Genomic DNA, 279147 nt, shown 5'->3' on the forward strand with positions numbered 1-279147 from the left:
ATCTCAATGGACTTGTTTAGATATATATATATATATAGATATATATACATATACATTGAGATACATATATATATCTCAATGGACTTTGGGGAAGTCAATACTGTAGGAAAACCTTAGCAACAAGGAGAAAACCCAATAGGACGCCTACACTACACGGGGGGGTACCTTACGTAGCTAAACTACGTCCATTAAAATATATATATATATACATATATATATATATATATCTCAATGGACTTTTTTAGATATATATATATAGATATATATACATATACATTGAGATACATATTTATATCTCAATGGACTTTGGGGAAGTGAATACTGTAGGAAAACCTTATCAATATATAAAACAATAAAACAAGGAGAAAACCCAATAAGACACCTACCTTACCTACCTTACGTAGCTAAACTACAAAGTCCATTGAGATATCTATATATATATATCTCAATGGACTTTGGGGAAGTGAATACTGTGGGAAAACCTTAGCAATATATAGAACAAGGAGAAAACACAATAAGACACCTACCTTACCTACCTTACGTAACTAAACTACAAAGTCCATTGAGATATCTATCTATATCTCAATGGACTTTGGGGAAGTCAATACTGTAGGTAAACCTTAGCAACAAGGAGAAAACCCAATAAGACACCTACCTTACCTACCTTACGTAGCTAAACTACAAAGTCCATTGAGATATCTATATATATATATATCTCAATGGACTTTGGGGAAGTGAATACTGTGGGAAAAACTTAGCAATATATAGAACAATAGAACAAGGAAAAAACACCCAATAAGACACCTACCTTACCTACCTTACGTAGCTAAACTACAAAGTCCATTGAGATATCTATACATATATCTCAATGGACTTTGGGGAAGTGAATACTGTAGGAAAACTTTAGCAATATATAAAACAATAGAACAAGGAGAAAACCCAATAAGACACCTACCTTACCTACCTTACGTAGCTAAACTACAAAGTCCATTGAGATATCTATATATATATATCTCAATGGACTTTGGGGAAGTGAATACATTGGGAAAACCTTAGCAATATATAGAACAATAGAACAAGGAGAAAACCCAATAAGACACCTACCTTACCTACCTTAAGTAGCTAAACTACAAAGTCCATTGAGATATCTATATATATATATCTCAATGGACTTTGGGGAAGTGAATACTGTAGGAAAACCTTAGCAATATATAAAACAATAAAACAAGGAGAAAACCCAATAAGACACCTACCTTACCTACCTTACGTAGCTAGACTACAAAGTCCATTGAGATTCTGGGTTAGAGCAAGTGACTGACCTGATCAGAATGCTTGATCAGAATTCTAAGAACCAAACCAGGATCAGAGCGTGATGTCATCACATTCTGAGCGTGATGTCATCACATTCTTAGGCAACGGTTGCCAAGTAACACTAGGGATGCGTATCAGGTTGTTTTTTTTATACCGGTGCCTAAACCAATAGGACAAAACAATGATTGAAATCAAAGCATCGGGGGCGATGGTGGCGCACGGAGTAGAGCAGTGCGCTGGGGGCCACAAGGTTGGTGGTTACGATCCCGGCTGCTCCATGTGCAATGTCGAAGTGTCCCTGAGCAAGACACCTAACCCCTAATTGCTCCCCAGGCAAAAATTGTAATGCGTGGGTTACAATGCAATGTCAGTCGCTTTGGATAAAAGCGTCAGCTAAATAACATGTAATGTAATAATGTAATGTAAAAAGCAACATTGTTTCTTCAAATTGAACAATAGATTAACTGTTTAAACAATACTGTAAATATAAATAAATAAAAAACACATGGCTTCAAACTTTTTATATAAATGCTAGGCTATCGTTAGCCGCTGCGAGGACGCTGTCATCACAGTGTTTAGATAAAGTGTTTCAATTGGCTCAAGAACCGAAATCAACCACCGAAATCTGCATCTTGTAGGAACAGGTGCTATAATGGTACCGGTTCTCTGTACCCAACCCTAGTTGGGTAGTGTCATGTGTGTATTAATTATAATGGAATCTTAATGACAATGTCATCTGTTTTTCAGCCTTGCGTTCCAGCATGTTTTTATCCACTTCCTTGTGCATATGTGTACTGTAGTGCTGGCTGGAAACATAGCCAGTGTACGAACTAAAACCGTCAACCCCTTGCTCTTAATGAGTGAATATCAATTATGAGACTTGATTCATAGTTTAGTTAGTAGTTGCTTTTTCGAGTGGCGGCCCGTTATTTATTTGTTTTGTGATTTATCTTTAGCGATTATTAATAATTCAATAGATGGCAATGATTTAATTTCACACTAGCTATTAACCAACACACGGGGGGGGGGGGGGGGGGCTCTTGAGGAGGACTTGGATGGAAAGTAGAGGTTCAGCAGACAATCCTTTATTTTCCAACGAAAACACAGGGAAATCCCTGGATGCAAAATGCAAAAATCAAAATCTCTCTTATCGAGGAAATATGGGCATAATCAATCAAAAACAAAACGAACAAACAAAAAGGCTCTGAAACGATTTGAAGTGCTGTGGAGCAACGGCATAGGCCAACTCAGGATTTCGCAACGAGGTTTGGGACAGATCAAATTATGACCTGGACTTGACACATGACGTGAGGCGGGTGTGCAGGACAAATGGACATGACACACAGGACAAGGGGAGACGCAGACTATACATGTAAGTACACATGAGGGGGGTGTGGGAACAAGTGGACATAATCTGGAATCAATGACGACAATCAGACTGGTGACACATGAGGAAGAGCAAGGGACCTGAAACGAGAGGAAAGTTTCCAAATTGAAACAGGAAGTCACAAAACCAACGTGGGGACCGGAAAAAAAAAAACTTGACATACAGATGTGTGACGGGTTCCCCGTGTGAGGGTATGACCAACATGTATTTATACAGTATATATATACATATATATATTTGGCCGATAAGTTCATTAATTATTATTACTATTATCAATAATTCTAATGATAATATTGTCTCTTGTTAAAAAAATGTTTGGCACGCTGATGTTTCATCAACATTTTAGCCAGTTGAAAAGAGTGCAAGTTTAGCTAAATCTTGATCAACATCAGAAACTTTGGTTGAGTATTTTTGCATTGTGCTTACCAGATGTAACTCAAGCAGTGTTATTCACTTGAATGCACACGCAGACTGAACTATGCCAATAAGATCTCCGATGTTTCTATACAACAAACATTGTACTAAATGTACAATAGTGTAGTATAAACATAAACATAGTGTAGTATCATTTTAGTTATTTCATGGCCATTAGGCAAAGTGTTTGAAAATAAACCCGATGAAAGAGTTCTGGGGTTTTCAGTGGAGCCGCAGACTAAGACTTCAGTCGTAAAAAGGCCCATAACCAAGCTGTGCTGCCTTCTAGAGACTGAAAAATAGATGTTCTGTTGGAAGCAACAAATCAGCATTGAAGGGATGTAATGTATATGCTTTATTTATTATAAATATTTTGAATAGGTTTTTCTTTTTTACAGCTCCTTATTTTAGTAATTCTGTGAAAAAAAATTAGGGTTGGTGTTGGTGATTTTTGTTTTTATTTGTGTTTACAAGTGTGCCACCTACAGGTGAGGCAGGCGCTCCTATAAGTTGGGGGGCCTTTATGTTTTTTTATTACATTAAATGCCAACCACAATCCAAGTGCTGGTAGTCCAGCTTGGATGTAGCGACCACCTTTGGCACCACAAGATTATAAACATCTTGATTACATATTCTCCAATGCAACGTTATGGTAATTTAGTCAATATTGGTCCAATTTAGAACAAAGTGGATAATAAAGCAGGGTATACTTTTCGGCAGCTGACTCGCTGATGGAGAATAAAGTGCAGATCCAGAGGCCAGTGGGCTGTGTACTTGCTGTCTGTGATACTGTGACTGGCAATATTCCTACTGCTGTTGTAAAAGTGATGACATGTGGAACTGAAAAAGGTTGTTCCTCCTTAATGTTTATTTCATTGTATTTTTCTTCTTTGGTAGGGGAGGAAATGGCGATGATGGATCCACTAACACCGCACGAGCAAATTAAATAAATGTGCCTGTGACGCTTTAAATAATTAGAATGTATATTGTTAGTAGAAGAATCAGAAGGAAGGAAGACCAGCTGATACAGGAGCTTGCAGAGACATTGCATGAGAAAAAGTCTCAAAACAAGTACACAGTGTATCTTCTTGGCACATCCTGGATTAAATAATACTTTAATATTAAATATTTATGGCTTCATCTGCACCGTAATAAGTCATCTATTTGTCTCTAATGTGAATGCAAGTATCCGAGGGAGCCGGATTCAATCATAAATCACTGACAATAATCCGGTGGAATAAATGCAACACGTTTCCCAATGATATGGCCTTCCATCAGCAACTTTCATAGGAAATACACGTCACTCTATCCAGTTCTTTTTTCATCATCATCAAATACACAGACTGTCGCCATGTATAGTTTCCCTCCAACCAGTAAACACTCTTCTTCCCAAGACTCAAAAGAATCAAAGTCGCTTAGTAATCCTATTTTTGTGAAAGGTCTTTGAGCATATTATGAATCCACAATGACTTGCTTCTGCTAGCACAGATGCACGGTTCAATCCACCAACCCGTCCTGATTGAAACATTCATAACGGACTCACTGAAAAGCACTAAGAATACGACTTAAATATGAGAAGAAAGGTCTTTCCTCCTCACTGTTCTTCTTACTCTGTGTTTTTGTTACCTGTTCCTGATTTAACAATCATAAAAAAGCAGTATGTCCTCATTAGAACTCAGTAGAAGACAGATGTTCAAAATTGACAAACATTTCAATATTGTCAAATTCTGTATGCATTGCATGTTTCTGGCTTTTGTTATTTAGGAGATGCGTCAGAATGAATGACATTGATGAATGATAAATGTATGAAATGCTATCAAGCTCTCCGGAAGAGATGGGGCGGAGACCTCTCTGACGGAGAGGGATAAGCATTCTTGTTGTTTGGGTTTTAGGAATTTATTTGTTGCTTTGGCAATGAGGGCCATGGGTTTATGTAACATATTTTTTAATGCATAATTATACATTAGTAACCGTGGAAAAAAATCCTTTGCTGAGGCGCACAAGGTCTGTTGGATGAGAGGAAAGTATAAAAGACTAAAACCTGTGGAGCTTTGGTGAGTACTACTTTCAGAAATTGTTTTCCCGCGGAGCCGTCCGCGCATGTAACAACGTCAGTGTAAGGAAGGTCAATTTTAACTCTAAGCTGGTGTTTTTATTGTCCCAATCTTGTCAGTGTTAAATCAACACTCAACAAAGTGTTAAAAAATGGGTTATAATGCAATTTAAGTTGCTTTGAATAAAAGCGTCAGCTAAATAACATGTAATAATGACTTCAGCTGTGTTGTACAATATCCAGAAATATCAATGTTCCTTGGAGTTATAACATTTTACATTTTGAAGAAAATTGTCCAAACTGAACGCAAGATCACGCCCAGGTAGTTTTATGAAAACCTTTTGACTTTTGACCCCACGGTTGTCAGGATCAACTTGCCTAAATGATCGGATTTAAACTCTACGAGGAGTTTGTTCGTTTGTAAATGCTAAAAATGAAGGAAAGTGCAAAAAATACAGAGAATCACTATAGCGCCCCCTAATGTTAAAATATTCTGGGGATGTTCTAGGACTCAATGTGAACATACCTAAAACCTAAAGATTTGGTGAGGATCGACGTTAATAACTTTTGAAGTTATAGGTCTTTCCTTTTCAGGCCACACTTCATACAGACTTCATTGGTCCATAACTTTAATGAAAAATGAGATATTTCATATATTCTTTCAATAACTTTTGGTGGCATTGAGCCAATGATCATTTTGACGAAGATTTTGTAAGAATCGGACCAAGCGGTAGGTGCATTTGCATACTATTATTGACTTTTTTGTAGAGCACATCCAAGAGCACCTTTGTGCAAAGGATCAAGTCAATCGGTAAAAGTGGGAAAAAATGTCCCCATAGGGAGCACTTTTTGGGGGCGCTAGAGAGCACTTTTTTATCCCCTAATTGCGGGACCCGAAGAATATATACATTTTCCGCACTTCTGAAGCGCGTGCAAAAATTCAAGAGTTTTTGAACATGATAAAGTCCCCAAAAGTGCGATCGAAGTGGCAGAAATAATAATTCTTGCAATAACAATAGGGCTTTCGCATGACTTTCAGTCGGCTCAGGCCCTAATAAGTCATCTTATTATCTTGAAATCTTGTATTATTTAAATTATTAAATTCTATTATCACCGGTTTTGTGTGGTTGGACACCCCCATGTGGTGTGAACATGTATTACACCAGAGCAGAAAGCTTTTCCCCCAATATTACTAGAATCTAAGTAAAAATGTAATTTTATTTTCTCTGGTTCTCTGGTATATTTCACCAATTGACCCCAGTCAAAGGCTTCCACGAAGAAAACGTCTGTTTAATTGTAGTCCAATTTATAGTGTCCCTTTTGCCTATCAAAAGTCAGGTCTATTGGAGGGCTATTGGGGATGTCTCAAGGATTATACCAAACACCAACCAAAGTGACCTTTGGGTCACTATACACTATTATCTCCTTGAGTTTAAAGGTCCACAAATGTATCAATAATGAAGGGAGGAAACACCACAAAAAAACAAATGTTACAACATACGTAAACGAGCCACCAAAGGGTATATTAAGACAAGAATAGCTCTATCGTAGTCCAAGAGTAAACTTGTATACATTACTGGTTAAATAACAGCATTGATAATGGTGTGGAGGGAACAAATTTAAATAAATTATTATCCAGAATAAACTCAATTACATTCTTACAGTTCAATCAGTTTACTTCTCATGTCTTCTGTTGGTTATGTCAAAACGCAATCATTAAGGTACATGTGTGCGGATGTATACATAATAACTATTGTTTTTAAACGTATATTATAGTAGGATTTGCCAGAGAAGCTTCTCTTTTGTGGCTAGTATTTGAAATGTAAAATGTTGTGGGAATTGAAGTATACGGGCACGAGAAAGTTACTATTTCCGGTAAATCCACTTAAACGTAAACAAATAACGCTGCATTTGTTGGAAAGCAATGGCAAACATTCCAAGCTTGTAAAAAATGTGTCGTTCCCGATACCGGCGGACAGTCGAGAGACGAAGCAAAAGATTAGTTTTGAATTTGAGAAACTCAAGATACTTGCTCGCAAGCTTTTCATTTGAAAGACGCAAACCGGAAGTCTTGTGATAGGTCGGGTGGGTACCGATAATAACGTTGTCAAGTAGTTTCATCGCACTCACATTATCAAACTCGTGATCGGGCTTTAGGTTACCTGAGTTCACATGTGTATGTTCGTGTAGGAGTGTGTGTATAAATGTGTGTCTGTCTCTGTGTAAGTGTGTGTTTGTGTGTGTATATGTGTGTGTGCGTGCGTGTGTGTGCATGTGTGTGTGTGTGATGGCGTCCCGTCGCGACTTTTCTTCTCCTTTAAATCCAACTTTCGCCCGGTAAACAAATAAGCACATTGTTTTTTTGGTTTGTTAATACAATCTAGTGCTTATCTTTATCAATCGGATTACCGATAGAAGTGTGCTGCGCAACAGCTTCTTCTTTCCAGGGTACTTCGCCCTTTTTTTCTTCTTTCCTCCTCCATTCTCTGCCCCAGCGGACACCCTATGGGAGGGACTACGTCGTGCCACACGGATGACCTCTTCATTGAGAAAAGGCTTTAAACCCGAGTGTAGACGCGCACGGTGTCTCTTCGCGGAGTATCTGCGTGCGCGGCGGGGCTCCACCTGAAAGTGAGTAAATCTGTGGGCCGATGCGGGTCTTACTCTCCACTTGGCGTCGCAGCGACGCAGATTTAAAAAAAAAAAAAGAACCCAGCTGCGAATTCCAGGCTAACGAGGCACGCGGCGGGCGCCTCCCCGTCGGTGCGATGCGCGAACCACTGCCAGTCCCCACTTACAGGGGGATGTTGGTCGCTTTTCTAAATTTCACATGTAATAGTTCAGACGCCGGAGGCAACGAGGGGAATGGGTGGAGACGACACACACCCACACACACACCTTGCATTCCTGCTAGCATTCAGCCATCTGTACAGCCACATGTGTCGTCTCCGTGTGGAAAGTCAATCGTACAGATGTTTGACGAACACACTCCGATCAGAAAGTTAAAAGGCTGCTGCTACACCCGGAAAACGTATCCGATGTGTGTGTGTGTGTGTTCATCTCTGAAAATGTATCTTTTCCCACGTTGCAATTTCCTGTAAAAGGCTTTAAGGCGTAGTGACACGTTGGATCAGAGTCTATCGTTATTTTAGGCGACAGTTGCGCAGATTTGGGGGAAATCCGCAGTGCCCCGGCGCAAAACAGCGAGTTGAATGTGTCAGCACTGTCGTGTTAGTCACGTAGGAATGTAGGACACATGATGTCACTTGAGTGGAACACTTTTCAGAGTCAGGTGATATATTTCATGTCAGTATGCATATAATAAACACGGGAATCTTGTGTTTCTAACGTTCGATGAAATATTCAGAATTGAATCCCTAACATTGTATAGTTTAGGACTATATTGTTTTTCAAGCTGAGTAATACAATTATGACATCATATCCACATATGTGGCAGGTCCAGGCACCGTAACCCTTGGAAAAATAATATCCTAATAACCTATAACCACACCCACTAGTGATGTATACAATATATTAAGTCAACAGTAAAACTATTTTTGGGTGGTGTCTTGTTGCTGTTTAGTGAAATATCTTATTATTCTTTTACCTTTCTAATGATTGATGATTTGAATCTGTCATGGTCTTTTCTGTCACTGCTGCTGGCAGCATTAACGATCCAGCACCATTGAAACACACACACACACACACACACACACACACACACACACACACACACAGGTGTCTGCTTCTAACAGTTGGTGCGTAAGATGTTTGCTGGGCTCTCAGTAAAAGACGCTCCCCTTCCTGCCGATTTGGCTCATTTGTAAAGGACTCTGGTTGGGTGTAGTGTGTTTCACAGGTAGGAGGCCCGAGTTTTATGTCAACAAAGAAAAAACAAGAAAAGCTTGTCAAGTCAACACAAGACTCTGCTAAAAGGGTTAAGGGAATATATTTTAAGATGCTTCTGTCATGCCTGTCAGTTTATTGCACAATATGGTTGCTTTGTGCAGATTACGAGTTGGCTCTTCAGTTTTGAATAAAGGCTCAGAAGAGAAAAAACAAGCTGTTCTTCCAGTCTTCATCGCTCTCAAAAGGCCTGTTTGGCTAAATATTATTTTGTCAACACATCTCTCTCAACAGTTGACCACGGCATCCACTCAAGGTGTTTTATGTGTACATGAGCGAATGTGTCGTTGATTGATTTAGTTTGATCGGTGGGTAAATTGCTGAGGATTAGGCAGAGACGCTTGTTTGTTGTAATTAAAAAAGGGTTTTATTAGAGAAAACAGTAAAACCAAGGTAAGTGCAAATCACTAAAACAGGGTTAAGATTATAAAAACCAGGCAAGTTGAACACAGCAAACAAAACAACTGAGGAAAAACAGCAGAAAATAAACCGAATAAAACACAAGATTACAACATATGAAGTGGCAAAACAGCAGCAGGTTCTCTCTGTGCAGCACAAGACCAAAGGGGACTGGGGCCACGATGGCAGGTGCTTTTTAAGGCCTGCCACTAATCGGCCGTTTGGTTGGGGACGAGTCAGACGAAAGGCTGCGTTCCCAACCCCACCACACATGGCTAAACAGCCAAAAATGGAAACACCTAACAAAGCTTGGGAATTGTGCAGAATTAGTTTTGCAGCAAACATGACAAAGTGTCCTTATATGGAAATGGTCCTTATACGGATTTCAAACCAATTAAAACACAACTTGTTTTGTCATGGGAATCACAGACGTTAGATAGGTTATTCAGTAAACGATGGAAACTTTAAAGGGAGTGTTATTTCAGCACTTGTGAATTCAGTGCTACCTGTTATTTAACAATATAATAATATATTTGTACCAAACAATCTTTCTACCAATAACAAGTTATATCACATCTTCAGAAAATTGTAGACAACCTTTTGAAAGTAAAAAAACAAGCGAGAGGAACTCCTGTTTTACTTGATTTTACCCTTCCACTAATGATGAAGCGCCAATCATTTCTGTTGGGGCAAGCATAACAAAGAAAGTTAAAAGGTAATTCTGAAGTTAAATCAAAAAGACAGCATAGAATTGCATGTGTCCTCTACAACTATGGGTGGAACAATGTTTTCATTGAATCAAAACTATAAACAAACATGGCGATACTCTCTGTTTACAGTACATTTTGGGAGTCCTTTAGCGTTAGTTCTATGTTAGTATATGCTTCAACCTCATTTTCATTTCTCAATTCCCTCTGCTTCACACACACACACACACACACACATCCTCTCTCGCCTTTGCCTGGTTGCCCAGGAAACCTTCAGCCATTCAAAGACATCTACCCACACACCACACAAAAGGGTTCACACGCACCTTTTCGCTGGCGCTGGTAGCTGTGTCCTAGACTTCTCATGTGACGCAGTGTGGATGACTACTCTACAGCTGGGGCTGCTTTATCTTTTTGTATTATTTTTAGTTCCTGCACTTCTGCTACAAACTACTGGTAGTATCCTTTGTAGCAGTTGAAGTATTGATACCATCCAAAGTAAGAAAAGCTAACTTATCTCAATATTTTAGTAACTGTAGTCACATGGTTTAAAAAAGACATTGATTAAGACTTTGTATGTCACATTTTTCTGGTTTTAATACCCACAACATAAATAATATGTCAAAGTTTAAATATTGCTAAAACTTAAACTAATAGCAACACTGGCATAAACAGCATTTACTGATTTCCATTACATAGAGGAAATGTACGCAGAATTCCCTCAATCAACATTACATTTACTATCATATAAAAACCTTTTTAACTATGTAATGAATACAGCTGAAACTTTCAGTCTGAGGACATGGGATATTAAAAGACTGAATGCTGAATTACAAAATGTTTTGAGCTGATTAAATGCCGGGAACTCCAAGCTTGTGTCAACTGGGGCTCACAGTTGTTTGGTCAGTAGCCCTGAGGTGCATGCCGCTGCAGTGCTCATGATGTATGTTCAGTGGCGCGCATGTGCAAGCACTCTGGACCGTAAATGTGAAAGGGGCCTTTCTTTTGTCTTTGCATTAGAGCAGCTGGCACTTGCGACAACATTGCCATGGCCAGCCCAGGTGTGATCGAGCCGGCGGCCCAAAGCTCGACAGCCCAACCCCTGTCCAGAAGGCGCTTTTCTCATGACATCCACGGCATTTCTCCAGACGAGATAGACAGCCTCATGTCCAGCAGTGGTAAGATGAACTGTTCATTTTTTACAAATACATTTACCCGTAACGGCTACGTCAGAAGTCTTTTATTCAAATGTTTTTAAATCTACCAACTTGCAGAGGGTCGCCCTTTCCTTGTGGTGCATCATCTTTCTGAAGTAAAAGATGAGGGTATACCTTTCTTAATACCTGGCATACCTATTACATGCAGAGTGGACAACACGGAGAAACACACTACTCGCTCAAAGGTACGTGACATTTTAATCCTGTGTGGAAAAATAATGGACATTTTTCCTTTGGTGATTGTTAACAAGATGCTAGTATTTATAGAAAGCTTTAGATAAGCTTGACCATAGCACTCTGATTTACCATACTAGCGTCACGTGATATTAAACCAGCTAGCTGAGGTTTTTTGTCCAGGTAACCAGTTAGGCTGGATATGCCACAGTGGGCTGCTTTGCGTGGTGTAGAAGCAACATTAACATGTCAATCAGGGAAAGATGGTGCTGAGCATTACGGAGGAAGTGGGTGTTTCGTTGCAGTGGTTTAGTATTTATAGAAGCTGAACAGTTTTTGTGAGGTAACTCTAAGAGCATACCATATTTTTTTACAGAATCGAAAGCCACATGCTCATGTGCTTGATTTCAATAATGTCCCTCCAGGTCCATGTAGGCACCCTGTATACAGTGCAGCTAACACATGGCCACTTCCATTGGTCTGTGAAGAGGAAGTACAAGCACTTCCAAGAGCTGCATCGAGACCTTTACAAGCACAAGATGATGCTTCACTTGCTGCCTCTGGGAAGGTCGGTGCACCAATTGGTTCATTTTAATGATGCAAATTAACCACTTGCTCTGAGATACCAGCAGTGGAAATATCTGTGATGTGTTGTTCTGAATTTTTATTGTCAGGTTTGTCAACCACCAAGTATTTTGAATATTCAAATTTCTCTCAAAGATTTTTAAAGGACAGGCAGCAGCTGAGAGCCATGTCAGAAGAGATGCCGAGCCTACAGGGAACTGAACGGACCAGGAGGACCTCCAGCAAAATGGTATCAAACAAACCAACCAGGTTTAGGAATAGCCTATACAGGAAATAAAACCCCCTTTAATTACACACATATAATTGCTGTTGTGGATTACCTGCCACAGGTGTTGGTGTTTAGGGGAAGGCAAATAGTAGACCGTGGAGCGTAAGGGTGGAAAAGCGAGACTTGGAAGAATATGTTCAGGTCTCTTGATGGTGTCAGTGGTGTTAGATTCATTTCATTTTTCTGTTGGAAAGGTGGACTTTCACGAAACGAGGTGTATGTTTGGATTACAAAATAAAGGACAATCAAAGACATTTGGAGACGTCTCAAGGATTATTTCACGCGTCAAAATCAACTTAACACCAACCAAAGTGACCTTACTTTTGATAGACAAAAAGGTCACTATACATTATTACTATCATGGAACACTTCAGCTTTACAGAACAAAAACAGGCCGTCACACTCACTTCTAAACGTCTTTAGCACTTTCTATGACTGTTAAGTGTCAAGCTGCATTTAGAAATTGTATAACATGCTTTTATTTACCTGCTTTTCTATTGCAGAAATACCTTGAGGAGTACCTGAATGGCCTGCTGGAGAACTCATTTTGTAGGAGTGATCACAGCATGGTAATAACATTTAAACAAGACCCACATTCAAAGTGGATGTCATGTCAATTTCACATCTTCTCTCATTGCAGCTGGAATTCCTCTCCGTTGGGGCTCTCTCCTTTGTGACTGACCTCGGACCGAAAGGCTTGTAAGAAAAGCATACCGAGGGTGTGTTTGGCAAAAGGAAAAGTAGTTTTAATGACCAAGTAAGTGATAGAGATCAATTGTGTCAACTTGTCTCAGGGAGGGACCCATCTTCAAGAGGTCGGGGGGCCACCGGATCCAAGGCCTGAACTGCATCGGCCATCATCAACTCTGTTTCCGCTGGTCTCGGCGCTGGCTGGTGGTGAAAGACTCCTTCCTGATGTATATGAACCGAGACAACGGCAGCATCGACTTTGTGTTGCTGCTTGACCCAGAGTTCAAAGTGAAAGTGGGCCGTTCTTACACGGACACCAAATATGGAGTCTGCATTGAGAACTTCACTCGGTAGGTCAGCTGTTGTCTGTGCCTACGTACTGAGAGAGGTCCTGTGTTCATACCCGTGGTCCTGTTGTGTTCTGATGCGTGGCCTGTTTCTCTCGTTCAGAAGTCTAATCATCAGATGCAGCAGCTATCGACAGACTCATTGGTGGAGTCACGAAATCAACCGGCTAACAGAATCCAGCGACTTTCTTAAAGTGCAACGCTTCGAAGGGTTCGCTCCGCCCAGAGAGAACACGCTCACTAAATGGTCAGATACATTTTCTTATCTATTTTTTCACGTTTCATCCTCATTTGCTAAACTTTATTGCTCATGGATATCTTTGGAAGGTATGTGAACGGAAGCGGCTACTTTGCAGACCTGGCTGATGCTCTTGAACAAGCCAAGGAGGAAATCTTCATCACAGATTGGTGGTAAGTGTCACCAAGAAGAGGCTTCATTTTACTGAGTTAGAAACGTTTCAATATTTTAGCGGCATATGGAATTGTATTTCTAATATATGATTCTGAGTAAATACTGTAAATATATCTCTTTCAGGCTCAGCCCTGAAGTGTTCCTAAAGAGACCAGCGACTGATAACTACTGGCGCCTGGATGAGATACTCAAACGCAAAGCTGTAAGAATTCTGTGTTGTTCTTCTCCACCATAGCAAATTTCAGACCTTTTTTTACAAATGGCGTTCAACTCTCCATCAACTCCTTCCTGCAGGAACAAGGGGTCAAAGTGTGTGTTCTGCTGTACAAAGAGATGGAGATGGCCCTTGGCATTAATAGTGAGCACAGCAAGAGGACTCTTATGGACATGCACCCAAACATTAAGGTCTGTTGCATCCCAACGTAATTCCATACAGGCAATTACCAAAGCCATCATTTCATGTGTTAACATCAATTTGAACCCCTGTGTCCGTCAGGTGATGCGGCATCCTGACCATGTGGCCTCTGTGATATTCATGTGGGCTCACCATGAAAAGACCGTGGCTATTGACCAAACCGTAGCCTTTGTGGGGGGAATTGACCTGGCGTTTGGGAGGTGGGATGACAGCCTGTACCGGCTAACTGACCTGGGTCTGTCACAGACAGACAACCCCACAGCAGATGCAGTAGTAAGAAACAGATCATGCATTAGTTTACATTAGTTAGTGAACATGTATGCTTTCCATTTGTCACAATCCCTGCAGACACTGACAAATCTGTCCGTTATCTAGGATGATGGTGTGTCCGGTGGTCCAAAACCAACAGAACCAGAGAAGCAAGAAAAGCAGCACCTTGATGACCTGACTGGTAACACTAAACTGTGGCTCGGCAAAGACTACAGTAACTTTATCAGGAGAGACTGGGTCCAACTGGACAAACCATTTGAAGGTACTGCCTGAATCTCTAAATCGTATTCAGTATCACATCAATGCATACTCTGAGGAAGAGGGAGCTGAAAGATTTTGACTATTATATATTTTCAGACAACATTGACCGCACTCAGGTTCCCCGCATGCCGTGGCGTGATCTGTCGGCAGCTGTTCATGGGAAAGCGGCCAGGGATGTAGCTCGCCACTTCATCCAGCGCTGGAACTTCACCAAGGTCAGACTCAAAACAGAGCTGCGCCTTTTTGAGCTACATGCACTGTGTTTTATTTGGACATCAGCATAATACTTATCTAATCTTCTTCATTTTACTCCATTCGTATTTGATCATTAGCAAGTTTGAAAACTTAATTTATGACATCGATAGAATTATCAATGTCAATCAGATTATTTACAGAACGGGGCACCACTCAAGGACCAATAACCAGGTTGTAAATTGAGTCTTATAATTGACTCAATATGTCAATAGGCAAAGCACTATTCAACACCGAGGGTGAACAGTGAAGGTTTGAGTTTGAGCACACACTACGTATCCAGCTCACCTCACAATACACATGCAGAGGTAATCAAAGAAAGGATTGAGTTTAGTTTTTTAAAGTTGGTGTCCGATGCCCAAAGCTTTGCAGGAATCCATTTTCTTATTTCTGTCTGGCAGAATTCTCCGGACGTGGAGCGGATTTTTATCTTTTCTCACAACCGTTTTTTGTTGACTTGCGTGGGGAGAGGACAAGCCATAGAAGTTATTCGTTGTAACACAGATCCTCTTTTTAAAAGCAACAAAGTTCTGCGCGTCTCCTTTCACGCGAACTGAACTGCTTGGGATGGGAAAGAAGGGAAGCTGTGTTGTTATGATCTCAGGAGAGAGCGCAAGGACCCCTGCAGTGTCTATGCCCTCCACCAATAGGTCCTTGGTGCTGAGTTTCATGCTAAAAAAAAAGAAAATCACATCACAACGTATTTTGTGTAATGTCCCCTTGAGATAAAGCAAGTTGGAACTTTTGTATGGTATGCCACGGTGACCTATTGGGTTTATTAGCCACAACAAGAACAATTTGACTCAGACATGACCAGCTTATTTTCATTCATTTGTTTTGTCTTCTCTAGATCTTCAAAAACAAGTACAAGGACGGGTTCTACCCTTACCTTCTTCCCAAGTCTCACTGCACGGCTGACTCGCTTTCGTTCACGGTGCCTGGATCCAGCAAGGCCAAAGTGCAGGTATCTAAGCAAAAAAGACCAAGTTTCTGTACACACATGATGCCAACATAGACAGCGTACAGAAAAGAAAGGCTTAGTGTACAAATCATGAAGGAATTTTTCTGTCAAATAAGCTATAGTTAAAGACGACAACATAGGGGTTTCAAACCTTGAACTCTCATTTGAGGAAAGGTAAAGAAATTCAAATTCTGTTTTGCATCTAAAAAAACAAACCATCTACATATTATGTTGGGAAACTAGTCAAGTGTAATTAATGTAAACAAGACATTTTGTATTTTACTTTGTGAGACACCGAGTCAGAGCTTGTAGGAAATCAAATGGATGTCTTTACCAAACAACAAAGAGACACTGTTCTGCCTTTTGAAGTGCAGCTTAAGTATTCAGAGCTTTTCTGCGATGGCAGATGGGGAAAAAAGAGTAAAGCCGTTGGAACAAAATAACTTCCAAAGCCAGAGAAACAAATGCGTAGCCAAAGTGGAGACAACTCATTTTCATCGGGCTTCATGGGGAAATTTGCCTCAGTACAAGAGAGTGTGGCAACACTGACTGCATTGGGCAACAATAGCTTTTGCTGTGTGAACTTTCTTCTACGGTGGGCAGTGGCTAGTAACCTTAACCCTTGCTCGCTATTAGGCTCTGGCTTTTCTATCAGTCATTTATGTTTCAGGGGCTCAGTTCTCCCATTTGGTGTTGGAGCTGTCGTGTGTCCCCAGGATAAAATATGCAAAGTTGAGGTTACAATTCAAAAAAAGAGCTGAAACGTTGAGAATTACTGAAATAGAAAAATAGCGTAGTAATAGCAGAACGTAATGCATCCTTGTCCTTCCTACCCCCCAGAATTGAGCTAAACCTGGGTGTTAGAGTTGATCTGATGACAGGAAGTTATCATTAAGTGAAAGACATGCCCCAGGGATGAACTTGTTCCTTCGACAGGTGTTGCGTTCTGCCGACCGCTGGTCGACTGGAACCAATGAGAACTCGATCCTCAACGCCTACATCCACACCATTGAGAACAGCGAGCACTACATCTACATCGAGGTACTGTAGGATGGCGTAAGCCAGTAACAGGCAAATATGTATATGATCCTATCAATGTTTTCTAATGATTTGTTGATACTTGTACTTACTAAATGTCTGTTACTGTAACATTTTTACTAGGCTCTATTTTGTATTCAAATGCATCTACTCGTTTGTATGAATTGGCCTCCCTTTATTTCTCGTGTTTCAGCATGCTCTTCCTATTTACTGAAATAACAACGTTTTTTTTACATGCCACTGATTTTGTAGCCCATGTGTGTCTAATCATACATTCTCATGAGTCTGAATAGAACCACGGCTCAGGCCTTTCCCTGCCAGCTACCTACCTGTGTTGGCCCTCACCTCATACCGAGCCTCCATCTGCCTTTCCTCTGCCCTCAGAACCAGTTCTTCATCAGCTGTGCCGATGATGGGAAGACCATCTATAATGGGATCGGGGATGCTATTGTGAATCGAATTTTGCGTGCACACAGGTCTGTTTTGATTGCACAAGCCAGATGTTTGTTGTGCTTCATTTATTTAGCATAACCCAAATCTTGAAACTTAAAAATCAGTTTTTCAGGAAGTTAATAGTGAAATGAAAACAAGGTATATTTCAATGAGTATTGGCAATAAGTACATGAGGCTTTACCCCAAAAATCAGAACATAGAATAATGAGTGAGAAGAATATTCTTGCAGTAATGTTTTAATGGTAGGCTTGTTGACATTCTGTCTTACTGCAGAGAGAAGAAGAAGTACAGGGTGTTTGTGGTGGTTCCTTTGCTTCCCGGCTTTGAGGGGGACATCAGTTTAGGAGGTGGAAATGCCATCCAAGCTATTCTGCACTTCACTTACAGGTGAGAGCTTTTTTCTCAAGTTATTGTTGATGTACAAAATGCAAAAGTTGATGATTTGCTCAAATATAATTTAAATAGTATTCCATTCTTTTGGGCTTTTGTGTATTACTAAATAAAAAAGTAGCTGTTTCAAGTTGATTGATTGATATATTATTGTCCTATAAATAAGGTAATTGTATAATTTTAATGAATGATAAATCTCCCAGGACCATGTGCCGAGGGGAGCACTCTATTCTCTCAAGACTTACGGAAGGTGAGTTTTCTGTCGCTTAGGTGCTGTCTTTTCCACGTGTAAATACCCCTGACACCACAAACTACAAGCTGTTTCCTCTCTAACATGTTTCTTTCTTTTTCTTCGTGTCGCTCTTTTTAACTCTAGCTCCTGGTACTAGTCATCTGCCCACCCTTCTCCATTTTCATCCTTGACGCCTTCTTCTTTTAAAACCCATTTTAAGTCTCTGTGAGTTTCTTGATACATTTTTATTGTTTTGCATCATCCTTTGTGATTAATGTGCGATTCTGTTTTTTCCCCCCAGTCGAGGACCTGTGGACGGAGTACATCACGCTCTGCGGCCTGAGGAAACATGCCCCGCTCTCCCAGTCGCTTGTCACAGAGCTCATCTACGTTCACAGCAAGACTCTCATTGCTGATGACCGCTGCTATATCATTGGTGCGTCACCACTGATGCAAACTCATTCTAAGACAGTTTATCATGTTTGACAAATGTAGCATTCAAGATCTGAACAAAGGCAATACTGAACACCCTACTGAACGAGACAAACCTGGACTCATTGAGAAGAAGAATTCTGATATGATGTTTCATACATTTGGAGCGTTGCTTGATGCGTTGAATACAGTTCGATTTATTTTTATCCCATTACGCGAGTGACGCCTCGCAAATGACAGATTGTTAATGCTGGTATTTTCCACATGCGTTCCAGGATCAGCCAACATCAATGACCGCAGCATGCTGGGCAACAGAGATAGTGAGATGGCAGTGTTTGTGGAAGATGAAGACCGGGTCCTCTCCCTCATGGGAGGGCAGGAGTACCAGGCAGGACCCCTCACGCTCGCTCTGCGTAAAGAGTGTTTCAGGTCAGCACGAGATGTGTAACTCGTGAAATGTGCATCCTGTTTACATAACTTTGTGCATAACTTTTGCGCCCTCTAAGGGGACTTAATAATATGTCTACCTGTCATGGAAAAGGTGACAAGCTTACTTTTAATTTATTGAGACGTTGGCCACCAAATGGAATCTGGCAACAAGTGAGGAACCATATAGTTTTGTGATTTCCAAGACAATTATCTCGTATAAATAGTATGTAAAATTGTTTTAACTAATCTCCCTTTTTATAAACCTGCATGGTTTCATTCTCACCTAAAAGCTTAAATTATATTTTGACATCATCAAAACGTTTGATGTTTAAATGCTCTTTGTTTGCTGAACGTTTTTTATTCATTTTCCCCAACAGCGTTCTTGTTGGCGCTTCTTCCGACCCAAGCGTCAATGTTGATGATCCAATCAGCGATGAATTCTTCTTCTTGGGCTGGAACGCATCTGCTAAACAGAATGTCAACATTTACGAAAAGGTATACGTTATGTAAACGATGATGTGTCGAAAAAACATGATCTTTTTATTCAGCAACAGTCGCAGTGTGTAGTTTCAGTTTTCTGATTCCCCTTTTTGATCGTCACGGGCTGGTCTACAACAGGTCTTCAAATGCCTCCCCACCAACTCTGTCCACAACATGCGACAGCTGAAGGAATACGCCAGCGAGGAACGCCTCTGCGACACAGACCCGGAGCAGGCCAAAAAGGAGCTGAAGGCCGTCCGGGGGTTGCTCGTCCATTTCCCGTTGAAGTTCCTGTGTGAGGAGAACCTGCTCCCTCCACTAAGCACTAAAGAAGGCATGGCTCCGGTGGGACTGTGGACATAACCGCAGCCCAGCTCAGATCAGACCACTACGCAACAGCCGAGGTGCTGCTGCACCACACGCTCCTCCTTGTAAGATCTCTTATGTTGAGGCAAGTCGTTCTCATAATGTAGAAACGTAGATTTGTATCATGACTTAGAAGAGCAGCTTGACCTGAACCGGTCCGTTTTAATGGTCTTGTCTGCGGCATATTTTGTGCGACACTGCAATCTGAACTGCAGGGCTGTCGGTGGGGGAAGACACACATAAATGAATGTATGAGTCAAGAGAGGATTGCGAGGTTGTATTGGATATCGAGCATCCCACATAATCTGGGAACATAGTGTACATTTATTGGTGCAAGGTTTTTTTGGGTGGGTGGGTGTCTCTGTGTCTCTCTCTCGTTCGCCCTCCCTCTCTCCCTCCGAGGCTTCACCTCTTACTGCAGTGCCAGCCGATCTGTCAGAACATTTGTGGTTGTTATGGTGACGGATATAAAGAGATCACTGGATTGTAGCTGAAATATAAACTGGAAAAGGGCAGAAAAGGAAGAGTACTGATAAGAGGGAGAACGTACTACATCCGGATGGAGTACTAGAAAAAAAGACGATAAAATGTTAAAACAGGACTGATCATGGCCATGGCAGGCAAATCATTTCGATATTTTTGGATGAATGATCAGGTGGGAAAACTGTTTGAGGGAAAGAAAATTAGGACAAGATAATTAAAGGTTGCGGGGTTGATTTACCACTAATTATTGCTTTTTCTTTTAAGTCACCATGACAACCACACTGAATGATTATTACATCATGTTGTCAGCAGAACAGAACAAAACATTCCAGTATCCACTTCAGCTATTTCCATGCCGGCTCCTCAATTCTGTGTCCAGGTGCCATAAAATGTCTCACATATTTAGCCTTTTTATAAATTGACATGCAGCAGGCTTTTATTAGCCATTATATTTTAAGGTGTGTGACATGGCTCACAGTCTTGCCACGTTTATCATTAATGGCAAAGCTTCTGTATCATATCAAGGTTTTAAAGAACGACCAGCAGACAAAAAGCAGAATGTGACTCTTTTGTGTTTTTTCAAACTGAGAAACCCTGCTCCAGGTATTTTAACGAGGTATGTATGTTAATTTGGAATAATGGTTTGATGTGCAGGGCATTACCTAATCCAGTTCATGATCTAAATGGCTGAACCTACGACAGAGCCAGTAAAAAACAGAGGTTGCTTTTTTGTCATCAAATACGAAAGTGGTTTGATTAAACTTATTTTTCTACTTCTTGTCATGGGTTGTACAAAGCACAGCAAACAGAGAAATGTAGCCGCTGCATTTAACCCATCCTAGTATTATGGGCAGTGGACAGTTAGAATACAGACCGGGGAGAACCTTTGGAGCTCTGTGCCTTGCTCATGGAGCACAAGAGGCAGACCGGCACCTCTCCAGTATCAGTCCACACTCCACACTTGGCCTGTTCAAGGACCTCAACATGCAACCCTCCTTTTCCTAGGCCTAGTCCCTACTGCCACTCCAGAGCCAATGCATCTGTGAATCCAACATATGACATGTGTTGCACATGAATGCTGGCTTGTCCCTTGCTATGGTGCCTTTTACAGAGGATATTAACAGACACTTTGAGCTCTTGCACACTAGAAGCTGGGTATTTTGCTGTTTTGTAGAGCACAAAATGGTTGCCTGAAGGGTATAGCTACTTTGTTTAGAGATTTTGCCCAAGATGTCTGTTACATACTGAGAATTGACGGTATACTGTTTCTACCATGATTTTGGTTTTAATGGACTAATAGCCAGCACTATATCTAATATATTTAACATTTTTATGCATATACTACTAACAGAGACTTGTGTTTTTCGATAAGTCACCATGTGAAAATCTTTGTGGAAGAATACCAAGAATACCTAGTTGTCTTGGTCATTAACTTGAGTTGCTGATGTATAGCCTACTAACAGTGAGGGGTAGAGATAATAAATATGAAATTACTTAAAAACTAATTAGAAACTAATTTGAAAATGTAAGGTTTCAAGGAAATGTATTGTCACTGTGCAACACAGTTGTCCTTGATGGAAAACAGGAACCAGGAAAATGGTATCTATATTACTGTAAATTCCAGTAAAATCCTTTGTTTTCTGTATTCTAGTAGTGCAAAACTGAGTGTTCATAGAAATGGAAAATGTAATGCACTATTCAAAATAAAACCTTATTAAAGTGCATATTCTATTAAAATCTTTAATAAATTTCCCTGCCAGAGTGTTGTATTGAAGTGATTCATGTTTTCTCACAACGATTGTGAACAGTTGGAGACAAGGTAGGCGTGTCTTAATGTAAAAGACCTCAAACTGGCATAAAGCTGTTAGGATGTCAGACATATTAGAGCAAAACAAAGAGCAGGAAAGGGTCAATCCGTTACTAATAGCAACAGACACTCTAGGAATTAAACGCGGCAGTGTGCTCTTTCGTTTTCAAGCGGACTTTGTACTTCTATTTGAATAACTCCTCAAGTCCGATCAGAGACAGAGGCGGGTCATTGCAGAGCAGGAAGTCAGAGGTCCACCTCGGCCGGACTATTGCGAGCAGACTCGTTCAGTTGCGTAGGTCGCGTTCCAATGTAAATCCTGCAGGTAAATTTGTCCCTGATGAAGCACCGTAGTCCCCCGAGAGGAGAAAACAGTTGAGGAACGTGTGCAGCCAAACGGCGGTTCAGACCTGCAGGACTACAACCAGCAACAAAGTGGGAGGGAGGGACTCGGGAAGCAAAACATGGCGAAATAACTCGTTCGGGCTCTAGCAGTTTTTTGGAACTGCGCCGTGTGTTTAGTGTCGGAGTGGACTGCTCATAACATTTTGGATGCGTGGGCACGAAGGACGACGCTTAACTATAAAGAGTCGTTGGCCCCATTTTCCAAGTTTTACGGCGGTGGCTGGCGGAAATACAGAAGAAAAAAAATAGTGCTCGTCTTCGCCTTTTCCCCGCAGGGTTGGCGGTGCTTGGCGCGACTGTCAACGCAGAAAACGGACGAAAAAGGAAAGTTCATTCTGGAAAATACTGTTCGGTCGTGTAGCTTAGCAACGCTAGCTAGCCAGTGGACGTCGGGCTGATTGCGCGCACCTGACTCGGTATTCGGATGAACGTGCCCCCCTGTCGAAATTGAGGAATATTTAAGTCGCCATAACAAGTTAGAAAAACTAACGTTACAGGCGCGAACTTTAATTTTTCCGCACTGTCAAGTGTTATCTTTTTGAGAGGACGTGTATTTAAGGCTAATCTTGACAGCCTGACGGTCGGTTCTGGTGCGGACGGACCCGGACGCCATCACGTCAGACGTTGCGTTCTCCTTAAAAAAACACACACATTTTGTTTTCTACCTTAACAGCGCAACGAATAGCGCTTTACTGGCACACCTGTCCTATCTGGTATCTCCCCCTCTTTTTGGCACGCATCGTTTTCTCACACGTTAGGTTAGCTGAATGTTGTACAGCAACAAGGGCGTTCCGTCAAGATGAACGCAGCAAGGTGTTCAACAACAGTAGAGGTGCGTCGCGTTGAAAACCTGCCAGTAGTTAGAACGGCTAACAGTGACGTTACCGCTGTCTTTGAAATATCTTTCGTAAAAGTTAACGTCTCTTTTTTGAGGGGTGGTCAGATGTTCTAAACGGCGTTTCTGTAAAAAAAAAAAATAATAATAACTGCGGATAACGCCACGGCTCTCGGCCCGAGTTGACGGGAGCTAGCCAGCTGGGCGCGCCTGTGGCAGCGCCATCTGCGATGTGTTCGCTAACCTAAGTGCTACCGGGTTGTTCCGCAACAGTTTATTTTTTGTTGCGCATCGTACGACCCCGCTCGCTTGAATTTAATCCGTAGATAATACAGTTCGAGGTCTTTGTAGCGGCCTCTCACGTTTCCCCACGGTACCTCTTATCAAATAGCTGGCTAACTTGGTAGCTGCGGCTGTAAGTTTTCGCCAGCTATGTCTGAAAACGCCCCCACACGAAGCCTGGACGACATAGACCTCGCGGCTCTCAGGGTGAGTATTTGTTGTTGTAACGTTATGTGCGCTGCACTTTCATTCGTGTGAAATGATGGCCGGGCGGGCTCGGTGGACGTTATGTCATATGAACCCAAGTGTTCCTTGGCCCTCTGTGAGACGGGCACGACCGTTCAACACCCACGCAACAAAGTTAAGGTGGAATAAACATCCCTTGATTCAGTGTCACAGATCACCGAAAAAACGAGCACATATTACAGCCATGCCAACCTTTCGTGGTTGGTGCAATCATTTAAAACACACATGCATCACTAGAAACAATTTGCCCTCCTCATGTAGCTATTAGTCCGTTTTTAGTATGCATTTTAAACCAAAGGTACCAGTTGAATGGGAAATCCTCTAACCATTTCTTTGTGAATTTTTGAACTGGTGGTTGGGCTTACTGACAACTTTCTAATACTTCTGTGTATATTCATTAAGTCCTACAAATATTTTACTATTATGCTATTATTTATCTGTATGTTCAGTGATCCACCATGAGGCCCTCCTCAGTTTAAATAAAAAAAATCCCCTCACTTTTTTTAACCACCCATTTCTCTGATGCTCCCTTTTGATGCATTGCTCCATTTGATTGGAATGTATTATTACATTACATGTCATTCATAACTGAGAAAGGTCCTTTTAATGATGCAGAAATGTACTGACCTGGTTGGGCGCTCCATGGAAAGTAATTAGCATTACCAAAACTAAGTGTTGATCACGTGTCTATATATTCAGTTTTTGTTGGAAAGTGGTGTAAATAAGTTTAGGTTTAACAAATTTAAGAATACAAATGCCTGCTCTGCCATCTACCACAAGAATAAAATATGAATGTGTTTTAGTAATTTAAGTGAACTCAACATTTAGAGGGCTTTCTAGTAGGCAAGTAAAATACATGTTATTATCTTTGAGCTCCAACAAATGGTTTAATGTATTGCCTCCTGCATAAAACGTTTGAATAAGCTTTTTTTTAAGGTATTTTAAATCATGCATTGTTTACTAGCTAGCAGTCCTTTTGGCCCTCTTACCTTTGTTGTGGCATGCTGTATGTCTTTCGCGTTACTGCCACCTGTTGATTTGTGATGTAGTGTGAGACCACTGGTGTGTGTGTGTGGCTTTACGCACAATTGGTAAACATGACTAAAACTCAGTTATAGAAAGATGTCTCTATAGTGCTAGTAGAGGACAAAACATCCATTGGGAACTTAAGTGGTTCAATCAAAGCGCTTTCTTGCGTACAGAATGACTCCAGCATTAGGTTAAAAAGAATCTGTCAACTGTACACAGGTAATAACAAAGTATCAGGTCTGTAACACCTTGTTCAACAGACCTGATTGCACCTTATACAATCAAGACAACTGCAGTTGTTTCAATTACATACGACCATTATGAATTATGAATAACAAAGATAAAAGAAAATCTTGGCATCCTGAATATAAATGCTCTACCTTAACTGTCATGTGTGAATTCCTGCTTTTTGGATCTGTTTGCTCAGTTTGAAAAAGGACATATTTGGAAGCCATTTCTTTTGAGTTAAATCTTCACCACAGTAATGGCAAAAAAAAGCAATCCCAATGGACTTCTTGAACTTGGGTTGATGGGAACCTTCGTTGAATTGTTCCCCACAGTTATTCAATATGTTTCATACATTTAATATAACTTCATGATATCCATAAGAACTACCAGGGATGCCATTTTTGTCATTCAAGCAGGCTGATTAGATTTCTCCTCCAGTTACCCTGTTGTTTTACTGCTTCCTTGCCACTTTAGCTCCAATTTGTTTAACTGGCTGGTGGTACTACTCCTTGAACATAGCTGTATCCTTCCCCTTCTATCACTCTGTTTCTCTCATCCCACTCTTGTGGTTGAGGCTACTGCCTCTGCCTCACCACCCACTTGTTATTCCCTTCCATATTATCATTGTTTTTTTCTTTACATTTACACGTTACATTTCCCCCTCTTTTCTGTTATAGCATGATTCAAAATATTGTATGTTTATATCATCATGAGTTATGTCCGTTAGCATAAAATGTATGGTTATTTATCAAATATGTATGCTATTTTCTTTTAAATTATTTTAAATTAAGTTTTCCTATCTCAAAGGAATCCCCCCCCCCCCCTCCATGTTGCGGAAAAACTCATCATTGGAAACAGATGAAAGCAGGATAGGTTACGCTGTACATTTTTAACCTAAAGCAGCAGCAGCAGCAGCAGTCTGACCACCCACACATCTTCTCAACGCCATATTGAAATTGCATCAAAGTGTAACTGATTGTCATATTCCCTTGTGTCTCGGGGGAGGGGGTTGCAAAATTAAGTCAAAGCACTCTGGGTGTAGGTAGAAAATGCTCACTCCATTCAAACTTAAAATGAACAAATTAGGTAAAGGCCACATGAATGTCCTTTTTGAAATCCTAATCTAATATCAATGTATTATATCTGCTTGGCTGTTTCTTCCATGTCGTGGGTGGGCAGTGCGTGGGGCCTGGGAATGTTGTGTTCAAGTGATTTATATGGTAATATAAGACTTGAATTGGCTTTAGTATACATAAGGTAGAAACCACTGGGGTTGTTTTGCAGGAGTTACTCAATTAGGTGCAGTTAAGTAGGACTTTGCTATTTTGTCGTGACTCACCTGGGGTAAAATGACGAAAAAAAAGAGGAAATACCACCACCACTCAAGGTCGCCATTGATAGGTAGGATTCAAAGCTCAAAAAAGCATCACAAAGAGCATCATAAAGAGAAAATATATATGTTTTGCTTAGAGGGCAGTTTTTGAAAAAATAAAACGCAATACAATTAGCTGTTTATTTAAATGCTATGCTTTTCTTATTTGGATCTGTTAATCTTGAAAAAAGGTGTCTGACTCTGCTCTTCCTGTGTGTGGTATGACTTCTGATTATGACCTTGCCTCCCATAGGATCCAGCTGGAATCTTTGAGCTTGTCGAGGTTGTCGGCAATGGGACCTATGGGCAGGTGTACAAGGTAAGACGCAATGCTTCTATCATACCTGGATGATGTAGTGTTTTTGAGGATTTAACAACTTTTGCCTTCACCTGTTCAATGAGTTACAAAGAATACTGCAGTGCTGGAACTATTTTGAATGTTTTTTGCCTTCATTTCTCAGATAACAGTAGATTTAGGGTACTGCTATGCATGAACATTTTTACAGCTCTCAGCCTGGAAAGTTAAGTTTCTGTGACAGAAAGATAAGAGACACTGGAGAAGGAAATCTAAAATAAGAGCGGGAAAATCATTTGATCAAGCAATTAACCACACTGTTGGGGCAAACGAGTTTCGGGAAAGCTTTACTGACCACTGTCATGAACTCACCAGGGCCGTCATGTAAAGACGGGCCAGCTAGCTGCCATCAAGGTGATGGATGTTACAGAGGAGGAAGAAGAGGAGATCAAAGCTGAAATCAACATGCTGAAAAGATACAGCCACCACCGCAACATAGCCACGTACTACGGTGCCTTCGTCAAGAAGAGTCCACCAGGACACGATGACCAACTTTGGGTCGGTCTAGCCTTCTACTTGGCCCGATGATTCTTTTTTTTTGTTTTTAGCAGTATGCCTCATTGATTGTGCTCACTACATTTCCTTTTGTCTGCATGTAGCTTGTGATGGAGTTCTGTGGGGCGGGATCAGTGACCGACCTGGTGAAAAACACAAAGGGCAGCTCCCTAAAGGAGGACTGGATTGCTTACATTTGCAGAGAAATCCTAAGGGTGAGAAATCGTCATCCACAAGTCAAAGCAAGTCTGCAGTGGAGTTTGCTCCTTACTTGACTGCTTTATCTGTGTGCAGGGCCTTTCTCATCTTCACGCCCATAAAGTCATACACAGAGACATCAAAGGCCAGAACGTGCTGCTAACAGAGAATGCAGAGGTTAAACTTGGTACGCCGATTGCTTTTAGGTTTTTGGATAGAAGATTAAAAGCCCTTGTATGCCACCCTCATCATCACACATCCTTTCCTCCAATTGCTTTGTCCCATATTCAGTTGATTTTGGTGTGAGCGCTCAGTTGGACAGGACTGTTGGCCGCAGAAACACCTTCATCGGCACACCCTACTGGATGGCACCTGAGGTTATTGCCTGTGACGAGAACCCCGACTCCACCTACGACTACAGGGTAACGGAAGCACTGTGGTTGTATGAGCACCACGCTGTGGGAGCATATGAAAGATGGAGACTGACCTGGTCCCTTGTGAATTTTACAGAGTGATATCTGGTCCTTGGGGATCACAGCCATCGAAATGGCAGAGGGAGCTCCCCGTAAGTGTATTCACTTCTCCCTTTTACGTTTGTTCTTTTTTGAAAACTTGTGTACCCAGAATCTGACAGTTTCTCATCGCCAGAAAAAATACCTAATGAATGAGTCTGTCTTGCATGCAAAGCCTTCTGTCATGCAAAGCCTTTCTGTCTCTTCAGATGGGCAGCTGACTCACTGTAATCAAGGTAGTGTAGTCGTGAGCTGGCAGTTGGCCCATGGAAGCTGATTGCACAGTTCTCTCTGGTCTACTAAGCAGGGAGATGTGTCTGTTTAGAGACTCTGTGTCAATTCTGACTAGGAAGAAAAGAAAATCTCACTGAAGAGTAGCCGCTGAGATGGGAAATGAATCACGGCTGTGCTAAACGTACGTTAATAATGTTCTGAACGCCTTTTGTTTCACATTACTGATAAGGACTAGCGAGCCCCAAAGATATAAGACTGTCAAGCTTGTCTTGATGTACCTTTGTAAATTATGCAGCGTGTAATTACTCACTCAATTGGTTTCATTACTGAAGTATTTATTCCACTTACAAAATTGCAATATTCCTTTTTTTTTTTTGATAAGCTCTCAGTAATGGATAAAAGCATTATAATTTTCTTCAACAGAAAATCATGGCAGTTTTGTCATCCGTTTAAAATCATAACTGCATTACGTTGTGTTTTACTAAACTACTTGCCAAACAAAAATATATGCCATGTTTGTCTATGGTAAAATAAGATTTGTATTTGTCAGTATTTATTTATCGTGTCATATAAACTATTTTGATTAGTATATGGAATCATTAGTTGAAACCCTAGTTATTTTCTACCTCATGAATTTGTTTTTTTTACCATGATTATGACCAGATGTGTACAAATACGTTTTTTTAAAATAAAGTTATATAGTTAGTAGAAGTCAAATTAATTATTTGTAGTCAAATTATTAAATAATACATCCTTATTGATCTCAAAACCTCCATTTTCAATGATGGAATTGAGGAAGTGACCGATCCATTCTTTTAAATAAACATGCGCTATGCCAGTCTACTCAATGTATAAGAATTCAGAGTTGTACACTATGTATTATGCATGTTAAACATGCATGTTATATGAAGCAAACACAGTGGCTCTGACTATCCTGTTCCCTTAAAAGGCTGAAACGTTCTTCCTGCCTGAGGCTCTTTGTCACGTTGTATTCATCCAAAAGGCGGCCATATGAAAGCCTATTTACTGTGAAACTAATGCTAACCAGTGAGGTTTAGCTACCTACCTACGCTGGGAACACAATGACTCACAGTCCTTGCTCTTACATTCAATGTAACAATAAGCCTGAGGCACCAGGAAGGATTGGATAACAGGAGCTGTACCATGGTGGCTAGTATTTTTCTACAAATTACCATGTGTGATGTGATACTCTTACTTTTTGAATTGATCTATAGTTGGTCTTCCTTTTTTTTGCTGTAGGTTTCAGTAGGGGGGCATTTATTACGATCTAACAAGTCTAACCATCTTTGTTTATTTCGGCAGCCTTGTGTGACATGCACCCAATGAGAGCCCTCTTCCTCATTCCCAGGAACCCCCCCCCAAAACTTAAATCCAAAAAATGGTGAGTTACCAACCATCCTGTTGTGTTTCTTGCACGTATGATATCTTATACATTTTGCAAGAATCCCTCATTATTTTTAAATGCGCATAAGGTCTTGTTGTGTTTCACAAAGCAAATGTAAAAGTGACCTACAAATTGGACTAAAATAGGTTGTGGCAGGAGAGAAAATTTACATGAACTGCTTTAATGTGTTTTTCCATTTACTTGGTGTTTGGGAAAGCAGGTAACTGCACAGCAACAATGACCAGGTGGATGGGATAGTTTAGTGTTGTGTATGTGGTGCTGTATGAGGTACCTATTCATAGACTGTGTAGTACTAAAAATTTATACCGATTGGTACACCCACAGTTTGGAGAAACAGACCGGACTACCAGCACGGTAGCAATGCAAAGTACTACGGTGTAAAACACTATTTTAGCCACAGAAAATAGGGTCTACCTGAAAAAATCAACACCAGTCTAAATGCACACTATTGGAATATTTTCAGTTTTACCTTTCTAGCCCTCTGAAAATGATATCAATCTATCGTCTGAAAAGCCAGAGGAGTCCTTTGATCAGGAACAGTAATCTGACCTGCACCTCAAGGGAGTTGTTGGTCTTCCTCTGCCTCAATTGCTTAGTTTTTTTGTGTTTTGTTATTGTGTGGATAACAGCAAAGTCACACAATAGGACATAATAAATAAACAATTGACAGAGGCAGCAAAAAGACTCCCATCTTCTTCAAGGTAAAATTAATGTTTATGTTTATCAAGAACAGCCCCGAATGGAACGTATTCTACCTGTACAAAAGTGACAAATCGGATTTCTCAAAGCAGATATTGTGCTTCGAGGTACTTTTGGGTGCATTTGCTCCTCTACTGGGAAGAACATTTGCGAAATATCTCCCTTAGCTATGGTGGCAATAGTTCGATGATCGTGCTCTCCTCGTTTCTAAAATCGGTAATGTACTGTTCACTGTTTACTGGTAAACAGATCAAATAAATACATTACAGAATTAAGTCTGTCAGTGCACTATTTATTTTTATATTAAGTGTCACACAAGACTGGATGCATAAACTGTGACCCTTGACTTCATCTCAAACCTGTTTATGAAGGGGAGATTTCTATAAATGTCATAGTACCAGTCAAAAGTTTGGAACCATTTTCTCATTTAATTAATTGAAAAAGTGTCCAAAAGAGCGAGACCTGTTCAAGGGGCTGAGGATGGACCGTGTCCAATTCTAAATCTCTCTTCTGCCCAGCTGCCAACTGTTCCATTCCTCCCAGCTTTCCCACTCTTCCCCTTACTAGTTTATCCTCCTCTCACCTACCCATTCCTCCCAGGTCCAAGAAATTCATTGACTTTATAGAGGGCTGTCTGGTGAAGACATATACCACACGACCATCCACAGAGCAGCTTCTGAAGCACTCCTTCATCAGGGACCAGCCCACTGAGCGCCAGGTCCGAATTCAGCTCAAAGACCACATTGACCGTACGCGCAAAAAAAGGGGAGAAAAAGGTAAGCGAATGAGAAGGAAAGAGCCTAAATCGGTTTAACCCAGGGTCTGCTGTATCTTCATGTACCAGGATTTATGTAATATTTCACTTTCCTTTGTGCTAAATACATTTATAGAAGAAACAGAGTACGAGTACAGTGGTAGTGACGAAGAGGATGAAAATCGTGGAGAGGACCGAGAGTCGAGGTATTGGCAATGCATAAATTGCATTAATCAACACAAGTGTTCTCTGTGCGATTTGTCCCCAAAATCCTCTCCCTCATCTCCTCTTTGATTTGATTAATGGTTCTCTGATTTTGATCATCAGTTCAATCCTCAATGTGCCCGGGGAGTCCACCCTACGGCGCGACTTCCAGCGTCTGCAACAGGAGAACAAAGAGCGCTCTGAGGCTCACAAGAGGCAGCAGGCCCAGCTGGCTGCTCAGCGCAGAGACCCCGAGGAACACAAGAGGCAACTATTGCACGACCGGCAAAAACGCATTGAGGAGCAGAAGGAACAGCGGCGCCGACTCGAAGAGGTAATGATCTACTAATGCGCTTTTGGATGAGAATAATGGTGTTTATCCTGGACGTGCAGGCTAAACATGGATGTAGAGCAACGAGATGTTTATCGTAGCTTCGTGTGACTACTGTAAGCAGTTGGGAAAACTAGCCCCAATCTCTGAAGTTAAGACAAGACACCCCTCAACAGATCTAAAAAATTAACTATTTCCTGGCAATCGCCATATTGAAAGAAAAATGGTTATTGCAACATAACATTTTTTTAAACATTTACATTTCATTTAGTTTGCTTTGGAGGTGGCATTGTGTATTTTACTTTGCAATTTTTTGGATGGCTACGGTATTGGTGTCTCCCTGCGTACAGTGTTCATGCGAAGAAAAGTTGTTTTTTATCTTCCAGTGGCTGGCATCAATCCCTTAATGCTACCGTGGCAAGAAGGCAAATAATTGTATTTCCAATGTGTCCTTTTTTTAAAATGTATTTTTTTTAACGAAAACAACAAATTTCTCACTTTTTTAATCATACAATTTTTGGGTATGTCTTGACATAAATTCCCAAGTTCCTACAAAATAAGATGATGCATAAACGCAGCACTGGGGATGAAAAGCATGTTTTTTGATCGATATGATACTCTATTTACTAAAAGGAGGAGTGAATTCTGGACGTTTCTGTTTTGTCGGTTGAGTATTATATAGCTTAATACACTTTCCAATCCTTTTTTAATCTTAATTTATCTTTGAAATGAATTTACTACCTTTAATAAATCATCTCTCAACTTCGGAGAATGAAAACATTAAATGGGTGTCTATAGATTTGAATGTGCACATTATATACCACACATTTTCACACCTGACTTGCATCTTATCATCATGGTCTTTGTTTTTTTTTGTCTTCTGGTTTTGATTCATTCTGATACATTCATTAGTAGAAAAATTCATTAGTAGAAACATATAAGATTTTTTCAGATGGGAAAAAAAAAACATGAATATCATGTTTCTTGTCTGTCATCCCCTTAACTACTTGCTGTTTCCCCTTTCTTCATTATTTGGTTTGCCTTTGGTTGTTTTGTTCATAAGTGCATAGCAGTTTTTAATAATGGCCTATTTAACATCTTCATGCATCTTTAAGATATCATATCCATTCATGAACACCAGTAATACAATAGAAGAGTAATATAGTTAATACTTCAAAATCAATAACCGATTTAAAGGATTGAACAAAATCTGAGGTCACCTCAACTGACAACAGCACATTTTCAGATCCTTCAGATGAATAAATAAATAGGTAAACATTGGTTAATAGAATGAGATTACTCAAAGTGACAAAGTCCATCTCCTTGTTGCATAGGTATGATTCACTTATTCTGCATACATTCACCTAAGTGAGAATTGTACCTTTTTGAGTGAACCGTTTAGTGAGTTTAATGTTTGTAAAAATGCATCTGAATGATTTAGACTTTTAACTGTGCAGACTAAAGTGCTGAGGTGAACCTGCCCTGCAGGCTGCATGTGTTATTCAAAATAACAATTTTCATGCAAAGTTTTGTGGACTTTAGCTCTGTTTTCTTTGCATCTATATTGATGTACGTCAAGAGTAAGGAAACAAGCTTATGGATGAACAGAACTTCACGAGCAGTAGCTAATTAGGTGTATATATTAATATACATTAAAGTAGCAATGACCAATAGAATTCACACAACCAGTTGAAGTTAACAGAATTTGAAGAACAGTCACCCTTTAAAAAATGCACCCAGAAACGTATGATAAAGATTACATGGGCCACCCTAGATCTGGAACAGTTCACCACTGAAACCAAACAAGGTTTTAAAATTGTATTTTGTGGATCTCATCCCAACAACTTTCTCTATCGAAGTTCCTAAATTTTGTTAAGTGTTTGTGCACTACTGAATGGAACAATGCAAAATTCTACTGACCTGGTGATGAAACTGCAGTACAAGAATTATTTTGATTGAGGCAGTTGACAGAGTTTTGATTTAGTCTTGTAATGTTGTCAAAATTTGACATCCCCAGAATGTGTCATTGTGTTATCTTCTCTGTCTAGAAGGCAGCTGAACTTTTTTTTTTAATCTGACATCGAATCAACAAAGTGTGGCCATTAGTGTACTGTTTTGCTGGTTGAGTCAGATCATTATGTACTTTAATAAAAACACTCCAGTGTTATTTAAAATGTTGTGTATTGCTAAGTACTTTACTGCGATATAAATTTACTTCCCTGATTTACCATTACCTCCAAATCCGTCTTCTCTGGCTCCTCTATTTAACTGTAAAGCGCCAACAACTGAGTGGCCAAGAGATTTGTGTGCTGCTTGAGCACAAAGAAGAATCTGTTGTTTCAATGTACCTTTCAAAAAAAGATGAAGCATGCTCTCCCAAAGGTGAATAACTGGTCAATTTGAGTTTGAATCAAACAGCAAACTCTAATGATTAAGATTCAATAGGTGTATGTGTTTAAGTAACAAAGTCACAGTGTCTGTTCTCTTCCCTGCATTCCTACTCAATTTTATTTATTTTCTCCAGTTCTTTGCACAAAAAACAAGGGAGGGTTTGCTCATACGCAGGCTATCCATTATAGATGCCCCTGTGCAAGCATAGCTTGTATGCTCATTTCTCTTTCTCCTGTCGCCCCTCTCTCCCAGCAACAGAGAAAGGAGCGAGAGATGGTGAGGCAGCAAGAGAAAGGTCCCCATCGGAGACTCGACGATATGAGACGGGAGGAAGATCGAAGGGTGGCTGAGAGGGAGCAGGTAACCAACAGCAAGAGAGGTGGGGGCTGCATTCAGCCAATCGGTGTCATGTGTGGGCGTGTCCACCAACAACGCAGTGAAAGTTGCTCTGGTGGTGAAATTCCATGAGCAGGTTGCCATAGCAGCACGAGTCTAAATTAGTGTATTTATTCAGAGACGAGTTTTCTGTGGGTGGGCTCTCTGTGTCTCTGGTGCTCCGTTTCCTGTCTACCCTTGGTAACACAAGTCTGGAACATGGCATCATCACCCTGTGGTCCTTGATACTAATTTTATGTCACAAACAACCACAATTGTCTTGCTAATATATCATAATATTAACGTTGTGATTTATGACCATCTCTATGCAATGCTTGGTGGTGATGTCATGTTTCAGTGGTGTCTTGTACTTGTCTTGTCTTACAGCCTTTACACTGGGACAGTGCATGTTTTCCCTTTGAAATGAATTGTACTCAGTACAACACACAGTGTCTGTTTACTGGAATGATATTACATAACTCCACTGTGCCTCTATCGTCTGACTCTTGTCATTTCTCTCTTCCTGTCTTTTCAATGCCTGTCATTCCTGCCTCCTCACCTTTTCTCAGGAGTTTATCAGACATAAGTTAGAAGAAGAGCAGCGGCAGTTAGAAATCCTTCAGCAGCAGTTGCTTCAGGAGCAGGCACTGCTTATGGTAACTAGTCCTCACTACTCCTTTATCATGCTTTGTTTTGACTGCAGGGGTTCTTATGTCCTCTCGGCTACAATAGCTCATTAGTAAAGGAGATTGTGTGTCCTCACAACAATTTGACTTGTTTTGTCAAGTCAATTTTATTCAATTAACCAAATATTACAAAACAGCCTTAAGGGCTTCACAATTTGTACAGCATATGCCGGACTCCATCCCTAGACCCCTCGATTCTGATGAGGAAAAAAACTTGATGTCTTTGGTCAAAACAAACTGCAGTATTAAATATCAGCTTGTGTATGAGGTTAGTGCAAGAAGCAGTGCTTGGGTTAATTAAAAAGCAGATGATACTGCATGCACTGCCCTAGATTTTCCGGGCCGCTTTGGAAAGCTTTCCGTTTAATAGTTTATCTTGCTGACGCTGGTAGAGATCCCACACCTGTGAATCATTAGGGTTGTTGTTATTTAGATTAAGGCATATTGTCAACTTTTTGTTTCTGCTTTTTGGAGGGAGAACGAATCAAATCCTCACTAATGTATTTATAAGGGACATGAAATAGTTTTGCACATACACACACAGGAATTATGTGTTATCTCCAGAAAGTACAGGATCTGCAGCAGGATAGTCTGATTAAAGAGGTTTTCACGGTTCGCTGCTGTACTCATGGGCAGCACACTCCTGGGACCAGAGCTGTGATGCAATTTTGTGATGCCGTCAGCATTATAGGTTATCCTCATATACTCTGACTAACTACTGAGAAAAAAAAAAAACTTTTCCCATACAGCGACATTAGAAATGTGCCTGTAATAATGCAAACTTAACTTTTCCTTCAGCTGATTCACGCTATAATTACAGCGTTACATACGCCTTTTAATTATTTTTTTAATTAGGTGTAATTCAAATAGTAATGGGCAAAATGACAATGGGAATAAATCATGTCAGCAAATTGCATTTAAGTCAAAAAAAAAAAACGCACAAATAAAAGGGTACTGCTGGATGGCTTTGATGGGCAGCTGTAGGAACTGAAGTCAGCCACAATTCATTGCTGAATTCTTGGAAAATTGGGTTTCAAATCTCTATTCGCACCTTTTCTGGTGCTGTTTATTTAATCCCGAACACCACTAAATAAGTAGTATTTTACGACAATTACGCTAACATTAAATGTTAACAGAGCATTAGTTATTGTCTTTTTGCTCATCCGCAATGGTTTGCACATATTATCCTTCAGGAATGTACACCAGCATTCTAGCATCTGCGATTATAAACGCATACTGAAACATAAAAATCTGAGTTTTGGAGGTGGGGGAGAATTCCCCTTTTAAAAAATATATATATTTCCATGTTAAATACCTGTGTCAGGGTGGCAGCAGAGTAGATGTCCTTTTACACAGGAGTTCATCGGTTCCCTTTGGGAGATATGCTATAATCCCTCCATTATGCCTTTGGCTATTTAAATGTATCCCCCCCCCAACATAAGGAAGCACCTGGGTGAGACATTCTCACCAGGTGCCAGGCTGGGTTTTATCACGGTACAGATACCTCACATTGGTTTCTGAAAGTATCCACCGTCTCATGCTTTTACTCACCACCCACAACATGCACAAAATGGTTTTGCTAAAGACACAATCAATGTTCTTTTGATGTGTGTTAGTAATTCACTGATTTGCACAGGTTGAGACAAATGCCCAAAGTATTATGGAAATCTGAGGTTATCCAATAAATAAGAAAACTTTTTGCCGATGCATTGGCTTGGTTACGACCTGCCTGACTTGTCTTTCCCATCTGAGTTGGCTTGGCGATGGCTTGACTGCAGTGTGTTTTTCTGGGGGGGGGTTTTGCACAGGAGTACAAACGCAAGCAGCTGGAGGAACAGCGTCAGTCAGAGCGACTGCAAAGGCAGCTGCAGCAGGAGCATGCATACCTGGTGTCCCTGCAACAACAGCAGCAGGAAAAGAAGCCCCTGTACCACTATAACAAAAACCTGGAGCCTAACAACAAACCTTCTTGGGCCCGTGAGGTAATAATTTTTCCTGCATTTTGGAACATTAAACAACCCGGCGAAACTGCCGCACGCTGGCCTGCAATGTACAGCCTCCTTTCATTGTCATCCTTATCTTCAGGTGGAGGAGCGAAGTAAACTCAACAGACAGGGCTCACCCAAAATCTGCACCACTGTTTCTGACAATGCCATCCAGTCTCGCTCTGACTCAATCAGCCAATCAGGAATGGTTCAGTCTTCTCAGACCCCACCGATGCAGAGGCCTGTTGAACCCCATGGGGGGCAGGGAAAGGTGGGTGTCAACTTCAGAGAACAACATAAGATGCAACTGCTTAAGCCTTTTTTACCATTTTTCCTAAGCTGCTTTATTCTTCTGTCTCTGCTACTTTATTCATGCCTTTTTTCCCTTCTTTTTTACACCTCCCCTCTTTCCCCACACATCTGGAATCTCTTTCTCACACGTTAAAAAATAATCTCCTTGAAACCCAAACACAACCTTGCATTCCCCCACACCTCCCCTGGCCTGCTTGTGCGCTCTTTCTTCCACTTTGCTGCTCCCTCCTGGTGTGCTGCTGCTCCTTTCCTCCGCAGTTCCAGATGGCTCACTTGGTTCCACTGAAGCCTTATGCTGCCCCTGTCCCTCGTTCCCAGTCCCTCTGTGACCAGCCCACTAAGACCATGTCCGCATTCCCCACCCAGGATCCCTCCCTTACCCCCACACCACGTCCCATCCACTCTAGAGAGCTGGTGCGTCAAAACTCTGACCCCACCTCTGAAACCCCGGCACCCCAGGCACACCAAATGGTAGAGGATCGCGGCCCCTGGATCCGCCTGCCAGATGTGGAGCTTCCGCCCAAGGTGAGATCTTGTGGCTGTTTTTTTTTTCTCTGCAGTAGGGACAGACCAAAAAATATAATCCCAGTTTGCAAAATATTGCCATATTGACACACAAATATTTTAGATGGACTTGATAAACTCTTTGAAATCTTTTATTAAGCTTATACTCTGTTGCTCTCACGCAGTAGTTGTTAGGTCCAACATGTTTTCTATTCATTGCTTTGGCTCAGTTTAGAGTAAGTTAAAATTCCACCCTGTGTTTTGATCTCGGTGAAAACATTTTTCTGACTAGACTATGGTGTGTCTGTCTTCAGATTCCACAGAGGACGGCGTCTATTGCCACGGCTCTGAACACCAACCTGACTTCTGGCATAAGGCATCCAGTGCGAGCCAGGTACTAGAAGTGGCTAAACATTTTATCAGATATTTACCTAAATTAGTGCCCACTAAATGACAGTAGGATGTACTTCAGATAACTCTTGTATCCACGTGGCAGCAATCCAGATCTCAGCCGCAATGATCGTTGGGAGAGAGGAGACGGTATGAGCATCATATCCAATCTTCCCCAGACTGGTTCTCTGGAGAGGCATCGCATCCTGAGTGAGTCCCTGACTCCATGTTGCCATTTCTCTGCAGACTGTCTTTACAGTTAGTCTGATTTCAGAATTACAATTATAACAAGACTCTGCAATCTTGTTATTTGCAGGTTCCTCCAAAATGGATTCGCCCATGCTCTCCCATGATAGCCGTCATAAGCCAGGGGACTCTCGCACCTCCTCCCGCCCTGGGCGCCCTGCAGTAAGTGTTGTTTCAAACTGGCAATGTATTGACTGCCTCTTTTTAAATCAGTGTAGACCAGACATGCCAACCCTCACGATTTTTCCGGGAGACTCCCGAATTTCAAAGCCCCTCCCAAAAATCTCCCGGACCGACCCAAATTTCTCCCGATTTCCACCCGGACAACAATATTGCTACACCATCCGTCACTGGGCTCGCACCGTTTTAGACCGAACAATAATAAAGGTTACACCTTGAAGTCAAGCGCGGCAATTGGAACAGAAAAAGATGAGACTGGCGCTGCAAAGAAAACCGCTAGCACCCCCCGTTGACCGCTAGCACCCCCGGTCCTTTCGAATATCAATTCCAAGGTCTCAAGGTTGGCAAGTATGGTGTAGACGTGCGTGCAACACATAGAATGGTTGGAAAAATAAAGTATTTCGGTTTCCCTTGATATTTCTCCTCTTCTCAAATCCCTGTTTTTTGACTTTACTTCAATTGTGCAGAGTTACAAGAGAGCTATAGGCGAGGTCAGTATCACTGTCGTTGTGCGTTATGCAGTCCTCTGTGTTTGTGCGTGAGTTTGTATCGGCATTTGTTGATTGAATTGCATGCTTTTGGTGTTTTTGTCTTTGAATGAAATCCTACTCTTTAATTAAAAATGTGTTTGCATTGTTCTGATGTTATGTGGACATCTTTCACTGAAAACAGGCCTTGAAGCCATGTCTCAAAAATAATTTCGACATGTCACCTGGTGGCACGCTCTGAATTCTGAGAGTACTGATATTTTCGGGACTGTTTTTAATGCCCAGTTTCCTGATGGGCCCTGACCTTCATTTGTGATTGCACTGTTTTTAATATTATTTATTGGCTACTTTCTGTGATTGTTCATAAGTTATTAACATTCCTTGATGTATTCCTGAAGTAAATGTTTGTATGTGCGTGCAGGACCATGGCTTGTTTGCCAAGGAGCGTGCAGAGGAGCAGCCAAGGCCCCCAGTCAAGGCCAATGATTACTCCTCCTCTTCAGAGAGCAGCGAGAGTAGTGAGGAGAGTGAGAGTGGAGAGGGAGCAGAGGAAGAAGAAAGCCCCACAGATCGGTAACATTAACACCTACAAATTCTGACAATTCAAGAAGCAAATCATTGTTTGTACTTTTGTAAATATACATTGAGATTCAGTACTCTTAAGTAAAATTGCTCTTCCCACTATTTTGCATTATCCAGCTGAGGGTTTGGTCATCGTTGACTTCAGTTCCTCTATTGATTTCAGTCATAGGGATGCAGACACTGATTCAGTCAACACCATGGTGGTTCATGAAGATGAAGGCGAGGGGGGAGAGGGAGAGCAAGCTGGAGGCTATGGGGACCAGACCATGCTGGTGCAGAGGGTGAGTCATCTATGCCCACAACAATGCCTAAAATGCCTTGTGAATCCACGTAATATGTTGACAAATATTACAACGCTGCAAGACAATAGTTTGGTGATGTTGTTTTATAAACACATGCAACTGACCAAATTACTACATTATGTGGAACCATATTCCATTTTTGAGCATTTGATATCAGAAGAAAGTTAAGATGCTCAAAACATCAACAATGACTTTCAGATTCTACTGAAAAGTGCCAATTAAACATTCAAAAGACACTGAGAATTAAATACCTATAATTATAATGCATTTCATTTTGTGCAAGCTGAAAACCATCCTGTTAGATTTTTAGTGAGAGCAATATGATTCGGTGACAGCCCGCATTCATCTTTCATGTGGTTAGTGCTGAATGTGTGGGTCTACTCTGCATTTGAATATCTAATGAGCGTCTCATACTGATGGCAAGTTACAATGAAAAACCTTGATGTCAAGTAAAGATGGAAGTTTTTAATTTCCCAACATTTCAAAGACTACAACAAAACATGTGAAAGCAACCACCATTTCTTCTGTGTAATGTAATGCATAAACAGTAAATGTAACATTGCTATTTAGCTCAAGTCTGCTTCACTGACAACACATATTCAGTTTCCTTGCATTGGAAAAGTGTTAGACCTTCATTGATTTAACCCACTAGATTGATATTACCTTCAGGTCACAGTTCAGTTCTCTCTACATTACTAAGGACTTGCATGCATTAATTTAGCAGTAAACAATGATTTGCTATGTAGAGATGCAATAAAGTAATGTCTACCTGAGCAAAGAACAAAGTTGCTCTACCTCGGTGCTTGCTCTTGGTGCACACTTCTGCCTGTGAGTGTGCTCCGCTGGCTTACTGCTCTCGAACTTTCCCCCGTCCCAGGAAGCGCAGTGTCCACCTCTCTGTTGTTGGCAAGTTTGCTGTAATTTGAATTCTTTACACATATTTTACTTGTTATTACGCTGGTGTGATAACTAGACTGATCTAATCCTGTTAATTAGTTTAGCAGATTAACCTAGACCCAAGTCTGCCATTGGCAATAAGTAATACATAGTTGTTGGTGTGTGTGCTTTTCTTTTTTACTTTAAAGACCCCAGAGAAGAGGAGCCATAATGGTTACACTAACTTGCCAGATGTGGTGCAGCCCTCCCACTCCCCCACAGATTCAGCCTCTCATTCCTCCCCTGGGAAGGACTCTGTCTATGATGTAAGTTCTCTTGATGCTAAATATATCGGCCCTAAATTTCTGACTTATTTTGTAAGTGTTCTTATCTGACCTCATTCCAGCCGTTAAGTCCACCCGTAAAATAATATTTTTCATGTGTATTGAGATTGTTATTTGGAGACATCATCAAAAAAATAACTTGGTATCATTTGACTGCTACACACAACAGTTTCAAATACAAACTGAAATCTCCACTGAACGGATGTTTACTTGAATGTATTTCTACTCCATCAGTATCAGTCCAGAGGTTTGGTTAAAGCATCATCCGGCAAGTCCTCCTTCACCACCTTCGTGGATCTTGGCATGTACCAGTCACCAGCAGGTGCCGGAGATAACATCTCAGTCAGTGGTAAGTCACAAGCTTTTCACATTTACAGCAACATCTGCTTTGAATTTCTTGAACATGAAGCAACAAAGCGACGGCAGATCTCCTAAGGTTTTATTAACCGCAACTTTCAAACATTATTGTTGTGCAATGAAATGCTATAGAAGATTAAATGATATGTTTTAAGGATTCAGAGAATCTTATATTACTTTACAACTCAATAAAATCTATCTTGTTAATCAGCCAATTTCTTCTCTCGGGACTGCGGAGAGATTTGTGTCTAGTTCTGAACTGTGTACCATTTTGCTTTTCTCTGTCTGGCCTCCTTGTTTAGGCTCCAGGTTTGAGCAGCTGAAGATGGAGGTGAGGAAAGGATCCATGGTGAATGTCAATCCCACCAACACACGCCCCCCCAATGATACACCTGAAATCCGCAAGTACAAGAAGAGGTTCAACGCCGAGATCCTGTGTGCTGCCCTTTGGGGTAAGATACTCCCCAGTGTTAATCCAAAGATGAACAAACCTTAAAAACATTAGAGCTTGTAAACTAAGTTAATTAAAATATCTTTATCTAACCAGACTTGAAAAAAATAAAGTTTTTAGTTGAAGCCCTCTTATGGCTCAACATCCGGACTAATGTTTCTCCTTCAGTAGAATACGGACAAAACTAACGAAATGGTGACATTAGTAACTAGATATCTCTAGTTAGTATCAAATCAATTCCTGCTCAAAGCCTCACGCTGTGAACCAACAACCGAAGTTGTGTTTTTATAATTTGTCCTTCAATATCCTGTTTGTCCATCCAAGTTGTCAATGTGTGCCATAACTGCAGTTGTATCACATCTTTTTAAGGAGTTAAGATACTAGTGAAATGCATGGTTACCATCATTTTTTTTCAGAAATGAAAATGCTATTAATGTGTGGATGTGTGCGTCCCCAGGTGTGAACTTGTTGGTGGGCACGGAGAACGGTTTGAAGCTGCTGGACCGTAGTGGTCAAGGCAAGGTTTACCCCCTCATCAACTCCCGCAGGTTCCAACAGATGGACGTCCTGGAGGGCCTCAACCTGCTCATCACCATATCAGGTAATTACTCCTGCTCCCACCACTCTCTGGGAAAGCTGTCTGCACTTTTTCAAAAGTCCACATCCACAGATCGGCAATGGGATGCCAAACGATAGAGTAATTGTTGTTCCTTGCATTTTGGATTTTCACTTCAAAGCCACAGGAAAGTTTTTTTTTTTATGTTGTGGTTTCAAGAGTGGATGTGTTAAAAGATATCACAATAGTTATAATTAATACTTAAAGGCCCAAGGAGAGCCAAAATAGGAAAGCTGTTTTACCATGTACTGTTTTAATAATTTGATTACATTTTGTTAAATACTATTGTTCGATATTTACAACGATAACTGCAGAAATATATACCATCAACATGTTATGAACAACTAAAATTACATTTTACGGTAATATGACTTGAATGTCAAATTTCACATAATATCGAGTTTGATTTTAGTTGCATACATTTCTGGTCTTTTGTAGATTTGTTAGCAAACCTATGTTGAAGCGAAAATGTGACTGATATGCATTCAAACAGTCACTGCTGTTAGTCTCCTTTTTAAATGATCACCCACTGTGTCCATCAAGGCAAGAAAAACAAGGTACGTGTCTACTACCTGGCCTGGCTGAGGAACAAAATCCTCCACAATGACCCTGAGGTGGAGAAGAAGCAGGGCTGGACCACTGTGGGGGAGATGGAGGGCTGCGTCCACTACAAAGTGGGTGAGTGACAGATGATGATGACTTTTATCACGGCTGTCTTTCCACTCCGGAGAAACTCTCATGGATGCATTTGGCCCAGTGAATTATTGATTGCAGGTGTCTGATGGCCTTGTGGTTGTTCTCCCTAGTGAAATACGAGAGGATAAAGTTCCTGGTGATCGCTTTGAAAAATGCAGTAGAAGTGTATGCTTGGGCGCCCAAACCGTATCACAAATTCATGGCCTTCAAGGTAAGTCTCCCCTTACCAATGAGCTGGATTAGTTATGTGAGACCAGGGGAGGAGCAATCAACTAGATTATCCTCTCGCACTCACCTTCTGCTCCCTACCCTCCTTCCCACCAGTCTTTTGCAGACCTCCCACACAGGCCTGTCCTGGTCGACCTCACAGTGGAAGAGGGCCAGAGGTTGAAGGTCATCTACGGTTCATGTGCTGGCTTCCACGCCATCGACGTGGACTCCGGAAACAACTATGACATTTATATCCCCGTTCATGTGAGTTGCACAGCTGTCAGACGGCAGTGTTTTGGGTGATATGGAACCTACAGGATCTCATCCCTCCCGCTTTTTTGTCTCAAATAGATCCAGAGCCAAGTGATGCCGCACGCAATCGTGTTCCTGCCCAGCTCAGACGGCATGGAGATGCTGCTGTGCTACGAAGACGAGGGCGTCTACGTCAACACCTACGGGCGCATCATCAAGGACGTGGTCCTGCAGTGGGGCGAGATGCCCACATCAGTCGGTGCGAATCGAATCCCAAAACAGACATAAATCGGCAAAGATCAAAGTGAATGCGTCTGCCGTACAGACTACAATCTGCAGGTACTCATGTTACGTTTTGCCTTGCAGCTCACATCTGCTCAAATCAGATCATGGGATGGGGAGAAAAGGCCATTGAGATTCGTTCCGTGGAGACCGGCCACCTGGACGGTGTCTTCATGCACAAAAGAGCTCAGAGGCTGAAGTTCCTCTGTGAGAGGAATGACAAGGTGAGAGCGAGGCAGATTTAGACGTGTGGGGCGGTCGGGCCACTAACATTCACTTAAACCTGTGTGTGTCCGTGCTGTCCCGCAGGTGTTCTTTGCATCAGTGCGTTCTGGAGGCAGCAGCCAGGTGTACTTCATGACGTTGAACAGAAACTGCATCATGAACTGGTGAAGGAACAGCTGCTCCGGTCAGTGTGGGAGCCAGCAGGGTTCCGAAAAGGAGGGCATCTAAAATTTTCCCAACCACATGCACACAATCGCAAATACTTTTCTCTTTCTCTTTGTCTCGCTCTAACTCTGTTTGTGTGTGTGTCTCTCTCTCTCCCTCTCCCACGCACTCATGCGCCAAAGACACATGCACAAACAGCCTATTTCAACCTACATGTACACTCCTTAAGACGCAATTTCGACAGAGGCCCCTCCCGACAACATTCTCTATGGAATCGCCATGAAAAACGAGCTTCAAATGTTAATACCATTCTTGGATTTGTACTGTAAATATTCTTGATCAACTTGGTGGACTCGTGTTCAGCTGTATCTATTTAGTTCGTCATTGTGAAGTATGTTAAAAAAAAAAGGTCCTTGATAGTTATACAGTACGTTTCTGGCGGCGTTAATCAATACTGTACTTTGAATTGAAGCTGTAAATAGGTAGCACCTTACACTTGGATCTGAATCCTTTGCAGGCCCCTTACATTGCCTCCAGTCAGTCTGTTGCTGACTGACACATGGACCTCAAATAATAAAATGCCGGAACGCCCATCTGCAGTTGCTTTCGTGCCCACATTGTTATGGGAAGTATTTAGTACAAAGAATATTACAAAGGGACATTCAAGTCAGGACAAAGTAGCTTGTTGAAGTATTTTTAGTGCTGTACAGTAAATCGTAACCTGAAGTCTGGCTTTCCCCAACTTTTTTTCTGACCTAAATGGCAAATGTTGCAACTCTTAATCACAGCATTCAAAGTAAGGTTTTGAATGTGTCAAAACAAAAGTAGATTTCAGTTTAAATTAATATATGATCAAACAAACAAGAATTCACATAAATGTGCAGTACTCCGAATCGGTGATGTGAAAATACCTGCTTCGCCTTTCCCCCCCCCTGTGGTTTAGGTGAAGCTATTCATTATTTGACTCATCAGGCGTGTACCTAAACTGGTCTTCATAGATTTACATAATACAAAAATGTGTTATTTATATGTAGTGATTCTGTATTGTTATTAGCCTACTAGTAATCTTAATTTTACTGTAATTATATTGCCATTATATTGCAATATATGCTAATCTGTGGAGTCTGTTTGAAGAGGGCACGCATTGTATTTGGTCATGTTAGAGAGCGCGTTGACGCCTTCTGGAAGGAGAAGGTTATTTGTTTGCATAAGACTGGAGAAACGCCACTGAGATTAGTGATGGATGAAGATCATTATCATTTTTGTGGTCCTTCGACCCGCCTGAAATACCCTACCGTATTCTATTTCTGTTCTAGGTCCATTTAGTTACCCTGACTCTTATTGTTGAGAGGTGTTTGCAGAGAGCAGCTTGGTGTGGTAAAGTTCATGGTTTTTCTTCGCCCTTTTGAAAGATTTATTTAGGATGACTATACCACAGAGGGCTCCATCTCATCAGGCACTTTGGAGAGTACTGCTGAAACACATGAGACTTAATTTTATATCTGTACATCCTGCCAAAGTTCACAGCACATTTTGCATTGGGAGGAGGAAGCTAGGGCAAAAGGAACATTTGCTAAAATTGCAGTTTTGTGCAAAATTGCAGTTTTGTGCAAAACTCTTCCTACAGATCACGAGCCGTTGTTCCTTTCTGTACATACATCTAATCAGTCTGCTGCCTTCTCACCAATAATGTGGTATCATGCTTAACGATCTGCTTCAGAATTCAAATAGCTCTCGACTTGTTAGTATTGCATAGGTGCCCCCTCTTTTTTTTATCCTTAAAAATATATATATATAAATGGTGCTCTCATTACAGCGGGCAGTACGGTAGAAGTACGAGGTAGTTTCCTACCTGTCAGCAGCGCCACGCAGATTCTTCTGCACTTCAGACAGGTGGACATTTTTATCCTGTTATAAGCATGGCGTTGTCTACACTTTTCAACATGTTGGTTAATCTGCTTATAATTACAATCTGGAATTTTAATGTTAACAGAACAAAACACAGTTTTTTTACTGTAAACTTTCAGTAGAAAAACTTTAGTTTATTATGAAAAGGAATCTGGACTAGTGATCAATGGGATATTCTACCCAAGATTATATATATATATATTTAATACTGGCAGAAATGGAGCTTTAAAGAACACATGGTCAGAGCAGAGAACATCTAATCAGAGTTTATCAATAAAGGTTACTTTAGTGGTGAAATTATAAAACTGTAAATGGCAATGGAATGCACATTTTTATTTCAGCGATTATACACTCAAATATTATCTCGAGCAGATACTTGATGTGCATGTAAGCTATTGAAATAGAGTATATAGTACTGTTTTGAAGTTGTGTTCCCCTTTTATCGAATGTGTTTTATCGAGTATCTTATGTGCCATGACTTACATTTCTAATGTCACAATTACAATCCACCATGACCTTAGGTAGTCATGCCTTTTCTGGTCAAATCATAATTTTTTTGATCAATCTGCCATGTTTACAGTTAAAGCAGTGCCTTGGAGTTGGGAAGGTGAGAGATGTGTTAATTAGTTATGACCCCCCCCCCCCCACACACACACACACTATTACTTGAAACCCCATGTAAAACAGGCACAATTGTATCTCCCCCCTTGATATGATTCATGGCCACTCGAATACACTAAAATCAAGACACCAATAGATTTCAAATGCTTTTTTCGCACCACATATGATCATCGGATAATAATCCATACAAGAGAGTCTAAATAATCCAGTGTAACGTGTAAAGGATCTTCTCTTGGGGGGAGCGAGCGTAGTAAAAAGCCATACTTATGAAACGTGTTTGTAGAGAAACAAGTCAAATTCAACTCTGTGTAATGTCTGCTCAAAAAATGTAGGTTCTTCCAGCGAAGGTGACATAAGCGCTTATTCTTGGATGATGATGTTGATTGCGTAATCTAGTAGTGAGGAAAGTAGCTTGATATATTCTAAAAAGCTTATTTTATAAAATGTGTAAATTAGTCTATATTGAAAAAAATCAAAGTGAATGTACATCTATGAGAGATTTGTATTTATATGAACATGTGTACTGCTCTAATAATCATAAGCACAATGTATTTTACGGCGGATATCAAAGCTATAATTAGAGAGATGGTGTTTTGTTTTTGTTTTTTTTGTTGATTTGCAGAAATACAGTTGTTCGTTGTTAGCAGGAGGGCAAACGCTTGGTTGGCTCTGGCCTCAAAGGGGAAGGCGACGGGCTGTAGTCGTGTTCACGTGGTGCGTTCGGGGAGTGAAGCGCCTGATGGCCCTCGGTGAGAGTCTTTCACTGTTTGCGTTGGTATTGAATCACAAAAGGCAGCATTTAGAAAGTGAGAAGCTCACAAATCATTTAGTGACCCAAAAGGAAAACTGATCAGTTATCATTTCTTGACGACTTAATTTGGAATGCATTTTGTTACGAGGTGTGAAAGTCCTTCAAGAGGAACGCCCTGATCTTACACATCAAAGTCTGTTTACAGGAAGTACTACTGCTCATGTGTAAGGGTTTGAGTTCATTTCTTTGGGAAGAAATGAACTCAGGCCTCTGAGCTTGTTCCTCATCCACTTCTTGCACATCACAATCCAATGTGTGAGCAACTGTGCAGTGGCAAAGTATTGTTGGTAATTTAGGAATTTGATTTTCATTTGAGCGAAGCGAGAGCGATGTCCTGCATCCATTTCTGTATATTCTTTTTTTTTTTCTATGATATATTCCAATAGTTAAATTTGTTTCTAATTCAGAAGTGGTTCCCCACACACTAGACACAGTGACGATCAGACATGTTTGCAACATCTCAGTCGTTGCCTGGCAACATCACTCAGTGCACTTAGTACTAATGGAACCGAAACAGACAGGTGTGTAAAATCAGTGTAGAATTGCCTAAAGTTTATTTGGATTACTTTAATGTGTTTCTACCTCTGCTTTGGTGCGCAAGCTTAGTGAGGCACACTAAACCAATTGATTTGCAATTTAAATTTAGTTTAATAAAATGTCTTAAGATAAAGCAAAATACCATAGCAACATATTAATTTCTTCTTCTCTATTGTCTGATTTGTGTTGACTTGTTTATCTGGATAGTATTTAAAGTAAATAATTTGACTTAATAAAAATGAACTGGTGTATTTATGTGTCTCAGCAATGGTGTGAAATTGTGATGAACATCAACTTGCTGTTTTTGGGTGAGGTAATAGGCAGTCACCATTTTGTTTCAGGCAGTCACTTCAAATAGTAAACTTGTCCTAGTCCGTGCACCAGAAAGTCTTAATATCGCGTTTCAAGAACTCCTACACAAAGAACCACACAACAAGTGAGTCTCTGCGCATCAGCACGGACTGATTCGATGGCTAAATCCATGGAACAGAACCAGGATTCAGAAAGCGAGCGGCACCAGGGGGTTGCAGCTGGAGCCCCGGACATGTAGAACATCGTCCTCTGATGAGATTTCTTTTAATAAGCAATACAAGCATTTTAATCCGAACCGTGGCTGTTCCTCTCCATGCGGCCTACAGGTAGGGATTGTTCAGTGGCCTTTGGAAACTGAATGTGGGCTGGTTTGTGCGTGGCTTGTTGCTGAAGTCCTTCAGTACTTGGTACTACAAGGAATAGCTGCTTCTCAGTCACCTCTCTGGATGCTCCTTCTTGCTTCGCTATGATGAAATCCGAGGAACTGCCATCCGTGAACTCGTGAAGTACCGATAGTTAATATTGTGACGAGGCCCTCTACAAAGCTCATATCTTATGGTTAACGTATGAATGGATTAGCAGTTGGGAGTGAAGCCAATCAAACTGGAGCTCTAAAACCATGTGGATTTTTGGACAGAACGACAAAATGTATTCTTTTTTTTCTTTTACTAAGACGTTAAACATGTTTGCAATGTTGTAGTGTGTGTGCGTCTGTTACTTGTGAGAGGATAACTCCAGATTGTATTAAATAGACTGATCAACTTTAAACTTTCAAAAGATTGTTATGAATTCATGTCTTAATACAAATTGTTTGAAAAATAAAGTACCTTTTAATCTCATTAGTCCAGTTTCAATTTTTTTGACCTACGTTTCCCCCCAAAGGACTTCATCAGACCTTTGCTCTGGCTGAAGGTGTACGTCACATCCCTTTCACTTGATGTGACATACATAAATCTACTTTAACGAGCACTTTATTATGCTTTAAAGATTCACAGGGAACCCATCTCATTGTCCACCGGCACGGATTACATGCATTTCCTTAAGGATTAGCCTTTGGTAACGAACCAGTTCCTGTCATTTTGTCAGCCTGATCTGCGGAGTGAGCTGCAGCACCCCCTGGTGGCTGAAAGTAAACCAACACTTCAAATCCTGCAAAACGGGCAAAATCTTTTTTGTTAAACTAAATAACGGAGATGACCCGTAAAATATCCTTGTGAGCAGTAATTGCGTAACTATTGTTAATGATATCAAACAACATTCCTATGACCCGAGTACAACTGGCTTGTTTTTTTCTGCAGTACAAACCGACCACCACCGGTTCTAGATATTTAAAATTGTGGTTTATTTTCTATTTAAAGAGGTCACTAATTATGCTGAACTACAGCTGTTGTATCCCGCTGTCATGTGTGTGTCATGTGCATCATATTATCAATGGTTTTTACATTTTTGATTACCATATGAGTGTTCAGTGTTAGCTTGTTTTTTTTTCTATTAAGCTTCACAGTTATCTCCAATGTCCAATGTCTGTGATACATTTCATTTTTGTTTAATATTCCTACACGCTTTAGTAGAAACTATACTATTAATATGATAGGTCAATGTACCAAAATAAACCTTTTAAAGTCATACCAGAAAAATAAAGGTATATATTTTCTGTCCGGTTGATCACTTTCTAATTGTTTGAACAAAGACACAGTGCTTTAAAAAAGAAAAACACAATAGCTGGCAGGAGAGGCTATTATTTATTAATATTATGTACAATTATACCATTGTCATGTCCAGATAATACGATGATAAAGTCAAAGTATGAATACTGGCTCCTGCTTTATTAAGATGCTTCTTATGTTTTTATTTTTTCACTCAACTTTGAATCTCAGATCTTTAATGTTTTTGTTAATTTAACTTCATCAATATTCTCCGTTAATAATCCTTAAAGTGTATCTGAGGCACACAGGGAGAACATGAATAAAATATTGTAAAAAAAAAAAAGAAAACCAAAACTTAATAGATTTACTGTATGTGTGTGTGTGTGTGGGGGGGGGGGGTACATATCTATAAAAACAGTGATTACGTGGTGTTTCGAACAGATGAAAATAAGAGTTGATATTTCCTTGGACTCTGGCGATCATCGGCTCATCCTGTCTGTCAGTGTTTTTGTTGTTTGTTGTTGCTGTTTTCAGTGTTAATGTACGCACATGATTCTCTTTCCACAACCATTCTTCATTCACATTAACATCGCCGAGATACATGTGGTACTGAGACAAGAATAGTACAGAAAGTTTTTGTCTGAAGTACATTTTGGACTTCATTGTAAACAAAGACAGAAATGTCAAATAACGTCTTCTCCCCTGTTTAACTCGAGTGTCCCTCAGGAAAAGGTGTGTGTGTGTGTGTTTGTGTGTGTGTTTGTTAAGTGAATGAGCGTGTTAGACGTGTTAAAAGGCTTCAGGTAATAGTGGCATTTGTGTTTTTTTGTTTGAGCAGCTGAAGAATCAACTTTTTTTTGTCACATTTTTACATTTGACAGATTATGTGTGTGCGTGTGTTCGGTACTGTACTTAAATCATCTGTAGGTAGTGAGGGCACATGTTCAGGTTTTGTGTCATCTTGTCCTGCATACAGCTTGTGTGCGTGTGCGTGCGTGTGTGTAAACTCATACCTAGGTCATATATATTATGTACAGTACAATGTTGCAGTTTGTTGAATCTTACATACAGTGAATACAGGGTGCAAACAGAGTCCCAAGACGGGAGCAATGTCTGTCTGTCTGTGTGTGTGTGTTTGCGGTTTTTGTGTGCGTGGCTCAGTTCCAGATCTTAAGGAAGCTGTCCCAGGACCCGGTGCTCACCGCCATGCCGTCATCCGTCACACCCAGACAGCTCACACGATTGTCATGGCCGGCCAGGACCCCTGCAGGGGGGACAGAGGGGAGAACAAAAGAGGACTTGTTGCTGTAAAAATGTTGTGCCTCTCCGAAAACAGCAACCTTGTGTCTGCTACGGCTTTAACTTGCCACAAAGTTTGGGCCGTTTAACCGAAGCATGTAAAGGATTTACAAGAAATGGCTCGAGACGTGGGAATCCACCAGTAAGTGTGGCACGGAAAATTACCCAAAAGTAAACTTGTGACTCAATGCTATAGTTCTGTGAACTCTGTTCCCGGAGTTATTTTGTGTTTACGACCCCCCCGTTTTCCAATATAAATCCCAACTTATGTGAATTCCTTATAACACCTCTTATGGTGCCGCACTCACCTGCTCTGTCTCCCTTCATGGCGTCCCAGATGTTGCAGTTAAAGTCATCGTAACCCGCCAGCAGCAAGCGGCCAGAGCGCGAGAAAGCCACGGAGGTGATGCCACAAATGATGTTGTCGTGGCAATAGAGGCTGAGCTCCTGGTCTGCACGCAGGTCGAACAGCCTGCAGGTGGCGTCGTCTGAGCCTGTGGCGAAGGCGCTGCCGTTGGGAAAGAACTTAAGGAAGGAGGAGCGAAGGGAGAGATCAATGAGAAAGCAGCACGTTTGGATGCAGCGATACAAACAGACGTTTCCCCCACATGTGCTTGTACATTCTTTGCACGCGGACTAATTCTCATCACATGATCGCGGCGTCCACCTGTCACGTAGCAGTCCGGACTCAGTCTCAGTCCTAGTCTGGACTGATGCAGGATGTTCAGATATGGTGTTCATTGATAATCGTGTTAATCCTCTAGCGTGCTCCTAGTTTAACCCCCCCCGCCTAAAGCTGGAGACAAGACGGCGTGTGACCGTCACCGCGACAAATCCGGGAGGCGCTCTGTGGATCGTATATTAGACGCTTTATGGCCCGTCTGTGTTTATGTTACTTTACAAAACAGTTTCTCTTTATATTCTGGAGATGTAGCATATCTTTTGTTCACAAAGATCACAAATAGCACAAGTGAAGATACATATTTGACAAGGGTCTGGTCACATGGCCACCTGTCCCCCCCCCCCACTCACGCAGATGGCGTTGATGTCCGACTCGTGGCCCGTGAAGGTCTGCCGGCACATGCTGTCCCTGATGTCCCACAGCTTGACCGAGGCGTCGCAGGCTCCTGACACGAAGGTGCGCAGGTCGGGCGACAGGGACAGACTCATGACGTCACCGCTGTGCCCCGAGAAGACCGTGGTCTGCTGACTCGTCTCAATGTCCCACAGTGCACTGGGGCAGAGAGGCAGAGTTAGACGCAGGATCGGCGCACGAAGGAACATGACTGCGCTGCACGCCGCCCGGGTTCTCACCATGTGGTGTCTCCTGAACTGGTGATGATTTGATTGTCATCAATGAAACGGCAACATGACAGGTAACCTGAGGGAACAGAGCGGCGTGTTGTTAGAGGGACGGGTGGAGACCGCGGCGTCTCATCGGCTCTCGCCACGCTGTCTCACCTGTGTGGCCGGGCAGCTCCCTGCTGACCCTGACGTTGCCCTCGCGAGTCTTCAAGCAGTAGATGGAGCAGATGTTGTCCAGGCCTCCGCAGGCCACGTAGTTGCCGGAGGGGGCGTACGCACAGGTCATCACCCAGGAGGAGCGCAGGGGGATGGCGTGCATCTAGGACAACACATTCGGATTGGACTTTTGGATTAGGAAAAAAATACCCCTTGATAAGGGCCTAAGACGGGGTGAGTAGGGACACTAATGCAATGCTACTTCAGCCCACGTCCACTCAGAGGCCAAAGGTGGCGGTTTATCCAGCCGAGGGGAATAGTTAGAAAGGTGACCCTACCTTGTTAGTAGTGTAGCTGTCCCAGATGATCAGCTTTCCATCTTGAGAGGCACTAACCAGAAGCCTGTGGAGACACAAACATTATTACAAACAACATCTATCGATGGACATTTTCCATATGAATTAAAACTGTGTTTAAGAAACAAAGACAAGGATCTACTGGTACAGGAAAATACACACCAGTACTACTACGGCGTGTACACAGTGTAGTTATTGAGTCAGACTGCTTTGGCTGCACGTTTTTGAAGGCTCGGATGCGAACACGCCGATGTAAAGCAGGAATAGTGTTTCATAGCGACCCCCATCTTCGTTCTGACATATGCTTATTGGCACTTTACACACAACTGAAGATTTAGGCGACTTTTCAGAAGTTTGTTCATGTCTGTTTGACTGTTCTTTACATGTTTATGAATCAAGTTTATTACATTTATTATCCCCACGTTCGCTTGCTATTGAATGCAGCCAAAGCGCAATGTCGGATCAAATCGACGCGGAGCGCAGTGGAGACTCACTTTGAGTCCGTGCCCCAGTGCATGGCGTAGATCTTGGCGAGGTGACCTCGGAGGGTGCGTCTCGTCCGCATCTGGATCCGCCCCACTGGATCCAGACCAGCAGTTATCTGGGTTGAGGAGGAGGGATTAATCGACTTTAGTTAGAATGAAATGCCCCTTTTTTTCATTGATAACTGTGGGATGGGAGGACGCTTCTTGAGAGAGTAACGATGTGTATTAGAGCATGTCTAATGAAATGTGTAAACTTAAAGATGTAAAATGGCATTTACAAATGATTATGGTAAAGTAATATATAAAGGAACAGGGTACACCACCATGTTTATACTGCTGGTGATCATTTGGGTGGAAGTGAGTCATGAATCATCATCAATATCGAAGCATCTACATTTTCACAAAAGTGCGTTACAAAGTAAATTGTGTAAGATTTGATTTAAAATTATATTTCTCTATGTGAACACCGCCAAACCCCATTTTTTCCCATCAATTTATTGTCATGTTTCCAAATTGATTGTGATTTTCACAGTTCTGTATCGTCCCGATTCAGTGGCACTTACCTGTGTCAGGGTAGAATCTCCACATGCTTTCCTAGCGTCCTGACAAAAGAAACGAGACATTTCACCACATGTAAATACATCAATGGATGAAACCCGGTCTCTAAAAACATAGTACTTACTCTTATCTGGTTCCTAAGCTGCTCGGCCTCCTGGCGAAGCTGCTCCAGCTCACTCATTTTGGATTTGTCCGAGCTGTCACCTGTTGGTGAAAAAAAACGTCATTGACATTATCCCATAATTCAGTATTAATTAATGATTGAAAAACTGTGTCTTGATGTATATTTAGCGAGCCCCACAGGGATTAGCATAGTTTTATAATCTGCTATAATCCACGAGTCCACTTTCATCAAAAATGAACCAATTAGGTTAAACAATTTACTTTAAATACTGTTTGTGCGAAATGAAAAAATAATACACAAATTTTAATCCCTTTCGGTTTACTGAACTCACACAGTGAGAGAAAACCTTGTAATCTGTTTATAACTGTGCAACCATGCCTGGCTTAACCGAGGAGAATAATCTGTAATGACTAAGCTTCCATCGGAGCAGCGAGCATCAGCGGCAGATAGCGAGCGAGCCCCCCCCCCCCCCCCCCCCCGTCAGGCCGAGGGAAACCTGCCACACTGTGCGAGTGCAGCTTGTGCACCGAGTCACAACTGGAGCTAATGCCGGATGCAGCCGTCCTCGTCTCATCCGAGGCACTGCGGTCCGGAGGAACCAACGCGGCAGGAGGGAAAAAAGCCTTTTAGCTGTGGGCCAACCCGGGGGGGGGCGTGGGGGGGGGGGGTGCTGCTGCACATCCCATCCCAGCCTCTCCCGGTCCTGAGAGCAGCACGGTTACACAGTCAAAAACGCTCCCCACACAGGGAGCTGCTATTTGCATTTGTGCAGCAATTCAAACCCACAGCAAACAGTGCGTACAGTGCACACTGCACGGGAAGAGCAATTAGCTACAGTAGGTCACTGTTCCCTTGGGAGGGGGGAAGGGGGAGGGGGGGGGGACCTGGGACCTGCGACCAGATGGATCACACGGAACTAATGGAAGCCAAAAGGGGTGCATCATGGGTCTCAGTCTCCCGGCACAGCTGCTCATTTAGCCAATGAGGAGGAGAAAAGCCAAGGAGGAAGAGGAGGAGGAGAGGGCCCTGGGGTGGGGGGGAGGGGGAGGGGGGCACTGCATCACAGATCGGGCCTCGATGGATCCAAACAGATGCTGCGGATTGCATGTGTCCGGGCTGGATGGCGAGCGTGATCCGTGATGAAGTCACGCCGAGTGGACGAAGAGAGAAACAGATTGCGGCCATCCGCCTCCACTGAGGCAAGGCCATGCGATGATGAGGATGCCGAGGAAGGTTAACGTTAGAATCGAGCCTATATTCTCTCACCGAGTCAAGAGCACATTCTACAACGCAAGGAGAGAGAAATGTAAAACATGACGCCAAAAGTGTGAGTGGCCCCACCCCTTTCGGATGCACATCTGATGTGGAGCTACACCGACATGACTACATCTGCAGCTGGAGATGAGCTACCTAGGTTAACACACGCACACAGACACACACACACACACGGGAGGGGGGGGGCTGTGTGCTTTGATCGCTCCGCACAGTGCAAAAAAAAGGCCACAGTAAAAGAAAAAAACCGGGTACGAGGTAGATTCAGACATATAATGGATGATCATTAGCTTTATTGCCCCCCCCCCCCCCGCCGCCCCCCATCCGTCGCATTCAGAGATGCCTGGCGCATTCAAATAAAAGAAGAAGAGGCCCGCGCGAGCTACATCACATATCGATCCGCAGCGAGCGGCCTAAACACCGCAGCTCGTTTTCTGATGGTCCTCAAACGCGGATGTGGCGGAGTTGATTCGGTCGAAATGATGCCACGAAGAGGCGCATCGGCACCCAGCCATCTTACGCTCAGTGGGCCCGGAGCAGCAGTCACAGCGTTTCATAACGGGGGGGGGGGGCGGTGGGGGCTACCTGTTAATCCTCCCGATGATTTTTGCTGCTTCTTTCTTTTTTTCCTTTTTTTGTTGTTGTTCCTGCCTCGGAAAAAAAAAACGCAAACGTCCCCGAAAAAGAAAAATCCCGTGGAGGGAGTCAGGGAGGGAGGGAAGGGGGGAGGAGGAGGAGGAGGAGGAGGGGGTGTTAACTATACGTCTTTTTCAATCATTAAAAAATAAATAAAAACGAGATCCACTTTAAAGTCCGTGTGTCACGATTAGGGCCGTTTTCCTTCAGAGAGCAGGCCGGAGGAGGAGGGCTACACACATATCCATTTCTCTGCTTCAGTGGAGCCTCCTGGAGAGAGAAAAAAAGGAAGAAGAAGAAGATGAGATCTGCTGCTGCTGCTGCTGCTGTGTCGCCGTTTCCTCCTCGAAATTGTTTTCCCCTCTTTTGTTTTTCACGCCCGACCGGTTAACAAAAACATCTTTGTCCAAAAACAAACAGCAGTTTGGGCTCGGCGCTCGGCCCGCATCAAGCTCCGTCCATTAAATACTACACAGTCCGCGTTTCACTCCGAGTCTGCTTTTCGTGACGTTATCCTCGTTTCCTTCCTCCCTCTCTCTCTCTCTCTCTCTCTCGCTCTCTCGCTCTCTCACTGGTTTCCTCCTCCCTCTGCCGACACTTCATCAGGACAAACGCCTCCGAGCCGCCCGTGAATTACCCCGTGAGATCGGCCCCTCGCGTCACAAAAACAATGCCGTTAGAAATGAAACATAACGACGAGCTTCTGGCTCCGGGACTTACACTCGTCAGTAGACTGCGTGGATGTCCTCGCAGCGCATTGAGCCGCGGCCCTCCCCGTCCAATGCACACGGTTCCTGTTTCTTTTTTTTCTTTTTTTTTCTTCTTCTTGTGAATATCATTATTCAGAAACAAGCGGGCGGGTCACGCGGTGGGCGCTTGCAGAAGGAGCCTCAAATACAGGCATGAAGTATGTTTCAACCACACCCATCTGTTAAATACTAGTAAATCCCATGACCCCCCCGTCCTCCCCCACCCCCTCTGATCTGATCACACTGCGGGTTTGGGATCCTTTTTGACCCCTAGACTCGTTAGTCGTAGATGTTCACAGGGAGAAACTACGAGTTGATCCTGTAGATTGCTCGTTTGTTTGTAAATGCAATGTGTTGTTTGTTTGTTTACATGTGCTCGGTTCAATGCTTTTCTTGATGGTGCAGGCAGCACAACTGGGAAAATGTGTGGCCTCGTTGTTAACATAGAGGCCCATCTTCTCCACTCAGATGCTACAGAAAGTACGTCGTGTTTTGTCAGATGAACAAGAAATCAGAGCACAACGAGCTGAACGGGTGGTCGGATCAGGTGACGTTTTGCAGTAGCACCACTATTCTGAGACTGATTCAGTTTGTGAGTGTTTTTTCAAATGTGTATGGGATGTATGAAATAAATTGGATTTAGATGTGATTCAAAAATGTATTGCTATCTATCTATATTATTGTTTATCTGCTATCTACATATATGTATATCTATATACTGTATATATATATATATAAATGTTGTCATCTGTATCTGTAAAATAAACAACAGTTTTCACCTGATGACAACAATTTCTTGCATTTGCCCAGTGTTACAAATGGGCAATGAGTTTTTGAAACAATTTATGGAGGAGGGTCAATAGTTTTTTTTAAAGTTTTCTTCTGGAGCAGAGTGGATGCAAAGGCATCTAGTGACTATTTGAGCTCTTTCACTTATGAGATAAGAAAATTCAAAATATTTAAAGATAACCTTACTTGACATCCCAGGATAGTCCTGCTACCTAAAAGTCATTCCACATATTAACCCCCTCTATATCTATCAAAGACGGCGTGTCTATCCCAGCAGTGTCCCCTGGTGGAGAAGAGACGTTACTGCTCACCGGCTCCTCTTGTTATTTAGCAAATGGGTTTCCAAGTTGTTTTTCTCCGTGGACATAGCGGGTTTCAGCTGACCTCCTCACACCGTGCAGGCGACACGTATGGGAAGGAGTAATTAATACGTTATCGGTGACGTCACATTTGACTGCGTGTAAGGGGCGTGGTGAATTTAGGAAAGCAGAAGCACCTCATGCAGTTTGTGTCTTTTTTCTTCTTCCTTTTTCTCTGCCCTCCCCTTTTGGGGGAGTCACATGGGCGGTTTCCGCTCTTCCCGTGACACTTTTGAACAAATAACACGGGGAACGAGGCGTGCCATGGCTGCTCTCTTGTTATTGGGCGGCACGTCTTTCACAGCATCCAAGTCCCCCCGGGACAGCTCCCGTCCTGCCCGCCGTCCTGTCGCGGTCATACGGTGACCGTGGACTGCGCATCTGACCCGGGAGCATCTTCCACGGAGGGACACGGAGACACAGAGACACACGGACCTCGCTCGGCGCCCCCCCCCCGGAAACTAGTTAGCAAAGTGCGTGAAACGGCCCCCGCGGAGGCGGATCGAGGTGAGTTTGGCTGCCCCTCGGTGTTTGAGGCGTTAATCGACGTCATCCGTAAGTACACGCTCCCCGTGGATGTGGACGTTTGAATGACACGCGCGTGGTTTTAGGACACTTCCTGGTTTGAGAATCTCAAAACGTAAACACGGTTTAGCGGACGTGAAGCGGCTAAGAGGCAAATAATGCAGCCGATGTTTTCTCCTTTTTTGCCCTGCAGCCCCCACTCTAAAAACCCCTTAAAGTTTAAATGTATCAGTAGCTCCACCCTCATGAAACGCGACGGAACCCGTCATTTATTTTGGAATCCGACTTGTCTCTGAAGTGCGGTCCGCGGACCCTGAGAGGGCCCCTGTAGGTCCGTTTCGGCGGTCTGCGGAGATGCGCCAGAAACGGTGTGATTGCGCCACACACCGCATCCCGCATGTAAAGGAACTAGCACAGTAATCAACGTGGACCAGAGCATGACCGTGTACTATTCTCATTGTGTGCCAACTTCCCTAAAAGTCATCTTCCCATCATAGGGCTGAGAGTATGTTTCTTAAGATCCATTGACTGAACTTGAAAATGTTGTGCAACTGTAATGGAATCTTTTTCATCATATAGTGGTGCGTAGACTCAGGCATTGGCCTGTTGAATTTGGGCCTGTACCTATAATTATTTACGAGATTAAATGATGTGTCATTCATGCTCTTGATTCATTATTGAAATAAGCTAATTGTCTAATTGTCTTATATGCAGGGTGAAGCTGCTGGAACCAGAGAATCTCTGGTGGTTTTGCTTTTAAAATAATGTGTTTTACTGGTTAATATTCTGTCTTGCAAGTGACCGATCAATGGACTTCTTGTTTCAGCTCCACCAGTAAAATACCTAAGTAGATCATTAACTAGTTGGGCCCCCTATTGTAAATTGAAGATCATGTCCCATTGTGTTTTGGTCGTGGGATTCCTGCGTGACTTTGGGTGCTCGGCTAAGAAGTCTGCTCTCTTTGAGCTGCATGTAAAAAAAAAAAGGCGACCAGCTGTGAATCAGGTGACTGCAAATACCGACCCGAGATGTGAGCCGCAGCAGGTCACCGAGTCGCTCTGTTGGCATTTCGGTGCTGGATGTTTGCAATATTTTGTGGTGAAGAAGTGAAATAGGGATTAAAAAATTAACCAAACATGTACAATAATGGAAGTATCAGCCGGGGTGGGGGGGGGGGGGCTCCGTGGCGCCAGTGTGCTGTGGAAAAATGGCTTGGTTTTAATCTCAGTTTAGTGTCCGCCCCTCAAACCTCACGACTCTTAGTGAACAATTGGCTCATGTGAGGCTGAAAGCATTCATGCGGCAGCGCATCACATGTGCTTCTGTTCACATGATGATCCTCATCTCTCCTCTATGCCGGCTAGGTTAGAAAACTTTGGGTGCATTTATGGCTGTGACTGACAGACAGTTGCCTATGTGAGCTTGACGCTTGTTGCCGCACTAGACTTGAAACAGAGAGCAGTTTGTCAACTAAACCAAGGCTGTAGATGCTATGAAATAACACGTATGCATATCTGCTGCATCAAGGACACACATTAGTGGACTGTGGTGATTCGGCCTGCAGGGGTCTGACTGAGACCGTGATCTTCAACTTAAGCCGTTTTCCTTTGCACTCATTTGCTGAGTTCCCTTTAGCTCTTTTCGCCCGACAGCTAAGCGTAAAGAACAGGAAGTGTGTTCAAGAGTCAATATCACAGTTCTACTTCTTCCTGTTTTAAATAACTCATTTTGTCTTTGACAGACCGACACAAACATGTCCAACGAACACACCCCTCTGATCTCCTCGGGGGTGTGCGGCCTGGCCGTGTCGGCGGTGGCATGCGGCGTGGAGACGGACTCCCCCGGCAGCGGCGGCGTCCCTGGGACGCCGAGCAAAGACCCGCGTCAGCTGAACACGTTTTTCGGGGTGATGGTGCCGACCATCCTTTCCATGTTCAGCATAGTGCTGTTCCTGAGAACCGGTGAGCGAGGCGTGCGAAGGGATCAGATCGCACGGATCCCTTTTCCATGCAACCGAGTCATTGTGCTGTGCGGGAGCGACTAACTGATCTCTCCTGCAGGCTTCGTGGTTGGTCACGCGGGGCTGCTGCAGGGTCTTTTGATGGTGATTGTGGCCTACATCATTATATCTCTCACAATACTGTCCATCTGTGCCATTTCCACCAATGGCGCTATACAAGGGGGCGGAGCCTACTGTATCCTTCAAGACCAAACTCCCGTTCGATCACTGAGTGATGCTTGTTTTTGCCATTTGAGTTGAAGCGTCGGCCTTAACCAAAGGTGCCCAGACATGATAAGTCGGTCTCTGGGCCCGGAGTTCGGAGGAAGCATCGGTTTGATGTTCTTCCTGGCCAAAGTGTTCGCATGTGGAGAGTATGTTCTGGGTCTCGTGGAGGCAATACTGGATGTATTCGGTTCTGATCCCGGTAAGTTTCTGCCTTATGTTCCGTTTTTCTCAAACTAAACTGCCTGCACTTACTTCAGGGCACACTTCACATAACTTTTTCTTTTCACCTCGCTCTGTTGTAGAGTCGTCCGTGGCCGAGGGGGTGCGCGTGCTTCCTCACGGCTACTGGTACACAATGCTGTACTCCTCGGCGGTCCTTCTGCTGTGTCTGCTCGTGTGTCTGGTGGGCGCCCACATCTACTCGCGCACCGCCTTCGTCATCCTGCTGGTGGTCACCGTGTCCTTGCTGTCCATCTTCATAAGCTCTGTGGCGGTCAAGCCCCGTGATTTTGTCATCGCCCACAAGGGGACCGTCAACCAGACCCTCCGCTACAACGCCAGCTACACGGGCTTCAGCGTCGCCACCCTGAGGAGCAACCTGGGCGGTGGGTGTTTTCGGGCTCCGTGTCGGTGGAGGATGTGAAACATGGCGCTGGGGCATTTTTAGGGGGATCTATTCAAGGTGTCGATTTTGTTCCTCAATTTTTTTTTTTCCTCATTGCAGCTGGTTACTCTTTGGACTACAGCACCAACACGGTCACGTCCTTTGCCACCGTGTTTGCCGTCATGTTCACCAGCTGCACCGGGATCATGGCTGGAGCCAACATGTCAGGTTGAAACTTGTTCTGTCCGTCACGTACATTAACGCCGGAGTGTCGGCTGACATTGCAGGACGCCAAATGTAACTGGAGCGTTTTGACCGTTTCACAAAAGCGATTCAGTAAATCTACATTGTGCACACATACGTGTCCCCACTTGATGTTTGCTCTCACTTTGCATGTTTCCGAAGGCGAACTGAAGAGTCCGAGTGTCTCCATCCCTAAAGGCACCATCGTGGCCGTCTTTTACACCTTCACAGTCTACATCCTCCTCTTCATCCTGGTCAGCGCCACATGTGACAGGTCCGAGGTGGTTCCTGGGGGTGTTGTCTGATTATGAATGCCTACAGAGAAACCAACCATATAAAGTCATTGGATTCTCTTTCTTTAGGACCCTGTTGATTCAGGATTACGGCTTCCTCCAGAGGATAAACATCTGGCCGCCGTTCGTCACCATCGGGATTTTCTGCGCTGCTCTTTCGGCCGCGATGTGCGCTATGATTGGAGCGTCCCGCATCCTGCACGCTCTCGCTCTGGATCACCTCTTCGGTACACCTCTTCGGTTCAGCTCGTTATATTGTTGCCCCCCCTCTGGTAACTTTCTAACGGACTCGTGTTTTTTACTCGCAGGTCTGCCGTTGGCACCAGCAACCATCACGTCGAGGTCTGGCAATCCGTGGGTGGCGGTGCTGTACACCTGGGGTCTGGCACAGGTGAGCGGAGGTTCTGCGCCACGCGGCCCCATGTCTCTTTTAGGAGTAACAACTGATGTCCTGAGCTGATGTGTGTCTGTGTGTCAGTGTGTGGTGTTTGCAGGCCAGCTCAACGCCGTGGCCAGTTTGGTGACCGTTTTCTACTTGCTGGCCTACGCCGCCGTGGACCTGGCCTGTTTGGCTCTTGAGTGGGCGTCGGCACCAAATTTCAGGTAATAAAAGATCAAATTGGTATTGGAGGAAACGTAAGGGATTATTGTATCAGTGTGAAAAAAAAGTCAATTTTTCAGAAGATTTTTTTAAAAAATTTTCTTAAACACTGTTGAGGTATAATATTAAATGCTGCCTGGGAATGACATGTTTTAAAAACAGTTGTTACTTTATTTATTAAACCATCACCGTCTTCTTCTAGATTCGAGCACAGGCTCAAACTTTAAGATTACAACAACAATATCGATGGAAACCCAATTGACCTCACTCAGATTTATTACAATCATATCATTAATGTCAAAATAAAGCAATTTCCCTGCTGCCTTTATTGGCTTCTGTTTTACATGTGCCCCGCGGCCCCCGTCTTTGTTCCCGTGTGCTCAACAGGCCGACCTTCCAGCTCTTCTCCTGGCACACCTGCCTGCTGGGCATCGTGAGCTGTTTAGTGATGATGTTCGTCATTAACCCTGTGTACTCCTCGGGCAGTATCGTCCTCCTGTTACTGCTGCTGCTCTTCCTACACTACAGATCGCCCACCAGCAGCTGGGGCTACATCAGCCAGGCTCTCATTTTCCATCAGGTATCTGGACACGCACACACACACACACACACACACACACATGAACGGACAGCGCGTGTGTCAACGATGGTTTCCTCCTGTCGGTTTTAGGTGCGAAAGTATCTGTTGATGCTGGATGTGAGGAAAGACCACGTGAAGTTCTGGAGGCCGCAGATGCTGTTAATGGTGGCCAACCCTCGCTCCTCCTGTCAGCTCATCCTCTTTGTCAACCAGCTGAAGAAGGGAGGACTTTATGTGTTGGGCCACGTGCAGCTGGGAGATCTGGGTAATTCCCCTTGAATGGTCTGTGAGGGCCATTCGAAGCAGTATAAAAACAGTATAAAAGCATTCTTATGTGTTCATTCATTGTATTGGCTAAGCTAAGTGGAACTCCATTTCACATGTCAACCTTTCACTGATGTATTCAGTCAACATGGAATCATGTGATTAGTTTTATCATTGCAACCCAGAGCACATGATGCAATGTTGTGTATCAGACGTGACTGGCTTCCCTGAAGCCACGGGCACCATCATGGAACACTACCTCGGTAGCTCTCACTTTCCATCTGCTGCCTCTCCTGCATTATTAATATGATGAGACGTTTCCTTTGTATCGTGGTTGCATCCGCAGCGGAGAGTTTAAACCAGACCTCTTTTAATTTGGCTAAATGTCCAGCTCTCTTCTTATTTTGCTAAATAAGCACATATCCTTTTCAAATTGTAAGAGAATATCTTGTGTCAACTTGAGGATCCTGAAAGCAATGTGCTGACAGGTTTCCTCATTTATTCACTGACGCACAGCTGCAGAGCAGTTTGAAAAGTCAACACTGCTGTTAACTCTTCTAACTGATCTGCAGCTGTGTCGGTGTTGGAGAGTGACTCACTCTATGAATGCATGCACTGACATTTGAGGTACTCAGGGCTTCCCCAAGGTTTACAACGTCTGGGGGCGGGGGGGGGGGGGGGGGGGGGGGGGGGTGTAATCGGGAAAACGGTGCGGCCGATGAATTAGTCAAGTGAACCGCTGCTGTGTGTGTGTGTGTGTGTGTGTGTGTGTGTGTGTGTGTGTGTGTGTGTGTGTGTGTGTGTGTGTGTGTGTGTGTGTGTGTGTGTGTGTGTGTGTGTGTGTGTGTGTGTGTGTGTGCGCAGTGTCTCCCCTAAGTTTAAAACACAGACATGTTCATGTCAGTGTGGAACTGCCCCGTGTTATTTGCTTAACTAAATTCAACTTTTTGTTTAGTGTTTGGTCACTTACAAAGTAAAAACACAATTTGTGAAAACCTTCTGAATAAAAGAAAATTAGGAGACATATTTTTTCACCTTAATCTAATTTAAGGACCTGAGAACTTCCTTCACCAATGTTGTGCAATTCTGCTTAAATGTTTCCAGTAGCTTTGAATCTACAAACTGAACCCCTGTGTTGAATTACTATCCAATCTACTTATGCAATGAGTCCCTTAATCCTTCTGCTGTGTTCTAGACTCTCTGCCATCAGACCCGGTGCAGCAGCAGTACAACTTCTGGCTGAGCCTGGTGGATAAACTCGGGGTGAAGGCCTTCGTGGACCTGACGCTGTCCCCCTCCGTCCGACAGGGAACGCAGCATCTGCTGCGCATCACAGGCCTCGGTAACCTCCGGTTCCTCTCGTCCCCGCCGCGCCCGCAATCCGGTTCAGATTAAGCTGTTGCTTTATCCGTCCTTCTGTTTTCTCTCTGTCTCTCCAAGGTGGCATGAAGCCCAACACTCTGATTTTGGGTTTCTACGACAGCTGCACTCCGGAGGACTTCTTCCTGCAGGATTCTGCCTTCCGTGACTCGGCGGTTGAAAAAGGGAGCGAGGACGAATATAATTTTGGGGTCGACTTGCCTTCGCTGCAGGCCCACTTCCCCCCAGTGCGACACGTTGAGAGCCCGCGCTGGCTTTCGCCGGAGGAGTACGCCGGGATCATTTCCGACGCCATTAAAATGAACAAGAACGTGTGCCTCGCCCGCTACTTCTTCCAGCTGGAGGGGGAGGAAAAAGACAGCAAGGTGGACGGCTCGGAGCGCACCATCGACGTGTGGCCCCTCAACCTGCTGCAGCCGGGCAGCCGGGACTACGAGGACGTGTGCAGCCTGTTCCTGCTGCAGATGGCCTGCGTGCTCAACATGTCGTACAAATGGCGCCACGCGAAGATGCGGATCTTCCTGAACGTGGAGACCGAGTCCAGCGACCAGGGCTGGGTGGTGAACGAGGAGACGTTCCGGGAGCTGCTGAGGAAGCTGAGGATCAGGGCGTCAATCAAGATCGTGCCGTGGGACTCTGTGGTGCAGCATCACGTGGCGCCGGACGAGGAGCCCCCCGCGGGGCAGCCGCAGGCGCTCTCCGAGGAGTTCCTGTCGGCGGCGAACTGCATGCTGACTGAGCACAGCGCCCAGGCCGCCGTTCGCTTCCTGTATTTACCTCGACCCGCCGCCCGCCGCAGCCAGGCGCAGCGGTACTTGGCTCAGCTGGAGGCCGTGACCAATGGCCTGGGGCCAACACTCCTGATTCACGGGGTCACCCCGGTCACGTACACGGATCTGTGAGCAGGGTCGCTGCTGCAAAGTCTCGCCTGCGTAAGTTTAACCTCTGGTTACACGTAGAATGGCCGCACCATGTAAAGAATAGTGATGGTTTACAGTATGTTGCACCAGTTATAATGTGTTCACCTAATGATGCTTTTTTTCCCACTTAATTACGGACCACAGCCACAAATTCAGCAACTTGAGATTTTTAGATAGGTTATTTTCCTATGTACTTAAACTCGCTTGATCATTGAGCCAAGAAATGTGGGAAAACTACCTTTTGTGGGTGCGATGTTGATACAACCTCTTGTTTGGACCAGTCTTTTCACATAAGACGGAAATAAGAATTTGTTTGGGGCAATACGGGTTGCCTGACATTTAATAAAAGGCAAATCTCTATAATTTCAGGGATGAAATTCTGAATTTGTGATAACAATTGACAAAGGTGAAAACTTATTTTCCCAAATCAGTTTCTAAAAGGTATTTTTACAATTTGTTTTTGCTGCTTTCGTTTCATACATTCCCAAATTTCTGCACGGGCGAAGGGATCCAAAGACTTTTGTTTGTTTTTGAGCAGAATTTAGTTGGTTTTGTTCCAATGCAGTTCTTAGAACTTGCCTTCTTCTTGTTAAATGTGTATTACAAGTCTTTACAAAAGGGAACAGTTTTACACATGTGACCTCGGAACGATAAACCGCATTTGTTTATTTAAAAACTATACTGATGCAACATGTCAAAGTACATCAAAAATATGTTTATAATATTTACTCTAGACAGCTTTAAATCCAGTTTGGGTTAGTTAGGACCACAGCCAGCTGGTTACACAACAATTCATATACCCTATTTAAAGTACAAACTAATTATATTACTGCTTTCTTGTCACGCTTGCTTTAACAGTCAGACCCCACTCACATGGACTGTTTTTTTTTAACATCCACGAACCATTTAAGAAATAGGAAGTTGCTTAAAGGGCCATTTGCATGACCTCGGGGTATGCTCCATTTTGGGTTGTGGTTCAAAAAGCCTCAAAGGGCCGACTGTATACTAAAGGCCCTTTCTGTAGATGCACATATTAAACTGCTGTTTGCAATAATTGTAAATATATGCCAAATAATGTGCCATTGGTATCTTCTGTAATATTGGAAAATCTTCAAAGAAAATATGTATTTAATAGCTATATCAAGACTTAGTGAAAATTAATAAATGGGAAAAATATGAATCATTTGAGTGAGTTTGTTTATTACAGTAACCACAGAATGATAGTTCACACATTTTGAGGAACCGGTGCAGTGAACATGACTACTCCTCCTTCTGACCGAGCTGCTCCTTTTCCTCGCGCACGTTTCCATCTTCTCGGCTGGCTGCAAAGTCCCGTAGTTTTCTCACGGCGAATGACGACATACGGAACCAGTCCGGCAGGAGTATTGTGAGAGCCGTGTTCTGTGTGATATCAGGAGAGAGGACAGGAAAGGCGTCACAGGTTTTCAACGGCGGGCACTTTGTGAAATGGGCCGTTCGTGACCTCTGACCTGCAGCGCGTGAGACAGAGAGCCGCTGGTGTAGCTGGATTGACCGACGGTGTTCAAGGCCTCGCGGGCGAAGCCGGAAGCGCTCTTCACAAAGAAGTTGACTGTCATGTGTTTCGTCATGTTGGTGGACACCATGAAGGGGGCCACACACTAGGAGGAGGAGGAGGAGGGAGGGAGGGGCAGATTGACTCTGGTTGTGTGTGTTGGAGGCCGCTTCCCTTTGCAGTAAATAAAAAAAGGATAACCTGAATAAGGGAGAACTACAGACTGTAGGTGAGCGCATTGGGAGTCAACGGCTTGTTTTAGCACCCGAATGTTTGTTCAACTAAAAATATTTAGTCTTCGTAGCATTAAGAAGTCTAGAAATTGCTACACTTTCCCAAGCAAATCCTCAGTTGCGGCCGATATCAAGCCTTGTTTTAATATGTTCGCTGTCAAATCCTTTGTGTTTTTGAGGGCTCTCGCAGATGTTGTGAGCCCGTTATGAACACTTACCCTAAGTCTACAATTTCTAGTAATATGACGTTAGATGTGAAGGGGAAGCTTGGAAATGAAAAAAAGAAGATTAAGAAAGAGAAGGAGTACCGGCCCAGCAGGGACAGGTTTAGTACATTAGATAACATACTTTACCTGAACAATAATTCCCTTTGACTTGTACTCTGCATGCAGACACTGAGAGAAGAATGTTACAAAACTCTGAAATAAAAAACAAAGTCACAAAACAAGTGTCATGAAGTTTGTGAACACGCAAGTGAGCGGTCAGGGTGTGTTTGGAGGCACATAAAGGACATGATGTCTGTGTGAGTGAGAAAGCACCTTAGTGGCACAATAAAGGGACAACAAAGGCTGTGGACGGACGCCCACTTCCGAGGACAAGTTGACAATCAGCCCTATCCCTCTGAGAAGACAAATGGCCAAAAAATGCATCAAATATTCTCATGACTTATTAACAACTGGTAATGTTGGTTTGTGATGATACCTTTCAACCATGCCTGGAAGAACCAGTCGGGTCATCTGAGAGAAGAATGTATAAATCATTATCTTTTTTTAAGCAACATTATCAATTTACAAAATCTGACTTAGTTCGGATATAGTGGAAGAAGTGATTTGATAAAGATATAACCCTGGAGTGAATGCTCATGTGGATATCTTACCTGAGCGACTGAAAGCATGTTACAGTTGATAATATGAGTTATTTTCTGGTGAGAATAAACACAACAGAAAGTCAGAGTTAAAAAGAGAGACAAACATAACCTCTCAAGGCAGAAAAACTAAATGAGCTGTTGCATTGCCTCACAAAAGTACTATTTAAAATGCAAAATGTACGATTCAGACAAATGTCACCTGTTCAGCATCTGGTATTTCCAGGAAATAGGCAAAATGATCAGAGTAGGTCATCCCTACATTGTTAACTAAAAGGGTTACAAAGAGACAAACAACCTTTGTTAATGTTGTTTTTATGACCCGTTTGATGGTCTTTCTGGCTGAAGAGAGTGAACAAATGTTCAGCTTTGGAGGTCACAGTCACTAAAAGGGGCGGGAACCAAATCCATGTTTTTAAACCAATAAACAGCAGCTTTTCTTTTGTCAACGTTCTGGGAGTATTTGCTTTCAGCATGTCTCTGTTTCTAAAGCATCTGAATAACCTCCTAGTGCTTCTCTTGTTCTATGTAACTGGTCGTCCTATTACCCAGAATCCCGATCTCCAGTCCCTCGAGTTGTTCAGCTATAGCAGGATAGATTCTTCGGCTGTCTGTGAAGTCCACTTGGATGGTGCGAGTCTTTTGACCGTACTGTTCCTCTGTTGTAAATAGAAAGACAAATTTGTTAACTGTAATTGAAAATCCATAAAGGGCATAAGAAGCGAACACAGTCATTGGGACATCGTTGTCCGCCCGTTGGTTTGTAGACAACAAACTGCAGTTTTGAAGCCTTTATTTCACAATTTTCATATTATCTTTTAACAACCGGCAGAGTCCATCAGACAGAACCCAAGTTTAGCAATAAACTCACCTATTTCTTTGGCAATCATTCGAAGTTTATCGTCACATCTGCTTACCAAAATCACATCCAGGCCCCTTTGTGCCAGCTAGGAGGAGACATGGAAGACAGACAAGTATGTTGGCTCTTTAAATCAACAACAACACTCTGCATTGGATCTGAGGCACTCAATCTGAAAGGACTTCTTAATAAGTACTCTCTCTGGCTAATAACTGGAGTTTTGGAGAGAACGGTGGTGGTGTGTTGGAGACTCACCTCACAGGCGTAAGCTTTGCCGATGCCAGATGTGGCGCCAGTGACAACTGCACAAACAAAGACAGCACACGCAAAAGTGCAATTTGAATCTCATTTCAGACTTATTTATTGACCGTTTATTTATTATGTCATGAAAGAAGTTTACAAGATGTGGATTTGACTACTTCAGCCAAATATAATTTTCTTTCTTATCTAAAGAATTCAGGTGAAAATGGAATATACGTATAAAACATATTTTGGGTCTAAATGATTTCTTTTTCATCAGAAAAGTGAACAACTGCAACAACTTATAAGGAAAATGTGAAATCGACTTAATGCTGATGTGCCTGTAAAGGACATGGAAACGGAAATGTCCCATCATGTAGGAATGTAGGAACATCTTATCAAATCCGTTAAGAAACCGCCTTGGCAGAAAGGAAGTCTGGTGCTGCTGATGGAAGTTACTGTTGCAAGAACATCCAAATATATTTATCACATCTTGGCTGTCTGCTCTGTGGGGTTCAGTCCCGTTTTAGAACCAAACATATTCAGTTTAGTCAGCTGATGTGTTGATGTTTTTCTTATTTCCTTCAATAAGGACTTTTATAATTATCAGTAAAATTAAGAAATCGAATGTGTAATCCACCTTTGAAGTAGTTTTTGATAAATAAGACAAATTAAATTGTTTTGTTAATTTTTGCAGACATTTTGTTGATGATCTTGTGGTTTCTTTTACCAATGTCCGACTTATCCTCTTCTCTTTTAACTGTCGGTGGGATCATTGTCTCTTTCTGCTCTTTTAATTATACAGCATTTTCTTCTCCACGTACAAAGCAAACCATAGAAAAAACTATTTTTCAAGTACAAAAGTACAAAAGACAATTTAAAAATACAGACGGGTGCTCTCTCAGCCATCTGACTGAAGGCTTTGGTGACATTCGATCCCAAACCTTTGGTGTCGTGTGAAGGGTCTACGACTTGCATCGTGCAACCCTGTCCCCTAAAATGACCTCGACCCTTAAATCTCGCATTGTCAACATTCTGTTTAGCTACAAAAGCAACTTGGAAGACATCACAGCGTTGATTTTCTTAGACATTACCTGCCCATTGCCCATATGTCTTTAAATCCACACGCCAAAGCTCTGACAAAACAAATTGTCTAAATCCACACCAGCATCTCCAGGCCAGTCTCAGCAGCTGGAAGACCACAGTAAGTCCCCCGATGATGGCCAGCTGCTCGGTGAATGACATTGTGACTCAGAGCTCCCGACTGAACAGGATTCCCTGCAGAAAACGATGTTGGATAAATGTTAGAGTATGTGAGAACTTTCCCCACGCACTCCTCCCGTCCTGCTCCACCCATTACTGCATGCTGCTGTCAGACAGAAAAAATAACCTCACCCTGCTTTCAAACTCCCTGCAGTCCAAATTGAAGCCGTTTACATTATATATGGATTCATATTTCCCTCAGAGATGTATAAAACAAATAGAAATGTACCATTAATATAAAAGCACATCATACCCAGGAGGTTCCGAGGTTCTCTCATAGTCCCACAAAACGTGATGGGAAACAACTGCCCTGTCCGACTGCGTCTCTGCTCTGCGACATCGATTCGGCCGCAGAGAGCCGGAGGTGCACCACATCAGCGGTGTGTGGCTTGCAAGAGGACACGCCGCACACAGTTGCCCAGGTGGGGTCCAAATGGATTGAGGAATTCCTCTGCAGACACACACGCACTTCTATCAGGTCATAAGTGTCGGCTGTTCGGGATGCTTTTTGTACACGTCCTTACAGAGTTTGTGGGATCTAAATACTTATATTAGATAGGATTTAGTGACGTAATATTCACTGTTCCCAACAAGCAGTTGTGTTCTTAATGTGTAAATTCATTTGGTTTTACAATGTGATACAAAGCGGCTTGGTGTGAATCTATAGCTGTCCCACATTTGACCACATCCCGGCTTGTTTTCATCTCACCTGCATGATTACTCACTCTCCTGTCATTTCAGCTCCTCCCACATCATCAGCTCATTACCCTCACCTGGTCCTCCTTTCCCATCTCACCTGCAGCACATCGCCTCATCAGCCACTCACCATTTAATCCCGTCACATTCTGTCGTCTCCTGCCACGTTGTCTCGTGTTTTTGCCAAAGTGTCGTAAACATCTGTTACGACCTTGTCTGCGTTACCACCACAGAATCCCTGCCTGCTCCTTTTCGGGTTTGTTTGACCGCTGACTGAACTTTAAGTAAATCTACCTGTTTCTCCCATCCTTGTCTGAGTCGTGCTTTTGGTTTCCTTCGTGTACCAGTAACCGTTAGAATAGCAAGATGGTGTCGAGTTACACACATTTTAAGGGGAGATGCAAAGAGGGATTGTTGCCCTGACTAGATCTCTGAAATAAAGTTTCAATGTCTTATTATTTTAGGTGAAACTGCGCTCATGGGTATTGTGCTCAATGTGTGACAACAAATGACCACAAAGGAATTATTCGCAAATAATCTTTTTAATCGGTTGATCCAGTCCGGACTGTTTTTCTATTACAACTAATGTTGTTGTCAAGTTTCCCTTAATTTCAGATCTTACATATTCAGATGTGAAAACTGACAAAAGTCTTTCATCTGTGTAACATCTGTGATTGGGGCCCTTTAACAAATGATGGTGTGCAGAGAATTAGCCGTCCATCTGTTTCATTCAGGTAACAAATCACCCAACAGAGGGTGCTGCAGCTCGCCAGCTGGACCTGTGAATGTCCAAATGTCCTCCTGCAAATTGGCTTTTGTTTAAAATGTTTCCTTCATCTATAGTTCCGTGTTGCACAAATAACACTGGAGCACACCACCATGAACCCAGCAACGTACGGCAGGAAGCGCAACTAAAGAATGTAATGCTGAAGAACTAACTGAATGTACCAGTAAGTCGAGGAATCACGTTTATGGGAAATCTGATGTTATCTGATGATGGTCCAACATAGCGTCGTGAGGTCTGTCACACAGAATGATTGACTTCATTACCTTGTTCAAACTGTGTTCTTGATGACACCATTCTGACATATAATATTATTGCTGTCACTTCTTTACTGAATATTACTAAGGTGTATCATACGGTTCTGAGTGAGTTAATATGCATGACCAAACTGACCAAACTGACCCTAACCCAACTGATCTGAACCTCAAAACTTTAATATTCTAATCATATATTCAAAAGATATTTTGCTGTGTATTCTAATGTGTAATGTTTTTGTCTCCAGCTTCAAAGCTGATACTTTTCTTCTATTGTTTCTTCTTGAATGTTTTGGTTTGTACTTCATGCTTAATACCTGCCCGAAGCGGCTGGTGGACCCACATTCAGTCATTAGCCTTATCTATTGTCATAGGGAATCTACCCGAGGATGGTTTCACCATATAGACACTGATGTTATTGTTTGGTCAAATAGCTCATATAGGGGCATCAGTATAATATTTATTCCCTTTCATTACACTAAAGTTACATGTTATGCTAATTAACAGTCACTGCTTGCCCACGTCTCTCTCTGCTGGGAAGACGAATGTTGTCGCTGAAGGCGGCCAAATGAATTCACCTGATTAATTACGTGGGGTCATGGAGGAGTCAAATGTCTAAGCTTCTTTATCCCTCCTCCCGTAGGATTTTTTTTCAGTATTTGATTAATTAACTTCGACAAACAGCTTCTCCGTAGAAAGTAAAGAATTCCAAGCGAGATGAACTCATACATTGTCAAAACACATGATAGCTTTTAGACTCGTGTGACCAAGGAGAACCAGTTGCAAAAGACAGGTGATATTAGAATAAAGATAGTGAATGCTGATAGGTTCACTCAAAAATAAATCTTCATTTGGCATGTTCACATGACTGGTTTTTGGTTGATTAATAACATTACGAGTGAAATAACAATGGCCGGTATCCTCCTGCCTTGCAGAGTTTCTTCCTCTACAGCTGCTGGTTCTTTGCTCAGCTGGGCCTCGTGTGTCTGACCTTGCCTCCAAGTGATCTCCGTCAGTGCTGTTAGCCGTGTCACTTTTAAGAGGCTTGCGGGCAGCAGATCAGTTTAGCACATCCCCACCTGACTAATCTGATTATTTCAGAGAGGCCGCCATCCATGCACAAGACAGGACAAAAAAACAAACACATTGTCTCTCTCCCACACGTAGGGGACCCTCTTGAAAAAAGATGAGGTCAGCGAGGCTATGCTGTGTTCACACTATTGTTTGAGCATTTATGTATTTTAATGTTGTTTTCCTATGAATATGAAGTCCCCCCCCCCCCCCCCCCCCGCCTAAAGGCTAAAATTCCAGCTGCAGTGAACTGTACCTGTGCGAGGTCAAAAGAGCAACAGTAGACTCTGAGTAGCTTACCGCAAGATATTTTGAGTCCTGTGCTCCAGCTCACGTTCTTACCCCTTTATTAGCATTGCTCCCTACTATGTAAGATGCATTTAATCTCTGACTGTCAACTTGAAGCCCAAAAGGAGGGAGGCCACAAAGATCTGTTAAACGATCGGCCAATACAAAAATAATTCATTTAAGAGGCGCCCTAATCCCTGTACCAGGTTCAACCATTAAAATTGAATTCTATCATTTGGTCTAGGCGTCTGGTATACATTATACACTTTAGAAAGGCTTTCTTTGTTCTGCTTTGCATTCATATTTCTTTTTTTTCTTTTGTCTTTCGGTACATTTATAGCTGAGAGAACAGAGCGTTTGTTAAGGTATGCATGATGTGCTGGCTTCATTAAGGTTTGAAATTAGCTGTCTTGATTTCAAAGGCAATGTTCATGGGTTTTGAGTGTTCCTGTTGATGTTTTCTTACACAAACTACGGAACTATGTGTAGCTTAAAGAAACCTGTACTTAGGACCTGTACCTCATACAATTTGTGTTGATTTTCTTTAAAAAGTTGTTCCTACATCAGTTCCTAAATTTTGTGTGATCCAGAGTGAATACACCTGTACTTTCACCTTCCTTTCCCTCTCCAGCAGCCCTCCCCCACACACGCTCTTCCCACACTTGTGTGGATTAGAAGCTAAAGAGGGCTGAGAAGTCAAAGCTTGTCAGTCCCTCCCACTTTTACCTTTCTTTTACCTGTTACCTCTCCACAGCTTTCGGACAGCTTTTAACATTCCAGAAACTGGATGGGGATTTTGACCTGTTCCCATCCACTGTCCCTCTGCGGTTTGGGGTAAGACCCAGTCTAGAACAGGGTCATCAAGCGCTAATGCAACTACTGGAAATGTGGGGATTTTTCATTTTTAGTATTGTCTTTGAGGAGCTTGGATGCAAGAAAAGATAATTACTCTTTATTCTTTTACTCTCCACACTATTTGGATTACCTATGATATTGTTTCCCAGTAAAAGGACGAGGATCGCTGTTCCTGCCGGATACTCCCGTACACTTAATCCACCTGGAGTTTGGATTCGGGTGTTAAACAGGCTCCACCATCGACATGGATCCTACAGAATGTAGTGAAACTGCTCCAGGTCAGCGCTGTCTTTTTTTTAAAATCGGTTTCATTGTATTTTGTTATCATTGATTCACCCCTATCAGTTATCATTGTAGCTTAGTTTGAATTTATCTGCAGAAGAGCTACTCAATCAAAGGTGAGACTGTTGGAACGCTAATGCTTGTCCAATCTCTCCATAAAGACTAATGAAAATAACACTATTCATGACATGTAAAAGACATCTTGATAACAAAATTGTACCTGTTTTTTATTTTTATTCTCAACCCTTTACTCAGCATTTTAGAACACGGCTAGTATGGAAACCAGTGCTACTCTTAACCTATTACAGACTGATAAGCCAATGACCTTATAAGTAGCTTTAGGTCGCCACCTCCTTGAAGACAAAGACTCGAATCAGCAGTGTACCTGGTTGAAATGCCATTTTACGAATAAGTTATATGTAAAATACATTGTTCGGTTAGATTTTGCCTCATTTAAGATTTAAACTCGTATAAACTAGAGCTTGATGGATAAATCAGCCATGTCGATTATAGCAGAGAGCAAGAGACTACAGGACAGAAACGGGGAGTCTTTTATAGTTTGTCAAAGAGAATTGACAACTTTATCCTTAAGTTGTAAAATGTTCCACTTATTTTTATAATTTTTGATTCAAATAATAATCTTTGAATAATGAAAATAATTGATAACAAGATATGTTATGCCATGTTTAATGGATAAAACCATTAGATTCACTGTTGGTTTGATTAAAATCCAGTTTGAGTCAGGCTCTAATGTGTACAGAACACAACAAGCACAAGATGCATATTTTGTATATACTGAGATATTCACCGAAGAGGAATTTCTCAGTATTCTATGCTGTCAACTTATTCTCTTTATAAGCCAAAATTACTGCACTTTTTAGTGTTTTTCAACACATAATGAAGTCAGCTATGTTTGTATCACTCACAAACAGGATTCCTTAATTGCCAGGGCTATATTGGTTCTGAAAGTGGCCAACTCAAAAGATTACAGTGTGCTAGCTCACTCTTTGATATTTAGAAGTTAATCTAAGTTAGTGTATGTGTGTATTTGCATGAAATAAATTCATCGACTTTAGGTTCCGCCTGGTTTTAAAGCGCCCTCGTTTTCAGCAATAAAGTCTGTTAATTCAGTTAATTTCTGTTCAACATTGTGTCAACAGGCTTTGTTTTTGTTATCAAATCAACCCTCAGTTTCAACTCCATCAATCGATCATTTAATCTTGACCTGTTTCTGCAGCCACTACAAATTCAAATGTTGCTTTAAAGAATCAAAGGGGAAAATAACCCATAAATCAATGCCTTAGAAAATCTCAGGAGATTGACCATTGAAGGGATACGAGATGCTAAGACTAAATGGAGACATCAAGGCCCGATTTAGCTCCACATTACCTGGCACTTGATTTTTTAAACTCCATGGGCCCAGCAGAGCTTATCAGCTTGCCACACGAGCCATTAAATCTTCAAGGAACAGCACTGGTTGAGTGAGACAGATGGATTCTGACACAATTCAACACGGCATTTAACTGTTAAACACACCACTCAACACGATTCAAGTTCAGGTCAGGGATTGTAGACGGGTGTAAGCCCCCTGTTTGTGTCACAGAACCTGAGATGCAAAAGTAGATCACTCTTGAATTGATGAGCAACACATTTTCTAATTGCACCTGTTTTTTCCTTCCTCCCCCGAGGCAGTGATGACTTGGGGTTATCTCGTCGCCTTTCCCGTTTTGAACTAGAGGCCCGCCGAGCGCCGAGGAACCAGTCCTACTCACGAAGAAACATTCACTGCCACGCTAATCCCCACAAATTATCTACTCCCCTGCTGTGTCTCAAGCATAGCTGTGAGAGGAGAATGGCCAGTCACAGAGACCCCCGCTTTCTTCACAACCTGTCCTACCACCCACGATGGCAGCACAACTCAATGAAAGTAAAGAGAAAAGGACGCTTACGGACAGCGGCTGCAAGCAGTTGCAGTGGACATAGTGTGTTTAAATCATCCGCAGCTTCGTCGTTAAAACCACAGTTGCCATCACGCCCCGCGCAGCGTTCCAGGAGCCGTTGTGGGAACTGGCTCCTGCTGCCGTTGCTCATATTCTCCTTTCTACCCTGTCAAACCTGGGCGACCACTTTCAAGGTGGCCCTGGTTGGACCCTGGACATGTGACCTCTTATACTCCAAAGCACTTCCGGACTTGGCAGCCCGCCTGGCCACGGCCCGCATAAACAAGGACCCTCACCTCAACAAAGGCTACTGGTACGACTACACGCTGGTCAACGAGGACTGCAAGTCGTCCCGGGCGCTGGCTCGCTTTGCCGGGCTGGAAGGTTATGGTGCTGCATTCCTGGGCCCCGCCAACCCAGGCTACTGCTCCTCGGCCGCTTTGTATGCAAAAGAGTGGGATGTGGGGATTCTTTCATGGGCTTGCCTCAAACCCAACATGAATACATTGGGGATGTATTCCAACTTCCTGCGGCCGCTGCCACTCTCCTCCCGTGTGCTTTTCTCTGTTTTGCGATTCTTTGGGTGGGCTCATGTGGCCATAATCTCAGAGGAAACCGATATATGGGAGGCCACGGGACAGGAGCTGGCCTCGTCACTGAGGGCCCTTGGCCTGCCGGTCAACCCCGTGGTGACCATGGAGTCCGACAAGGAAGGGCCTCGGAGAGCACTGGCGAAAGTGCGGGAAGCAGACCGGGTCAGAGGTGAGTTCTAGACGTGAAGGATAAACACAAACGTAACAAAATCACCGAAACCCCCTGCACACTCTTTTATACCACATGAATCATGCAAATGAATAGAGTTTTTTTAATCCCTCTTCTCTCCGCAGTGGTGATTATGTGCATGCCCTCTGTCCTGATTGGCGGACAAGCCCAGTACCAGCTCCTGACAACAGCCTTTTTAATGCGTATGATCGACCGTGGCTACGTGTTTATCCCCTACGACACCCTTCTGTACTCACTACCCTACAAAGAGGCTCCCTACTATGTGCTCGGCAATGACACCAAGCTGCGCAAAGCTTTTGACGGAGTCCTCACCGTCACCATGGACTCTGGAGAACGCAATTTCTACGAGGCTTTTAAAGACGCTCAGGACAGCTATGAAATCCGCAGCACCACCCCACCAGAACAGGTGAAAATTGTGTGCTAATTTTGTGAATAGTGATGGTAATTGATAAGAGGAGTGATCATTTACAAATTTGACAAACAAATACAATTCACACACCACTGTCTCCTTTGTAAGGTTTCTCCATTCTTTGGCACCATCTACAACATGATCTACTACACAGCTATGGCTGCTGAGCAGGCTCGCGCTGATGGAGGCCGCTGGGTAACCGGTCAGGTCTTGGGTGAAACCAAGGGCGGCTTTGAATTTGAAGGCTTCAATCAACCCTTGAAGGCTGGAAGGGAAGGTGAAGGCATGCAGGCCCGCTATGTGGTGCTGGACTACAGTGGCTTCGGCCACCATCTCTACTCCACCCATGTTCTGGATGCCGCTCATACATATGGAGGGGTCGGGAGCTTGAAATACCTCGGCCGCTCGATCCATTTCGCGGGCAGCACGCCCTACACAGACTCAGGCTGCTGGTTTAGCCCATACTTTGCCTGTACCGGAGGTGAGGGTGGAAGTAGTCTCATTGCAAGGAATGAATGTAGTAAGCTTGTGCACTGCTGACTAATTCTGTGCATTCATGCTGTCTTTGTGGTTTTTCTTCTCTTCCCAAAGGCCTGGACACGGTCACTTTCTTCTTTCTTCTCCTTGTGGTTGTTGCAGTCGTTGGATGCGCAGCTAATTTCTTCGTTAGTCTCAAGTATGCGCAGCTGAGCGTCAAAGCATCATATCTCATCCAGTGCAGTCTGGTGGGATCTCTGAGATGATTGTTTGTTTGTTTTTTTCTATTGTCCAGGAGAAGTGGTAAGATTGGGCTCAACTTTGGAGGTACTAGTAATGGTGGATCAACAAAAGTAGTGCTGACCCTGGACGACCTTGTCTTCATTAACACTCAAATCAGCAAAAGGGTCAGTTGCTGAATCTCTGGCTTTACTTTGTGCTTTTCTCAGCCTTTCAAGTGTATGATGGATAGTCGTTTGTAAAACATGATGAGTTTCCCCATCCTCTTTCCACTGTCTGTGTGAGCAGAGGATCAATGACGAAAGTATCTTGAAAAGCCAGCTTGATTTTAAGACACCGCAACACTCGGTGTCCGGTCGCAGCTACATGGCGTCCTCACCGGACAGCTCCAATGTTGCCGTGTATGAGGTGAGACGACTGACACATCCGGCAAAATCCTATTTATCTTTTTCCTGTTAGTTTTTGGTTTCACAAAGAGTTTCCTTTTGTCTTTGTCCCAGGGCGACTGGGTCTGGTTGAAGAAATGCCCCGGTGGATCTGCATCCGCTATAAACAGCAGCACCGAGTTTGTCTTTGTCAAGGTAGGTGAACGAGTGTGTCCATATGCCCAAAATCTCCATTGATTCCAGAAAATCCCAAAATACAGAATGGTCCCAATAAAATGCATCAAGCTGAGTGTCTCGATGTGTGCCATGTCCTTCAATCAGCTCAGAGACATGAGGCACGAGAACCTCAATCTGTTCTTGGGTCTGTTCTGCGACTCTGGGATCCTCGCCGTTGTGACCGAACACTGCACCAGGGGGAGCTTGGAAGATCTGCTCAACAATGAGGAAGTGCGTCTCGACTGGATGTTCAAGTCTTCCCTGTTGATCGATCTGATTCGGGTAAGAGAGAAAAAAAATGGCCACCACGTGTTTGATTTCACGTCTTGTCACCCTGCCGTATTGATGACGTTTACCCCAAACTGTCATCAGGGAATGAAGTACCTGCACAACCGTGGCATCCTCCACGGGCGGCTCAAATCCCGTAACTGTGTGGTAGACGGGCGCTTTGTGCTGAAGGTGACAGACTATGGCTTCAATGAAATTTTGATAGCCCAAAGCATTGACAGCGATGACGAAAGGCCAGAAAGTGAGTTGATGAACATCCACAGACTCTTTTACTCAATCAATCGATATTTTGTGTATTTATTACTCCGCGCAATCTTTGTGAAGATCTCCTTTGGACGGCTCCGGAGCTCCTTAGAAGCACCAGTCTCAGGAAGAGGGGCACTTTTGCTGGGGATGTCTACAGCTTCTCCATCATCGGGCAGGAGGTCATCACCCGCTCTTCACCTTACTGCATGCTGGACATGCCGCCCAAGGGTCAGTCATATGAGATTAGTAACCCCAAAGGGTGGGTAAACAATAGGATGTCAAGTAGTAGAAGGCCATACCCATATTTGTAATATTTTTTATTTCTGAAATGCTGCTTGATGTTATTTTACTTATTAGAAACAATTAAAATGCTGTTTTTGTGCATATCTGTGTCAACATGAATAAAATCGGTTTTTGTGTGTTGACAGAGATTATCAGCAAGCTCAAAGAACCTCCTCCATTGTGTCGGCCCGTCCTGTCTGTGGACCAGTCTCCAGTGGAGGTGCTGCAGGTCATGAAACACGCCTGGAGTGAAGAGCCGGAGAAGAGGCCGACCTTTGAGGAGATCTTCAAATTGGTAAAAACACGGGAAAAAAGTGTTGATCCACATCTGCTCCACCTTGTTTGTTATGTGTGAAAGTAGCAAGCTGGGTATGTGAGTCCTGTTCCCTCTTTTTCTTGTGACAGTTCAAAAGCATCACCAAAGGAAAGAAGACCAACATCATTGACTCTATGCTGCGCATGCTGGAGCAGTACTCCTCCAACTTGGAGGATCTGATCAGAGAGAGGACGGAGGAACTGGAGGTGGAGAGGCAGAAGACCGACAAACTGGTGGCTCAGATGTTGCCCAAGTGAGTGTCCAGCAACTTCACCTGACACACGGCAGAAAAAAACAAAGGATCATCGCTTCTCGAAGCCTGTAGCTCATCAGGACAATTATTATTATTACAACATTATTTTCACTTTTGCTACCACAGGGAGGTCAAAGGTCAGAGACGGCCTCACGGAAGGTAGTGGGGCCTGAGTGCCCAGTTTAGTGGCTGCTACCTGACACACTGTAGAGGTGGGAGGTATTCTGCAGGGGTTTAATTGAACAAATACCAAGTTAAGAGGGAGGACTGTCATTGATTGAGCAGGGCAACACAAATTCAAATTAGTCATGTTTTCATTTTTCTTCTGAATCTGTTTATCTTTCGGTTGCCATGCTTTACATTTTTTCCACCAGATGTATAGTTGCAGTTATGCTACATATGTCAGATGTGGGAACATTTACTGCGACAAACAATGATCAGACATTGAAACCTGTGTCGCGCAGAAACCATCTACTCACTCTCTCACTGACATTTTTCCAAGCTAGTTTCTATAGTAGTTTTAGTTTTCACATGATTTTTCTGTGATTGACAGCCAATAATTTCATTATGCGCAGAATTCAGTCATTAATTAGAAATCTATTGTACAGTTTTTTATTTAAGTCATGTTATCAGAACAATATGCTCTCAAAGCAAATGTGCACAGCTGAAATTTACTGTGCAGGGGACTTTTTTGTCTGTAAAACATATGAATTCCCTTCGGAGAATCTCAGTAAAATAAAATAAAAGTGATATTTGATAATGACTGATAATCAGTGATCCAGGTTGAACTTTTTTGGATCTATTCCCCTAAATAATTGTGTAACACCTTTTAAGGCGTACTTCAGGCTCGTAGTACTGCGATGATAAGATACTTGCAGTGGTTACAAATAGCTTTCCTTTTATCAACTCATTTGTCTGGTAGATATTTAAAATGAAAATGTCCATTTAAAAGTGAAGTATCTTCCTCCATTGTTAAGCCCCTCCTAATGCTTTAAAAGAAACGCATGATGCAATCATTTTCAGATTCAAGGATTGCTACGGCAACGTGTTTATAATGGGTTAACATGCCCAGCTTTAGTTTTGAAACCTGATGCTTTGTTTTCTGGTCTGTTGCATGGAGACTAACTCTGTGGCTTCAGTGGTTTCTTCTATGTGGTCTGCTGGTATTGCTCCTCTCTTCGCATGTTAGTTGCAGTTCTTCACATGTTCTAATAGAGAAATGGATTTTTTGCTACTCTGTTAAATCATGGGGTGGGAGTTTTGAAGGGGATTGGCATCCCAAGCAATATGTAGGGGCTTCATGTTTTTCATTTCACTTCACAAATTTGGACTTTTTTTTACGTAAGATCTAAAATGATTGAGATTTTCTGCAACCACATTGCAAGCAGGTGAATGCATGTGCAAGGCTAAGTCACTGATCTGCCAAAGAGAGATGGCCTTTCCACATTTAACAGTTATCTACACAGACAGAGAGAGGACTGCTGTGTGTTTTTGAAAAAGTCACCTTCCCCGCTTCCCCGCCAAGGACCTGCCGTTAAATGTCTTCTAAAATTCTGTTTGGGATAACCAATGACGTAAGATTACTTAACGCCGTCCCAAACTCAAAACTGATTCTTCTCCAGCAACTCAGCCGTGTCTTCCATTCATCTTGGTCCTCCTCCAGGTCTGTGGCCCAGGCGCTGAAGACGGGAAAGCCAGTGAAGCCCGAGCATTTCAGCGAGGTCACGCTGTACTTCAGTGACATCGTGGGCTTCACCACCATCTCAGCTCTCAGCGATCCTATCGAGGTGGTCGACCTTCTCAACGACCTCTACACACTCTTTGATGCCATCATTGGACTGCATGACGTGTACAAGGCGAGTGTATAGTAACGATGAACGCCTCTATATTGGAACACTTCGCTTATGGTGTATATGTATTTTCACTCACAATTTCTACAAGCATGAGACTTAGGATTCTCTACATTGTCAAGTTTTAAATCTTATGTTTCTCCTGAATCTGATATCATCGAGGAAAACATGTGCCACTTCGATTTGTGTCCACTATTTATCAAGAGAATCGTATGCAGTGAGCTAATGGTAGAAAAATAGTGTGTGTATTTGAATGAGAACATGTGTCCAAACTTTTGACTGGTTCTGGATATATTTGAAGCAACATAAACACAAATTTGACCATGATTTGAAAGTATCAAGTTAGGAATACACAAAAAGACAGGGAGGGAGTAAAACGTGTGTGTTTCATTTTGCATAAAGGTGGAAACCATTGGAGATGCCTACATGGTAGCCTCAGGAGTCCCCACCAGGAACGGCAACCGGCATGCGGCCGAGATGGCCAACATGTCTCTGGACATTCTCCACTGCATCGGGACCTTCAAGATGAGGCACATGCCTGAACTCAAAGTCAGAATTCGCATTGGCCTGCACTCCGGTGAGATCCTTTCGGTGCTGTAGTTACTAACTCGTTGCTTTAATAAGAGTCATATGGCATGAAATAATGTAAAACCTCCATGAGTGAGAAGAAATGTATATAGGTTTTAGAGTGGAGTGAGAGTACAGGAGCCCAAGCTGTTGAAGCAAGGAGGTATTTTTACCTCCTTTATCCTTGTCTGGAACTTATTCGTGGAACAGTGACGCTATCCTCTTAGAGCGCTGTCATCCAATTAACACACTGCATACTTTAGATTTCTAACTCTTTCTATAGATTTCTTTGTGCACACAGAAGTGGTGCTTCAGAGCTTTAATGGGGTTTTTTTCATGGAAAATAATTGCATACTTTCATTGAAACAAAGAGTCTAAAATGAATAAAAACATTACGCACAAAAAGTGTTATTATGTACTGCTTTTCTGTGAGAAGCTTCATTGTGTGTGTGTGTGTGTGTGTGTTTGCAGGCCCAGTGGTAGCGGGAGTGGTGGGTCTTACGATGCCTCGGTACTGTCTGTTTGGAGACACCGTCAACACGGCATCTCGAATGGAGTCCACAGGGTTGCGTGAGTGACTCGTTATATAAACCGGACGGATTTCCTCTTCTCTTCTTCTTTTTTGTTGAATGGTGGTGGAGAGTACGTATAGTGTACATGCAGTTTGTGTGCATGCTGCCTGAGCTGAAATGGGGCTTTAAGTGAGCAGTCCTTGCTAATCTTTTAAGGCTATCAGTAGAAGTAGAGGTCAATTTGAGTTTCGATGTAAATGTCTACGTCAGAGACCAAGTCTCATGAGGTTTGAACTGACATATTAACCTCTAAGTACACTTAAACTTATGTTTAGGAATAAAACGCTTTTATTTGATGCATCTCCGAGAAGATCATACTGTAATCAATTGAACTATTTGCCTTTGACTCAGTACCAAGTTCTGCACTCTAGTACCAATTTGAGTCATTTCAGTCTTATATTTTTTTTGCCAAAACATTTGTATAAAAGCTTAGTCACTAGTTGCCGCTGATTTTGAAAAATGAACTGGAAAATGTATTATTTCTTAATTTGTTGAAAACAACCTATTTCTATATCTTTAGCAAAAAAAAAAAAAAATTAATATCCTCCTGGGTCGCTGGAAAATGCATCATCAAACAGCTGAAAACTGGCCTTTTTACGCGCCTCATGAAGAGCTGACTTTATAGAAATGCATGTTTCCTACAGGACAGCGACACTGCAAATATGATGTTATAGAATAGGATGCATTGCATTAACACTCATTAACATCTACAGCAGTAAAATACAGACAACTAACAGTTTACTGCAGAAGAAATACTCGTTGATCATTTAGAATAAATCTGGCTGGTAATTATTAAATACTTTAAACGGTTTTGATCGCAGAACAACAACTTTTTGTTGAATATATACACGTGTGTATTTATACGTGAGTAAAGCTACTAGCTACTGCTAAAATAAGAGATGTACATTTATGGAATTAGCAGCAAGGTCTCAATGGGTAGTATGCTGCCACCAAGTGGCTGGACACCAATATGACAGCTCACTATTTATACCATCATTTTAAACCCTATCGTTCCAAAGACAATACAAATGTTATATGTTAAACCAAAATTAAATCAATTTCAGTGTGTAAATGTTGCTGTGTGTTTCTGTCATTTTCATCATAGCTTACAGAATCCATGTCAACAAAAGCACGGTCGATCTTCTGAACAGCTTGAACCTGGGATACAAAATTCAAACCAGAGGCATGACAGAGTTAAAGGTAACATTAATAGAATTGCTTTCATAATGTACACATAGTAACACCAACATTGAAATAATAGCCAATGAATTCTGATGATTGTCTATTTTAGGGAAAAGGTATTGAGTACACATATTGGTTGGTAGGCAGAGAGGATTTCGACAAGCCACTGCCAATTCCTCCGGACCTTGCAGGGTAAGGACGTCTTTTTTTAATACTGCTTCACATCTGCAATAAGGTGATTGGCCTGATTACGTATGTGCTTTAAATTTTTTTACTGTAGCACAACTTAACATAATCTAAAGACCGTGTGAATGGCATGTTGTGCTCTGCTCTCACTTGGTCCAAGTCTTTGTAAATAAAAAGCTGTATTTCCTATTACAGGGGAGCCAATCATGGTATCGCTTTAGAGGAAATACCTCCTGACAGACGACAGAAATTCCTGGATCGACAGAAGAAGATGGGCTAGGCTGACTTTTTTCTTTCTTTTTTTTTTACTAATATCCCAGGATGAAATGTGATGAAAAACACACAGCGATTTGTGAAGGAAAAGTTGAGCCGTTGAGCAACTACCACGACTCGTTATAATTTGTGATCCACTCAAAATGAAATCCAGCATCACTGACGAGGGATTTCACACACTCTGCAAATCCTTTCTATACGGAAATAATCTTTATCGTAAACAACGCAACTGCCCTTATATTTGTTCAAAAAGAGACTGTATTATACATAGAGTATACATAGAGCATGATATGCAGGTTGAATGACAGATCCTAAGGCTTAATGGTTAGAGGTAAGCAAGAAGGGATTGTTATGGTGAGTTGTTAACAGTTTAACATGTAATACTGGTGTACTTCAAGTACTGTATGTATTTGTACTTATACAGTTTTACGTATTTGTACTAATCTTTGTGCTTTGTAGAGATATTGGAGACATTTTATCGTAAACATTTCAAGAGCGGAAGTAGTTGGAGATGCTATTGCATTCATCTGGGGTAAAATAGACCCCTCACTTTCAAAGCAACAGCCTTTTTACTACTCAGGAAATGAGTACATTGAAACATTTTCCCAGTAACTAAAGTTGATGAGCAACGGTTTAATCAGACATTTGAAACTATGAAAGCTCAGGTCTGGGTTAGCTCTGAACTTTCATTGGTGGCATCATTACGCTACATCACACATTAGGATGAATGAAGACAGATAATCCAAAAATGGTTCAAATGTGTCAAACAAATGATCTGGTTTGTTTATTTAATATTAGATCAATATAGAACGAGGAAAATAAACACATTATCTTTGTGACATTGTCACCTAAAAGGCAGTTTCACTATTGCTTCACCCAAAGTACATGTAGCCTGTTCCTGAAGCATGCTGCACAGCTGTGCTCTTAATGGGCCAGCAGTGGGAAGACCTGGTCTCTGTCACTCACAGTATTTCTGCTGCGCACCTATATGCATGATGTCTGGGTCTGAATGGCTGCAAGTCTTATCTCCAGTGATGTGCTTCAGCAGATTGAGCCTTCTCGTGTGTAGCGCACTCTTCTCGAGGAATATGTCTGGCCCTGAGTTTCTTGCCCATTAGTTTCTCGTCGGGATCCCACACAGCGGCTGTGTATGAAGTTCCTAAGAGAATAAATCATTCACTAAGTCGCTCCCGTGGCCCGACCAGAGAGAATTGTGCAGAACATGTGGGGGAAAACATACTCATAAAACGGAGAGGAGATAGTCCTCTGAGTCATTTCTGTTTGGCTTGGGGGGACGTGTACATACTGTAAATTTGTACATAGTTAGTTTGTATTTGTGTCCTCCAGGGATAGGGACTTTTTAGTGGACTTTTTCTTTCTGCTTGGGTCCCTAAACACACAACACAGAAGGAGATGGCAGAAAACGAGGACTTAATCGGTGCATTCGTAAAGCGGGCAGCAGCATTGTTCAAGCACTTTTTTTCCTGGCTTGCTAATTGTCTGCTGCAGCACTGAAATCGAAGCAATGTCAGGACGGGATTTCTTCTCTTTTTTTTCTCCAAAAACAGTTTTAGTCTGCAGACATTTTTCCCTTGGGAGCGCACTTGCCGACCCCTTCTACCATCGATATGAAATGAACATTTGACAACTGCCAGGTTGCTTGTGGTGTAGTCTTTCACAACAAGTGTTTGTCAGTGGCTCCTTAAGCATATTTAAACCCCCAACAAAACGCAGGATTCTCTTTTAAGATGAAGAGCCTGGGGGAAAGCTGTCAATGTGGCATTCTTCTATTAAAGTAGGTAGGACCTACGTTTGCTAGATTTTTAATCAATTTGCCAAATAGATTGATCTGATCATAACTGAATGGAGGTGTTCTTAATGTGTCTCTGTAAATAAATGATGGTTTTAGTGAAGACTGTGTCTCTGTATGTGTGTATTTTCCCAAAGGGTGCCCTGACAGGATATTAAACTATAAACAAGTGGATTAATAAGTCACCAGTTCACTAATGGCCAGTGAATCCCACCTTTAATGCCAGCTAATCCATTTTTGTTTTGGCATTTCTAAGTTAGGGCTTTTTATCAGTCTTTTTTTTTTACATGAAACAAGCTTAAGATGAAATGATATAAAGGACTTGGAGACAAAGTGTGACATACTTAAAGCTTCAGCAACTCCAAAACGCTGCTCGATTATGAAGAAGAGACAGACTCAATGGGAGTGTACCTCACCATTTTACTGTTCATGGACAAGCAAATGAGTGATGCTAACAAGATTGGGACTTGTTTAACACGGCTTTGTTCTGTTCTTGAACAATCTGATGAAAATACAAGCATATCTTTTAAATAATGCATGTTCTGTGCAACACACAGAACATCGTAAAGAAAACCTCTAAGTGTTTGAGTCTCAACAACAAATGTACATGTTGGTACATCTTGTGCCTTTCTATTTAGAGGCTCTTGTGCTGCAACACAACCTCCACGGAACTGAGGATGCATTTCAGGTGAACCAACAGTAACTTTCGGACGAAATGCACATTGATTTAGATGAAGAATGCTTTAAACATAATTTGCAGTTTTCCTTCAGTGTCAAAGTATATTGCTTCAAATCCAGTGATTTCCTTTAAAGGTTCTTTAAATGCCATCTCTTATGTGTGAGCTATACCGTTAAATCTAAATCATGCGGATCCTGTCTGCACTGCTGATATCAGTGCACCGATTTCTGCCACCAATGGGTTGCTATGAGGGCAATTTGATCAGTTTGACATGTTGCTATGCCAAACTTTTTTGGCCCTTGCAATCACAACCCTTAGATTTTTCTAAACATCTATGTGTAGCATTTTTTGTGTGCGTATAAATAGTCTCATCATTTATAACCATTTAGCATTATTAATAGTATGGCTCACATTCATCATAAAACTCAAACTACATGAAATATATAAACCACCATATTGCTTGCACTAGGGAACGCTGGCTTGGCCATATTAGTCCTTTTATTGCCTGCTCCAAGCAATTTGACAATGGGGCAATCAGCTATTTTATGATACTGTATATTTAACTCGTGATTATTATCAGAGATTTAATTGGATGAATGCTAAACTTCATGTCATCATCAGCCCAGAATTTCGTGGAACTGATGGTCAAGACAATCTGTTTGCAGCTGGCCAAAGGGTTGCGAAATAGTCTTTATACTGATAATAGATGTATCTTAAATTAAACTGAAGAAAACTAATTAAACCCATGTTATAACATAAAACATCCCAATACAATGTAGGTATCACTGTGATATTGTATTTTCTAAATAATCATATGCCCTTCCATTCTTTTCCCTGTAAATGATTACACTTACAATGAGTCCCCCCACCACGCGATGGCATTTGACTGGCAGCGGCTTGGAGGTGCCAGTCTAGCAGAAGCTGGGGTAAAGTCACCGGAGTGAGAGACAGATCGACAGACGGAGACCGGAAACTGGGCTTTCACAATTAAAGCCTATTGGGTTGTTATCATAACAAAATAGACATCAGCATCTGCATGTTGTTGATAAAATAGCACCATTAGGTTCTACTCTGCAATACCAGTTCAGACAAGTGAACCACCTACTGTCAGTGTTTTCACCTGTCAACAAAAGAGAAGCCGACCAAATGATTATGCTGCAGCAGATCGAATGTGGTTTAATTGTGAAAATCTCCATTTGGAGTTCCTTTTATACCCCCTCCCCCCCCCCCCCCGCCCCTCCCTGTCCTTAGTGTGGTAGTAGTGGTTATTGACTGAATGTGGTCATCCACAGACAGGTGGAGGAGACGAATTGCACCGTGGTTGGACTTGGCCGTGCGGGACTGGGTTGGGCTGCAGGACGCGCAGCGGTGGACGCTGTGCACGCTCGGTGCACGCTCGGTGCGCGCGGTCTCCTGCAGCTGCTGGATTCACAGTATGATCCCAGATCCAGAACATGGTTTGGCTGATTTTCGCGCACACGCTGGACAGTTAAATGTGGACGCGGAGGACGAGGGACGTAGTTGCAATGGATTAATGAGGCGTGCACATGGGCTTGGATTTTTTTCCCCCTGAGATTATTGGCACATTATATATACATGTATCACTCTGCCTCGGCCATGGAGAACCAAGCAGCCGAGCCGCAGAATTACGAAGACGTGCAGAAAAGCGGCTATCTCCGCAAGCATAAATCAATGCACCGGCGGTTCTTCGTGCTGAGGGCGGCCTCCGAGCACGGTCCCGCTCGACTCGAGTATTACGAGAACGAGAAGAAATTCCGCAGTAAATCACCTGTGCCCAAAAAAGTCCTCAGCCTGGAGACTTGCTTCAACATTAACAAGCGGGCAGATTCCAAGAACAAGCACATGATCGTCCTTTATACCCGCAGCGAGAGCTTTGCCATCTCTGCGGACAGCGAGGATGTCCAGAATGAGTGGTACCAAGCGATGCTGGACCTCCAGGGAAACTGTAAGATATGAAACGTGTGATGTGATCACTGTGTGTGTGTGTGTGTGTGTGTGTGTGTGTGTGTGTGTGTGTGTGTGTGTGTGTGCCTGCATCGGGCCCATCCTGGCGTAGGCTGTGTGTGTGTGTATATATTTATACATATGTTTTTGCTGCAGCTCTAGTTTTGTCCATTTTATTTGAATAAATCAGTCGAGCAATCTGACGGTAGTGTTTTTCAACCGAGGGGCAGGTGAATCGGAGCGAACGGGGCAGATCACAACACGCTATATGGGCGGCATGTGCCGTGTGTGTGCCGCACAATCTCCTCAACCCCCTTTTTTGTAAAATACAGAAGCTGCGGCTTATTTTCCACCCGCGAAACAGCGCTAATCGTTGCATTGTCTGCAAAACGTGATGCGATGCTTTAAATAGCACCTAATATGTCATAGTATTTAGATGCTGGTCTTTTTTTTCTGTCTGAAATGCAGCACGTTCCATTCGACGGGGTGTTTTTGCATGGCGCAGTGGCCATATAGCAACCATCCAAGGGATGCATCATATAGTAGCAGCCTATCGTGGTGCACTCCGCTGGAGCCCGTGTTGTTGTTTTTCTGCACAGCTCTGACTGCCGCTCGCCTAACCTACATTTGTGTTACACTTTTCTGCTGGTAGGGAGGAGATGGCATCGTCAGTGCGCGCTCACTGGGAAATGTGTTTCTGTTGGTTATCCTCGTGTTTACGTTGTTATCCCTATGTGCTGGAGCTTAACAACACCCGCCCTCCCTATTATCTTTTTTTGTAAATGCATTTCAGTTATCTGAGGCTCATGGGCTTGCCCAGCTTACTTTTTTTTCACATGGTGTGGAGCCCTGAATAGACGCACTGAGTGCAGAACCCCCATTTTGTAGCGATTATGTCTCAGGGACAACCAGCATAAAACACTGTTCCTAATTGATTTGACTTCTACCTGTCCATAATGCGCAAACGGAGACGCATTCATATAATCAAGTTACGGTGAATCCAGGGGGGATCATCTCAAATAAATTAAAATTCTTCTCGAGGGATAGAAAACCAAAACAGTTGTTGCAGACCTTCATTCAATATACACTCACCGGCCACTTTATTAGGTACCCCATGCTAGTAACGGGTTGGACCCCCTTTTGCCTTCAGAACTGCCTCAATTCTTCGTGGCATAGATTCAACAAGGTGCTGGAAGCATTCCTCAGGGAGTTTGGTCCATATTGACATGATGGCATCACACAGTTGCCGCAGATTTGTCGGCTGCACATCCATGATGCGAATCTCCCGTTCCACCACATCCCAAAGATGCTCTATTGGATTGAGATCTGGTGATTGTGGAGGCCATTTGAGTACAGCGAACTCATTGTCATGTTCAAGAAACCAGTCTGAGATGATTCCAGCTTTATGACATGTCGCATTATCCTGCTGAAAGTAGCCATCAGAAGTTGGGTACATTGTGGTCATAAAGGGATGGACATGGTCAGCAACAATACTCAGGTAGGCTGTGGCGTTGCAACGATGCTCAATTGGTACCAAGGGGCCCAAAAAGTGCCAAGAAAATATTCCCCACACCATGACACCACCACCACCAGCCTGAACCGTTGATACAAGGCAGGATGGATCCATGTTGTAGACGCCAAATTCTGACCCTACCATCCGAATGTCGCAGCAGAAATCGAGACTCATCAGACCAGGCAACGTTTTTCCAATCTTCTATTGTCCAATTTCGATGAGCTTGTGCAAATTGTAGCCTCAGTTTCCTGTTCTTAGCTGAAAGGAGTGGCACCCGGTGTGGTCTTCTGCTGCTGTAGCCCATCTGCCTCAAAGTTCGACGTACTGTGCGTTCAGAGATGCTCTTATGCCCACCTTGGTTGTAACGGGTGGTTATTTGAGTCACTGTTGCCCTTCTATCAGCTCGAACCAGTCTGGCCATTCTCCTCTGACCTCTGGCATCAACAAGGCATTTCCGCCCACAGAACTGCCGCTCACTGGATGTTTTTTCTTTTTCGGACCATTCTCTGTAAACCCTCGAGATGGTTGTGCGTGAAAATCCCAGTAGATTAGCAGTTTCTGAAATACTCAGACCAGCCCTTCTGGCACCAACAATCATGCCACGTTCAAAGTCACTCAAATCACCTTTCTTCCCCATACTGATGCTCGGTTTGAACTGCAGGAGATTGTCTTGACAATGTCTACATGCCTAAATGCACTGAGTTGCCGCCATGTGATTGGCTGCTTAGAAATTAAGTGTTAACGAGCAGTTGGACAGGTGTACCTAATAAAGTGGCCGGTGAGTGTATACTGTGACTGTGTAACAGGAGGAAAAAATACATCAAATACCCAATTATAATTGTTGCTCTAATTTGTGGTCTAATGTGGTTTGCATTTAACTGAAGCATGATTTTGGATACTTTCACAATCGAGAGTGCTGCTTTTGGTGGATGTATTCTTTATCTGCAAAGTCTTAATCCTTTATATAGCTGCAGCTTGAAAGTGATTGTGATAAATTAGCTGCAGCACTGTTGCTTGGCAGAGGCAGGGACAAGATTCATGCAAGTAGTTTAGCAATGATAGATGTTTCTTAATAGTTTCATCTTCACTGGTTTGCCATTTTGGCTTCAATCCATCTTTAATGTTGTGTTTTTTCATGTAAACGTTGTGAGCATGTACGTAGGATATGTCGAGTCACAAAACTCCTAAATTGTTCATTTATTTATTCTTCATTGTTTCCCTAGGTAAAACTCCTGAAGACTACGGCAGTAGTGGAGAGTGTAGCTCTCCGTCTCCTGTTCCAACCGTCAAAGAAGTATGGCAGGTCAAGGTGTGGCCGAAAGGTCTTGGCCATGCCAGGAACTTAGTGGGCATCTACCGGCTGTGCCTCACTGACAAGACGGTCAACTTTGTCAAACTCAACTCCGATGTGTCATCTGTGGTGTTGCAGCTGATGAATGTTCGCAGGTGTGGCCATTCAGAGAATTTCTTCTTCATTGAGGTGGGCCGCTCAGCAATCACCGGCCCTGGAGAGTTCTGGATGCAGGTGGATGACTCTGTGGTGGCCCAGAACATGCACGAGACACTGCTGGAGGCCATGAAGGCCCTAAGTGAGGAGTTCCGTCAGCGCAGTAAATCTCAGTCTGTGGGGACGTCGTGCGGGGGCGGTACAGCTTCAAACCCCATCAGTGTCCCGAGCCGTCGACATCATCCAAATCTGCCACCGAGCCAGGTGGGCTTCTCCAGACGAGCCCGCACGGAGACCCCTGGAACAGGAGGCAGCAGCACGAGCACGTCGCCCACGTCGCGCCACGGATTCCCGAGGGCGCGGACAGCCAGCATCGGGGCCAGGTCGGAAGAGGGCGGAGCAAGTGCCAAAGGGACATGGGCCAGCTCCAGCCCGAGTCTTAACGGCTCCTGTTCAACCACCCCGACACTGAGGACCAAACCCACCCGGGCCCCGACTCCTGCTAAGATCACCCTTAGCCTTGCACGATACACGCCTAATCCCGCACCTTCTCCTGCGCCCAGTCTGTCCTCCAGCTCTGGCCATGGCTCAGAGTGTGGCCTGGTGGGGGCAGCGGTGGGGGGCATGACGATCTGCTCCTACCCTCGCGTTTCTCAGAGAGTTTCTGTTTCGGGATCACCGAGCGACTACGGCTCCTCAGATGAATACGGCTCCAGTCCTGGGGAACACTCTCTGCTTGTACCCAGTCTGTCTGGACATCCCGTACATGGAGAAGGCTCCTCCAGCTATATAGTGATGGGACAGCGAGAGGGCCTCCTCGGTTCCCATCATCGCTCCAAAGGCCGACGTATTTTGCGCCGCTCGTCAAATAGGGAATGTGAGGCAGAACGCAGGCTATTAAGCAAAAGAGCTTCTCTGCCTTTGGCAGCTCACGAACGGCTGACCCCACATAGAAAAGAGGAAGACGATGAAGACGACGAAGAGTATGCCATCATGTCGCAGAGTACTAATCGCGAGAGGGCGGGCTCAGGGGGTTTGGCAGCTGTGGGTGGGCAGCTAGACGCAGGAGGGAAAAAAAGAGGCAAGAGGACTGACAAAAGCAGGCGAGAAGTGGAAGGTGGGGCAGCCACGGATAGCGGCTACATGTCAATGTTGCCGGGAGTCACTTCTCCCCCCGTTCCACTCTCTCTCTCCATAGGTACGTCTGACCCCAGAGCTAAACCTGGGGCAGATGACGAGTATATGGCCATGACCGCCAACAACAGCGTGTCCCCCCCTCAGCATATCTGCCACCCCAGCACAGAGGGCTACATGGTCATGTCCCCCAACAGCAGCAGCTCCACGGACCTGCACGGACTGGCTATGTGGGACAGCAGGGCCAGCATGGAGAGCCGGGCTGCCAGTGACTACATGAACATCTCGCCTGTGTGCAGCCGCTCTGCCTGCAGCACGCCGCCTTCCCACCCCGAACAGCACCAACTGCAACCAAAAATGTTCAATTCCTACTTCTCTCTGCCAAGAGCTTATCAACATACTCTCTATAGTCGCTTTGAGGAAGACTTAAACAAAGGGGAGGGGGAAAAAGACAGCAGTGGGCATCACAGTGGTGGAAGGGGAGGGGGAGTGGGATACAGCAAGAGAAACAAAATCGCAGCGAGCTCTACTGGAGGCTGTCAACTCTCCATGTCTTCCTCTTCCTTCTCCTCCAGCTCCGCCAGCAGTGAGAGCCTGGAAGACAAGTCCATCTCGGCAGGGAGAGGGTTGAGCTTATTAAGGACTGCAGCCTGCGCAAAAGATGGGCGCCATCATCAAAAACGGGGATCAAGTAGTAAGAGCCCAAAGCAACAAAGGAGGGGTCGTCCGGTCAGCATGTCCTCAGACATTGTTAAAGCAAACACCCTTCCGAGGGTGAAGGACAATCTGCTGCCATCCGTGTCACCAAATGTCGGTGAGTACGTCAGTATTGTGTTCAAGGAGGACAATAAGTATGTCAGAGGGCGATGTTCGGTGTCAGAACGTGGACAACCTATGATCCATGGAACCCTCCGGCCTTTGAACCGACCCCTCCTCTGCCACGATAATCCCGCCGCCCTCCCTCGCAGCTTCTCAGCTCCGTTGTCCACCTCCGCTGAATATGTCAGCATGGATTTAGGCAATTCCTCATCTAACAAAAGTCCCCGGATTCCTGTTAGATCCACGTTCAGCACCCCACAGGGCCCACCGGCCGGTGCCCCCAAGGACCGGCATGAACAAAGCAAGTCTCCTGCGGCAGGGGACAGTGCAGGTTACAAAGCAAAAGTAAAGATGACAGCAATGACAACAGAATCCCCAACTACATTCAAGGACAAGAAAGGTTCAGATCCTTGCATCCCCGCAAGACCTGGTCAGCCCTCATCCATGGAGCCGGAGGCAGGCTTGGGCTTCTCCCCAGTCAAGTCCTACAAGTCTCCCGAGCGCAGCGGCAGATTGGCCCGAGGTGACTCGCAGGGCCGGCCGAGTCACCTTTCAGAGGCATTTACCTCACCTCCCTCCCACCCTCGTCATCCACCCTCTTCTACCTCCATCTTCCCGGAGGGCAGCCAGGCGGCGAGCCATCGGCACGGTTTGGATTGCTCACCGTGGGAGAACAGGCAGGCGGCTAGTTTATCTGCCACACCTCCATCACAGGCCTCCACCTCATCTGCTCAACAAGGCCTTAACTACATTGACCTTGAGCTGGCCATTAAGGAGAGCCCTCAAGCCGGAGTGGAGCGCACCGCCGCCGCCTACAACATCGGAGGAAGCGCCATGGGAAGCAGTGCTGCCTCCGGCCTCAATACATATGCCAGTATTGATTTCTATAAGTCAGAGGAACTGAGAGCACACCAGGGCAGTAGAACGGATGGTCGGGGTAAGTACAACTTGCAAAACCGTCTTATCTTAAAATATCTATTAAACTCAACTTGGATGTGATGTATAACGAGAGATTTGGTGTCCATATTTCACATACTCTGCATCTTATTTTTCAGGTTAACGGTAACTAAAAGACAATTGTTACTACAGCCAACAAGGGATGGGATGAGACAAAGTCTATCAGGCAAAACAAAATTGATCAAATACTACACTTAAATTCAATACATTTCCTCTGAAGTAATTTCTCAGATTAAACTTTAAAGTTCGTAATTGGAAAAGTCTTATATTCCTCCTCTTTACTCAGTCGGACAAACTTGATTATCTCTGATTATTTGACCTTTTGAAGAGTAAATATTGTTTGCATCTTTACTTTGTCTTGAAATAGCACATTTTCAGCAGAGCTGCAGCAATTCGATATCCGTGGCCAACAATTTAATTACCAATAGATTGTTTCACTAATTCCCTAGTTCAAATTTCTTAAAAGTGATGATGTGCTTCTTTTTGGGTGATAAAGCAGCATGATTATCTTCACATAATTGGATTGATGAATTTGAACATTACATTATATATATACTCTGGTCTATCAATCGATCGTAAAATAATCGCAACATTTTTACAATTAGTATTTATTCATTCCAAAACAAGTTGATGATAGTCATTGATGGTTATGCTTTTTTTGTTTAAGATGCAATCCCATAACAGCTGAAATTGTTAATTAATTAGTCAATCAACAAAAAATGTCTGATTAATAAATAAATAAACAATATAGATTTTTATTTTCAAGTATCACTTCTTTGTAGAGTCCTCTATGATGGTATAGGCAGATTTTTACACTTTTCTGTCTGTAAATATTAGCTTAATTCAAAACAATAATGAGACGATTAATCATTAACTACAGCATAATTGGTCATTTTATTACTAACTATAATTTGTGTAAAGAACAGAAAGGAATGTATAAGAAATGATTCAAAACAGGTAAGACTCCTGGTTGTCTTGCCGGATGTAGGCTTTTGAAATAATGTGAATAATCCACAGACAAAACTAATGTCTGGCTCTTCGTCACTCCTTCCCCATCCTCTCCTGATGTGTGCCTCTGCTTTAAGCTGGAGGGCAGTACTGTGTTTCTAGGCTGTGGGTTGTCTGTAGAGTCCCTTATTATCACAAGTGGGTGTTCACAAGAGCAACGCCAATTGATTTGTCTGCTGGTAATGAGCCATTTCACATAAATGGAGGTAGAGAGGAGACGACTCGGGCCAGGTGTTTGTGTTCATGTGTGGGTGTGCTATTGGCTGCAAGATTTTACATGGCAGCTCTGAGGCTTCCCGCACATTGCACACATGAAATGTATTTAATGGTTAATATAATGTACATATTTGACGGATGAATGCTAAATTCATTAAGAGATCCATCTTTTTTTACATACCAGGAAATTAAAATGTATATAAAAACATTAAGTATTAATTAGCGGACTTAATGGAAGAAGCGACTTTTGCGGGCGTATTTATTTGCCACAGCAAAAACATTTGCATGATTGATTTCTAATGCTATTCAATCTCCACGTGTAAATGCATACTCATAATGATTGCCTAATTATTTAAATTGTGAATATATGTGTATGCATCAAACATGCGCAGGAAGCAAAAGAAGCTCTGTTAATATTATGTGAATCAGTATTTAATGTAATTTTCCACAGTGCGATGATTGATTGTTCTTCTTGTCTCATAAGCTACAAACATTCTGCTTTCTATAACTGCCGCCACATTCTAATAATGATGCTCGATATATATGCAGCCCGGATACAGGAAGGACCACGTACTGCAGCATGAAAAACCTCAAACAAACGGGCTGCTCATTTATCTAATCAACAGTGTTTTTAATATCACATTACTCCACGTGTTTTCATTATGTTTCAATTACAAGCTGAAAGTACATTTTCAGTAAAAACCACAGAATGACATTTAGATATTTTAATTATGCCGGATGTTTGATTGCTGTATTGCTACCTCTGCTTTTTCTTCATGATAAGTCTACTGATGCCGTTTATTGTCTCAAAGAAAAATCATTTAACTTCCCCATGTCTCGTGTTTGAGAGTTAGTTGATCCCGTAGCAGCAATACGAGTTATTATTAGCGAACAAGACAGCAGACAACCCTTATTCTCACATTCATGAGCTCCATGAAAAGGAATCTGACTGCCTGCATCCATTCACTCTTTAAAAAAAATGTAAATTAGATTCACGGTGAATTAAATTGCACACCATAACAATAATTCCAAAACCTTTATTTTGAAGAAGAAATTATTTTAATTCTGTCCTGCTTTTGATTAATTTCTTTCAGATTGTTGGTCTCCAACAGATTGTTGAGGGGGCGTTCGGCGGCCCGATTTGTTGCCACAACACAACCGTACCCCGGAGTGTGAAAACCCTGGACAACTCCTCCCCATCCTGGTGGCTGTTTTCAGTCAACCAAATGTGTGCCAAACACACACACACACACACACACACACACACACGCACATTAGCTAAGAAAAAAAAACGTTTTGTTTTTGCCTTGATTTGAACAAACATGACTTTTGATCACCTTTTAGCTTAATACAGATAAAGGATGACAGGTTGATATGTGACTGTGGGTGACTTCTCAGGTGGCCATTCTGGCAAAACAAATGTCCATCTGTGCATCTTAATTTCAAATAACTGTTCATTTAAAACAATCTTTCAAACTATCCTAAGTCATTCTCAGCTGCACTCTGGATTGTTATTTATTAAGTGCCAAACTTGAGGTTCATGTTTTTATAGATCGTCCTTTGTGTATTAAGTTAAATGATCATCAGGTGTCATTTTGACTGAAAAAGGAAGGAAGTACAGATTGAAAGAGGCTTTCATACACTTACACATTCTCTGTCACTGTTCAAATAATTGGTTTATTACATACAGTTGCCCAAAAAAGCCTTTATACTTCTTGACCACTTTTCTTGTGCTATACTGTTTGATTTCTGAGGTATTATTAGGTTTATATTATTGACCATTACATAATCATATACAAATGAAATTTACATTTTTCATTAATTTCCTGTTTTTTTTACATAAGGGAAATTGGCCGTGTTGAAATCCCACCCATCTGATGCATTCTTTATGAAATACACAAAAGTGTATTAAATAGCATATCATAGTATTACAAATTCCTTTTCACACGGCATTTGACCTCCCACTCTTGAACTCTGAGCTTTAGTCTTTTTTCCTACACAGAAGACACAGACATTTTATTCCTAAATCTTTCAATGTGCACTAACCCAGGATACGTGCTTAGACAGCCCTACCTTTTGATTCTTCATAAACAAATCATGTTTTATCGACTCCTGTAGCTCATCCTCGAATGCTGCAGGTATTATTACTAGGTGTATTTCAGTGGTGTTTCGGATATTTGGTGGAGTCATTCATATAGTGGTGAGTAAGGAATGAGGAGAAGGTTAACCTATCATCTGTCGCCTCAGTGAGAATTCTGTCCTTTTCATATAATGTCTGCCCTGTGTTATACAATAATTGAACATATTTACATATTCACCAATACTCCAAACCTTGTGTAACTGCAATCAACAGAAAAACATTTAATCATCGTTTAATTGGATCAAAAGAGGTGCATACACAAACAGCAATGTATTTATTCAGTAATAACCATAAGCAACATTGCATAAAAATTGCCAAATTAACATAATGTTCTGCTATGCATGTAAACAGCTTAATCAGATTGGCTTCAAACACGCAGCAAGGACAATAATTAGATCGTACGTACATACATGTTGTCACTGAGGGGACGTGATAACAGACTTGTTTGGGAGGGAATTTGAATATTGTTTAAAATGATTGTTCCCAAATATTATTGGAGTAGGAGTGGCCAAGTCTTATTTCTAATTGTACAAAACATTACAATCTTAATCCCCCACCATATCTCAGTATAATATATCTATTTTGACAACCACAGCAAAATAGTAAATGCTCTTTATTTTTCAACTCCTTATTTATTACACCAAGAATAAAACTGAGATGCTCAAAATGCCCATTTAGGAAGTCGTAGATCTACTTATTATGGAATACATTTGACTAGAAAATAAGCAATATTTTTTTTCCCAGCTGAAATTTTCAGATTTCACCAAAAATGTATCAATGACCGTATAAGATAGTGTAGCTTTTTGAGCTCTCACCTTATTGCATTTAAACCATTTTGTAGCACAAAATGTTAAAAAAAAGTAAGAGTGTAAATACTTTTTTTGGGCAACTGAGCTTTATTATATGTGCATCTATACTATACTACAGTGTACAAGTAGAATGACATTATGAAACTATAGTACATGCTCTAGTCAGTTTTCCTCATTTTCATAACAGTTATCACAATTCTAATATAAAGAGAAACATTACAATGGTATATAAAATATACAGCATACATATAATGATTATTACTATATAGCCTAGATAACTATATACTCTTTTATAAAGTGCCTCATTTTTGATTGTAGCTGTTTTTACACAGGGAATCTTAAAAAGGGGTTGTGAAAATGGAAAAAAGTGTTGTTTATCTCCGGAGTCTAAATTGCGAATATGTCGAACTTAACAGAAGACAGATTGGACACGTATATTGATATCAGTCAGCCATAATCAAATTGCCTTACTGTGTTTATGAGAAACATGAAGAAAAAAAAAAAACGTTTTATTTTTTTGCAGTGCCTAACACTTCAGCCACAATGTAAGCACTCCATCGCTCCTTTCTTTGACTTTGTCACGTTAAGGTTTGGCCAAAAAGAAACCGAAACAGAAAAGAAGAAAAAAAAGATCATCATCTCTGTTTCACACCCTGGGAAGCATTCACTTCAGGCCCTATATTATGTTTTAGTTTTTAACTATCTACTACCAGCCGCCCACTTGCTCAGTGTAAAAACTGACGCCATGTTGCAGCCGGGACGTTCCACGTGAAGCAGATTATCAGTGGACACTTTGCAGCCAACAAGTTGCAGAGAGAAAATGTTACAAATGGGTCTTGTACATGAGGATTCTGCATTGTAAAGAATTTGATGTCAAATCATATTTTGAATGACTTTCCTGTTTTTTACACCCAGAAGAAATGAATGCAGTTACCAGTGTCTTGTATATAAAATAAGTTGTCCACTTCCTACTCAATACATCACAGAAAAGGAAATTTGTTCTCCAATTCACTTGCAGTATATTTTGAACCCCCAAAAACACTCATGAAAGGAGATGATTGTAACTCCTCAGTGGTGTGTGAATGCTGAGCGGGGCTAAAACAGCATTAACAGCATTAACTGTGTGCGGCTGTTATTTGGATGTGGATGATCTGGACGGGGATTCGGTTCCCTGAATCGTGCTACTTCTCTCTCGTTTTCTCTCTACACTCAAACACTGGACTTGGTTGAAACTATGAGTGCCATTCCTGCTCACCCTCATTACTTTGTCATATATTCCATTGATAACAGGCTGCTGCTGTCAAACAAATTGCCAAAAAAAAAGTCTGACAACGATTCAAAAGTCTACTATGAAGATAGTTTTTTAAAAAGTTGTCACAGAATCAGCCATAGCTGATTTAAAAAAAAAGAATAAAATAAAAAAAAAATCCTTTTTTTTTTATCTCACATGGACAGCCGCTGGGCCAAAAGATACGTTAAAGTGGTTTTCATAAGGTGGTGTGATCTAAAGTTTATGGCTGGTTACTGTATCCAAAGGTGCTGGTGGAGAGTTTGGTCATGTTGTGACTTTAGTGATACTGTACATTGAATCAGGACGTGTTGTTATGCAACTAAATAGTCTACTGGATATGGTGCTGCGATGCTGAACACATTGCATCGACCAACTCTTTCACGCAGGGCTGTGGCTGTGTGTATACAGGGTACGAATGAAAAGGCTTTCTTGATGTATTTTTGACAATGGTAGCTTTTCCCACATTTAGGTTGAGTTTTTATTTCCCTAACCAAATAATGTTGACCCTGCGGTAGATGTTAAACACTTGCACTGCACTCGCCAGCTGATACACATGAAATACAATTTGGGTGTTTTTAATCCCAGAGTTCAAAATGTTGAGATAATTACTCTGACCCGGGCCCCCACGTCACATCCAAGAAGACACTCCAGTGCCTGGCTGTGATTACTGGTTTTTGGTCATTAATCTGTTACTGTATGTTTGAATTCTCTCCATGTGGAGATACAAATTCAAACCTTCTCCTGGAAAAACAAGTCTTCCACTCAATTATTTGTAAAGTTGTGTGTGTATGGTGATCTCTGAGCTGAACACTGGAGACCTATGACACTAATACGAGGTTTCATTCGTTTGTTTTTTCCAATTCGTCGGGCACTTATAAATCACTGTTTTTAATCCTATGTAGTAAAAAGTTGATTGAGCACAGCCCACTACTGCCAACAGCTTGTGTTCAACACTTAGGACTTTATTGCCAAACTCTTGTACAACAAATCCATACAAATCCATGGACGAGTTCCACTTTTATAACTCTTTTGTTGAAGTGACCTTTTATAATCCTTCTGTTGTCCCTTTAGTGTAACTAAACTTAGTTGAGGATTACTGAGATTCTCTGACTGTACCTTATAATCTCAATTTTGGGCAGATGTAACAGTTGGCAGTAAAGCCCCTTGGAAAGTCTGAGAAGGGTTCAGGACATTTCTGACGTCAAATAGGAGGAACCCATGAATAATAGCTGTGGGTTTGGGATAAAATAATTTAATGTATTGTGTATTCAAAACTACTTTGACCATGTGTCTGCATCCATTCTCATGGCAGCCGACGGTCGTACGGAAATGCTTTTCATGTACAAAACATCCCAATTCTGCCAAGTGTTTAATGAAATGCAGAGACTTGTGTTGTCTCCTCAGAATACTTTGTGACAACATGTTGAAAATCAGACTAACTGTGGGAAATGATACTGTATGTACAATCAGGATAGCGATAATAATTGCAATGGAAAGAGCATTGTATGTATTTTAAAGCTATTGATACAACTTTGATAAAATGCTAAACGACAGAAGAGGTACTAAAGTATACTGTGTATAGAGGAGTTTGCTCCAGGGGCGGGATGGGCATGGGGTTCCTTCTGTTCATGCAAAATTGTTTTAAACAGAATATTGATGATTCTTGTCTGTGATGTAGACAGCGTCAATGTTTTTTTTTATATATATAAAAAGCAAAGTGACATAAAAAATAGTGTATTTTATTGACTGCGTGCCTGTTGATCTTGATGAGGTGTTGCTGAGTCTAGACTGCAGTAAGCCATCGCCGGTCTGAGTTTTTAAGGATAAGCCTGTGCGTGGACAGAGGGCACATGTTTTTAATCCCTGGCTACTGAGTTTAAACAGATGGTATTTCGGCAGAATGGAGGTTCACAGGTGAAAACAACAACGTGACTTTGTGGTTTCTAATAGGATTTGTCATTTGACCACCAAATGTTTTCCATACAATTTTGTGCTTGCTTTTGCCATTTAGATCATTACATATTCCTCATTCTACATCATGAGGTAGAGGCAAATATTTGACCTTACACATCGGCATGCTTGTTGTTTCGTCTGAATTAATCAAAGGAGGGTTCTGTTTGTCTGAGTATCAGTGAATAAAGAAGAAAACAGACACACAATGTTGAAAATAAAGCATTGTATGTCTGTATTTAAAAGTATTTTTAACGTTAAAGATGACTTTAGTCTCTACAAAATACATGATTTAGCAAATATTAGATTGATGTGGCATGTTGAAAAGCGTGGATTTAAAAAATATAACATAATGTCCATTATTGGGGGGTAAAAAATAAAACATTTATTTTGTATTATTAAAAAATCGAAAACAACCAACAGAGGGTGTTGTATCTATTTCTGGGGAGAGTTTATTTCGAAAAACAAGAGAATTTGAACCGGAAGCTTTCACATTCACGCTTCATATCATAGATCCTAAATTAAGACCTTCACTTAGTGTGTATTTAAATCAACTGAAGTGGTTTCCAAATTATTACTAACGATATGAAAATATTATTGCAAATTTGTGTGCGTCATTTTCAATTCGCAATCATACAGCATTACTATCGATGATATTTAGTAGAAAACACAGCGAACAGAACGACTACAGAGCGAAGCGAAGCCGGTTTTGGTGTAACGGGATTCCGCGCGGAGTGAGAGCTCTTCGTCTGCGCGACGGAACAACATGTAGCCTCTCGTCTTCGCTTCCCTAACCACTGATGCCCTCCTCAGTGTTACATGCTACACGTGAGATAACAACACGTTACGGCACCGTGGAGGCCTTAGCATGCGTCACTCCCGGACGACGTCAGCTTCTCTCGGTTAACGTTACCGCTCTCCGGCACATTAGCATTAGCTTAATGCTAACATCACGGTCTCTCTCGGCATCCTCCGCACGCCGGTGACCCGACGGCGACGCGTCGCTCTCTCTGTAAGGTTTGTATTTTTTTCCCCCCTTATTGATTTATTTATTTATGGCGGTTTGCTTTCGTACCGAAAAGGTTCATTGACTTTCACCGGTGGTTCGGCTCTGCGTGACCTTACGCAACGTAAAGTGTCTTTAAATGTCACAGAGACACAAGGATGACGAGTGGGCGACGTGTTGAAGAGGAGACGCAGTCTGAATGTCCCCCACTGGCGGTCACCTTGCGTCACGAACCCCGTTGAGTTCGACCTCGGCAGAGGAATGTGCGCTCACTGTCCCTACAAGTAGAAGAAACACTGTCACATTTAACTGTGACATGGTGAAAACACGACACGCCTTTAGAGTTCCTTTGAGAGACTACAAATGCCAAAGTTGGAAAGCTATGATCTGGCACTGTGCATCAAATGGGGACATTTGTGTTTGAAGTTTTACACGATTCCTAATAAATTAAAATAAAATAAACGATTTTGGAGATAAGACAAAGTTAAGACTACAGTTGTCTAGCTTCTGAACAGTTGTACTGACATCACGTCTTCCCTCGCATGTGATCGTACATGCTGGTGATTCTACACAGATCCATTTAACTCGCTGTAAATAACTACTTTGGCCGTGGAGGAGGACAGGTTTTATTACTCTGAACTACGCCCTGATCCCTGTGTGGAAACACAACACTGTGTGTAAACAGCCAAGGGCCTGATTCCTCTTTGTTTACACTAAATAAAGTGCTCTAATAAGAGTACATTGTGTGGGGCAGTTAAGTGTGTCACTCTGTTTATTTATTGTTTTATTATGTTTTACCAGGTAGCTGAGAGAAGGAATCCTCTTCTTCTGACAACATGGCCCCGCACCCTGTGGTCCAAGCCGTCATCGACCTCTCCGCGGGGGCCGTAGGTAACAACAGTGACATTTTTTTTTCTCTCCAAAGTCTGCTAACAAACAGTATTTCTTTCTCAATTCAATTAACGCGCTGCCATTCATTTGGCTCACTGGACTCACTGGTCCGTCGTCCCACACGATTTTGATGACTCCTGTGTTTTTCCAGCTCGTTTCCTCTTGGTTTCCATTGACTCTTTATGCTGGTCTGTGGAGTGCAAACCAGCAGGCAAGGCTTTTCTCCCTGCACAGGGCATGTGGTGTGCACTGATTTAAAAAAATAAAATAAAAATCATCAAATTTTACTTGTGCTCCTAAAACGGCATACGATTGCCGGTTGAATGCAGGGGTCATTATTAATTTGTGAACCTTCAATAATATAACAGCCACTCCGTGTTCTTGTTGGATCACTCCTGTTTCTGACAGTTCTCGCACCGTTGTCCTCTCAGGGGGAGCTGCATGTGTCTTTAGCGGGCAGCCTCTGGACACGGCGAAGGTCAAGATGCAGACCTTTCCTAATCTCTACCGGGGTTTTGTCCACTGCATCTCATCCACCTACAAGCAAGTGGGTCTGCGCGGCCTCTACCAGGGCACCACGCCGGCACTGATGGCCAACATCGCAGAGAACTCTGTGCTCTTCATGAGCTACGGCTTCTGCCAGCAGGTGATCCGCTTCACGGCCGGACTGCATGCCGAGGCTGTGCTGAGGTAGAGAGAAAGAGGAAACCAGGGCTAGGCTTGAACCAGGCTGTCCTTTCTGTCTCGCTGAGAACACATTTAAAGATCTGCAACTGTCTTCTGTCTCGTCCTGCCAGTGACGTGCAGAAAGCGTGTGCCGGCTCCGTAGCCTCCATATTCTCTTCTCTGGTGCTGTGTCCCACCGAGCTGGTCAAGTGCCGGCTGCAAGCCATGTACGAGATGGAGTCATCAGGCAAGATCGCCAAGAGCCAGAAGTAAGTGTTGTTAAATAGTCGAGCTGCGTGTAATGTAGATGTAAAATTTTGATCTTTTACCAACCTGAAAACAAACCCAATTCTAATTGTTTCTGAACATTTCTCCACAATTATTTATCACTTTACAACATAATAAAATGTTCTTTAAAAACCACTGAATATCCAAAGAGGGACTGACAGAAGACGGTGACGTCACTGTTTTGAAGATGTGTGTTAAAGATGCTAAATTTGAAATTTGGAGCATTAATTCAGCAGCAGGAAGCAACTATTTTTTTGACCTAATGACATATTTAACTTCAGCCCTCTGAGGCACTAATCCTGCCCTATATTACTGTCTTTGGGGGACTCTAAGATCTTGACGCTGATTTAATTTAAAACGCACGGAAATTTTCCAAACCCCAACATTGCTACAACAACCTATGAGACAGCGTGGGTGTGGCCATCATACACTCGCATCACTATGTACTTAGTGGTAATTTATATGATTTTAGTTGCATACGCTTTAAGTTCCAATGTTTCAGATGATTTATCACACACTATTTTGCTGCCGCCTCCCCATGAAGATCCCCCATTGTAATGTGTGTGTGTGCGCATTGACTGAGCTGCACATCCCTCCCCTCTGTCTGAAGTACAGTGTGGTCCGTGGTGAAGTCCATCATGAGGAACGAGGGACCTCAGGGCTTCTTCCAAGGCCTGACCACCACCATAGCCAGAGAAGTCCCTGGTTACTTCTGCTTCTTTGGTGCCTACGAGCTCTGCCGCACCACCTTCGCGGACTACTTGAAATGCGACAAAGAGGACATAGGTACTGGGACAAGGTCCCTCTTTCAGATTCAACATTCATGCAAGAATAAATCTATTAAAAGAAACTATTATAATAATTGATTAATCAGATTTTTTTTCAATGAATCAGATAAGACTAAAAACAATAAAGCATTCATTTCCAACCCTTTATTCAAAAACACAACTGACAAGTTCACAATCCAAAAAATCTTCAGAAAGTGGACTAACTGGTTGTAACGTGTATGCTTTATATATGTCAATTTTTTCAGCCTTTTTTAAAAATAAAGTGCTCAAAAGAATGTATGGGACCAGAAGTGTTAATCACTTCACTCATCATAATAAATCAGAAAACTTAACACCAACATCAGAACTTTTTCTGGCTCCTTTTTCATCGGCTCCTGGGCCAATTAGGACTGGACTACTTCTTTATACTCCGACATTTTTTAAAAAGTCCTCTTTGTTTCACATATATTTGCTTTCAACTCCTCCACATGTGATCGATGTTGAAGGTGTGGCTCCGATCATGCTCAGCGGAGGTTTCGGGGGGGCGTGTCTGTGGCTGGTCGTATATCCCTTTGACTGCGTCAAGTCCCGCATCCAAGTCATGTCCATGACGGGCAAACAGGCCGGCTTCTTCAAAACCTTCACGGCCATCGCTCGCACCGAAGGTAGGTTTTGTTTGTTCGGCCTTCTCCTGTTCGTTTGGTCAATCAGAAAGTAATCTCTGCGGTTTCTTTTGTTAAGGCGTGAGGGCACTCTACTCAGGTCTGGCCCCCACCATGGTCCGCACCTTCCCCGCTAACGGAGCTCTGTTCCTGGGTTATGAGGCCAGCCGCAAGCTCATGATGAACAAGTTTGACAGCTAAAATTTGCACAGCTCAAATGGTGGATGGTGAATTGGAAGGGAAGTATCTTTGCCGTCAAAACTCCAGTTGAGGCTTTGTGTTTGCCATTTGTCTAACATAGCTACGCCGATTTTAGATTAGTTTGTTTTTAACTTCCTGTAAATTCTATGCCAACCCGGCATATATATGAGAAACGTATATGGGGAGCATAGTATTGAGCCAGCAACCCCCGCCCACCCCCCCCCCCCCCCTTCTCTTTGTGAGCAACTGTTAACACTCCAGTTTAATATTAGATGTCTACCTCAACAAAGTTGAATTCGCACAGAGCCCTCGCTCTCCTTCTGAATTGCAATCATTCATTACTTCCTCTGTTAGCTGATAGACTCAATCAGCACAGTGTGTGGTATTCATACGCAGAACTGGATTATAATATTCCTAACCATGTTTTCTCAAGTCGCACTAACCGAGCGGGTCTTTCCGGAGAGGTGTTGTGATCCTAGCGTCAGTGCGTAAAAAGTAAAGTGGCATATGCTGGTTACTTTGAGTTGCCCCACAATATGTTGTGATGACTTGTGTTTGCAATTATCAAATCATTCGCAGGTAATTATTTGCCCCAGTTTTGGATCAAGTCTCAGTTTGTTTCAGTAATTTGGCAAAAAGAAATGTTATTATTCTTTTTGCTTTCCGTTCACATTGAGCAGCTTTACTCTTTCGACAGTCTTGTAAGACTTAAGTTTCATCAGCCTGAAAAAAACAGAGCCAGCAATAACTAATAACTAAACACAGTGTTTTTGTCACTTTTTACACTCCTGATTGTATCCATTCTTTTGAACCCAGTGTTTGCCTTTTTAAATGACTTTAAATGAAACTTTGCCTTTTTTTGTTGGGAATACTGAGTTGTCCCGTACAAGACAATGAGAACATATCAGCTGCCTCATCAAATGTGCCATTTCAACTGCATTCCTCGTGCAGTTTTTTTCCAGTAGTCAGTGCTTGTGCTATTCTGACAGATTTGAGTAATGTAGGTTTTTAAAATGCAACAGTGTAATGTTTGTATGCATATCTGTCCTGGTATTCATTGCGGTATCACAACTTACATTAAAGGTTTCATGAAAGAATAACTTTGTACTGCATTTTATTTTATTAGCAATCCTTTGTATTCAAATATTTAAAAAAATGTATTAAAGCAAAAGTATTATTAATAGGTGATGCCAAATACAATGTTACACAAATTTAAATGAGTGGCTTATATTAATTTCAAATAAACCATGTTATTGGCATGGATTATTTGTAACACTCCCATTTTGACAACATTCCCGAATACACAGCAAACACTTAATACCACAAAAAGTATAAAAATCTAGAATATCAAAGTAAATATCTCATGCTAATGCGGCAGGAACACTTCTCTCCGTCATCCAGCAGGGAGCGCCGGTCAACTGTCAGGAACTCACAGCGGCTGGAAGTGAAAGGAGAGATCATTTGAAGTGTCTGAATTTAGACTTTCAGCGTTTTCACCTCCACGGGTTCTGTTTCACAGCCCTCTCACCCCTTTGTCGATGCAGGTGCCACACAGGCAGCCAAAGAGCCCGTTGATCATCTGAATGGCGCACAAGACCAGCTGCAGGCAGCTCGTGGCCAGCAGAGTAGCAAACAGTCCAATGTGGAATTGCACAATGTTTTGAGGCTCCGTGCATGTCCCCCACCACGTTTTGTCCGACAGGTAACTGTGGTCACTGTGCAATAGGAGGAGGAAAGTGAGTAAAGGGAACAGGACTTTGGTCCGTATCAAATTTCATCCGCAAGTCACTCCAAGGGGTCACCTGTCTTCAAAGGGTGTCGTCCAAATCAGAATCACTTTGCACAGAGGCCCGTTCTGCAATGCGACCACTGCGACGCTGAAACTGTACAGAGCGCCGGCCACACCCACTGCCGCAAATGCAATTGACAAGAACATCTGCAGAAGGGAACGTCTTGTCTTATGTTCCAGTATAAAACCCCATTCATTCAGAGAATGCTTCCCAGTGCTTAACCGCCCCCTCCCCCTCGCATTCTGGTCGCACTACTGATTAATGAACATTTTTGACTCCTTGGTGGAACAGGCTCAAGTTTTTTTCTAAACCACATTCTTCAGTATCTGTTGTTTTTCCTGCTGAAACCTGTTTATTTCTACTGCTTAAATTGTCCTAACCAACCCTTCAGCGAGACCAGTTGATGTCTGTGTAGATGGTACAGTGTGACACTTTGCTGTTAATCATTGACTTTAAACCTGCTCTCATCTTTCCAGTGATTAGTTTAGAGTGACTCACCCCGCAGCGATTTGCGCAACACCCCGGTTTTCCAGTGAAGTTGATGTAAAGTGCTGGTAGCAACACCTATGGAAGGAAACATGATTGAACAGTAGCAAATATTAAGGTACATTTTCTCTAAACCGTTAAGCATTTTCACTTTATCTTAAAAACTCCCACGTTTGTAGAGCGTATTGGACAGGAAGGCAGTCTACCTCATCAAACAGCATTAAAACCATCACATGACCACCTCACACAAGTTAAAACCCAGTTCTTTCTGCTTTTCATTTCATTTTTTTTCATGTCTGCATACTTTTTGAAAAGGAATCTCCAGCAGCGTGTTGTGGAGAGCCACACCCTTTGAGCAAAAGACTACTCACCATCAGACCCCCTCCGACGAGTCCCCCCATGTACTTCACCTCTTCAGTAATGTGTCCATCTTTGGCATACTTGACCTCTCCGCCAGGAAAGAACAACACGATGTTACAGATGATGGATATGAGCGCTAATGGGTACAGAGCCACCGCAATGCAGCGGGAGCATTTTCCGGTACACATGATGTCAAAGTTACTAAGGGACTAACTGCTGTGAAGTCAAATTAAGTTTAAGCGAGTTCCCTTTCTGTGTCCAGAGAGGAGTTCCAACTGAGACGGACCTAAAGAGGGTAGTGGATTTACCCTGGCAGCAGATAAGGTGTTGTGAAGGATGCAAGGAAGTGGGAGGTGTAATGAATGATAGAGCGGGCAAACAGAGCCTGGGATAGGCCGCGTAATACAAATGTCAAATGACTCATTTCCTGGGAATCTTTTGACAGACAACAGTTCTGTTGAAATGTGATTGCATTTAGGTGATTGGAGTCACATGAATTGTTGATGGTCAACATCTCTTACATAATTCTCTTCAGTGAAGTCACCAGGTCTCCCGAATATGTTGGTTTCAGTGCTTGCAGTTTCTATCTTGGGATTATGAGAGAGCAGAGATTACTGTGAGACATGTTTCGACTCCACCTATACTATACAAGTATTCGGGACTTGTTGACCTTGTGACGCCAGGATCTCAGAACGGTTGGACTTTAGACTTGTCGCAGCAGGCTTATTTGAACAAGAAAACGTGCCATTACTTCTGCCCGCAAACCATTTAAAGAATTGACATTTAGTTGTATAGTTGACTACAGACCCGACAAGCTACATTTTTCAGTTTGTTTACTAAGCTCTTAAATGCAGTTAAGGCTGCTTTGCATTGTTAAATTCAAAGAAAGGGCAAAATATGACCCCCCAAAAAAATCTCTCTGAGCATCGCTCAGGCGTGGCAGTGATTCACTTTTTGTTTGAGTTAACGATAGCGTCCTTTTCTGAGTTCATGTGTAGTTCAAATTCTCGTTAATTGAAAGTGTGCTGCGGTAAAGATGTTTCTGTATGTTACTGTGTAGAAGAGGAAACCAGCGGCGGATGGTGTATAGGGGCGATTTGGGCAACGCCCCACCAACTGGGAGAAAGAGGGGGGGGGGGGGGGGGGTTCAACAAATTCTATCACAGCAAAAGTAGTTTTCAGTGTTCTACACATATTATCTGTCATTGTCCAATCAGATTCGTCAGATTCAGGTCACGTTTCAAATGGTCGCGCGCGCCCGCCTCGAGCCCCGCCTCTCTCGGGGCGAATTTATTGACGTGGAAAAATTGTTTTCTTCAAAAATCGAGCCTTCAATGCATTTTCAATGAGGATTTGGAGCTCGCACTTACGCGCAGTGTTGGGAAAGTTAACTTCCTACATGAACTAGTTCAAAGTTCAGTTCACACATTTTAAAATGAACTAGTTCAGTTCATAGTTCAAACTTAAAAATATGAACTAAGCTCACAGTTCCAATTAGTTTAGGGTTTTTTTCCATATGTTGCTGCAAGCTATCATTATTATCAAAATTATTGCCACAGCCCAGAACCACAGACAGCAATTATTTTATCAGTTTTAACACTGAAGCTATGCATCAGATTTAATCTTCATATCCAATTTTGAATCCTTATCCAACCAGGGTTCTCATTGAGGGGACAGCATTTCCCCTTTGTTGCTTTAATGTTGCTGTCCATTCACTCCACACTAGCAGCAGCTGCAGCGTTCACCCCTACAGTACATTCTCAAACACATGCTGCTTGAATGGTCTTTTTTAAATAAGGAATAAAAACACGACAGTTATCATTAAGGTGCAAATGTTTGCAAAGAAAGGTCAGATTCCTCCCATCCTCACCGACCTTGTCAGTAACTTCATAAAACTCATTTAAATTATTATACCCCGCCTCCTCTTTGCTACACGCAGCTGTCGCCTCCGTGCATCCATGGAGGCTGGCGTTGCCAGATTGGGTGTTTTTTACTGCTACTTATTAAGGCGCGTTTACGGTGTGTTTTCAATAGAAATCTGGCAACCTATTTGAACAACGTTAACCTGAAAAAACCGCACAGTACGTTCAGTTCACGTTCACCCAAAATATGAACGAGTTCATGAACTCTCGTTCAATGAACGCGTTCAGGCACAACACTGCTTACGCGCTTGCGTCATAAGTAACTGAGCAAAGAGAGCGAGGGGATGGGGATATTTTCGATCAAGTAGCTACTAATCCCATTCTGTTAACTTGTTAGAATGTTAACTTGTGTATAATTCCCAATTTCTATTGATGTATTTGCACTTAATCTTGCTAAATTCTACAAGGCAAATACATTAAGTTGAAACGTTTTCCTTGGCCCCATTTGCCTTTGTAAGGTGTTCTATTTTGTCTTTATTATTTTGTTAGAATGCACCAGAATGCTTCGTTTGTATGTGAATTTTTTTATTTTTATTTATTTAGCCCCCCCTACAATAAAATTCACCAGCCGCCACTGGAGGAAACACAAACCTCAGAAGCAGTGAATGAATTTATGTAGTGCACAATTTAGGATTCCCTTGAAGACCATTTCCTTTTATTCACAAATGAAATGAATAGACGAAAAATAAATGAAAAATACTGAATGAGCTGTGTGGAGATGAAACGTCGTCAATGAATTCACTTTTATCTAAAATGTCACTGCAGAAACTAGATAGAAGAATTTTACTTAGATTTGTTTTACTCACTTTTCTCACTTTAACAGCATCTGGGTGCTGCCTCATAAGAGAGATACTTTCTCAAAGCCAAGGCATTCTGCAGCAATCCTAGTTTTAAGGCAGTATGCGATAAAACTACCACGTTTGGTGATTTCTGGAATCGTGGTAATTGGCTTATAATTGTCTCTATCCTGGCTAGTAAGGATCTAGGATGTTGGTCTTCTCTTCAGATGTTTATGTCTATCAATCTGATACAACACATGAAAACATATGATATAAATGTTGGCATATTATTGAGTGACATTTAGTCTTGTTCTACGATTCAACACGAGGCAGAATTTTGGATCCGCAAACTTTTTAATGTAAGCCAATTTATTAAAGCACAACCACGTAATTATCATAAAGGATTTACCGTGCTTTGTTCACAAGACACGCTAATGCATCGAAACCGCGTGAAGCATCTTGAAATGCACATTTTAATTAAATATGTGAATGTTTTATGCCGAAACAGAAACACGAGTCCTAGCCCTCCTGCACGGGGGCGCCCGTCCATTCATCAGATGTGATGCAAAACATCTTCACCACGTGGACCTGGAATTTAAGGTTCCTGGAAGGCAAAAAAACAAACAACTAAATTCACAAGACAAAGCAAAGGAAAGCAATGAAAATGTTGGGGTTATAGTTAACGTGATAAAATGCCTTGTTGTTGCAGGCTCCACGCAGGCAGCCGACGAGGCCGTTGAGCATCTGGATGGCACAGAGCAGCACCTGCACACAGCTAGTGGCCATCAGGGTACAGAACAACCCGGTGTTGAACTGCACCACGTTCTCGGGCTCTGAGCAGATGGCCCACAGGGTGTGGTTGATCAGGTAAATGAAATAACTGTGTAAAGGAAGAGGCACGTTAATCCCAACCCAATGGTCTTTATGTCATCACAAAGATACCTCTATTTGTTACCTCTTTTGGAAAGGTCTTGTCCAAATTCCACCAAATACACCGCAGAAGGGCCCATTGTACACACCAAGCAATGCCACAACGAAACTGTACACGCCACCGGCCGCCCCCGCCGCAGCCAACAGAATGGGTAAGAACATCTGCGGCAAAAGTCACAGTGTTTACATATTTTCAGATTGTAAATGAATTCAGTGGTTCAGCGGTTTATCTCTATTCCATAACACTTCACTTTCAGCTTGACTGGTGTCCATCACTGAGTGTGGCAGTTGTTCCTGAGCATTGAAACAACGGTTTAATAAAATAACCCTAACTCAAGCTGTTCTTATTAGCATGCTTACTTTTTCCTTTACCTGTTACCAGGCACCTAAAATGTCTGACATAGTCTTACCCCAGAGCGGATTCCACAGCACCCGTTTTCTGCAGCCAAGTGGAAATAAATTGCTGGGATCAACATCTGTGGTAACAGGGAATTAGATGCAGCGTCGGCAAAAAATAGGGAATAGCTTTGTTTGAACAATTAGGCAATTAGAACACAGTTTTGAGTCAGACTTGTTACAAATTTCATTTCAAGCTGTGCCAAACTTGTCATTGACACTTTAACCCTGTGCCTGAGTCTGGATGAACGGTGTTTCCTCCTGACTGTATAACGAGTAATGAACATTGCAATTGAGTTGAAGTGTTAGATACAAAGTCGCAGATCTTCAAGCACATACCGGGGAGATTCCCAACCGCGAAACCAATAAACATACAACATACGTGTAGTACAAATAAGTTTGATCTGATGATGCACATTTCACAAACAAGTGTTTACCTTTTTTAAACCAGAGTCACACCTTTATCATTAACAAACGTCTTACCATTAAACCTCCTCCAACGATTCCCCCAAAGTACTGCACCTCCTGTGTAATGTGTCCTTCTTTGGCATACTTGACGTCCCAGCCAGGAAAGAACAGTACTATGTTACAGATGATGGATGTGAGCACCAATGGGTACAGAGATACTCCAATCCAACGGGAACAGCTCCTAGAGCACATGGTGTCACAGTGAAAAACTGCTGTACAACTGCGTGTTCATTGGGTTTGGAGTCAAATCCTTCCTATTTAGGGTAGGGTTAGGGTTAGGGTTAAAAAGAGAAGTGTCACAGTGAATTGCTGTTATGTGAACTTATGTTTTTTTTCGGTGTATATTATAGTTGATTGAGTAATTTTAGTTCACACATAAGCTTGTACTTTTACTTGGTAGAGAGCAAAATCATAAAGATATATTCATAGACATCTAACTGTTTTCAATTCATGCATTACACTGAAAGATAACCAAGGAGCTCAATAACATTAAACCTATTTAAGTAATTGTTCATGTAAAACCTACAGTCATTGACTATTTCATTGTTTCATAATACCATACCTCTGAATACTGAATATAGTTCTCCCATAAGAGTTACTAGCTTACCCTCCTATTTGTATCATTCCCAATGTTTTTAAATGTATAACTGAGGAATGATGATGATGATGATGAAAGCAAAACAATGAATTCAATAACTAAAAAGCTTGTTAAAAGATGGACATAATCTCTTGTTTACGTGAGCAATGGATAAAAGGGATTGAACAAAGTCACAACAGGGTGAGAAACAAAAAATAGGAACAATCATCAAAAATAATCACTCACACTCATTGTACAGTTTATGAGTCCAGACTATAGGTCCCCTCTGCTGAAAATGGGTTATTTAATAAATGTCTCACCCTAGTTATGTGCCCCTTGGAGCTGTTTTCATTCTGTTTTTTGTCATGCTATGTAACACTTGCATTGTGGTCATTTTGAGTGTCTTCCTGTCGAGTGTCTCCTGGAGCATCCTTTTGGTGTCCGTTTTGCCCACGTGGTTAGAAGCTATTTAAATGTTGTTTCGTAACATGGAGCATGAACTTTCTTGCGGAATCACAACTAGCACATACACATAAAGCGTGTAGTATTTTTCTCGAAACATAAGGACCTGTCTTTGAGAAGACTGGGTGCACTTCCGGTCCGCCGCCCTCGTGTCCCCCTTTGAGAACCTTCCCCCTGAATCCCTCCGCCGTCCCCGAGCAGGAACGAGGGCTGAGGCCGGACCACAGCTGACCCAGCATGGCCTCGTCTAGCGTCAAAGACTTCCTGGTTACCTACCTAATGCCAGAAAAATGCTACGAGAGGATTTTCGTAAACTTTCACATGAACGGTGAGTTCTCGGAGGATTTGAGTTCGTGCGAGAAATGAACGCGAGAAACGAAAAAAAGTTTTTCCAGATGTGCGGGAAGTTGTGGCGCATGTGTATTCCCCCCATTCCCCCAGATGTAATTAAATAATAAGGTTTATCCTCCCATGGTTGCAGTTAGGCATCATATATGCGGTTCGCGTTGTTTCCACCCTCACACGCGTCTCCTATGCAGCATTGGGCGAACATAGACCTGGTTGTTTGAATATTCTTTCTTTTATGTCGCAGTGCCTTGCCTACAGTTTGTAATGAACCGAATTTTGGGGATTTTGATCATTCTGGAAACTTTCCTGGGTAAGTACCCCAACTTTAAATCTGATTAAGTAACAGCAGCAGCAGGCTGCACAAACACAACTAACAAAGCTGTCTCTTCCCCCACACAATGATTAATCATTATTGATTTGATATCAGTGGTTAGGTAACTGTCACTGCTGTACTGGTGGAGATAACCATGACAACATGACATCACAATATAATTTCTGCAAAAAACACACACAGTCACCGAGCTTCACCACAGTACAATAAAGCAGACAATGTTACTTCATATGGATCACAAGAGGTTTTGTGTCCGTAACTGTAATGCTTTTCATTGTTTACATATGGATTGCTAATTTACACACAACCGCCAGACCCCCCTAACTAAACTATAAGAGTTATCTCGCCTCCTCCTGGCCTGCTGTCTCCCTGCAGCACAGCTCCCTCAGCTGCTGAAGATACTGTGGAGGAGAAGTGCCGAGGGCCTGAGCTTGACCTCCATGCTCCTGCAGCTGTATGCCTTCTCGTGTCCTGTTGTGTACGCAATGGCCAACAACTACCCGCTCTTGTATGTATCTAGGAACATCCAGTTCTTCTCACTCTGTTTCTCCATCATACAGGAGTGAAATGTCGCACCACGTTGAACTGTAGACACCCCGGTGTCCTCAAATCCCACGAGTTTGTGAGTTTGAGTGATGCAGGAAACAAAGCCGACGTCATTAACATGTTTAGGCTTAAAACCATATTTTCTATTTCTATTTACGTACCCTGGTAAAATGTATGTATTACACACTCAAACCGTGTTCTGTTAAGTTTGAAGTTACTCATGGACTATTGGTTCTTTGAGTATTTAGAGAGCACCTAGTAGTTCATAAATAGTAGTTTTGCATTTGACAGCATGTAACTGTTATCGTAGCTGTGTGCTTTACATGTGTTTACATTTATCCCACTTATCATATAATATTTCACATATGGTGCTTCTTTTCACCTTCTCAGTGACACTTTTGAATGTAGCAATGTGTCTTGTCATTGGAGTGTAAAATGTGACCTTTAATCTCTCAAGAAAGACGACCATCTGCTGTTTTGTCTTTAACCTCGTAAGAGCTTCCTCGTTTAATGAGGAATTAGCTGTGTGCGTTACATGTGTTTTACATTGACTCCTCCACAGTGCCTGGGCTGAAAGGCTCTTCACCTTGGCTCAGACGGCAGCTATTGTCTTCCTCATCCTGCATTATCGTGGCCATACGCTCTCAGGTACTCACATACCAAATAGTGTACACGTATTCTAATTATTACACACTACTCAACAAATCCTATAAAAAGACCAAAAAAAACAACGTCTTTAAATACTTTGACATCTGTCTGTGCCTCTCGTGTGAATCTTTCCTACCTGTTGAAATAGAGTTCATACCTTGCACTGATGCAACGGTCTAACGATTTGGTTTGTGTCGTTATATTCTATTTAAGAAGCACTAAATAATGAAATGGGTTGTGAAAAAGTGCACAAAGCCACAAAAGGCTTACACCCGTTTTGTTTCAGTTAAAATGCTTCAAATAAAACCACCAAAACATAAGGCAAAATGCCAAGTTTAAAACATTCATTAGAGCATTTATTAAAAGATCATAAACTAGCAGCTACGGAAGTCAACCTTTGTACACCACCCTATAATTGATCACTTGTTTATCATCTGTGTAGTTTAAATACTCGATTTGGTTGAACATTTCTTCATTTTTAGTCAGTGTTGTACTGGAGCGCCACCTTGTGGTGTTGCCTCTCCACTTGTCAACTTCACAAAGAGAAGAAAACAATGAGATGGAGAGCTAGTGAGTGTTACTCTAGTCAGATCCCCATTGATCTCGTATGTGAGCATTCTTGGTAAAACATTCAAGGGTTCCTTGTTCTTCATTGAAGCCTGTTTTATGTTGACAGGGATGCTGTTCCTCTTGGCCTACGGGGCTGCCATGTTCCTTCTGGGCTCCTACGCAGCTGCAGCAGTTGTCTCAGTGATGCAGGCCTCTAGTTTGGCAGCTTTAATCGCAAGCAAGGTAGCAACTGAATGGCTAATGTTGCCGGTGCACTTTTGGAGCTGTCCTCCAATCAACCAGACCAGTGAGCTGTGAAGTGATCGTGCGCACTGTATTTTCCGTGTTTGTTGTTTCCAGGTTCTCCAAGCTGGAACTAACCACCGTCACGGCCACACGGGCCAACTGTCGTCTCTGTCTGTGTTGCTGTCGTGGGCTGGATCTCTGGGCGTTCTCTTTGTGTCTCTGCAGGTATGCAGTCAGAATCAACATGCAAAGCTGCACATTTCCCACCAGTCCAGTCTGTCCTTGACGCCTTTACTATCTGCTGCTGTTTGTCTTGCAGGAGACCGGTAGCTTGTTCACCCCTTCGTTACAGACACTGTCAGCCGGTGTGAGCTGTGTCCTTCTGGCCCAGGTCCTCTGCTGCAGGGGCAGCGCCGCCACCACTAAAACCAAGAGGGAGTAGAGGTGCTGGACGGTGACAAATGAGTACTTACACAACACACAAATCCTTCTGGACAATCAGAAATGTTTTGTCATTTTTGGCACAATGTCGAATTATCAGTGACTCTAATACGCCACAGACGTAACAGGAAATGTGTAGAACAAAAGCGCTGTGTACGGTGCTCAGGCCTCCTTTAAAACAGGTTGAGTGTCTGTGTTAATGGGAACTGGTTTGTTCATTCCCTAAATTGTAAATTATATTGCTGTTTTTATCCTTTTAAAGTGATCATTTAAAAATATTAAAATAATTCCAGTACAAGTCATTTTTTGCTACTGGGTTTTAACTGCAGAAGAGATATAGTCATGCGGTAGAAACAAGCTTATTTGCAAGCTTCTGTTTCACCAATTACCAGAGGTGTGGACTCGAGTCATGTGACTTGGACTCGAGTCAGACTCGAGTCATGAATTTGATGACTTGAGACTCGACTCGACAAAACGTACAAAGACTTGCAACTCGACTTGGACTTGAACACCGATGACTCGTGACTTGACTTGGACTCGAGCCTTTTGACTCGAGAAGACTTGCTACTTCCCATGAAAACTGGGGGAAAACATTTTCACACCACCGCGCCGCTCTGTTTATCTGCATCTGTCAAAAAAATGTGCGCCACCTGTATGCAGAGAGCGCTGCCTGCACGACATCCAATCACTGCAGTCCATTTGACCGTATCAACGAGACAGCTCGTTCATGGTTACAAAAATCGGGATTTTTGAACCCGGATTCAGACTCCGATGGAAATCCTCGCCAACATTATGTCAACGTCCGTTTTAAAGTAGTGTAATGAGCTGAGTTAAAGTTATTAGTTAATCAGTTATGCAGATGTTGCATGTGTTCACGTTATGCTCTGTTACCAGCTGTAGTTACGCGAGACAACCCGAGTTTTGGGGGGCCGTGAATGCGGAAGTGTTCGTTCGGCGTGGTGACGGCCAACAGTGACCGAAGTTGAGTTGTTTTATATAAATAAATGCAGCGGAGTTGCAAGCCAGTCATCGCCTCCTTATTTACGCTGCAGCATTGGGGTGAGCGTTACAGTACTACAACACAGTCACAGTCGATCCACCTTTACCCTTCCCTTCGTAGTCTAGGTCTGTGAGGCAGCGCACCATCACCCAGGGGTCCCTGTCCCCACTATAATAAAAGGACTCGAATTGACTCGAAACTAAAATGGTACGACTTGTGACTCGACTTGAGACTTGTTGGCTTTGACTTGTGACTCGACTTGGGACTTGCTTCGTCTTTGACTCGACTTGACTCGGGACTCGAGGGCAATGACTTGAGACTTGCTTGTGACTTGCCTAACAGTGACTTGTTCCCACCTCTGCCAATTACTCACTCACGCCAATGCGGTAAACAATAAATCCTGATGATGATAATGATGCATTCATGTCAGATTTCCCCTTGTAGCCTCTTGCACGCAAGCATTTCCCAGGTGGCGTCAGTTGAGTGTCAGGGTTCAAGGATTAAGGCCTCAGGTGGGACATTGGGGGTTGGGTGCTTGTCAATGATTTCTCTGCTCAGACCTGAGAGATTGAACGTCACCAACCTTGAATTCCCAATGAGGGGAACGCTTCATGGGCAGATGCTGTGGTAGCTCTGGTAAATTGTATCCAAGATAGTGATTAAAACACGTACGTTCGATATGTGGAATATACTGGAGTCTATTGATGTTTTTAGGTATCCACGCGGCACCAATTGTGCATTTAAAAATAGTTAAATGTACTTTACGTTACATGTATGCCTCTGGACTGGCTTCTGATGTAGTAATGCCAGCCGAGGGCAACAATGTTCAGTGTTACAGAGTTACAGTTACACTCACTGAGGTGACCTGAATATCACACCAACCTTGTTTGTGGTGGCAGTTTACTGTTTGTACCATTCAACCAAACACAGAAATCCGGATGTAGTGGCTCACCTGTCAAACCATCTCGTGTCTGCGTTTTTAATGTTGCACATTTATGGAGTTTCTCACTTGCACACCTTCTGAACTGTACAGTGATCTCAATTTAATGACACTGATTTATTGTGTCTGAAAATTAAGTAATAAAATAATAATATGAAAAATGGTCACCTTCCCTCACCTTGTTGTCACCGTCAAAGGTCTTTGGCACGTTCCCACATTATCTAGGTGTACATAATAAACAAGGCATTGTGTATTTTCACATGAGTCTATTCGGTCATTATGTTTGCATTTTCACATGGCTGACTTTGTGAATGACACCGTTAAATATTCGAAGCTTTACACTGCCATAGTGGCTCTGCTAACACAAAGACCTTCCTCAAAATGAATCTTATAAAAGCTTACTGGTCCCAGCAGGTGGAACTACAATTTTTGTTATTGTTTTACCTTCTGTGTTCAAATGAGTCCTTTTAAATTATGCATGCTGAACACAATCTGTCAATCAAAATGGGTTCCCTTGATAAATGTGTTTGAAATGTGTAAACAAGTACTTCACTTCTCCAAATTTTCGGCTGAGAAGTTCCCCAATTGGTCAATTCTAGTGGTCCCATGATTATATCAAGTTGTGTAAACTAATTCTTGAGGAAACAAACCTTATGTTGCAAACTAAGACACCCTAAAAATAGTAGAAGGCCATAGTACTGTAGGTTGAGTATAACATTATTGAAAACGTAATTTCCTCTGGTTTAATATTCAGTTCAGTCCATGTAAAGCTTTCACATTGAGTATAATGCATTTTGAAGGAAAAATGACCCACACCTAGATCAGGCTCACACCTAGAGCGCTTAAGAATGGTGTAATATGTAGCACAGACAACACAACTGTCATTTTAGTTAAAATAGTTTTAATAACATTTAATGTACAATGTAAATAGAAACAGATTTGTGCAGCTAACAGCTTACCACCAGAAACATATAAGAATATTGGTAAGGAAATCTTTATATTTGACAATTGAAACCTGTGTCAATATGTAACCAGCCTTCAAGGGATTAAGTGACGCTGTACCTTAATTAGCATATTCTATTAAATTGTAAAATCTATTTTATTAAACTCTATATTATTGCATAGGCGACGCAAATTAGCCCAAGCTATAGCCAAATGTAAATTCTTTTGGTTTCATATTCAGTCCATGTGAAACTTGACATTGAGTATGATGCATTTTGAAGGAAAAAGGACCCAAATCAGGCTCCCAACTAGAGCTCTGAAGAATGGTGTAATATGTAGCACACAGACCATGACGCAACTATTGCTACGACAATACGCCTTCCAGTGCCATCGGGACGGATGCACCAGTCTCTATTAAAAATAGGCGCTCGTAAAGCATTAAGCAACGCTGACGATTTTGGTGCCCTGCAGTCTGTACATTCAAACCGTACAAGTTAAAATCATAAAGAACATGGAGGTAGTCTTATTCCCTGGATAACAGTCAGAGAGAATTTGTTCTGTCCGTGTGGTGTGTCAAAAATGAAGCTTTTACATTTGCATCAAACATTTGTTTCCGTTTTTGTGCCTCTGTTGTGGGGAACAATTCTTAGGGTCCAGAATTAGTTATGATAATAACACATTTCATTTATATAGCGCTTTTCAAAATAATCAGACACTTTACATGGTTATATCTTTGGTAATAGCATAACCAAGGAGTTAAGGTGCTATAAAGGTTTTAAAATGATGTTCATTACACGTCATTTAGCTGACGCTTTTATCTAAAGCAACTTACATTCCATTATAACCCACGCGTTACTTTTTGCCTGGGGAGCAATTAGGGGTTAGGTGTCTTGCTCAGGGACACGCCGGTATTCATTCATTATTCTTTAAGTTCCTATCCCACCTATCATACGTGTGCACATATGATGCTTCTTTTCACCTTCATAGTCACACTTTTGAATGTAGCAAAGTCTCTTGTTATTGGAGTGTAAAATGTGACCTTTAATCTCTATCCCGTTGAGAAAGACGGCCATTTGCTGTTTTGTCTTTAACCTCATAAGAGCTTCCTCATTCCACGAGGAATCATTAGCCCCCGCACTAAGGGCTTAATGCGTTACACATTTTACTGGTGTTATCTGCACTCGTGGTACAGTTTGCGTAGTTCATCCCAGAAGAACAAAGACAGAATGGTGTGCGGGCCCAGCCGGAAATAAGAGGCTCCCAAGCCTTTGTAGAGTCCCACCAAGCCCTCCTTCCTCAGCGTCTTGGAAAAGCAGTCAGCGAATCCTTTATAAAGCTGCCCCTAAAAGATGAGAAAAGGAAAGTCAGCCTGGATTTGAATTTCAACACCTAAATGGGATGAGTGTTTACTCTACTTTCTTATTAGTCACTTCTTACGAGTGAGTTGGGGCCCTTAATAGTACCCCACTGGTATGACAGTTACGAAGGCCGTTTTATAGGGTATAACTCGCTCTACGGTGCCCCAGAGCATCCACAGCCTGTATGTATGCTTCTTTTTATGTGTGTTATCCAGCTGCACGTCGCATCACAAAAAAGGGGTCTGATGACCAAAACCTAGATCATCGTCGTCGCTAGAACACGTCTCTCCTCACCTTGCCCAGATGATCCACAGGCTGGTTGTAGAGCCGCGTGCTCACTACATCAAAAGGCGTCATGGCCATTACCACCACCACGCTGCTGATCATGCCGGCACTCAGGGCCACCAACCAGCTGTTCTTTGGGAACACCTTGGGAAGAAAGAAAATGATATAAGGACAGCTGACCATACGGATATGAGACAGGGAGCATAGGCGAGCTTTACCACAGTCAAATCAAGAAAGAAGTGCCTGAAACGTTTGTACCTGATTTTCAGGATTATATTGAGATTATTTTGCAGAAGAAATTTAATACAGTCCATTGATAAGTGTAAAGAGTTTTTTTTCTCTTTTTTTAAACTACAGCCGGGTCAGCAGCAACTTGTCACTGGTGACGGAGCACTGGTTATGTAATCGAGGGAGGGTGAAAGGTGTCAAATTTCTATTCCAGAAGAGTGCCATGCTTTGTCAGTCTCACTTTGGCTGGTTGTATAGTCTGTAAACAGCTATTGACTACATACTCTGCTTGTCCAAAGCCAGTGCAAAGGGAAATCACTACATTTTAGGAAACATAACAAGTTCGTTTGGGGGGTCTGAATTCTTCACTTCCTTTTCTAGCGCCGCGGCTAATCACAGCAGCTCTCTTGAGTTATGCAAGACCCCAAAACAGACACAGTTGATTATTCAACTGTGTGGTCATGAGAGAGACGCGTGCATGCAGCGGGAGGCCGAGGAGACCACATTCCTCCAGTCGCCCCGTTTCCACCCAACAGCGCTGCAGCGAGACGTCTCGTGTGGAACCTAAACAGCCTTTGAGGGGAGCAGTTGGCACACCCTCTTCAACCTATCCCTCCCACCTCATTAGTCGAACCTGTTCACACACCTGCCTCTGATCACTAGTCAAATCCCTATTTAGTCTCCTGCCACACACCACACGTTGCCAGATTGTTCTTACGCTTCATGCCAGACTCTCCTGTTGCCCCCCCCCCCCGCCCCCGCCCCCCCTCTTTAACCCGCTAGCCCAACTCCCGGTGAACCTACCGGCCCTTTGTCCGATCGTAATTCTGCCTGCTGTTCCAGAGCTTGAATAGAAGGTCAAAGCTCCTCGGAGTCGTGTGAAGTGCATTTGGGTCCTGTGAGATGTATGTTCCTGTTTGTGTGCTTTTTAAATTCTTTTTCTATAGATGTTGTGACAAGGCGTATAGAAAGCGTGAAGATAAATCACTGACACAGTTCTCCTTTCACAGAATGGCACAGAGGGGGGGGACACCTAAACATCCTGGGCAACAGCAGTCTGAGACAAAACCGGCTCAAACAGGTTTTCAAGGACATCTTGGATGGATTGCTTTCTGATACTCTGAAGGATTGAAAATCCCAACAGTCCACACAACTGTACTGGACAATCTTCTCACCTGCAGGTCAACCACAAACTCCTTGGAGGAGGAGAAGGTGGAGAGCTGTGCGGCTGAGCCCACGCTGACCCTTGGTACGGCTGCACTAGAGCCCCTCCACAGTCCCAGGAGGCCGTGCTCCTTGTAGATAGCTGCCAGAGCGAGGATCATCCCCTGGCAAGGAAGAGGGGAAAATAAACATCTGTCTATGCCTGCCGGTCCCTTTCAATCCACTCTCCAGGGTCAACTTGTTACCGGGTGTCTGTGCTGATGTCCAACTGCGATGGAGGCGGTAGACTGACTCTGCAGATGAGTCTTCACCTGTCAATCAATGGAGACAAGTTGGGTTACAAAGTGACAGCTCACCTTGAAATGCCATTGCCGACAAAAAAAACCCTAAAAGGAGCAGAACAAAAGGAAAAGTCAAGCCTGCTCGGGCTACAATACAACCAGCTACTAACCAGGTATACGGGACTTCCAATCACGGCCCCCACCACTCCGGCCACAGCCCCGGCCACGGTGGTTTTGGCCGCGCTGACCCTTCCGTTGGTGTGGATGTATCCGGCGGACTCGATGATGGCGTAAGAGCCGAGTCTGATCCCGTTCATGACGAACTGATACACGAGCCCGGGGGCGAGTCCTTTCTGTAAGCCGGCCAGTCCGTCCACCCTGCCGATCGTGTAAAACGCGTGGAAGACGTTGCGGTAGTGAACCCGGTACGAGCCTCGGCTCTGGAGCTCTCCCTGGAGCTGCATTCGCGTCTTCACGACCTCCAGCGGGTTGGTGAAGACGCAGGCTCCGCACGCCGCCGTTCCGCTCAGCACGAAGTCCATCGCGACCGTCTGGAAGGGTGGAGGAGGTGGGGGGTGGGGGTCACGTCAGCGGGCAGTCCGACCCGTCCGTCATTGGCAGAGGCTCTTATAGAAACGGTCGGTACACGCGCTGCGGCGGCGCACGGATGGAACAGAGCGCACACGGTGCGGCCCCCTTCAGGGGCTGCTCGTAAACGCGACACTCCGATAGAAACGGGCAGAAAATGGTGTATTGATGTTTATTTTCATTTTAAATTAAAAAATGTTTGGTCCTTGAAACTAAAACTTTGGCTATTTTCCATTATTTTTTTTTGGTTAATGTTTAATGCACAGTTGTTTACGGACTAGAATAAGAAAACATTAGAAAATTCTACTACAAGCTCCTAAAGTTTAACATACTAAGCGATTAAAGACGATATGTATGTATATGTAAGTATATAGTTCTAATCCATTACACGGGGTAGTATAAGAATATATATACGCGTTCCATAAACGTCTCATCTTAGAAACTGGTACCAGTGTGTATACGTAAGGTTGATGGACATCTTCTCAGCCAATGACAAGGCCCCATGGTGCGCCGGATTACTGGTCAAGTTAGGTAGGCTACAATGAATGGGCCAAAAATATTATATATTGTTTTATATTTTATATTATATTATATATATATATATATACATATATATATATATATGTGTTTATTTATATGTATATGATATATGTAACTACATATATTTACACATGATGTGATTTTTTCTTCTTCTTCCAAATAATCACACTCATTGAGAAATGTGTCCAAATCTTTGACTGGTACTGTACAGTATATATGTATGTAATGTATTCACTATTAAAAAGTCCTTCCATTAAGACATCAGTATACATGCATCATCAAGCATGAACCCTTTTAATTGGTAGATCTTGAAAGCCCTTAAAGCAGAAGCGGAGAGTAGAAAAATGAACAATGAGGAGGGTGCAAATTGTTTGCAGCAAGGCGGCAGCAATAGAATTGTGAGAAAAGGCAATCACAACCTGCCGCACTATTCAAATTGTATTTTACACAATACTAGTTGCATCACTAGATACAATTGTATTTACGCTTTATTGATTTAAGGGATGTTTTCTGACGAAAATCTAATCTAATTGATCATACTATGTTTGAGTAAAGATCTTTCCACTAGAGGGGGCTGCTTGTTCATCTGTACAGTAGTGAATATTCTTTCCATCAATCAATCTGGGTCTACACCACCACGTGTCTGCTCTTTAGTGGAATCCACTCTGGTTGAAAAAGGAGGTGTTTGCCTGCAATACATTTACGGATAAGGAGTCAAGATATAGAACCGGGCTGCTTTTGTAAGTAAATGTATTATTGATGCTCATTTAAGTTGTTTCAATTATACGGAGGAAATTTTATTTGAAATACAACTTCTTTTTCAGGATAAATCTGTTTTATAGATTTACTGGTTCTGAAGCTTCTGAATCGTCTTTTCTAGAATCATCATGATTGATGAAATTATTCAGAAAAACAACTTTCACAACAGTTTTGCCTGTTTGCGTATATTCAGGCGTGTGCAGACACTATGATACTGTATAAACACAGTGCTCATGGTATCATTAAGCATTATCGCCATACAGCGATCACCGTGCAATGTGCAAAGAGGATTACAAAAATATCAACAAACAAAGAAAAAACAGCGACTCAAGTATTGCTTTCACAGCTCTGAAGCATGATCTTGTCGACTGATTTGTACACCAAGAAACAGGTGTAATAACCCACAAAGCTGTCTCTATGCACGGTCTATATCCTGTTAGCTCAGTGAGTCACGTTGCACCATGTCGGCACCTCAGCTCCTCACCGTCCTGGTTTCATTCTGTCGAACTATTGTATCATTTTAAACTGGAACAGCAGGGTGACCTCCAGCAACTAGTTTAGAGAGAAAGAGAGATAAGAAAAGGGACGGGAGGGATAGAGGATGAGCAAGAAATGAAACAGAAATAGCATAGTCGTCCTTGGGAGAAGAGTGTATAAATATCTTTTAGTAGGTCACACTGACCGAACTATTACCCACACGGCACCAATGACCGAAGATACAAAACGTTCTTTGTTGGTGAAATACATCTTTTGGTTGTCTTTTGAGTTCCAGGGAGAAAGATGACAAAGCAGAGAATGAGAAAGAGGTTTTGTAATGACTTGCATATCTCACATATAGAGATTTAACTGAGTTGATAATTTGACCAGTTATTGCATCTTTAAGTCAGACAAGTCCATGGAATGGTTGACTTTTACGGTTACACTTGTAGAGTCATGGTTTCTCATTTTGACCGCTCTGCTCCTCACATCCTATAATGTTTCAGAAGCCTTTTGAAGCTGTTTTTATGGATTCTTTGATGTACTGTGGTCGATTTATTAAAACAGTACTATATTCTACGTGAGACAGCTGAACAAATAGGCTACAAAGAGAAGTGTCGCCAACAATTCCTACCATAACTTTTAGCCATCTGCACTTGAAAACAAAGACTTCAATGTTTGGCCAAATTTGAAAGAGAACTTGCTATCAGAGGCGTTTGCTAATAAGGAAACGGAACCAACAGGGGTCAGATAAAATGCAAACAAGACACAATTAAATAAATTGAATTATGCTTTTAGTTCAGATCTCAAATAATCTGGCCTGTGGCAATAAGTAAATCTTTTGAATACAGTAAACTAAAACAACGCGGCTGCAACTATATGCACAACGGGAGGGACAGCAGAGTTGATTGAGCAATGTGCTTCTTTATACTTGTGTCTGTCCCAGCCTCAGACTCCTTATTTAAGGTCAGCACAGAGACCCCCACCGTTACCCAAATTAGAGTCATGCGATTCAGATTTAAGGCTGGGAATATCAGTCACATTGTGCTGGGGGGGGGGTGCCGGGGAGGGATAATAGAGATCGTGTCCACCGAGCTGTGAAGCTTTACAGTCACACCAACTTCACCAATTTGCAACGCCACCCCTGCAACTCCACCCTGGTCGCTGCACACACTAATGATGACCCCACCCACACAGTTCCCGTCTATAGTGAGCAGACAGAGAGGGGGTTTAGCTTAAACTGCTGCAATCTGCAGAATCTACTGTGCCGGACCCACTCTGGCAGGCAGTGGCCGCCTTATATCCTGCACTCAGCTCTTTCTCTTTGTCACGGTGGATTGTGGATGAGCTGTCTGCTGGGCTGTGGGTCTGTAAGCGGGGGTGGGGACTGGGGCCGGGTGGTGGGGGGGGGGCGTAAACAGGTTGTCTGTGTGCACTATAACAGCTCAAATTAAGAAAAACATTTTAATCCCTGGGGTCTTTGTTTTAGCGTTTACACGCCTCTGCAGTCTCTGGACTGTAACCTTCAAGAAGAAATGTAGACAATGTAAAGTTTTGAATTTATATTGTTCAGATGATGATGACAGTTATATAGAGATTTATATGCCAGAGGCTGCCAATACGATTATATTAGATAAAACAATTAGACAGTAGGATAAACAAAATAAATGTCGGGTATGAATTCAAATCAGTGTCACTGAAGAGGAAATGAGGTAAACACAAGGGCAATATTTAAAAAAATAATAATTCTAGCAAAATGTATCAGGGTGCATGTAGGATCAAGTGGCGAACTGTACTATACAGCTAGTTATTGTCAGGGAAGCATTAAAATGTTTATGTTTATGCTAAACTACAAGAGTGGTTTTAATGTTTGGATTTCAAAATTGGTATCTGGATTATGTCATCGGAGGTGGGTGACATTAGAAAATACAATGATAGAAGTAGTGTGGGATTTTTCCAATACCATTTAAACCATTTACCAGAACAGAACTGGTAATTGCTTTCTACAATGTCATCAGTCAGTTGACTGAATTTAGATGAAAAGCCTTGTTAGTCTGATTTCATCTGACATTGTACATTCGTTTAGAATGTCCTCTAAGATCTATAAACTTCAGTTTCACATAGAGTCCTCAACATTATTTTGAAAATATTATTTAACCTTGACTTCTAGTTACTTCCTAGTTTCTCTATTACTCTAGTCACGGTTTTACACATCCACATGTCCTTCACAACTGATATCTGATTGGCTAGTGACTGGGCAGCATTGCTGTGGAAAATGATGGACAATGTTTGTGCTTAACCAGCCGTCAATTTAACTGAGTAAAATGTATTAATGTATTAATCTCAGAAATGATCAGGCTTGAAAATAAACAACAGCACTATCTTTGAGGTACAAGGTCCCCCCTTAATCAGTCCCTCACCTTAGTTCACTTGTCCGCCAAGCCAACTGAAACACGGCTGTTGATGCAGGTGCTTAGTGAAATAGTTTTTGAGCAGCCACACTTTTGTTAAAAATGTCTTGACAGTTCAAATCAATAACACCCATCTGCCACTGCTGGCGCTAGAAATATCCCGCCCACGCAGAAAGCTTCAACTACAAAAAAACACCCACAGCAAAAATGCTACATAGAGAAATGGCACAGCCAACAGCCAAGCTTTTTCTTTATCACAATCTGCGTATAATGAGTGGCGTGCTATTCTACAAACTGCTCAGTCCTCTCTATGAGACCCAGCATCCCATAAAGCCACTCGCCAACACCACTTTGTTGGTTCATTGCCACCCAATCTCACGGCTTCACAGCCAATGACACACAGTACAGACAACACAAATATACAGTCCTAGTTCAGGTTTTGTGTGCCTTCCTCAGGGCCTTTCTGCAGACTAACGGCATGCACGGGTGCCTCCAGATTTGATCAGGCTTGATTGCAGGAACTTTCGAATCACTGCTTACTTTGCTGTACTGTGCAATGGAGAAACGCACAGGGGAAGACCCTGGTCTTTGGGGATCTAAACCATGAGAGTCTTCCATGGCTTTATGAATAACCCAGATCTCTGTGACCTGCTTGATGTCTCACAAACCTGGTGCTGCAAAGTGTCTCACGAATAATTCAGTGCATCACAGTTGCTAGAGATAAAATACTAAAATGCATGGAGGACCATCTGAAATAATCACAATAGTGGTGTTTGTCGGTTTTGGGATTTCTGGAAAAAAAGTTGTGACTCAATTAAAAACTTGGGTAGGGCGTTTTTATTTGATCCATAAAATGTAATCCTGCAATATGATGTATGACTACAATAGAATATACATAAGATGAATGGATCAAATGAATGATACCACTGATGTGTTTAATCCAAGAACAATACCCCATTCTAGATCGATTCTGTTTTTCATATCGTCATCAGTTACAAAGGAGATAGCTGGACGCTTGAACGTGCTCAAATTGGCTGCAACCCCATGTGGATTGAGGATGATGCATTCGATGTAGGCTAATTGCAATTGTGGAATTTTCACATTCATTTGAACCGATTGCAAGAAAAAGATGTCTCGAGAATCTAAACCGAATGGTATGTGAATGTTTTAGCACCAGGGACAGCACCAGAGGAGGGACGGAGCATCTGCTTCTCTTTCGTGATGTACAGTTATCGTTGAGAATGCTGAAAATGGGCTTCTCATGTGACTGCGAGGGGTCAGCACCCACACACACACCCGCCCACCCATCACCCACACACCTCCCCCCTACGCACACCCCTAACCACCATCCATGTCCACTGGTTCCTTTCTTCTCCCTGTTGAACGGGAGCGATTGAGATGAGACGGCCCTTCTGATGCTCGGCCACGGGGGGAAGAAGCTGCTGCGGATATCCGTCTCATACCTGCCTCCGAACGGGCTCTTTTCATCCCTCGTTTTTGTCTTCTCCCCCCGCTGACAGTTTGGCGTGAAAGCGACATACTTACATGCACGTTCATACAAAACCCTGTTTTCGTTTCGTAACGGGCTGCACCGGTTGCGACGCGGAGGAAAAGATTCTTTTTTTTTTGTTGTTTGTTGGAAGATGCGGATTTAAAGCAAAGACGTTGCCCCGCGTTACCTGGGATTCTTTCACCGTTACGTCTCACATTAGCTCACAGTCGCACGCGCTGGTAGCAACGGAAGATATTTGCGGAGATAACACGGCGACGCGTTATTCATATTATCGACAACCTCTGTGACGGAAGACCAAAACTAAGGGGTAAGCGTGCTTTTTGTTCCTTCTTCTACTGATGCTCATTCTCATTCCCCCACCACCAGAAGGCTAACCCGCGGGTAACCGCTAACGGGAGACGGGAGAGGGGGGGGGGGGGGATGTTCAGGTAAACGCTGTTAGCTCGCCACCGCTACTCATTAGCCGTCCAGGGCAACACACTACGGACGTTACCGTATCCGTTGGTGTTTTTTTTTGTTAAACTCCTAGTCAGTGTAACATTCTGGTGTGTTCGCTGCCTGCTCGACAAGTCTTTATCGGAGGAGCCGTCCCCTCCGCACGTCTTGTCTCCTCACGCCTTTGTCTGAACCGATGTCAAACGCAGCCACATTTTTTTTTTATCTGCGCGTTCTTGTACGAGCAGCCGGTGGATCCGCGATTCAACATCTGCTCCTCAAACCAACCCGGCGTGGTTGGTGTGTGTGTGTGTTTTTAATCGAGATGTGGCGTCTTGTAAAGCGGCTGTTGTTGTTGTTGTGTGTGTGCGTGCTGTGGGGCAGTGTTGTGATAGGACTGGGATGTAGGCTGCGTGCCTGCATGGCCTACGCCGTGAGTCATTCACAAGCGGGGATGCATCAGGTAAAAGTGTGCGAAGAGCTAAATATCATTGCACGCTTGGTCCATTGCACACGTTGTTGAAACGTGTGCGTTTTGTTACGACGGCATACCTCGTTGTGCAGGAGATGGGGAGATCTGACATTTGCCACCACGTGTGGAAGAGCCACGTTTTATAGCCCTGAGACATCAGCCCATTGAGGGGGGGGGAAATGCATCCTTCTCAATGAGCCCGTTTCAAAATGTTTTCTTTTGTCTTGAAAAAATGGGGTACTTTATTCCCCATGACTGATATTAGCCTAGCTATAATGTGCAAAGATAATGTGTTGCATTCAAAGTTTGGCTATAGTTAAAAAGAGAGCTGCACCACTATTCCATTAGTTAAGGAGTGGAGGTGTGATACTCCCAGGAGAAGGCTCCTTGTCCAACGGTCTAAAACGTCTACATTGATGATATTTAACCTCTCTTGGAGCACTAAGAAGGTAGCCAATCGGGAAATGGTTAGGGGTTCACTAATAAGAGCTCTGGCTGGTTTGTGATGCTCAACATATGGCCTCTCCATTACAAGGGGCCCATTATTTCTATCTTATGTCAGTGTCTCTTGATGCCATGTAAATCAGGGTTTCAGCCCACTTTATATTCAGTTACTGCCTTACACGTTGATTGAAAGCTGAATGCAATCCAGATGACCGCAATTTATTGCATTCTAGATTCTAGAGAGTGGGAGAGAAAGCCAGGGCTTCATTCTGTAACATTTAAAATACCTCCTTCGTCTCCCCCTACTTTCACCTTGGCTTTGAGGCCAGAACTGGAATTTATGGACTAGATTTGTCAAATTATTTCATGTTTCCTCACTTCTATTGCTGTCACTTATTTATTTCCATACATACACTATGACACCTGTACAGCAATTTCACACATGGAACCTTTTATTATCTATGTACCGGTTTGCCTAAAGTCTCCTTTCCACTGATTGCATTGTTATTTGAAAGAGAGATATGCAGACACCAAATAAGCACTGGGATTTGAACTAGGTATTGATATTCTGAATACTTTATTTTAAATACCGCCTCTATGTCTTGGTCATCGTATCCACATTGCTTCATTTTTTTTCATCAAATATAACAATTCTTTACACACAATTCCTCACAGAGAAGCGAGTCCTGGTTCCATTAAGCTGGTAATTGTACCACCGGAGGGCGACATGATGGCTTCCCCCTTCCTGTTGACGTTGTTGCAATGATGCTCGTGGAGCTTTGTCTGCAGGCAGCATTAGGTGTACAGTTGAAGCAGGCCACGGTCTGTTTAAAAATGCATGAAGTCCCTTAAGAGCTGTGGCTGAAATCTATCTGGGGAGGCCCGCTGTGATATGACTAAACAGACAAACACCAGATTACAAGGAAAGCATCATTGCGTTATTGTGCTTGAAAAGGATGATGTACTTGGACTAATTTATTGGCCATTGTGCGTTTCATGGCTTACGCGGTCATATTCCGATTTCTATTCGGACAATCTGCCAAACATGAAACCGATTATGCCTGTGAGGCGTAACACAAACCCCATTTCATTGTATTTGATAATATCTGCGAATGTACCAAATACCCCCTTGGACTTTTTTACGATTTAAAAAAAAATAAACGACAAAAAACCCAAATGTTTTCTAAATTTAGATTTTTCTGGTTGCAGATGAGGAAATGAGGACTCCTCTGCAGGATGTGCAGTGAGTGCGGCTGTGATGAAAAATAATCTCTGTTTTAGAAATAGAAAATACATATTGATCTGCTCAATATTGCTTAGAGTTCCCAGGAAGAACATATACCTACACAAAATAGATAAAATCCTCCGTACTCCTATTTGTTTGTTATTGTGTTCCTGGCCATGGGTGTCTTTCTGATTTAGATACTCTTGGTTTGTGATGATAGACGCATGAGATATGGCTGTTGTGGCCAGCTAGATGAACAGCACTACAACAATGGAACGGGGCTGTGAAAGTGGGCCCCCCAGAGTGCTGATTCTCAAAATCCCTCTTGAACAAGCTATTTTTTTCCCAGTTCCTGCCATTCACACTTTCATTGTGCTGAAATGAACCATATCGGTAGAGGAGCAGTGCTGCCTTCTGATGGGCTGTTAATCATTTCATCCTCTTCGTTCTTCAGCTCTGTGTGGGGGCAGAGAAGAAAGTTTATTCATCTAATCCTTCAAATGTGGTTGTGTGAAATGTAAGCGCCCTGAACGCGATGCGTTAGCTTTGTGTGCCTGGTGTTGTGAGGCCAGAAAGTGACATTGACGTTAACAAGCTTTTTTTTTATCTTCCACCATAAAAACAAGAACTGTAAAGTCATTTGGCATACTTTCAGAATTTTTCTTTATAACAAGACAGAATGTATTTCATCAAAATTGTCATATTTTGTGCACCATAAGATTTTTTCTCAAAACCAACTGAGGGCCAACTACACTAAACGCTCTCCTGAACATCTCATTTACATGGTGTTGTTTTTTGTGTGTCATCAATATGAATGTTATCTTGCATCCATAACCAAACAGCAGCCAATGAGTATAGTAGATCAGAAGTTATTTGAGTGCTTAACTATCATTTACCCTCCATAGAAAGGGCAATTGAGTCCTCTCTCCTAATATGTCAGAAAAGTAAAAAGGGAGAATTAAAAAAGGCCGACAAGGACACACATGGCAGCAACCAGAAGCTGTACGTAGCGTACAGTACAGTACGACACTTGATGTATTATTAAAGAGGATTACAGAGCTATGCCAAGCCATCCTATCATTTTTTTATTGGCTGTATTTCACTATCTGTATACCCATAAAAATAACAACCTTTGTTAGTTTGTGATCCAAGCCCTTTTTGAATGTGTATTTATTAGCAGATTACTAGCAAAGAAAAGGAATATAAACACTGCTGGGTTAGTGGTGTCTCCTGGTTTTGGCCAACATTGACCAAAGCAGCCACACTGAGAGGTTAGCTTGCATCTGCCCATCCATATTGCAACTTTTTTTAAAGTCCATAAAAGATATATACCACCTTTTACACAAAGCCTAACAGTCCTCCCCCACATGCCATATGACTGTTGATGTTTAGCTGTTAGGATCTGTTGAGATCAACGGATGGTTAGAAAAATCGTTCCAATCAACCACTCATCAGCACAGCGGAGGGGCCTTCGATGCCTACTGGTTGCTCTTGTAGGTTTAAAAAAAGAATTAGCCTTATCTGTGGAAAATATTTCATTCACTGCTGTTTGTAATTTGGCTTTCTGGCAGCCTTCGAGATTGATGCCGCCACTGTGACTTCCAGACGAAAGTGCTTTTCAAGTTAGTGCCGACTAAGCTCTGAATCATTCAGAGGCAGACTATTACTTTAGCTTTGGTTTATCCACGTTCCGATTATGAATACACATAAAACATGCTGTTGCAACTTCAGGGTGGGGGGGGTAGTATTCGGGCAAATGGTTTGGTCAACATGTTGGTCATTCTTTGCGCATGTGTTGGTCAAGAACTGCTGTGCGTGGGAGAAGAACAAAAAAAAAATCTTTTTAATTTTTTTTTATTCCAGACTTTTTCAGGGTCCCTGTTACAATGGTGGGCAAACATTGATGAGATGATGCTTTTCCGTGATTTTCCACAGTGGGATGAATGTTTTACATATTTAGATAAAATTTCAAGATTATGAATGCCTTTCTGATAAGTGTACATTATTGCGTAATTTAAGATTGTTGATACAGACCAGGTATCCAAAACCAAAGTGACATCTCTATGTCCATGTGTCGAAGGCATGCTTCCAGCTTGACTATTTGATCAATGTGATGCTACAGGTCAACAAAGGACCTCTGCTGTTCTATTCAGCGGGGCATTCAGGCCCGGATCAGCAGCCCGCGGAGGGGCCTCCAATGCCGCGTCTCTGCAAACAGGAAGGGCCCGAACGGCTGGCCTCAACTCTCTGCTGACTCTTCCATTGTCCGGGGCAGGTTTGCCTTTGTCCGAGAAATTTGGGGATCTGCGCCCCCCCCCGGCCTCCCACATTGCTCGTCTGAGTCAGAAAGGCAGGCAACACAGAGGTGCCGCCTCCGCTTGAGCGTGACAGTCATAATAATATGTTTTCAGTCATTTAAAATGTAGTAGTTGTGTTTTTGAAAAGGCAGATCTTTTTTTGCCATTAGTGTGTGTGTGTGTGTGTGTGACATATTCCCCTGGTGTGCTGGGACAGTGTGCACAGGCCTAATTCCCTGCGGGTGACTGCTCGTGGGCTCCATTTCTCTGTTTCCGCTCGCTCTCATTAGCGGGTGCAATGACAAATGGACCAGCTGGGTAAAGGGAAGCAGCTCAGGGAGGGGTTGAGGGGTTGAGGGATGGCGGAGACACAAAAGAGGCGGCGGCTCCGCCTTCATCGGCGGTGTCGCTCTGCTTTGAGCGGCGCTCTGATGTGTGTCGGCTCTGCCAGGGGCCGGGCTTTTCGCCCTGAGGCGTTTCTGTGTGCCCCACTTTCACTCTTTGCTTTTTCAGAAGCGGTACTCACACAGTCACTCGCGGTAGACGTCACGCTTTTCATATTCTGACTTCTGGAGAAAGCGTGCTGTCTTGTTTTGAAAAAGCCGGCCTTCATTCAGGCCATGCCTTGTTGCCCAGCTTGAGGATCGGTGTCTGTTCCACTCAGCTTTTATTGTGTTTACACAGCCATTTGACGTTGGCCAGCTATTACAGTAGTAGGCCGATTGTAACGGCAGCACCTTCTTTATTAGGTTTTGTCGATCGCACTAATGTCTGCAAGGGGTTTTCCCCTCTTTCTTTACATTCATGTCTTTTGGGGTGTACGTGTGGATCGGACCTCGAGGGGATTTTCTTAATGGAACCTTTTTTATGCCTCCCCTTTGTGCCACTTCCGACCGACTGCCCGCCCGTCTTATTCCCCCCCCCCCGTGATAAGAGCAGTAAAGGTGGTGTGGGATACCATCTGATTTCTTGACATGACTGTTTGCACGCAGGAAAAATGTGAAAACCAAGGTTTGAGTTTGGAAGTTATTTTCCGTCTCTGCTTTGTTTTTTCCTCTGGGAGACAATTGTACTCAGGCTGACATGATTGTAGGTGTTGAACCAACCCATTTTGTGTGCCGCATACTGATTTGCACATGCTGAGTGGGTGGATATATATGTGTGTGTGTGTGTGTGGGGGGGGGGCTTTTAGAAGCACTGTGGGTTTGTGTGAGGTTGATGGTAGAGGGGGGTGTAATAGGTCAGCTGGGGTGTGTGTGTGTGCGTGTGTGTGCGCAGTAGGTTGTATCATAGTAGGTCAGGGGATTGTTTGTCTGATCCATCGAGGGGCGATTAGTGCAGACACGGAGTCGAGTCTCTTCCTACTGACAATAAAAAGAGGTTTGGCCTTGATTTGCCTCGGCCAGACTCCTGTGGCCACACTGATCCCGCCCCCCTCCAGCCCCCACCCTGGTCCACTCCCACAGACGGACTGTCATTGACTTCATTGCTGCCTGGCGTGTCCTGGATAGTGTGTGCTCTATGTGGACTCTTGCTTCCACGTTGTGACGTTTGGGTTAATTAAGCTGCATGTAAATCTTCCATCTTTGTCAGTTGCTGGATGTAGGCCCGCCTCTGGTTATTATTTATGTTTCATCAATGTGCCTGGTACTTTGCTACGGTGAGGTTGAGTGTGAAAAGGTGAAGTTGACTTTGTGGACTGGTAGTGTAATTATTGTATTATAGAATCTATAATGCAAGAATTGTCTTAGTACTGTATTATAAAACAATAATGACACAACATTATCTAAAATTATATTCATCAATTGAATAAAACTTACCAAATGGACTAATGTGGGGGGGTCTTAGCATTTGCAAACCCCTGGGGTGCCAGTCAGTGGGGAGGTGACAGGTTTGGGGTTGGCGTAGAGGCGTTGTTCTGCCTTCTTCTCTAATCCCTGCATTTAGTTTCTATTTCCAGCCGCTTCTTAATCTGCCACTAATAGGATTTGCCTTGTTTTTTTTTTACTTATAGCTAAAATGTGAGCGGCGTGTTTGAGGTGGTAAGGTGCAGGTATATGTTGTATTGCACAGCAGGATGGAATACATTTGACTTCTAACTCTCTTTGATAAAATACCATGAACAATGCCCAATTGTCCAGGCGGATCTATATTATACACCCATCACTGATTCATCAGACCAGGCAACAATTTTCCAATTTTCCAATATTTTATTATTCAGTTTTGGCGAGCCTGTGCGAATCATATTCTGTTTCCTGTTCTTAGCTGACAGAAGTGGCACCCGGTGTGGTCTTCTGCTGCTGTAGCCCATCTTCAAGGTTCTACATGCGTTCTACGATGCTATTCTGCTTCTCCTTGGTATTAACAAGTGGTCATTTGAGTTACTGTTGCCTTTCTATCATCTCAAACCAGTCGCACTTTCTCCTCTGAGCTCTCACATCAACACGGTATTTTTGTCCACACAACTTCTGCTCACTGGATATTTTCTCCTAAAGATGGCTGTGTGTGAAAATCCCAGTAGATCCACAGTTTGTGACGTACTCAGACCAGCCCATCTGCCACCAACAACCATGCCAAGTTCAAAGTTACTTAAATCCCCTTTCTTCCACGTTCTGATGCTCGGTCTGAACTTCAGCAAGTTGTCTTCACCACGTCTACATGCCCAAATCCATTGATTCAGAGCTATGCGATTGGCTGATCACCTAATAAAGTGGCCGTTGAGTTTATGTCAGCATCCCTGGTTTGGTTGTGACCGTGGACATTTGTTCCAGCACCTCCTGCTTGTTCTCACTTGTTTCTTGGACCAACCAACCAATAAATACACAATTGCCCCAAATACCAAAATAACAACTCAATAAATCCAAAGAATGTGGCACACATCAGTCACACTTTTAAGTTGCTTCTATTGTGAATAATTACAACGACTGAACTCTCGCTTCCCAAATGGATGTGGGCTTTCAAAATCTGCACGGCATGCTCATGCTCGATGCTATTGCCTGTCTAGTGTGCGTTTTGTGCATTTAATGATTCAGGGAATATGGCCCGACCGCCCGGCCCGGCGGTGTATAGTGTCGATAAGTATCGGTTCTGGCAGCTGTCTGCTTGTTCCGCAACTCTGGGTCTGATTTAGAGGATGGATTGACTTTCACGACAAGACTAGTCCAAGAATCATCCAGGCTGACACATTACTGCCAGCATGACATCAAGCAGCTGCTAGACATAACAAAAGATAAAGTAACAGGTATTATCAAACGGACTACTCGACTATGTCTATTAATCTCTTCAATGCTCTTACACAAATGGACCCGGTTAGTTAATGGGTCTCTCTGGTGGGGGTTTAATCTTGATGTTGATCCAGTGACAGGATCTGTCTGGTCTGGTACATCTTTGAGTTGCTATGTATTTGAAATCTATTTGAACTACTTTGTTGATTTTCATCTAAATCCATGCAAATACACATATCGGATTTACCTCCCTGCTGCTGTCTGCTGAACGATTGGGTTCACAACCCTTTTATCTATGTCAAAGTGTAGAACGTATTAATATAACCAAGATATTCATGCTTTTCTGGATGGCAAAAATGTGATCTTTTGTAAGTTCAACAAGATGACATAATGGTTAAGTGAACTACACCAAATGTTATATAGCGACCTATAAGAATGTATTACACATGTATACACACAAACCATTAAAATGAACAAGATGCATTTTCTTATGGCTCAATATAAAAATTCAAAGACTCATCTGGTTGTATGTTGCTAAGAGACCAAGTGTTTTATTCTGTGGGTTTTTGACTACTAGTAAGAGTGTGTGTGCGGTCGGTCAGTCCGATTGACGGGGTTTCAGTCATCAACTCTCTAGAAAAAAATGCTATTAATGAAGTGGCCCTGATATGCATGTGTGTTCCATTCCTGGATGGCTAACGGAGCCACTTCGTGACAGTTGCTGAGCATAGACCTCAACATTTTAATCTCCTCCTACACTCTGGCCGTTGGAAATTCTAGGACTCTTATTTGCATATGACTGTCATTTGAGCTTATAAAATGAGTGCATCTGTGAGGAGAGTGTGTGTCAGCATCATCTGGCCTCTGTTTACAAACCAAGTCTTGCCAACAGTAACTCGGCAACATTTTGAGGGTCTGTCTCCCGAAGCTCCCGGCGCCGCGCGTCGCCCCCTCCCTTCTCTGCACATACTGAGTTTCGCCCCTTCTCTGTCCCTGTGTCTGATCTGCAGGTTGAATGCGGTTTCCTCCAGCGCCGACACCATGAGCACCCTCTCGCCGACGGACTTTGACAGCTTGGAGATCCAGCAGCAGTACAATGACATCAACAACCGCTGGGACCTGGCAGCAGAGACCGACTGGGACAATGAGAACAGCTCCGCGCGCCTCTTCGAGCGCTCGCGCATCAAGGCCCTCGCAGGTACGCTACACCTTTGGTACCGTGCAGACGCTTGCAGGTGCTCTGCAGGTGTGTGACGATGACTAGCAAACATATGGTTCGGTTTGACTGCAGACGGCTGCAAACACTAACATTTTTAGTTTACTAACTGTGCAAAAGTTTGTCATTCTAATTAATCATACAATACATTTTAAACCCTTTTAAAAGTACACTTTAAACAAAGTTGTTGAAACATTCAGCAAAATCCAGAAATCATTTTTGACTGAAAATTCATATTTTGATATTGTTTGAGTGTTTTTGAATGCCTAGAGCTTTCAAATGCAAGTGTTTTCAGTCACTTCCTGACTTGACACTGTCAAGATTTAGTTGACAGCCCATTCGTGACCGGATATTCTTCTTTGAATATTGACCTTTTTTAAAACTGCCTTTTTATTCCATCGGGTTTTAACATGACAATCTTTGACAGATCATTTTTTGAAGGCTTTACAGATTACTAAATTTTTGTATTAAAGAAGCATCCACTGTGGAGGGAAAAAAGTGCATTTAAATGTCCACCCTAAACCTAACTGTTGAGATATGTGAGTATTAACATAACAGGATTTAAGCTAAACACGACACATAAAACACCACTTTTGACCGTGCGTTTAGTCCTCTCCAGGAGAACCTGTGGTTGTAATCTCTGTGGTTAACATCCCCTTTTCAATAATATAATCATTGGAGACAACATTGCCCTATAATAAGGCCATTATGACAAATGCTTTTTAGTTAACATATTTAAATGTGCAAGAGTTTGAGAAATAGTAAAAATGTAGACAAAATTACAGACCAATGGTTATTTGCACCTATATATATATTAAGGCTCTGTAGACTAAACTACCAGCTTTATCCTTTTCGGTCCCAAAAGACAATTCTCTCTTTATAGGGCGAGACCAAAATACCTCCCAAATGAGGACAAAGTCAGGCAGCTGTATAGTCATTTCACCACAGAGCAATAAGCAGGGATGGAGGGAGGTAGTGAGGCTAGTCTTTAGGGCTGCTAAAATATATGTCCCATCCACATAGCAACACTTGACGATTAAATGTTCATAATGTTAGCCAGGTCTCTCAAGCTGAGATAATTTTCAGAAAGAGCCATTACACGACTATGCAGTGTTCCTGGATGACGATGTGCTCCAACGTTCTGCACCAGAATGCATGCCGTGCCCAAACAGTAGTCCTCCTAGAATGAACGAGAAGGCTGCATTTCTTTTTTTATTCAGTCTGTGTAGATGGAAGCTTTACTCCCCACTTTACCCGCCAACCTTGAGACTCTTGACATACTTCCAAGTTGTGCAAGCGCATGTATGTTTGCCATACAAACTCCTGTTGGAGGTTTCACGTTATGTAACCCAGGTAAACATTCTGATGGCTCTATTAGCTGTTGTAGCATGTGCAGTGCCTGAGTGAGTGTGTCTGTGTGTGTGTGCACCCAGTACCTTCCTGGTTTCACATTCTAGTGATGAAGTAACTGTTCCTAATATTCAAAAAATGATGCAGTATCCTGGAGAACCCAGCAGAGGGGAGTAACTGGCAGGCGCGCACACACACACACATACACACACCCCCGCACCTTCAAAAACCACATGCTTGAATGACTAGAGCACCGCTGTAGTCAAAGTACTTCTAAAAGATAAACCTCATTTCACTTACAAATACCAACCGACACATTTCCTAAACGAAACCAACTTTGGGTGTTGCCCTTATTGTGTTGTCTGGTTGCAAATGCATTGAATTACATTTCACGATGGACTGTATCTCGCTGCCATGTAATTATGGTAAGCAACAGAGAGCTGTAATACTCTTATACAAGTGTGACTGTGTGTATTTTTGTGTTAACGGCTCCTATACAAGTGTGGGCTTGATGTGCACATTTTTTGACATGCCGTAGCAGCTACCCCCCCCCCCACACCTCCCCGCATAGCTCCTGCCCACCTTTTTACATGTCAGCCACAAATGTCAAGACGTTCAGCATTCAGTCACAGCCTTCTTCAGTCAACCGTATTCGCTTTTTTAACAAGTCACGGCCCCATTTCCTCATCACCGTCCCATCTGTTGGAATCATTTTTATTACCAGGCACGGTAGAGAACCACGCCTTTGTTAAGATTATTGTACTTTGCATTGAAAACCACGTATCTACTTTCCTAATCGATGTGAGCAAATGTTGCAAATTTTCTGTTTAAGCTCAAGGACCCTTTGACACTGTTACTCTGAGAGCTTGGGACAGAAGCGCCATCCACAGCCCACTTTACCCACTGAGCCGCCCGTGGCATCCATATGCTTTTTGTTAACACGACAGGAACTGTTCTCTCAACGGCCTCTCTTTGATGTTTGGGTGCCGAATAGTAGGGAATTTTATTTTACCCTGTGGGTAAAAATTTAATAAAAACAAATAAAAATGTATACCTCATGTCTTCTCAAAATATACAAAAACACTGCAGGCTAGTTTTTTCTTTTTTAAAACTTTTTCCACCAACTTTCCCCACTTAGCTCTTTTAAAGAACACCGGCACAAAGTATGTAGTCATCTCAACGCATTACCAAGTTACTAGAAGAAGTGAGTAACCAAGTCTCAATTCGGTCAAAAAGGAAGCGAAAGGAAATGTGGATCACCGAAGAGAAATCAACCCTACTTGTTCTGGCGGGTTGGATGGATGGGGGGGGGGGGTTGGTGCGGGAATTCCCTCCTCAGATGAGATATTTACTCCCAGTGTTTGTTCTGCCCCTCCCCAGGTCCCTCAAAGGGGCTGTGCTGTATGATGGAAAAGAAATTGCATGCTCAGCAGTGGATCTCTCCTTTCGCCCTCTGGCCATGCTTACTCCTCCGCAGCTTCTGTCTTTTTCTCTTTCTCAGCTGTGTTCATTTACCACACCAGACCACCATTGATTATCATTAAGTCCAGTTTGCTCAATGCAGGAGTTTCTCCCACATTTCCCTTTTGGCAGATTGCCCCGCATTTTGTTTTCATATTTCACGTTCAGAAAATAACTGTTAATCCTCTCTGAAATGTTTATTTATTAGTATGTCTAGATGACAGATGAGTTTTAAAGGGAGGAAACCGCCTAAAAAATGTATGTTAAGAGCCATGTGCCAGACACACAAATCTGCCTTTCATGTTAATTAGGCTTGGGATGTGTGATATATGCCCAATGGGATCCTTAATGGCCATTACCAGTTTACCAGCTCTCCGCTCTTCGTCTCTCGCTGCATGTGACCACTGCACAGCTTCTGTTCCCCCAAAAGGAAGCGCGTCTTTCTTTTGGATCTCATTAGTCCAGTCCCCCTCCATAAACACTGAGTCGCAGAAGCCCGGAGCATTTGGTCCTCTAATGAGACCCATCCAGATGCTCCCTGCTCATCAGGACAAGCGCAGATTAAAAAAAAAACAGCCAGCTTTTTCACCACGGCCCCCCCCCCGACCAGAACGCCATCCCCTCGTAAGAAGGGTTGTGACCTTTAGTGCTCACTGTGTTTACAGTCTTGTCTAACTTTTAAACACACACATATTTAGTACCCAGTAACTTTGAGCTTTTGCATTTTTTGCGGGCGATAGCAGCTCTGCAAGATAGCATAAGCCTTTCCCTTCAATAAGTTATTCAAGTTTCAAAATATGACCGTTTTATCTTAATGTTTCGTTCAAGCTAACCGCTCAGTGTGGATACGCAGATACATTTTTATTGTCTGTGTTGTGTTAATGCAGCATGGACACAGAAGTCCACATATGATTAAAATGCATATAATCTGTGCTAAAAAAAACCTGTAGTGTCTGTTCTTTTACCACTGTTTATAGCAGTAAAAAATAATTCTTATAATTCCATATCCATTTTCTTCCCATGTTTGCATGCAAACACTCATTTAATCTGGCTGCGAAACCCCCCCCAACCGTATTTAACGATCATTAAGCCGACAGGAAACCTTTTTTCCATATCTTAACATAGTCCCGATTGTCACTCACCTGATCAAACATAGAATGTGTCAATGCTCTGTGGTTCTATAATTATTTCAGACGGGTAATGACTCACTTCCACCCCCACGCCTGCCTAACCATCTGCCTGACAAACAGACGCACGAGTTCATCATTTCAAATCTTGTTCAGGCAGGAAGGAGCTTGTTGTGCTGCTGATACATTCTCAACAACTTCCTTCCTGTCTTAACGCCTTATCACAGGGCAGACCACGTGACCAGGAAAAGGAAGATCAAATCTTGTCTTAGCGTGTGATAGAAATAATACCACACAGCGAGAGGCGGCCGGATAAGAGAATGCAATCTGATCAGGACTTTTGTGATGTACCTTCTTGGGAGGCCACACGCCTCTGCTCCCTGGCATTAAGGGGGCAGTTGCGTAATCTGCCTCAAGCCACACTGAGCATGGAACTTTTAATGGTTTAGTGCACCTCCATAGCTCCTCCCTCCCCTCATCTCTTCAAGGCGTTCTCCCTGTGTGCTCCTCCCTCAAACACACCTTATGCAAATGTCCCAATTTTCAGACCGCACAGCCGGCTTTGTTTACACAGCAATCCGACCGCGGCCGGTTACTGCTGTGCTCTGCCGTTTGGAGGGAAGGAAAAGACAGCCTTTAACGTCAAGGGAAGGCAACTACAAGAAAAAAGTGTTCACTTTGCTCAAAGGCCACGAGCGTGGTGAAATTCTTCACAAGAGGAGGTGCAACAAGAGAACATTTTGTTCTTCAGCTTGGTTTGAAATCAATTTTTTGAAAGAACCCTCCACCGTTGCACTGCTGTGTTTTCATTGGACAAGGTGGTACCTACAGTAGAAGGGGGGGAAAGAACAGGCGGCAACATTTTCAGCTCGTGTTGTGCCTGACGGCGCCACAGCTTCGAGGGAATCTATAAGAGGAGGACAAATCAAGGCATTTTGGATATACCAAGCATTTATCTTCTGGAAAGGAATCGATACATTCGGAGTGGGAGAGGTTGCCTCTCTTGTGCTATGTGGGAGGACTCCCATTCACTCTGTATCTGAGAGGGATATTAGGAGAGAGATCCAGAACAAAAAAGGCCATGGAACTGGACCACAGGGACAGAGAACCTTGCTTGTCCCCAGCAGCATTTGTTAATCAAGTGCAATATTCTAACATCCTAGAAGGAAGGTTTAAACAGCTGCAAGGTAAGAGACCTACTGACCTGTTGAGAGGGTAAAAAGGAAACTCAATCTCTTTAGGGAATTTTTAATAAACTTTTTTTTATGGGAGGATTTGTTGGCTAAGCAAATTTATTTGAATGAGTTTTATCGTCATTTACTGAAGTTCTTTATGGTTTGGCCTATGGAAACGGTTGATTGATAGATAAGACCTTGCCGGAGTGACAGTTACTCTTTTCATATATATCTGGTTGTGTGTTGAAAAGGTAAAGTATAAGTATATTAGGTAGTCCGGCACCAGGTGCTATGGATTAGTCCCTATTTGTAGCTTAGCATTGTTGTGCTATCTCTCTGTGAAAAGTTAAAGAGACTCCTCTCACTTCGGTTCAGTTTTGAGTGCTCAACCTGGAGAGAAGCTGTTGGAGCCGAGCAGACACACAGTAAGGCTTCAGCTCAGCTCTAAAGCAGGCAGGCTGGCACCTGATCACTGGGCCACCTGTCCTTTCTTATCTGCTTACAATGCACAGCACTGTCTCTGGCTCAGGTCCGTGAGTTCCTGCAAAACCAAATCAGAGGCCAGTTCCTGTGACAAGAAAAGAACGTAAAGAACGATGTGTTAATGAAAGCTTGAAAAAAAAGAAAAAGTCTAAATGTTGCTTTTGTGTTTGGTGTGCTGGATCCCTGTGTGCACCTGTTGGAATACACATGCATATGACCAGGTGGCATGTTCCTGTGAGCTTTAGACCTCGTTGTCGTAGGCCAAAAGATAAAGTATTTGCAGTAGCTGAGTATGTGCGAGCAATTATGTAGTCAGTGGTGTGCATGAAGATCACAGGGTTTTGCTAGTTTCCTGTCCCTCCCTGGTTCCTTCACAGTGTGCATTTGAGGGGCAAAGCTTTTCTGCATGTTATTCTTGTGGCAGACCAACAATACATTAAGCAATTATCTGGATTGCCACGAGGAAGAGGTTGCTGAAAGAAAGTCTGTATATATTCGCCCCCACACTGACGCTGGTCTTGGGTGAAAGCGTTTTTACTTCATTAACAATGTGAAACGTGCAACATTGCCAGAGTCAACTTTGCACACAGAAGTACATGACTGTATACCCTTTTCAACTCGTTGAGCAAGAAAGCCTAAACTCCTGATGTCATTTTGGGGGTCAGAGGTCAGTAACTAATTTTACGCTGACAGGATATATTCACACTTCCCTCCAACAGGAATATTGTGACCACCATAAACTTTACTCATGAATTCATGTTTAGGAAAATGAAGATGTAAGATGTGGCTATGCTTTCTGATGTTCACCTCTGCGTATGGATATGTTCTTGATGAGTTGTCTGTAAACAAACCCATTTGGCAACACCCACTTGTATTACCAGTCTGACTACCCTTGAGGCTCATTCCTTTTGTCACTCCTTCCCTCGCTGTTTCAGACCATGACGTGTGCTGATAAAATAGCGTGAACGCATACACAAAGAAAGCATTCCTTAATGGTGTCAAATGCAGACCGTTCATTATCTTTGCAGCCATTTGAAATATTTGTCACCGTCTTATGTACAGTTCATGGAAAGTGTGTTCTCCTACTTTTTTGACATTGGATCTTTAACCATACAGGCATCCCAATGGAGAATAATAATAATAATAATAATAATAATAATATATTTTCAGTCTGTTGTGTAATGAAATGGTCTTTATTGACAGATGGAGGGGTCAACACATTTTTTTTTCTTTTACCCCTAACCCATAAAATGATTCACGTCCATTTAAGAAAATAAAGCCCCAGTTGGAACCCTAATATCTTCTAGTTGCCCAGATGACCCCATGCACAATATGTTATGCAATCGTATGGTTCCTCTTGTCAGAAGTGCAATAGATGCGCAAGTCTATGTGGGTCTATGTTTCCTAACGCTTCCAGATATTGATTTTGGCGCCCAGAACTTGTCGCTTTGATTTGATGTTGCAGTTCATAGATGAAGTGTATTTTGTCAGACCCTGGGGTCATTGTCCTGCTTTATCTACTGCGAGGTATGCTGCTGTGGACTTGAGTTTGGACTGTCACTCAACAGGCCTTACCAGTTTGGCTCTGTACAAATACAGAGTACTTTGTTTGATTTTTGCCTTCAAGGTAAAACGTACACAACGAACCAAGAAATATGAAAAGTTATCCAAACTAAATCTGTAGCCCCGATGTTTTTTGTACTGAATTGATTCATTTTTCAAAAATCTGTAGTCTTTATTTAATTTTTTTATCCGTCTGGTCAAATCCCAACAAAGTGACCGGGACATCTTTCCCTCTTTCTTCGTGAAAGCCTAGCTACCGAGCTCAAGTATCTCTGTTCTTATATACTTCAATTTGAGAAACTGCATTTTTGAAAGAGCTCAATGTCGAGTTTTAGGTCAAGTTTCAAGTCTCGTGGCACACCATGAATTGACTGTTGTAATTGAATATTTCGAACGCTCTGCTGGCCTCCCGCTGTAACCCAGAGTCACATTACCGTGGTGCGGTTTCCCCCCACGCACACACAAAATGCCCTCTTGTGTTTGTACAGTTTGCCACAATATTGACCGTTGCCTACTTGGAAGGGTTAACACAAAAGTGCTGCTTTGGATGCTTCAGGACAATGATTGTCTTTTCACGCCCTAATGTTTCCAGATGTTGTGGCTAAGAGGGGCCTGTTTCTGTCTCCTTTCTCATGTGATTGGCCTTGGCAGGTCTCCCCCCCCCACCCCCCCTCCTCTACTATCAGCCCCATTATGAAACGCAGCTGCAGATGGCCCTGAGGGGCATGACCTGAAGGGCATGTTGAGTTCCTCTAGTGCCGTCAGAAAGGGACAGAGGATGGGATGGAAGATTTGAGCTTCTTGACCCTTTTAAGTTTTTGGCATTGTAAGACGCCAACCTGTTGAAAAAGAAAAAACCCCATTGTCTTTCTATACCTGTGACCACAAACTGTTGAATGTGTAAAAATAACTCGTGCCACATCTGGCAATGTGGCAGTTTTACCACAGCCCCACTAAGTCTTAAGCAATGCAAGGGCAGTTCTGCTTTTACGAGAAGAGGAACGCCAAGGCTTGTGCATCTACACGTGCCATGTTTTGCAAGTTGCGTGTTACAAATAAAAGTTCTGACGATATGCAGGGATGCCTCCCTCAACGCTGTACACATGCAACACAGAGGGTAGATTTTCAAATACCTGTGGAAATATATAAAGTAAGAGTGCAATAACGTGCATTCTGGAATCTTAAACCGCATAACATTAGGAAGTCATGGTTGGATTTTCTTCATTTAAGGAAGACTACAAACATTGGTGTATTTGTTTTTTTTGCAACCTTGACTCTGTGAATTAAGGTTGAACTTGGGTTTACGGTTAAACCAGTTTAATTGTTCTATTTACTTTTTCAATTGTATTCTTTTGTGTGCGGCATGTTTCCAGTAATCCAACAAATATGTGAGACGCCTGATCTTTTCAAGATATCCGATAGATTACATTGAGAGATACCAGGTTATGCCTGCATCCAGATTTACCAAAACAAACCAAAATGTTCCCACATACACACACGCACCAATCACATTGTTGGTTGCTGGGTCACACTTGTTTCACTCTATGTTCACAATTCATGTGAGCGCAGTCGGAATCTGTGCCTTTTCTTTCTGCCCTTTGGCACAGAACCAAAATCTTGTCTGTGAGGGAATGACGAGAGAAGGTCAAGGCAGATTTAGGTAGCCAGATTGATGGAAGCATTTTGCTCATTCTTTTAGCAAGCGGGGTCACCGAAGGCTTTCATTACGCAAGCTCAGGGTGGGAGAGGGACTAGTTGTCGAGAGGTGAAGAAGTCAAGGGCATTTCAACCCAGGTACAAAAACAAATGAGAGAAAAACATGTCCGCAGCACTTGGTGACTATCAGAGTGTACCTGCTGAAGCTCCTTTGAAAGCTTTGTGCGCGTTTCAGAAGGAAAATAACAAGTCCGTAATATTTGACAGTGAATGTGGTCATGGAAATAAAGTGGACAAAATATGCAGTGTGCATTTGTTGCTATTGTGTAAAGTGCTTACCATGGTAAGCTATTTATGGCTGGAGTCACTTTCCTCGTCCTCTGCGCCACTGGGAGCCACCGTGCAGCTTCATGCAACACAACGAAGGGATGGTGGGTTCACTGAGAAGACGGTGAGCAATGCAGGGAAACTTGAAAAGGCTCAGCCCCTCACACAGTCTGACAAGGAATCAATCGGTCAGCATAGGGATAAAAACTGTATGGGTTTTAAATGCTTTTTCAGGTTAAATATGGAGCAATCAAAACCAGACAACACAGTTGCATTTTTTCCACAGATCCATCAATTAATCCGAGTTTTTCCTCTAGATGTTTGTATTTTACTTCCAGCCGTTTTTCCTGTTTATTTCATCAGTTACGGTGGTTTATCCATTAATTGATTGTGATGTTTTTAGAAAAGCGTGAGGAAAAAAAGTCCCACGTAAAAATTTTCCCAGCAGTTAGGAGTTTTAGCAAAGCAGCACGTGTGTTTAGATCACAATACATGACTTGTTTCACAGCAAATATTAAAACATGACATCAATACAACAATACAGCTGATGAAAACTGTGTATCTTTTTAACATGCATTGTTTTTAGAGAGACGTGTGTTCAGCCTCTCGTTGCCTCCCCACGTTCAGTGGGCCGCAGCCAACGCCCGCAGTCTTGGTTTTGTCCCGATCTCCTCGGCCCCATTGATATAAATAGTGACAAGACTTTCATAAACTGCGTGTAGCGCAGGTAGCTGTAATGTGATAATGCTTTCCTGTATAGATATGCTAGCATTGTCCCAGCGATTCATTGTGTTCTATTGCTCTCCATTTTATCACCCAATGTGATAGTAGCCTCCATGAGCCACACCGACAGGATTAAGTCTGGCGGCGTATGTTCTCCAGTTACCTGTAGATAATCATCGTTATCAACAACGGCAAAGTTTGTTAGGATTAAATAGAAAGCAACAACAAGCTAAATTCCAGTGTCTTCGATGGAAGAGCGGCTGGAGCACCGGCTGAGCCCGGGCCCCGCTCTGCTCCCCCGCCTTAAGGGATACCTAAAGCATATTTCAAGTGACTGGACATGCCCAAATATGCTTTTGGAACATGAGTGATGCCTATAACCACTAGTTCTGATCTGTCATTAGTAAACAACGGGGGAATCAGAAACTCTAAGCGCTTGTGTTCCTTCCTCACACACAAACTTAAGAAGTTCAGGCAAACTTCCAGGATATTTGCAGGGAGATGAGAATGCTCTCTTCTGTTAAATGTAAATGGGAAAATATTTTATTCTAGACCCATACTGTGAAAGGATCGATTTATGTGTAATGCAGTTAAAGCATTATTGTATTTTTTTATTGGTATTCAAATAAAGTAGCATGTTGGTTTTATCCCACCTTATGGTGGCATGTTGCATTTTTAGTGTGTGGAAAACTTGACTTAAAACTGTTAATATATTAAGTCTGATGTTAAACAGGCGTGAAAAATATTGCTTTGGGTATATTCTTGTCAAAAAAAAAGATTTAAGCAAGGCTTTGTAATACCAACTAGTAATTCATAGACTTGCTCTACAACGCTTACATTCTTCCACTATTCTTGTCTATTGTGTAACTCTGTAACAATGTTGCAGGCTCTGCAATTATTTTGCTTTGCGAGACATCTGACCGCCTACAGGAGGCACATAGTCTCTGTTTATTGTCTCGTCTTAGGCCAACTTGTTGAACACGGTTTCTGTTGAGTTAAAATGATAAACCATTGATGGGGATATGCAAACACAGTTGAGATATCCTCACCTGCGCTTACAACACAACCCATAAATCCCATCACATTGTTTGAGGAAACGGCTGCAGTGTTGGCCTTATCCACCGTAATGTCAACAGACGACAAGTTTGGGTTTTTAATGAGAATGTTTATCTGTCAATCTCGTATGGATGTTCAGTAGCCCTGTTATGAGCAGCAAAGCACTAGCGAGGTTGCAGCATATCTTCTTCAGGACCCCTGCCCGCTGCCTCATCCTCAGGGCTGGGTGCTGTCCCAACACGACCAAGTGTCAGGAGGAATGTAGGCTCCTCAACTAATGCCTCACCTGCCCCAGTAATCCCCCTCCTCTGGCTCGTTGAACAGCTTCAAATCGCAAAGTGGCCCTTTTTAATAATGAAATCTGTTCGCGTGGTGCGGGTGGGCGAGGGAAAAAGCAACAGAGCAGGTTTGGTGAGGCAGTTGACGGTTCAACGTTTTTTTTCTTCATTTTATCCCAAACAACCAGCGAAGGCTTGTACAGTATAGGACAGGCCCGAGGGCTAAAATGAGCTGTGCTATTTGACAGTGTGATGCCATAATGTTCTCTTGTTTGTCTTGTATGTTTTGAGCTTCGGTAAACCAGGATAAGCTCCCGTGCAGAACACGGAAGGTCGATAGCGGGGATAGCAGAGAAAGCACCTTCTGCCACAGCCTCAACCCTCCAAATCTGCCCGCAGACCATGACGGACAAACAACTTTTAACAGCTTGGTCTTTAGATTTTTTGATTTGTGTATACGTGTATTTTTGCACCCATTCTCCTCAATGCCGTTGGGTTTATCAGCTGTTGAACTCTTTGTCTGTAATGCAGGTGCCCTCTCCATTATTACCCAGCATTCCAGCAGGAAATGATAGAGGTAGCACAGCGTGAGACATCAGTAGGGGATACTTTACTTTTCGAAAACAATGCTTGTCCTTCCTTTGTAATCTGGTCTGATACGTTCAATTTAACAACCAGTGAATATAAAATGTAGATTTTTGCCACTATTCTACAGAAGAAGACACCCTAATAGACAGTTATAAGCATTTTTTCTACAGTATAAATGCAGTACTACATACCAGGAAGGGCGATCCACAGTGCTCTGGCTTTTTATCACTAAGCAAGTATAGCAACATATTTTTTAGTGATGTTTTTTGAAGATAGGCTTTCCTTTGGAGCCTTTTTGACAAGAAAAACATGATGTGAGGTGTGTTCAAATAATTTCCATTACTTTCAGTGCAAAAAAAATAATACTTTAATTCTTTCTTTTTTTTGTGTCATAAATGTTTTGTCAACCTGTGGATTTCTTTTGGCATGACTACATATGAGGACCTGGCCGCATCTGGTTTAAAGTCTCGCTCTAGTAGTGTTGCATTTGAACGTTACAGTAGTTTGTAGTTGCAACTTGCAAGCTTAGAATTCTGAATGAGATTGGCATTTTTATGTGGTTTATAGAAATGCAATGTGAATTTGTGCATTCTTGGAAACATACCAGCTCTTAATTCAGTAAAACAATAACTTTTATTTAGATATTGTAATAATGCTGACAAATATTCAAATCAAATGGGGAGATGGAGACTTTGTTTCTTGTACCTTTCCACCGCAAGACTGATTTCTTATGTTTTTAGAGACATGTTTGTCTTTTTCCATGATTTCTCTTTTCACACGGATGCATGTAGGTTTTATTTAGTTATCTCATTATCACAGAGCTGCTCCTCTGATCTATTTACCGTCTGTATGAGGGTGTTTGCTAGAATGACGCTCTCCAAGGCAGGAAGACCTTGTGCCCTAGAAATGAGGTCACCTTGTTAGGTGGCAAAGCAGGATTAGCTTCTTACTCCCTTGGTCCATATGTCTGAGCTGCTGCTACAGCTTAATTCATCGTGATTCTTTTTCTTTTAGTCCTGCGCCAGTTAAGAAACCGCATATGTCATTGTCTTCATGTGCAATTTTGCATCATCACTTCTCTCTCCCAAACCACATCATCAGGGTAATTAGCCATGCACACGAGAACCGAGAGCCAGTTCACTTTGGTGTGAGGAGTGACAACCTCCCACTAAGCTGTCAATACAGTGACCCTATAGAATTAATGGCATAGCTTATCTGTGAAATGAACTGCTCGGGACAAGGGCTTAAGAAGTTCGTATGATTTACCGTCCCCTGTGTGCTCTCAGGGCGGATCGAAGTAGTTTGTTGATGTTTGTTAGCAGCCAAATTTATTCTTTGTAAATATTCATTCTCCCTGACAGCATTGATGTTTATGCCAGTGGAATCTGAGTCAGGGGAGTTAATTGTATTCTTGTCGGTGTAAATCAGCTTCACTCCCCCCCCCTTTCTTTCTCCCCCGTGTTTTGTTCTTGCAGATGAGCGTGAAGCCGTACAGAAGAAGACCTTTACCAAATGGGTAAACTCTCACCTAGGCCGAGTCACCAGTCGCATTGGTGACTTGTACACCGACCTGCGCGATGGCCGCATGCTAATCCGCCTTCTGGAAGTGCTCTCTGGAGAACAGCTGGTCAGTATCACACAGGAACCACCCCGCTCTGTCCCTAACTCGACCCAGCTCCTGAACATGACCCCTCACCCTGCACCACAAGTCTGGAGGAGGGGGAAATCATGTCATCCATTTCTTATTTCTTGATATACTTATCCAGCTTCTGCTTGTTTTGCTTATTTTAAATTGCTGCTGCCCTTCTTTGTGTACTTAATAATTGTTAATAATTTCAATAAAGTTCTTTATTTTTTTTTCTGTGCTACCCTCAGCCAAAACCCACTAAGGGCCGCATGCGTATCCACTGCCTGGAGAATGTTGATAAAGCCCTGCAGTTTCTCAAGGAGCAAAAAGTCCATTTAGAAAACATGGGATCACATGACATTGTTGACGGGAATCACCGCCTCACCCTGGGTCTCATCTGGACCATCATCCTTCGCTTCCAGGTAACCCATAGAGTAGCGTTGAGGAGTGTTTGCCGCGCTGCTCAAGCGGGTTTGTTTTTAAGCCACCAGGTCTCTGCATGAAGCCAAGCCCATCCTTAAACTCACAGAATTAGTAATAAACTTTGATACTGCTGTTAATTAATAGTTAATTGTGCAAACATTCATTTTGAATCCTAGGTGAAGTTAAATGTAATAAAGATTATAGTCATGATATTTTATGGTCTAGTTACCTACCAATTCCTAACTAAAGAATGCTCTACTGACAGATCCAGGACATTAGTGTGGAGACTGCAGACAACAAGGAGAAAAAATCCGCTAAAGATGCCCTGCTGCTTTGGTGCCAAATGAAAACTGCTGGGTGAGTTGGACTTAAAAATTAGTAAATGCTGTATTTGACCATTTGTGATATTTGCGGTTTTACTAAGGTGGAAACCGATGAATTGTGTCTTGATCAGTTAATGATTGATGACTTTTGGCCTCTGCAGATACCCCAATGTCAACATCCACAACTTCACCACCAGCTGGAGAGATGGCCTGGCGTTCAGTGCCATCGTGCACAAACACAGGTCATTGACTTCTTCCTGTAGCTACTAACATACAACAAATGGCTCCCGTTAAGCATATTATAGTAACAAATTATTACAGGTCTTTCAAAAAGTCACCACCTCTTTTATTTTTCTTTACCGAATGATGATCGGTCGCGTTACCAGAGGGGGTCTCTAGGGTGTGTCTTATCCCCTTTTCTATTTAGGTCGTCTGCTCCACCCATCATTCCAACAGTTATGGCTAAAAGGATGAAAATAGGGAGTAAGATGACCTAGATGACAGAAATAATAACCCACTTATTTTCTAAAAAGAACCATGCTTGATAACTCTTTTGCACACCCTGCTGTTCAATCTAATACATGTCTAAGTTGATACTTGATATGTGAATGCCAACATGGTTTTCATTAGAGTTACTGAGCCATTACTAAACCCTGACACTGATATTTACAGGTTCACGCATTTCACAAATTAAGAACATGCTGAGGAGTACAATGTTTTAAGACCATTGTACAATTCAAACCTCTGCTGATGACTACAGTCTTCATGAAAATCCTGCATTGTTGTTTCTCCACCCTGTTATATTTGGGGAATGGCAATTCATACCTATTCGGTCATCAAAGTGATATGCTGATTTCACATCCATCCGATGCATGAGTAAGCTCAAAATTCATAGTTCAGGCAAGAAAAAGCAATAACTGGCTGAACAGCTTACCTAATCCAAAGATAAGCCTGTTTGCCTGTGGATGACTATGCCTAAATCCAAAGGATTACTTAATGCATCATATTCAGTAAATATAGAGAGGTTTTGGTTTTGCATGATCGTTTCAGATAGTTGATGCTGTATGTCTCTATGTCATCCTGAATGATATTGCTTTCACCGTGCCGCCTGTTTTTATTAAAACCGGAATTGTTCCCTGGGCTTTGCAGACCTGACGTGATTGAGTTTGACAACCTGAAAAGGTCCAACGCTCACTACAATCTCCAGAATGCTTTCAATGTGGCAGAGAAGGATCTTGGGCTCACCAAGCTCCTCGACCCAGAAGGTGAGTGGGTAAAGCTCCCACAAATATATAATCTGTCACAAGTCACACTGGCGGCCTGTCACCGTCTGCTAAGGCACTGCTGTTCAAAACAGACTGATGGCTGTTGAAGGCAACACTGCATCACATGTCTGCTAAAAATACAGAATGAGTCAAAGGTTTGGACACGTTTTCTGATTTCTGATGCGGTGGTCCCCATCACAAAAGAAAAGGTTCATGCTGTTGTTTTTTTTATTTTTTTTCAGATGTTAATGTTGATCAACCTGATGAGAAGTCCATTATTACCTATGTGGCAACCTATTACCATTACTTCTCGAAGATGAAAGCTCTGGCAGTGGAGGGCAAACGAATTGGCAAGGTTAGCTGTGTGTGTGTGTGTGTGTACACGGACGTGTGTATGTTATGTGAGTAAAATAAGTGCCCAGTGGCTGCCTTGATTCACACTTCCCTCTCGTTTGCAGGTACTGGATTACGCTATTGAGGCTGACCAACTAATAGAGAAGTATGAGACTCTGGCCTCGGAGCTGCTGCAGTGGATTGAGCAGACCATCGGGACGCTCAATGATCGGCAGCTGGCTAACTCTCTGAATGCTGTGCAAAACCAGCTGCAAGCTTTTAACTCCTACCGGACTGTGGAGAAACCCCCCAAGTGAGTGTGCTAATTCGTCCCAGTAAATGAACCCCCCCACGCTCCCCTTTGTGCTTGTTGTCCACTAGGATTCCAAGTGCAAAGTTGTACACAATGCCAAACCAAGTTGGTTTCTGTCTGTACAGATTCACTGAGAAAGGAAACTTGGAAGTTCTCCTCTTCACTATCCAGAGCAAGATGAGAGCAAACAATCAGAAGGTCTACATGCCCAGAGAGGGCAAACTCATCTCTGACATCAATAAGGTATGGGTTGTTCTCCAAAAGGGCTAGACCATGTTTTTCCACCAAGACATGTCTACCAACATTTCGCATGTATGCGGTATTGGTACCCTAAATGCAGCGTGTTGCCAACCTATTTTCCCGCCGCAGGCATGGGAGCGACTGGAAAAGGCAGAGCACGAGCGAGAACTGGCCCTGAGAAATGAGTTGATTCGCCAGGAGAAGCTGGAGATGCTGGCCGCACGTTTTGATCGCAAGGCCGCCATGCGGGAAACGTGGCTGAGCGAGAACCAGAGGCTGGTGTCTCAGGTAAGACAGCTAAAGACGGACACATGCGTGGCCCCGGGTGCGTTCTCATTTCTGACGTGTGAACGCATGGATCACCGTGATTGAGCTCCCTTTCCTCTGTTTTTAGGACAACTTTGGAACTGACCTGGGAGCTGTGGAAGCAGCCACCCGCAAACACGAAGCAATCGAGACCGACATCGGGGCATATTGGGAGCGCGTGGCTGCCGTGGAGGCGGTCGCCAAAGAGCTGGAAGCAGAGAGGTACCATGACGTGCGGCGTGTAATCGCACGGAGGGACAATGTGCTCCGACTCTGGGAATACCTGAAAGAGCTTCTGGCCGCACGCAGAGAGCGGCTGAACGCCCACCGTGACCTGCAGAGGCTGTTTGAGGAGATGCGCTACATCATGGACTGGATGGCGGACATGAAGGTACTGACCCGACCCGATTCTGTTCAGAATGAGTGCGTGTTTGAGCTCGTTTGAACAACTTCGTCGCATTCCCACATTCTGTTGGCTTTGTTTTTAATCAACAAAAAAGGAATTCTCTAATCCTCTCAAGTCCGTTGGTGTTTAACATATGTCCCCGGCAGCTTATCTGAGGACCATAAACAGGCCTAACCTCAGCTGTGATGTCAATGGCTTTACTGAAGCGACGTCAGTCTTTAACACCGTAGTTGGCTAAATCTGGGTCTTAATCATTACAATTCATGTTTTTATTATTATTATTTTAAAAAATGTGAATATTTATCAGTTCCGTAAAATATATATATTGGGTTTGTCTCTCTACTACTCACCCCTCTTGCGTAATTAGCCAACCACCACCTCAATACTAAATACTACTGCTTTTGAGCTTTGACCATTACAATGCTAGCATTTAAGGCTTTCTTTACCAGTTGAGAAACCGTTAAATCTTTATTTTGTTGGGTTAGAGCTGGGATAGAGATATACTTCATATGTCTTCATATGCGTGTGTTTGCTTGGTGGGAGTTTTTCAGGATATGAATCAATTTCTTCTGTAATTTTAGGTGGTTACTGGGAATATGCTGTTAACGTCCTTGTGATTCATTCAATCCACCATTGCCAATAATTAGAATGCTTGCATACAGTTTTGTTTATATTTTATTGGTATTATAGCAGCAAGCTAATGTACTGAAGCTACAGCTTGTTGGAATTGTGCTCTCATTCATTACTGCTTTTTTGGCAAGCGTAGCTCATAAAATGGTAATGAGTCAATTCAATCTGTTTTAAATGGTGCTCAACTCCCTGACTTTCACCACCGGTTGGTGGACAAATGACCAAAACTAGATACATACTTTGATTGGCGGTTTTGTTTTGTAAAATTTATATGCAATAAACAAATCTTTATTCTCGTTCTTTTTTAGGGTCGTCTGCAGTCTCAGGATTGTGGCAAACACTTGCATGACGTGTTAGACCTACTGCAGAAACACACTCTGGTAGAGGCTGACATTTCAGCCCAAGCAGAGAGGATCAAGGCCGTTCAGGGAGCGGCACAGCGCTTCACTTCTTATGAACAGGGTGAGTCTACAGCTCATGTAGATTTAGTCTCTTTCTGTGTGTGCATAAGATCTAAGTACAATGTATCCTTGCCCTTTTCTAATTACCAGCCTACAAACCGTGTGAGCCGGGACTAGTAAGTGAGAAGGTTGATCTTCTCGGTCAAGCCTATGAGGAGCTTGGTCAGCTTGCCGGGAAACGTAGAGTGCGTCTTGAGGAGTCGCGCCGCTTGTGGCAGTTCCAGTGGGATGTGGGAGAAGAAGCAGCCTGGATCCGAGAGCAGGAGCAGATCCTTGCCAGTGGAGACTGTGGCCGGGACCTCACTTCTGCCCTTCACCTGCTCAGCAAACATGAGGCGTTCAGGGATGAGATGGCAGCTCGCTATGGCCCCCTGAGTAACAGCATCGCTGCTGGAGAAGCTTTGGTTCAGGAGGGTCACTTTGGAGCTCCAGAGGTCACAGAAAGGATTCAAGACATCAACGCGCAGTGGACACATCTGGAGGAGGTGGGTGAAGATCACAATTCATTGTATTTGTACCATATAAATGGATGCATTTATTGCTTTTTTGTGATTTTTTTTTGTGCAATTATTACGTTCTGTCTGCTCCCCAGACAACTAAGCTCAGAGAGCAGAGCCTCAAGGAAGCCGTGGCCCTGCACCAGTTTCAAACGGACGCCAATGACATGGAGGCATGGATCATGGAGACGTTTAGACAGGTGTCAAGTCAAGAGGTTGGCCATGATGAGTTCTCCACCCAGACTATCGCTCGCAAGCAGAGGGAGGTAGAGGAGGAGATCCAAAGTCACCGCCCCGGGATCGACTCCCTGCATGAGCAGGTGCAAGCACTACCACAGGCCTATATACACTTCCCTCAGGTATGTGCGCCTTTGTCTTTCGTATAAATTTTTAGTTCACCTACTGTTTGTGGTGCCAAACATAGTTTATGCCTAATTCTAGGTGGATGGTCGCCTTCCTGCTATTGAGCAGCGTTACGAAGAACTGGAGTCTCTGTCAGTAGCTCGGCGCCAGGCTCTGGAAGGGGCCCTGGCCCTCTACCGCATGTTCAGTGAAGCCGGTGCCTGCCAGCTGTGGGTGGAGGAAAAGGAGCAGTGGTTACATGGCATGGAGATCCCTACCAAGCTGGAGGACCTAGAGGTAGTCCAACAGAGGTTAGTCTGGGTGAAAGAAGAGACATGCAGAATGCAGACTATTGAATTCATAAGAAACACAACGTCTGATATAGTATCCCTTTTCAAGGTGTGAAATGAGGGTACTGTCGAAACGTTTTATTCCATGTGGAAATATCTAGTCTGAATTGGATTAGACTAACCAGAATATGTGAATTAATGTTGGTCTATTATTTATGACTGTAGATTTGAGACACTGGAACCTGAGATGAACAACCTCAGCACTCGTGTCACTGATGTGAACCAGGTGGCCGAGCAGCTGCTGAGCTCCGACAACTGTAACAGAGATCAAATCCATCAGACACGAGACCAACTGAATAACAGGTCAGAGCTCACATTCCCTGTAAAACCAAGGATTACATTTGTTCTGCACGTGGCTAGCATTTTAGCCTAACTATTAAATTTGCTGTGGTCCCTAGATGGAAGGAGTTTGAACAACTGGCTGACCAAAAGAAAGTGGGCCTAGAGTCAGCCCTCAACATCCAGAACTACCACTTGGAATGTAATGAAATCCAAACTTGGATGAAAGAAAAAACCAAAGTGATTGAGTCAACCCAGAGCCTGGGCAACGACCTGGCTGGAGTGATGGCGCTGCAACGCAAACTCACTGGCATGGAAAGGGACCTGGAGGCCATACAGGTATGGAGAGGTCACATGCAGAGACTTATTGGTGAGGGTTGAGAGCAGAACAGACATAAATCTGGTAAATTAGTAGTAGGATTATCGCAGACTTCATGTTGTGGTCCTCATGTCTGCCTTAAATTGTTTCTCATATCCGTTCAGGGCAAACTGAATGACCTGAGGAACGAGGCTGAAAAACTGGCCTTGGAACATCCAGATCAGGCAGCAGAGATTCAAGGACACCTGGAAGAGATTCAAGAGGTGTGGGAGGAGTTGAACGCCACCATGAAGCGGCGCGAGGAGTCTCTGGGCGAGGCCAGCAAGCTCCAGGGCTTCCTCAGGGATCTGAACGACTTTCAGTCCTGGCTGTCCCGCACCCAGACGGCCGTGGCCTCAGAGGACATTCCAACCTCCGTGCCTGAGGCCGAGAGTTTGCTGGCGCAGCACGAGAGCATTAAGAACGAGGTGGATAACTATAAGGAGGACTACGAGAAGATGCGAGCGGTCGGTGAGGAGGTGACACAAGGTCAGACAGATGCCCAGTACATGTTCTTGGCCCAGAGACTCCAGGCCCTGGACACCGGCTGGCATGAGTTGCGTCGCATGTGGGAGAACCGCCACAGTCTCTTGGCCCAGGCCTTTGACTTCCAGACATTCTTGAGAGACGCGAAGCAGGCAGAGGCTTTCCTCAACAACCAGGTGAGGAAAACCCTCAATGGAGCTAAAGTCTGTACAAAAGAAAACAAATGAACTAATTGAAACAAAAAGAATGCATCAACGTACTGTTTTATTGTCTTAAGTCTAGGAGTTGACGCCAAACACATGTGTGTTTCTGAAATACTTGATATACTGCCTGATTCAAGTGTATTAAGTATTTAAGTAAAACGTGACTTACTATCAGTTAGATAGAAATCTGTATCTAATTCAAATCACATTGCAAAATCCATTTAAAGTCTCAATTTATAATAATTGATTGATCAAATTGACTCAATCTTAGAAATTTGGGATGCCAAAAGTAAGGTAGTGCTATATTTTGGTAGCTCAAGTCTATCTCTCTGCTTCCACTTGACAAGTAGTTTGTGGTAATCAAAAATATGTTTACATGTTTATGTTGTTTACCCTACATAAGTCGTTTTGTCGCTGTGTGCGTGTTTGCAATTAGTTTACTCTGTTTCCCAGTTAGTTTTCAGTCGCTGTCAAATCAGGACAGATGGATCGTAAGTGGGCCATACATCTGTATGGTAAAGGGTGCTATACTACAGTAGGGCAAACAATGCAGGGAGAGTTATTGTCATAGCTTTAACTTGTCTTAGGACAAGCTAAGAGTTTGGATTCGAAGACAAATTCATGTTTAAGTTTGAATTCTTCAGTATATCGCAATTAGTGCTTTATTTAGATGTCTTAATCACTGCAAAAATACGATAACTGCACATAGGAAATGTGTTGATGTCCCCAATCACATTCCTTTCCTCTCTTTGTAGGAGTATGTGCTGTCCCACACAGAAATGCCCACCAGTCTTCAAGGAGCAGAGGAGGCCATTAAGAAGCATGATGATTTCCTCACTACCACAGAGGCCAGTGAGGAGAAGATAACTGGTGTGGTGGAGGCTGGACGCCGCCTCATTCATGACAGTAATGCAAACTCTGATAAGATAGAAGAAAAAGTGGAATCCATCCAGGAAAGGTTAGATGGAGCAAGCCACATATAATGTATTAATATTGCAATATTTTCAAATTGGATGTTTATTTAGCATTGTGATTCATTTTTCTTCCAGGCATGTTAAGAATAAGGAGGCTGCAAATGAACTGCTGGTCAAGCTTAAGGACAACCGTGAATTGCAGCACTTCCTCCAGGATGGACAGGAGGTGAATATATTTCCGATCATTATTAAACTATTATTAAAATTATTAAAAGCATATTGATTAAAGATACATGAGGGATAAATATGTGTTTTGATAACTAGTATTTCTTTATTTTGCCAAAGGTTTTCCCCAAAAGTACACAACATATATAATAATATTAAAAAGAAATCCCACTTAATCCATAATGCCTTACTCTTTTCTGAAGCTCACGTTGTGGATAAATGAGAAGATGCTGACGGCACAGGACATGTCTTATGATGAGGCCCGAAATCTTCACAGCAAGTGGCAGAAGCATCAGGCCTTCATGGCAGAGCTGGCCTCCAACAAGGACTGGCTGGACAAGATTGATAAGGTGCAGCCATTTTCATTTTGTGCTGTTAAACAGTACATCGGCATTGTTTAATCTGTCCTATTTCGTTTGGATTTTATTCTGGTCTGCCAGGACTGACGTTACCAAAACAAAAGGAACCTGAATTCTAACTTGTTCTTGTTTCCTGTCTCCAACAGGAGGGCCAGGCACTTGTGGCCGAGAAGCCGGAGCTTAAACCTGTTGTCCAGCAGACCCTGGAGGACCTACAGCGCCAGTGGGAGGAGCTCGAGGGCACCACCCGCACCAAGGCCCAGTGCTTGTTCGATGCAAACCGGGCAGAGCTCTTTACACAGAGCTGCTCTGCTCTGGATGTCTGGCTGAAAAACCTTGAGGGCCAGCTGCAGAGCGACGACTACGGCAAAGATTTGACTAGTGTCAACATCCTGCTCCAGAAGCACCAGGTAGAGAACTATATTTTTGCAAAGCACAATGCATGTGATCTTTGTTGTCAAGAAATACTGTTTTTATACAAAACATAAAAAAAAAAACGTGATTTTAACATAGTATGAATCCTAGACTTGCTTGGCTGAGTGTGGCGGAACTGGCCAAGTGGAACTATGAAATGTCTTATCTTCTAACATCTTTGTACCATCACTGTGCAGATGCTGGAGCACCAGATGGAGGTCAGAGAGAAGGAGGTGCAGTCCCTTCAGACTCAGGCCCTGGCTCTGTCCCAGGAAGACGCGGGTATCGCTGAGGTAGATGGTCAGCAAAGGCGTGTCACCGACAACTTCTCTAACCTTCAGGATCCTCTCAAACTGAGGAGACAGCAACTACTTGCCTCCAAAGAAGCACATCAATTCAACAGAGATCTAGAGGATGAAATTGTAAGTTAAATCGCCTGATTGATTGCATAAAATGAAAGTAAGTATTTTTGTTGCATCTGCTTTGCCTGATGCTCATAGATCTATTCATCTGTCTGCTTTTCTCTCAGCTCTGGGTGAAGGAGAGAATGCCTCTGGCCGACTCCACAGACCATGGAAAAGACCTGCCCACCGTACAGCTGCTAATCAAGAAGAATCAGGTAAAGTGAATAGAATGACTTGCTTTTAGATGTTGTACTGCAGGGGCATTTACAAGAAGATAAAATTACTTTGATATCTTAATCAGACATTGCAGAAGGAGATCCAGGGCCACCAGCCCCGCATTGATGACATTCATAGACGAGGCAAGACTCAGAGCCAGGTAGATGGAGAAAGACAGTCTGTCCTGGAGGAGCGCCTTGTTGAGCTGCGGGACCTCTGGGACCAGCTGATAGCCGAGACCGACAAGCGCCATGCCCGTCTAATAGAGGCCAACCGCGCCCAGCAGTTCTATGCTGATGCAGCGGAGGCAGAGGCCTGGATGGGAGAACAAGAGCTCCACATGATGTCTGAGGAAAAAGCCAAGGTAAGAATGAAAAGATGAAAGGCCAAACAAATGCTTAGGATATTGATTTTCTCTTTTTAATCAAATAATTTCCCATTCGTCTCTCAGGATGAGCAAAGCGCACTGGTGATGGTCAAGAAGCACCAGACCCTGGAGCAGGCACTTGAAGACTACGCCCAAACCATTCACCAACTAGCCAACAGCAGCCGCACCATGGTGAACAGTGAACACCCGGAGAGGTGGGAGAACACAAATAGATCTAAATGCCCACTGACAGGAACCCTCTAGGAAAAGAAGTTGTGCAACCACTAATCTGTGTTGCTCTCTTTTTGTCCCGATACAGCGAGAGAATCACCTTACGGCAAGCCCAAGTTGACAAACTGTATGCCGGGTTGAAGGACCTCGCCGAGGAGCGCCAAGGGCGACTTCAGGAGAGACTGCGGCTCACCCAACTGAAGCGGGAGGTCGATGACCTGGAACAGTGGATTGCTGAGAGGGAGGTGGTTGCTGGCTCCCATGAACTAGGGCAGGACTATGAACATGTTACAGTAAGATAATTTTTTTTCTTCTCTCAATCATACTGAAACTCAGAGACATTTCGCTCAAACTGATGATTTCCCACGTCCGCCCTGATTTTTCTCTCCCTAGATGCTGAGGGACAAGTTCCGTGAGTTTGCTCGTGACACCAGCACCATTGGCCAAGAGCGCGTGGATGGGGTCAACGCGCTGGCAGATGACCTGATTGAGTCGGGTCATCCTGAGAACGCTAGTGTGGCCGAGTGGAAAGACGGGATGAACGAGGCTTGGGCCGATCTGCTGGAGCTGATCGACACCCGCACACAAATGTTAGCGGCTTCCTATGAGTTGCACCGCTTCCATCAGGATGCCATGGAGGTGCTCGGACGTGTTAAGGAGAAGCGAGAAGGACTGCCTTCTGACCTCGGCCGTGATCTGAACACCGTTCAGCATCTACACAGACAGCACAACACTTTTGAAAATGACATCCAGGCCCTGAGCGGACAGGTCGGCTATCTGTTGATAAAGAGCTCTCTCTGTGAGATTCCATGAGCACCATGTGAACAGAAAACTGAACTGCCCCTCTTCCTCTTTGACCTCGCAGGTGAACCAGGTGCAAGACGATGCAGCACGGCTGCAGAAGGCCTACGCAGGGGAAAAGGCGGACGACATTAACAGGAGCGAAAGTGCTGTGACCTCCGCCTGGGAGGGCCTGCTTGAGGCGGGTCAGGCCCGCAGGCTCCTCCTGCTGGACACAGTGGAGAAGTTCCGTTTCTTCAACATGGTCCGAGACCTTATGCTCTGGATGGAGGGTGTCAATCTGCAGATCGACGCACACGACAGCCCCAGGTGACGTTTGATGCTGTATTTTCTAGAAAGGAATTATTTTGTAATCTGTGCAATTCAAATCTCATGGTATTCTCCTTTCTGTTTTCCCAGGGATGTGTCTTCTGCTGGGTTGGTCATAGCCAATCATCAGGACATCAAGTCAGAGATTGAGACATGGGCAGACAGCTTTACTGCCTGTAATGAGTTGGGGAATTCTCTCATCAAAAACAACCACTATGCAGCAGATGAGGTATTGTGCAGTGGCTCACTTTCACTGCAGTCATATTATTTCATATCTAAAATCTCTGAGTGAGATGTGAACAAACGTAACGTAACGTGAATGTTTTTTGACTTGCAGATCCGCGAGAAACTGGCTCAACTCCAGGAAGGGAGAGAGAAGATAAACAATAAGTGGCAAGAAAAGATGGACCATCTACAAATTGGTATGCCTGTTTAGCATGTTTTTAAATCTGCGTCGGGCTACATTCAATTTTAAAGTGCCATGACAAATTAAATCCAGACAATATTTTGTTATGGCAACTACAGTTTAAATATTACCAAACAAGCACAAACAGGTACGCCCAGTTTAGAGGTTATCATGGCATCCAAAATGTATTCCTGTCAACACTGGTGAGGGTTAAAACTACACGGTATATTTGTACTTAAAACTGGCAGATTGGCAGGGATTGCATAGTGTTAAGTTGTTTGTTTTATGTTTTTATTTTGTGGTCTGAAAGGGACCCAATGTGCACAAGACTCACTGCTAATAGTTTTTTATGTTATTTATACCATATTTTTTAATATCCCATTATTTGTTCACAATCAGTTTTTTTGCTCCCTTTATTTTCCCATCGCAGTGCTGGAGGTGTTGCAGTTCGGACGCGACGCCTATGTGGCAGAGTCTTGGTTGGCCGGTCAGGAACCTCTGGTGCGAGCTGCAGAGCTGGGCTCAAATGTGGATGAGGTCGAGAGTCTAATTAAGCGCCACGAGGCCTTTGAGAAACTCGCCTCAGCCTGGGAAGACCGCTTTGTGCTGCTGGAGAAACTTACTACGGTAGGTGGAAAAACAACTCTTATCAAATAGCTAAATCTCTCTTAGTTCAGAGTGTCCTGGTAAATACAGGTGCAGGAAAGTCCACCACAGATCTAAAACTGTAGGTATTGATTTTCCCCCACTCATTTGACATGACTCATTTTTCAGCTTGAGGAGCATGAGATTCAGAAGAGGCGAGAGGAGGAAGAGCGAGCCAGGCGACCCCCGACACCACCCCCAGCAGAAGTGGCCCAATCTGAAACAGAAAGTCAAGTTCATGATTCTTTAGCCAGGTAAACCAAAGAGGACCTCTGGTAGAGCCGAGCCGTGTTGATGTACAGGATCATCACACTCTGTTTTTATTATATTTTATTAATATTTCCCTTGCTCACCAACTCAGAACCAGTCTGGACCAGACCACCCTCAACCAGTCTGTGTCAGTGAATGGAGTTCACAGTGACAACGACACGTCACAGGTGAGTGTGTTATAGATACAGTTCCTTAGAACATTACAGAGTTTCTGCTCTGCGGTGCAACAGTCATTCTTTGTATTACATCTAATGTCTTGTAATGTCTTTTCCATGTTTCGTGCCTCATCTCCCTACATTACAACATGGATTTTTAAGAAATGCAATTCTTTAATCAATCTGTGTTTAGAAAAAAATAGAACTGATTACAAACTAACTTATTTAACTAATGAAATGCTTTGCACTACTGATAACATAAGATGTCCATGATTGTGAAGATGAATATTATTATATTGTCCAAACCTATGTTAAACTACATATGTCACTGTATTTGAGTGTGTGTCTCTGTTTGATTGATGTGATCTAATCAAAATACAACTACATTTATTTATTTTTACCAGACAATAGCCAGTATAGCCAAATACGTAAAAGAAATAAATATGATTGGGATAAGCAGCAAAGTTTTGATTATATATATTGTTGATGATACTCATTTGTAGTGCGGAATCACTTTTTCTGAAGAGAATCAGGGACTCCTGGGAAACTAAATAGACATGTGAGGGGGGATCTCAGTGGGACAGCATGCATGTTACACTGTCCTAGTGACAATCACCATCACTGCCAGAGTCAAGATGAATGCCTTGTGGGAAGCAGAAGTAAACTAGTGTCCAGAGAAAGGGAGTCATTTCTTTATTACTGGTACTTCATCAATTGAATGGTTTATTGACACAGTTGTTGACGGCGGTTATGAGAAGCCAATTATAGTTCTGATGCATCTGAACAAAGTCCTAGGAGTGTAACCCACTTTCTAACTTCCACGTGTCGGGCCACAGAGGAGACTTCTTAACAATTTCTTATTGCGTTTTCATCAGCAGTCATTATCGCTATCAGCGGGAAAGAAATCAGAGCCTAAGCGCGTGTGTAAGCCAAAGCAGCCGGAGCGTGTAAGTACCAAGCCGTGGTCGGCTTTGTAGCTTCCCCTTCGCCCTCGTCACAGCCCCCGCTCAGCTCCTGGTCAAATGCAGTGCCTTTTTTCTGTTGAGAAGCCATCGCTCTCTATCATTTTTCATCCATGACTTCCATTGCTGCTTTTAAAGGCATGATGCAGATTCATGGAGAGATTGTTCTGCTGTGTATGTGCTCACATTGACCAGGACAAGAGTTACTGTAAATCTAAATGTGCTACTGTGGTGATAATTGTAGCTGATTTGTCTTGTTTTAGTCTCCCCCTATATGTGTTCACTGCCTGTGATGAGTGTGATCCTCATTTAACAGCTTTATGTAGGAAAAAGACATTGTGCTGTTAATAATGTATTCTACTGTCAGAATTTAGTACTATGAAAGAGATCATATAGTCTTTCTATTTAAGATTCAAAAAGTAATGCAAGTGATGTGGATGGTTCAAGGCTTCAGATGGTTGTTCATGTGTTGGTCTGTGTTTGTGTGTTGTAATGAAGTTATTAGTTGTTGATTCACAGAGAATTGACTGAAGAGGCCATGATTATTTTGGCATCTATCTCTTTTGATCGAACAATATATTTGGTTGCCAAAGTACATTCTGACTTTTTTTTGTTCAGTGTAGAATGCATTCATGCGCGGTTTGAGTACCTCACTGTGTATACAAGCGTCATCATGATTTCTGGCATCTGGCTGTGAATGGCTGCTTTTCTGCTCACCGCGTTCATCCAGTCACGTGTTTTTCTACGTCCTCATGACCGCTCATGTCCCGGTCCCAAACCACAGGGCTCTGAATCTGATTCGGTGAACGGACCCGGCAGGGACAGTGGGCTGGCCTCCTCTCGCCTTGAGCCTTCTGCCACGTTACCGGGCAGAGGCGGAGCCGAGGCGGACACCACGGAGGGAATGCTTTGTCGAAAACAGGAGATGGAGTCCCACAACAAAAAGGCAGCTACCCGGTGAGTGTCGTTAGCCGTCGAGTGCATTTAAATTGTCCTCACAGAATCACTTGACTTGATTTCTGGATAATAAACTAAGTTTGTTGTCTTATTTTTCCAACCTATTTAAACTGCGTGTCTATCAGACATGCCGTAGAACTCTCAGACTTCAGGCTCATGTCTCTACATTATTTCATATCGTCTTATTTAGTCTATTCCATCGTTCTTGTGTTTTGCCGTGTCGCTATCTTTCCACAAAAGATGAGGGACTGGGGCGTCAAATGTCCTGATCATATTTCCTTGTTCCTGTAGGTCCTGGCAGAACGTCTACTGCGTCCTCAGAAAAGGAAGTCTGGGTTTCTATAAAGACGGCAAGAGCGCCAGTGGTGGCATACCATACCACGGAGAGGTACCCATCAGCCTCGGAGAGGCCGTGTGTGAGGTAGCACACGACTATAAGAAGAGAAAATTTGTATTCAAGCTCAGGTGAGAAAACCTCAGAACAACAATTGCCGATAAAGTATGTTTTTCACCCTGTTGGTATGAAATTAAAGGTGTTAAAGTAATAAGATGATAAAATAGTGAGATGTAGACCTAGTAAGCTAACATTTGACTAATGGTTCACATCATCAACACTGTGTCTGCAGGCTAGGGGATGGAAAAGAGTACCTGTTTCAAGCAAAGGATGAGGTAAGGTTCATGAAAAAGAGAGAGTATTGCTCTACTCAATGAATAGTGAAATACAAATGGTGAGTGTGCGCTGTGACTCCTGATGATGTTTTTGATGCGTAACGCCTTATTTCTGGTTTGTGCTTAAAGGCCGAGATGAGCTCCTGGATCCGTTCCATCATCAGCTCCATTCCAACTGGAGCAGCGGACTCGCCCGTAGGCCCACGGGCCCTCAGCCGCGCCATGACCATGCCTCCCATCTCCCCCGGCTCAGCGGAAGCCGGGGGCGTCACCATGCGTAACAAAGACGGGAAAGACAAGGATCGCGAGAAGAGGTTCAGCTTCTTCGGCAAAAAAAAATAGAACACTCGCGTTATCGCTGGAAAGTGCATTTTGTCTAAATGTCAAAGAACTGAAGCAGTCGGAAAGCAAAGTGCAGACAGGTAACACAGCCGCAGTGCAGACCACAAGGAATTTGTTGACCACTACTTAACGTGGCTTACAGAGAACTTTTTTTCTTTCTCTTATTTTTCCCTCGCCAGTTTCTATCTGTCATTTACATTTTCGTTACGCCAATTCATCATTTAAATCTAGCTGCACCCGACGATGAAAGCCCTCATCCAAATTCGGGCGATTCGCGCCATTGGTCGATTCAGGTTCAGTTTCAATCTGTCAAACGGCCCTCCTTCGGATCGAATATTGTCTCTTCAGTGAGTGGAAACGTTTTGTCACCGGCCGATGTCCTGCAAGGAATACAAAGGCCGCAGGAAGTAAGTGTCTCGACTAGCGGAGCACTTTGGATGCCGTGTCACTAATAAAACAATGGATGGTGGCTTTCCACTGGGGTGCACTCTGGTTTTATTTTCCTGCTTTTAAGCTCTTCTTGAGGATCACATCAGTCTCTTTTTCTGTTTTTGGTATTGACGTTATTAACCCGACAGATTATTATTGCTATTATTATTATTTATCTTTTGCTATTGCTGTTTTGAGAAAACAAGCTAATTAATTTGCCATTAGATAATCTTAAAACATTGTGGAGAGAAACACATTTGGTTAAATTAGTTGAGAATGTTGGGCTTGCCTTTGTATGTAATTTTTTTAATTTTTTTTTTAGGAATGACAGTTGAAGAAGTGTTATGAGAAAAAAATAAAGCTCATAAAATTTTAGAAGTGTGCAGTAAGTGATCACAAGTTTCATTGGGAAAATTATATATATATATATATATATATATATATATTTAATAAGTGGTTTAATTTTAAATTTTGTCTCAATTTTGCCTGTATTTGATCATTTCTTTTGAGTGGTCTTTCCTGCTTGATTTTCAACACTACTTTTTCTGTACAAAGCAGAAGATTAGTTTTCTAGTGTGTGTGCGTGCGTGTGTGTGTGTGTGTGTGAGAGAGTTGTGGTGCTGTGGACTTTGCACGTTTATGTTCTTCCTGATAAAACGTGGCCAGATGAATGCAGCTTTTTGGTATGCAGACAAAATCCAGACAAAGACACAACATAATATTACTGGAATGATTCCATAAAATCAGCTTTTTCTTTGCTTCTGGTTTTTATTGTATGTAGGCCCACATTACCTATGAATTTCTGCAAGGCGGTTTAATTATTTTTGTTTTAGTATCTTTTAATATCTATATCTGTTCTCTCTCTATCTACTGGTGGGATGGCATGCGGGCTGTTGGTAGATAAAAAGCTGAAGCACATTCTGTCAGACAGGTCTCGTTAAGGGAAGCGATGTTTGCTCGGCACTGAAGGACGCTGTTCATGTGCTCCGCGACAGACAGACAGGTGTATTGAGCCTTACTTGAACCCACTACAGATACACTGAACCCCTTTTTACAAACCCACCCCACATTCAAACTGTCTTAAAGGAAAGCTTTCGTAGACAGGAATGTTATAAAATGTGCCCTGTGGCGATGATCTAATGTATGTCGGGGGATTATGTATGCAGGTGCTACAGGAATCAGTAATCATGGGAAGCTCTACTCACTCACTGGCAAAGGGGGAAAGAGTCCTCACGTGTCTCCGAGACGAGCGCCGTGCTCTTGCGTACGTGGCGTGATTTCATGTAGGTTTATACTTGTATGCGTGTCATCTATTCTCTTCTGTGTTGATGTACTCCGAAAACATGATCACTTCATATTCAGGGTTGGAGAGCAACTAATTATTTGCAATTGGTATTTACAGTAATCTGAAACAAAAGATCATGGCAACCCGACATATTTCATTAAATAACACGGCGGGTGTTTATTAGTCTCCTCAAATATAGTACACGGTTGAAATGATAAAGGCATATACACTATTATGTAAGACCGTAAACAGTAGTGAATTGTTATAGAAATTGATTGTTAACTGTTGCTGTAGTTAGTCACTCGAATCCAAGTTTAAATTTAACTTTCTAACTGCCAAAATGCCACAAGAAGTTTCAGGACAACAGGAGTTTTAGGAATAGGAGTTTAGTTTTCAACTATTTAAGTCATTTAGTTCACCTTAAAAGAAACTCTTTAAGCTGTGGGCGTGCCGAGCCTCGGGAGAACCTTAGTCCACAGGAATATGGAAAAAAAACCCGCTTGAAACAAACTGGTTGCAGTTTAAAACAGGTCGGCCTTATCTCTCAGTACCAAATGAATGTGGGACCAGTGATCTACTGCTCAGAGACCCCTGAACCAGAGATGAGAAGTATCTGAACAATGGTCTCATAGTGGATGAAGAGTTGACGGAACCCGGTCCAAACTTTGGACCGCCTTGTTCCTGTCGTTCGGATTTAGTGTCTCGGGTGGGTGACCCAGGTCCAAGTTTGAGGAGCTTTGAGAAAGAAAAAAAAAACCTTTGACCTTGGAACCGAGTCAATGCGGTCCTTGCATACATAAGTGAGCCAATGCAGCTGGCATACATTGTGCACAATTTTCAATGGATGAGTCATTCTTCCCCAGTGGATGAGCTGTTTATAGTAATCATTCCCACCTTTTCTCTGCTCTGGACATCGGACGAGGGATGCAGCCGGCGTCAAGGTCTGGATGTTTAAAGGTCACAGTGTATTTTCTTAACGGCTCACTTGAATGCGAATGGTTAAAATTAGTTTGGCCAAATTGGTCATGAGAAGCAAAAATGTTTCCCATAATGTACACAAACTTTCCGCTTTCCCAAACGCTCACACATAAATACTGTACTGTGTAATGAATGCAGAATGACCCTGACAATCCAGTTTTGTGGATATGTGCTCAGCTGGCTGTGATTCGATGTTGCATACGGCATCCTGTTTGAAATAGCTTTGTGCCTCTGGTGAGCTTTGACCAGAATGTGGGAAGTAATGTATTATTGATGTCAAAGAGACACGTTTTTGGTAATGAGAGTACTTGTAAACTACCTAATGAAGAGAAAAAACAATTTTTACTTGTTAAGTATTAGATGGGTGAAAACAGATCAGGACAATTTGAGCTTCCTTTTTTTTTTTGAATAAGGCAGGATACTTGCTGTCTAGTGGGAGCTTGTATTTTTTCATCCAGTGGTCTGTCTTGCAGCATTTGACAAGCCTGTCCTCCTACCTTCATTTCTCATTACTTTTCACAAATGTCTCTTCCTCCCTCGAATTCAGAGTTGTTTATACCACTATTATTATTAATTGCTATTATAATTATTATTGCTACTGTTGTTACTATTACTACTACTGTTACTAATGCAACTTATTGCAAAAATGATAACTGCTGTCCATTTTCAGGTACGTGTCTGTAAAACCAGACCCTTCCACACAATGTCAGTGTGCTGGGGAGCATTTTCATTACAAATCAAGAATGTTTGTTGACTTGTGTATCTACATCTAATATTAGTAATAATAAAACATGGTTTAATCAAAATCATGATACTGTTTGGGATTTATTTTTACAGTTATTTGTTACAGCTGTTATTCTTGTTATAAGTAGTGTTTTTATAGAAAGCCTTGTCCCTGCTACAATGTAGTGTTCTTCTGTAAAGTTGGAGGACTTATGAGACCTAGGTTTAAAATCAGCCACTAATATCACAATATTTACATTATTTACTTAATAGTGTCTTTCATTAGACTCTTGCCTCCTTAATGGCACCTCTTTCAAACCCTGCACCATTAGTTTGTGATTTATATGTAGATAAATAAATTGATTAATTCCATTGTTTTGTATTAAAACAATGCGAAGCAACACCAAGAACATCATGTACCCCTATTTCTAGTAAGGAAGGATACATTTCTTTCCTTCTATAGAGCATTTCCCATGAAGACATTACAGCTGAATATGAATGATGCAAGTGCTGCAAAGAAGGTGAAGGATGATGAAATAATGACTAACGTATTGATAATAAATCAGTGGCTGAAAGAGCAGAGCGAACACAGAGGGACTTTTCAGATAGAAGTGAACAAGAAGCTTGGTGACATTACAGTTTACCTATAATGTGTAAATGGAATTTACTTCCATCAAGAATATAATGTACAGGGGTAATTAATGTTCTATTTACAAGAGCTTCTGAAGATTAAAGGTCATGGAAATATTTCAGAATCTCATTCATATCTCTTTGTATGATAAAATACCCTGCGAGGCCACACTTGTCCAGAGGGGGGCGCTGTGCCATCTGCCTACAAGTCCTGACGGAGGGCGCCCGTTGCTCACGGCCACTTTTTTCCTCTCTACCAAAGCAAGATGGCAGCTGTTGTCGAAAATGTTGTCAAACTGTAAGTGTTGGACTTTTCTAACTTACACCCAACTAGTGGACTCGTAGCGCGGTCACATGAGAACAAATGGAGGTTAGTACAGTCAGTGACCGCGTCGCTAGCTAGCGTGCCAGCTTTTCCACTGACTTAACGTTAGTCGGGTTAGCCTACGTCGCACCGTCGTTCACATCCTGGAATGTAACGTTAAGTGCAAGTTAGCAGAAACGTAGATGGCGTTCCTGAAACACGAGTCACGAGTCAGCATAATAGAAACATGTCGATTTGATCATACGTGTGCTTACGAAGACGACACGGTTGCTTGTGTCTTGCTGGCCAAACGGCCACCACGGTGCTAGCGTAAAGTACAGCAGCTAGGTGGCTAACGAGCTGTGGCCAACTGCGGCCGGCTAGTTCCGAATGAATGAAGGACTGGCCTCGGAGGTCACTCCTTTCACCTGGGAACGAAGAGTTTTATGTACCGTAGCTATCACCCTTTAAAAAAAAAGAGAGTTACTCTGGAGATTATTACAGGTCATAGTGACCCGTACCTAGTTGTAGTAAACCGTGCTCCCATTTCCGTTGAATTTGCCCAGGTGGTTGACTTGAAACGTTTTACGGTAATTAGCTAGTTTCTTGGTTACCATGGTGACACATGAACACACGAAGCTAACCTGACCCCTTGCTGGATTAGTTGCACTTCACTTTTTAAACTTCTCCAATTGTTATTTTTTTGTAGCTGTGTGCCAACTCATTATTCTGAAAACAATAATTCCTATTGTTAAACTGGGAAATACACACGTGTCAACTCATTATTGCATTTATAATGTGTTTAAGTTTTAGTATAGTTTAGTAGGTATAAGTGTCTGGTTTTACATTAGCCTGTTTGTCTCACTTGGAAGAGATGCAGCCCTTATGCTTTCCTGCAAGGGTATAAGCTCACCGCACTGTGACATATATGTTGTCAATTGTGACCTACTATCCCACTTTTTGTTGTTTATGTACCAACAGAGGAGCTCCTGTTGTTGCACTCAATAACAATTTAGTCTGAAATAGAAAAGAGATGCTCTGTCTTTCTCAGTTGGCAGCACAACATAGATAGGAATACGTTTTAAACTGACCAGACAGGCTAAAAGGTTTAATGTGAGGCTGCACCTGCTTCGAAATACCCTCACCTGCTCATTTGTGTGTTTTTAAATATAAGTGGAGTGAATAACAAGCATGTGGCTCTTTTTTGTGGTGCCAGGTTGGGAGAGCAGTACTACAGAGACGCCATGGAGCAATGCCATAACTACAATGCCAGGCTGTGTGCTGAGAGGAGCGTCCGAATGCCGTTCCTCGACTCTCAGACCGGCGTGGCTCAGAGCAACTGTTACATTTGGATGGAAAAGAGACACAGGGGACCAGGTGAGACACACGGTGTAGTTTACTCAGCTGGAATTGGTGACCAAGACCAGTGGGATGAGTGGGAAGCATAGGGTCACTTAAATCAAGCTTGCTGTTAAATGGGCCCTCCCGGCTTTAAATGAGACTGCCAACTTTCTATAAAGCTGACTGGGGCGGGGGGGGGGTGTAGTAGTACAGTGGTACTGGTATACAGACGGATTTGCTCTGATCCCTCAGGCATGGCACCGGGGCAGCTCTACACCTACCCATCCAGGAGGTGGAGGAAGAAGCGGCGATCTCATCCTCAAGAGGACCCCCGGCTTATCTTCCCTTCTGTCAAGTCAGGTATCGCATTATTCAGCTCGGCTCATCCTCCTGTTGTTATTCTGTCAACCTTTCAACATGCTTTCCTTATAACATAGAAAAACAGAAACCCAAAGCACTGTGTGGTTAAAAACAAAGATGGGTTTGTGCTTTTTCCCCCCGCAGAGATGGATGTCGGACTGAAGAAGGATGCTCTGTTATCAGCGGACGGCAGCAGCCTGGAGGCCCTGCTGAAGGGGGAGTCCATGGACAAGCGGACGCCCACTGAGCTCCGGGGGTCCGAGGAGGATTCAAACCTGAGTGACTGCACCGGAGGCTTGAACCCTGCTGCTCGCATTAGAAAGGTTGTTGTTTTCAGCTTAAGATATATTTGGCATGAAGAAAATGATTTAACTATTTTAATGCCTCAACATAGAGAGTCCTTGAGCCAGAAGACTTCCTTGACGACCTGGATGATGAAGACTATGAGGAGGACACGCCAAAGAGAAGAGGCAAGGGAAAGGGGAAGGTAAATATCAAAACATCCTCCCAGGTGTGTGTGTGTGTGTGTGTGTGTGTGTGTGTGTGTGTGTGTGTGTGTGTGTGTGTGTGTGTGTGTGTGTGTGTGTGTGTGTGTGTGTGTGTGTGTGTGTGTGTGTGTGTGTGTGTGTGTGTGTGTGTGTGTCGACTCCTAACGATGGCCGTGCCCTCAGGGTCGAGGAGTGGGCAGTAACAAGAAGAAGCCGGACGCAGCAGCGGAGGACCGAGAGAAGCCGTACGCCTGTGACAGTGAGTCCTGATGGGGGAGAGTCTTGAGTCACTGCAGATGTTAATTGCTGTAATTTTTCCAATCGAATCAACTTTGCCCGAGTCTTTATTCTTTGTCGCCTCTTGTTTTTATTCCGTCGCTTTCTCTTCAGGTTCTCTTGCCTCTTCTTCCTGCGCTTTGTCTTTCATACTTTTCTTGAAATTGTATTGTAAATCAATGAATTGGGGGTTCTTCTTTTTCACTTTTATCTGCTGTGCTGACTGACCGATCCTTTGTTAAGTCTATGGGCCTATTTCTCTGAGTCTCTGTCTGTGCTCTCTTCTCTTCCCCTTCTCTCTTTCAGACGCTATCAAACAAAAGCATATTTCCAAACCGTCTGAAAGAGGTATTTCTCTCATTCCTTTTTACCCCTGTCTGCCTTCTTTGTCTTCACTGCCTGTTTTCATTTTCTGTCCACATTACCAAGTAGATTTTTTTCTCTGCGTAGTATATGGTTGTGTGTTCTACACAATTTACTTCAATGTGATTTCCCAGATTTAGAGAAGGTCATGGCTATGTTATTCTACACCCCAATTAAAATGCAGTCTGTAATCGCTAACAGATGTGAGCCGTCTTAACTTACAAAAGATTAGCTCTGTTCCCTGAAGGTATTGTTTTCCCCTCAACCTGACCCACAGATTAAATCTCATAGCTGGATCCTGCTGCGTTTTTTCATCTCTTTGCTTTGTCTTGCGCCTTGATGGGTGCAAATTGGACTGCATTATGTTTTTCTCTCTTTTTACCCATTATTTCTCCTTTAACAACTCTGCACCCTGTACCCTCTCATTTCCTATTTCCCTGAACTTCTGCTTTTTGTCGGAGCGTCTTTTTCAAAACTGTCTGCCACTCCACATTATAACGTTGCATGTGACTAGCTATATCTTGAGAGATTCTGCTAAGATTATCTGGGGATGAGGTCTAATCCCTCTTTACAATGACAGTAAAAGAAGAAAAGGGACATAAGCCGCGGGGAGAAATGAAACTGAAAGAATGGAAGTGAAAGAAGAAGGGTTTTGTCTTTGGAGTTATCTTATGACAAACTTCACACATCCCCTGTGACGGTGGCTGCGCACAATGGCAACTCTGTCCTTGATAAAGTCAGTAAAGCCTCCAATCCCAATATATGGGATATCAATCCCAAATATAGGTTTGAAAGCGGTGTATCTATGTAGCGAAACAGTTTAACTTTTTAGCCAGTCATTTCATTTAACTTGTCAGAAGGTTAAAGCCGTCATGATAAAGATCAGCAGATACGTGGTGCTTCCAGTGGCCCAGATGTTATATGGATGCCCTGCCTCAATACATTTCATTGTTATTATATGATCTCACTGGTGATCCAGGGTCGGAACAAATAGCAACGCATCAGAGATATTTGGTCTTTAAATGACTTTCACTGGTCATCACTATATCAAAGCCATTAAAGTTTATTCAATTTTATGACCATATTTTGAAACGCATGCTCAACTGATTTGTATTTATTGCATTTCTGTAAAATGTATTCAGAAGAATGTCATTGTCTATTATCCACGCATTTATCTCCCTTGTCAAGGCTACATTACCCATAATGCAAATCTGCTCATAGTTTAGCCAGAGTGTGTTGCTAATAGCAGCTAATGTAGCCTGGAATCAACCAAGAAGAAAGGTAGTGATGGCTCGCCTACTAGCTGCTTACTCCGTCAAAAACAGTATTTACTGCACTATTTTTTGTAAATTATGGCTGTACCTTAATTTATATGTTTCAAGTTTATGTATGGTCATTTTACTATGATGTTCATGTGCTGGTCCGTGCTGAAATGAGATGATGCTCATCTACGGTTTCTGTCGGATTCACCAGATTCTCTGAAAATGACCTTTTTTTTTTTAACCACTGACTTTGTATTACTTGGACTTTACTGACGGGTTCTTTGTTTTCATACACATTGTGTTTTCTGGTTTTGGTGGCAGTCTGTGGGAAGCGCTACAAAAACCGCCCCGGTCTGAGCTACCACTACGCCCACTCCCACCTGGCTGAGGAGGAGGGAGAGGAGAAGGAGGACATGGAGATCAATGAGCCTGCATTGCCACTGCCCGATGAGCCGAAAAGTAAAATGAAATAAAAATCACCATCCTCAGAGATTTTGCCATTGGATTGCTGAGTTCAATGTGGAGCTTCCCTCTTTAGAAACTGAACACTGATGCTCTTTGGGTCTTTTTATCTTGTTTCTCAGCAACCAAGAAAGGCCCAGATGGCATCGCGTTGCCTAATAAATATTGTGATTTCTGCCTGGGGGACTCCAAAACCAATCTCAAGACCGGCCAGTCCGAGGAGCTGGTGTCCTGCTCCGACTGCGGGCGCTCCGGTACGTCGCTGCACACGGGTTAAAACGGGTCACAAAGGTGCACAAAGGCGATGCCTACAGTAAATATTATTTTCCACGCAGGCCACCCCTCCTGCCTCCAGTTCACTCCAGTGATGATGGCCGCTGTGAAGACGTACCGCTGGCAGTGCATCGAGTGCAAGTGCTGCAACATGTGCGGCACCTCAGAGAATGACGTGAGTCCGCCTCCATTCAGATGCTTCATGTTATGTAGAGAAGACTGAAGTCTGACACTTGGTGTGTTTCTTCCAGGATCAGCTTCTGTTTTGTGATGACTGCGATAGAGGCTATCACATGTACTGTCTCAACCCACCGATGGCTGAACCTCCAGAGGGTAAGATCACTACCTGTGTATCTAAAAAGGACCGTAGGTACAGGGATCTAGAACTAAGTAGTTCGAAAAGCCCAAATCTGGGATTTTTTATGGGTTTTCTTCAAGGAGAAAGAATTCCTGCATCCAACGTGTCTCACCCAGTGTAAAACCGAGCACTACTTGCTGAAAGCCTGCTATGAGGCCGACACTGAAATGTGTCCTCCTGTGTTGCTTAACAACACAGAAGGTCTGCATTAGTTCCACATCCCAAGTAGCTTCTGAAAATGTAATGTACTGTGCTGCATGTCAATTAAAAAAAGGTTGATACTGGCTATGGTTCCAGTAATTATATATTATACTTTGATAAATAAAACTTCTATAAGTAGTTTTCAATGGTTGGATGTTAAAACACAATACAATATAAAACTGTCAAAACGTTTCTGCGTAAATCGGGTACTATTTTGTGAAAGAATAAATGAACACGCTTCAAACGGCTCTGACACTAATACATTTTTCTCTTATTTTGATAATAAGGGAGCTGGAGCTGTCATTTATGTCTGGAACTTTTAAAAGACAAGGCATCCATATACCAGAAGCAGAACGCCCCACCATCGTGATGGCTGCCACCCCCGTGCCCCCCCTCCCCCCTCCCCCCCCTGTCACTCTACCGCCCGGCAGCAGTATGGTTCAGCGTTTGAAATGTGGAAAGAAAGATCTGAGGTGTGTGTGTGTGTGTCCCTTACCAAACGTCCCCACTTAGCTGCAGATATGACTGTTACACAGTTCCAAGCTCAGATACAGACTCATTGATTTTCATTTCCATCTTTTTTCTACATTTGAGCAGCACTGAATTTCACAGCATAGAAAGACTAAATCGGACTTCCCATTCAGGTTTTTTAAACATTCAGTGACAGTTTGCTATAACCTTCTCTATCCTACAGTGTTCTCAACTGGAGCTTGTTTCAATAAATTAGCATGCCAGTGCTTGCTAAGTGTAAAAATAGTTTTTATAATATTTATATATTTCTATGGCATGTAATAGTGTTAAGTATGTAAAATTTGGAAAGACAAATGGTAACGCAGTAGTCTTATCAGTTCTCATCCTCATGGTAATATCCACAACTACATGTTCTTTTATGGCAGTGCTGATATTTGGGGATTCTCTTGATAGAGTCATAGGGATCTAACAGAGACTGTAAAGGTTTTAGTATCTAATGGCCACAGAAACTATGGATATAGAGGCCGCTGGTTGAAGGGGCTCCACAGGGTGCTGGAGGAACGGCCCGTTAGACTTTAGTCCGGTTCTGGACTCTGGTGTGCTTGGGGCTGACTGAGCAACACACAGCTTGAAAGGATGCATGACATAACAAATGCATGTTTTATTCAGGCTGTGTGGCCCTTTTGGGATTCGTTCCGTACACCTGGGCCTCAGACGGATGACGATGGTTATTCCGGTCCAATCAAAACATAACTCCTACTTGCATTATCAGCCAGTTAAAGGGATAAAAAGCCTGTTATGCTGTGTTTTAGCAGTTTGCTCATCAGCACTATACCCGTTAACCATTGCTTTTATAACACCATTAGATTATGTCAAAGTAATTTAGGACTACGTAACATTGTAAATAGTCACTTGACAACAATAGAAAAGCAATATAAGAGGTCTGACATTAGTCTTTTTAAGCTGTTGGCAGATAATGTGGAAGTGTTTTCTTTTTTAGAAAATGCTATTTCAGAAAGGGGACTGTGGTAAAAAATATGGATGACTGTTTGTAAAAAGAGATTTTAATGTGTATATGTATAGCCTTATAAACAACTGTTCTTTTTGTCACTGCTTTCGTCGTTTTATTATGCAACGGTTTCCTTTGTGGCGATGCTGACAGACACGGTGTGGTTACTTCACCTCAAACAGTATTTAAAGGGTCAAAACATGCTGTTGATAGGTGAGAAAAGGGCAATGGGATACACAGGGATGGCTGCTGCAGTGTCTGCTTCATTGATTGCATATTCTACAGGTAATAGGTGCATGCTCAGTACTCAGCACTCATATGCTACGTGTTTGTCTCAGCGTTTAGGTCGGCGAGGTTTTGGGGAGCGGCATAATATAAATTAACGGAGCTATCATGTTTGAATAGCCCACTAACAACTACTACACATGTATAACTGGGTTTATTTTCTCATCACTTTGCAGTTGGTTGTGTAGTGGCTACTAGAATATTTCGCCGTTTGTTTTTGTACTCCTGGATGATGTTTGCGTGCTTGCTGTGTGAGACTTTTGGGATACAATGGAATTTGCTCTCTAGTTAATCCTGTGATCCAGGTGTCAACTGTGTTGCCCTCTTCTAAAGCTCAAGACAAGAGGCCAAGCCCATAATGAGATTAAGAGACGAGTTGTGTACCTGCACCTTTTAACACTGGATGGTTAAATAACGCAGCCATTATGTACCTTCTAGGCTGCACGAACAAGAGGAGGCTCCAATATAGATACATCCCATTTTATGGGTTTTTTCTGGTCTCGAGCTTTGGGAGAGAAATGTTTAAGTCACAGGTTTACAAAGCAGGCAAATTATCTTTGGATTGTGATGGAATGTTTTATTGTGCAAAAAATGTCTTCAAGAAATAAAATACTAGGCGATATAATCTTCTGAAGTTTTTTTTTTTCCATCTTCCTCAATGACAATTTGAGAAAGTAATGATTAATTTGAATAGTAAAAATATTAACAAATCTCTTGTCTCTTTTGCAAATGATCAATGCATGAATGCTATGCAATCATGTTTGTTAATTACTGTGCAAGAGTTTTCTGATAGACTGCTATAATGGTTTTATCACATTTTCTAAGATACTGTACTTAACCTTTTTGCAAAATACTAACATTTAAACATTGTTTACTAAATGTTTTTTTACAATGAAGATATACATTTATAGCCATTGTTTTAAACATTTTCAAAGGCTGAGACTGTTTACATGACATTTTTGTACTTATCATTTTGACATGCAACAGTTTTTCATAATGCATTTCAATGGCTTTTATGCATTTTTAAAGTTTTATTTACATACTATAATAAACTTACTTTTTTTGTCGCATTATGCTGTGACTTTTTCTGATAGTTTCACTTAATTATGTTGACGTTTTCCGACATACTACAGATGTATTTTTTCAACATGAATAGCATGTCTTTTTTCCTAAATTATGTTTTTTCTTTTTTTGTTCTTATACTATTACTTTTTCTAATTCTATAACTTATTTGGACATGCCCTTTCATGACTTTTTAAAATAGAAATCATTATTTAAATTTGTTTCACTTGATTCCCAACGTGCTTAATGGAATTATTTATCATTGATAGGAGTTATCACCAACTGACTGTTATACGTTGATATACGTTGATTGCCAGTTAGTGAGTTTTGCTACCGATTAGCACGTTCATCGCTATGAATTATATCATAGGTTTCTGAATTTGTTTTATTAGGAAGATTTGATTACATGGCTGTTATAGAAATCGTTCAACTTCAGGCAGCTCGATCCGTTGGCTATTACTAAATAAAAAAAAGAGATAAAAATAACAGGTGAGAGAGGTCAATTGTTATTGCACGTTATTTATTGGTCTCAAGATACATCTTCTATGATCCAATACGACCTCTAAGCAACACATTTCACCTCTTAAACAGCCACTACCTCCTAAAATCCCAGCAGAATAAAGAGAACATTCTTTGAGAAGCAGAAGTACTGGAATTCAACTGTTTGCTTTGGTGCTGTTGTGTCCCTCAGTAGCAATGACTAGCGTATTGAGATTATTAGTGGATCTGAATACAAGAGTTTACAGGAGAGACTACCGACAGCTGAGTGAAAGGACAATTTAGCGTCATAAGCTGCTGGAAATACACAATCAGTTAATGATGGTTGAGGATGTACATCAAAGTGGCACTCTCTCACAAATGCTAAACAATGCTAACTAAAAAAGCAGGAAAGAAAAAAAAAATGTTTTCTATTGTCAACCTTCCTCAAGAGAAAATCCTCACATTTCATAAGCTGCAAATTACAGTTTTGCGTGATCAAAGATTCAAACAATTAACTAATTAATAGCTTTGTTGTTGGTCTTTTAAACCCAATTCAAACCTGTAAACGGGAGCTTCATTTTCTGTCTCTTGTCTTGCATGAATTAAGGTTGTCAATGAATCAATACTGTAATAAAAGATCTTAGTGCTGAAAAGAGTTCAAGACAACTGCAATTGAATTCACACCTCATAAAATCAGTGCTAGTCTGATAGAACAGCCTTCAAATTCCACCAAACAAACAGACATGCATTCATCTTGTTACAATAATTCACAATTAGGCTTAGATTATACGGATTCTCTTTTAAAAATATCAAAAACATCACAAAACTAGTCTCTGTATGACATTCATTATTGTAAAACTATGTCAATTATTCAACATTTACAAACAGTAAAAAGTGTTGTCGAGAAGATAATAACAATAATGCAGCCATTTGAAAAAACTGCCCTGTTCCCTTTGGTGGAACATTTAGTCTCAGATGATCTCAATGTGTATACACATACAGAATATACAGCATCATCTGTACATAATGTTCCGATCAGAGTAAAAATATTCCACCAAAGTTAAATAATCTCATAAAATGTACAAGAAACAATACAAACACCGATTGTCGTACCTAAACGTGACGTTTTACAGCTAACCTGCACTCAAAGTCATCAAAGATCGTGATACTCATAGAAGTCCCTTATATATTAATCTAAAAATACTGTAACACTACGTCAATCTTTTTACGTACATTAGGCTGTACCAATACTTGCTTATAAGTAGTTTGACCAAATTGTCAATATTGTCACAATAATGTGCATTTTCATATCAATGTGTATGTTCTAAAGGTCTAGTGACACATACATGCTGTCATTTATTGTAGGAGTAAAGTCTAAACCATCGGTTCGGAGGTGCGTTGCTGTAATTCAGTGCCGTCTGCTACTTTTAAATGGATGTAAAAATCTCCACACTTAAGGTACAGGTTCTACATTTAAAACATACAGGCCAACAGACTATTTCAATCTGCTACTTATTTTACCTTGAACAATAGGTCCAAGCATGACACGGCAGATTAAAGTACCATCTGTTAATATCTGTACGAAATGCAGAGAGAAAGGGTTCAAACTTTACCGAAACTAACCTCAGCATATTCCTCAAATCATTGAGGCAACTTTATTTGTTTCTTCAAATTAAGACATTATCCAGTTTCACCAGAAGCAACAATGGATTTCAGGTCTTATACATCCTGGTCCTAGACAATTGTGCTTTCTTTTGGCTAGTCTGTCATTTCTCCTTCCGTGAATTACAACTGCAGCTGTACATTCTCACACTGTGTCCTGTTTCCAGAGATGTACACACTATTTAGCACTCCTCACCAACAGAAACCGAACAGACTCCTTATAATAAATAACTTCTGTTTGCAGTGTTGTTGATGACATCAACTCATTTATAACCCTGTGGTTATTTAGCGGGGCTGCAGCAGCCTTCAGAGCAATAAAATAAACAATATTATACATTTAAAAGATAAAAGTCACCAAGACACCAAGCGAGACTCTCCAATTAGAATGGCTTATTGCTTTAATTAACTAGTGGTGACGTTTCTTTTGTTGCTGTCACTTCTTTTTCCACGTTATATTATATTATATTATTATACTATTATATATATATTACAAGCCAGCTACTTTACATCTACCATGTCATTATATATTTTGGGAAGTCACCCAAATTGATACTCTAACGACGCAGTACTGTACAAATAGGAGAGGAATTGTGCTATTGATAAAGGACTTGAGTTGTGTAGCCGCATGTGTTCAGTAGTGCACAGAAACTCTCACAGGAACACAACAATGCTGTCGCTCTTTTTTGGCTTCGGGGAAGAGGACGTGTGGTAGAAAGCGAGGTACTCATCGTGTTCTCATCACGTAGTGTGAAGGGCGATGATGACCTTTGACCGTAGGGCCTCACATCTGCCCAAAGAGGATGGAGCATAGCAGGAAAATGGCATAAAGGAACAACAGCCCCAGACCCAGTCGGCGATCCAGCCTCCAGTGGTTCAGATGAACACACGTCACCTGGAAGCAGACAAGCAGGATGTGCAAGAGGAAAAAAGGTTCTTTTTCTTTATCGTCAAGCCATTAATTCTGTTTGGGTGAAATCTCAGAGGGGACATGTAGTAGGGGCAGACCGATGATGGACTGTGAATTCATACTTTAATTAAAAACACACCGTTTGGTTATCTATACCTGCATACATTACATTTTTGGCCCCTTGCTTGTGCACAAAGGTGTATAAAATTCCATATACCACATTATGTACGGAAGTACAGCAATCGTTTGAGATTCATTATTTCATTTATTATTTTCAATTTCATTTGAGGCCTCAAATATAAAGCATCATTTTAGAAAATGGTTTCCTCACCGTCAGAAACACGGATGCCAGCAGCAGGACGACAGAATACACAAGTCCTTTATTATTTATGGAGACCTTTGGGGGAAGAAAAACAAGTGTCACGCTTTTATGACTGTTTAACGGTGAAAAGCCAATGTCTGGATTTTGAAAAGCCCCCTCAAACAAATCCAGACATCGGCGCATCACATACAGACGGGAAAAGAGGTGGGTTTTGTAGGAAGGTAAAGTGGATGCATACTGATGATCCGTGCTCCACCACAAGGGTACGCAAAGCCCACGGGAAACCCAAACCCAGCAGGATGTCAAAGATATTGCTGCCAATGGAGTTAGACACCGCCATGTCTCCCATGCCTGAAAAGAGATGGGAAATCCTGAATGGAAGCACTTGCACCACAAAGAGAGAACAGTGCTTGGAGTGGGAGATTCGGCACATGGGGCGGGCTTCATGTTTTACCTTGTCGAGCCACAATCAGACTGGCCATGCAGTCCGGCACACTGGTCCCTGCTGCCAGGAACGTTATGCCCATGATGTAGTCTGGGATGTCTAGTGTGTAACTGATGATAGTCACCTGATGCAAACATTAGGACACATCAGGGCTGAGTATACACACAGGGAGCATTTTAGAGGTGGTGCAAAAATGAGTTTTTTGGGCTGTGGCGCTTGGGTATCAACAAAGTAAGTCAACTGACTCAACCTGCACCTTCTTCTACAGTATCGTTGTTTGGATTGTTTGGATTTTATTGAATAAAAATCACGAGGCGTTCGAATTAAAAAAATAGATGAATCACGATCCCAATATTCAAATATTTGGGGTCCAGGCTCATCCAACAGCCACATCGAGCATCTGTGGTCATTTGTTCGTGGTTACTTAGAATTGAAAGTGGCAGCAGTCTTACCATCCACACCATGAGGTAGGAGAAGATAGCGATCCACAGGGTGGAGGCCACAAAGGTGACCATGAACCAGCGGTGCCAGCGTGGCAGAATACAATTGGGCACGGTGCAGTAGAGCAGGAGGCCAAGAGGCCACTTGATCATCCAGGTCACCCGCGCACAGCAGCTACCTGTGAAGAGCAGGAGAGCAATCAGGGGGGGGGGGGGGCGTTGTTGTCAAGACTTTCAAAGACCTTTGTCAGCCATGGATTGGCTTTAGTGTAAACAAGGTCAACAGACTGATGAAATAAATATTGAATACAAATCCAATCTTACTCGCGCTTCATAGCCTTTAGCGCCTAGTGGTGGTTCTTCCTCACCTGGTATGCGCACAGGGCTGAATATCCGGTGATAATCCTCCTCCTCCTCCTCCGTCAGGCCCAACTCGACTCCATGCTTTTCTCCCGACTCGGTGGCTCCTGCCACCGGTGTCCTGCCTCCGTTCTCCAGAGTGCACGAGCCCGTCCTCTTCAGACTGTTACTGGTTGATCCAGCTCGGGACCCGGGGCTCGTCTCGCCATCCCGCTGATTCTTTGAACTCTGGACGAGCCTCTGTCTCTACGAGGGGGCAACGGGACGTGGGTCTTTATTTTGGGGTTCTGGAGAAAATTGTGTTATGTGCGTCGCGTGCGCATCAAATACCTCGCTGATGAGCATGCGCCCGGCCATGGAGAGCCTGGTGCGGGGGGAGAAGTGGGGCGTCATCATGATGCGTAGGCCAGCGTCAGGGAAGGACAACTTGTGGGGGTTGAGGATAAGAAGCTCGTCCACCATGATGACTGGAGGAGCCTCCTGACCATTGCCTTGACCTGTGAAAAAGTTGTGTGTGTATATGTATATATATATATATAAATATATATTTATAACACGGGTAGATGAAATCCAGCGTTCTGATTGGTTGAGAGTGAGTCACGGGGGGAGCGTTCCGTATCACTGCACTCAAACAGGTTGGATTTTGCGGGGCCGGTAGTTGACATTTTAGCTTTTAGCTCGAAAAAACCCGGAAATCCCACAAATGATCGTTTTGAGGCAAAGCGAGCTTTCGCCGCCGGACAATTAAGGTGGACGTCACGAGCCATGTGAATGAATGAGATGGTGCGGGACCCGATGCTGTTTACATGCACGTACGGGGACTATTTTTTCTATAGACCGATGTAATGTGATACATAACGTTAGGTGGCCACAACTATTTTGTGCTGAAAAGCAGCTATTTAACCGTGTGTTAAGGTACTCGAGGTTGTACTTTATCTTTGATAATGTAACTCTACCCTCGAACTGTTACATTATTGGACAATAAAGTACAGTGTCTCGTACCTCATTGCTTTAATATATATGACACCGTGAGACAACAGACCGACAGCAGCTAAGAGGAGAAGAATCTTCTGACCTTTGTTGAGAAGCACCATGGAGGTGTTGCAGGCAGAGGCCTCCTCTCCCGCCTTGTCGTCCGTGAGATTCTCTGACCCGAGGCAGCACGGCCCGGGACCCCTGAGACGACGGGTCACAAACGCCAGAAGCTGGGAGTTAAACCTGCAACCAGACAAACAGGTATTATCTGCTTATATGCATGTCTACATACAGAATCAGTAAGAAGTGTGGAGAAATGCGTTTTGGTAAACTTACTTCATGATTATAATGTAGATCCCATACATAGTCACGAGGAGCAGTGACTCCCACCTGCACAGCAAGAAATATGTTTGTGTCAGTCTGGTATTTGTACGGCTTAATTAACGATAAAATATAATACAGATAATATAGTGAGTTATGATTCATGATCAGAAGAGCATACATTTCATTTTTTATTCATTTTTATTATAAAAGAAACCATAGATGAATTCAATACTAAAATAAAGAGATGTCTCTTTTACTGCCAGTTCTGTCAGTCAAATAAAATCAAATGATTGACACAATAAAAAGGATAAGTCACGTTTTTGAAGGCTAAGCAATGGAAATAAATTTTTTCTAAACTATTGTTGCTTATTTGGTCCACAGCAGTACATGTCATAGACAGACGCGTCTCCACACGCACTGCTCATCTACAGCTGGTCCACTAAGCCACTGCTCCACAGAACACACTCATACCTCCGACAATGGGAGCATGCAGTGAATTTGGCAAAAGGAGCAAAGAAACTAATCTTACAAAGAATATTAAGAAGGACAATGGTGAGGTGAAATATGCTAGGAATGCTTGGCAAGCTTTGATTTAATGAACAGCCTGCTATAAACCACTAATGAACCTACAACCCGCAGTAAAGCCATGATAAATCTACTCTTTCATTAAACCACTGACACATACAACAATGGAGGGCCCTCGAGTTGAATGATGAGATAGAAATCAGTAGAGCCAAAGCTTCTAATACAACTTCAGCTGCTTCCAAGGTGCACTGAAAAGCAGAAAGACATCCTTCTATGTTGTTCCATATACTCCATCTCTTATAGAATATAGAACCACTTTGCTACTTGGATCAAAGCGTTACGGCTTGAGAACTTGTTTGGGACCAGGGTCAAATATTCAGGAACAGGAAGCTAAGAACCAAAGCGATCTAAGATGTTAGATGTTGTTTCTGTGGATGGTGCTTCTATCTGATGGTGGTTGTCCCTGCACTGGTCCTGTCGTACACCTGGCTTACTACTCGCAATTATTTGAATCATTTCTGTCCTAGGAATTGAATGTATTGTACATCTTTTACCCTGTTCATTCTGTACATGTGAGAGAGGGATCTTCCTCTGACGTTGTCTTTAAGGTTTGTTCCCTTTTTTCCTCACAAAGGGGTTTTCATTTTTTGGGGAGTTTTTCCTGTGCCGATGTGAGGGTTTCGAGACAGAGGATGTCGCATACGTGTACAGACTGTAAAGCCCTCTGAGGCAAATTTGTAATTTGCGATTTTGGAGTATACAAAATAAAATGAATTGAATAAAATTGAATTGAATTCATTCCCTGATTATTGATAACCTAATCTTCATAATGCTAATAAAATAAATCAAGGGGGATGTAGTTTACACCAATCTGAGTGTAATGGGCCCGAGATCAATTTAAAGATCCGTGTTGATATGAATTCAGATACCTGCTGCAGAAATGCTCCATTGCAAAACTTGATCACCTGACCCAAATCGAACTCAAGGAATGTGCACTCACCAGACAACTGTGGCATCGTAGATAACCTAAAGAGGGGGACAATTGATTCTTTAAAACACAACGTGGAAGATGTGCACACAGTAACTGATTATTATACCTCAAAAGCACCAACCAGAAACTCTCACCATGATGAGGGCCAGTACAGAGAGGATGTAGTAGGATGAATCTCTAAAAAGCGACCACCACGTCAAAACCACTGTCTGTGGAGAAGTGAGGTTATGAACATCTGTGTCCCTTCACTCAGGGAGAGCTGCGTGCAACAGGTTCTATGCGCTTTTCCTACCTGGCCTGCAAAGATCCCACTCAGGCCTATGATGACCAGAATGTTGAAGACGGCAGAGCCAACGATGGTACCGACTCCCACGTCTCCCTTGGTGATGAACACACCTGAGGGTCACACAGAGGGACAGATGGGAGGATGGGAGCATTTGGCTTTGCTTTGAATTCAGATTAGATCAAATACAAATAGTCTGTGTTGTCTCCTGTCTCATCTTCTTAATTGTATTACACAAAGAAACACAAGCCATCCAGCTCTGCATTTTGCACTAGTCGTTCAACTATGAAAATACCTAAAAGTAAGGAAAACCCTTTTTCTTAGTAGTCAATTATCTTAAGGACTCTGCTGACACCTCCTGGATGACTTGGGTACTGCAGAAGCTGCAATGCTTCTCAATATGTTGACATGTTACAAAGTTAAAATGTGAATAATGCATGCAACTACTTTTGGCATGATTCCCACAACTGCACATATGGTACTTGCTCGTGATTGGCTAAACTACTGACCAATGAGAGAGGTAAAAAGCTCGGGAGCCGAGCTGCCTGCCGCCATGAATGTCGCACCAGCCACATCTTCACTGAGCTGCAGGTTCTGAATGATACAAAGAGAAAAGAAGAAGCTCAGAATAGAATAGAAAAGAATAGAATAAGAATAATGAAATGATCTGAACTAACAAAATGATATCTGATGGCAGGTCGGGGCCGTTTTCTCACCTCCGATATTTTTTCAAGGGATGGGACAAAGTAGTCGTCACAGACGATGGCCAAGGCGTAGAACATGTAGATGGCCTAAAAGCACAGTTGTGTCCCGTTAAGAGTGCAGGTACACTGCCATAGCCTGCCTTTTAATACACTAAAGTAGTAGTGTAGTTCTTGGTTTGTGATACATGTCGACTTCTGGGGCCATGAGATGCGTGTGACATACTCACACACAGTGCATGCAGACAAACGGCCCCCTTCTTCCTCTGCTCCTTTGTAAAGATGTCCTCTGGAAACTCGTGGATGGCTGCCGGGTGATGGACATGATATTTATTAGGGCCGGGACTCGATTAAAAATATTAATCTAATTAATTAGAGGCTTTGTAATTAATTAATCAAAATTAATCGCATTTTAATTGCATAAATATTTGACCTGAGAACAGTGAGAAGTAATTTTTTTCACATGGATTTTTATTTTTGTTCAACCAATTCCAGCAGACAAGTGTAGAAATAGCATATTTAGAAATATAGTACTTTCAGAAATTCAGGTAGCCTATAGGAAAGTAGACCTTCTGTAAACTAGGTTTTCTTAAGTAGACCAATACTTTCAAGTACATTCAGAACATTGGTTATTTTTTCAGACGTGGACTTAGTTACCCTGGTCCTTAAACCAGTCATCTGGTGCAGTGTGGGTTGGGTGTGGGTCCTCGTACGTCCACGCTAGCTGCTAATTGTTTTGCGTTGAGGTGATACTTGAGGCTCGATGTGAATTCCTTGTTGCACAGCTTGCACACAACCACGCTCTTATCGACGCTTCCATCCGTGTGTTTATTATAATAAGACTTCCCATTCACGGGGCCCCCCGACACGGTCTCGTCAGCTTCTTCGTTAATGTTCACTGTGGTTTGTTGTTGTCTGAAGTCATGAACGCTAGTTGGTGCTCCAGTATAATCGGTCCTCCCGAAACTCATCCAGTGAGAAACGTTCCGCGGTGCAAAAAATAAGTGTAAAAAAATGTTTAATGTGTTATTTTTTGTGTAATTAATGAATCTTAATTCACATTGTAATTAATTAATCGTAATTAACGCGGTAAAGTCCCGGCCCTTATATATATATATATATATATATATATACAGTTATTTTTTAGGTTGATTTATTCCCCACTATAAAACAGCCGCCAAGCTGCAAACAAAATGAAAGATGGTATTTCTACATGAAATAAACCTCAAATAAAATAAATTACACAACTTACATTGTTCCCTTCCTTACTACCTATTTGTACCATATTAAATCATTGGACTATTTTCCCACTGATTTCAGATATACAACCACAAAGGTTCATTTTGTGAAAGATAATGAATAGAAGTAATGATTTAAAACGCGTGTCATCTTGCTGGGTTGCTTTCAGGTGGTACAACCCGCAATGACATCACTCAGACGCAGTGTTTGCCTTGCATTAAACAGTGAGACAGGAAGTGAAACTGGCAGCTGCTTCCTGCTCTTCTTTGAGGTTAAAATAAAAAATTTAAAAAACCTTGCTTCCCTCCATTCCCTTGGCGTTTCACAAGAAAGCCTAGCGAGTGTGGTGCAGCTCCAATTCACAACTCCAGCCGAGCTGTTTGAATTCAAACTAGCGGGGAGCACGGAGCTATAAATAGCTCCTCTGCTGCGTGAGACAACAGTGGGTCGGCGAGCACACAATAAGCACACGGCATCCGTCATGATGCATGGAAACTTAACAACAGACAGCATGGATTAAGAGAGGTCCCTTGTGATCGGGGGATATTAGATTTGATCTTTGACATTAGTGTCAGCGAGTGAGAGGAGGAGGCCATATGGTGCCCAGAAAGGGGACAGTCATTTGACTATGTTCAGTTAGAAGATGTAAATGTTTGTGCAGTGATGTTTACACATGTGTGTCTGCGCCAGAGAGCAGCACCGCCTGCCTGGATGCTTGTTGTGCCATAAATTGCTCCTCGTGCTTCATTTCCGAGGACCGCAGTCGAAGTGAGTGTCAAAAGGTTGGTGGTTCCTTTGTGGGGTTTTTTTTTCTTCTCTCCTAGCGGACAAAGCCTACTTTCTTTGTACCAGCTGTTGTTGCCGGGCAAGGCTCGTCTGCTCAATCATCGAGGCTTAACATGTAAACCTGGTCATCTTATCCCACGAAAGATCGCAGCGAGAAAGCTGCTCTGTATGCGTCTTCTCGATCGGCCTGTCGAGCTTTGGACAACTGTGCTCTCTCTGCGGCTTTGTTCCTTTCACCTTCTCCTTTAGTCTCGGCGTCCCATCTAACGGCCCTGAAAGCCTTCCGGTCCCCTTTCCAACCCAAAAATAAACTCTCAGGTTGTTCTCGAAACCGAGGCCTGAAACGCGTACCTCAGATTGATGCTTTGAGGAGTTGCTCTGGTGAAGGCAGTTGCTATGGTAACACTCTCCCTAGGGGCAGCTTTTCCTTTTTTCCCCCTTTTATTTGATGGGTGGCAGTAGGAAGCCAAAGGAAAGGCAATTGCCTGAACAGTGAGAAAGGGGGGAGGTGATATGTTTTTCCCATGGTTGGGGTTCATGAAAAATGAAAAAAATGGGAGAAGTGACAGCAGCACTCGCCTATAATGTCTAAAAATATGTATTTTTCCCTACAAACCCCCTGGAGAGGCCTTAGAGAGAGAGCGAGGGAGCTGAGGAACAGCGTAGAGACACACGGCATGTCTCCGCTTACTGAAGGCTACTGGACAGGAATGTCTCTTGCCGAAACTCTCATGGAGGGATTTCACAATGCAACAGCCCCGAAAATGAACCACCCAGGTTCAAGATGATTGCACATCTGCAACTTCCTAAATCTGGTATTCAAGCCAGATGTGCCATCAGCTGGATCAAGGCAGTAGTTTAGTAATCAGAGGTCGAGCTGCATTGGGAGTGCAGTGCCTCTGTACTCAAGCCTCTAGCATCACTTCATCAAATGCTGCCACAACTCTTTCACCTCTGATCCAGATCACGTCCCTCAGTCTTCGTTCCTACACAAGCTCAAGTGGAAATAGCTCAATACATTTTTTGACACTTCACATGTGAAGGGACAAACCGTCAGTGACAAGAAGTTGTGACAAGAGAAGATCTCAGTTTTATTTTACACCTAAATGAGTTTTCATGAGTTTGTGTTTTCAAGGTTTGATTATGAGTGTACTTAATGATTAAAGCAGATCCAAAACTCAAATAAAAATGTCTCTTACTGGAAAGTGGATGACATAAATGATATCGAAGAGGCACCAGGATGCATACAGTACCATCAACTGTGTGCACAAATACTAATAGGCAGTCATATCAGCGCTATCTGAGACTACTTAACTAGCTTGTATGGAAGATTTATGATTATTTTAAAGCAGCAAAAAGTTTTTTGTTTGATGTTTAACAGAAATTGGGATGGAAATAAGGGCACTGAACAAGTACTTTCAGATGTAACTCTACAGCATTATAAAACACAGAGGTTAAATATAAGTGTTGTCAAGAAGCAATTTACCCCTAATGCATCTGCTAAGAGTTTATTAGCTTTTAGTTGAATCCACAACAGCATTTAGTGCGATCATAACACACACACGTTGCCTATTTCAAACCGAAGCAAGGCATCAACTGTACTTGTTTATCGCTGTGTCCTTTTGATCACATGACTTTAGTCTTTCGTATTAGCAGAAAATACGGTGTTAATAGTTCTATCAAAAGAGTGAGGTTTTCTGTTCTTATATGTGTTCTTTATCCAAGTCCAAATCAGTGAAGCCTGCCCAACTTCAATGCCAATTAAATTCTACAGAAGGCACAAGAGGCGAAATCTCCACTGAGGGATGTGAGGAGCAGAGCTGTGTGTGACTCAACCTGCTGCTTCACTGGAGCTGAATGAAGGGGCCGTGGGCGGTGCAGAGTAATGTTATCGATCTGGGAGTCTGCAGGGCGACCTGGAGTCAAGCTACGGAGTCGACGCGTCATGCATCAACAGAACTGTTATGGAGCACAAGCACACACGCACACACATACATACACACACGCCTGCATTTGTTATTAGGGAATCAACTAAATATAAATATTTCATCCAGGTGTTGAATGTAAATTCAATTGTGTGTTTGTTCTTTGATTTGCTTTCCTTTGAGGCGGTTTAGATGCGACTATGATGAAACAATAGAAAGACATCAAACCTCACCAACCACCGCCGGTCAATACAAACACTGAAAATCCTGTCACTGACAGCATATTATAATCCCCATCAACTTGTTGGATGAGGAAATGAAACATTAGGTTCGAGGATGCAGCTAAATATCTTCTCTTTAATGACAAGACTTTTAAGAGGAGCCCCACACTCGGACCTCTCACTCGGCCTCGCTGTGGATGCTGTGGAGGGAGAAAGGGAGCGAACACGATCCAGAAGAACTCTTTGGATATTTGGCAACCCTTATTAGGAGAAATAACTGCTGTTTGCTTTGTGTGGCATCCAAATTAAAGACCAAAACAGTTTCTGTAAGATTATCTGCCTGCTTCGCTTTCTCAACTCTCTCAAAAAACCCTAAAACAAGGCTGTGGAAAAATACTATTCTCAGCCGACTGTGGCTCGCCAAAATAAACAACACAACAAGACGAGACACACAGCAGGAGCCATTCCCTTCATTTACATAATTTATATTCACTCCCATCCCTTCCCCTCGCGGCCTATTTTTAGTCCTTTAGACTTTTAATGCTTGGAAGACAAAACTGTGGGTTTTAGCATTTAGCATTCAGTTGCCTAGCAACCACGCTCTCCGATACTTGTCAGCTGACGTCGGGTCACACCGTCTCCATCTTGTTGAGCAGTGGAGGGATGAAAGGAGAGAAAGACAGCTGCAGGCTGGATGTTACTGTGAAATCCCCCAGATAATATCCCCGAGGTCCAGGGCGGGCTTTTTAATCACACTACAGATTATGCAATAACTCCGGGACGGCCTGCTGAGGAAGAGGGCGGCCATCCCAGCCCGGAGCTTGTGTGTCTTATGTCCTGCCCTTTGTTTACATGCTGTCTCCAGTGTGTTACTGCAGAGAAGTAACCACTTCACGCACACAGTACACATTACGCTTCTTGTAAGCATTTAATCCTAAGAGATACGGAAGGGGAGCTGTTTGCATGCAGGAACTCAATAAAAGGTTAAGTGTGTTATTGGGTAGCGAAATACAAACTGCTGAATAGAGCAAATGGAGCACTGCAACAGCGAGTCAAGAGTCTCATCTTCTCTCTCATGGGTGGAAAAAATAAAATCCCTTCTGATGTAATGTCATGAAAGAGCACACGCATTGACAGTGAGGTGTTTTAAATGTGTGAATTTAACACAAGTGCCAGACCATTTGTCACAGATGTTCCTGGACCTCTCGAATATCATTTCTCTGAATATATAACCAATGAATAACTTGTAATTCCACTGGGCCATGCAACCATTATTTCAGATAAGATTATCAGGAGCTAGGACTGTTCATCATATACCTACAAACGATTAAAGAAAGAAAGAAAACTGTTAATAAAATAAATGTTATTTAGTATTTAGTCAAACTAAGTCATAGAGGAGAACAGCCAGTGCCAGAGATATGAGGACGTCCTGGCATTATAATCTTTAACCAACTGCTGTGAAAAACAGAATATGTTCGTAAAGTCCTTTGATGTCTAAAACCTACTTCACAAAGTCGCCTTTCACATCGGTATGTAAAAAGGATCAAATCATTCATTGTGTGCAGGTTGCACACCCTCTGAAGGATGAGCATATTTCAGGTGGTACTCTAAACAGGTCATTTGTATAGTATATTATTAGAAAAACATGATTTGCATACATTTCTGTGACAGTATAATAACAGTGCATTTGACATATAATGCAACATTGTGACTAAGCCTAATATTAGCTTCAACACAGAGTGAATGCAAATGATGTGAACATTGAACTCTGCCAGTAAAGCAGATGGTGTTTCATTATTTTACTTTATCTTTGCTATTCTCCTGCCTGAGGTTTCAATAATACCCATTTCAGCTTTGACGAATGCGGCTCATATCAGCCAGCGAGCTCATAAGCCCCGGAAACACAAAGGCACGGGTCAAATCATTTCTCATTACGGCTTTCAATGTCTGCACGTCTCTGCGATAATGAGGAGCAGTTTGAAGATGTGCAACCAGACTCCGGCAGGTACCGAAGGGAACTCGGCGCCTCGCTATCGACCGACTACTTTACAAAATCTAATCTGGCTTTCGCTCTGGCGGCCTCCTCTCGAGTCTGTCGGTACACAAGCTCGACACCGACAACACGCTCCGCACCACTGACACAATGCCGCATGACCTTCCAGATCACCTACCTACATACGCCGCACACATGCAGCGCTCAGCGTTGCCGCAACTCTTTGGAGTCCCTACAAGGCGTCATAATCTTCCCCTTCAGCAACGCAACCCACGCAGCTATCGTGGCCTCGTAGCGTGTATATTTACATTCTCCTTAAGGCGCGGGTAAAATGATGATTACATACGATTGGATCCATTTAAAGTGTTGTCACTGGGGGAACAGACGGGATTACCCAGGTACACCACAGGGACTCACCTGCTCGCGGCTGATCCACACTCTGGTTGTCCGACTTGTCCTGCATCAGCCGGCGAGTCCATCGCAGCTCTCCCCCGTTGGCGCCCGGCCGGGAGCCAGAAGACTCCGTCTCTGTTACCAAACAACACCGGCCGTTTTAGTGCAGAAACCGACTTCACGCAGTCCAAGGCCGCCCTCCTCTGTGTGCTGTGATGTGGGGACAGACGAGGTCTGACTGACTATAAAACAGTTTAGTCGATAAAATCTAGAGATAAAGCGATCAGTTGATCAACAAGAAAAATGATCTGCGACTATTTGGATGTTTGTCATCATTTAAGCAAAGAAATGTTACGATGTTCTTTGTCTTTATGAAAGATACCTGAAAAAAAGTCCATCATGGTTTCAAGAGACCAAGATTACGGCTGGTTTTGTCAAATCAAAAGTGTAAAATCCCAAAAGCAGCAAATCCTCAAATGTGAGGATATTTAAGAATTCTTTGAGAATTTTTTAGGCTTTGATAACAATTATAATAATTATTTCAACTTTGATTTGTTAAAGCCAATATCCATTTGAAATCACAAAACTCAACGGTTCTTTCAAAGAATCTTTGACTGAAGTCAATCATACAAACGGTATCTATTTCCCAGCAATTGTCTGGTGAGTTATTCTCTGCTCCACAGACGACGGTCTCATGTTTCTGGCTCTGGGAGTCAGCAGCAGGTTCAGTTATTCCTTCCACGCTGCCCTCAGCTGTCCTGAGCCATCAGCGCTGAAATCATTATCGCATGGATTTCAACTGTGGATCTCATCCTTTATTGGCTATTCTCTGCGTGAGTTTCAGTTTTTTACTACGCCGCCAGGTGAGGAACTCTCTCCAGAGATAAACGTGTCTCATCTCTCCCACGGGAACAAAAGCACAGATTTCCTCCCCCACCAGCGCCAGATATGGTCCCACAATGGCAGAGAAGATAGTGGGAGGCTTATTATTACGCTACAAACTGTCCTTTTATTTGGAAATCAGCATGGTGCCTGGTGCGTTTAGTGACTGCCAGGCGCTGTCGAGGCTCTTTGTAGCCTTCAGCTCGATGAGCCCGTTTCATGAGGGCAGCGGTCACGGCTGAGAGAAAAGGTGAAGGCTTTCATGTTGAGGCATCAAGAGGAGCTGGTTTTCGTATGAAATTCAAATGGGTTCCTGCCACAGACGGCTCGGCACCGTTTTCCCACCTATCACTGGGAGAAATTTATAGCTCGTAAACCACATGTTGTCTCATTAAAAAAAAAAGGCAGCGAAGAAAACAGGATGGACAAAAAGTGCATGCTGATGCTCCTTCCTCTGCACATTCAGGTCCTAGTAAATGAAAACAAAAGCCTACTGCTAAAATGGTCTGTCGATTAGTTGATTGGGTAAATGACAGATAATCAATCTGCACCAACTTGGACACCTGATGATCTGTAGATGTTCTCTGGCTCCAGCTTCTCATATGAGAAGATTTGCAGGTTTCTTTTCTGTTGCATCCCAACTGATTGGGTTTTGGACTGTTCAAACAAATTGGAACTTGGACTCAAATCCGCTAACTTGTAATGGATATTTTAATTGATTCTGCTAAGAAATGATCAATATAGGAGCTGTGTATCACATTTAGAGTATTAGTATGGCAGCAAAGAACCATTTGCGACCTAAAGATAAAGTAGAGTGAGACATTCTTCACACTTCATCTGTGCGTGTTGTAATCATAGCTGCTCTGCGCTTTGTTTTGGTTTAGTACACACAGACACACACACACACACACACACACACGTGTGTACCTCGCTGGCTAGCTTACGTCGGCCAATCAGCACTGCACTCATATGCAGGTGACAACGCCGTCACCCACAGCCGTGTTGCTGGAATGTGGTGCCCACGTCCCTCAGGCGGCTCTCACAGTACACTCGCCTTCATTTGTACTGCAAAGGAGTCGCTGAGAGCCAATCGAAAGGCTCCCGACCTCGTGTCTCCGTCTTCACTCTGACCCTGAGCCACTCTGAGGTGCATGAAATGTTGGTGACCCACGGTGTTTAAGCTGACTTTGGTGTAAATGAGATTGTGTTTCACGAAAAGGCCGTCTGCTGAAGGCCTAAAATGTAAATATAACGAAGGGAGATTACAGAAAGATCAGTGAGGAAGCCAATGAAACACAAAATATGGACTTTGTGTGGAAATATGTTAATCCTGCTGTCACATGCTGCAACATAAACACACTGGTTGGGTGCATCATACTAAGTGTAAATACCATCATTCATTTTTCAGCATAATTATGCAAACCGTGGGGAACGTCAAGTGCTTTTTTCACGCAGCAAATAAAGAAAACTAGGCCTTGTACAGCAACTCTACATATGAAACATGAATGACTGAATCCATACACTATCATCTGCTCCACTCAGGAAGGACAAACCAGTGTCGCCTCTTTCTTTAGCAGAAACAAGACATCTGACCCCTTCAATAACACATCGACTGGAAAGACCGGCTTCCTCAGGTGTTGCCCTAAACACCATCTCCACAGGGCTGGACTGCTCCCTGTATTAGTAAATGTCTCAGAGCATAAAACCCTCAATGGTGGCAATGCAGATGAACATTGCTGCCTCTGAAGCCTGAGTCAAAGGGACCTTACCTTATAAAAAATAATATTTGTATTTCAGTCCAACGCTCTGAGGACATTTCCTCATAGATAACACAGCAGTCCTCCCGCCTGACATTTAGACAGAACATTTAGGAAGTGCCATGACGCAGGAAACATAGAGCTGATAAAACAACGTTTGGTCTTAAAAAGGAGCTAAACCCCAGTTCTATAAATAGCTGACTCTGTTAATATGTTCATGTCATTTATTGACTTATTTCAATTTCAAATTGTCATTCAATAATAAGTGCTATAATTGACACCAGCTATGCAGTGGTCATAATGATTATAATCACATTCTATTTCCTACTTTTTACAGTTGTCACTCAATTAGGGACAATTTGTCTTTTTAGAAACAGGAACTTTGGCTTGATTCAAAATTTAAAAAATTGGCCACATTGATGCAATGTGCCAATGTGTCCTGGGTGGTTCCCCATTAGAAGTGTGCTAAAGTCTAAAACATTCTAATTTACAAAAAGTGACTTGAAAACAATAATGATCAACATATTCATCATTCATTCATTCATCAGGAGGACAAAACCACGATACCAAAGGTTGACGTCCTAATATATTTGTTGGATGTATACACAACAGTTTAATAAACAATAGCTACATTCAACTTAAAAGATAATATGTCCCTTTATTGCGATGGAAACCGCTTTGTGGGAGCCGTGCAATTAAGAAAAAATGTCAATCAACACCGAACTTAACTCAGTCCAGTATGTTGTCAGAAATAACATGCGACCCACAGGGGGATCGGTATGTGTCAGCTGTTCAACACACTCCTGCTGTGATTTATAAATGTTTGTGAAGGAATTCACCACATGCTTGTGCAGACGAGGGACAGCTATCTTTAAGACAAATAGTTGTCTAGTGAGGCTTGAAATGTTCATTTAAGAACCAATTCCTCCCGTTTCCATGAATGGAAAATAGTTGGTCATCTTCAGCAAAAAGATTTTATTAAAGGTATCATTTGCTTAAATCAGTTACGTTTTTTGCCTCTGTAAAGTCCTCCCTCCACTACATCAGAAAACACCCAAAGATTTTGTCAAAATCGGACCGACATTGAGACAAACAGTTGGATTAGCACATCCATAAATGGTTCTACTACCAGTGGTATTCAGGATGCTGCAGTATGTGTGATATTTTCCAAGCATTGGGAGAGCGACCGGCCTGTGGCCATTAAAAACAGCAGACCACACGTCTTTTATATAGTTTAAGTCGAGCGGCCTTCATCTCAGTCCAATAAAACTCCTCTGGTTGTTGGCGCACTCATAATTTAAAGGTGAAGTATAAATAACAATGGCTCTGGCTCATTCACCAGGACACTCTTCCATGAAGGACCGGACTGCAACCCCAAGGTGTGAAACCTAAATGTAAACCCAACACCCCTGTTTTCACCCACTCATTCAACACGTTATGATGCACACAGGGTGCAGCCTGCGAGGAAGCTGCTGGTACGTGTGTGAACGTGTGTGTGTGTGTGTCTGCGTGACAGAGTGTGACCACATCGGTAAAGGTGATGAGAGGATAATGAGGTGGGGGGGGGGGAGGTTTCCTTTCGTTGCACCGCTGCAAAATGAGAGGATCTACGCCCTTTTTTTTCAATGGGGAATGGTGCATAATGGTAGGATTCCAACGTTTTGAATGAAAATAATTGCAACTTTAATGCAATTACAACAATTCAAGTCAAATTCAATAAATTGACCGATTAATGATCTAAATATAACAACAATTAATTGTGTCAATTGAAAAACACATATCTGGCTACAATCACAGCAAAGGCAGTCTATTTATAGATACCACAGATTCTGCTGAGATTAGGGATGAAATAACCATAGTCAAGCTGCAATAACCCATAGATACACTGATCCCCAGTGATTGGATTTATACATACCACACTCTCCGCCTGCTTTATGTAATCAACAAACTGTCACCTTCCTGCATTACAAGCGGAGTAAATCATGGCCAAAGGGACAGTAGACGTTGAACACCATGGTGGAAAGATTTCAGTATTTAGAACCTGCAGCACTGCAGTACTTTAAAGACATAAGTTTGGTCTTTAAAAAGAGGGAACAATGCTGGACACTAATCATAATCGTACTCAACTTCTGCAAATGCATTCTTTCTGCAGGCAATCAAATGTTAGAATACAGCACATGTCCACAGGACAAGGTCTAACCCAGCATACATTGCATATATATAATATTTATATTTTATCCATATAAAAGAAGACTTTTAGATCCATAGATAAAAAGAAGGAGGAGTATATTGGATCTTGCTCCTAGTGAAGATAAAGTATTACATGTGCTCTGAATGAATGAATTATGCAGCATTTCTACTAGTCACTAACATTCTATAGATCTAGTTCATGCATTCGTCCATTTCCTTTCCTTTTATTACATAACGTCAGGTTTAGCATCGATCTAAAACGTGGGATCCCTTTAGCTGCATTCAAACCAAATGAATATAAAACGAACTAGGATTCATACTGTGCACATTGTACTTGGACCACGTTTCCACAAATCCACGCAATACAACTTTTCCAATGTGAATTGATTCCGTGAGTGTACGCTGAGGTCTCACCTGGTGCCTGGGTGACCTGAACGAGCCACATGACCGCGACCAGCCCGACTCCACAGCAGCAGAACCGCTGGAAGGGCCGCCGGTGCCTCGCTGCTGCTCTCATTCCTCAGACGGACGCATTTTCCACCAAAAACATCTGTTGCTCTCTCGCTGACACTTGTTTCACACTTTCTCTGCAAACAAACAGCTCCAGCAGCGGCGGCAGCAGCAAACGACAAGCCTGTGCCAAGTTGTGTCTAAAAAAAAAAAAAAAAAAAAAAAGAATCAGCAGAAATCCCCCTAAATCACAAGCCCCGGTTCCCCCCCACACACACACACACGCCCCTCCGCGGACTCGGAGCAGGACGCTGCGCCGGCTCACCTCGTTAGACCTCCGGCTCGAGCATAGTGAGGAAAGGCGTCATCAAACACAGGCGCTGTGGCTTCATGTTAACAGTGTGGAAGGTCGACGGCGGATCCCACGGTGCGGCGCAGCGACGGGAGGCGACATGCTCTGAGCTGCGTTGTGTGCCTTCGCTCTCGGGTCTCGCACGGCGCGCTGCGCCCGGCGGCCGCTGGGGGGCGACAGACACACCGGCCCGCTGTGGTCCTCGGAGGAAATGTCCAGAAATGCCCCTTTGAGGGGAAAAACTCCCGAGCATTAAAAAGACACGCGCACACTCACTGTAAGTAGCTTTTGGTCAGCAGGGACGTTTATTGAGCCGATCCTTATGATCTCGCTAAGAAAAAAAAAAAAAGTGTGAATGGAGCTAGACTGAAACTCACTGTTTCAATGTGTCTTGTCAACAAAGTTGGGCCATATTATCATGAGTGTTTCTGTTCATGGCATTTACCTCCTCGTGAAATATTGGATTGACCAAGTTAAAAAAAAAAGAAAGAAAGAAAAACAGTCTTGAATCACGAGGCAGCACTTGGCTTTCTTTGCGTATTTCCGCCACCAGCTGTCGATCAGCGGAATAGCGTTCAACGTCAAGTCTGTGATTCACTGGTTTTACACCAGTGCCACACACTATTACATCTGGCCCACAGCTTCCTCCACACTGACCTGATATGAGGTGGGGAAAGGGTGATGACGTGAGACTGATAGGAGAGACATAGTGGAGTAAGAATCTGTGCTTTTGTTTTTCCTGAGATTGTCTATAGAGGACAATATAAAAGAGAGTGTTTGGGGCACTGATGCTCTACAGGTAATTAAGCTTGTTTTTTTTTCTTTTTTTTCCTTGTCTTCTTCCTTTATCTCCAGCTGTTGAATTATTACCAAACGAAAACGCTCAAAGAAGAGGGGGCTACCCTGTTGGGGGAATCACAGACTACTTGTCAAACGGAGACCTTCCAGAAACCCGATTAAGAAACTGTTTGCTAATAGTCCACCCAGCCAGATTCCCAGAAATTAGGAAGAAAAACGACACAAACCTTTTTTGTGCCAAGCTCACTGTATGATAGTAGTAGCCTGTTTAATGTCTCTGTTTGACATTTAAAGCCATTGAACTATCTTTACTTCAATTAAAAATCATTAAAAAGTGAAGGTTGCCCCAGTAAGCTGACAGTGTCCTGGTGTTTTTCCATTCTTAATGTTTAACGGATTTATGACAAGAGGGCTGGATACGTTTATCATTCACTTACACATGGCTTGTTATATGAGGTGCGTCACTTATTAACAGGTTGCATCCTTTACTTTTCACACGTGAACATATGCATTGTTGCATTGGAGTATATGAATATGTTTTCTTTAACAATATTCAAGTTCATAGTATTACATGTTTTGAATAGATAATTATATTCCATGTTGCACTGGATACATAAACTATTAGTATTAGTATTAATACAAGCTATTAAATCTGACTTCATTATGTCTAGCGAATTTGAAGCAGTGATGCTTCATGCAAACTGGTAGTGCACCTTATCTACTTGGCCATTTAAAATGCAATGTAGTGTGTACCGAGAGTCTAAACCAGAGGTCACTAACTGACGGACCGCGGTCCGGGCCCGGCCCAAAAGCTAAAGAAAGACGGTTGTGATATAAACGTGGCGAGCCACTTTTCGACCGGCGCAGCTTTACTCGTCTTTACGGTAGTGGCTTAAAGCACAGACCAATTGCATTCGAGTTAAATCCTCCCACGTGATACGACTCGACCAATGGAGTCTTTGTATTCCAGGCAGGACGATGATATCGTCTCAATACTGCAGACTGACGAGAGAGGTAGCGGCAAGTTACAGATAAAAAGAGGGTGGGAAGAAAAGAGAGATAGCGACGTTTCATACTTCCCACTGCGGCACCAAACCAGTGTCTCATATGCTCAGAACCCGCTGAAAAACTTCATCTTAATTCAAATTCAAGCTTTTCTTCCTGTTATTTTATTTTTTCTGAATTGAAGCACTTTATTTGAACATTAAGAAATGTTCACATTTTATTTTTTTAAATGCAGCCCTACTTTTTAGTTAACTGAGAGAACATTCACCAAACAAAAGTTCCATTCATATTTGCAGTCACACATACAGTATATGTTCAGTTCTTTGTTACGTGACAATAAATATTGCCAAAAGAGCGTTAGAATCGCACTGAACTCATTTGATTTGTTAGTTGTGTATTGATTAAATGCAAATGCTATTTAATCACACTAAACAGTCGCGTTATGATCTCCCGGACCTTTGCTTGGAGAAATGTTCTGTGACTGGACCTCCACATTTTAGTTGAGTACCTCTGGTCTAAACACACACACCAACACTCGGCCTGTGTATTTACAGAGCAAGGATGAGTCAAACTGGTTTTCAGCCCCTTGAGCCGCGTGTGATACACAGACAGAAGACGGCGTCTCGCGCTGCAGCCCCAAATAAAGACATATGCCGTTGCATTGTTGTCGTCAGCTCTCCTCCTGCCCGTCAGGGCGGGGAAGATGAAGCGCTTTTCTGCGTCTGGTGTTTAGGAAAAAGCCTTCCAGAGGACAGAGCCCTGGTGAATGTTTGTATGATGTTGTCGTGCTGTATTATGATCATGGAAGGAGCTCTGGAAAGTGTATTTGTCTTACCTAATGCTATCAGGGAGATGGGAATGTGCATTCAAAGGATTGTGAAGTGGTTTACAAGTATATCCTCCAACTTTAAATCTCTGTATGTGTTTATGTGACACAGATCTGTGATGGAATCTCAAACAAAAACACATTATTTACTGTAAGTCAACAAAAATGATTGTATTACGCTTAATAGTTGCCATACCAACTCTTAACTATAATGGAGTAAGGTGGAAATATGTGTTAATACGGTCTAATAACTTTAAAATTGTGAACCAGATCAAACAGAAGAGGCTCTTTAATGTACTCTGTCAGTATTGTTCAGTTCCCTGTAGGATGTGAAACAGAATACTTGACAAACAAAGCGGGGCTGTGTCTTAACAGTTATTGTGGTGACGTGTTGAAGGGTCACTGTGCTCGCTCAGCAGCAGGAAGTCAAACTGTCCGTGTCTTGGGTCCGTTAAAGGCTGTGATGATCTTCAGTCCTATGTGGCCGTAGCGATTAAACATCCGCACAATTTATATTTAGCACACGTAAAACGCTTAACAATCCTCAGCATCTTGCTGATAATGTTTCAGCCTCGATGACAATACGGTTGTATTGAGATCAGAAAGTTGAGATTAAATTAGATTTCTAAACCGTAAGTAATCTCAATGCAATTGGAAATTAGTTGACCTCTTGTTAAGATGTCTGAAGATATTACTTTCTATTGAGCTGTGTTAACACATTAACTCAACTAATTTTTATTAAAGGATTATAAAACATGTAACAACAAAAAAATAGGATTTTGAACATAAACCAGTTCGTAAGGAGAGAAGTGTTTTTTAATCCTTCTTACAGTTGCTGGGTTTTATTTCAGCTGTGGGATTGATTTAGAACTGGATCATCAAGGCAAATACCCAGCTGGTACCAATGAAACCCTGCATGCAGAGAACCAGTGATGAGGGAACAAATACAGTTACAAGATTTGCCACAAATTCTCCCCAAATACAAATTGTTGCAGTTAGTTGCTTGCTGTTTAATGATGATACTGGGTTCTTGTTTGCAGTTTTAAATTTCAGTTTAAAAGCAGATTGACATTAAAAAACAAATACTGTAGTACCTCCAGCATGTTGTCCTGTTACGCAGACTCAATGTATTTGTATACTTGCTGTACTTTTTATATTTAAATTACAGAAGAAGCCGCATGTCTGCCTTCTGCTTCCCTCATTACGCATCGTGAGTCTGTTTTTTATTCTCTTCTTTTCAGTCCATCTGATTGGGCCATGACCTCTCTCTGACAAATCACATTGTTGCTGTCAGACCGTAAAACTGTTTCTTCCTGGACTGCTGTCAGTGTTTTTTTCGGCTCTGTTTTACCTCAACCTCCAGTGTTCATCACTCCAGGTCACAAGGTCCTCCCCAGGTTCTGCTCCTGGACAAATGAGCATCCAACTCTCTGTTGTTGTCACCAGAGTCTCAGCACATAGTTTTCCAAACCTTCAAGAGTTCATAACCCGTGAAAACCCTGCAATCACAATAGTCTGATTTCTAAAGACCTTTTAGTCCTCCTTTGCATTTCAATCATACAAATCAATGACGACAAATTAATACTTTTCCTTTTGTTTTTTTTGTCGATTGAAAAGTAAATAGAGGAGTAGAGTGAGCTACAATTTTACATTTAAATCTTAGTTTTGCTCCAAACGCCAATTCCACCAATTGACTGACTGATGTGCTGCCTTTGTCAGTAGGAAAATAAAAACTATACCCTTTAAAAACCTGAATTCTCAATGCAGATCTTTGCTTTTTATGGAGTTGTTTATCTCACACAAACCAAAACCAGAAACACCTCCTTCATTGCATCACATCTTAAAGGCAGCTACACACAAATATCTCAACCTCACTGTGTCAACAAAACATCTGCATCAACATGTCCCCGGTTTGTCGTTTTTTCAAATACGCCGTGGGATTTTCTGAGACAATCTATTCTTTTAAATATTTAAATAGCAAAATAATCCTTTAGAGGACGCATACGCCATTCCACACATTCATATCAACCTAAACTTAATTTCAATTCAACACGGGTCATTTGCAGCAACCGTTTCCTATTCATTTGCTTTTAAAAATCCTATGTTTGTGTGTTTGCTTCGTTGAACCATTGAGACTGACTGACCCTCTGTGATTCCTCAGACCAGCAACACACAACTATCATTGTTATTATTATTTTCATCATCATCTGTTCTTTCCGATCATCAATTACTTTTCCTCGCACAGCGGATGAAAGACCAGATGTTGCGACGCTCTCTCAGGAAATCCATCATCTGCCACAAGAAAAAAAACTCAGTAAGCCCAACCAAAAACAAAGAAATGAGGTCACTAAGCTGGGACACCATACATTACATTTTCTAGTAGGCACAAAGTCAGAGGAATAAGCCTTCAGAAAACACCAGTATGACCAGTTTGATCATCCATTCCTGTGTTTCACTCATTAAGGCGTACCTAATGGTGTTTTAAGACCTTATCTTCAAGAGTTTTAGCTGAAATAGCTCAATATCAAAATGATAATAACAACCATTGTCACATTTAGCAGATAATATATTATCATGTCATATCATCAATGTTGATTTTCTACAAAAGAAACATAAATTCATAACCAAGCCCACTTTTCCGTTCCGCCCTATTTCACATTTTGTCCTCAAGACTGCCCTCCAGTTGAAACAGCTACAAGAAAATCCACATTTCCATGATTAATAAGTTACATTTTTACACATACACATAAACAGAGGGGGGCGCTTGGAAGTTGCTTGGCACATTCTCATGCTTGACCAGCCTCCTACAATCTAAATAACTATACAAGACACAGTAAAACAGGTCTTCCCACACCACTGTCTCTCTGTTCAGAAATGAGGCTTCAGCATGTACAGGAGATGAAACAAACGCCTGCGTGGTCATGATCAACACTTCTCTGCATAATCATTCTGCAAAAAGGAGGGCATTCACAACCCAATGCACTAAGTAACATGGAACAGTTCAGCTGTACATACAGTATCTTCACATACTCATTACGTTTGGATCCATAAGTTAATCTTTATATATCGTATCTTAATATGCTGGTACCAGGTATTCACAGTGACTCTAAAATAAAATTACAAGGAAGTTTGTACAAGAAACAAGTGAGTCGGAGTGACTGACGAACATTTGGCATCCCTTTTTGTCAGAGTATAGAGTTCGTGGTTGGAGATTGGAGTTTGTGGTCAGTTCCGTTTGATTTCAGTGGGATTCGGGAGAGCTGCCTGCGCTTTTTTTTTCCGTTGGCACTGAGGAGAAGCGGTCAACAGCAGACACACAAAAGTGAGGTAAAGGTGGTGTCAAAGGGATGAGATCTTAATCACCTTTTAATGTTGACCAAGACATAACCTGGGCTAAATAAGGTACCCTAGGTGCCCTGTCCAGTGCTGATTTGACCCCAAAAAAAGTGCAGGAACAACACAGAAACACATACAAACACGCATCAGATGGAATGGTAAGATTATCCCAACTATCCTTACTACTAGCACTCATAAGCCATACTAAACAATTACCCAAAACAGTCACCGTAGACATCTGCCAAACACAAATATATTAAATACAATATCCTGTATTTTCACTATTAGTTCAAGATGTTTTATTCTGACACCTAAAGCTATTTTGCCAGCTGAAAGAAAAAGCTGCCTTTTGGCATTTTGTGGTTCAGGCCAGTAGGAGGAGACCTTCTACACAATGGCTGCTACAATAGTGAGGTTAGAGGGAAACAGCTACAGGCGCTCGTGGAAGGAAGCTGAAGCAGTTCTTTTCCTGCCACTGTCTCTGTTTTCAGGATGGGAAAAAAAAGACTTTTCCGTATCTCTTTTATACTGTATTTAACATACTTCCAGTAGGAATACCTCCTCACTCAGTTCCCTTTTTTATAACATTTCCAGTTTACCTCCCTTTTATGTATGGATTTTAAAAAATCCGTATTCCCTAATGATTCCAGTGTCTTAAATACCGTACTACTGGGAAGTGACGAGGGCAGAGAATTATTTCCTTAGCAACAGGCCCGTCTCTGGGGCCAGCCAGTTGGCATCATTACATCAAGTAGAAGGCTGCCTACAGGCCCGTCGTTGTCATGTTCCCTTTTTCTCTCTGGTTGTGTTTTGTTTCAAGCGGCAGGCAGAACCACACTGCAACTAGACGTCCGGCGGGGAGGATAGCCATTCTACTGTTCACATATATTATTGGTGAGACAGTATATATATATATATATATATATATACACACACACTTTTGGTCATTTGGACACCACCAAACATGCTATACAGTGTCTCTCAGTCTTAATTGCCACTGTCTATGCAAGTGCTATTCAGCCCAGCTTGTCAAGTATTTGAAGCAAAGGTACAGTAAGAGATGCGCACGTACAGTCACACGCACAGGCCCGCACACATGCGTCACACATCCACACACGTACTGTATCATATACACAGAGAGAAGCACTCTGGCATAGTCAGTCTATGAAGGTCATGGGATGTTGGGAATGTCATTTCTTTCTTTTTCACGGGTTGATTTGCATACTCCCTCACCAAAAAGGAAGGGTCCAGGATTCAGGATTGAGACTGTGGTTTACACGCAGATTGAACAATATGCGCGCGCATCTGCTCTTGCAAATGCATTTTTCGCACAAAAAATCGGTCTACTGAGTGTGCAAGCACGTCGTACGATTTTGCATCTTTCGGGGCGGATTGGTGTGTTCGCGCGTGCAGGAGCTAACAGGGCTTGTTGACGTTGCACAGCAGCTCGGTGACTTTGATGAGGCGAGCCACTGTGCTCTGCGACTCCTCCTGCAGCCGCTGGTTGTTCTGCCTGAGGCTCTGCACCTCGGCCTGCAGCACCGCCTTGTCCTCCTTCTCCTGAAAGACATCGGCACACAACAGAAACAAAAGCCGTCGCTCAGATCGCTGTGGCAGGAACGGGAGGGGAGCGACAGGTACAGCGGTGGCTTTAAGGAAACTAGTGGGCACACATAAACACAGAGCTTGAGATAAAACAACACAGTGTAGAACAGCACATCACGCTGCAGAGCGGAGAAATGAGCAATCCCCTGAACTGATCATTTCTTTGACAGGAAATCAGAGTTCAGACCAGTCTAGAATATAGTCTGTGGTCTAGTCTCAGTGGTTTGGGATTCAGCCCGCTGGTCAGACTGGGTGAGCAACTAATCGGCCATCATTTGTAAAAGGCCACTATTCTTGATTATTTTCGTTATTGAATAATACAACAATTATTTTATTAAATAATTGCTTGACATATAAAATGTTAAAACCCAAAGTGACAGCTTCACATTGATTTATTTCATTTATTTATTCGCAACTTTGAGTCTCTGAAAAGCACTATATAAAACCAATTTATTATTATTATTTGTCTGACCAACAGCTCAAATCCCAAATCAAGTCAAAAGCAGGCAATTGTCTCATTTTAGAAGCTGTAACCAAGAGTATTTCATTTTTGCTTCATACATGACAGACAATAAATCAGATATTAACCAGTTTAATTATCTGTTAATATACTTCTTAGTTTTTTTGAGCACTAAATGAGTATTTTATATGTTTTCTTAAATGTTCATGGTCTAAATAGTATATTTATATAATATTTGTACACACAGAGACACATTCAACATCGACAAAAGACTCTCAGCACAGCGTCGACTTGTCTGCTGCCGACTGACCCCTCGGAGGAAAGCCATCAGACACAAGTCGACTTTATGTTGAGAATTGTTTTTTTGCCAAGCAGCTGTTCCCGAGGCCGACATTAAGAATAAGGACTTCATCACATACAGAGTTCGACCTTCATGCTTTAGCAGAAATGTACAAGAATACATTGAGAACAGGAGTTGTCATACAAACATTTAGACATCAGGATAAGGGGGGATTTACAAATCTCAAATGTTGCTGTACAAATGTACATTAGGACAAAATAAATGTATCCATATTTAATGCATCCCCAGTGAGCCAGCTGGGATCGCAATGGGCACGGGAGGATTTATACAAGTAAACAAAAGCCAGCCCCCAAAAATACAAATAATCTGCAATAGCGGCGCAAACTGAGCAACTTCAATACTTGTTCCTACCTGCTGACTCTCCCATGGAGCTCACTGAAAACATCACTACAGAGAACAACGTTCATGAAAGTCAAAGCACCTTTTGCAGGTCATCCTGCAGCCTCTTCAGCATGGACTCCAGCTGGGACACCTTCTCCTCCAGGTGGCCTGGAGAGTCACTGCAACAAAGAGAGGCAGCGACACTTTGTCAAAATCAATCACATTGTTTGTCATCAGAGGAAGTCGAGATTCATTTGGGTTTCAAGTAACAAATGAACAAGATGAACACATTCATTTGCAGAAAGGTTTTTATTGTGTTTATTTTAGTTGGAAATATTTCTCTCTAACGCCGCCTTCATTCATCGATTGGTCTCGACTCCCACTGTGGCAGCCTCAGAGCCCTGCTGCCTTTAAAGCTGTAACACTCTGAACATCATTTTAACAGTAATTGCTAGTTTGACAGGCAGACCCATTCTCAGTGAGAGAAGCCATCACATGATGCATTTCATCTGATTGCAGTTATATGACGAATGCTTCTGGTGATGTGAACAGCAAAATAATGTTTCTAACAGAAGGAACATGACATTGATGCCAAGTGGTTTGGGAACAGTGTTGAGTTTGTTATTTAAAATAATAAAAAAATAAAATTCCCATTAATCTTATCTTTTTGGTTGTTTTGCAGCTTTTTTTATTTTTATTGACACATTTTCAGTTCTGGACATTGTATGTTCAGACACATCGTGACCAGGGACTGCAAGAAGTGTGAAAGAACAACAAAATGGATCAGAGTGGGAGTTATCACATAAAAAATGACGACGACAGTGAGTCAAACAAGCTGTGTGCGTGCTTGTGTGTCTGCACGCGCATAACTGCATGACTGAGTCAGCTTTATGGGGGAGAGAAACCATAACGAGGTCTCAGACAGTTGGATGTTGCCGAGTCAAAACTATTGAGAGAATAAAACGAAGCAGAGGCTGTGAAAGGGATGTCCGCAATGATCCTGACAAAAAGAAAACCAGGCGACCAACTACAAAGACATTGTCTGTTTTACCCCTGTGTGTGTTTATAGCAACGCACCTGTCCTTTGAGTCCTTCAGCCTGCCGTCTGTCAGGTCGGCTCCTGCTTGTGAGGGGTCTCCGGCTCGATGGTCTGTGGTAATGAACATTATCCCCATTGTTATGGTGTAATATAGCCATAAGGAGTTGATCTCAGTATAAAACGTATTAGCTCATATAGATCCAGGACAAGGCCATAGAGCCAGAGGTGTTTGGTCAATTCATAATTGAAAATGCATCAAAGGGTAAACATCACAGTTACATTTAGAGTCTAACTTAAATCTCAGGTTTGTGGATAGAAATGATGTAAATGTAACTAGTTCTTCACCCTCTCGTGACAAAGCCTCCAGGATGCTGCGGCAGGCCGTGGCCAGGTCAGCGATGGACTGCCACTCCTCCTCCGTGGAATCTGTCGTCTCTGAGAGGACTGAGAGAAAGAGAAAGATTGAACTTGCTATTGAACAGAACCAAAGAGCCTAACAGTGGGACTGCAGGAACAAAGAGCCACCACTTGGGGGCGCTGCTGTTTAATGCAGGTCAGTTTCAGGGGCACAAAAAGGAAATGTATGATGGATTGAGCCTTCAGGTATCCCTGAAGGTCTTTTTGATGTCAGTTAGGTTTGAATAAAAGGCATCATAAATTACAAGAAAACATCATTTTCAATTTGGGTAAATAATTGCATTCAGATTTAATAAAAACTCAGTTGAAAAAAAGACATTTAGTATGCTACAATTGTTTTTTCTTTAGGAACAATTAAGTCCTCTAATTTATCTTTTTCGTTTGGAAGATGTCATGCAGTTTAACAGACACCCTGCCAAAAAACGTGGCGTGAAACAATCAGAGTCCTCACAGTCCGCCCCCGCAACAATCACCAGAATCATAAGAGAGGATGAGCACGTGTGCTCTTATGGCGGAAAAATGAGAGCAGATGGTGTAAGAGGGGCTCCTTGATTTGGGGTTGCCTAAAACTCCACCCCTCCCACCACCCATCTGTCCCCCTTTTATAGCAGCCCTGGCAGGGGGTGGCAGCAGAGCAGGGGTGATATTAGATTAGCAGGGTGGGGGGGCAGCTTAGATGAAAGAGGAGGGACAAAGGGGATGCAGCGGGGAGCAGAGAGAGGATAATGAAGAGAGGGGTTTAAGGCGGAAAAAAATCTGGAAAATAGGACTTTGAGGCTTAAATGATTTGAAAACATGTGTAATTGTCTCATTTTGGCATCATTTTAGCAGTGATGTCAGCTGTTGTGTCTGAGAATGGAGCTTTGTTTTGAGTCTACCGTCAGGGTCATAATATGCCTTTGTGCCCTTTGTCACGCAATTCATTTACATTTGTATTAACCGTGCTGCCATTTTTATATTTACGGTAATATACATATATATATATATCATTTATGTATATTAAAATAGGGAAGTAGTTCAAATAGGGAAGTACTTACTCTTGGTGATGGAGTTGTGAAGACTTAGGGCTCGTGAATTTCTCTCTGCTCGGTCTAAACACGACAACCGGGAAGACGAGTCACTCACTGAAGCTTCGTCATCCCCAAACTCGGCGGCCGTGAACTGCAGACACGAGACACAGAGATAGAGGGCAAACAACGCTGTCAGAGGGCGGATGGAGGGCCGCGGAGAGAAACCACTCAGACGTCCTCTCGTCTCAGTCTTTCACCTGTTGGTCCTCCCGGGGAACTTTGGGTTTGACGGCCAGGATCAGATCAGGTGTGGCGTCCCTCAGCTCGCAGACATTGGCGTAGATATGGCATTCTCCCTTCAGGCCCACGTGGTCGTTCACGTGCCTGTGCAGACCGAGAGGGGGGGGGGTAGAACACAAATCAAATCCTTTGTTTGCTGTTGGGACATTTTTTTAATCCAATGCTCAAAACGGAACTTTCAGGTCCGTTGTGGTCTAATGATTCAGTTCTGCTTTGCGTGACAGTGAAATCACTGTGGTCGGCAGCGGAGTTTAACGCCATCCTTTTTTTATGTACAATTTCCGTTTGAAGCCTTTTGGGATTCACAGTGCGAGACCCTCGGTGTGCTTACATGTAGATGTCCTTCAAATTTTACAGAGGGGTTTTTCTCTCTCTCCTTGGAGCTTCATAATTGGTAGACATCTGTGTTACTGCCAGAAAGGAAATTGACATTCAAGAGGACGAGCTACCTGGCAGAACGTGGTCAAAGTGATCGTTTAAAGGTGGGCTTTTTTGATGTAATTAAAATGACCCCTCAGGCTAATCGAAAATAGATCTTTTTTTATGTCTATTATCCTTTAAATATTTTAACACTGGAAGAAGTTGAAGATCTACTGCGCAGATCAGAAAGAAAAAAGGAGCGTTAGCTTTGAAAAACGTGAAATCTATGTGAATTTTCGAAAGTGATCTAATCAAAAAACCTTTTGCACACGATGCACTGAAGCAGAGTGACAGACGGCTTGGCGTCCCGTCACAGCACCTTGACTGTGAGATTAAATTGTGATGACTCAGCTTCCGTTTGAGGATATTTTCAGCCACGCTGGATGATTAAGGAGCCTTTTCACCTCCACTTATCCCTCTATAATGAGAGCTTGAACTAACAGTGACATGATCCCCAGTGACCCTCACCCATCACACGCATCCCTGTAGGTCGGCTGCCTCTCCAAAGAGCAGCTGCGGGTGAGCTGCGAGTCGCTGCCCTCCGGGCTCTGAGCGGCTGCTTGCTCCTGCAGAGAAGTGGCCCGTAACAACGGCAAGCCGGGCGCAGTGAGGAGCGAGCCGGGGCCTCTCTCACTTTGTCCCTCATCGCACGACCATCCTTCGCCGTCTCCGACCGCCACCTGCTCCCCCGTCGCGTCCGCTTCGTCGACACCACCCGCCTTCAGCTTTTCCTCCTTTGTTTCTGCTTCCTCTTCCTCCTCAATCTCCCCCCCTTGAGTCTCCTTCTCCTCCTTCTCCTCCTGCTCCTCCTCCTGCTGCTCCTCCTCCTCTTCCTCCCTCTCGTCCAGTACCCACGCCTCTCCAGACTGATCCTCGCCGGGGGTACACTCCACATCCTTGATGGCTTTCTGGTAGAGCTCGGAGAAGCTTCTGCAGAACACAAAATCAACCACATACTCAGTAAGACGACTCACCCACCTCACAACACGCACCTCTCTTTCCACCACTGCCGAGTCATCAAAGTATTGTAGAAGCCAATAAACGAGAAGAGGTGGGAAAGAAACGCTACATTTGCCTATTGTATCCCTCTGGGGAACACTTCCTCAGAGTTGTTCTATGTTGTCAAAGAACAAGCATGTCAAAATGAAATATAAATAAATTAAAGTTAAGAGTCTACTTGTTGTTGATTGTATTTGTTTGAATAATTCTGTCCACAGCTGTGTGACTTCAGCAGAGTGGAACGTGTGCTGTTGACAGTGGGACACCCTTTGCCAGTGTGATTAAAGATCATTAGAGGGATTGATTGGTTGTTAACCAGCTGGCGTAACGATGGCATGTCTTTAATCGGCAGCAGAGAGTGAGCCGAGGCCCACGGTGGCACCTCGCTTGTTTTCCTGAACAACCTTGAACCAGTGACCCCTCCTCCTCCTCCTCCCCCTATTTATTTGCTCTCACGGCCTCCTCCCTTTCTCCCTCTCGTACCTGCACACACGCCGCTTCACCCACCTGCGTGGCTTGCCGTTCTCGTCGGGTGGGATGACGGTGATGTGGATCTTGTGCGCGGTGCGCAGCAGCCTGGTCCTCTCCTCGGGGCTCAGGTGAACCAGCGAGTGTCCGCACAGTCGCACCACGCGGGCCCACAGCTGCAGGCCTCCGCTTTCAGCGTAGCAGAACCGCTGCAGCTCCGTCACGAAGCCCTCCTCGTTCATCAGGAAGCCGGGCTGCCCAACGCCGTCGCGCAGGGGGGTGACCTCGAGAGCCTCGCAGCCCCGTGTCACCAGCTGCCGACGGCCCGGAGGAGATAGATGAATCGGAAAGACTCCAACAACCCGATGCAAAATCTGAAAATGTTGACCTCGTCACCCACCTCGAGCCTCTGCACCACCTCCCGTATATCCTCCGCCTGGCTCTCCGTCACGCTGATGGACACGGACTCCCCGCGCTCGTAGAAGATGTCCAGGCAGGGCCCCCCCTCTTTAGTCTCCGTCACCGCCTTCCAACCGATGACATCTCGACAGGAGCAGTTGAACACCACCCGCCGCGTGCACCTCTCGATGAGCACCACCGACTCCGCGGACACCCCCAGCAGACACGGGAGCCTGAGCTCTCCGGCCTCCGCTTCCTCTCCGCCGTTGACCATCACAGCCCACACCAGCGCCCCGGCACTGTGCAGCTCGGCCCCTTTCGCGCCCTTCAGCTTGTCTTTGCGTTTACCCCCCAGAGAGAGAAGGGGGAACTTGGTGGAGGAATCGATGGGTGTGGTGGTCACATAGTTTTCAGCCAGGTCCTTCAGGTATTCCTGCCGCGTGCGCGTGGCCATGGACCGGAACTTCTCGGACTTCTCCGCCGCGTTTTCGGCGTTCACGGCCTTCGCCAGGAGAAAGTCCCTGAAAGCGAGGGAGCTAGGGAATCGGGCACCCCTGGGGAAGAGCGGGCCAAATAACGGCATGTCTTTGGAGCGTGTCACAGCCACTCTGAGAAGGAGAGGGAGAAACGGGAATGCTGGAGTAAGAGAGAGTGCGGAGGAAGCTTTGAATCTGTGTCTGGTTTTTCGGAACTCGACTGTGGACTCGGGGGGTGTCCTCCAGAATAACAATCACTCAAACTGAATCTGCTGCAGTGGAGCACATGTTTCCTCCTGACATGCCACTACCATGACGCATGAGACCCGGGTATCAAGAGTGCACATAGTAACACCCACCTTTACATGGATTTACATTGATGCCCCATGAATGACACAAACAGACTATCTTTTCTTTATTTGTCTGTTCTTTGTTAAAGTCACTATGACCCTATGATCATTCATTTATTGACTCAAGAGACTCGCGCCTTTAGGAGGAACTATGGTCTTTTTAAGACTTGTATTTATTTACTAACAAAGTATTAGGAGGTATATTCAGACCTGTAATAGGTGTTTTCAGTGCAGGGCTCATGGACCTGAATGATGATGAAGACATGTTGGAAATGGGAGCGGATGGACTTTGGGGTGAAGGGCAGGGCCCCCGGCTCCTGGAACACGATCGTCACAATGTCGTTACCGATGTGTCGCTTCCTCAGCAACTGGAAAGGGGAATCGGAGACAGACACATTCATTTCACCCCACTAAGAAGGAACCATGCTCAGTTTGCCATCTAAGATAAAAAAAAACAACTTAAACAAGAGATTAATACATTACATACTGATGTCAAATGTTATATAGATTTACAGTGTATGTTAATGTGAAAACCTCCATGGTGGGAGTGAACACTGGAGGGGGCAGGATTTTTATGTCATTCTTGATGTGTACAGAATCTTTTTCTAAAGAACTTGTACGAAGATGCAATATTATTTCTGAAAAAGCAGTGAAACTGTGGGTCCTAAAAATGATTCTGGAAGAGAAGGAAACTCTTTTCAAAAACCCTAATAACAATAATAGTTTTCACCTGTTGCGTGTTGTTGGCGGTGTAGGGCAGCATGGTCGACACGTGAAACATGATCTCGTAGTCCTGGTAGCGCGTGTAGAGGGAGTGTGTCCCAGTTGAGTCAGCTACACGAGCAAAGGACACACGGAAAGAGAGAGACAGACGGGGATTAAGTCAGTCAACATTTCTGAATGAAAGACTGGATTCAAGTTGTCACAGCCAGGGTGAAATCGGTGTCATTTGCTGTTTTCTGGCCCTCGCTGAGGGGGAAACAGCCCTGAGATAATCAACAGTGACTATGCTATTTTGCAGCCGTTACTCAGATTACACACGGCTAGATAGGCCTTATCTCCAGCTCTCAGTCGTGCTCCGATGCCCTACGGATAATGGTCCTGCGACAAGGTGAGATGGATGCAATAGATGCAATGGATGCAATGGATGCGGTGCTCACTCTTGTTGTCCAGCTGAGCTCTGTATTTCTCCCATCCCTTCAGACGCACACGCTCCCCGAGCAGATCCAGGAACTCTTCGAATGCTGGGCCCGAGCTCTCGTTGTTGTACATGTCTTCCTCTGAGCTCTGCCCGGCCCGGCAGTACATCACCCCAACCTTTCGCTGGAAGTTCAGCTACATCACAAGACAGAGAAGAACAGAACGTATAACTATCCTGACCTTTCACCTAATGGGGCATCCTGATCATGTGATCGCGTCTTTGCTTTAGAGCTTAAAAAAGCTTGTCTGAGAGAACGTACGCAAACCTGCACGGCACGCATTACACTATTAAACCTGTTAATTCCGATCAGGTTTCATACTGAATACTGAGAAGTTTAGTTGTTCAAAGTTGTTCACTCCTTTGCCAAAGTAACTTCCTCTAAAGACGTAGCTAGCGTGTGCGTGTGTGAATGAATTTTGGTCTGTAAACATCACACCAGAAGAACAGAAGAAGCCCTTTTTATAGTATAGTAGTAGTATAGTTTTACATTAAAAAAGAAGTAGCCCCAGATAAAATATGAAAAATGAGTGACAATGGTGGCAGAGGAAGCTGAGAGAGGAAAAATAATTGATAATATATTTATTCACTTTCACTGAAAACACCCGATGTTCCCTGTGGAACTGTGGACTTCTGCTTCATAAAACTGTCTTGGTTGTGTTTGACCTTTGAAAAAGAGTTTATTGGTCACTATCTGATGCCATGATAAACGTTCTCTCCGACTTCCTTCGGTGTCAGCAGAAGTGTCTTTACTCACCCCCTGTTCGTCCAGCTTCAGCAGGGTGTCCCTGACCTTGGGGGAATTCGAAGCCAAGCGAAGGCAGTGCAGGTTCAGTTCAGGCATGATGAACTCCAGCAGCCTCTTGGGAGACAAGCCTCTGGGGGTCGTGTGGCGAGCGGCAGAAGGCACAGACTCCTCCAAGATGGAACCTCGCAGAGTCTTCATCTGGGGAGACGGTTCACGGTCATCACATCCAGGCGAAACCAGTTTCACACAAAACTGAAATTGAGGAGAGCGCGGCGGATGGAAAAGCGCTGCTTTACCTCTGTGGTGCGAAAGATGATTCTATAATTGTACTGAGCTCCGCTGGATCCTTCTTTCTCGTCTCTACGGAAACTGATGGCCACTGGGCCGAGGCGGTCGTCCATCCCGAAGAAATTCTGGTGTTCTGCAATGACAGTCAAATGTGACAGCATTGTGGTTGAAGTGTGACACTCAAAGAGATGTACAGTATTATACTATTAGGTCATAGAGGGGGTTGAATCTTGCAATATAAAATGAAAAGACCCTCCCAAGGGTTATGATTTTCTTTGAACCCTCCACTCGCCCATAGCATATGACCATATGAGTTTATCCATTCTGGATAGTCCGTACAATGATTTAGAGAAATTTGGGTGTTTCATTACTTACCCTTCATGTAGAAATATTTGCGATAGTAGTGGGCTCCCAGATCTGCATGCTCTATGAAGTAGTTGCTCTTGCCCTGCTGCTGAACGTGACTCTCTCTGGGCTCCTCCAGGACCGACACTGCATCGTTGGGGGTTCTCAGGCTGGACGATAGGCCGCGCCTCTCCTGGGCTTGATCGAGACCCACCTGCTCTTCTCCCCCCGTCTCATTGCGGAAGTGGGGGCAGCTGAGCAGCAGATCGTTATCGTTGCCATCCCCTTCGTCCAGGAGCAGCGACTGCTCGGGGTCATCTGCGTTCACCCCGTTGCCTCCCCCGCCCTGTGCAGGAGAGGACGGGGTGGCTTGGGACAGGGGGCGCAGCTGGGAGGCGGCTGAAGCCCCGGAGGTGATATTTTTCTTCCGTCCAATGCTGTCTCTGTTTGTGGCTGCCTCGGTGAGGTCAAACAGGATGCTCTGAACGTCGTAGTGGGCAAAGTTCCTCACCCAGGCCCCGCCCCCAATGTTGTCATATGGACCTGGTTGAGGGATCTGAGGGGGTTTGGTCTTCTTACTTAGTCCTTCGGGCTTTGGTGGCTTGGCTGGCTTTGGTGAGTCCCCCGCGGGAAGAGACAGACCCCGAAAGAATCCATCCGGCTCCGGAGGGTTGCCCTGCAGGCCCAGGAGCAGGAAAGGGTCTTTGAAGCGCAGGGCGTTTGGACTCAGGGGCCCCTGGTTTTCTGCGTTTGCCACCAGTGCTTGGGTCTGTCTCTCAAGTGAGGACAGGCTGCCGTATTCCCTGTGTAGCAGCACCCCGCCGTCCCCCTGGGCCCCGGCACCCACCTTCTCACCGCCCACCCGGGCTGCTTTACCGCCGGCCTTCCCGGAGGAGTCCAAGTCCCCTAAGGTTACGTCGCTGTTACTTCTCTGCATGATGTGGCCGCGGCCCACCGACCTCAGCGGCAGCCCCACGCGGCTCGGAGTGAGGCTGTCATCCTCAGCTCCGTCCGCCTCCCTCCTTGGCGGCCACTCCACCAGACCCGCTTCCCTGTTGGGGTCAAAGCTGACAGTGGCAATAGGCGGCCGCATGTTCTGACGGCGAAACTTGCGGATGAAGAGGTCATCTGACTGCATGTTGAAGGGAAAAATGACTCCAGCCCAACAATCGTTTCTCCACTCCGATCCAGAGCAGGGCCTGGTATCTAAGGTGCTGGTGTGAGACGGGAGAGCAGGGCGCTAAGATGTAAAACCTCTCGGAGTGACAGCAACCAATATACTTCTCATTCGCACCACTTAAGATGGTTGAACTTACTAAAACTTTGGACCTCTCTACCAGACGCCAAACTATATCCCCATAAGTTTTTGAGTGAAAATGAAGAAAATTGAGGCGAATATTGAGCTGGTTGCAGGGGTCCGTTCAGGTGTGCAGATGTGGGTTTCCGTGGTGCTCCAGTTGTGCAGTGCTCATTCCTTTGGAGGAAGGATGAGAGGATTTTCACTGGAGCCCAAGTCCTCTTTGTAGCAGAGGCTCTATCCACCTCTCTAACATGGCATCCATTCGTCTGCACTCTTCAGTGCCTGCTGCTTCCCTCTTGGTCAGGTCCAGTGGCCTCCTAGAATAAACAAAGAGAAACAAAATGTATTTTTTAACTTCTTCCTTCCGCGACGGCTAACGTCGTAAATCGACAGTGGTCATCCCACAGCAGCATGTCACTTTGTACACAGAAACACTTGGATTCAAAGAAAGCTTTGAGAAAGCATTTAATTTCTAAAACGAAACAGCAGGCAGGTCTGACGTCTTTTATTGTTTAATAATTCCTTGTAACTCTGGTTTCTTTCATTATTATTCTTTCCTTCCAAAGTTTCCCTAAATAGTTCCATAGCAGACTTAATGCTCACCACATCCAGCTAGCACTCGCTCACAACAGACAGTATTAACACCGAGGGAGGGGGTCTTCCTAGCTTGCTCTGCCAAAATAGGTGAAAAGTGTAAACTGTGTCGCACCGTCACATACGTTGAAGCACAAACATACAGAGTTCTGCAAATCTACTCTCACACTATTCTTAAAAAGAATATAATTTTTGAAACAGCTAACAGTGTTTAAAGAGTGCACCTAAAACCTTTCATTATTTTAAGTTTTGAATGCAACTTACCACAAAAGTGGGTTTTGTTTCAGTTAGAAATCCGCCAGTTTCGGTCATAATTTGTCGCAGATGCACGTCCTTTGACCAAACTGACGTCAATGAACTCAAGCTGAAACCTTTTGTGTCTCTCAATAAGGTACGAGGCTTCTTCCTGTCACGCGTTTACCCTGCATCTCCTCTCTCGTGCGTGTAGCCTATAAAGAACAGGTGCAGCGGTGCAGAACTGCTACCAGAAAAGCTTGACACACGCACACACACACACACACACTACATAAAAATGGAGTTGAGCAAAGTGAGGAAGTCACAAGAAATCTTTGTTTCCCTTTCTTGCCTGCACTCACACTCTATTTTTCTGTAGAGAGAAAAAGAAGTAGGAATCTGTTAACCAAACATGACATTTGCATGTTATCAGAAAACTAAAAGGTTGCTAAGAGATATGCTAACGGGTATTTAGCACGCTATTGTTATATGCATTTGATCACTTTCAGTCCTGTGCTTGATGTCTCACTATTGTCAGTAATGGTGGTGTTGGACACATGGTAGAGAATAGTCATCGAAGCTGCAGTTTTTCAATGGCTTTCTTTAAAACATGCACCCGGGATGTGGGACATTAACATTTCAAAGTTGATCCGACATGTATATGTTGGAAGGACACTGTTGACCGTGGGAACAACAATCATGTTAAGGTGTGAACCATTTTTTTTAACAATAGGCATGTTGGTTTGGTGGTGTGACTTTGTCCACGCAATGCTCTGAAACAAGCTGACACGGACAGCATTTCACTCTGCAACCTTCCCCCTAGAGCTTGAGGCTCACATCATTTGCCGGTGATAAGCAAATATTGGACAAAATGATAAAAATCCACATGAATCTAAACGTCAATACAAGAAGCGTTTTTGGGTTAACATACTTGAAACAGGCAGGATTCATCTCTGTGTGTGTGTGTGTGTGTGTGTGTGCAGGGCCATAGTACGGATTGAACACCACCTACCAATCAAAACAGTACATGACTGGCATGACTAGCTTTTGGCCTCATGTGTATGCAGATTGAATACGTGCAAAAACTCCAATAAAAAGGATGGCTGTTACATACCAATTGATTTCAGGTATGATTGAATAATATATGAATAAAATGACTTCCGTGACCGCCTGAACTAGCTTAAGAATGAATTATGTTGTTTGCCAATGATACAGAAAAGTAGTGATGACAACGTGCAGTTTCTCATGTGACCCACTGAGCCCTGGGTCACACAGAGAAGCCTCTGTGCACTGTCTGTATGGTGCCAGGGCTTCAGACATTAAAACCCTGTGCATGTTTCATTCTGGGAACCTGCGAATGTTCTTAAGGATCGTTTAGGGCACAAATGATGTTTGCCTATCTGCGGTTATTAGGTGCAGCATTGGGTGCATGTTGAACAATGCTTTAAAGAAGGTTTGAGCAATCAATTTTCTCCGCTGTCTCAAAGAAGAAGTGTAGATCATTGGCCCCAGTTTCATTTAAATAAAAGCAAGTCCCAGATTGCTTTTGTGCCATTTCAATGGAGAGCTAAACTTCCAGGCTGCGCCAGAAACACTCTCGCTCCTTTGGACACTTATCACTCGCTGAGCTTTGTGCAAAACACATATCCCTGAGCTTCTAAAGACCCCCATCAGTCCTTGTTTCCATAGAAACCTATCCTCACGCCATCCTCCTTTTAAATGGTATCCAGTCCACAAGTGCTTCATTGGTTACTCTATGACTTGAAAGAGTTGTGTCATTGACAATCATCTAACAACAAGGCAACACGTACAAATGAGGCACAAATATTGTGTTCTCCTGGTTTGCTTCAACAACATAGTTTAACAACAAAGTCACCGATGCACCATCAATTCAGCTGGATGCTTCGCCAAAGAAAACACACATGGAGTCAAGAACTACAATTTGAAGGTGGCACATGAAAAAAAATGCTAGAATTTCTGTTTTTGGTCATGGTAGCATTACAATAGCAAGTTATCAGTTTGAGCTGATACAACACGCATTGCCATTGTGAGCTAACAGGCCCCCTATGCCTATAGACCACTATGCCTATAGACCACTATGCCTATCAATCACAGATGTATGCTGTTGTCCAGCCTTTCCGAGGCAATCGCAGAGTTAAATCAAACAATTTTAGTTGATGAAAACGAGGCTAACTTACAATTTTTAACCGCATGGTTTCAAAGAGCCGCTAGCAGGGCTTCAGACTCTTATTCTTGTTAGTGTATTAAACATAAACATATAGCGTGTGTTGTACTAGCCATGCTCTTTTCATGATGAGTCTACACGTTTTTAAGAGCAATACTTGAGATTTTCTTACCACTGAAATCCGAAATCTTCTTTCGTCCATCTAGCCCAGTTGTTAACATGACCACCACATTTACACTGGCCTTCCTCTAAATATGAACTGTGTTCTGCTTGTGGTTCGTGTGTGAAATACTTTATATAGCAGCACAAAGTGAAGAGGAACCAAACTGTTTCGTCTCTGCCCCCTCAAGTTTCAACTCAATTTTTTTGGAAACCCATTGCACGTATTCTCAGTATATTTTCTGCTGCACGCATTAGTCGGACAATTTAAATGTCACTGTACACCCTCCCAACGCAAAAGAAGAACAGCATTCTCAATAAACAACTACCCTTCTATTGCCAAAATACCCCAGAAAAAATATCTTAAAGTTATTTGAATACAGCTGAAATGAGTGTCATTAGTCTCATTATTGCAAGATAATAAAATACACTTACCACACACCGGCTTCCCTGTTATTAGCGCTATTTTCATCAGATATCTGATAGACACACACCATCTAGCATTTGGTCACAAACTCTCTGTATGGTTAATGTTGCATGCACTACCTCACATTCCTCGTGTGCACTTATTTCTCCGTGTCACTTCAGTTGATGAAAAGCACGCATGACTTCTGACGCTCCCTGAGCCACGTCACCATCACTGAAACTTTCATTTAGCAGGGAACAATTAAACCTTATTAAATGACTGAGAAGGAACTTACATCTCCATCATCTGGCCGTTTTAGCATACACTTCACTGACATTGCCAGATGTCATCTGTGTCTCAACAGTCTAAAATAATCAGTGACTCTCCTGCCAATAATCCACACAGATTTAAGCGGATTCACAACACAAATTCAATCATGGGTCATAACTGACATGTATTTGTATGGTCAGGCCGTTTCACATATAGATGCAGATGTTTTCAATGTGCAGACAGTGTGGGCAATGCAGTGGGTATCAAGTAAACAGAATAAAACAGTGTGTTTCTCTCTTCAAACACAGGACCAGACCTGGACAAGTGACCCAGACGTGCAGCTAATGCTCTACAGGATGGTTTTTAAAGATTTCGAACATTCTGTAAAACACTTGGGAGGATAAATATGCATAATGCTGTTGTTTCCTTTGTTCTATTGCACCAGATTCACTTTGTATGGGCTGGGTAAATCTTTGGTTCAAGCAATGACAGCGAATGACATCCACTTCCACGGTAATTCCAACACAAGGTTAATGGGCCTCTGGTGTACAATGTCAGGACATAAACTAAAGTCAGAGGAGGATACTATTAAGCGCACACTGTTTTAGGGAAGTCAGGGTCTCTTGACTTATTTTGCAGCCGCTCATGACAGTGTGCGTCCTGTGAAACAGGAAGAGATTACTGACTTTTCAACCCTGAGAGGATGAGTGTCGTCATCGTTTTTACTCAACACTTCCACACCAATGGCAGACTACCTGCCACATTAGCAGCAGCATGAATGAGCAGATTTCTTCTTTCTGCCAGTAACTGAAGTCAACTCAACCACAGCGTGTGTGCATTCATTGTAATTAACGCTGATGTCGCAGCCATTTTGAACTATCTAATGTCGAAGGAGAGATTATGTCCCGATATAGACGATTGAGATTGGATCTGGACTCAGTTCAGGTTAGGGCGGAAATCAGCTTAACAGCTTAGCAGCAATTAGATGTGATCAGTGACAAAAGTTGTGTGCTTTCTGCAGCCTTGTCAACTCCATCACATCCAGTTGCGGCAACTGTTCGGACTTGTATCTTGATGCTGGGATTCATTGTCAGAACTGAAGACTTTTTTAGTATTTGTGAAACATACCAAATGCATGCACATTATTATACGCGCAGTCTTTTGAAGCAGCAGAGCGCTTGGACACAAAGATGCAGAAACCAGCAGTAACACCAAAGTCGGGTTACTGCACCTCAGTGGGTATTTAGCAAAAGGAGTAAACCTGCAGCTTCACGGCCTGGAGGTTGGCTGCTGGAGTGTCCCTGTCTATTATCGTAGTTAAAAGTCGCCTTAACCACAGGGTCTAAATCAGCTCCTAATAGATTGATTTTGAGAAATGTAAAGCCAGGCTCGGTCGCACTCTCCTCTATTGATCCCACGCACAACCCTGTTATGTTACATTGGAGATCAGGTTACATCCCTATGTTGCTGCTGAATATGTGACACTGAACTGACCTGGTTGCAATGCTTTAAAGAGGGTAAATGCGTATAAATTATGTTACATCGAATTCAGAACAAAACAAGTTTCAATGCCCAACACTTGCTCTAAGCATCCTCACCCACATCACCGACCCCCCCCCCCCCCCCCCCCCCCCCCCCCCGAGGCTCCTAACTGGCTGCTACTGCAGCACTCTTTTTTTCTAACGTCTGTCTATTTCATTCAAATGGTTTGCAAACATCAGTCTGAATCCCTGGAACCTGTGCGCAACAGGCGATTTAAAAAAAGAGGAGCGCTGTCAAGGAGGCAGGCAAGAGTAGGTTATTAGCAATTCCTATTGCAGAAAAGGGGCCTGATTAGCCGCAGGAAGTCCTGTGAGGAAAGAATTGCAGTTGTTGTGGTCGATGTGGAGGTTGGACGTCCCTCTGGGTGTCATCTACATATGAGCATATACCTTATCAAAAGGTAGTCATCTTTCAAAAATGTCTTTCAAATTTGAAAAATAAAGGATTATGCCTAATACATTATTAATAAAGCTGGACAGAGGGGGGCAAGGGTTATCGAGATGTCAATAATTCATTGTTGGTTGCTCCCTGGTCCACTCTCAGACCGTCTGGGATGCACACGCACACAACCCAGAGCGGATCGGTTTTGATTTATTCCAAGTCTGTGACTGACTTCATTGTACACGTGTGCCATATATCGTAAAGCAAACTAATGGGGTTGAGGTCGTCTACCATGTGACTCCAGTGATGGCTACCCCAGTTTCAGTTATTTGTTTTTTATTCAGTAAAAGGTTTTACTGTAAAAAAAAAAATAAGCTGCTTAACGAGTTGGACACTGTCTCTGGCGGCAAATAGGAACGTTTAACAATGCAGCGCAGTTAGTTATTTTGTTTGAACTCATAGTGTACGCCGAATCAGTGCACCTCCCCCTTCAGAAAATACAAAGAGGAAGTATGCTCAGAAAAGCTCCCTCTATAGCATTGTCTATATTAAAACCTGGCTTCCTCTTGTGATAAATAACACAACCAAAGACTGATGCACCCCCAAATGCAAATTAGAGGCCTATTGTTCCAACGTGCTGTTCTGCCGCAGTAGGAGAAAACACACAACTTGCACTATTGTTTGACATGTTATTTGCCATGACATCAACGCCGTGTGCTTGCAGAGCACTGCCACTTCCTGTGTATCTGAAAATCCACCTTGTGGCGGGCCGCGCGTGTGGAGGCCGACAGGCAGATTGAAGGCCTGAACGGGAGATGGTGTGAGTGCACGTGTGTCCTTGTGTGCCTTTGCTGACTCTATAAAAGCCTTATACATGTAGCACACTGTCCACACAGTGACAGGAAGAGCAGCTGTACCCCTGAGACCGCCCTGTGTGTGTGTGTGTGGGGGGGGGGGGGGGGGGGGGGGGACAGGGAAAGGAACTGACCCTCAGCGCCATGACTGCATCTATTATGTTGAGACACGGTTCACGGTTAGCCCTCGGTCATCAGTGCATCCAGCTCTGAGGCAGAGGAAAAGAGATTGCTCAGTATTGCTTTAAAAGCACTCCAAACGTTTGCCCTACCTCGTCTACTTTCAAAAGGAAGAGAGGTCGACCTCCTCTACTTCCTCACTCCCCCTATTGTCCGCTGAAATGTAACCCAGATGCCATGAAATGGCTGCAGTAGTAACAGTACCCACACTTATCCCGTTTCTGACCGCTTTTATGGGAGCGAATCTCTGGAAGCTGACTTCGGTTTCTCTCAATAAGTGTTGCTTTATAACACAAACTTTTGAAAAATTAGACTACTGTCTCTTGTTAACTATCACAGCTCAGGCATTAGTGAAGCCTCCAAATGCCTTTGACAGAGAAATCAAGGGCTATCCAAGAAGGAGATTACTCCTAAAAATAGATTACTGTTAATTCTATTAACAGTGAAAAGCGATTTACTAATGAATGGAATGGTCAACCAATTTAATGTTTTGATTTCATCCTTGTAAAAAACAGTATGATGGCTTCAATTATGATTATCATCAGTGATAAGCAAGTATGAATCTGTGTTATGCACCTTTAAACATTGCATCTGAGTTAAAACTACCTCTTCCTAAAAATGTTATTAACACACCGCCCCGAGCGGATGGCTTTGCAAATGAAGGCCGCAGGCCGGCGCTTACTGCGGTTTACGGCCTCCGTCTTGTCTTGAGTGCTCGTGTCATTTGCAACAGCGGCTCTGCAACTACTGACCTACATAAAAAACGAGCGCTTCATGCACCAATATGCCCACAATGGCGATGCAGATAGTGGCTGGTGTACTGTGACGCTATTGCAGGCTATGCAGTGCACTTGAATGAACCAGGTGACTTCTAATGCTTCCTTGGAAGGATTCTCAGAGTCGTTACAGACAGAAGCCGCTGGTCTACACGCCCGGAGCCGACACTATGATTTAAAGTGCTCATTTTTCTTTACCACGGTATAAAATGGATACATAGCTGCTGTGACTGCAGGGCTCTTATTTGTGTCACGTAAACAAATTGAGTCCGAATATGAGGCGTGTGTATATATTTTGAAGCACATGAGAGATTCCCTTCCCCTTTCAGCCAGTTTCTTGTGTGGTCTTGTCTGGTGTGGTCCTGTTGTTAGACAACCAGCGTAAAACTGAAAGGTACTAACTGCTGTCGCCTCTCACTTCTTTATTACCGCTGCCTTCAACTTGCAAATTAAACCGTTGAGGTTGCAACTTCCTCCTCGTAGCTGTGACAGAAAAAAAGAGGCCCCTCATGCGCGTATTTTCAAATATTTCCAACACTAGCCCGTGATAAAAATAAACATCATGATGTATTTTTACAGTCCTCTGAATGCGGGATGATTTCTGCCTTTAAAAAAAATTCTATGTGACATTACGCCGACAGAGTGATGCGGTGCTACGGTGAATGGCCGGCCCTGGTCTGCTTTCAGTGGCTCTAAATACCCCTGAGGGCCCTTCTCCTGTAAAAGCACCGTGAACAATGAGATGGAGCCACTGCACCGCTTAATGGTTTAATGTATGTGTGTCATCACTGAGAGGGACATTGTGATTAACAGCAGCAGGCTCCAATGTATTTCTGAAAGGAGACATATTCTAACATGTATATTGTATTTTTTTAAGTTTATCTTAACATCTAAATATGTTTAAATTAATAAGACGTAACGGTAACTGTTCACAGCAGAGATGGTAACATAATGTTCATGAAAGCACCGCTTCCACATATTTTATGACTATCAGGGTTGTAAGAAATTAATATTTTATCCTCTCCATAAAAAGCACAAACATACGCACAGCATGATTTATTCAGATAGGTCTAAGACACCATTCAACACTGAATAGGTTCTTCGTAATCAAAGCTCCTATTTCTTTGTTCGACCTTCACATTTCACACTCAGCACAGCTGATGGATTTTGTGAGGGGTCTCAGAAAGGACATTAATAACTGTTGTTCCTTGAGGTCGTTTAGTTTAGCTCACAAAATCACCCAAAGCTTCAAACAAAACAATTAACTGCCGAAAATGATAAAGATTCATACATTCATTCATCTCATCTGTGCTGTCTGCAAAGTAATACTGGACAACTAAAAAAGGGCAACAGCCTCAGAAATAAAAAAAAAAAAAGGCCGGCCACCGTGGGACCAGTGACTAACAGGGGACAGGTGACAGCAGAGAGCAAAGCTAAGAGGATCCACCCAGAGGCTTACGCTGCCAGCATCCTGCCATTTGATGACAAGGCTCCGCCTGTCCAACTGCCTTTCCTCGCTGAGCCCCCACAGGGAGCCTGCCGAGGGGTGTAGCCGTGCAAAATGGCTCCAAGTGAGAAGAACCATACGATGCTGAGTCAGACCAGAAAAAACAGAGTCTGCCTGGTAACCTCTGAACCACTTTGCTCTCAAAGCTTATTTTTGAAAACGTCCATATACATACGGTCCCCATCGTACGCCGCCAACTTGCGCTGGACGGCCCTTTAAGGAATCACTAAATCTGTCACCTGCATTTTTTTGTTGTATTGTCAAGCAAAGCCTGCCGATTGTTGACTGTTGCTGTTGTTCTGAAGCCGATGCAGACAGGGAGTCCTTTATGGAGTCCCAGCGTACATCTGTTCAGGAACATGACAAACAACGTGAGCTTAAGTTTAAATCCTGGCAGACAAATAGCATCCGGAGACATTAGCATGGATCCAGTGACTCAATCTTACCTCACTGCTGCGATGCTGCTGACAGACGGTCGTCAGCATTGTTCCGTGTTCAGTAAACAAAGGTTCTTCACTTTCTCCACCAACATTAAAAAGGCCAAAACAGCAAAGCTCTGTTCTGCCACTCGTTTTGTATCCCTGTAAGGTCTGGTCACGTTTTGCATCTGCGCCGGCTATTTTAATGGCCTTGATAGAGAACAAGCGCTACATCTGAATCCAAACCATGACACATGGTCGTGTCATGGTTTTTCTATTCAGTACACGCTCGGGCTTTCTCGACTCTTGTTTGGCGCAGGAAATAAAAGTAGGCCGATCGATTCACGAGCCTCCTCTGACTCGGCTCCCTCCTACTCAAGCCACAATAGTAAAACAGAAGAAGACATTAACAGGAAAAGGTACTTCTCGGTTGTACATTTTGCACTCAAAAAAGCAGAACTCTTGCGCAAGTAGCTATTTTTGGGTGACGGACGGGTCTGTTTATTCCAATGGGTTTGTACTACAAAAAGAGAGTATTTGGGGATTTTTGCCAGTGGATCACATGTTAAACATGTCGAATAGGTGTGCGTGTCGCTGCTGGACTGAAGAACCACAGAGCGCCAAATAGATCCATGAGCACAGTGAACAGGGAAGTTTGTCCAGGCAAGATCAAAATGTATCCTGAACAATCACGACTACATTAATTGGACCATTCGAAATCGGAATAATTATTTGTCATTTATCAAATCAAAATTCCAAAGACTTCTTGAAAATATGTTGATTTGCTTATTTTTCATTACAGTGAACAAAATTCTTTTTAGACTTAGATGAAATTATGATTTTAGTAGCCAAACTATTGAGCAAATAATCAATGATTAAGATTTTGAAAGGAGATAGTTAGTTCAGCCCCAATTCACGCATACAGTACTTTATCTCTTCTCACCACTCACATAAGAAGCAGTACCTTCTAACTAATAGCAGGGAGACGTGTTATTTATATTCACTGTTTGAGGTGATTCAATTATGATAAATAATGAAAACCAAGTGGCAGTAATTGACAAACTACTTTAGCACAAGAGCACATTCTCTGTTTGATGCAGAGAAAAGGTCTTTGGGAGAGAGGGGTATAATATGCAGCAGTTTGGTTTGGCAAAAAATTTCCATCATTAATTTTTCATGGAAATAGATAGCTTATCGCTATCGACTACAGGGGGCACAATGGCTTCAGTTATTCTGGTATTATAAGCCCTGTAATTGTCAAATAACACATGTGCTCTGGATTAAGGCACAGGAAGTGCTTGAGTTGGACGCATGCACGCTTTGACTGATGAGCTTTATTTAAATAAATGCAGCACAGTGACAAGCAGCAGAACAAAAGTCACCGGGGGCCGAGCTGGATGACGGTGCTGCGCACTTTGGGCCCCGTTGAATCAGACACACCATAAAAGAACGACTGGGGCTACAGTAAAACTTTCCCTCCTGCCAGACTTGCCGGGGACACAAACGCAATGACATCAAGTCACATTCATCCATCACCCATCCTGCCTCCCATCATGTCAGGTCAAACTGCATTTTATTGTGTAGAATGCTAATGTCAACCACAGCGAATACCACACTGAATGAGGAGCCATGCGGCTCAATGTAAATCAAATGACCCGTCCTTTGAGTGCACTGGCTTATGTAAGCTGCTTGCCCACCCCCCCACCCCCCCACAAGCTCTCCATCCCTGCCTTTCTTCGCCTTCGGCACCCTTTCCTTCCCCTGAAACCCTCTTGTCTGGTGAACACACAGCGCCATCCTAAACTGGAGGAGAGCGCAGGGGGAGTGGTGATGGGAGGGGGGGGGGGGGGGGCTGCCTCCCGCATCCCTCATTTTCTCTGCCACCTGGAAAACAACACCCCAATTCTGGTTGTGGTTCTCCATTCCATCATTGTTTGTGCACATCACATGCAGCACTGTTACAGCGCTCTTCCCCGCTGCAACACTGACGGCCTTTTTTGTCAGGATCGGAAAATTTGCACCTTGACCAAAAAATCCAGTCCCTCTTTTTGTTCCCCGCGTCTTCTTTCTCTCTCTTTCATTCTCTCAGTGTCCCTCCGTCTGTACCCCTCCCTCCACCTTGCCCCCATCGCTGGGGTCCTGCAGCCACATGCGCTCCACAGCGAAGGTTTGGCAGTGGCCTCTGGACTGTGTCACAACACCGTTCTTAAGACAATCCTATCGCGTCGTAGGGTGCACAATGGAGAGAGACAGGAGAGCTGACGGGGAGGAGGTGGGGGGAGAAGGGGAGGGGGGGGGGTAGTGTCGAGAGAGGAGGACTGGAAGGAGGGAGGGGGGGGGGATGAAATGCGACAAAGGTTGCGAGCTGGATTCTAATCCACAATGTCGCGTGTAAATGGCATAAACAGGGCTCCCTGAGTGGAATTAGATTTCTAAAGAGCAGCCAGCGACACGGTGGCTGGAGAAGCACAGGGGGGACAAACTAGAGGGTGATACCGTGAGCCATGATTTCATACCCTCTACGGATCTCCTACATTGTCTCCGGTTGGATTGTGTGAGCACATGCATGCCTATACAGAGGTATGTGGCGTGTGCGGCGTGCGGATCCATCCATCTGTGTTCATCACGCTCAGAAAGAGGACGCGGGGGGGGGGGGGGGGGCGGAATGTGGATTCTCTGTGGTCTCAATACAGAAAGAAAAGGCTTACCTCCACATTTCAGCTCCGCTCGACCCTGCCTTGTTTCATCCTGTTCCTCTCTGCCGACTCCCTCCCCTTCTCTCCCCATGACAGCATTTTTCTGCTATCTATCTCCACGGTGAGGCTCTTTCTCCTCCTCCTTCAGTTCCTCCTGTCTGCCGTTCTCTTCCTCTCTCCAAAAATAAAACAACAAACGCACTTCCCGATTCTCTGGGTCCACCGGCTCTTCTGTTCTGTTGGTTAAGTCAAGAGGCAGGTTGATTTGTGCTGTCCTCCTCCCTCTTTCTCCTTCTCGCGCTGATTCTATTCCATTCACATCACACTAAAGCCAACCCCCTCTTTTTTCCTCTCGCTCGCTCTCTCTCTCTCTTTCTCTCTCTCTCTCTCACACACACACACACACACACACACACACACACACCCAGCTTCACCCGGCCTCTCAGAGAGAGGTTGATGCAGCGTCGGACAGCAGCGGCCAAGAGGAGAGCTCTCTGCGTCTTAAACTGAGCAGTCCAAATGCTTGAGTCAATTTAAAAATGTGCTGAATCAGGGACTCGTGCAATGAAATGACAAACAATAGCAGAGGTGCGGAATAATGATGCAACATTGTTTTAAGATGGTCTTTCCCTTAAGGTATTATTAATGGAAACAGCCTTGTGCATTTTCAAACGCGTTCATTTAGTCTAATGTGTCTTTTGCCAAAACCAACATTTCTGCACGGGAGAGATAAAGGCTTAAAAGCGTTGAGGGTTAAAGGTGAAAATGGCCGTGTGTGTGCGTGTGTGTGACAGTTTGTTTATTTGCACTCCCCAAAGGGTTGGGTCGAGACCATAACAAACAATCAACCTGCTCCTCAATAAGAGCACCGGAGTGTGACAACAAGCCTCGCCTTTTCCTTTCCCATCAGTCACTGCGTCCTGAAGATCTCCCACCTGGTCATTTGGGCAAATCATTTAATGGCGGTCAGGAGAGGAGGCGCGCTGCTTAACCGGGCCAGAGCCAAGCGCCCGGCACCATCCCCCTAATGACTGCATGGAGTCCCGTCCTGGCCGTACCATATGGCTGTGTGTGTGTGTGTGTGTGTGTGTTAGCAGGTCAATGGCTCTGGGCTGGGGTGGGGAGCGGGGGAGGAGAAGAGGCCTGCGTTGTGTGCCTTTAGGAGATAAGAGAATTAACAGACGCACCAGTTGATAGGAGTTAAAGGGTTTTCTTAAAAGCGAGCAGGCCTCAGTGTGTGTTCTGGTGTGCCAGCGATGTTTTGATGGGCAAAAAATAGACCAATAGAAAAATGTATTATCTCGTTTACAAGTGAAATTAAGAAAGTTCATGTAGTGAAACCAGTTGAAATGACACATTTCCAATTGACCATTAGAGAGTAGATGGTTATCTTATGATCTTAATTATTCTAAATGGTTTGTATCTCAAATGTGGCCTGTTATGATACCATTATCACAATCTACACTTGACCCACTAATATTTATAATGGCATGATTTGTCCTGGTCTGAGCCCCTCAAATTGACACAAAGGGTCATTTTCGACAATAAAGTGTTGAAATTGTTTTTTAAATGGTTTAATCAATTAATTGATTGAGTTCAACACAGAGTAAAAATACCCATTTATATAAAATAAATATAAATATATAGAGGTCACAAAATATACCACCAGCCAGTATTTGAGGAAATGTACTAGATGACAGAAATGAGCAACGTGAGATATTATATGCGTGTGAAATTCTTCTCGGCTCTCGGTTTGGCTTCACCAGGTTCAGAAAGAAAAAAGGTGTGAGGTGATGTTGGGAGAGGTTTCACCAGAGCTGAAAAGCTGTTAATTCAACCTGACTTGGTTAAAGATTAAGCGGCGCCACGGCCATCCAACAAGTAAAGAATGCCCCTCGATGCATCCGATTCATAGACCCCTGCAGGGGAAGTTAATAAAGGTTTCACACCGTCAACTGATGGCCCACTCTGTGCCGCCCTGATCACCGAAACCGCACTAAAACAAACGCTGCGTTGAGAGACCTTGCGGCGCTGTGATAAGACTAAGACACACTATTCAAGATCAGAAAAATAGTTACTTGTACCTGTAGACTGGATTGACATCTCTGATCCACTGCAGGTGCCCACGTGTTGTTCAGTGTCCTCAGCTACGCAACACCTGTAAAAGACTCACAATAGTAAGGCTGCACTTTTTCAATTTTTATTCTCAATAAACACACCCCTTGCTTAATTTTTGAGTTTGAACGTTAGCAATTTAATTATGCACAAAAAGGAAGGGCATTAAAGTGTCAATGTCACCCCCTAGTGGCTGTTAGAGTTTAACTGTTCTTATGAGCATTGATTTAGAGTTTTCCAGATGATCTCACACATTACCACCACAACCAGTTTAATTTTTTTTCAACATAGATCCGAAATGTTGTTCATTTCAGGATCTCTAGACTGATGTAGGGAGCATCTATCACCCTGACCACAGTGGAACATTTAGTTTTTTTCCTCACCTGAACAGTTGAAGCCAGTAAAGACAAACAAATACATTTCTGCGTTCTTTTTATATCAATTCAAGAACCATTTTATATTAAACGTTCAAATCATACTGTACACTGTGTTTCACTCAAAGATTTACTAAATCCTTTAAACAGGGTAAATTCCATAACTTTTGGGACATGTAAACATAAAACACAACCTTAAGGAAAGATACGATTTTTATGTACTTGTACTTTCCCGTTGATATTGTGCGGCCAGTTACTTTACATTAAGTAAAAAAAGACAAAAGACACCTGTACACAAAATTTACATTCCTCTAACAGTTCAACATGGCTTCGGTCTTTTTTTACAATCAGGTCCAGTATGTACAGTTATGAGCAACATACATGTTAACACAGGGAATTGATATGTCTCGTTGCTCACCGTTGATCAAGAGACTGAATTATATCATAAAAAGGAAGAACCCCCCAATGATCACAAAGAGCAAAAATACTTCCAACTATTTCAAACAGGGATATGAGAACAAACCCAAATAGTCCACGTTAGCTCTCAGGCCACATTACGATAAATCTTTAAAAGGGTTTTCAGCATCCAGGCTGTTAATTTAAATACATGTATTTTACTTCTTACAAGTGAGCCACATTACCAATAGAACATTTCTGACCGCGCAGTTAGTTAAAAGACAAAACAATACAACTAGGCACTGGAGGAGAATCACAATAAACTAAAAGTTACTGTGAGAATCAGAACATTTGTGCTCGCAAGAGATCCTAAAAGTGTATCCCTTTTATCTGTGTTTAATGTCACAGTCGTATGTTCATTGAGTCTCTTTTAAGAAGTGTGACTTGTTTAGTAGTTTGTATTCTATTTCATAACAATTCAAACTTGTGTTTGCAGGAACAGGTGTTGGAGAGACATTAATTCCTGCAGTTTGTACAAAAACGTGTACCCAAAGTAGAAAGTGAAGACAACACTCGGGAAGCCTGTCCCAGGGTTTAAAGAGACTTCCAAGTACTGCACTTTTTACATTTATGACCAAAGGGATTGAAATAAAGTGTCACACATTGAATTTTACATTTTGGGTGGTACATTAATAATTTGGACAACAACATTTCAACACCACTTTGTGTGGCAGATACAAAGCATGTAGACAAAAATCACATCCTTGTTGAATTGAAGGAAGATAAATCCCCTTTGTGTTTTTTTTTTTACATAATGTGGATGAGTCAACAGATGAAGCGATGTATAAAACAATATTGTTTCCATTAGTTTGCCACGCTGGGCGTTCATGTACACTATTAAACAAACATCTGACTTTTAAACGCACATCGGTCATAAACAGGATCTTTTACACAGTAGAAGGTGTGCTGTAAATTTTGGCGGTGTCACGGTTAATCAGTCTATCCTTTTTAAATTCACACTATACAATGAGTATTCACAATAAAAAGTTGACAATCTAAGTTTATTGTGTCTTATCTGAAAAAGAGTCCTGATTTGAAAAAGGTTTTGAAGCCGTACGTGAAAGCCTTGATCTGAGCCACTGTTTGCTTCAAGTCTGCTATATGGCGATTTTGGGAGGAGGGGTAGGGGCGTGTTCAGTGAGCCTGACCGGGCCTCTACCACTTGCCCCTCTTGCTCCAGTCCTTTGGTGTGAAGTGAAGGCATTTTGGATCTATACGCAAGTGTCTCTTCTGCATCGCTCTTTCATGACCGTCCACAATGTCCTCTGAAAGAGTCAGGATGTACTGACCCTACATTCAGGAGACAAAAAAAATAAAATCACTACGTCATCTGCAGTTTGTATCAGCTGCCTGTTCTTTGGCATCAAATATCTCTACACACTAAACAACTGAAACCATTTTTATTTCATTTTATAGCAGTAAACATTGCAAATGATCAATGGAAAACATCCGAGTATCATAGAAAGTTGATAAACAGTAATAATTGTAAGGAGGTTCAGTGCTTTCTTTTCTACAGCTCTAATGTTTCACAGAATGTGGGACAGCTGAGGATGAGAAACACAGAGGACACGGCGCTGGTCTCACCTTGTAATAGTTGATGAGGTTTAGGTACTGAAGCGTTGAAATGACGTCTTCTTTCTTTACACTTGTGATCTCACTGATCTCACTAGAGGTTCAAAAGAACATTTCAAATGAAAATGGGACCAATCATTTAACTGCTATAATGAAAACATATTCTTAGGAGATGATTAAAGTTAAAGAGTGTGCTTGATTTTTTAAGTATCAAACCAGCCCTGTGTTGCAAACTAAAGTAGTTTGCTCTAAAAGTTGTTGCATCTCGTAAGAAAATTGCTGATTTGATTAGATTGGCCTTTAATCGGTCCTCCCAAGCTACTAAATGATCATTATGATTGTAAACAAGAGTACACCGAACATAGAGGGGCAGGTGGCCTGTTCCACACCAGATCTGATGTTTTTATTGACATATTATTACTGTTGAAAGTCAACTTCAACAAAGAGGTTGAGGTGAATTGCCATGAGACACATACTTGATTGTAATCTGCGGCCTTTCTCCGTTGTCGGGTTTAAGGTCCATGAGAATTTCCAGGATCGTCTGGGACCAGTAGGAGCGATACGACAAAAGACCCAAGTCAGACAGCGGCTTCTCAGGAGTCCCCGTCTTCCCTTCTACCTTTGACAGCTCGTAACCTGACGAACACACACGCGCGCGCACACACACACACAAACACACACGTTGAAGCAGAGCTGAGGGGAGCACAGAAAACGGACTCCCGTGTTGGTACGTTTACGGTCACTGTGTCACGGCGACACTCACTAAACTCAATGAGCAGCTTGCCGTATCCTCTCCGCTGGTAGGGAGGCAAGGTGAGGATGCAGGCTACGTTGTAATCTTCAGTCGACTCTTTTTCCTGCATGAAGAAGAAAAATGAAGTTGTGTTTTGGGGGACTGTTCCCAAGCTGTTGTGGGTGGACGTTGTATACACACTGCAGCAGAAGGTGAAAACAGTCTTGCTTCATTTGTGTACCTTTGAAAAGTAGCCCACTATGTGGAAGCCTTTGGAGTCGTACTCTGTCATTACATAGAAGAGGAAAGGGTCCGTGTCGTAATACAAGGTTTTGTGGTCCAGGAAACACTTTGCGAGTAAACACAGGTTCTGGGAATAAGTCTGGAAGAACATGACAGACATATTGGTCAAAAATACACAAATGCTTTCAGAGAACGTCATGGGGAGAGTGAAAAATATCCATTACTAACTTTGTTTTTCCTGCCGTCGATCTCAAAAAATGAGATGGTGCCTTTGCGGTAGATCTCGTTGCCTGGAGGATGTCTAAGATTACATTTCGTCTGCCAAAGACGTAAAACACAAGAGGATGAGCGCCATGTTTCAGTGACAAGAGATGAAGAAGGAAGACGGTGACATCCTGATGGTTCTTACCAAATGCCTCTGGAGACACTTCAGGCTTTTGAGGTACTTGAGACAGAATTCACAGAGGTAAAGGATGGGCAGAGTGGTGAGCTCCTGTGGGTACGGTGAGAAGTACCAGGGCTTCAGTCTGTGCCGTCCCAACTCTATGCACTCTATGTTCTTCATCCGGGTGACGATGTCATCGTGGCTGCGGTCCGACACAAGACTGCCCGTCATGCGGGGTGCTGATGGGATGCCGTCTGAGCTGTCTTGGGAATCCTGGAGATGCGGACATTAGAGAGGGGACACATTTCACACACTTACTGCAGCAACTACTTTCATGCAGCTAAATGTTGGGTGGAAACACAGCTTGATCAAAAAGGAGCATACGTTTTCAAGAGACCTATACATTTAGATTTCTTTAATTAAGATTAACATGAAACGCCAGAGTGGATGGACGTGTTTCTAAAATGTAACTATCCCCTTTGTTTTATTGGACCCACCAAGGAATAGCAGCATACAATCAACATGTGGTAATGAAAACTGACCTCTGGTGGTGGAAGAAAGACACTGGCACTTTGAGGGTTGTTATACTGCAAAACCTTTATCATCTGGCAGAAACAGACAACAATTAGCCTTTTAGAAACCATGAAAGAGGAATAAAATTCTTATTGATACTGACAAGTCTGGTTAAGGGGCAGATTGGAAGAAATATTGAACTCATTGAACTCATGAGCTAGCAGTTATGACAGTAGTAACAAAGATGTTGATGAATGACAAGTGAAGAAATGTTAGACCAATTATTTCATATGGGTTTGACAGCTATTTTATGAAGTTATGACAAACCCACTGGCCACTATCATCAGAGGTGATGTGAGAACGTGTGAGGGCAAAACTCATAAAGGCTGAGCTGCTCCTGTTGACCTGGTATATTATATTCTGGTGTTTCATTAAGTGACATTAAATCCAGTGTTTCCACAACCATTGAACGAGGAGGGCTCGTCTCCTTGTGCTTCATAAGCATAGCTACATAAAAATAAGGGAAGCTAATTTATCTTAGGACAGTAAAGAATGATAACAATTTAGAAATAATTATTGTGATAAATGTTACTCTGGGATTAATTTGATGACAAATACTTGTGAAAAACTGCCAATATAAATACCGGCAATAATTATGGTCAGTTTTTGAAACTGGAGTAAATAATTAACATTAATACAAATTGTTCTTTTATTGAATTCTATAGGCATATTTTGTACTTTATTTATGCATTAATTGCAGAGACTGACATGTAAAGAATGAAATAAAGTTACAAACCTCATCAGCTCCCCCACAATTAGCTTTTCTCTTCCTGCCGGGCTGCGAGGGAATGATTCGCCGGGCAGTACCGTTCTATTATTACATAAAAAGCAAAAGTCAGGCAATAACCAGTCAAAATAAACAAATCCAACACTTAAGATAATTAAGATTTCTTTACCGTTGTGAGTGAGGAGATCGGTTCGTGGTCTTCGCGGGACTTAAAGGTGCTCGGCTCCCTCACAGCAGGAAAAACAGATGCCTGAGAGGCTTCAGTTGAACTTGGCAGGGAGGGCACAGGGGGGGCTGGGGGTACCTGAGTCGCCATGGGGACGGCCTCGACTTTTCTCTTCTGCTGCAGACAAACGTTTTTTTTTAAATTTGGCTTGAAATTAGAAGTAGACCAACAACTTTAACTTATCAGAATGTGCGATACGAGCCAAGAAGGTGTCTTGTTACACGGCCAGTTAATCACATAGCAGCTTTTAGCACTTACACAGGTTATCTCTAGATGGACCTTTTCAAATTGGAATAGCTTTTGAAATGAATTTAAGACTCAACAGATAGAGATGCAAGAGTTCAAACTAAAATTGTTAACGGGTTTTATGTTTTTAAACGAACGTCATCAACAACTTTCCATTGTGCAATGTATTATGTTTGTTCAATTGTACATCTGTAGATCCTGATAGCTCATACTTCTACTATTCCATCTTCCACACAACATGAACGGGTAAAAGATAAACAGAAATACCAGCTACCTTGACAGATTTGTTGTTGAAATGTGGCTTGACAAGTCCAGTGCATACACCGGACAAACATTTGGTCCCACTGTAAGTCAAACCACTTCCAGAAGTGATCTGCACGACAGGCTCAGGATCTTCCTTTTTAATTTCATGGTTGTTTATTTCTGGATTTCCATGGAGTTCAGCATGACTTGACAGCTGTGTGATCACATAAAATGCATGTTACCGCTGGTTTCAAACAAGGTGCCCGTCATTTCTAGATTGTGTAAATTCAAGTGTTACCGGTGTGGGGAGGGTTTTGCCTCTGGAAGGAGCCGTGGCCGACTGTACGTTCAGATCTAGACTCTTTCTCTGAATTGATAAAAAAGGAAGGAAACGGGTTAAATGACATTCATATTAACCCTTAGATTAATGCACAAACAATGCAACTATCGTCTTTCACAATAACAGCATTAAAAATGAATTAAAATGAAAATCTTAATGTGTCGAGTCATGGCTAAATATATATTTAAACACAGCAAACACATTATGTACACTGACCTGACAGATTTGATAGAGTGAGGAAATAAACATTACTGTTGCATACACTTACCACTTCTCTCTCTGGAGAACCGGGACGGGAGCCTGGAAGGCCGTTCTTGGTTGGCGTTTTAGCTTCTTTCTTAGGAAACTGAAGCTTCTTCATGTCCAGCCTGTCCCCTGTGACCCACTCATCCAGGCGCTTGTTGACTTTGTACACAAGCAGTTAGACACAAACAAAAAGACATCATGCGCTGGGTTTCATGTCATGTAATTCACTCTGTAAAGTGACAGCAAATGCAGTTAAAACGTCAAAAGAAAAACAATATGTAACACAAAGTATACTCACAGTCAATATAGTGCACATAGTAAAGCTTTCTCGAAGAGACTTCCTTCACACTTAAAATTTCAGCCAATGCTGTAAGAAAAGCAGATAAAAGGTCAATTAAAAAACGTGCAAATGTCGTGCACTCGCATTAACAAACTTATTTCCATGGACCTCCAAAAAACAACTACTGAAAGATAATAGATAAAGAACCACAATATCCTCACAAATATGGCAAATCATTTTTTATTTTCATCTTCTCAATTGAGACAAAACGCGGCTTTTATATTTTACATTAACTGTCGTGAGTTTTAGAGAGTTGTTCAGCGACAACTGCAACTCAAAAGTGTTTCTCATAGTACACAGTGTTTCTCATAATACACAGTGTTTCTCATAGTATACAGCTGTGAGGGTGTTTGGCCGGACGTTTAAAAAAAAACTATGAAAACATGATAATAAAAAGAAACAATAAATAAAAGTGTACAAGAACAAGGATGGAGAAATAGATATTTTGTAATTCAAATACAAAAAAGCTTTATGAGGACACCTTATCGTTTACATTCGTATTACGATTAAATAACAGGACGTTTAGGCACAAACTCCACTTTGACATGAGGCTCCAGCTGAGTGATGTCAGAGGAGCAAAGTGTCAGACTGAAGCTCCACAGTTACTGACTGTAACTTTGTTGGGGCGCTTACATTTCTCATTAGTTCAACATGTCAATATTTGCCATTGGACCACTTTGGCCCATATATGACCTTTAAATGTGAGATCATTTCAATTTAGGCAACCAACAGTGTGTTTCACATTTGTAAACAACAGGGAGATGTCAGAGGGATTTCATGCAGGTTCCCCTAAAAACATATTTTCTACTAAAAGAAATCCATAACAGCTGGTTTGTTTATTACACGGTGGATGTACGAGTGGTTTCAGCAAGCATTCAAAGCAAATCCGTTTACACTGCACAGTTAAACGTGTGCCCTGTGAGTGTGGTGTTTACAGAGCTTTAGCTGGAGGCCGAGGCGTCCGATAACAACAGCTGAGGTTCGCTAGTTAGCATTAGCTAGCTTAGCACAAGAAAACAACCGGACAATACTTACGCCATTCGTCCTCGTGCTCTTGGTTTTTACGAAGAACAGGGAGGCGACAGCCCTCAACGATCTCGACCTGTAGGAAATAAAACCTTTATCTGCATCCCGAAACGGGTCAATGTCTCTGAAATTAAAATGTGTATCTTGAAAACGTACCGATGATGCGTTGTCCGCCATTTTCGTCATCTGTGAGAGCAGGAGCAGGGTGTTGTGGGAAAATGCCGGTCCACAGCAAAGATGAAATAAACAACAAGATCATACTCTGTCGCTCAATGTAGGGGGCGGAAGTTGTAAAACCAAACCGGAAACAACGAGCAGAGATCCTTATCAAATGGCAGGTGTGGCGCAGCACCTTTATTAGGAACAGAAATGTGAAAGTGCCCGCATCAACTGCATCAAAAGGTGGAGGCCTTGTAAGGGCTTTCATTTAAAACCTATTTGATCATTTTGAAGTCAAAAACCAGAGGAGAGAGAGCCTGCATTCAAAAACGTAAATCTATTCTCGCCATATCATATCGAGATGAAGTGACATTTTTACATATTCATTATCACATTGTGTTTCAAAGAAACTGACTGCATGGCCCGTAATGAAACAGGACAGGAGTTGTCAATAATAATGTAATTTAAGGCCTAAGGCACATTTCTGATTTGAAATAAATCTGCAATCCAATCTAATTTCATTTCATTTCTGGGGCCAAAAATATTTGCCCACAAGAATGAGGAAAATATGCCGTCCCAGTGGCCAGGAATGTTTTATACAGGTCATGCAAAAAAAAGTATTTTCAATAAAAGAATTGTATAAACTTCTTGGCAGCAGGGGTCCCTCTTGTCTACGACCTAATGAAACAAAGAGAAGCACAGCCGGCTTGAATGTGACCTTGTACATGATTTTCATTGGCATCATCAAACAGGTTTTAATACACAGCCAAATGGAGATTTAGATTTTAGTTGAACAGTGTGCTGGAAGTGGTGGGAGACAGCAGGACAATGTTGAAATGATTATCCTTGATGGAGAACAGATCCCGCCCCATGCAGGACACCCTGGCTGCTGTAAACAGCTCCTTCAGCCACCAGCTGACTTACCCCCAGTGTGTGAAGGTGTTTGAAGGAGAGGTACCGCAGCTCCTTCCTTCCTGCTGCTGTGAGGCTGCAAGCACGAGACCAGAGAAACTCAAGCTTGTTTAATAATGTCAGTATTATTTTTTAGTTCTGTTTATAATTGAATTTCAGATACTGTGGATTCTTGTTTTAATTTATAACCGCTATTTCAAACTTTTTGTATCTTGTTTTTATGTGCACATGTGTACTGTGCACTTTACTCCATTTGCTGCGGTTATCTTGTAAGTTTCCCGGTTGTGGCATTAATAAAGGACTATTTTATCTTATTTTATCTTATCTTATGGGATATACTGTAAGTCTGATTAACAACCATGGAAGCACTTTTTTTTCTTACCTGCTCTTTTTACATGAGTGGATGTAAAAGCAGCGCTATTGAAAAACGTATGAGCTGCAAATTGTCTAGTTTTATTCTTATTTTGTATTCATTCAGATCTTTATGGTTCCTGACATTGACACCCAGATTTCCATTTTTAAAAGTATACTTACTCCTCTAAACAATCGTCTCCTTTCCACAATAACACAGCTTACATTACCAAGTTATTCAAAGCTGGAGGTATTGGCTTCCAATGTTAAAATGTTTTCTTTTTAAATCTTGACATGAAACACTGACCAAGATTGTTAGCATGCCTTTACATGACATTAATGCTGAAACCAGTTTCACATCGATATCATGAGTGAACAAAAAGTGGTTGTTATAAAAAAGACACCCAAAGATTGCATCATTGATGTGAAAACCCTTGTCCACCTGGTAAATAACGTATTTAAGGCTCTAATACACCTGTAGGCAAGGTATCTGTTTAAGCATATGACAAGTAACCATATATTAACAAAAAACCTTTTCACAAATAAGTGTGAATTAATGGTATTTTCATCTCAGGGAGCGAGGGCAAACGTTATAAATGATCTTTATTATAATCCTTGGAACAGCGTTCAGTACACAGAACTTGCATTTTTTGATTCGAGAAACCATAAATTAAACTGAAAATGAAATGTACTTCCGACAAATAAAAATGAAAGAAAAAAAATCAGTGTAAAACCGCTTTCCATTAAATTATAAATGTTCTATCAAACGACATAGCTTTCTGTAGGGATAGCCTGTGTATTATTTATCATGCATGAGTGCACAGTAGTCTGGTGGCTTATTATGACAAAAAGGAGAAACAGTGAATAGTGAAATGATAAATTATAATGTCAAAGACGGCAAAGCATTTTGACATGAGCATACATTCCTCGTTGTACACAGTCTCTTACAGAACGCTGCTTTCAAGCATTCCCAGCTAAAACACATCTGTCAGTGATCACCAATCTGACCCGTGAGGGACGCTGCAAAGCAAATCTAATCAGATCAATATAATCCATCTGGATTTGAATATCTACACACATTGCGAGTGCCTCTTCTTTGGTCAAAAGATTAACATGTTAATCCCGAACTTCTTAATGACTTCAACGCTGACAATGAACCATGCTTTCCTTCAGAGGTTGGAGCTGTTTCATTTCTTCTTCTTTTTTACCTTATAAAGTTATACCTGCAGGCCTAATATTACCTCATGGAATTTACTATATTTATAAGTAAGGTAAGACACATATATCTGCTGTGTTGATTTTTAAACAGACTTTATGTAATTCTTCCTTCTTGCTACACATTTTCCTCTGCTAACAATTTGGCCTGAAATTAAAAATTAAATATCTGCTTGGTAGCTGTAGTACAGCACCAGTATTTTTTCTTATTATTATTCTGCTTCTGTCTCAAATTTAAATCCTCAACACAGACATTCATTAAACACACCCACCAAATTAGTCAGTGACCAGAAGCAACGAAAAATTACTAAATGAAAAGATAGAAAGGAGAGATTGCAGCGTCACATTTTTCTCTGTAGAAATTGGCCCCATTTAGTTAAAATACCTTCGGATGGATATTGCACATAGTAAAACTGGTAGCAACAAAAGGGCTCATATCAAGGTCTTAATATAAAACATATTGACTAAATAATGTCACAGGTTCTGGAGGTATAACCATCAAACATCACAATATTGACTATTGCTATTAATGACAGAATCCAAACGTTTCTCTGCAGCTTTCTGTTTGAGCAGGACTCCGGCTGCCGAACTGTGAAGCAGATCTATGATCATGAAGCTGCTTCACTCATCCAGTTTGTTCCAAAAGAGGCCGCCATAAGACCTAGCAACTTAATGATGCATTTGGTTGTCTTCCTTCCAGCACATTTCACACATTACTACGGTACTTTTCACTCCCAATTTTTTTCTTTTTGTATCTACAGCCGTGACGCACTTTTTTACAGATATTCTATAATAGTTCAGCAGAAAGCAGAGGATTTGCATTTCCTCAAAACATGGCAAGATACATACATTTGGATGGGGAAATTAAATTGTTACGCTTCAATCGGAAATTTAATATTTCATAAATTTCATTCCTGTGAACATGCAACATTCGGTTGCTGCTTTCTTGTTATACTTTCAAGCATCACACACACACACACACACACACACACACATATACAGTATATATATATATATATATATATATATATATGCATGTATATATGTTTAACAAAAATAAAATTCAAATAAAAAAAGAACGAACATTGAAAAGTGCAAATGTCCATTTGTTTACAGCATAACAATTTCACTGTACAATCACTGATTATATACTTATTATTTTATGCTTTATAATAAGGGTACCAAGTAGCATAGTTTAAGTAAGAAATATTTCATAGCAAGTCTATTGTAAAATATTTGCATTGCCCCGGAACAAGAAGGTTTCTTCTAAACATTGCAGAGGGTTAATGTATGTGTTTTCTTGTGAGCGTTTGTGGGTGTAGGTCTGTGTCCATAAGAACCTCTGTGTGTGCGGGTGTATGTGTGTGTGTGTGTTTGTGTGAACCAGCATGTACATATACATAAGGTGGAGGTGCAAATAATGAAGCAGAGGAAACACAAATCATTCCAGGTCAGACGCACAAAAACTGCCCAGCCAGCGTTTCATTGTTTTGGACAACACACATCTGTCAGACGTCAGCAAAGCGGAAGAAGGAGAAAAGGATGACAAAACAACGTGATTTCCCTTCATAGCTCAGGGAGGCGGCAGCTCAAGAGTTATCCAACGAGTGGGAACAAGCAGTTCAAAGATATGTGTCGAAGGAGTAACGCCGATTAGACTCTTTGAATCGGCCGTTTCACCTGTAACACCATTCCCACTGTGCTACAGCCCTCTGCACCAGGCTACAAATCACAGTCTTGATTTTGCAATCTGCTCCCTCTTAACTGAATGCTTCCTCTCTTGCAGAGGAAACAAACATTGTTATATTGAGGAGAAAGGAACATTGGGCCTTGTTGAAAGGGTAAATCCACATCATCTTTGTTGAGGACCACATTAAACCGTTCCACTAGCTTCAGTGGTACTGCAGAAGGTCCTGCAAAAATGACCAGCACTGGGAATGAAGAGTGAGGAAAGTCATTCACTGGCAGTTTGTTAATGTTCCATTTCCTCAGAGAAAAGCCATCATGTTCAGCGTCTTGGTAAGATGCTGAGATGCTCCTAGCGCAGAAGGAGAAGTCGCAAGTCAAAAGCTTTCCGCCACTGAAAGTTTCCACTTTTCATGATGGAAATAAGAGGGCATATATCGAGAAATAGTATTCCTGCGGCATCTTCATGGGTGCTTTCCAATGACGAATTAATTAACGGGATTCTGATCCAAAAATAAGCTTGGATTATCAGTTTGGCCATCGGATTGTGAAACTATTGGACACTCCTGCACCACGATGGTCACTATGAGTCCTCATAAACCCTGCGGCTGGATCAAAATTTCTCAGTTTCAGGACACATGCTTTCTGGTACGTTGTTGTGTATTCTGTTTATGTAGACTGCAGATACACAATATTTTTGAAAGGTAATGGTGTGCGGAAAATACTATTACCTGAAGGACAACAATGGGAGAAAGAACTGCACTTTTTCTTCTTTCTTGAAAAATGTTTAAAAGAGAATATTATACTGTACAGCTTGGTGGTCCAGCACAGCTTTGTGGGGATTTTATGTGCTGGACTTGTGTAAGTTTTTGTATATGTATATAAAGTACATAGAGACTATATGTTTGCTTACTATCCCACACTGCGAGGAAATGTGCAGGGGTTCAAATCCATCATCCTTTGGACGTCTTAGCGCTCTGACTTGACTTTGTATCGTAGAACCAGGTAAGTCGCTAGTCTGAGGACCAGGAAGAAAACCCCCAGCACAATGAAGTCCACGTACAGCTTTGCGTCCTCCACATCCAGCAGTTGCAGGACCTCCTCTGGCTTTTGGAATTTACACACAACACCCGGACACTCAAGCTCCGACCGGTTCATCCCATAGATAGAGAGTATAACCCCCTCAAAGCCGTACCTGAAAGACAACACTTTTTACTTGTGTACCAAATGAAAAAATCTTTATTAAAGATATTATTTCAGATAAAATAAAAGCTTTACCGCAAAGACAGGTACAAGCAAAAATAAATCTAATCTAATCTAATAAATATCTTGTCTGACACAAATGTGGACAAGATAAACTGTACCTGACATAGGAAAGATAGGAGCTCCACTGTAGGTATTTTGGAATGGTGTCAAAATTGACAAAGAAGCCAGAGAAGAGAAGTACAGGTATGGCTGTGACTGGACCCACAAAGGTTGCCACCTGTGGAAAAAATGAGTAACATTCAAATGAAAAACTGTTCCAGTAGAATGAATTGTCTGAATGTACTTAGAGGATCATTGTGCCGATTTAGCATTGCACTTCTATTATATTGTTGGACTCATGATGGACATTTAACTAAAGGATCAAAGTCAATGCAGCAGAAACAGAGAGAACAACTTATGTAACCCAATTATTGTTCTTTGTTGTGCCCACATCACCCACAATGCACCCCAACTACTAACAGTTCAGCGAGAGATTAAGGTTTGGCATGTTAAATGCAGCAAGTGTACCTGAAGCCACTGCCCTCAAGTGGAGATGAGGGGCTGCTCGCTTTGTTCTAACTCCATAAATCTGTAGTCTATTACTCTTTGCAGAGTACTCATCATGAAGTCATTGCATTACACTAACAATTGTTCTGCAGTAAAACAAAAGTTTTACATTACTTGTTACTTCACTTTAATTCCCTCAAAGGTGCCATTAAACAAAGCCACCAGCAATTGTCTCCTACTTCAATTAAAAGCTCATTCTCAGTGTATGTGTATGTTTCAAGTTTCCTGGCCCAATCCTACCTGAAGAGACGTGGATGCGGCCCCTATAAGCAGACCTAGGGATTGGGCCACCAGGGCTGTGGATGTGGACAAGGCCATGAAGAGCAGGTAGCGAACCGCCTCTGGTGGCTGATCAGTCATCCAGTACACTATACTACAGTACATTATGGGACAAAGCACCTGGAGAAGACATTTTCAAGCGTTGCTATGTTGAAACAAACAGTATTCATGTCCAAACCATTATGTGCTATTTCATTTTAGTATTACCTGGAATGGTATATCAGCCATGGTCTTGGCTAAATAATAGGCCTTCAGGCTGTACCAGTAGTTGAGATGTTCCCTCATAAACACGGACATCTCCAGAGGGACTGTGGAACAACAGCAGTGTTAAAACACTTTTCACTTCATACAAGAACAACAAACAGCTAATGAAGGTTTCTCATCTATCCAGAGATTCAGCATCTTACAGGTTAGGATGGTGGGCATCAGGGCAGCGAACATGAGGAACAGCATGGAGAAAAAGAGGAAACCGGTGTTGTTGAAGACCTTGCTGGCATCATTGCCGATATTGAGATAAAGCAGGCCAATCAGCACTCCAATACAAATATGGGACATCACCCTGAGGTGAGTCAGCACCTGGAAACCACAAAATAAACATCAACAACAACAAAACACATTAATTGATGTCAGGAGTCAAACTAAACCTTTTTTTCATAGTAGGCCTTGCCTTTGGACAAAAGAATAATTATTTTACCATGTCTCTGCATATCGTTACAAAAGTTCTTTTGAAGAGGATGCAGAACTGTGTGAATGTACTGGTGGCAAAGCTATGTTTCTCAAGTGTTCCTGTTTCCTGTGGAGAAAGACAGTAAGAGCAAGTAGTTAAGTATGTAAATCATTTTAAATTATAGATACACAATACACAAATATAAGACAATCTTTGAAAGACAAATCATATATTTCCTAATTGTGAAAATAAGAAAAATAGAAGCAGTTGGATTTATTAATTATGTATTTTTATGTTTTGGTTAAAATGTATTAGTATTAGTATTGTATTTTAGTATTGTCACGTGATAAATATGTTATTTAAGTTCATAATTCAGAATATATTCAAATCGTCCCAATTCTAATGCTGACGAGACATTTCACGTTCTCTTGACAATTTGATAATGTCGATATAGACAAAAAAATCCCGAAAGGAATTGCACTTTTGAAAATGTCTGCACCTACGATACATAGTGATGAATGGAGGCAGATATTTTGAGTGGGAGTGAAAGGTCACCAAAGTTGCAACAATATCTTGAGTCACGCAATCACATAAGATGAAAGTTAAGAGGCTTTTTGACATATATATAAGGATGAAATTCATCATAATCTTTGGTTATTAGTGTAAAGGTTACTTTCTGATGCTTTCATGGAAAACACAAGTTAGAAAGTGAAACAGAGAAAATCAATAAACCGATCAAATATTTCAAGGATTAGAAGGTCAAAAATTGCATCATGCAGAAACAATCATACATCAGTGGGCTCTTGGTCATTTACATTTACGGTATAAGCATTAAGCTAATGCTCCCAAAGTTGACTAATCGGACTCACAGAGCGAGTTAGAAGAAGCTGCGAGAGGCTGAGGACAAAGGTTGATGCAGTGGATAAGATGGGAACCGTTTGGATAACTTATACAGGTACTTGTTACAGGTGACTACTTATTTAAGACCGTAAAAGAAGTTATCAAAGAACCGCTGGTCATACAGTCCATTGGTGAAACGAGTATATACCTTATGGCTTAATGGAAGTAGATAATCTATCAGAAATCACTGAATTAAAGTTGTAAAGTCTGATGAAATTTACATGCGAAGTCAGACATTTTCAGTCTTTTGTAGTAGTAGATTTTTTATTACCACGTGACGACAGGCTATCCCGTGTGATAGTCTAAAACGTACAGGTGTGGGGCCAGATGATAGGGGTGGTACCACTCACACTGGGACATTGAGAGGGAGAAGAAGAGTCATTTTTGTCTCTGGAGTTCTTCTTGCTCTCCTCGGAACAGAGGCCACCCTGGACAGCCTCAAACAGCACTGGATTAAGATCCCCATACTCGCCTGACGCCACCTCAATGACTGCAGACAGAGAGGACAAGCATGTAAGAACAAAAACACGGTCCGACGCAGACACGCGCTTGTTCTAAAGGAGTAGCTTGACTTACTGAAGTCAGCAGGATTGTGATACGTCGGACAGTGCAGGCCCAGGTTCTTCAGATAAGGGATGAGGTAAGGGACTGTGCCCTTGTATATGCACTGACCCTGGCTGAGGATATACAGCTGCAGGAGGAACACAGATACAGCGTAGTCAACATTGTCTCCAACGCACCGACTGTCTGTTTAATATATGAACAACAGACAAAACAACAGGACTGTGTATCGACTGCTGGGCGGCTTGTCAGCTGGATAAAATGAATCATGCTAACCTGTAGCGCCCTGGTCTGGGCAGATGCTAATGGAAAGCCAAATGTGTCCAGCGCCAGAAGCACTCAAGTTACCTTATCAAACATCTCAAAGAGCTTGGCACTGGGCTGGTGAATGGTGCAGATGATTGTCCGTCCTCCCAGAGCCAAAGACTTCATCAGGGAAACCACCTGGAAGCAGGACGCACTGTCCAAACCACTATGGGACACACGATGAGACGGAGATCCACGGGGACATTGTTTAACCGGCATTTGTGTTGATGTATCACAATAAAACCAGCCAAGTAACATCCTACCTGGTGGGCTCATCAAAGAACATGACAGGAGGATTGTTGACCAGCTCGAGGGCAATGGCCAATCTTTTACACTGGCCTCCGGAGAGACAGTTGGTGCGTGTCTGTGCACATTCCTGAAGACCCAGAGCAGTCAGGATCTCATCCACCTGTGACACACACAGAAACAGATGTGGTCGCATGAGGACGCACATGACGGACACTGTGGGTGGGCAATAAGGATACAATACACATTCATGGTACATGGGACTGTATTAGTATATTAACGTTAGTATATTAACAATTTGAGTTTTTCATATATGGACAGTTAATGTGACATTATTGGCCAAAGTGTTTTACGTAGACTTTATTTTACAGTAAGATGAAACCACATGATGAAGCCGGCTGTCTCATTAGTATGTATTATCACTCATATTGACTGTTGAAGTTGAAGTGTTTTTACAAACTGCTACTGTCTTGCACACCTATTACTGAAAATAATTCTGCAAATGAAAATGCAACCATTGCATTCAGACTCACAAGCTCTTTTTTGATCTGCATGCTTTCACTCAATTTCAGATTGGCAGACACCTGAAAGACAGACAGAAGGTGATTGAACATTGTGATTTTATGGAGTATTTAACTGTATATTTTTATTTATTTTTTGGATGACCTCACCGTCATGGCCTCCCTCACAGTGAGGTGTGGCAGCAGCATGTCATCCTGCATGATGTAGCAGGACATCTTCCTGAATGTCCGCAGGTCCCTCGGTCGCCCATTCACCAGGATCTTGCCCTTCATGCCGGTTTCTCTGTTTCCAAACAGGAAACTCAATTATATTTTAGCCATTTTCAACACAGGGAATTAGGATAAGAAGAGCATCTTCCACATCCCACCTGTACCCCGCCAGAATATTCATCAGAGTGGATTTCCCAGCTCCAGAAGGCCCCATTATTCCAATCAGTTCTTTGTTCCTGAACCTTCCCGACAAACACTTAAGGAGAGCTTTGTAACCTGAAAAAAACAAAAAGGGGGAAAAGCTATTATCTACACGGCTCGAATTGGTCTGGTTTCTCATTCATCATTCTCAGACATGTATCAATATAATCTCTTTTTGTAGAAAGATTAGAAACAATAAGTCATTTGTTATATTTAGTATTCTAGTCCATTGACCACACGTTTCATAAGACGCCCAAAATATTTCTGAAGTGTATTCTGAACTTTCATTAGTAATCACAGACAAAAAGCCCTTATAACTAACTGGTAAGAAACCACTAAAAAGCCAAATGAGATGTTAATACATCTATCAAAGCCTGCCTTACAACATAGATTACAAATAGTACGTTTAAAATGTATTGAACGTGTGTTGCACCATCTCACACGGTTGAATTGACTTATGTATGTTTCATGTTCTATAAATTATGGAACTTGAAGCACTGTTACACTTAAAATACAAAAATAAAAATACTACTTTAACAGAGAGCTTAATTTACCTCCAGCAGAGAAAATCCCTGGCTGGTACTACTGAGAGCTCACAATATGAAAGCTTCCAGTTAAAGTTAAAAAGCATTTAAGTATCCTGTTTTCATTACCACCCCTCCCCTCACCCATTTCTTCAGGGACTCTTCTCCCTGTTTCAAGCTGTGTAAGGGGCTCAGCGGAGCCGCCTGCTCCTGTGAACCCTCACTCTGTGAGTAAAGTGGCCTAATGGCAAGGCCCCCCCCCCTCCCACCCCCGCAGGGTCATTACATCAGAGAGCCTCCACGTAGACAGCAGAGCAGCCTGCGGTAAGTGAAGCAGTCCTGCTCCGGCATGTGGCGCATACTGATCATCCGACCCTCTGCGTAGCAATGTTTTTTTTTTACGTGCTGCTGCGAACACATCCTGATCGCAGACAAATTGATTTAAAAGCATGTGACGTCGTGTACATCGCGTCTGATCCCATAAGAAATACACATGGATTTATTATTGAGGTTGAGGTGGGGTCATCTCACGCCTCAATTTGGAGCCTTTGACACAAATGGCAACTCAATTCTCACACCAGAAATATTACATTTCCATAAAGCAGTGTGATTTGATCAATGTTTTTTTTACATTAATACAATTATTGTAATCTAGACTGTCTAAGAAAATTCTTAGGCTCTTTGATAACATTTGATGACATCAGCACATTCATTATTCCCATGGTTTAATTCACAAGCAACAAGATCTGATTTCCTTGATAATTCTCAAAAGTCATCAGGACATTTAGCAGACATCATATACCCAGACACTATATAGACTGCTGCCACTTCATATTGTGAAACACTTTCTCTCACCATATGGTCTACAACAGAATGGAATAAATTACCAAAGACAAGGCTTCCTTATGTTCAAATCCAATTACACAAAAGAATCCAAATTGTACATTTTTTGTAAAAGTCCCGCAAGAAAATGACAGTAGTGAAGCAGCTGGGGTCACTTAACAAATCAGTGTGCAATTCTCGTTATTGTATACACGGTGATGCATTTTAAAGGAGCGCAGAGCGTGTTGAGATGAAGACGTGATTTTATCTGTAAACATGACCACACTCCTCTTCCTCCCAACAATTCAGCAATGCAGTAAAAAGCAAAATACTGAGCCGATCAAGAGCCATGTAAACCTTGTCCTGCTCTCTCTCCCTCTTCCTGCCCTTCCTGTTTGGTAGCTGGGCAAGTGTTTCAGTAGAATACCCTTAACAAGCAGGTCACAACAACAGCAACTTAAGAGGTATAAATGGTGAAGAAGAATCTACAACAAAAGCAGACACAGGGCAGCTCGTGGCCAAATAACCTTCCGAAGCCTTTTTACAATAAAATAAAACAACTCATTTTACAGATTTTTCCTAGGCAATCTTTCCATAAGGAGTTAAATGGAGACATTATACGGAGTAACTCATAATTATGCGCCAATGCCTCAAAGAAGGAAACACATTGAATTACAGATGACATCGTGGGTTTGAGGCTCCTCATTCAAATCATCGTCTTTTCTCTATCGGCTGTAATTACATATATTTAGACGGATATTACATAGACTAGTGCATTTCGTTCAATAATACACTATATCTGGTTAGCAACAATCACAATAAAATAACAGCTTTAAGCTCTGTGTGATTACACCTCTTTTACAGCTTTAATTCAGCCGACAGAAACTGCAGAGAATCCGTGAAGCTTAGCGGGCCAAAAGAGACACAAACACCAACAAGCCCCACCGTTTAAGCTACAGTTTATGTGAAATGTAAGCGCAAAACCCTGAGTATATTACCGTGGGATTGGAAAAAGTAATTAGAAAGGCAGAAAAGGGTCATGAGGGGATGGATGTACAAGTATATGACAGGAGGTTCAGTCAGATTGGAAGGAGAGTAAATGGCAAGCAAGGCTTAATTAGTCAAAGCTGAGACCCTTCCTGCTCACACATCAACAGCGTAATGAGTTGAAGCAGGCTCCCCGTAGGGAGCACGCAAACAACAGCAGATACCACAGGTTGATTTAGGCCAGACCACTGAAGCAAAAACATCTGCATCAGGTGCTTTCTGATCCTGCTCGTTCATACTCCTCAGCCAGATGTTCATAATGCATGTCAATATTACACAAGACTGAAAATAACACTCAAGACAACCAGCGATGCATAATGCAGGGCCTCTCCTTAGGATGCTAGGTGGCGTATGTGAATAAACGAGTCCTCTTAAGTCCACTGTCTGCACCCTGCTAAATACACAGAACGTGGCGAGAGCAGCTAAACATAACAGTTTACACAGGGTGGTTTAGTTGACAAGCATGCATGACCAAAGGTTGGAGGCTCATCATTAATAAAGGTGAGTTGGTGAGTTCATATTTCATGAGAAGATCAATCGTGGGCCTGACTCACCACCGATCGTATAGACAACACGGGGAAAAAGAAGAGAGGCAGGCAGTGTGCCAACCTTTGAGTGTAAATTATTAACTAGGTCTAAACTCTGCTGAGCGCAGCAAAGCTCACCAGCACACTACCTGCTACAACATGGTTGAAGTTTGCAAGTGGGGGTGTGCGTCTCTCTCTCTGTGTACGCGTGTGTGTGTGTGTGTGTGTGTGTGCGTGTGTGTGTGAGGACACGGCTGGGCTATACAGTATGTGTCAAAACAATGGAGCAAAGCAAGAGGTAACACTGTATACACATGTATATTTTACACATACATATCTATATGTGTATATAATGGCCTCAAATATGACTACGGTTTTAAGACGGTTCACTGAGGATCACTGCACTCCAGATATTGATCTTCATGGGTGGCGCTGGCTCGCCCATCCATCATTGTTACCGTGCAAACTGAGCTTTGCAGTACCTCTCCTCCTCCACCAGGGCCCCTCGCGGATGGTGTACGAGAGCTCATTGAACTCCAGGTCCACAGCAGAGCGGCGTGGGAGGTGGGAGAAGCGCTGAGCTTCAGTAATGTGGTTCTCCACTTTCTTCAAGTGGACGAGCAGTGGCGCCTCCGGAGGCGCCCCGCTGGGGAGTTTGGTCTCCTCCATGGGGATGCTGACCGAGCCCTGCTCCAGCGTCCTCTCGGCCATGATGGACGACTGCAAAGGAGGACAGACATGCTCAACTCCACTCTCTTGTCTCAGAAAAAAAAAAAGCCTCACATGTTCATGCGTGAAAAGTATCAAATCCAGATTTAGATTGAATTAGGCAAACGTCCATTGATTGGTTTTGGCTCCTTTGTTTTCCAGTCGGTTGACTGATTCATAGAAGACTGATGCCTCAGCATAAGATGTGTGGACACAAAGGTGAGTTGTAGGAGGATTTTTAGGTTGATTGCAGACACCGTCTTAAAACTAGGTGCTGGGTGTGATCTGATCATATTTTATTTTATGAAGGGCTGGTTGGGGGAATGAGTGTCTGAGGAGCAGGATCTGGTTTCAGTCCTGCAGCACAGCACACTGCTGATTCACATGCATTTCCTTCTAGACAAGACGGCCTCTCTGAAGCATCTTTTATGATATGCGGGGGTCCATTAGCTTTACAATGATCTGAAACTGCACCACTTTATTTCACCCATATCAGCAAATCTAAGATGTCTGCAGGTGCGAGATTCAGCTGACATTATTTCATTCATCGGGTTAAGTGGTTTTAAATGTACTAATTGACCTCTTTTGGAATAAGTACCTGTAAATAAAGATCCATGTGATTCTTAGATGAAACGATGGTCATGTTTAAAACTCAGGAGATGTATGTACAACTTTAAATATTGCATGTACAGTCTAATGAAAAAGAATAGTGCACTGCCATCCATGAAATTCTGATTTTTTTTCTCAAAAAAGTTAGAAAATAGTTCTAAACAACCTGTTTTGTCTACATGTACTTGGCATTGGCAGACGTAGGCATACAAATACCCAAACAATTTGGTGCTGCCTTGAACACCTTTTGGCCAATAAATAAGTCATGTGGACACGCAGATATACATGATGGGCTTAAAATGAATTAGTGATTAGTTCAGGCACACTGGTAAGGAACTTATCTTATGATAATGTTATTTTAACAATTGCATTTCAAGTTTAATTAATTCAGGTAAACAAGGTTATTGTAACAAATAAATAAGACACCACTCATCAAGGCTAACATGGAGCAAAGCGAGCCTAAAATAGATACTAAAAGCAGCATTAAAAAAAAGCCAAACTCATATCAAGTTTGAACACATGATCGCAGTAGACAAACATCCACTGCTGCCATGCCGGTCCCATAGTACAACTACCCATGACATACTGCATATCTGCAGCTAAATCCTATGTGAAGAGTGCTGATGAAGGAAATTGAACATGGCTTTTATTTATCAGCCTGCCATTAGTGTATTTCCCCTACAAGTCTGCATATAAACTCAGTAAAGGCCTTGATGGCCTCTTAGTCAGATTGAGGGCCTTGATGTTCCGTCATGTGCAGCAAGGACATGTGAACACACACAGCCGTTGTAGCTGTCTCCGGGGGGTGAAATATGGTTAATAAATGTAGCTTTGCAGTGGTGTGGTGACTATGTGCTCTGCAGTGACTTATCAATGATGGGGGATGCTGTCAGCTCGTCAAAAAGCACCTGTTAACAACAAACTGATAGGATGAAAACACACTATTGAGGCAGCAAATTGACAGAGCAGTAAGGAGAAATTACTTTTTTTTGTTATAGTTATACATAATGCTGTGGACACATATGCAATAAGGCTCCTGCCAAGTGTTGCATTGTACATGCACGTGCACACACAAACCCTCACACACGCACACGTTGCACATACCTATTGTGTGTTGAAATGACCAGGTGAGCACCTTAGCTCTGGTTTACCTCACTGGATGAGAGAACCACAGTGCTCAGTTGATCCCGTCAGACAAAACAGCACAATCCATGGACATCAAAAGGAAGAAAAAAAACAACGAAAACAACAACAGTAAGATGCTCACAGTGCGCCAGAATCCAGCAAAAATCCGTATCGGTCGAGAGGCATTAACGGACCCGTCTGTGTTCTCCTTATCAATACATGTCGGGGTGCGGCGCACAGCATCCCGCATCCACTACAGCAACTCCCCACATTAAAACCATGTCCGGCCCCAAACTATGACTGCGTCCCCGAGAGCCGTCAGGGGAACAGGATGCCTGTCATCTTTTCTGTCTCCCACGGTGCGATTATTCCGTCCGGTGAATCCATCCGATCCGAACTGGCATCGCAATACTCACACACTGTGACATCTGGAATGAGGCGGAAATCGGGCAAACGGCGCTGCAGATGCCTCAGCAGCAGCTCGATAGAGCAGCCAGCGTTACCCTCTTGCCGGTTAGTGCGTGTGTGTGGTACGCACGCCGGTCTGGGATACAGGGCGTTGCTGAAAGGATGCTAATGGAGGGGGGGAAACAAATGTTATTTTGGTTTTGATATAATCCTCGCTCGATAATCCTTATTCTCGCAAAACAAAACCAAAAAGGAGCAAATTGTGAAATGGGGAATTTAGAGACAGATGATGATAAACACATCCGAAGTGCCTGTATAAACGTTGCAATGATGTTACGGTTATTTGAGGCTACCTAAAAGTAGGAATTGATTCACATTTGATTAAAAACATTAAGAATGGATGCCACAATCTGCTTCCCGTACATGCTAATTCAAAGCTGTATTTTCCATCCTGGGGGCGCGTGTCTCTCGGGAAACGAGAGGGATGGGAATAACCCTGTGGAATTAGGATGAGGCTCCGCTGAGGACTGCACTTTTCTATTTCGCCTCCTGCCACATACTACAGGGACAGACGATTCGGATACACCGCTGTCACCGCACTCCTGTTGACGGTGTTTGTTCACCACGAGGGTTTCGGTTTAATTATTATTTTTTGGGCCCCGCTGTCTCTTTAAAGGCCGCACCTGCGCAGCCTGGTGCTGATGCTGCAGTGCCCGGGTTATTTTCGGTAAAACCGCCGGGGTTACTCGCGTTCAAGCGGGCCCTACACGCCTTACATCACCCCTGAGAGGAAGTCAAAATCTTTTTTAGCAAATTGTACCCGCCTGTTAATCGGACCGATTTAAAACGATTGTTATCGTCTCAACGTGAGCGATTTCGGCGAAAAGCGACCCACCTGTCTCAGTTTGATGTTTGCCTCGGTCATGAATGCATCATCAACCGTGACCAAACAAACCTTTATCCGCCCAAAGCATTGGGCACAGCTTAGAGAATGTAGGTCTTGTCATAGAGACAGATGAAGATGGATTTATTTTATGCTCCAGCAGGCTACTTAAATCCATTATTCTACATAAAAGGCTCATATGCTGATTGCATAATATTGCATAATATACCATTTGCTTTAAGGATCTAGATATGGCCTTTCTTACTCTCTGAAGAATACGTTTGAGTTAATACATAAATGATCGAAGATCAACACTCAACATTCTATTCACACCCTTTGAGGAAACACAGCGGCGTGGATGATTAATCGGCTAAATGGTTGTTAAGTCGCCTCCGAGATAACAGTGGTTCTCTACTCCTAAAGCACACATTAACGGTGACTGAATGCCACATAAGAGCAAACACTCACGACAGTTTCAGTCCGTAGCTGTGAATATTTAAACTCCGCAAAGGCATCTTTACAGCGTGACATGGTGGCTGCAGGAGTGAAGTCTTTCTAGAACTGCAGTGTGCTCGTGAATGAGGGTCAGGCTGACACATTATTAGTAGTGAGCTACAGTGTTAGTCGACATCTGAAAGACAAGAGCATACAGGATGGCACTGAGGACAGCTGCTCTCCTCTCTGCAGGCTTTCTTCTGCTCCTGACACACGGAGCTCTCACAGAAACAGGTAAATAAGACAATGTCCTCCTCAATGAGTCACTTTTGGGTGCACGTATCATAGCAAAGTGGGACATGACTGAATCTAACTTGATCTGCAGGACCGGCTACTCGTCCTATCAGACTGTCGGTGGAGAATGACCTGTCTAACATGACCCCTGAGACCTATTTCAGCTCCGTGGTAGAGGGAGGTGTGCTGGTGAGCGCTTTGAGGAGACTGCAGGAGACGCAGAAGGACTTCAAGTAAGGACATCCCCTCTCTGTTTGTGATTACCTATTTATGCCTTAGACAGATGTCCTGACTCTCTCTCCCTGCGTGGCCAGGTTCACTGTGAGGGAGGACCCAAACTTTGGCCTGTTTCTGGAGAGTGTGAACGGAGTGGCTGGAGATGAGCGCGAGCACACCTACTGGGAGCTCCTGTCAGAAAGCTCAGGGCAGTACAGCAGGCTGGATGTTGGTGAGTCTCCTCCCCACAGATTCAATACTGTTTAAATCAATGTCTGATTTAATGAGCTGTAATGAGACAGGATAATTGGTTGTCTTTTCACTCAGCTACCCCGAGATGTCCTCTTGATGTAATTATTTGAAAATATTGTTGTAATAAAGTTTGTGTATATATATATATGTATGGAGGTTTGGCTCTTTGCATGTGCTGCAACAACATAATTATCGGAGTGTGTCTTTGCTTTGAGGGATTAAAGTATTAGTTTCTCATTTTATGATTACTTTTAATGCACCATGTTGACTAAGCACTGGCCCTCTGTGTTTATGTATGAACCCGAATGATAAAGTTGCTGATCCAAACTTGTCCCTTTTCACAGGAATTGGCTGCTACGTACCTGTACCAAATGAGCACATTGTCCTTAGGTTCAGCACCTGGCAGGAAAAGTGACGAAAAGCTGATCAGAAGAAACTCTTCAGGATCAGATGCGGGTGACCACCAAATTTGATCTTTTTTTTCCTCACTTTTCTCATTTATGGCTGTATCAAGTTCCTGTAAATGCAAAGGGAGTTAAATGTTGTGACCTGATGTGACAATAAACAAACAGCTACATCTACTGGCGTTAAGGAGCATTTAATTTGATCCAATCCGGAGAAAGTAATACTTACAAAGCAATACAACTTCAAAGACCACAGAAACAATATAAGAGATATGTCACCTGCAAGGAAGGTTACTGTCCATCAGTTGAGGACAATTTAAAGTCTGTTTGACACGAAATAATCCAGCACAATAGTCCAGGGAATAATGTCTATGAGATCAAGGACTTAATATGAGACTGGCATTTCCAAAGGAGGCATAGGTTGACTTCAGACAAACAATCACTGTAGAAATAAAGATTTGATTTTGCAATATTACATATATTACATATGCATTTTCACAGTAGATGCTTAACATATACAAAAGTGAACATGGTGGACCCCAACCAAAGCTCCTACCTCAGTAACAAGATTAAGGTTTCACCTCCTTCCGAGACAGATGGATTGAGAGGAGCGACGAGCTGGGACACTAATCTCTGTGGTTTCACTTCCCTTTAAATCATTCTTTCTTTAGAAACACAAACATGTTTAAAGAACCATGTAAAAAGAAAGCATGTGAGCTAGTCCTGGTGCAGTTTGTCACATAAAATAATTTCATAGACAAGGAAAGCTGCTGTCTGAGTTACCAAATACTGTGGATCCTGTGAGCTCACCCAATAAGCCTCTTATCAAACACAGAGCGCCACTTCAAGTAAAACTTTTTATTTGAAGTATTTCAAATTATCATTTGACCCAACTCTGAAATGGCCTCTTACATTGTTTCTGACACTGCCGCCACCCTACGTCATAAAAATGCATAATTCATATACTGAGTAATTTAAACCTTCAAGCTCTGATATCTTCTTGCCGTTGTATAAAATCATATCTTTAGAAACCCAGGTGGAAGCCTTCATTCTGCCAAACCGATCAAATCAATGTCTTAAAAGATCCAGATTTCAGTCCACTGATTTGTCCACACAATTGGATGAAGCATTGCGTGGCTGTGCCGTGTGTATTTCCTCTTCATCTGGACCCCGCTGTATTGTAACATTGTGTTTTCTCCATATTCTAGCCAGTAGATGCTAAACATAAAAAAGACAAAGGTGTTCTTTGCAGGGGATTTCTCAAAGGGAAACAACTATATGCAGGTTTAATAAACAAATGAAGGTTATTTGAACTGAGTGGGATGCGGAAGCTACTCACCACAGGACAAAGCACAGTCACAAATGCAAGGGATACACTGTGCAAAGAACCGCTTCCAGCCAGTCTCCTTCTTCATACAGTTGTCTATCCGAGAGCAGCCTTGTTTTGGTGGGCCGAAGTAACGCTTGTATGCACAGGTGGAGTTGCACGTCCCATTAAGTTCCCTCTCACTGATTTCAACGCGCCCCCGCCGACACATTCCTAAAAGCAGGAGGGAGGTCACATGGTAAGCCACGGGAATCATAAGGGATCGTGGGATCTCTGTGGTCAGTGTTTACTCACTGAGGCACGTGGGTTTCGGTGTCCAGAGGCCATTAGGTTGGCAGGATCTGGTAGGTTTTCCCACCAGCATGAAGCCAGGACGACAGGTGTACCTCACCACAGAGCCCACCCACCAGTCGTTGCCATAAACCACCCCATTGTAGTCCACATCTGGCCTCCCGCAGTTCACTGCAGTACAACGCAAAGCCAACGGGTAGGCGAAGCATGACACAAAGCCTCATGACGGACAAAGTGCCTTCTATCTTAAGTCAGGCGTGTGGTGGTCCTACCTCGGCATAGGGACTTCTGGCCCAGCCAGCAGCAGGTTGAGTCTCCACAGCGATCTCTCCTCAACTCCTCGTGTCGCGCCTTACAGCCAGCTAAACAAAGGGGCGCTGACCCGGACCAATAAACGTCGTCTACAAAGTCTGGTTTGGGAATCCACTCCGTCTCCCCTACAGTAAAATGTTTTTAATTGGCTTTTTCATCTACCACCACAGGACAAATCACAAACATTTATAAAATGTGTTGACTCATTTTATGTGGAAGCCTCAATTTGTAAATGATTCTACATTTACGTTTATATTTATCATTTAGCTGACACATTTATCCAAAGCAACTTACAATAAGTGCATTCAATCAAGAGGGTACAGAACCAGAACAACATGAACCAAGTAGAAATTCTACGCTTCAAAGAGAGGATTAAGAAGTACATTGTTGTTATTCTAGAGGAACTGATGTGAATCTGACAAAACATGATTGAAAAATTAAATCATACTGCCATTATAGGAGGTCTTACCACTACCTTCCACCTCCCCAATCCATCCAGGCAACTGGGAATTGGCTAATTGGAAGGACCCAAACAACAGCAACAGCAGTGGATGTAACGTCAGGGCGTCCATCTTCAGATGCAATCAGTTTCTGCAGAAAAAAATGTAGATGGATGTCAAAGTTCTACAGCTGCCCAGCAGCATTCATTCAAGTCATCATCATTCTTGCAAAGTCAACAGAAACAAAGCCATTAGTAGCTGTCCCAGTAGAGCAGAGTGAAGAAGCAGAGAGCAGTAAGTAACACTTCTACTAAGCTCTGTGTGCAGTCTCTAATCTTCTACACACTGCTAAAGCCACTATGTCATGATTTAGGTCACCTGGAGCTTTTCCCATGAGAAGTCTCTATTGTCTGGAAGGTTATAGAAAGCAGTTGTTTTTGGATATAGAACTGATGTTATAAGTACTTACCTTGAAGGAGAATACAAATATAAGCCTAAATATATAAAATAAACGTGCCCATTTACTATATTATTTAATCAAAAAGAAGAGCATATAAATATACCTTCAAATAGTTTATCCAGTTAAAGAGTGACTATTTCTAGAGCCCCAATCGGTGACCTCATAACCCAACCGTTTGACTACATTTTGAATGACATCATTTCTAGTGGAGCACAGCCCGATCTAGTATTAAAATGCAGTAGAGCGGTTACTCAGCAGAGGGCGCTATAATGAATTTCAGTAAACCATGTGATTCAAATCAAAATTATGCATATTCCTCTTATTAATTTCCTTTCTGAGCAAAATTTCAAACGTATAAGATAAAAAAATATATATTTCCAAGGTGATTTTGAGCACACAACTTTATTCATTGATCTAAATGAAGTATAAAAAAATACACATAGAGACGGCGAGGCAGATTTATTTCTGAATATCTGGCACAGCATTTCCATGTAAAAGTTGCCAGCAACTCACCAGGCAGTGCACCATTAGTATCCAACTGTCAACATACGTTACAGAATAAGATACCTCAAAAATAATAATAATAACTGGAAAAACAAATTTGCACACAATATCATACCAAAAGTAAACCCCCATGAAAAAGGCTCAGAGGAACGGCACAGCTCAGTTGAGGATGCCATGCTGCTGAGCAGAGTCCTAGTCGTCCCCTTCTTGTGATGAACCTCCAGTGAGAACGTACAACGTCACCTGACTGCCCTCCTCGGCGCTGCCGCTGGGCTCCTCGGTCCTCTGCTCCTCCAGCAGCACCCCTCTCAGTTCTACCTGCAACTCTGAGGGAGTTGCCCCCGGGCATTGTCCCTCAATCTGACCACCGCCATCCTCCTCCTCCGCTTGACTACTTTGTCTTTCCCTCATCAGCTGCTCTGTCAGTTCCACACTTTCGTAGCGAATCAGTTGCAGCCGCAAGAAGCCGTCCTCGTGCTCCTTGTACCTGGACCAATCGCACAAGTGGCCGTCAATGCTGCCACACATCTCTAATTCCCCATCACTGGGTTGATTTGTTATCGGAAATGCAACACTCACCTGAACCGTGGGTGTCCAGAGGGCCATTTGAAGTGGTGCTTTTTGTGCAGATGGACGGTCAGGCTGTTGCCCCGGGTGAAGCACTGCTCGCACACATGACATTTGTAGCGAGCTACGAAATTACCCTGATTTGGAAAGATAACATTTGAGAACGATAAACGACATTCAAATACGAGTGTAAATTGAATAATTTAAAGGATTATCCCCCTTCACCGTATGCTCTTTTTTGTGGTGAATGTTCATGGTGGTGAGAGTACGAGAGGTGAAGCCGCAGCTGGGAACATCACAGTGAAATGCCGGCTCACTAATGTGGGTATCCAGGTGTTTGCGCAGGTCTATCAGATTCTTACAGCTGCAAACACAAAATAAAGTTTTAGAGTATTAGGAAAACAATAATGCAAGTGTATGTATCACAACTCCATGTTATTTTGCCGTGGGGGAACAGGAGGAGGGATACCTATATTCACAGTAATCACAGCTGTACGGCTTCTCGTTGCTGTGGCGGAACTTAATGTGGTTGCGAAGTGAAGAGGGTGAAGGACAAGTCATGTCGCACAGTGGGCATTTGTAGTGGCTCACTGTACAAACAAGAAAAAGACGAACCAGTCATGAGATTATATCAGTGAGCTACTGGCTGAGAACAGGACATGGCACATGGTAATTATGGACAAAATGTAAGGCTTATTTGTATCTATGCTTGCATCAGGCCAGTAAATCATGATGAATAATGTATTCTTTAACTTGACATTGATGCCACCTATCTGTCAGTGCCTATGTTTCACCTAACACGGGCATTAACTGAAGCCCTGTGTTGTGATATGATGGCTGGAATGCAAGGCTACAACTTTGAACAGAAACATTTCAGGATATTATAACCGCGTGGGATTATTCATTATTTGGCTTAAACGTGCAAAAGGAACAGCGTCATCCTTTAACACTGATCAAGGAGGCACTGACCGTGGGTTCTCATGTGGTCTCTTAGTAGTCGCTCGGTTGCAAATCGTTTGGAACAGTGGGAACACTGGAACCGCTGACCTAACACACACACACACACACACACACAAAGAATTATTAGATGGTAAAATTTTGACCAGTTGTAAACCCTGTTCTTACATTTCCAGTAATAGTTGTGATAGGACCTTTACCTTCCATGGCACTCTGTCGGATAATGTGGTCAAAGAACTTGGTATTGTTGGCGTACATCCCCCCACAGCCTGGACACGCCACCACCTTCTCTTGGGTGTGGCTGCGCAGGTGCTCCCGAAGCTTAGGACGTCCTTTAGCGGTGGCTTCACAATCTGTGTAGAGAGAGACATGTAATCTTCAGTGACATCATTTCTGATCTATAAACGTTACATAAACCATGTTAATTCCCGTACCTTTCCATCTGCAGCGTATCGGGAACGCATGGTCTCCCACTGGTACGTCAACGCACAGGCTGTGCATCTCCACATGGCGATAGAAAAACGCTGGGTTTTCATAAGGCGGTTGCTTTGACAGAGGTGCAAAAAGAGGAGATGTTTCCATTAGTGGTGTTGTATGAAATGCGGCACACATTTTGCTTTCCATGCACCGTGGACTTGCATGAGCCGAACCATACAGATCACTGTTCCTTCACAATCATCAGTAAATATGTAAGCTTACCTCACAGTCCTCCCAGAGGCAGATGAAATTGTCTGGGATATCAGGGATGAGGTTGCAGTTCTGCTGGCAGATGGAGCAGGTACCAATTTTGGGCTGGCCATTAAGCACCTGCTGGCCCAACTGCTTCAGCTTTGAATGGTAACAGTGAAAGAAAAGATGTCTGCGCAACTCTTCAGGCCCATCCACGGAGCAGAAACCACAGTCTCTCCAGAGACAGTTTCTCACCCCTACACAAAAAACAAAGACAACGATGACCATGTGGCTGAAGTGGCAATGAAGAAGGGTTCCTTTCCCCACATGTCTGTATACAGCTATTATTAAACACGAACTACTACCACAGGCAGCTACTTGGGATTATAACACCGAAAACTCCTCACCTTCCGTTTCCTCTTCGTCCTCCTGCGCCGCGTTCAGAGCATTAAAGTGAGCTTCCGCATGATTGCAGAAATGATCCATCTGACTGAACGACTCCTGGCACGAGCTCCACTCGCAAACCAGTTTCAGCGTTTTGTCGTGGATCCGTTTGTTAGGGGGCATAGCGCAGGACGTGAAATAGGGTAAAAGTAGAGTGTTTTAACCCACAGACCGAAGCAATGAACGTCAACCGGGTTTGAGCAGAACCTGGCGCTAACTAGCTAACACCAGGTGCTGAGAGGTAATTGTAACCAGTAACTAGGAACTGTTCCTGAAACATTAACCAGTTATCTAGAACTTTAGAAACATTGTCGAGACACACCTTAAAACGAGCAACCATTTACTGCGTTAGATCATCAGTTGAATGGGAGCGTCAACGCAACAATATGCTGTTCAAACGCAATGACATGAGATAAACAGTTGTTTTGGTCGAGCGCAAGAAACGCGGGCTGTGTGCTGATCAGATGTGTCCCCGTAAACAAGACAGACGTCTATAGTTCCGGGTGTAGCGTTCCGCTTTACTAATTTACCACATTTCCCGAAGTGAATGAGTTCAATCCATTTAGCTCATTTGGATCGGGGAATACGTTTTACACCGTGACATTTATTCAGCGGTTACATTTACAATCTGCATATTAATACATATAGTTATACAGACTGTTCATTCAGTGTTCGAGGTTAAACAACACTAAAAAGTAGCCTGCTTGATACTTCATTTTTTAGGTTGTGATTGACTAGCATCTGTAAAGTCAGATGAATATATCAGAGCTTTTTATTAACACAAGGCAAAACATACATAGCCATTGTTTATAGCAATCCTTTTATTTTGATACATTGAGCTGACTGTCCACTGAGGCCGTGGGGGGGAATTGAATATCAGTCATAAAAATACAGCTATAGAACCAAGAAAGGTATCAACATTCATCCTCAGTCATTCTCACCCATCCCCTGCCTTAGTAACTTAGTAACGTTGTCAACAACTTTTAATGTCCCCTCTATTCACTCATTTCCACCTAATTCTTGGTCTTCAAACTGATTATAGCCTCATCTCTTCATTGCTTTTCTTCACAATGATCATTAGGTGTGCAAGGTAACCACAAATGATATATTGACTAATTCATTAATATTACTCATGTTGCATTAATTGATCATTTTGATAAATTAAGTTTTCTTGGGCAGATGTTCCCTAAGGCCTGTTTCCTTAAACAGCAGAATCGAGTAAAGGGCTTTTCAGATTTTCTCATAGCATGTCTACATCAATGGCGTACATCCCCCCCCCAACATTTGTTATCAAATCAAAACAAGTTAGTGCTATCAGCCACTAATGTTGGTTGACCTGAAAACAAAAAGTCATTCCCACTTACTATATTTTCCTTTAAAAAACAAGTACAAAAATATACTTTCAGGTTGGACACACAATTTCACTAAGACAGTTACTTTTTCCTTCTCGTCATTAGTGAAATGAAGGAGAAAAGCACACAGCTATTGGTGTCAGCCCCTAGCAGTTTTATGGTTGAACACATGTGAAAATGTTGTACAAAGTGAAATATAGCTTTGAACCTTGCATTAGGTGTATACTGCAAGCAGAGTCTGATGCAGAAAAAGTAACAGTGAGGTAATGGAGTCTATGAATAGACAAATGAACCATGAGTCCCATAAAACATCATATCATCTCAGTCAATGGTTTGTCCTCTCTCAGAGTGCTGTCTAGACGTCGTAGAAGAGACGCACCAGATGATAACGGATCCCAAAGGCAGCTACACTGCCCATCACCTGGGAGAGACACAGAAAGGAACAGTCAGGGAAACACCTGTTTACATCCCAATGACCAACACTATTCCATGGTACTTGGTATACCTGTATGACGAGCATGATGACTGTGAGGTTTCTCTCATGGGTGGGACCGAGTAATTTCAGGACCAGATTTATTAAGGTCATGTTGTTGCACTCAATAAAATCATCATCTTCCTCTTGGCCTCTTTGCACCTCGAGCAGCTTTAGTAACTCTGCCACCTGTTGAGTATCATTGAAACATTGTTGTCATAACCCAATAAACACAACAGTACTTCTGCCACTCTACGGTGTGTTTACAGGCTATACCAATACTTATTAAGAGTTCTTGTTATAGTATCCTTCTACAAAACCTCTGAATGGCTGTCCACATGCCTTTCATGAATGAATGTAATCTAGTGAAACTAAATTGCAGTTCTCTCAGATTATCTGAAAAGTGATATTCAAATATACTTAGAAAGAGCTCTGTAAGTCTGGCCATGTTGTTGTTTTACTGCATTTGCAGTGCTACCCAGTAGCTTTCATTGACTGGGGGTTGTTACCCTAATGAGCACTTCAAGTATAAACTGGACTGTGTAGAATGTGTAAGCCGTGCATAAAGTGCAAACCAAACAAGGCCACTTCATTTTGACGTTTCACACTGGCAAATAAATCAGAAATAAAATGCCTATTAAAAGAAAATTTAGAGCTTTACCTTCATAATGAGGTTTCCTAATTTAGAGAGGTCCTTTCTTTTGAATTTAGAGTAGCTCATCCCCAGTTTGCCTGTCTCTGGATTCAACCTTTCATGGGACAAAGTCAAGAGGGTGAATGGACAACATAATCAGTACATAATTAGCAGAAATGACAGGAAAATAATTTTAAGGTTGTTACCTGGGGAGCCGGTGTCTGGGACAGGGGATGACATGAAACAGTTGAGGCAAGGAGTAAACAAAGTTAACCACTTGAGGAAGGAAGAACAGCAGCATTGTTTTGCTGAAGTGTCCCAGGATGCCGACTACAGCAAAGGTCATCCCGGCAAAGTAGCAGAAAGTGTCTCCAACAAACACGGATGAAGGATACCTGAGACGGAAAATAGAGGCACTGACATATAATACAGGCCTCTGTAACTTTAAAAAAATGTCCTCAGGCAATAGGTTTAACTTACCAGTTGTGGTAAAAAAGTGCTAATGTTGTGAAGAAAAACGGTATCATGAAGTAGAGCGAGAAAATATGGTCCTCACGGTAATCTCCTGGTAAGGATGAAACATGTTCAGTCATTTGCACAGGAAAGAAGCACAATTTTATAAATATGTATGGATGAAATAGCCACACTTATAAATCATGTAGCTTGACATTCAGTCTGAACAGGGTGGTTCATTTCCACCTCTGTGATACAATTCTTCAACACATATTTCCAAACTACTTGGACTAGTTTGCAGATTTTTAAAGTAAAATCAAGTTATCCATATCCAATACACTCATGACTTTCAGAGTAGAAGATGTGGTCTGTAATGCTGGTCACAAGAGAGGAAACAGCTTCACACCACTGAGCTCCAGCAGGTTGAAGACGATGATGGAGCCGGAGATAAACAGGGCTTGACCAGACTCAATGCCATTGATGCCAGCTAAGATGTTGATGGCATTTGTGCAGAAAACTGCTAGCATTCCCATGTAGACGTAGTAAAGGATACCTGTGAAAGATTAAACATGACATGGGTGAATGTGTTTCCCCAAAACATGTGTGTTAATCAGAATAATTGGAAGAAAATCTAAGAGCTAACAACATCCACTACATGTTTTTGAGGAAGATACGTTTTTCACCGTTGAATAAGTACCCCAACAAAGATCATGGTAGAGGAATTGTTTATCCTATGAGGAACATCTTGGGAGATGGAGGATGATGCCACCCGAACAATGCTGCCAACAACATCACAACTCACCCAAGTCCAAATGCAGTCCAAGCAGGGCCCGGAAGGGCTTCGGCACCACGATGACCGTGTTGCCAAAGTTGGTAAAATACACCATGAGCAGCGGCAAGGAAGCCATGGTGGGAAGCAGGAGCTTGTGTCTCCAACGCAGGTTCAGCACGTCGTCAGCAAAGCCCAGGAAGATCATGCAACAAATGGCCAGAAGTGCACCGATCAACTGCACAAACTGACCCCCCCCCCCCCCCAAAGAAGACGACAACAACACAGAGAACATTGTTGAGTTTCAGATTTGGGAGAAACAAACAGGTGTACTGCATGTGCGTTGGTTGACCCACCTCGTCGTGTGGGAAGCCCATGCACTGATCACCTACAAAGCAGCTGAGGAAAGGCACCGGGATGAAGCAGAAGAGGATGATGAGGAAGACTGTCCCACTGATGACTCCTTGGGACTCTGGGCTGAGAAAAGGATTGACCAGGAAGAGAAAACTTACTGCAGGGAATGAGCACATTTAGCTTCCAGACACATCTAATATGATCACGGATGAGATATAATAGGATAGATAAGACGATTACTCACACTTCCTTTTTGGAGGTTTTGTTTAGGTCTATTCCGAACAATTTGGCTGAGATGAAATGGTCTTTGAAAGCAGGAATGAGTTTCAAAGTGGCCATACAGCCCAGTACAGAAAATAAACAGTTGATCACTAACGGTAGGACGGGTACTGGTGACATTTTTCCAGGCATTTTGGTTGGTCCGTCTCTAATAAATCAAATCACGTTTCTAGCTAATCAGACGTTGCCTTCCTTCAGGCGATCGATGAGCGCGTTTTGGCTGTCTTCAGTAATGTAAACACGCGTCATATCGCTACTTTAAAGCGTGATACATCTCCGTGTTTCTGGTGTCAAAGACAAATAAGTCCATGAGTTACGATGGAGGTCCATACAATTCTGCATTACGGGTTATTGCTGTTAATATCGTCTCACTGCCTAAATGTCTGAACTCCACGTATGTTTAAGCACATCCTGAGAGTTACGGAAGTGGAACTTCCGGCCCATTTATTCAAAATAAAATATATTAAAAACTAAGCAAGCTGTTGCATTAGTGTTTCAAAAAATGAAATGCATACACTTAGTCCATATGTTTTGTAAACACAATGGCACTGTATTCGTGGTGTTGTTCAGACCGTTGTCTCCGCGCTACGTTATCGCTCGCTTGGCCAACGTGTAAACAAACATTTAATTTTAGCAGCTTCCGGCCACCGCAGTATTGACACGGAAGTGACGTCTTCTGTCCGCTGTCAAAATGCTTTTAATTCTGTCTTCATTCTTGTCAAGAAAACCAGCAGGGTATTTTACATGTAAAAAAACACCGTATATAACATAACTATATATATATAGTTATGTTATATACAGTATATATGATTATATACTTGCAACCAGCTTCAATATTAAAGCTGGACTGGTTGTAAGTGTAAGGTAGCATACCAATTAAATGATCGCTCATGTTAATGTGTATTCCACTGCACATATCTGGGGATGGTGGGATTACTTTTCTGGGGTCCCAACACTATAGCCAAATGGCCTTATTTTTGTGGGTGCAAAATTTTTGTCTGGTTTTACTTTGAAAGGTTCGCCTTTCACTTCCCTTATGCCACTGTGTTCCTCTCCTGCAGTGCCACCTGCGGACCGCTGCTGCTCTTGTTCAAATCATCTTGGAAGAGAGATGACAGAGGTATGAGGGTACGACCGCCGGCGGATAATTGAAACCCACTGGTATCTGTGATGAACAAATAGTGATTTCGATAAATGGCCGCAGAGAGACAACAGTCCAAACACTGCGGATGATTCGGAGATGGGACAAACACGGTTGTTCTTGGATGCATATCGCTTTGAAACCAGCTTCACATCACCGATTTATTGCTTTCGATTCCCGATCGGACTGTGTAAGTTAAACGGCGGGTTGTTCTGGAGCCACGACGTGTTCGCCGAGTTCTGTCCGCTGAACGGAGCTGCGTCGCTAATAATGCACGATGCATTTAATCTAACGCACGTAACCTTAACGCAGGTTTAGTGCATGGGCTTCTGCTCCATAGATACACACGTGATCCTTTTTTTAACGTGATTTAAAAAAAAAAAAAAAAAGCTCCTTTAAAGATCAAAGCCCACATCTCGGCGCATCCTTTGTGTATTTTGGATTATTCCTCAGTTCCAATTTGCTAAAACCCTTTGAATCTTCTGATGCCACTCACAGGCAGCTGATCGGCTTTGAGTGACAGTCCTGATATTTCCGTCCGCACCTGGTGACATGAGAGGTTCCAGGAGACGCTGATGGAGCTGCAGGAGTTGTGCTGGCTGTGCTCCGTGGGGCTCTTTCTAACCTCTTTGCTCATTGTGCTGGGATGGCTGCTCCAGTACTTGCTGACCGTACTGCGCCTGTGGAGATCCAAGAAGACGGCAGGGCGAGACAAGAGAGATCCACCCCGGCAGCAGCTCCCCCTCACACAGCACCGCCAAAGCCCGGCTGGAGGTGTGTGGGGATTCTTGCTGAAGCTCCGCTCGGGCCGGGATGGAGGACCCATGCCCGAGGCCGGGGTCAAAGGCTTGTTGACCTCTCTGTTCTCCTTTAAGTCCTTCAGGGAGCACTGGCAGAGGACCTGGGTCAAAGCTCTGAATGAGCAAGCCTGCAGGCATGGGGTAAGTTGATCATTTCTAACGTGTGAAGAGGTGGAGGTGAAGCAGAAATGATGTTCCAAATGAGGGCTGGATAAACATGATGTGTAAAGGAGCATGCCTAAGGTCACTCCATCAGGCGCAGGCGTACAAAGTTAAGCCAGGCCTATGCAGGTGGTGTGCCCACGTGTGCTGGAAGTGTGTGTAGGCAGGCAAGCGGAGGTGTCGGAGTGTCTAATCTGTGAGAGGATGGGGGGGCGAGCATTGCGTAACAGCTCTGAATCAATGCACATAGGAGCTGAGAGGAGAGACCAGTCAGCGGAGCCATGGAGGGAACACCCACGCTTCATAAAAATAGTCCGATAGTCGGTCGGGGGAAATGGATGAAGAGTCTACATCCTTAGTACGGTTGCCTGCAACTCCTAATCTTAATTGATTAAATTATATGATAACTATATAATAGATAACTGATTCACATAGACATTCTGGATTCAGTGTGGTTAGAGGCTATAGCAAGTTTCTAAAGGTCTTTCTCCTTCCAAATGGTTCTTTGATCCGCGTGAATCAAAGTCTGACACACAGTCGGACGCTTGCTGTGAGCACGGAGAGAAGAGATAGATCCTCAACTCACCCCACTCAGGGATTCTGTGTGTTTGGAAGATGAGTTGGCAGGGAGTTAAAAAGGGGTCAGATCAATCGTCAGCAAACAGCACTCAATTCAGATTCATATAGGCCTCCCTCAGATGTTCAAGGGAACACTTTGGAGAAATACTCGTTCAGTGATGGTGCAAGTTTTGTATATTGGTTTGGTAACAATATACTCTCTCCCGCCTAAGCATGCAAATAATAGGCCACTGCTTGTTAAGCAAGATGCTCCCTGTTTGTTATCATCTCTCAACCTGCTCAAATCTATCTTTTTTTTCACTCCGCTGACAAACACACAACAGACATGAGTAAATAACGTACTATGACATTGTTCCTTCCATCAGAATACTAGTTATTATGTTTGGGCCATAATCTAATTCATCAACATTCATTAGTGGTGTATCGTGACGTAATCATTGTGTGTTATCATTCCAAACTAAATCACTAAAACAAAAATAATTGCACATCTGATTTGAGGTACATTTGCTATTTGGCTATTTACAAATTAGAAATATAGTGAAAAACATGATTATGATTTCAACTAAATCTAATTTGTTGGTAACCAGGCAAGCTGCCCCCCCCCTTTCCAGTCTTAATGCTAAACTAAGAGAAGCTAATCGCCTGTTGGATCGAGCTTCACATTCAACATATAAGAGTAACATTGATTGTCCCGTCTCACCCTCTGGGAGTAAAAGTGTTCAACTCTGCCTTTAACCCGATAACTGCTTCCCTTTGAAACGTGAAGATAAATTGGAGCGTGCCAACAGAGTTATCTTACAACGGCCTAATTAGTTGATCCATTGTGACCTTCTTTGCTCTCAGTTACCAAGAAACTCCACATCACAGGAGTAAACCTTCGATGAACTTGTGTTAAATGCGAGTTAGACTAATGAGTCTTCCAGCTGAGAAAATACACAACTTAGTTGCTAGTTGCTCATAGAACAGCTACTCTGTTTGGGATATACTAAACACTAGGCCAGAAAGGCCTAGTAATGGCATTTCAAGGGGATGTGTTTTCAAAAAAGACGGTTGCTACGGGTATTTTTGTACGTAAGGACCTTCATGCTCCTCCATGGGATTAATCTATAATGACTGTAGGACCTTCAGGCTTTTGAAATGTTCCAAGTAGACACGAGGCTTTCTACCCGGCGGTGACGAAGTACATCATGTTTGCTGTAAGATAGTTCTCCAGACTGAGCAAATGCGTCAGTGCGGGGGGGGGGGGGGGGGGGGGAGGAAGGAGGCAGAGGCAGGCACCCTGTGTCTGTCTGTCCATGTGGTGTTTGGTTTGTGACACCAGAGTGTGAGCCAAAGCGTCCCGATAGCTTCCACTCGTCACGATGAAATATCTGCTCGTCATTGTGTCTGCGCGCACAGCAATCTGCTATCCTCAATGTGTCTGGGCCATATGCAAATACATTGGGAGGGTGTGGATAAAACCTTGAATCTGATATTGAAAAAACAAACCACAGCCGCGTCTCGTTGGATAGATACCCAGAGCCGGCGTGGCCTCGTGAGCGAAGACCCCGTCCCCGATATGACACGAGGAGTTAAACTTCTGGTGTTTCACCTCCTCACGACAAAGACGTCGTCTAGTCTAGAATCCCCCCACAACTATATTGACAGGAGTATAACCAACAAAAACGTTAATGTGTCCATGTATTCCTGACAGCTCACTAGATAAACTTGTATTGATTGAGTATAATTCTGATTTAGTTGTATGAGTTCAAAGGTTAATAGGCTTGCATTGAACACTCATTGGTTTGAACAGTTATTACAGACACCTGAATGTTCAGAAACATAAGAAAACATCTCCTGCTCTTTTTGGATAGTAACCCCACTACGTGGCTTCTTTCACGGCTGAAGTATTACCGTGGAAGCATCTGGATATAATCTTGCCTTGGCATGCAGAATTGGTACGAAGCTGTTCAGATGTCTGAAGCCCGAGTATCTCGTGAAGGACTGAACTGGTTGGACTCTTCAGACCAGCAGATCATAACAGAATCGTAAACTGCGTGGGTATCTGCAGCGGTCAGATGACACCAAGCCATACAGAAGGGAGCATACGAGTGTATCTGCGGACAAGGGAGCTCCCTTGAAATATAAAGAGCGTGGTGATTATCTTGAGGCCACACTTCACTACTTCCCTCTCTGACTGTCAGTTGCCGGTAGATGATTAATGCTGTGTGAGGATTTTCAAGTACATTTCATCATAACGACAGGGAGCGTTAACCACTCAACGCTCATTTCCATTGACTTGGCAAAGGAAACTAACATCAGTCGATTACAGGCCCTGATTGAGTTCCAATTCACCAGAAAGTTCGATTTTAACAGCACAACGTTGTCTTTTCTTTGACAATTTATCAGTGGCAAGCATTGAACTACAAGGTGGGTCCTTTGACTAAGCATTTAAAGGAGAGAGAGGCGCATTATTCTAATATTATTTTATTCATGATACAATTCTAATGTAAAGCTATTTAAATGCTTACAATAGAAGTCTTGTTTAATCACTATACTTTTACTACACTGTATTTTAAGCAAAAAACATTTGAAGATTTATTTATACTGGAGTTAGAGAAACAGTTGTTAGATGTTAGAATGCTAACGTTGCTTCTCCCAAGCCGAGCTGTTAGCATAGGTAAAAAAAAGTCATCAAACCAGTGCGTCGTCTCTATAGGCTAAGTGCATCGACTTCTTCCAATGGTAAAACATCAATTGTTAGACAATAAATGGCTATTTAGACACCGAATACTGTGTACCCTCTTGTAGACATGGTATTGAAAATAAAGCAGGAAAGGAAGATGTGGGTCAACAAAAGCCGGGGGGCATTTCTGGTTGACCCACATGCTTTATTGAGGCGTTTAGCCAGTTGAACCCAAGGGGGTGACTCTGACAAACTTGAAGTGACAACGTGGATGTCCTCAGGAACGCTCTCTTTCCAGAAATACTTTCCACATGCACACGCTCACACACACACACACACACACACACACACACACACACACACTCAGTCGGACAGCGGTATCTCACAAGGACAAATCAGAGGTTGTGCTGCTGGCATTGCCCTTTACATGACACAATTAGCTCTGCAGACTCTGCCAGGAGGATGCACAACACCACAGAGCACCAGATGGCAACCTAAAAAAGCAATGGCTGCAAATATGTTAGTGAAATGTCTGTTAAAGAATATAAACCCCTAAACCAGACAGATATTCAATGCCGCCAAATTAGTTGTACAATTTAAAATTAATTTCAGGCTCTAAAATATACCTTTAACTTGGTGATGGCTTCCATTCTCACCTTCAAACATGTATTCTTAATAAACAATTTAGTGAACACCCAAATATAAGATGCTTGGATTACAGACCCAGCCCAGAAAGTGATTTTTACACAAAAGATGTGAACGGACGCAATTGTCTTTCAGCCACGAGTTATTCTGAAACATAGTGACCCTGTGCTGCTGTGTGTCTTGAAGTCATTTAAAAAAGTATTAAGTTGTTTGTTTGTCTTTGCCATTATTTACATAAAAAAAACTTTTTTCCAGCATAAATTATCATTTGTTTTTTTTTTGCAAAAATAGGGGCTGGAGTGTGTGTTTGCCTAGTGGGGATGTGTACAAAATAAAGCAAAACACTGCGCTTAAAGAGTGTATATATATAAATATTTATATACACATTCATTAAGATATTTGTTCATAATCTATTGTCATAGCCGTGCTT

At 42.8% G+C, this 279147-nt stretch overlaps 22 protein-coding genes across 44 annotated transcripts in view; 10 read left to right on the plus strand and 12 right to left on the minus strand.

Moving 5' to 3' along the window:
* Positions 1-7250: 7250 nt before the first annotated feature.
* Positions 7251-22093, plus strand: pld2 (phospholipase D2). 2 transcript variants are annotated; one of them, XM_037467057.2, is made up of 24 exons: positions 7251-7796; positions 11198-11355; positions 11452-11579; positions 11994-12136; positions 12289-12382; positions 12925-12990; positions 13062-13120; positions 13216-13461; positions 13562-13705; positions 13786-13869; positions 13994-14072; positions 14165-14275; positions 14367-14558; positions 14661-14817; positions 14913-15031; positions 15919-16032; positions 16966-17070; positions 17452-17543; positions 17794-17907; positions 18114-18160; positions 18444-18578; positions 18850-19003; positions 19381-19498; positions 19622-22093. In XM_037467057.2, exons 2-24 carry the CDS (start codon positions 11226-11228, stop codon positions 19844-19846), a joined length of 2856 nt encoding a protein of 951 aa, XP_037322954.1. In that variant the 5' UTR covers positions 7251-7796; positions 11198-11225; the 3' UTR covers positions 19847-22093. The 2 variants fall into 2 exon arrangements, with proteins under 2 accessions (XP_037322954.1, XP_037322952.1); XM_037467055.2 differs by having other exon boundaries at positions 11203-11355.
* A 156-nt stretch (positions 22094-22249) lies between these two features.
* Positions 22250-49687, plus strand: mink1 (misshapen-like kinase 1). Of its 5 annotated transcripts, none has more exons than XM_037467049.2 (32): positions 22253-23868; positions 26790-26855; positions 27207-27389; positions 27491-27601; positions 27681-27771; positions 27876-28006; positions 28095-28149; positions 29654-29732; positions 31056-31231; positions 31346-31415; positions 31537-31747; positions 34388-34495; positions 35080-35166; positions 37005-37178; positions 37282-37452; positions 37752-38018; positions 38312-38391; positions 38494-38597; positions 38704-38795; positions 39281-39304; positions 39723-39874; positions 40047-40164; positions 41271-41387; positions 41640-41754; positions 42065-42214; positions 42671-42814; positions 43373-43507; positions 43636-43736; positions 43850-43999; positions 44087-44246; positions 44354-44493; positions 44579-49687. In XM_037467049.2, the coding sequence occupies exons 1-32, from the start codon at positions 23812-23814 to the stop codon at positions 44660-44662; spliced, it is 3903 nt and encodes a 1300-aa protein (XP_037322946.1). In that variant the 5' UTR covers positions 22253-23811; the 3' UTR covers positions 44663-49687. The 5 variants fall into 5 exon arrangements, with proteins under 5 accessions (XP_037322948.1, XP_037322951.1, XP_037322946.1 ...); XM_037467052.2 differs by having other exon boundaries at positions 37860-38018; XM_037467051.2 differs by lacking the exon at positions 35080-35166 and having other exon boundaries at positions 22250-23868.
* An 884-nt stretch (positions 49688-50571) lies between these two features.
* On the minus strand, positions 50572-57543 carry gnb2 (guanine nucleotide binding protein (G protein), beta polypeptide 2). 2 transcript variants are annotated; one of them, XM_037467059.2, is made up of 10 exons: positions 57406-57543; positions 54778-54857; positions 54659-54697; positions 54105-54211; positions 53593-53656; positions 53255-53417; positions 53108-53174; positions 52826-53027; positions 52102-52318; positions 50572-51758 (listed from the first exon to the last, which is right to left on the minus strand). In XM_037467059.2, exons 2-10 carry the CDS (start codon positions 54832-54834, stop codon positions 51652-51654), a joined length of 1023 nt encoding a protein of 340 aa, XP_037322956.1. In that variant the 5' UTR covers positions 54835-54857; positions 57406-57543; the 3' UTR covers positions 50572-51651. The 2 variants fall into 2 exon arrangements, with proteins under 2 accessions (XP_037322956.1, XP_037322955.1); XM_037467058.2 differs by lacking the exon at positions 57406-57543 and adding an exon at positions 56635-57395.
* A 763-nt stretch (positions 57544-58306) lies between these two features.
* Positions 58307-67240, plus strand: slc12a9 (solute carrier family 12 member 9). 2 transcript variants are annotated; one of them, XM_037466875.2, is made up of 14 exons: positions 58307-59137; positions 60849-61068; positions 61168-61302; positions 61396-61533; positions 61637-61939; positions 62059-62166; positions 62344-62455; positions 62544-62701; positions 62783-62865; positions 62953-63077; positions 63463-63655; positions 63746-63920; positions 65115-65261; positions 65360-67240. In XM_037466875.2, exons 2-14 carry the CDS (start codon positions 60861-60863, stop codon positions 66199-66201), a joined length of 2727 nt encoding a protein of 908 aa, XP_037322772.2. In that variant the 5' UTR covers positions 58307-59137; positions 60849-60860; the 3' UTR covers positions 66202-67240. The 2 variants fall into 2 exon arrangements, with proteins under 2 accessions (XP_037322772.2, XP_037322771.2); XM_037466874.2 differs by having other exon boundaries at positions 58308-59089.
* A 239-nt stretch (positions 67241-67479) lies between these two features.
* hsd20b2 (hydroxysteroid (20-beta) dehydrogenase 2) lies at positions 67480-71612 on the minus strand. 2 transcript variants are annotated; one of them, XM_037466878.2, is made up of 12 exons: positions 71467-71612; positions 71045-71228; positions 69966-70012; positions 69723-69798; positions 69400-69510; positions 69054-69121; positions 68864-68908; positions 68689-68723; positions 68526-68607; positions 68340-68405; positions 67710-67793; positions 67480-67620 (listed from the first exon to the last, which is right to left on the minus strand). In XM_037466878.2, exons 2-12 carry the CDS (start codon positions 71193-71195, stop codon positions 67480-67482), a joined length of 906 nt encoding a protein of 301 aa, XP_037322775.2. In that variant the 5' UTR covers positions 71196-71228; positions 71467-71612. The 2 variants fall into 2 exon arrangements, with proteins under 2 accessions (XP_037322775.2, XP_037322774.2); XM_037466877.2 differs by having other exon boundaries at positions 67710-67859; positions 71467-71611.
* Positions 71613-75031: 3419 nt separating this feature from the next.
* gucy2d (guanylate cyclase 2D, retinal) lies at positions 75032-87812 on the plus strand. Its single transcript, XM_062558231.1, has 19 exons — positions 75032-75439; positions 77136-78145; positions 78271-78572; positions 78684-79056; positions 79167-79251; positions 79348-79459; positions 79581-79700; positions 79793-79873; positions 80000-80176; positions 80267-80423; positions 80507-80656; positions 80857-81005; positions 81116-81279; positions 82943-83135; positions 83532-83706; positions 84168-84266; positions 85374-85468; positions 85560-85642; positions 85832-87812. The coding sequence occupies exons 2-19, from the start codon at positions 77296-77298 to the stop codon at positions 85914-85916; spliced, it is 3450 nt and encodes a 1149-aa protein (XP_062414215.1). The 5' UTR covers positions 75032-75439; positions 77136-77295; the 3' UTR covers positions 85917-87812.
* Positions 87813-89657: 1845 nt separating this feature from the next.
* si:ch211-284e13.4 (insulin receptor substrate 1-B) lies at positions 89658-99938 on the plus strand. The gene is made up of 3 exons (XM_037466867.2): positions 89658-90364; positions 93100-96213; positions 98552-99938. The coding sequence occupies exons 1-3, from the start codon at positions 89995-89997 to the stop codon at positions 98575-98577; spliced, it is 3510 nt and encodes a 1169-aa protein (XP_037322764.2). The 5' UTR covers positions 89658-89994; the 3' UTR covers positions 98578-99938.
* A 4263-nt stretch (positions 99939-104201) lies between these two features.
* slc25a15b (solute carrier family 25 member 15b) lies at positions 104202-109228 on the plus strand. Of its 3 annotated transcripts, none has more exons than XM_037468044.2 (7): positions 104202-104664; positions 105459-105544; positions 105976-106234; positions 106342-106479; positions 107109-107284; positions 107772-107930; positions 108007-109228. In XM_037468044.2, exons 2-7 carry the CDS (start codon positions 105490-105492, stop codon positions 108126-108128), a joined length of 909 nt encoding a protein of 302 aa, XP_037323941.2. In that variant the 5' UTR covers positions 104202-104664; positions 105459-105489; the 3' UTR covers positions 108129-109228. The 3 variants fall into 3 exon arrangements, with proteins under 3 accessions (XP_037323941.2, XP_037323940.2, XP_037323939.2); XM_037468043.2 differs by having other exon boundaries at positions 104203-104659; positions 105455-105544; XM_037468042.2 differs by having other exon boundaries at positions 104204-104664; positions 105455-105544.
* Positions 109226-111100, minus strand: tm4sf21a (transmembrane 4 L six family member 21a). The gene is made up of 5 exons (XM_037468045.2): positions 110776-111100; positions 110417-110482; positions 109931-110064; positions 109657-109843; positions 109226-109566 (listed from the first exon to the last, which is right to left on the minus strand). The coding sequence occupies exons 1-5, from the start codon at positions 110950-110952 to the stop codon at positions 109558-109560; spliced, it is 573 nt and encodes a 190-aa protein (XP_037323942.2). The 5' UTR covers positions 110953-111100; the 3' UTR covers positions 109226-109557.
* A 2561-nt stretch (positions 111101-113661) lies between these two features.
* On the minus strand, positions 113662-115451 carry LOC119215596 (transmembrane 4 L6 family member 1-like). The gene is made up of 4 exons (XM_037467869.2): positions 115275-115451; positions 114806-114871; positions 114421-114557; positions 113662-114345 (listed from the first exon to the last, which is right to left on the minus strand). Exons 1-4 carry the CDS (start codon positions 115449-115451, stop codon positions 114099-114101), a joined length of 627 nt encoding a protein of 208 aa, XP_037323766.1. The 3' UTR covers positions 113662-114098.
* An 842-nt stretch (positions 115452-116293) lies between these two features.
* On the plus strand, positions 116294-121510 carry LOC119215595 (mannose-P-dolichol utilization defect 1 protein-like). The gene is made up of 7 exons (XM_037467868.2): positions 116294-116626; positions 116891-116956; positions 117353-117485; positions 118086-118171; positions 118848-118963; positions 119081-119191; positions 119286-121510. Exons 1-7 carry the CDS (start codon positions 116536-116538, stop codon positions 119406-119408), a joined length of 726 nt encoding a protein of 241 aa, XP_037323765.2. The 5' UTR covers positions 116294-116535; the 3' UTR covers positions 119409-121510.
* Positions 121511-121875: 365 nt separating this feature from the next.
* slc25a35 (solute carrier family 25 member 35) lies at positions 121876-126191 on the minus strand. Its single transcript, XM_037467867.2, has 5 exons — positions 125776-126191; positions 125570-125635; positions 125336-125488; positions 123942-124076; positions 121876-123631 (listed from the first exon to the last, which is right to left on the minus strand). Exons 1-5 carry the CDS (start codon positions 126145-126147, stop codon positions 123461-123463), a joined length of 897 nt encoding a protein of 298 aa, XP_037323764.2. The 5' UTR covers positions 126148-126191; the 3' UTR covers positions 121876-123460.
* A 5304-nt stretch (positions 126192-131495) lies between these two features.
* sptbn2 (spectrin, beta, non-erythrocytic 2) lies at positions 131496-172983 on the plus strand. 5 transcript variants are annotated; one of them, XM_037468375.2, is made up of 40 exons: positions 131496-132200; positions 141001-141188; positions 154469-154620; positions 154869-155042; positions 155309-155400; positions 155528-155608; positions 156516-156631; positions 156874-156986; positions 157090-157277; positions 157403-157520; positions 157647-157805; positions 157912-158214; positions 159168-159321; positions 159411-159805; positions 159913-160176; positions 160259-160470; positions 160675-160812; positions 160908-161127; positions 161272-161808; positions 162591-162793; positions 162885-162975; positions 163178-163324; positions 163480-163743; positions 163945-164169; positions 164277-164366; positions 164453-164731; positions 164819-164949; positions 165054-165258; positions 165359-165733; positions 165831-166075; positions 166166-166304; positions 166413-166497; positions 166912-167108; positions 167256-167380; positions 167488-167563; positions 168427-168498; positions 169298-169470; positions 169762-169935; positions 170097-170139; positions 170269-172983. In XM_037468375.2, the coding sequence occupies exons 2-40, from the start codon at positions 141032-141034 to the stop codon at positions 170479-170481; spliced, it is 7125 nt and encodes a 2374-aa protein (XP_037324272.1). In that variant the 5' UTR covers positions 131496-132200; positions 141001-141031; the 3' UTR covers positions 170482-172983. The 5 variants fall into 5 exon arrangements, with proteins under 5 accessions (XP_037324272.1, XP_062414161.1, XP_062414162.1 ...); XM_062558177.1 differs by having other exon boundaries at positions 168430-168498; XM_062558178.1 differs by lacking the exon at positions 168427-168498 and having other exon boundaries at positions 131497-132200.
* A 1733-nt stretch (positions 172984-174716) lies between these two features.
* Positions 174717-182604, plus strand: LOC119215646 (zinc finger protein ubi-d4-like). 2 transcript variants are annotated; one of them, XM_037467953.2, is made up of 12 exons: positions 174717-174824; positions 176047-176207; positions 176424-176531; positions 176676-176854; positions 176926-177018; positions 177203-177278; positions 177602-177643; positions 179242-179379; positions 179505-179636; positions 179718-179830; positions 179907-179988; positions 180502-182604. In XM_037467953.2, the coding sequence occupies exons 1-12, from the start codon at positions 174793-174795 to the stop codon at positions 180582-180584; spliced, it is 1239 nt and encodes a 412-aa protein (XP_037323850.1). In that variant the 5' UTR covers positions 174717-174792; the 3' UTR covers positions 180585-182604. The 2 variants fall into 2 exon arrangements, with proteins under 2 accessions (XP_037323850.1, XP_037323852.1); XM_037467955.2 differs by lacking the exon at positions 177602-177643 and having other exon boundaries at positions 174757-174824.
* A 918-nt stretch (positions 182605-183522) lies between these two features.
* LOC119215430 (sodium/potassium/calcium exchanger 3-like) lies at positions 183523-203789 on the minus strand. Its single transcript, XM_037467600.2, has 18 exons — positions 203618-203789; positions 203257-203492; positions 198038-198148; positions 191687-191763; positions 191472-191546; positions 191265-191349; positions 190765-190868; positions 190607-190681; positions 190482-190507; positions 188969-189022; positions 188733-188875; positions 187988-188154; positions 187666-187903; positions 187310-187476; positions 186867-186981; positions 186651-186763; positions 186422-186487; positions 183523-186075 (listed from the first exon to the last, which is right to left on the minus strand). Exons 2-18 carry the CDS (start codon positions 203357-203359, stop codon positions 185965-185967), a joined length of 1830 nt encoding a protein of 609 aa, XP_037323497.1. The 5' UTR covers positions 203360-203492; positions 203618-203789; the 3' UTR covers positions 183523-185964.
* Positions 203790-206473: 2684 nt separating this feature from the next.
* Positions 206474-234712, minus strand: sipa1 (signal-induced proliferation-associated 1). 4 transcript variants are annotated; one of them, XM_037466971.2, is made up of 16 exons: positions 234329-234712; positions 220844-222430; positions 220477-220601; positions 220190-220378; positions 219395-219569; positions 218965-219068; positions 218445-218602; positions 217410-218016; positions 217049-217323; positions 216011-216472; positions 215080-215206; positions 214850-214973; positions 213741-213839; positions 213434-213506; positions 212457-212535; positions 206474-211169 (listed from the first exon to the last, which is right to left on the minus strand). In XM_037466971.2, the coding sequence occupies exons 2-16, from the start codon at positions 221949-221951 to the stop codon at positions 211026-211028; spliced, it is 3849 nt and encodes a 1282-aa protein (XP_037322868.2). In that variant the 5' UTR covers positions 221952-222430; positions 234329-234712; the 3' UTR covers positions 206474-211025. The 4 variants fall into 4 exon arrangements, with proteins under 4 accessions (XP_037322868.2, XP_062413983.1, XP_062413982.1 ...); XM_062557999.1 differs by lacking the exon at positions 234329-234712 and adding an exon at positions 231648-231890; XM_062557998.1 differs by lacking the exon at positions 234329-234712 and adding an exon at positions 222972-223100.
* A 2134-nt stretch (positions 234713-236846) lies between these two features.
* Positions 236847-244440, minus strand: LOC119215088 (histone acetyltransferase KAT5). Its single transcript, XM_037466914.2, has 16 exons — positions 244318-244440; positions 244171-244237; positions 243094-243162; positions 242818-242954; positions 242508-242576; positions 242241-242423; positions 241664-241834; positions 241504-241578; positions 240737-240799; positions 240219-240467; positions 240038-240127; positions 239808-239948; positions 239597-239690; positions 239310-239469; positions 238846-238927; positions 236847-238551 (listed from the first exon to the last, which is right to left on the minus strand). Exons 1-16 carry the CDS (start codon positions 244345-244347, stop codon positions 238417-238419), a joined length of 1815 nt encoding a protein of 604 aa, XP_037322811.1. The 5' UTR covers positions 244348-244440; the 3' UTR covers positions 236847-238416.
* Positions 244441-247813: 3373 nt separating this feature from the next.
* On the minus strand, positions 247814-261185 carry abcg4a (ATP-binding cassette, sub-family G (WHITE), member 4a). Of its 3 annotated transcripts, XM_037466913.2 has the most exons (16): positions 259692-261185; positions 259529-259579; positions 257590-257827; positions 254145-254262; positions 253927-254059; positions 253789-253839; positions 253273-253418; positions 253052-253175; positions 252719-252833; positions 252493-252632; positions 251270-251368; positions 250983-251151; positions 250783-250883; positions 250537-250695; positions 249849-249967; positions 247814-249679 (listed from the first exon to the last, which is right to left on the minus strand). In XM_037466913.2, exons 3-16 carry the CDS (start codon positions 257816-257818, stop codon positions 249454-249456), a joined length of 1929 nt encoding a protein of 642 aa, XP_037322810.1. In that variant the 5' UTR covers positions 257819-257827; positions 259529-259579; positions 259692-261185; the 3' UTR covers positions 247814-249453. The 3 variants fall into 3 exon arrangements, with proteins under 3 accessions (XP_037322810.1, XP_037322807.1, XP_037322808.1); XM_037466910.2 differs by lacking the exon at positions 259529-259579; XM_037466911.2 differs by lacking the exons at positions 251270-251368; positions 259529-259579.
* Positions 261186-262704: 1519 nt separating this feature from the next.
* Positions 262705-265338, minus strand: si:ch211-117m20.4 (CUB and sushi domain-containing protein 1). The gene is made up of 5 exons (XM_037466915.2): positions 264841-265338; positions 264332-264496; positions 264063-264230; positions 263781-263981; positions 262705-263659 (listed from the first exon to the last, which is right to left on the minus strand). Exons 1-5 carry the CDS (start codon positions 264941-264943, stop codon positions 263646-263648), a joined length of 651 nt encoding a protein of 216 aa, XP_037322812.2. The 5' UTR covers positions 264944-265338; the 3' UTR covers positions 262705-263645.
* Positions 265339-265665: 327 nt separating this feature from the next.
* Positions 265666-268903, minus strand: hinfp (histone H4 transcription factor). The gene is made up of 9 exons (XM_037467618.2): positions 268376-268903; positions 267999-268225; positions 267734-267845; positions 267500-267652; positions 267312-267389; positions 266812-266932; positions 266568-266706; positions 266355-266479; positions 265666-266262 (listed from the first exon to the last, which is right to left on the minus strand). The coding sequence occupies exons 1-9, from the start codon at positions 268533-268535 to the stop codon at positions 265968-265970; spliced, it is 1410 nt and encodes a 469-aa protein (XP_037323515.1). The 5' UTR covers positions 268536-268903; the 3' UTR covers positions 265666-265967.
* Positions 268904-269012: 109 nt separating this feature from the next.
* Positions 269013-273162, minus strand: dpagt1 (dolichyl-phosphate (UDP-N-acetylglucosamine) N-acetylglucosaminephosphotransferase 1 (GlcNAc-1-P transferase)). Its single transcript, XM_037467619.2, has 9 exons — positions 272691-273162; positions 272449-272569; positions 272126-272339; positions 271730-271876; positions 271351-271435; positions 271077-271265; positions 270898-270985; positions 270270-270425; positions 269013-270185 (listed from the first exon to the last, which is right to left on the minus strand). Exons 1-9 carry the CDS (start codon positions 272855-272857, stop codon positions 270120-270122), a joined length of 1233 nt encoding a protein of 410 aa, XP_037323516.1. The 5' UTR covers positions 272858-273162; the 3' UTR covers positions 269013-270119.
* Positions 273163-273751: 589 nt separating this feature from the next.
* c2cd2l (c2cd2 like) overlaps positions 273752-279147 on the plus strand; it is a 14090-nt gene continuing 8694 nt past the window's right edge. Inside the window, exons 1-2 of one of the 3 annotated variants that reach the window (XM_037467321.2) lie at positions 273752-273845; positions 274365-274807. In XM_037467321.2, the coding sequence (XP_037323218.2) occupies positions 274442-274807 (366 nt within the window). In that variant the 5' untranslated portion in view covers positions 273752-273845; positions 274365-274441. Of the gene's footprint in view, positions 274057-274364; positions 274808-279147 lie in introns of all 3 variants that reach the window. The other 2 variants (XM_037467322.2, XM_037467320.2) reach the window with 2 other exon arrangements.

The sequence above is a fragment of the Pungitius pungitius genome, chromosome 16, assembly GCF_949316345.1.
Source record: "Pungitius pungitius chromosome 16, fPunPun2.1, whole genome shotgun sequence".
NCBI lineage: Eukaryota > Metazoa > Chordata > Actinopteri > Perciformes > Gasterosteidae > Pungitius > Pungitius pungitius.

Bases quoted from the DNA above. Each gene is read 5' to 3' on its own strand.
- pld2 (XM_037467057.2), top strand. From the start codon at position 11,226: ATGGCCAGCCCAGGTGTGATCGAGCCGGCGGCCCAAAGCTCGACAGCC. The intron at 12,383-12,924 runs GTATCAAACAAA...TTTCTATTGCAG, and splicing joins GGAGGACCTCCAGCAAAATG to AAATACCTTGAGGAGTACCT. The intron at 19,499-19,621 runs GTATACGTTATG...GGTCTACAACAG, and splicing joins ATGTCAACATTTACGAAAAG to GTCTTCAAATGCCTCCCCAC.
- mink1 (XM_037467049.2), top strand. From the start codon at position 23,812: ATGTCTGAAAACGCCCCCACACGAAGCCTGGACGACATAGACCTCGCG. The intron at 23,869-26,789 runs GTGAGTATTTGT...TGCCTCCCATAG, and splicing joins TAGACCTCGCGGCTCTCAGG to GATCCAGCTGGAATCTTTGA. The intron at 42,815-43,372 runs GTAATTACTCCT...GTGTCCATCAAG, and splicing joins CCTGCTCATCACCATATCAG to GCAAGAAAAACAAGGTACGT.
- gnb2 (XM_037467059.2), bottom strand. From the start codon at position 54,834: ATGAGTGAGCTGGAGCAGCTTCGCCAGGAGGCCGAGCAGCTTAGGAAC. The intron at 54,698-54,777 runs GTAAGTACTATG...TTCTTTTGTCAG, and splicing joins AGCTTAGGAACCAGATAAGA to GACGCTAGGAAAGCATGTGG. The intron at 52,319-52,825 runs GTGAGTGGGGGG...TCCTTCCTTAAG, and splicing joins CGGACATCAACGCCATCTGC to TTCTTTCCCAACGGCAGCGC.
- slc12a9 (XM_037466875.2), top strand. From the start codon at position 60,861: ATGTCCAACGAACACACCCCTCTGATCTCCTCGGGGGTGTGCGGCCTG. The intron at 61,303-61,395 runs GTATCCTTCAAG...AAAGGTGCCCAG, and splicing joins ACAAGGGGGCGGAGCCTACT to ACATGATAAGTCGGTCTCTG. The intron at 61,940-62,058 runs GTGGGTGTTTTC...TCCTCATTGCAG, and splicing joins CCTGAGGAGCAACCTGGGCG to CTGGTTACTCTTTGGACTAC.
- hsd20b2 (XM_037466877.2), bottom strand. From the start codon at position 71,195: ATGTCATTCACCGAGCAGCTGGCCATCATCGGGGGACTTACTGTGGTC. The intron at 69,799-69,965 runs GTGAGTCTCCAA...GTCTCCTCCTAG, and splicing joins GCAAAGCTTACGCCTGTGAG to CTGGCACAAAGGGGCCTGGA. The intron at 68,608-68,688 runs GTATCATCACAA...TTGTCTTCTCAG, and splicing joins CTTCCAGGCATGGTTGAAAG to AGGGATAGGGCTGATTGTCA.
- gucy2d (XM_062558231.1), top strand. From the start codon at position 77,296: ATGGCCAGTCACAGAGACCCCCGCTTTCTTCACAACCTGTCCTACCAC. The intron at 78,573-78,683 runs GTGAAAATTGTG...CTCCTTTGTAAG, and splicing joins GCACCACCCCACCAGAACAG to GTTTCTCCATTCTTTGGCAC. The intron at 81,006-81,115 runs GTAAAAACACGG...TTCTTGTGACAG, and splicing joins TTGAGGAGATCTTCAAATTG to TTCAAAAGCATCACCAAAGG.
- si:ch211-284e13.4 (XM_037466867.2), top strand. From the start codon at position 89,995: ATGTATCACTCTGCCTCGGCCATGGAGAACCAAGCAGCCGAGCCGCAG. The intron at 90,365-93,099 runs GTAAGATATGAA...TTGTTTCCCTAG, and splicing joins GCTGGACCTCCAGGGAAACT to GTAAAACTCCTGAAGACTAC. The intron at 96,214-98,551 runs GTAAGTACAACT...AATTTCTTTCAG, and splicing joins CAGTAGAACGGATGGTCGGG to ATTGTTGGTCTCCAACAGAT.
- slc25a15b (XM_037468044.2), top strand. From the start codon at position 105,490: ATGGCCCCGCACCCTGTGGTCCAAGCCGTCATCGACCTCTCCGCGGGG. The intron at 106,235-106,341 runs GTAGAGAGAAAG...TCGTCCTGCCAG, and splicing joins CATGCCGAGGCTGTGCTGAG to TGACGTGCAGAAAGCGTGTG. The intron at 106,480-107,108 runs GTAAGTGTTGTT...CTCTGTCTGAAG, and splicing joins AAGATCGCCAAGAGCCAGAA to TACAGTGTGGTCCGTGGTGA.
- tm4sf21a (XM_037468045.2), bottom strand. From the start codon at position 110,952: ATGTGTACCGGAAAATGCTCCCGCTGCATTGCGGTGGCTCTGTACCCA. The intron at 110,483-110,775 runs GTGAGTAGTCTT...TTCCTTCCATAG, and splicing joins TCGTCGGAGGGGGTCTGATG to GTGTTGCTACCAGCACTTTA. The intron at 109,844-109,930 runs GTGACCCCTTGG...CCTATTGCACAG, and splicing joins ACGACACCCTTTGAAGACAG to TGACCACAGTTACCTGTCGG.
- LOC119215596 (XM_037467869.2), bottom strand. From the start codon at position 115,451: ATGTGCTCTAGGAGCTGTTCCCGTTGGATTGGAGTATCTCTGTACCCA. The intron at 114,872-115,274 runs GTAAGACGTTTG...CTGTTACCACAG, and splicing joins TCGTTGGAGGAGGTTTAATG to ATGTTGATCCCAGCAATTTA. The intron at 114,346-114,420 runs GTAACAAATAGA...TCCTTTACACAG, and splicing joins ACAAGACCTTTCCAAAAGAG to TTATTTCATTTACCTGATCA.
- LOC119215595 (XM_037467868.2), top strand. From the start codon at position 116,536: ATGGCCTCGTCTAGCGTCAAAGACTTCCTGGTTACCTACCTAATGCCA. The intron at 116,957-117,352 runs GTAAGTACCCCA...GTCTCCCTGCAG, and splicing joins CATTCTGGAAACTTTCCTGG to CACAGCTCCCTCAGCTGCTG. The intron at 117,486-118,085 runs GTATGTATCTAG...ACTCCTCCACAG, and splicing joins GCCAACAACTACCCGCTCTT to TGCCTGGGCTGAAAGGCTCT.
- slc25a35 (XM_037467867.2), bottom strand. From the start codon at position 126,147: ATGGACTTCGTGCTGAGCGGAACGGCGGCGTGCGGAGCCTGCGTCTTC. The intron at 125,489-125,569 runs GTAACAAGTTGA...CTTCCTTGCCAG, and splicing joins GACATCAGCACAGACACCCG to GGGATGATCCTCGCTCTGGC. The intron at 124,077-125,335 runs GTGAGAAGATTG...TTTCTTCCCAAG, and splicing joins AGTTTGTGGTTGACCTGCAG to GTGTTCCCAAAGAACAGCTG.
- sptbn2 (XM_037468375.2), top strand. From the start codon at position 141,032: ATGAGCACCCTCTCGCCGACGGACTTTGACAGCTTGGAGATCCAGCAG. The intron at 160,177-160,258 runs GTATGTGCGCCT...GCCTAATTCTAG, and splicing joins CCTATATACACTTCCCTCAG to GTGGATGGTCGCCTTCCTGC. The intron at 164,367-164,452 runs GTAAAGTGAATA...TATCTTAATCAG, and splicing joins TGCTAATCAAGAAGAATCAG to ACATTGCAGAAGGAGATCCA.
- LOC119215646 (XM_037467953.2), top strand. From the start codon at position 174,793: ATGGCAGCTGTTGTCGAAAATGTTGTCAAACT. The intron at 176,855-176,925 runs GTTGTTGTTTTC...GCCTCAACATAG, and splicing joins CTGCTGCTCGCATTAGAAAG to AGAGTCCTTGAGCCAGAAGA. The intron at 179,380-179,504 runs GTAAAATGAAAT...CTTGTTTCTCAG, and splicing joins ACTGCCCGATGAGCCGAAAA to CAACCAAGAAAGGCCCAGAT.
- LOC119215430 (XM_037467600.2), bottom strand. From the start codon at position 203,359: ATGAGAGCAGCAGCGAGGCACCGGCGGCCCTTCCAGCGGTTCTGCTGC. The intron at 190,682-190,764 runs GTAGGAAAAGCG...ACTTCTCCACAG, and splicing joins GTGGGATCTTTGCAGGCCAG to ACAGTGGTTTTGACGTGGTG. The intron at 186,488-186,650 runs GTATGCATCCAC...CTTCCCCCAAAG, and splicing joins TGGTGGAGCACGGATCATCA to GTCTCCATAAATAATAAAGG.
- sipa1 (XM_037466971.2), bottom strand. From the start codon at position 221,951: ATGCAGTCAGATGACCTCTTCATCCGCAAGTTTCGCCGTCAGAACATG. The intron at 219,570-220,189 runs GTGAGTAAAGAC...CTTGTGATGTAG, and splicing joins TGAAGCTGGACGAACAGGGG to CTGAACTTCCAGCGAAAGGT. The intron at 218,017-218,444 runs GTCTGAATATAC...TCTCCTTCTCAG, and splicing joins ACTGAAAACACCTATTACAG to AGTGGCTGTGACACGCTCCA.
- LOC119215088 (XM_037466914.2), bottom strand. From the start codon at position 244,347: ATGACGAAAATGGCGGACAACGCATCATCG. The intron at 241,835-242,240 runs GTAGCTGGTATT...TGTCTGCAGCAG, and splicing joins TCAACAACAAATCTGTCAAG to AAGAGAAAAGTCGAGGCCGT. The intron at 238,928-239,309 runs GTATGTGTCTCA...TTGAACCTCTAG, and splicing joins AGGCCGCAGATTACAATCAA to TGAGATCAGTGAGATCACAA.
- abcg4a (XM_037466910.2), bottom strand. From the start codon at position 259,799: ATGCGGGATGCTGTGCGCCGCACCCCGACATGTATTGATAAGGAGAAC. The intron at 253,840-253,926 runs GTGAGGTCATCC...TCTGTCTTTCAG, and splicing joins CTGTGAGGGAGGCCATGACG to GTGTCTGCCAATCTGAAATT. The intron at 253,176-253,272 runs GTAGGATGTTAC...TGTGTCCCATAG, and splicing joins TTCTTTGATGAGCCCACCAG to TGGTTTGGACAGTGCGTCCT.
- si:ch211-117m20.4 (XM_037466915.2), bottom strand. From the start codon at position 264,943: ATGGACGCCCTGACGTTACATCCACTGCTGTTGCTGTTGTTTGGGTCC. The intron at 264,497-264,840 runs GTAAGACCTCCT...ATTTTACTGTAG, and splicing joins TGGGGAGGTGGAAGGTAGTG to GGGAGACGGAGTGGATTCCC. The intron at 264,231-264,331 runs GTAGGACCACCA...GTTGTACTGCAG, and splicing joins CCAGAAGTCCCTATGCCGAG to TGAACTGCGGGAGGCCAGAT.
- hinfp (XM_037467618.2), bottom strand. From the start codon at position 268,535: ATGCCCCCTAACAAACGGATCCACGACAAAACGCTGAAACTGGTTTGC. The intron at 268,226-268,375 runs GTGAGGAGTTTT...TTTTTTGTGTAG, and splicing joins GGACGAAGAGGAAACGGAAG to GGGTGAGAAACTGTCTCTGG. The intron at 267,846-267,998 runs GTAAGCTTACAT...CCTCTGTCAAAG, and splicing joins GCCTCTGGGAGGACTGTGAG to CAACCGCCTTATGAAAACCC.
- dpagt1 (XM_037467619.2), bottom strand. From the start codon at position 272,857: ATGCCTGGAAAAATGTCACCAGTACCCGTCCTACCGTTAGTGATCAAC. The intron at 272,570-272,690 runs GTGAGTAATCGT...TCCTTTTCTCAG, and splicing joins AAAACCTCCAAAAAGGAAGT to CCCAGAGTCCCAAGGAGTCA. The intron at 271,436-271,729 runs GTGTGAAGCTGT...CATCCTTACCAG, and splicing joins CAACCTGCTGGAGCTCAGTG to GAGATTACCGTGAGGACCAT.